Raw genomic sequence first — 288,358 nt, 5'->3', positions numbered from 1 at the left:
TGGCATTGGTGTTTGTTTCATCTCAGTCTCTAAAGATGCATTTACAGTTATTGGTAGTTTGTACTACATCAACCAAAGAAACTGAAAGCATAATTTCAAGGAAGGATGGTCATGTAGCTAAGGCACACAGTTTGGATCAACTTGCCTAGAAAGCAAGAGAAAATAGAAGAGGGAAGTGTGGCAGCCAGATACCACTGAGTAATGTAAGAGTTAATGTCCTTCATCTGCAACCATTTAAGGGGTGCATAGTCTGTTACTAGATCAAAGGCACCCCTAACAGGTAATAGCCTCATGCCCCCCCAGCTCATTTGTTGGCCAGCGCTCTTTCTCAGTGATAAAATACTGGATCTGTTGTGGCTGCAGCTTCCATCTTAGGTATAGTATTAGCTGTTCCAATCTCTGAAAGTTTTGTGACAGTATGCTCCCAGTCTAATGGTGGAGGCATCCATTTGAAGTATAAAACAGGAGTGAAAAATCCCGACACCATAGCACAGGTTGTTGACCGAGGATATCCTTTATTAGGCAAAGGCCTTGTTATATTCAGTTATCCACTGGACTGCTTGAGGTACATTGGCCTTCACGAGGTTTGTCAATGATGCTACACGTGTCATGAAGTGGGGCACAACACTTTGGTAATAACTGGGTAGACCCAGGAAAGCCTGTTCCTGTTTCTTGGTGGTGGGAACTGGGAGTCTTCCTGTGTAATCTTGCAGTGGTTGAACCCAGACAATTCCCTATGAGACACTGGATTTCCTGCATCCCAAACATACCTTTTTTTGGATTAGCAGTGAGTCCTGCCTCCTTCAGTGATTGCAACACAGAGGCCAGGTGTAGCAGATACAACTGCCAAACTGTACAAAAATGTCATCCAAATAGGCTGCTGCGAACTGACTGTGGTGGCATAGGACATAGTCCATAAGTGTATGGAATGTGGCTGGGGCCCTGTGCAATTCAAGGGGAATGGCTGTAAATTGAAAAAGCCCAAGATATGTGGCAAGTGCTATCTTTCCTTTGGAATCTGGGTCCAGGGGTATTTGCCAGTGCCCTTTTGTTAAATCAAATGTGGTTATAGACTTAGCTTTCCCAAGGTGGCCTATGAGTTCATCAATGTATAGCATTGGGTAGGCATCAAATGTGATACTGAGTTAAGCCTCTTGAAGTCCACACAAAAATTGAATGGCCCCCATCAGATTTGGAAACCAGAACCACCAGGCAACACCAGAGGCTCTTGCACTCCACAATGATTCCAAGGTCTAACATGGCCTGTACCTTCTGTTCCATGGTTTTGTGGAGCGGCTCAGTAACATAAGTCTCATGTTCTGGGTTTACTTCTGGGCTGGTTTGGATTTGTCGTTTCATAAGATGTGTTCACCCTGGCTGGATGGAGAACACCATGTCATAGTAGTAGGTCAGTAAGTTCCTTACTTGCTAGCGTAAGAGAGGAGGAAGCTTTTCTGCTATTGGCACATTTTCAGTGCTTGCTGGCTCTTGTATTTGGGGACCCAGATCCTCAGGGAGGTCCCTGGGAATCTGTTAATAACCTTTCTTGAGCTCACCACAGTTTTAACATATTTATGTGGAAGATTTGCTAATACCTAACTTAGCTAAGTGAACTTAAAATCAAAAAGGTTTTATCTCACCATACATTTACAGCAATCTGTACTGGCTGAAAAGCCTCCAGCCCGGACTCCCTCCCCCACAAGTTTAGTTCTTTAAGAGTTGTTGATGTCATGAACACAGATGAAGGAGGATAGTGAAATCAAGCGTTTTCCTCCCTCTTTATAACTCAATTTCTTGTGCTAAAAACATCCTCATGGTGACAAAACAGTCTCTTGTGGATGTGCAGCTTAAACCATCCCTGTGATGGAGTGTAAATTTTTTGTTTACCCCTGCCCCCTGCAGGAAAATGGCTGCTTAAGCAGCTGATAGCCCTTTAACACCTGGCTTAGCTGCCAGTGTGTCTTTGTCCCTGAAAAACTGGTTTGGCCTGCTTTTCTTAACCTTGGAGCACGTTATAACAATGTAAAGTCTTGTAACTTTACATACCATGTTGCCACTCATATTTTACCAGGACAATAATGTTCAGCAGATTATGCCTTTGCAAATGATACCTCACAAGACATACTTTGTACAAAGTATATCACCTTATAAAATGGTGAATATGGAGAGAGGTTGTCACAGATGGTATGTTGGGGAAGAGTCAACACAGCTTTTGTAAAGGGAAATTATGCCTCACCAATCTATTAGAATTCTCTGTGGGGATCAATAAGCATGTGGACAAGGGTGATCCAGCTGATATAGTGTACTGGACTTTCAAAAAAACCTTTGACAAGGTCCCACACCAAAGGTTGTTAAGCAAAGTAAGCTGTCATGGGATAAGAGGGAAGCTCCTTTCATGGATCAGTAATTGGTTAAAAGATAGGAAACAAGGACAGGAATAAATAGTCAGTTTTCATAGTGGAGAGAGGTAAATTCCAGGGTCCCCCAAGGATCTGTACTGGGACCAATGCTGTTCAACTTTTCCATAGATGATCTGGAAAAAGGGGTAAACAGTGAGGTTGCAAAATTTGCAGATCACACAAAACTACTCAAGATAGTTAAGTCCCAAGCAGACTGCAAAGAGCTACAAAAGGATCTCACAGAACTGGGTGACTGGGCAACAAAATGGCAGATGAAATTCAATGTTGATAAATGCAAAGTAATGCACATTGGAACACACAATCCCAACTATACATACAAAATGATATGGTCTAAATTAGCTGTTACCACATGAGAAAGAGATCTTGGAGTCATTGTGGATAGTTGTCTGAAAACATCTGCTCAATGTGCAGCAGCAGTCAAAAAAGCGAACAGAACATGAGGGATCATTAGAAAAGGGATAGATAATAAGACAGAAAATATCATAATGCTATTATATAAATCCCTGGTATGCCCACACCTTGAGTACTGCATGCAGTTCTGTTCACCCCACCTCAAAAAAGATATATTCAAATTGGAAAAAATACAGAGAAGGATAACAATAATAGGGGTATGGAAAAGCTTCTATAAAAGGAAAGATTAAAAGGACAAGGACTGTTCATCTTAGAAAAGAGATGACTAAGGGGGGATATGATAGAGGTCTCTAAAATCATGACTGTTGTGGAGAAAGTGAATAGAGAGGTATTATTTACCCCTTCACATAACACAGGAACTAGGGGTCACTCACTGAAATTAATAGGCAGCAGGTTTAAAACAAACATAAGGAACTACTTCTTCACAAAATGCAGTCAACCTATGGAACTTCTTGCTAGGGGAGGCCAAAATATAACTGGGTTCAAAAAAGAATTAGACAAGTTCATGGAGGATAGGTCCATCAGTGGCTATTAGCCAAGATGGTCATGGATCCAACTCCATGCTCTGAGTGTCCCTAAACCTCTGACTGTCAGAAACTGGGATTGGACAATAAGGGATAGATCACTCGATTTGCCCTCTTCTGTTCATTGGCTGTGAAGTATCTTGTACCAGCCACTGTCATAAGACAGGATATTGGGTTAGATGGACCACTGGTCTGACCCAACTTAGCCATTCTTATGTGTATGCCTCTCCAAGATTGTTATCTCCTCATTGTTTCCGAGCCAAATCAGAAGGTTAATATCAGGAAAAAGGTTGTTCTGAGCTGGTTTTGTTGAGCTGCCAGCTGGTTTGTCAGACACCAGGCCTTCTCAGCTAATGGTCACTGTTTCCAGGTCTTCTAGGGTTGCGATGAGTCTTCACAAAGTTCAGACATGGCAAATGGAAAGATGTCAGAAAATCAGGCTGGAGCAGCATCTGGATTCTCTGGGTGATGCAGCAGTAATGAGGAGAATGTTGCCAATCCCGTCCGATTACCACTTCCCATGGCAAGTCGGGGGTTACACCAACACAAAGTGTTCTGGCCTGGTTCCCTTTATTCAAATGCACCCAGGCCATAAGGTAGCTATGAGTGTCCCTGTGGACAATGGTCACTTGCACTAGGTCATCGTCTCACAACTCTTCCAGATCCAGTAACATCTCCCTGACCAAGGTCTGGGAGCACCCAGAGCCTATTAGTCCTGTCACCATCTGGCCCCCAAGTACCACGGGAGCTACACATGCCCAGCAACAGCTTTCATCGGTTTGGCCAGAGACCCCCCCATTCTACACAACCACACTATGTGAAATCACACTCCATGACAAGGTGTGAGTGTCTGACATGCCCCAGCTTCCCACAGTGGAAAGAAATGATTGGGGAGGCCCCTTGGCCAGTTCCTTGCCCTGCTTCTGGGGGAGACTTTGTGCACTTCCCATCTCATGGTTCTTGCAGTGGTGTTTTGGGGTGCCTTTTGGGTTCTGGTGGAAGGGTAGCCCTCCTTTCAGGGCTTCTCCGGGGCCCCCCAGCCCTTTTCAGGTTGACTCTTCAGGAGGCTGAGGCCAGGTTTCCCCAAACCTGGGATGTTCATTCTGGCTGAACCGTCCTGTCACCATAAAGTCCTCAGTGAGCTAGACAGCAACTGTCAGTGTGGTGGGGTTGTGTTCACATACTCAGGTTTGAATGGTGGTTGGCAAAATATCTAGGTCCTGTTCGAGTACCACTGACTCCAGAATCTCAACTGGAGAGTAGGATGCTGGCAGGACCCAGTGGGTGGCCCCAGAGGTGCCGACTTTCTAATGTGCTGGGGGGGTGCTCCCCCCCCCCGGCTCTGCCCCAGGCTCGACCCCACTCCATCCCTTCCCCCAAGGCCCTACCCCCACCTTCCCCCTTCCCACCCTGGCTCCACCCCCACCCCACCTCTTCCTGCTCTGTTCCTCCCCCGAGCATGCCCCAGCCTTGCTCCTCTCCCCCCCCCCCGTGCCTCCTGTATGCTGAAGAACAGCTGACTGTGGTGGGCAGGAGGCACTGGGGGGGTACTGATTGGCGGGGCCTTTGGTGGGCAGGAGGTGCTGGGGAGAGGGGGGAGCTGGCTGCCAGTGGGTGCTGAGCACCCACCATTTTTTTCCGTGAATGCTTCCAGCCTTGGAGTACGCAGAGTTGGCACCTATGAGTGACCCAGTCCTTTAGCCACTGAGCCATAGCCTGGGGTCATGCCCCTTATTCTGTCCAGAATTGGTGCTGGTGTGTTTCAGGTAATATCACTAGTTGGTCAAGGACAGTGGCTTTCAGAGCATCATAGTTCTTTGCAACTTCATCATCTCGGTCCTGGGCTTCCCCACTCAAAAAGGGGATACTCACGTGACCCACATGGTCTTCTCCCATGGAGTGGCATGGATTACCTGATCAAACGTAAGAAGATACACCTCAGTGTCATCAGCAGGTCCCAATTTGGAAAGGGCAATACCTGGGGATGACAAAGTCACTTCAGAGTTGGAGCAGCCATTGACCTGTTCCAGCACTGCCTCCTGAAACTGCTGCTGCCATTGCTGCTACTGCAAGAGTTCAAGCACAGCTGCTGCTGCCGTTGAGTGGCGTGCTGCCCTTCCAGGAAAAGCCACTGCACCTCTGCCTGGGCCTGCTGCTCAGCTAGAAGACATATGAACTCTTGGCTCCCCTTTACAGAAAAAGAGGGAGTCGACTCCACTTCTGGTACTAAGTTGTGGCAGGCAGGGCTGCTCTGCAGTGCCCCCTTCTGTGCTACACATGGTATTGCAGCCACTCCCTGCCTTAGGCCATGTCTAGACTATGAAATTAAGTCTACCTAAGTTACGTCGATGTACGGCCGCTGCAGTAATTAAATCGCTTTTGTATGTCCACACTATGCTCCTTGCGTCAGCAGTGCACATCCTCACTACCAGCACTTGCATCGATGCAGAGAGCAGTATACCATGGGTAGCTATCCCACTGTGCAACTCACCACCATCTAGCGTAGGGTGTTTTGGGACGGGTTTGCAATGCCACAGGGGGGCAAACAAATTGCACAGGGGTGACTCGGAACCTGGGTTCAACATCCCATGATGCAGTTTTCTCCATCTCATCATTCTCTGGGCATCCGATTACCTTGTCAAAAGCCCCACAAACCCGCATGTCCGCCATCTCTGCGAGAAGCATGGATTCTACACTGCTCTTCAGTATTGTGATGAATGTTACAAACACAATCTGCCTGATCCTGCAGTATTCCCAGAGTCGCAAGATAGAATATGATGATTCCTTGCAGGCTGCCTTGCTGTGCGCCATGGAAGGAAACAATTCAAGGTTGTTGTTGGCATTGATGGAGCAGCTGCAGACGGTGGACCGCGGGTTCTGGGCCTTAGGAAAAAGCACCGACTGGTGGGATCGCATCGTTATGCAGGTATGGGATGACAAGCAATGGCTGCAGAACTTTTGGATGTGGAAGGCCACATTCCTGGAACTGCGTGTGTAGCTCACCCCAACTCACCAGCGCAAATTGAGAGCTGCACTCACAGTAAACAAGCGAGTGGCAATTGCTGTGTGGAAGCTTGCAATGCCAGATTGATCAGCCAGGAATCAGTTTGGAGTTGGGAAATCCACTGTGGGGGTTACTGTGATGCAAATGCACAGGGCCATTAATCACGTCCTGCTACGAAAGGCTGAGACTCTGGGCAATGTGTGGGAAATAGTGGATGGTTTTGCAGGAATGAGGTTCCCTAACTGCGGTGGGGTGACAGATGGCATGTATGTCCCTATTTTGGCACCAGACTACCATGCCATGGAGTACATCAACAGAAAGGGCTACTTTTCTATGGTATTGCAAACACAGGTGGATCACTGGAGTTGCTTCACTGATATCAATGCAGGATGGTCAGGGAAGGTGCATGACACATGCATCTTTAAGAACAGAAAGCTGCAAGCAGGGCCTTTTTTTTCCAGACCAGGGGATTATCATGGGCATGTTGAAATGCCAATACTGATCTTGGGAGACCTGGCCTACCCCTTGCTCCCATGGCTTGTGAAGTTGTACAATGGCCACCTCCACAGCAGCAAGGAGCACTTCAACAACAGGATCAGCAGGTACAGAATAACAGTTGAATGTGCTGTTTGAAAGGCTGCTGGCACTATCTACTCACGAGCTTAGACCTCAGTGGAAAAAATATCCTCATGGTCATAGATGCCTGCTGTATACTTCATAATATCTGTGTGACAAAGGGGAAAGGTTTCCGCAGGGGTGGAGGGCGGAGGTGGAATGACTGTTGATTTTGAGCAACCAGATATAAGAAGAGCTCAACGGGTAGGAGGGGGTGCTATATGGCTCAGGAAGGCTTTGAAGGACCATTTTAACAATGAGCCATAGTAATGTGTGTTGCTGTAGTGTGCTGTGCCTGGCATTGTTTTTCTGCAGCCCAGTATGAACCTTGTAATGAGTGCTGTGTGTGTGGTAATATAACATTGCAAATGCCCCTACTGCTATTATCTGTGAATGATGTCAGCCCCAGCCACCATACCTTGTGAACTAGTAAAGATGAATTAAGTTTTCATAAATAGACTTTTATTCCGACCCATGCAAACAGACATATTTAAAACTGAACAAAACTTGCAGCATGTCTGTTTGCTCCCTGAGAAGCGCTAATATCTCTTGCTGCCCGTTTCTCCAGTCATCACTATCCCTGTCCATTGTGTCCTCAGGCATCATCCTCCAAGCCCTCTGCTTGGTATCCAAAACACCAGGGGCTTGCAGGATCTCCTGGAACATGCCTTCCCTTGTCCACTTCTTTCTCCACTTTATCTGGCTGAGCTGCTCTGCTGGTGTGGATAGAGAGACCTTCAAGGCCACATTTGCAGCTGTAAAAGAAACAATGGCTAGAGGTACTATTGTGAGTGCATTCACTCCCCTTGATCCACGCAAGTCACAAGCACTACATTCTCACATCTGCTTGGGATTCAGAGGCACAGAGGCATTCTCAGCCATGATGAGTATGGCCCACAGGGGTAGTGGTGGGCAGCTGAGACAATAAAGGCGGGGAGGCCATGAGTATTTGGATAGGGCAACTGAACTGAATACTGGCACAATTGTCCACAGGCAGTGGTGACTTTAGCTGATATCTCACTCCTGAGGGTAATGAAGGCTGAAAGGGAACAGCTCCTGCATGCATCCAGCTGCAGATTGGGTCCATGTGTTGCTAGTCAGTGTGCTGCAATCATGCCTGCTGAAGTAATTGCAGAGTTGCGCAGGAAAGTGTCCTACCGCGGCAGAAGAAATAAGGCAGCCTTCCCCAGAAACCTTCGGCAGGGGATTGCAGACTACCTCCAGGAAAGCTTCCTTGAGATCTCTATGGAGGATTCACAGGCCATCCCGGTGCACATAAACAAACTATTCTGCAGAGCTCCCTTTGCTTAACTGTTAAGACGCAGATAACAATTCTACCTCTATTGGTTATTTCACTACCTTTTGCAGCATGACTAAAAAAGAATAAATGAACAGATGTATCCGAGCAATATCAAAGCAAACTGCATACTTACCAAAGGTTACTCCCTCTGCTTCAGGCTCACCCATGTTGGACTGCTGGCTTGACTGCTCAGGTGTCAAAAAGAGGTCCTGACTCACAGCACCACTGGATCCCCCAATCGCCAGTCCTTCATTCTCCTCCTCCTTTTCCTAGTCCAAAACCTCATCCTCAGGGTTCACTGTAATGGCCTGTGACTACAGCTCCCCCGAAGTATCGACAGGGCCTTTGAGGGAGGTCTCCACCAAGGATGGCGTGCAGCTCCTGGCAGAAGCGGCATGTCTGCAGCTCCGCACCAGAGTGACTGTTTGCCTCCCTTGGCTTCTGGTATGCCTTCTGCAGAAACTTAGCTTTCACACAACACTGCTACATGTCGCTTTTGTAGCCCTTCTTCCCCATACCCCGCACAATCTGCTCATAGATGTAGACATTTCTACGGCTGGGTTGGAATTGTACCTCCACAGACTCTTCTCCCCACAGACCCAGGAGATCCACCACCTCCTGTGTACTCCAGTTAGGAGCGCGTTTGCAGCATGGAGCCAACATGGTCAGCTGGGCAATTGCTAGGTGAGCACTCCATGCCGAGCAAACAGGAAATGGAATTTAAAATTCCCAGGGCTTTAAAGGGGAGGGGTGTTTTCCTGTGTACCTGACCACCAGGCAGCAGAGTTCTAAGCAGTTACCGGAGCAGTCATGGTGGGGCATCATGGGACGCCTTCTGGAGACCACTAAAGTTGACATAAGTAATTCAGTGTCTACACTGACATTGTTCGACCTAATTATGTCGAACTAAGCGCTATGCCTCTTGTTCAGGTGGAGTTATTAAGTCGGCATAGTGGGCGAGTTACATTGGCAGGAGCAACACTGTTGTGTAGACGCTTACACAGTTAGGTCAACATAAGCTGCCTTGTGTCAACCTAATTCTGTAGTGTAGACCAGACCTCAGTTTGCAAAGTTTGGCCACCCGCTCAGGGAAGGGTGGCCTGTGCTGTAAGCTTGGCATCAATCTCTAAACAAAAATAGTGACTCAGGATTCAGCTGTCTGCGCTTGTGAACAAAGAAAAAAAAACCTCTTCAAAATGCGAGTACTTAGGGCCAGGCCTGGTTCTGAGGCATACTTCCCCTGTCCCAGTCTGAGCCAGCTCTGCCCTCAAGCAAATGCAAGCAAACCTTCTCAACTGGCCTGCTGGTTCTTGCTTGGTATTTCCTCTTGACCCTTCTAGGCCTCTGGAGCAGTGGTTCTTCCAGTAGGTACATCAGCTCATCTGGCTATTTGCCTACTTTTACAACAGGCTACATAAAAAGCCCTAGTGAAGTCAGTATAAGCTAAAATTGCATACAGACAGTGACTTATTTATACTGCTCTATATATTATACACTTAAATGTAAGTACAATGTTTATGTTCAAATTGATTTATTTTATAATTATATCGTAAAATGAGAAAGTAAGCAATTTTTCAGTAATAGTGTGTGGTGAAACTTTTCTATTTTAATGTCTGATTTTATAAGTAAGTAGTTTTTAAGTGAGGTGCAACTTGGAGGTATGCAAGACAAATCAGACTCCTGAAATGAGTACAGTAGTCTGGAAAGGTTGAGAGTCACTGCTCTGTAGGATTGTCTTGTTGGTCATCTGGTCTGGGTGGATTTTCCTTGGGCAAGGAGTGTTGGAGTGCAGATGCCTCCAGCAGGGGGCAGAGAAGGTCTGATAGACCTCATCACAGGGAGTCAGTGGCATCTAAGGGTATGTCTACACTACGAAATTAGGTTGAATTTATAGAAATCGGTTTTGTAGAAAGCGTTTTTATACAGTTGATTGTGTGTGTCTCCACACAAATGCTTTAAGTGCATGTAGTCGGCGGAGTGTGTCCACAGTACTGAGGCAACAGTCAACTTCCGGAGCGTTGCACTGTGGGTAGCTATCCCACAATTCCCGCAGTCTCCGCCGCCCATTTGAATTCTGGGTAGAAATCCCTGTGCCTGATGGGGCTAAAACATTGTCGCGGGTGATTCTGGGTACATATCGTCAGGCCCCCCTTCCCTCCCTCCTTCCGTGAAAGCAAGCGCAGACAATCGTTTTGCGCCTTTTTTCTTGAGTTACCTGTGCAGATGCCATAGCACGGCAAGCATGGAGCCTGCTCAGCTAACCATCACCGTATGTCTCCTGGGTGCTGGCAGACGCGGTACTGCATTGCTGCACAGCAGCAGTTTATTGCCTTTTGGCAGCAGACAGTGCAGTATGACTGGTAGCCGTCGTCAGCGTAGTCCTGGGTGCTCTTTTAACCGACCTCGACGAGGTCAGGGTGCCTGGGCAAACATGGGAGTGACTCAGCCAGGTCATTTCCCTTTTCTCATGGTGATTGAGTCCTACCGGCAGTGCACTGTCTTTTAATCAACAGCCAGCAGAAGATTATGGCCAGCAGTCATACTGCACCGTCTTCTGCCAAGCACCCAGGAGATGATGATGGCTAGTGGTCGTACTGCACACTCTGCTGCCAGCGAGATGTATAAAGATAGATGAAGTGGCTCAAAACAAGAAATAGACCAGATTTGTTTTGTATTCATTTTCTCCTCCCTCCCTCCGTGAAATCAATGGCCTGCTAAACCCAGTTTTGCGTTCTATCCTTGAGGGGGCCATTCAGTTTCTCGCAAAGCCACCCCCTTTGTTGATTTTAATTCCCTGTAAGCCAACCCTGTAAGCCATGTCGTCAGTCGCCCCTCCCTCCATCAGGGCAATGGCAGACAATCATTCCGCGCCTTTTTTCTGTGCAGACGCCATACCATGGCAAGCATGGAGCCCGCTCAGATCACTTTGGCAATTAGGAGCACATTAAAACCATGCGCATTATCCAGCAGTATATGCAGCACCAGAACCTGGCAAAGCGATACCGGGCGAGTAGGTGACGTCAGCGCGGTGACGAGAGTGATGAGGACATGGACACAAACTTCTCTCAAAGCACAGGCCCTGGCAATGTGGGCATCATGGTGCTAATGGGGCAGGTTCATGCAGTGGAACGCCGATTCTGGGCTCGGGAAACAAGCACAGACTGGTGGGACTGCATAGTGTTGCAGGTCTGGGACGATTCCCAGTGGCTGCAAAACTTTCGCATGCGTAAGGGCACTTTCATGGAACTTTGTGACTTTGCTTTCCCCTGCCCTGAGGCGCAAGAATACCAAGATGAGAACAGCCCTCACAGTTGAGAAGCGAGTGGCAATAGCCCTGTGGAAGCTTGCAACGCCAGACAGTTACCGGTCAGTCGGGTATCAATTTGGAGTGGGCAAATCTACTGTGAGGGCTGCTGTGATGCAAGTAGCCAACGCAATCAAAGATCTGCTGATAGCAAGGGTAGTGACCCTGGGAAATGTGCAGGTCATAGTGGATGGCTTTGCTGCAATGGGATTCCCTAACTGTGGTGGGGCCATAGATGGAACCCATATCCCTATCTTGGCACCGGAACACCAAGCCGGCGAGTACATAAACCACAAGGGGTACTTTTCAATAGTGCTGCAAGCACTGGTGGATCACAAGGGACGTTTCACCAACATCAACGTGGGATGGCCGGGAAAGGTACATGACGCTCGCATCTTCAGGAACTCTGGTCTGTTTCAAAAGCTGCAGGAAGGGACTTTATTCCCAGACCAGAAAATAAACGTTGGGGATGTTGAAATGCCTATAGTTATCCTTGGGGACCCAGCCTACCCCTTAATGCCAGGGCTCATGAAGCCATACACAGGCAGCCTGGACAGTAGTCAGGAGCTGTTCAACTACAGGCTGAGCAAGTGCAGAATGGTGGTAGAATGTGCATTTGGACATTTAAAAGCGTGCTGGTGCAGTTTACTGACTCGGTTAGACCTCAGCGAAACCAATATTCCCACTGTTATTACTGCTTGCTGTGCACGCCACAATATCTGTGAGAGTAAGGGGGAGACGTTTATGGCGGGGTGGGAGGTTGAGGCAAATCGCCTGGCTGCTGGTTACGCGCAGCCAGACACCAGGGCGGTTAGACGAGCACAGGAGGGCGCGGTGTGCATCAGAGAAGCTCTGAAAACCAGTTTCATGACTGGCCAGGCTACGGTGTGAAAGTTCTGTTTGTTTCTCCTTGGTGAACCCCCCCGCCCCTTGGTTCACTCTACTTCCCTGTAAGCTAACCACCCTCCTCCCTTCGATCACCGCTTGCAGAGGCAATAAATTCATTGTTGCTTCACATTCATGCATTCTTTATTAATTCATCACACAAATAGGGAGATAACTACCAAGGCAGCCCAGGAGAGGTGGTAGAGGAGAGAAGCACCAAGAGGGGTGGTGGAGGAGGGAAGGACAAGGCCACACAGCACTTTAAAAGTTTAAAACTTATTGAATGACAGCCTTCTGTTGCTTGGGCAATCTTCTGGGGTGGAGTGGCTGGGTGGCCGGAGGCCCCGCCACCGCGTTCTTGGGCGTCTGGGTGAGGAGACTATGGAACTTGGGTAGGAGGGCGGTTGGTTACACAGGGGCTGTAGTGGCAGTCTGTGCTCCTGCTGCCTTTCCTGCAGCTCAACCATACGCTGGAGCATATTAGTTTGATCCTCTAGCAGCCTCAGCGTTGAATCCTGCCTCTTCTCATCACGCTGCCGCCACCTTTCAGCTTCAGCCTTCTCTTCAGCCCGCCACTTACTCTCTTCAGCCGGCCACCTCTCCTCCCGGTCATTTTGTGCTTTCCTGCACTCTGACGCTGTCTGCCTCCACGCATTCGTCTGTGCTCTGTCGGTGTGGGAGGACAGAATGAGCTCAGAGAACATTTCATCGCGAGTGCGTTTTTTTCGCCTTCTGATCTTCGCTAGCCTCTGGGAAGGAGAAGATCCTGTGATCCTTGAAACACATGCAGCTGGTGGAGAAAAAAAAGGGACAGTGGTATTTAAAAAGACACATTTTATGGAACAATGGGTACACTCTTTCACTGTAAACCTTGCTGTTAACATTACATACATAGCACATGTGCTTTCGTTCCAAGGTTGCATTTTGCTTCCCCACAGCGCGTGGCTAGCCCCTTCCCCCTCCCACCTCCCCGTGGCTAACGGCGGGGAACATTTCTGTTCAGCCACAGGCAAACAGCCCAGCAGGAACAGGCACCTCTGAATGTCCCCTTAAGAAAAGCACCCTATTTCAACCAGGTGACCATGAACGATATCACTCTCCTGAGGATAACACAGAGAGATAAAGAACGGATGTTGTTTGAACGCCAGCAAACATACACTGCAATGCTTTGTTCCACAATGATTCCCGAGTACGTGCTACTGGCCTGGAGTGGTAAAGTGTCCTGCCGTGGTGGATGGAATAAGGCTGCCCCCCCCGCCCCCCGAACCCTTTTGCAAAGGCTTTGGGAGTACATCCAGGAGAGCCGCAAATGCCAGGGCAAATTAATCATTAAACATGCTTGCTTTTAAACCATGTATAGTATTTTAAAAGGTACACTCACCAGAGGTCCCTTCTCCGCCTGGCCTTGGGTGGATTCGGGCGGTACTGGCTCCAGGTCCAGGGTGAGAAACAGTTCCTGGCTGTTGGGAAAACTGGTTTCTCCGCTTGCTTGCTGTGAGCTATCTACAGCCTCTTCATCATCATCTTCCTCGTCCCCAAAACCTGCTTCTATGTTGCCTGCATCTCCATTGAAGGAGTCAAACAACACGACTGGGGTAGTGGTGGCTGAACCCCCTAAAATGGCATGCAGCTCATCATAGAAGCGGCATGTTTTGGGCTCTGACCCGGAGCGGCCGTTCACCTCTCTGGTTTTCTGGTAGGCTTGCCTCAGCTCCTTAAGTTTCACGCGGCACTGCTTTGGGTCCCTGTTATGGCCTCTGTCCTTCATGCCCTGGGAGATTTTGACAAAGGTTTTGGCATTTCAAAAACTGGAACGTAGTTCTGATAGCACGGATTCCTCTCCCCAAACAGCGATCAAATCCCATACTTCCCATTCGGTCCATGCTGGAGCTCTTTTGCGATTCTGGGACTCCATCATGGTCACCTCTGCTGATGAGCTCTGCATGGTCACCTGCAGCTTGCCACGCTGGCCAAACAGGAAATTGAAATTCAAAAGTTCGTGGGTCTTTTCCTGTCTACCTGGCCAGTGCATCTGAGTTGAGAGTGCTGTCCAGAGCTGTCACAATGGAGCACTCTGGGATAGCTCCCCGAGGCCAATACCGTCTAATTGTGTCCACACTACCCCAAATTCGACCCAGCAAGGCCGATTTCAGTGCTAATCTCCTTGTCGGGGGTGGAGTAAGGAAATCGATTTTAAGAGCCCTTTAAGTCGGAAAAAAAGGGCTTCATCAGGTGGATGGGTGCAGGGTTAAATTGATTTAACGCTGCTAAATTCGACCTCAACTCCTAGTGTAGACCAGGGCTAAGAGAAATGACACATGTGAGGATCAAGCCCACTGAAAACAGGATATGACATTGCTGTCCATCTCTTAAATATTACTGCAGCCATCCAAAGGTGAAGCTGCTAGCAGACATTGTGCCTGAATATTCATAGAACAAAGTAGGCCTTAGTTTTTATCGTTGTGATACAAATGACTATGCATTAATCAATGACTAATCCAGCTTCTTGGAAATTGCCATGCTGGAAAGTGTAACTTAATATTTATTTAGGCTTTCCCATGGTTACCTGTATGCACATTACAGTGGCAGAAGTCTTCTAAAAGTAGGCATCATGCTGGTTGTGTAAACCTATAGCATAGGGTGGATCCTGACTTCTGCTTCAAGGGTACACTAGGCACAAAGGGCTTCTTCCATCATGAAAGCAGAAATGCAAGAGCTGTACCTGGCGCTCATGAGACTACCATGAGGGACTGTTGCTACCATGCCAGCCAATGCACCATGGCCCTAAAAAACATGGCTTACTAACCAGGGGCCATGCCCTGCATAGTCAGCTAAGGCATATGATGCAATCTGTATCATATTCTAGCTAGGGAATCATACCAGTCCCTTTCACCTGCCAGCATATTGTGGCTGACCACATGGAACCATCCGACCCTGCCCTGGCAGGATTGTTCTTAAAACAGATGTTCGGCTGCCTGCAATTCTCCCCCTCCCAAGGTCACAATGAGACCTGAAACCAGGGGAAACACTGACTTCTGAATTTCATTACAAAGGGGTTGCCTCTACAAAGATGTGGGAAAACCTGCTACCCCCTCCAAACCATGTGAAAAAGATCAGTGGGCTAATTTCTAGTCTGAAGTAAGGGTTCCACAGATCTCAAATCCAGGCCCACAACTCTCACACCCTGGCCATCACCAAGCAGCTCACCCAGAAGTGAGAGGCTAGCAAAACTATGACCCCTCCCAGAGGCACTGCCCACAAGGATCCTGACTGGGGACGATGAGCAGCCCCACTGATTGGCTGACCATACTGTTTAAGCCAGAAAGAGGCACAGGAAGTTGTTTGACCAGCCAAGAGACTTTCTGATTGGGCTGGACTCTTGTTTGATCCCTGGTTCTCTGAGCCTGACCCTGATTCTGGCTCTGACCCCTCGCTTGGTTCCTGATTCTGGCTCTGACCAGTAAGTCAGACAACCCACCTCCTGGTCCTGACACCCATTCATTCAAAACTTTTATGATATCCTGCAACATGCTAGTACAGTGAAGTACTACTATAACATGTTCTTCCTTTTGAATAAGGGTGAAATGCCAACTCCTTCTGTTTTAAGAGCTCAGAGAGCAAGTTTGCATGGTTATTAATACTCTTTACACTGTGCACTGTATCTAGAAAAGATTAAAAATGGCTAACAAATATCTGCCAAGTTGCTGATGAATAGTTCTGGTAGCTATGGAGATAATACATGTGACTTTTCTGATCTTTTGTGATTCTGAGATCTTTCTCCCTTTTTCTTACCATCAGAAGCTATATTCTCCTGAATAATCTGGCAGTCACAATTCCTGTAAAAATTTCAGAGGTCCAGTTACCAGAGTGTTTGGAGCTCTCCCCAGCAAAGATGGGTCACTATGCCCAATTGACCCAGTCCCTGATATGATTTCAGTGGCATCTTCTTTGGGGGGAACAGATAGCTACAGAGAGAAGAAACAGAGCTGACTTTTAAAGACCTATCTTTATCTTTCTGTCTATCCAGCTGATGCTCATTACCATAGTATCTGAGATCATTTATCAGTCTGCAGCTGTTAGCCTCCCCACTGACTTGAGAAACCTAGAAATCCAAAGAAGAATCTTAGATTTAATTTTTTTAAAGAGTCAATTTCCATCTCTTTTCTTTGTAAAGATAGTCTTGAAAAGTAGAGCACTAGAGTTGAAAATTTGTTATTGACTTCTAAAATTCACAGGTTATTCAGAGCCCCCCAAGGCTGGCCTTTGGGTCTGTGAAAAGTATGGTCACAGTTGGGACCGCCCCAGTGCTGTCAGCAAGCAGCCAGGTGTCTCTTGATTTCGGGGAAGATTCCATTCCGATTTTTGGCTCTGAAGGGCAATGCCAGGCAGGCTGCTACTGATGACACGGGGGTTGTCACAAATTCCCTTTGAGCCTGTAGCTGAGCCAACTCCACTGCTGAGCAGCCAATGAACTTTATGGCCATAACAAAGGGCAGCTCAACATCATGACAGACAGCGCAGTATAGTGGACTAGATGCAGGCCTGATGATAAGGGACCCCTGCATTCTAATCCTTGTTCTGCCACTTTCTCCCTTCTGTGGCCTTGGTCAAGTCACTTCACCTTTCTACTTTGGTCTCCCCACTCTGTACAATGGGGATGATAGTATTTACCTGACTCATGGAGAAAGGATAAATAATAATTGTTTATAAAGCACTATATACATTCTGAAATTCATAAGAGTACACACAAAATCCTCCAGTGGCTGGAGCCACGAGACAATTGTCCCTTGCAAAACTTTTTAAAATGTAACCAAATATGACAGACCCTGGTGAATGCATCTGGACTCCACTCCACAGCAGGAGTTGGGATGGACCTAATCATCACACATATACGCATTTCCTATATAAAGTGAGTTTAACTAAATTAGGGTGACCAGATGTCCCATTTTTAAAGGGACAGTCCCGTATTTAAGCCCTCCTGCAGGTGTCCTGACTTTTTCTTAAAAACAGGCAAATTGTCCCGTATTTTCTGTTTCCCTCTCATCAGTACTGGTGGGCCCTGCTGCTGTTCAGATCCCTGCTCGCCAGCTGCCTGCCCACCAGTGGTGAGTGGGGGGTCCAGTGGCTAATGATGTGGGGGGGTGTGCAAGGCTGGTGGCGGGGCAAAGATGCAGCACGTGGGGCCGGTCGCTGGTCCATCAGCACAGCGCTCGCTGCATGCCAGCTCTTGGCCAGCAGGGCCCCGCCGCTGTCCCAGCCAGCTCTGGCTATGCACTGTTTCCAGCCAGCACTGGCTACAAGCTGCAAGGGCTGGTGAGTGCGGGCAGGCGCCAGGTGGCAGCTGCTGGTTACATGTTGCCTCTGCTGCCAATCCATCGGCCCTTTACATGCTCCCTCTCTTGCAGTCCTCTCCCTGCTTTGCCCCTTCACCCCCCTCCCATCCCGCTGCTCCTCCATATCCCCCCCAGCAGGGCATGTCGGAGTGCTCAACTCACCCCAACAGCTTGGCCGGCAGGCTCCTTCCTTCCCCATTGCCTCTGGCTGGGCCAGTGTCCTGGGAAAGCCCAAGACCCTTTGGCCCAGGCGCTGGCCAGGAGAAGCCAAGCCCTGCATGTGCCAAAGACCCGCACAGCTCTGGCACGAGGAAGCCCCTCTGCTCATCAGCTAAGCTCTGGAGTGTGAGGGAGGTAGGGGGAAGCGATTTCCAGCCTGTTCATGCCCCAACCTGTTGGCTTCACAGCAGCCCCCGGGGCAGGGGCTTAGCACCCTCTTCACCCACCCTCCCCACAACCCTGGTTCTTGCCCTCAGGGAATGCAGGGCTGCTCCGTCCCCCAGGCACCCTCCCTTGCTGAGCCACGTCTCTGGCCACCTTCACTGAAGCCCCTGCAGTCAGGTTCCCTGGCCCTTGGTGCACAATGCATCCTTAGGGCTTAACCCCTTCCTGCCCATGTTGTAGCCGGGGGACAGGACGCTGCTGGGTTATGTGGGTGGCCAGCAGAGGCCTGGAAGTGTTAGCTGCCTTTCGACACTGTACGGGCAGGAAGGAACAACTGCTTCCAGCCACACAGGGAACGGGGGAGTAGAGATGAGCTCTGCAAAAACATGGGCCAGGTCATCCCTTTTCCCCACCCCTCCCCTGCCTGTGGCTGGAAGCAGCTCTGGTCTCTTCACTCTTGCACAGTGCTGAAAGGCTGCTGCTGGCCACAATCTGGTGTGAACCCTGGCAGAAACCTGGGGGGGCGGGGAGGCGAGCATGTGACCCTGTGTACCCCCACCACATGTTGCCTCAGGAAGACACAGCACCAGGTATTAGGAGAGGCAGGTCCGTTTCAGGGGCCCAGCCCAGCATGGAGGGTGGAGAGCACTGGACAGAGAGGGTCGGGTAGGTCGGCCACCCCCCTCTCCCCCTGTGAGAGAGGTGTACAGGAGTGTGTGTGTGTCACCTCTCCCTGTGTGTGTGTGGGGGGGATTAGGGGTGTGTGTGTGTCACCCCTCTCTGTGTGAACCCTAAAGCAGGGGTGGGTATGGAAATTGTATGGTGGGCCATGAATACTCACGAAATTGGGGGTTGGGGTGCGGGAGGGGGTAAGGGCTCCAGCTGGGGGTGCGGGCTCAAGGGTGGGGCCAGAAATGAGGAGTTCAGGGTGCAGGAAGGAGCTCTGGGCTGGGGCAGGGGGTTGAGGTGTGGGACGGGGGGAGCTCCAGGTGGGGTGCAGGCTCTGGGGTAGTGCTGAGGATGAGGGGTTGGGGGTGCATGAGGGTGCTCCGGGCTGGGACTGAGGGGTTCGGAGGGCGGGAGGGGGATCAGGACAGGGGGGTGGGGCATGGGAGGGGCTCAGAGGTGCAGGCTCCAGGCGGCTCTTACCTCAAGCAGCTCCCAGAAGCAGCAGCATGTCCCTCCTCCGGCACCTACGCGGAGCATGGCCAGGCGGCTCTGTGCCCTGCCCCGTCCACAGGCACTGCCCCTGCAGCTCCCATTGGCTGCGATTCCAGCTGCAATTACATGTATAATAAATACTAAACAATAAATAAATAAAGCCATCTACATATCCATGTGTCCATGATCTAGAGCTTCAGAAATCCAGAGCAAATGTACAAAAGGTTATCTCTGGGACTAGGAGAGACAGAGCAAGTTCAGTGTTGAGCAAGACAACAGCACCTGGGTGGGGGAGCAAAACCTAAGATAAGAACAGAGAATAAAACAGAATGAAACCATACCAGAGGGGGAAAAATTAGACAAAACAAGAGAGAAAACTTGGAAAGAAGAACAGAAACTGGAGAAAATAAAATGGATAAAAGAGAGAAAAGCTGGATATGGGATAGAAGACAAAAAAGATCAACTTTCATCCTGTCAGCACCATAATGTGACAAAATGGTTTTGAGCCTTGAAAAAGCAATAAGGAAGAAAGTGGAGGATCTAGCAATCGTAATATCAAGTCTGAAATGCTGATGGGTAAGGCCCAATCTTGCAAACACTTATCCAAGTGCTTAACTTTACTAATGAGTAGTCCCTTATAGTTCAAGGGATAACTCCAACAGTGCAAATCACAGTTTTCCTTGTCTACACCAGCAGCCTGTGCTGCTGCAGCTACACTGGTGGCTGCAAATGATGTCTGAAATTAGTGGCAAATCCCCAACGTGGAGAAGGCCTTGAGCTGCACATTAGTCATAGCCATGACTTCCATGACAGAAACTCAACTTTTTGTAAAAAAAATAAGCGTTTTTGCCATGGTGACCAGCCTGTTCCAGAGCAAGACTCCACCACGAATTTTTACGAATTTGGCTCCATATGCCTAGAGTAGCAGAATATGAGGGGTTTTATGGTTTTAAACTCTTAGTAAAGTATTATTACATAGTTTAAAACCATTTGTATTATAGATTCACTGTTCCATTCACAAGGAGTGATACTGAATACAGGTTATGTTGAGCAAGTACAACTTTATGAAACTCTGTGAACTGTTCTATGTGCCTGCATTGCTTGCAGCCTAATGCACCACATATACTGTTGACACTCATGTCCTTCAATAGCAGCCCCTGCAGGGAAGGTGGGCTTTCTGACTCCAGTTCTGGTGATCAGGAGACATATAGGATATTTATGTGACTTCTCTTATTATTTCCCATGACAAGCAGCTCAATATAAATTAAAATATCGTGTGCCAGGGCTTTTCCTTTTTTTAAATAAAATTAAGACTTTCCCCTTTTTGTTGTGACAAACAACCAGCTGTAATGAGAAGGCCCTGGAGAAAAGGCAGGAACATTAAAATGTTAGTTTAAAAAAGCAGATTGAAGAAATGCAAAATGAGTTAAAGAAAACTGGTTGACATTCAGTAATGCTGGCAAGGCAAGTGTAGAAAAGCAATGTGGGGGGGATGTATTTGTTTAACATATTTTTAAGTGATTTTAGGGCTCATGAAAGGTCTTGATTGATGGCCTGGAAACTGAAATGCTGTTTATCTACTACACCTGAAATTCAAGCTTCCTCATGCTGTCTCCATCACATCATTGTTTCAACACTAACCTGGAGGTGAGGGGGTAATTAAGGCCCTGATCCTGCAAGCAGCAACTTTGCACAAGGGATGGGCCCTGTGGGGGCAGATTGCAGGATTGGGGCCTTAGGCCCCATGGAGACTGATTCTTCCCTCAGTTTACACCAGTTCATTGTGTATCTCACATGACTTCAATGGAATTACCCCTGATTTACATCAGTGTAAGTAAAAGGAGGATCAGGCCCCATTGTCTATTAAATTCTCTCTGTTGAGACTCCCAACATGAGTGTTATTTGTGTTGGTGTTTTCATGTGAAGTGGATAGTTGTTCACTAGGAAATGGACTTAAACCTCCAACTCATTTCATATAGGCCACTGTACAGCTATTAAATGCTAATGATTTAGGATCACTGCCACTCTAATCCTGAGTTAAACCTGGCACCTAAATGTGCAAGGAAAAGGGAAATTATGTATAATTATGATATAGTTGGACTAACTATAAGGATACTTCTAGGAGTGTATATAACAACCACATATAACAAACCACTGAAACTAATTAGAAATGTAAGGATATAAAGAAATTTTAAAAATGCAAAGAAACTAAGAAGGAGGAATATTGGGAAAGTTATAAACACAAAAAAAGAAGTACAAGGAGACACTAAAAGAGCAAAAACAAATGAGTGAGAAACTGCCAAAAACATGTAATCGCAACAAGTGTTCTTCAAATAAACAATGGACCAGATTCATTACCACTGATTTCTGATTTACTGGAAGTTGCTAAGGTATGGAATTAGGTACAAACTCTCCTTTTGTCATTTAACAAATTGGAGAGTGATCTGTAGAGCTAATCACTATAGCCCTGCTCCTCAAAGATATTTAGGCACTTAACTCCTATGGAATTAAAAAGCATTGAATATTGTGAAGGGTCCATCCTTGCCCCAGAGCTACATAAAAGTAATAAAAGATTAAGGAGAAAGTGTTTATTTTCCTGAATATCAAAGAACTGCTCTCTGAGTGCTTGTGTACTCATTGCATTTGACGCTGACCAGCGTGTCACCATTTACATTATATTTCTTTTTCAGAAGCTTTTTGTGTCTCATTTATATTTGGAGTTTAGCTGTCTCCTTGATTATGTGTCTCTCTATATTAGGGCTTCATAGTGTTTCCCGTCCCCAGAATATCTGATCACCTTCCACATTAAACACATTGGCAATAGCAAGGTCTGTAGTAGACTTCATGACATCTCTGCCTTTTCTTCCTTTTGTGGTAAAGTTTTCTTTTCTTTAACTATTAACTTCCTTGCTTTTATGTAAGTGCTTGGGTTTGTTGTGATAGGTATGTGCACTGTTGTCACTTAGCAACCTTAGTCATTTTAAAATTTTATTTCTGTATCCTATACTTGATAACAGGATAGATAAGTCACTGCTCTCATGGGAGTAACATGCTCCTTGAGTCTTGCTTTTTATTTAATAGCTGGTCATCACTTACCTTCCTGGTTGGGAAAGATTCCAGGAAGCAAAATGCAGTTGTTCTGCCATATGCAGGGACAGACAGCTGGAGTTTTATGTTTTGTGGAGGAGGACTCACAAAATCAGGAATTTCATTTAGGCCCTGACCCTCAGCACAAGCATAGGGATCTGAGGCAGTAAATAAGGTCGCTTTAAAGAGTAAATAATGAGAGCTGATGGTTCTGGAGAAAACCTTTTGGCCTGATGTTATTTGAAAGGGTAATTTCCTAAAAATGTGGGCCTGTGAATGGGCATGGGCAATTGTTAATTAATAGATTTTGAAACACCAGTACTACTTTTCAGGGAAATCCATCAGAAAAATTTTTGCCCATTTTTCTGAGATGCTGTGAGGTTGGTTTGTTTGGCTTGTACTGTTTCTTTAAAGAAGCATGACCTGATGGGATATCTGACTCAGGTTTAAAAAAACTGCTACAGCAGGATACCTTCCCTCTGTTAAGACTGCACTCCTAGAAGTATCCTTAGACTATGGAGTTGGAACAGCAAGGTTAAGTGAAAGTTCATTTGTTCTGATATTTGCTGCTGTGTGTGTACAGATATTTGTGCTGTATTTATTCCCTTTTATAGTAATATCCTGTAGGAAGGACAAACTTCACTATGTAAAGTGCAGTTGCCTAAAATCTGGAAATTCTGATTATTATTTTTTTGAGAATGTTATTCATTCATACTACCACAGATGACTTCTTGATGTAAAGATGATGGTATCAAATAGATTCTTGTAGTGTTATTGATACCATCTATGCTTTTATCACCATTAGACGTGTGTGTGATATGTCAGGTCTCTCTGTCTTCCAACACCTGTTGTGGAAGGTAACTAGGATTAATGGATCAGATTCTGAGATGCAGTTATCAAAAAGTGCACTAAGATGACTCAGGAAAGTACAGCAGGGTATAAGGTGATTTTGCTCCTCCCTAATTCTGGGCTGCTTAGGGTTGTGATGTCCCCAGAGAGCTGGTCTAACTTATTGCAGCCTTGCATGGTTGCCTATGAGTTGCACAGCCCAGAATAATCAGAATACTTTTGTGCTCAAGCTACTTTCCTTCTCATTCTGAACATTTCCCCCCTACACGAGGGACTGTGCAGGAGAGTAGTTTGTAAAGCTGCCTACATCAGCCCTACACATCTCCGGAGCTTGGGGAAATTATGGAAAAAAAACTTGGCTAGAAAAAAATCAGTTTCCTTCTGTTGAAATATATGAAGCTGTGGGAATTCTATTGCTTGGGTTACTGAGCACATGTAGAGTAGGAAAACAGCCAGTTTTAAAACCCATTGGCTAAAATGTAATGCACACATTTTTTAAACACCTCTTACTTTCTCAGTCTAGACAATCCCACAGCTGAGGTTTGGGCAATGTTATTAGTTGGTGGTAGTAGTGCTAACAGCATGCTAAGTGCTTTGGAGCGCTTTTTTTTTTTTTTTTTAAAGAGACCCAAAAAAAAGCACTCCATAATACGCTTCAGGGAACAATTCTATTCCTGTATTAGGGAGGGAGCTAAATTAGATGACCTAATAGATCTTACATTACATCTTTAACTTCTGTGAACTCCAGCCACACTAGCTAAGCATAGCAGCCAGATGTTTCTTCTAAAGTCTTGAACAGTGACATACAACATAGCTGACACTTGACTCTGAAGCCTAATTATGACTATTTAACCCTTCACAATGTCCAATGCTTTTTAATTTCATAGGGTCAGCTCAAAGGTATTTAGGCACCCTTTCTAGTGGATGAAACAATTTCTACTTCTCCACTCCTTCATACTGTCTGTGATCTCAGGAAGGCAGTTCTGTATTTTTGAAGCTGACCCATTGTGTATTCTTCTGCCTCCACCTTATCTCACCAGACTGCCATTCCGTTTAAGGGTTTTACCAATAGATCCTACAGCTAGGAAGCATCAAGGTTATTCCACATAATTCTTTCGAGTCTGGCTCCCTGCCCCAGTTAGCATGTAGAAATATCACTACAGAAAGACCTAAAGAAACTTAGTGTCTGTTTCCACTGAGTTATGTGGCATCACATGAAGTCTTATGTGATAGTACTTAGGATAATATGAAGTTGTCCGCTAAAGCTACTGTACCATGGCTTTGAGTAAAGTCACAAGAAGCCCATTATGGTTAAATAATTGGAAAGGACATACATTTTTCCAAGGCCAGCCTTGTAAGCTGTTTGAGTCCTTGAACCTTGCAGAATGCTCTGAATCCAGAAACAGTCTCTGTTAGTCTTCTGCCTATTTCCAGAGCATGAAAAATTGTTGAGCCAAACAGATTATTTCACAATGGAAACATTCTTGTCTCTATAGTGGCAGACGACCAGCTGATGCTGGTGATGTCCTGATGGCCCTCTGACAGGATGCCATGAGTGATGGTGACTCTGACTTGTATAAAGAGGACATGGTTCTCCCAACATGAAGCATTAATAACTTCTGCAGCCATTCCACACACAAATCTATCAAAAATGAGCTGGGTGGAATAGCTGAAAAATCAGATCCAGAGCTTCATTTTAGTCCACTGTGACAAAAGCCAAGTGACATGGGGCCCTGAGAAGAGATTGGTGCATCTTGAGCCCTACTGGAAACTGTTGAAGTACAAAAAGGGAAGTGATGGCAATGGGAAGACTGGTGCCAAATTAAAGCCAGGGGCTTGATTTTCACGATTACCAAGCCCCCCTCAGCTCCACTTGAAATCAATGGGAGTTGTTATTACTCGGCACCAGTGAAAATCTGCTCCAGGTCCTCTGAACAAATATAAGGCCCTAATACTGCATGGGGCTTCTGCATTTTTCTGGCTTCTAACCAGACTCTTCTATTCTGCAGCCCAACTGCTGGTTCCAGCTAGTCAATACCCTGCACCTGCCACTGTCAGGAGCATTCCTGAAGGAACGTTCCTTTTTTAAGCAATAAAGTTCTTTCCTGTACAGTTTCACTGCAGCTCTTTTGGCCACCTGGAGGCAGAGAGCTACATAATGCTGGCTGATGCTGCTTGCACAGGAAACACTAAAGACACAGTGTAGAGGCTGGCAGAAGCATGGACAACTGAGGGCTTTGAAGGGAGACACTTAATTCCTGAAAAGCTACAGAAGTTGGAAGAGCAGAGCCCTCCTGATTAAAGGAGAAACTTGGGTCCCTCTGATGGGTGGATTTGGGCTCTCTAAGCAAGAACTGCTTAACAAACAGTACATGAGGGTGTGAGAGCTACTGGATATGTCCTGCTACTCCTTCCATATCCATGTTTCTTGCTGGGTGGGGGGAAAAGAGACCTTCCAGGAACATGGAGGGCAGACAGCAATGGAAACTAAGGCCCACGGTCAATGGGAGAGAGGAATTTGAAGAGACCAAGGGAGTTTAGTGTAAAGGAGATGAGGAGAAGTGAAAATTGACAAATGAAATAATGACTAAAGGAATAAATGTGTACATAGCAATATCAAATGGGAGTAGGCAGCAGTTAAACTGTAGGAGGGAGTGAAATAAGTTTTAAAAAGACTCGAAAAGTACCTTTTGGAGGGGTGTCTGGGAAGGAAAAAATAAACTAACCTTAAAAATGAATACAGAATAAGTAGAGGGGATAATAGACACAGAAAGAAATTGGAGTATGATGGTTGTCACCTTTCAGTTTAAATACACAGCAGTGTCTTATATCATGCAACAGAAGGGTATGGGACATAAGGTCTAGAATACAGAGATTTGTGAGTAGCACTGATGCTGCGTTTTTATATCAGTTATGTTATCTGAGTAACTTTGTAAGTTTTATGGTTGCAAAACAGTTTCTACTAGAACTCCCTATTTTCAGAGGTTCATAATCTTCCAAAGGTGAATGGTTTGGATAAGGAAAACCTCTGTGTTTGGCAGCCAGAAACTGGAGATGGTGAAAACTTGAGTAAAGTCCTTTCAGCTGCCTGAGCTGCAGAAGAGAAGGATGAGGAAAGCATATTCCCCATTAATTACACTTTTTGTTTTTAAAATAGGGCTATAGTGTCCCCTCCCCCCACCCCAAAAAAGGGCTAAAGTTCTAAAACACTTACAGGACTCAGGACTAGTGAGTCTCTTGGTTTGGAAAAACATTGTCTTGATTTAACAAAATGACTGTATGGCAATAATGTATCTCGCATCAGTATGGTTCTACTCTTAAAAGTACAAAAAAAGCTACATGGGGCTCTATGTCTGTCTCAATTATTTCATATCAATTTTTTCAGTTTCTACAGGAAAAAACTTTTCTAACTGCCAATGACACAATCACCTGGGATTTGAAAATGAAACTGGGTTCTCTCCTCAGACATAATCACCAGTAATGAAGGTGCTGTAGACCAAAACCTGCCCTCAGCTACACCTGTGAAAATCTATTGAACATCGTTTTGCACAGGTGTAACTGAAGGCATAATTGACCCTGCATTTATTACTGGCCCAAACTTAGGGCTTGTCTACACTACAACAGCACAGCTACAGTTGCTGCAGTGACATAGTGTGGATACAGTGTTGGAAGGGTTTTCCCCCCCACTATAGTTAATCCAGCACTCCAAGAGGCAGTAGCTAGTGGTGTCTATACGGGGATTTAGGTCAGAATTTTTCACAACCCTAAGTAATGTAGCCATATTGATCTAAGTTTTAGGTGTAGACCAGGGCTAAGTAAAAGTGGCTCAATGATCAGAGGTGCTGAGCAACCCACCTCCCAATGGGTGCTGCATGTGTTAAGCATCTGTGTAAAACTAGACTTTGTGTGTCTAAATATTACTTTAGGATCCTAACTTTAGACACGTAATTTTAAAAGTTGTGGGGTAAGTAAATCTTTTGATGGGCATGAAAGCTCTTAGCTGTTTTGATTCTCCAGGGTTACACAAGTGTAGAGCAGTAAGAAAGTGTTACTAAAGTTGGCAGACATGATTGAATACATAAAGGGAGCAGATATCTTGAGAAATGCAGATGCTTTTTTACAATTGTCTTCAGTGTACGACTATACCCTAAGTCAAAATGAGGGTACCTTTTAAATATAGAAGTATGTGCTGATGGGTGGATTAAGGCAGGATCTAGAGCATAGGCTAGAAGGAGCCCATCCATATGTAAAGCTTGGATCTGAGACTACGGAGTAAAAGTCCTGGTGGAAGCTATGATTTGTGTGTCTAAATGGGCAGCCAGATTAGGACATGAATATGGCTTTAGTTTACAGGGCCCCGCTCAACAGAGTCATGTGATATCAGAACTTAATTCATTTTATAGAAGTTTCTACGATTCTTGGTTGCAAAGAGAACCCGGGAAATGACTTGTAAACTGATGCAGTGTTGTCTGCAAACTTCAGGAAGGCATTTGAAACAATAGCTCTGGCTATGTCTACATGACATCCTTTACAGTGGCACACCTGCGCTGCTGCAGCTGCGCTGCTGCAGTGCTTCTGGTGAAGATGCTCTAAGCTGACGGGAGAGAGCTCTGTCATCGGTTTAATAGCTCCCGCTTCCATGAGAGGCGGTAGCTATGTTGGCAGGAGAAGACATAGCTCCTGCTTTCCTGCCAACATAGCGCCACCTACAGCAGCATTTAGATCCGTATAATTTATGTCACTCAGGGATGTGGATTATTCACATCCCCTGAGTGACTTAAATTATTATCAAAGGAATTTGTCGTGTAGACATAGCCTCTGTAAGGTCTGAACTGCCCATTCACTTTAAGAGGTTAATGCTGAACCCCCACCACCACCTTGCCCAGAACAGTAGTGTCACACCAATACTACCTCAGCAGAGTACCTGGGTTTGTCTAGATGAAAAGATTAAGGTTAGATTATCTCTGTTGGCTAACCCTGACCAAACAATGACCTTTCCCCTCGTATAGATGCAGGCTAACGCCTTTTACCTCTCTTTAGCTGGTCCAGGTTAATACAAGGCACCCATTTTAGGATTGACTTAGAGCTACTAAATTGATGTAAAATATATTAACCTTCATCAACACTAGGGTAAAACGTTGTGGTAGCCCTGATCTTTTTCTCATCTTTATAGACTGTGTGTGTGAAGGAGCCGGCCCTTGCTGTTGCCACCTCAACGTGTCTGTGGGGGGATGATGTCAAGGCCTTTTGACTGAGTCAACTGGGTTGGTGGGTACAGAGTCTTCTCCCACCAGGATGGACTCAATTTATCTGAAGACAGAGCAGTAATCTGAGGGCTTTTATAAAAACAAAAATTGTACTGCTTTAATTATACCACTTCCGTTTTAACTATACAACACCCTTAGAGTGGATGCACTGACACTGGTATAAAAGCTTATATAGCTTATTCTAGTTCAGGAAAGAAAATCTGCTATACCAGTATAAGGCACTTTTATGCTAGTATAACTGTGTCCATATTAGGGGTTATACTATCATAACTGTATCAATAAACAGTAACTGACTGAGGGCCTGTCTACGCTAGCCGTCTGATCGGCAGGCAGAGATCGATCCAGCAGGGGTCAAGACGCGACAAATCGACCGCTGAGCGCACTCCCGTCGACTCTGGTACTCCACCAGAATGAGGAGTGCAAACGGAGTTGACGGGAGAGCGTCAGCTGTCAACTTACCAAAGTGAAGACACCGCGGTAAGTAGATCTAAGTATGTCGACTTTAGCTATGCTATTCATGTAGCTGAAGTTGCATATCTTAGATTGACCTCACACGGTAGTGTAGACAAGCCCTGAGTTGTACCAGTATAACATTTCTCGTGTAGACAAGGCCTAAACTATAAACTAAGCACCTTCATATTGGTATAACTGTCCACACTAAAAAGGGTTACCTGGTATAACTATGCTGGTATGATTAAGGGGGTACTACTTTTGTGTGTAGACAAGGTCTTAGATCCAGGAGCTTGGCTCCTAGCATGCTTGTGTGAGCTCTGCATACTGAATAGGTGTAGCCTGTGGAGTCCGCACTTGGATTCTGATCCTGTGAGCCAGTATGTGCAGGCAGACCCTTTAGGGAATCTAACTAAATAACCTCTCCCCCCACTCAGCTGGGGGGGAGAAGTAGATACGCCAGAGGGTAGGGATAGAGTCCAGAGTGACCTAGACAAATTGGAGGATTGGGACAAAAGAAATCTGATGAGGTTCAACAAGGACAAGTGCAGAGTCCTGCACTTAGGATGGAAGAATCCTATACACTGCTACAGGCTGGGGACAGACTGGCTAAGCGGCAGTTCTGTAGAAAAAGACCTGGGAATTACAGTGGATGAGAAGCTGGATATGAGTCAACAGTGTGCCTTTGTTGCCAAGAAGGCTAATGGCATATTGGGCTGTATTAGTAGGAGTGTTGCCAGTGGATCGAGGGAAGTGATTATTCCCTTCTCTTCGGCAATGGTGAGGCCACATCTGGAGTATTGCGTCCAGCTTCCCCCCCACTACAGAAAGGATGTGGACAAATTGGAGAGTCCAGCAGAGGGCAATGAAAATGATTAGGGGGCTGGGGCACATGACTTATGAGGAGAGGCTGAGGGAACTGGGCTTGTTTAGTCTGCAGAAGAGTGAGGGGGAATTTGATAGCAGCCTTCAACTATCTGAAGGGAGGTTCCAAAGAGGATGGAGCTCGGCTGTTCTCAGTGGTGGCTAATGACAGAACAAGAAGCAATGGTCTCAAGTCGCAGTGTGGGAGGTCTAGGTTGAAACATCACCCTCCTAGTAAAATAGTGAAGCACTGGAATGCGTTACCTAGGGAGGTGGTGGAATCACCATTCATAAAGGTTTTTAAGGCCCGGATTGACAAAGCCCTGGCTCGGATGATTTAGTTGGGGGGTTGAGCAGGGAGTTGGACTAGATGACCTGCTGAGTCTCTTCCAACCCTAATCATCTATGATTCTATGACATCCCTGCAGGCACAGAGGTTCATGGACATGGATCAGCTCACAAGATTGGAGCCTTCAGTTCGACAGACTAACTCTGTATTTTCTTCTTTATTCTAATGGATGATGTAGATAGGGACAACACAGCTTCCTGGGGCAGGGAGACAATACTCCAACTCACCCTTCTGGAAGGGGAGACTACAGCCTCCCTTCCCCGCTAGGCAACAGGTCAGGTTTAAATGGACACTGCAGGATTGTAGGCTGCAGTTTACTAGCTAGTCAGCCACGCTTCCACTGTGCCTGTCTATAATCCTTATCAATTAGTGCTGATAGCTACTATTTATATAGCACTTCGGGGCCAGGGCGCTTGGTGCTTTAAGGATGATGATACTTCCCTACCTTTGTATATTTCAGATGGGGGCCAAGGCACAGAGCAGGGAAGGGACTTGCCCAAGGTCATACCCAGCCAGTGGTACAGGCACAAGTAACATCAGTAGCTCTTTGCTAAGAGCACTAGTCGGGTTCCTGCTGCCCCGTGAAGGGTTCATACCTGCCCCTTTGTGGCGCTGGAAAAGCTGGGGGTTGGCAAGGTTGAATGCGCTGGGGCGGGTATTTACGGTAGTGGGGTTGGAGAGGCGCTCGGCGGCACTTACGGTAAATGGGGAGGGAGGGGGTATATTGCGTGCGCGGGCGGGGCAGGCAGAGCTGCGTGCTCGGCCCCGCGAGGCGCGTCTCTCCCTCGCGAGCTCGGTGAAAGGATTTGGCGCCAGGCGGGTCCGCTCTGCAGCTGCCGCAGCCGCACGAACCAGCCGCGCCACCCACCCACCCGCGTCCCACCGGGGCCTCGACCCAGCGCCGCCGCCCGACCGAGCCCAGCGCCGCCAGGCACCGCGCCGCCGCCATGAGCTGCTCGCCCGTCAACGTGAAGAAGCTGAAGGTGTCGGAGCTGAAGGAGGAGCTGAAAAAGCGGCGTCTCTCCGACAAGGGCCTCAAGGCCGATCTCATGGAGCGGCTCCAGGCCGCGCTAGACCAAGAGGAGGCTGGCGGGGGAGGCCCCGCCAGCAGCGCCGCCGAGCCCGGCAACGGCAGCATGGAGGGGGAGGCGGCCGAGATCGGCCAGGAGGGAGGCCCCGACCAGGCCGCGGCCTCCACCGCCGAGGACGACGACGAGGAGGGGATGGAGGCGGCCGATGGCGACGCCATGGAGCTGGGCGAGGAGAACGGCGAGCGGGCGGGGGCCGGGGGCGGCCCGATGGAGGAGGAGGCGGCCGGCTCGGAGGAGGAGGAAGAGGAGGATGAGAACGGAGACGACCAGGGCTTCCAGGAGGGGGAGGACGAGCTCGCCGACGAGGAGGAGGCCGCGGCCGGCGACGCCAACGGGCACGGGGAGCAGCAGCCCCCGCAGCAGCAGCCGCCGCCGCTCCTGCAGCCCCAGCAGCGGGTGCCCGCCAAGGAGGCGCCCGGTAAAAGCGGCGCCTCGGGACCCCCGGCAACGGCTCCTGCCGGCCCGGCGACCCCCGCCAAGTACCAGCCGCAGCAGCAGCAGGACAAGAAGAAAGCGGAAGGCGGCGGCGGAGGCGGCCGCCCCGGGCCCCAGGCAGTCGGGGGTGAGTGCGTGGCCGGGCCGCAGCGGCCTCCCCGGGGCTGAGGGGCCGGGCGCGCGGGGGACGGGGGGGGCGGTTTCCGGGGTGAGGGATTCGTAGTTTAGCACGAGATCCGGGCCCTTCCCCGCCGGCGATTGGGGGGTCGGGATTCGCGCGCCCCCCGCCCCCCCCCTCATCCCCGCCGCATGTCTCCCTGCGGCGGCTGCGCCGGGCCCCGTGCTGGGGGCGGGGGTCTCGGGCAGGTGGGGTGGTTGCGCGGGACCGTTGCGCCAGTCTGCGAGCGCGGCGGGGGGTCGAGGGGGAAGGGGTTGCCGCGCCGTGGGGGAGGGGCGGTTCCGGAGGGGCCGCTGGGGCGCGCTGTATTGTGCAAACGAACGCTTCGCGGCGTGACGTTGCTTCCGGCCTGGCTGCTCTTCGGGATCGCGCTTTTGGAACGCTGGGTACAATGGAGGCGGAATCCCCTTCCCTGCGGCCAGGCCCCATGCGGAGCGGCCCCCGCCGCCAAGCTGCGCCGGGCCAGGCGGAAAGGGAGGCGCTGCAGTTCCGTAGTGCCCTTGTGCGCAGCTCCAGTGTGCCCTGCGGGGTGGGGGAGGGGAAGGAGGATGTAAATGATCTATTGAATGCAGTGAGTTACTGGTCTCTTAGCTGCTTAACTTTCCTGGGCCCTGAACCCAGCAGGTGTCTTCTCTGTGCAGGGACAGTATAAATGAGCTCATTATTTTTGCCACCTTTTTTTTTTTTTTTTTTTTTTTTTTTACAGATCTGACAATTCATGAAGTAATTTTCAGACCACATCATTGTCAGAAGCTTAGTGCTGCAGCTAGGACAACTCTGCTTTTTTTTTTTTTAATTTTTTTTAAAATAATGTTAAGAGATCTCTATGCAGGACGCTGGTATTATTTTCTGGCAGCTAGGTTGTGTGCTCTTAAATTTTAATTTGAAACCTAACATTTAGGGAAATACTAACTTGTACAAATTAAAATGCATTTCTCAACAGGACCTACCTTAAACATATTTTTCATTTAAATTACTTTCTGTAGGAGATACTAAAACAGAACAACAAAAAGCTAGTGATAAAAAGAGAGGTGTGAAGAGACCACGTGAAGACCATGGCCGGGGATATTTTGAATACATTGAGGAAAACAAGTATAGCAGGTAGAGAAACTTCAAACCACTAAATAATATTAGAGGTCTATCAATGGAAAGCACTAAAAGTTAGGTATTAATTACGGTTTGTAAAAACCACTGTTAAGGAAAATACCAAAATTTATTACGTTGGTTTTTAGGGCCAAATCTCCTCAACCACCCGTTGAAGAGGAAGATGAACAGTTTGATGACACAATGGTCTGTCTTGATACTTGTAAGTATTTCTGCTTTTTTGACTCTAGTGACAAATTCCCTGCCCTCCTCTTCACACACACCTCCTTATTTTTTAAAACTAGCTTGCCGAACTGTAGTAGGAACATGCAGGTTGACTTTCATCAGTGAAAGTGACCTGTGAAGGACTTCAGAATTGGCTTGTGCCATTTTTCTGCTTTTTATGATATACGAAGAGAGACAGAAAGGCTTTACTTGGTTTTATTCCCTGTATGGTTCTTTTTTAAAACTTTTTTTTAAAATATCATCCCTGGTTTTGCTGGTGAACTAGGGAATGGGGGGAGGGGTTTCAGGATGTATATTGCAAAGGGGTACGTCAGATCTGTAACCAAGACCTTTCCAAAATGTTCACCAATTACTGACAGGTGTTAACAAATGAGATTCAAAATTTGGGAGAAGACATAAATGAAGTGGAAAGAAACTCAATGGGCTGGTTTATTTTGAGAACTTGATTATGAAATGGTACGTACAGGCTCTGTTATACTGTACAGCCATTCTAACTTAGGAGGGAAGAGGCAGCTTACCTTAATTTAAAAAAGTGATAAGAGAGTACATATCGTGATGAAGTAACTCTGCTTTTTAGTTCGCTTAGGCCCTATTCTGCAACGAGCAGTCTTTGCGTAGATATTAAGTTAGAACAAACCATTACTTGATTTCTGATTGGTTGTCAGTCATCAGTGCAAAGTAGAAATGTGTTGGTATGCATGGAGAATTCTTACCTACTTGTGTACAAACCTTGTACAGCTGTAAAGTCTTACCTATCAGTCATTTGTAATGTCAGCTGTACATTAGACTCAGAATTGGTTGAGCACTAGTATGTCCAGTTCCAATGATTGACTTATGCAGAGTAGTAAATTTGTAAAGGGGAGAGAATTACCAACTTGTGAGCCCTTGGTGCTGCCCCTAAGGGTAAAGTGTGTGGGGGGAGGGGCGGGGGGGTTAGTTTTTCCAGATATGATATGTCACTAGCATTTAATGGTCTCTGTGTAAAGCAGTACCGTATTTTCTACAGTGCCTTGAGCCAATGGATAGTTACTGTGTCAATTTAAAAAGAAACCTTATCCAGTCTGTTAGACAGCTGCAAATTATATCCTTCACTTTCATTAAAGGGAGAACAGTTTAGATCACACTTGTCTAAAAGTAGCATACATAGTAGTAGTTTACAAGTAATGCTAAGGCCACGTCTACACTACCCGCCAGATCTGCGGGTAGTGATCGCTCTATCAGGGATCGATTTATCGCGTCTAGTGTAGATGCGATAAATCGATCCCCGATTGCTCTGTCGACTCCGGAACTCCACCAGGGTGAAAGGTGGAAGCGGAGTCGACGGGGGAGCGGCGGCCATCGATCCCGCGCCGCGAGGACGCAAAGTAAGTGATTCTAAGTCGATCTAAGATACGTCTACTTCAACTACGCTATTCTCATAGCTGAAGTTGCATATCTTATATCGATATCCCCCCCCCCCCCCCCCCGTGTAGACCAGGCCTATGATTACTATAGCTGAAAGTATAGAAGTGTTTCATATTTCAGCTTGTTTGCTCTGCGTATTTTGACATCATTTTATCAGGTTTCTGCTCTTCGTGGAGAGACTTTTTAAAACTGGGAAAATGTGGATTCACGGTCACCTCAACAGACAATATGGGTTAGGTGTAGTTTATGAAACTTATAATTTTATTTTTTTTGGAAAGTGCTAGCAGTTAATTCAGTTTGGTAGTGTTTCTTGATAGACAGGATTTCATTCTTAATTGAAAACTGCTAGTCGTAAGCAGCTGTTTTTTAATGATAGAACTTTCAGAGTGCCTAAATAATAGCTGTGGCTTTATTGTACCACTAGTAGTGGTTTAGTTTTCTTGAACACAAGTAGTTATGCCACTGAAGTCCAGTCATTTTACACAGATGTCAACTTAATATGACCAGTGGAGTGAGGAAACACTACATGTGCATTGGTGGCCTGTATTTCCTAGAGTCCACCAGTTTTTAGATTGCATTATATTTCTACTTGTGTCAGCCTCTGGGCAACATTGATCCAGATTATATATTCCTGACACTTCCATACAAAGGGGTGTTAACTTTTCTTTTAAATTGTAAATGTTTTTATAAAACAGGTAAGCAGAACTATGCAAGCTTATCTCTAATCAGTTTCACTTTCTGGTTTGTATGCAATAATGTGTGGAGGGTATCGGAAGTGTTCTGAGAACCGTGGATGAAAGTATTTATTAGTAGTACAAAATAAATTTCAGTTGCAAACATTGTAGTAGTAGACAGGGTCATTCCATACAAACCGAGAATTCTGATAATACTAAGCACCTTAAATCTTAGACCTAAAGTATATGTGTACTGTTGAGACTTCTTAGTTTTAAGATTATCACAAGATGCAGCATGTAAAATAGTTCAGTTCCTTTGTGTGTGCATAGACTGGTTACTGTTAACTTTTAAATCTTATGTGCTGTTCTAATTAGAAGTGGGGAAGGCAAGTCGTATACATGGGCAGGATAATATATTCGCTAAATTTCAGTGTGGCTGTGGTTTCTAGTACATTCTTGGGCACTTCAAGGGCTGCGTCCCACACCTCGCATCCCCATGTTACATTGGTTTGTTATGGCTTAAGATCTGCTTTTTTTTGCCCTCAAGAGGCTTCCATGGTGTTACTGGCTTCAGTTTTGACATCCTCTTTGGGACTGAGGTTCCAACTGTGCACCAGGGTGGTGTTTTGTTTGTCTCTCTCTCCCTCCCTGCCCCCCCCCCCCATGGCACTTTTTTCTCATTTTGAAGGATCATCTCCTGCCATGCTCTCCCTGTGTAAGCTACCTATATCTGATTTGGAGTATTTTATTTTAATTGTCTACATTACTAACAAGTAGCCATCTTAATTTCAAGCCAGTCACACACACACACACACACCCCACATATAGCTTTTGGTACTCTGTTTGTATCTTAATATTGTATAAACTGTTAGCACCTATCCGTGTTTAAGGCTATTTTTGATGTCTGCCTGTAAACAGTTAACTTTGTTACACCATATGGTAAATAGAAATAAATTAAACGGTGACGTGTAGACTCACTAGCAACAGGTTTTTATAGGAAATTGGGAAACATCAATAAATGTGTAAAACTGATTCGTAACACTCATCAGGCTTCCTCAGGACTTTCTAGTTGATCAGCTATCTGAAACCTTGAGCTGGGAAAGAACCACCAATATTCAGCGAGCCAGTTGGCTTATCGAAGTGTCCATATCCAGGAACAGGAGAGCTGTGTTCCGGTCATGCCTCATATGGAAATAACTTACTGAATAAGTTAAATACTGAAAACAATACTGAGAACTTTCTGAAGTTAATTGTAACTTAAAGGTGTATGCCGAAACTTTTTAGCATGAGTGATCACTTTAGATAAGCTGTCACCAGCAGGAGAGTGGGGTGGGAGGAGGTATTGTTTCATGGTCTCTGTGTATATAATGTCTTCTGCAGTTTCCACAGTATGCATCCGATGAAGTGAGCTGTAGCTCACGAAAGCTTATGCTCAAATAAATGGGTTAGTCTCTAAGGTGCCACAAGTACTCCTTTTCTTTTTGCGAATACAGACTAACACGGCTGTTACTTTGAAACCTGAAAGTTACACTGAAAGCCATATCCGGGCATCCAAATAATTGGCTTACTTTCATGAGTGCTAAGACCGCTTGTAATCAACAGCTTGGCACTTTTGAAAGTCAGATCACCTATTTAAGTGCCCAACATTTGTTTTAAACTAATCTGTTTAAATTTCAGACGACATATGAAAAGCAGTAAAAAGTATGATTTTTATTATATTGACAGATAACTGCGACCTACATTTTAAAATCTCAAGAGACCGTTTTAGTGCTTCCTCTCTGACCATGGAAAGTTTTGCCTTTCTCTGGGCTGGAGGGAGAGCCTCCTATGGAGTTTCTACAGGCAAAGTCTGCTTTGAAATGAAGGTAAATCCTATTATTACTGTTTTAGTGGAGAATAATCTTGAGCATGTGTAAAGACTTTAATTATTGCTCATCTTGGTATAGCTGGAATTTTACAAAAATATAATTCCATTCAATTGTAGCTACATCGGATGGGATAAATCCAAAGCATAGGGATTTTTAAATTGTTCCTCTGGTCCGTAGAGAGAACTTTTTATTTAAAACATGAAAAATAACTTAACTGACAAAATGACTTCCTTTTATACAAAGAGTCTACAGAATGCAGCGATTTACATACATATAGCTATAAACAAGGCTTGAAAAACTTAGATCTAACGCCAACTAGCCAAGATAAGAGGATTGCACTTCATGCCACCTACAGTCTGAAGGAATAAAATGGTACTGTATTTAATTGTAATTTAACCCAGCAATCTCATTCCTGGCCATACCCAGTCATGTATGCCTGCCACAGGAGTTGGTAACTTTACCAGACAACTAATAGTTGGGACTCCGTCTCCTAGCTGAAGCCAGCATTGATCAGAGTGGGAAGGGGAAAGAAGCAGCAGTGCTGTAGATGGTCCACAACCATGTACAAAGCCAGCACCTCCCACCTGCTGGGAAAGGGGTGGGTGCTGAAGTTACCAGCAGGTGCTGGTCCTTGTCTTGGCTCACTGCTTCCAGCTTATGTCTTAAATTCTTAAGCCTTTTCTGTGCATGCACCCCAGGCACAATTCTAGTTGCTTTTTGTTCTCCTTTCATCCAGTGCCCTTAGGCCTCCTGGCTCCTGCAAGGGTTGGTGGGTGGGTATCTCCTTTTACCCAGGCTCCCTTAATGAATTATTCTTGGTGCCTGCTGCCATTGCCATTACTGCTCCAGCTCCAATTGTCTTGTCTGTCTTCAAGTCAGTGTCATTCTGCTTATGATTTTGAAGAGCACAGGATTCTAGTTGGTTTTCACTTGATACAGCTTGGCAAAGCTCTGAGCAGCGGCAAACATATGGCAGCTAGCTGTCTACACATTTATGGGGACTTAAGGGTGTTTTTTTTTTCTTTGTAATCATAAAAGTAATATGTCTTTAAAGAAAGAATAGGTTCTGCAAAAGTTGATAACATTTGCCTATTAGTCGCTTGCTATAAAAGAAATATTGTTAAGCTTTAAACTGTCCTTGTATCACTACAACAGTGTTTTGTTGTATCAAAACACTGGCTTAATTTCTTCATGTAATACTGCACTTTAATCTGTACCGTATTGGCTAGAGTAATGTTAGTTCACTCTTATGCATGCAGGGTACTGACATATTACCATACAGAAGAGTCGAGTGTGTGTGTATTCAACATAATACTAATTTTAAAGTTAAAAGGGCTCCTTGTACTTCAAATGCCCCAACCTCCCCATAAACAAAGTTCCTTGAAGTCACACACACCTTTACGTCCTTAGCCAGAAGATATAAGTACTTGGTAGCTGACTTGTAGTTCCAGAACGTTTTAACTCAAGACTACTTAACTCTTCCCCACTTCAACCCTCCCCTTCTCCCCCCCCCATACCTGAAAATGTGGTATGCTCCTATTCATACTTAATATTTTGCATCACCTCTTAATACAGGCTTCAAAATATTTCCTTCAGGAATTTGTCTTGTTTGAACCTGATATTTCATTTCACTTTATCAATTTTTGTTTAAAAACAGGTTACAGAGAAGATTCCTGTTAAACATCTGTATACAAAAGACATTGACATTCATGAAGTGCGGGTTGGCTGGTCACTGAGTACAAGTGGAATGTTGCTTGGTAAGACTTCAAAATATGTCAGTCAGTATTACTTAAACTTATCTAAAAGGCATTCAGCCTGTTTTTGATGACTGCTTTACTTCTTATGGAGTAACTGAATCTGTGTAGGCTTTTTTGCTGTTGGTGATGCCTCTTAACCACACTAAGATAGGCATTGTATCAAGTGATTCTGTGAAGACCGTGGCTTTGAAAGAAGAATACACTTCAGCCAAAACAAGCTGGTTTTTGAATATTATAGATGTAAGGGCTATTTGACTTTGCAAGAACTGTGCTTCCCTCTTAATGATAAAAACATCAGCTGTGTAGAATAATTCTGTATAATCTTTGCTCTGCATATAACCTGTGTGCCGTCAGCACAAGACTGTCTTGAAGAGCAGATTGCTAAGTATCTTGGCACAAGTCCAGAGAAAGAAACACAGATATTACACTCAGAATTATTAATAGGAAAATAAAGAATTGTGATGTTTCTACCAAAATTATTTCACTTTTGAAAGTGGGCAGGAGGAAAGAATACTCTGCTGGATGAAAGGAAATTATTCTAGTATTCTGCTGTCTAAATATTTAAACACCCACTATTGTTAGTGAGGTGCCATTTTTGTAGATAATGTTTGAGTTCCCATCTGTTTCTGCTGCAGCAGCTGTAAACTAATATTTTTAAAGGTGTGCTGGTGCACAAACTATTAGAATTTAAGATCCAGTTTTAATATCTATGTCTACTGTGCTTGTTGAAATGTTCGCTATTGAACAAATGGTAATCTGGAGCAGTATCTGTTGATGGTATTGGCTCCTTCTAAAAGATAGTTCTTAGCTGCCACCTAATTCGTTTCAGTAAAAGTCAAATATCTTTTTAAAAACTAAAGGTGTAGTCCATTTTTACAGTTCATAAGGTAGAATTCAATAATGAGCTACAGTACCTGGAGTGAGTAGAGAAGGTCAAGAACTTCAAGGATGTAATAAAATCTATGGTGTAAATTTTTTTTTTTTAAGACTAGAAATATTTAAAAACAATGCTGAAGGACAGACTTTGAGTAATTTGGAATATCTGATTTCTTTGTTTTGATGTCTAGCTGCATTTTTTCCCTCTTATTTTGGAACGCCTACTAGATAATAGCCTACGGTGAAGCACCTGCAAAATGAGACACAGCACTATTCGTTTGAATGAATATAAACTCTTTTTAAACTTTTTTTAGAATGTTTTAAAGTAAGTAATCTAGAACGCAAGATTGTAGCTAGTTGCTGTAGCTTTCCTCTAAGTTGTCTGGTCTTTCACCAGGTGAAGAAGAATTTTCTTACGGATATTCTCTAAAAGCAATAAAGACATGCAATTGTGAGACTGAAGACTTTGGTGAGAAGTTTGATGAAAATGATGTGATTGCGTGTTTTGCTGTAAGTTTTCCACTATTTCTGTGTTTTTGAAACTTGAATTTTCTGGCTTAGTTATGTGGGAAGGACTGACCTGATTCCAAAAAAAATGGAGCAAGATAGTTTATCTTAAACATTCTGGTTAATTTTCTTAGTGTTGGTACATTACTTGATGCTGCTTTAACTGAGTTAAAGCCATTTTCTACATGGAAGACATTTACATTATACAAAGTTTGATAATTTTTTATCTACGTTTATCTTAAGGGCTGCATTTTTCTTATGTCTAGCAAAACCTTAAATAAGATAAGTTTGGTTACTTGTATTGCGGACAAAAGATGGAAACTGAGATTCCATCATGAAGTCTTGATAAAAGGAAACTTGAAGTGATTATATACAGAGTACTTGGGTTCCTACTAATTTGGTCTTTATACTAGTGCAAGTTAAACTAGTTTTATGTATTAACAGAATTTTGAAGGCGATGAAGTGGAACTCTCATATTCCAAGAATGGGCAGGATCTTGGTGTTGCATTCAAAATCAGTAAGGAAGTTCTTGATGGGCGACCACTCTTCCCACATGTTCTCTGCCATAACTGTGCAATTGAATTCAACTTTGGTCAGAAGGATGAACCCTACTTTCCCGTACCTGAAGAGTATAGCTTCATCCAGAAGGTTCCATTAGAAGATCGGGTTAGAGGACCAAAGGGACCTGAACAAAAGAGAGACTGTGAAGTAAGTGTGATGTTTTTTAAAGCATATTAATCTAACTGCAGTAATCAGATTGAAAATTTTACTATACAACTCATTTTGGCCATCTGTGTGGATGTTAGTTCTTAAAACGGGTAATTTACGATTGGCCATTTTATGAAGTTTACCAGTTTGTTTGGACCCGTTCTAATGTTTCTCCATATTTTAACTAAATGAACCAATTAAAGCAATAATTGGCATAATATGGCAGCATTTTTTGATAAGCTGCCAGTTAGCACAGCTTCTAATTTGGCTTTCCACTTAAACTATAACATCTAAACTGTGTCATAATAGGTGGTAATGATGATTGGCTTGCCTGGAGCTGGGAAGACGACATGGGTTTCCAAACATGCAGCAGAAAACCCTGGAAAATACAATATCCTTGGAACAAATACTATTATGGACAAAATGATGGTAAGTAGTGGCAGGACTGAGGTCTGTCGTAGACTTATAAAAGTTGAAAGGTTACTTGGATTTTTTTTCATCCCCATACTATTTATTTGATATTTAAGTTCACAAAGTATTGACTAGTTCTTTGCCTTTTGGGAGCCTTAAGGAATTTTGATTAAACAAAGTAAATATAGCATGAATTACAGCAGGCTTCTAAAGCTTATGTAGTATATATGTTCTTAGTAGAAATCAGATTTCTTTGGTTGACCTGCTAGTTATGAAATGTCTGTCTATTTTTGTTCTAGTCCTGTATTGCTTTTTGAGGATGGGTTACACCTCTAAATTCTGACATGGATTTTAATGTAGTAGTTATTGCTTTTGCATGATGTCTGTGGTGATTATGAAGAGAAATATTGCTCACTTGCCACAGCACACTTTTTAAAGAATTACCATTCCTTTTGTGGGATGATGTTAAGAACACCAATTCAAATGAGTTTTGAGGGGTTCACTTGTCTTAAAAAAATTAAGTCTTCAATGTCAGATAAAAGCACTTGACAAAAGAATAGGTCATCAACCAGATCGGTACTACTATAACTTTGGAAAATGTTTCTGTAGGTTGCAGGTTTTAAGAGGCAGATGGCTGACACTGGAAAACTTAACACACTGTTGCAGAGAGCTCCGCAGTGTCTTGGCAAGTTCATTGAGATTGCCGCTCGTAAGAAGCGGAACTTCATTTTGGATCAGGTATAAGCTACAGAGTATGAAATTAATTTTAAATTAGAATGGAAATAACTAAGTGGGATTCAGGTTTAGAATCTAGCAGCTGTTGTGCTCTACCACTTTTCCTGCTTACCTCATTGAGGAGGCCAAAGGTTGAATTGTACGACAAGCATTTTTAATCACTTCATATATCATCTACAATTTTTCCAAAATTGTGGGGTGTTGAGGGAAATAGTGTTCACATCCAAAAAGAGTAAGATTTTGTAAAGTTGCACCATGCTACATCTTTCCTTCCACTTACATGTAAAAGTCATTGCAAGCTCTTGTAGAGATGAAATTTATACACCATAAGTTTAACTTCCTTTAGTTCTGACAATGACAGCTACGTGTAGTAAGTTACTGCATTTTTTTCAGACAAATGTGTCTGCAGCTGCGCAGAGGAGAAAAATGTGCCTGTTTGCAGGCTTCCAGCGCAAAGCAGTTGTTGTTTGCCCAAAAGATGAAGACTACAAGCAAAGAACACAAAAGAAGGCAGAGGTGGAGGGAAAAGATCTTCCAGAGCATGCAGTTCTCAAAATGAAAGGCATGGAACATAATCCTATACTGTGTTTTAGGATGTTGAGTATCTGTTTAAAGGGATAATGTAAATTTTTAGAATTCAAATTTGCTTACCTTAAAACAGTTACACTAAAACCTAGAAACTGGAAGACTATCATAGCTTTGTAAGACAACACTATATTGTGTGTTCCCTCTGCTGCAGTCCTTAACACTACTCAGTCATGCTGATATGCTCCATGCAGATGCACAAAGCTGTCGTGGCATAAAGTGCCCTATTAAAAAAAACATTAAACATGCTTGGCAGACATTGATGTTTGCTCTGAGTGCAGGGTTCAAAAAGTTAATAGGCAGAATATTTTCTAGCTTTGGATAGTGTTAGCAACTTCTTGGTGGACTGTTTGCTTCACTTACCACTCCTCAGTTTTGTCTTCATATTCAGTGATTCGGTTTCTGGAATTTTGTCCCTGCTGTTGTAGGAGGAGTGAGTAAAGGGTTTTATTGTATCTGAATGGGTATTCTGAACATCCAGGGTTTTCTCCTTTATAGGAAACTTCACACTGCCGGAAGTAGCAGAATGTTTTGATGAAATAACCTATGTAGAATTACAGAAAGAGGAGGCTGAGAAGCTCTTGGAACAATATAAAGAAGAAAGTAAAAAGTCTCTTCCTCCTGAAAAGAAACAGAACACTGGCTCAAAGAAGAGTAACAAAAAAAGTGGTAAAAATCAGTTTAACAGAGGTGGCCAGAGAGGACGTGGAGGATTCAACATGCGTGGCAACTTCAGAGGAGGAGGTAGGCCTAGAAACAGACCTGTTAACTTTATAGGCGTTTCTGGCTTTGGTGTTAACCTTTGACTGTAGCTGTTTCATTACCTTTATGCTGGGGAAAGCTTGACTTCGACTCCAACTCCAGATACACTTGAAGAGGAAGTCAAGGCATTTAAAAAAGAGTTTGCTAACTAACTTACGTTAGTCCATAATTTAGAGGGAACTAGAGATCCTATACTGTATTCATATGGCTTGTCAAGGGCGCTGCTTCTGAATTTTTTCACATTTGGATTTCGTGTTTTGGTTTTGTACTACATTGGTGTCTCTAGATGTTTTACTCAATTAGATCAGAAATTTCCTATTCAGGCATTCTTTTTCATTTGAAGCCGGTGGGCTTGAAATCCAAATCCATTAGGCAAAACAAATCTTCCTTAAAAATGTAGTAGGTGTAAAACATAGGATGTGAGATATGTCAGCTATATCAGACAATAGTTCTCATATAAGAAAGAGCTGTCAAACAAATGCATGTTTTTTATTTTTTCTTTCCACAGTCCCAGGGAACCGTGGTGGATACAACAGGAGAGGTGGCAATATGCCTCAGAGAGGAGGTGGTGGCGGTGGTGGTGGCAGTGGGGCAATTGGCTATCCATATCCTCGTGGTCCTGTCTTTCCAAGCAGAGGTGGTTACTCAAACAGAGGAAACTATAACAGAGGTGGAATGCCCAACAGGGGGAATTACAACCAGGTACGTAATGCATTCTGTAGGTGTGCTAAAGCTGACTTACCAGGTATTTAAGGCAATTTCTTACTTGAAAGGTTACAGTAGTAATTTACAAATTTGCAGGTTGAAGCATGTTGATTCACAGTTTTAAAAACAACTCTCCTTTGATAGTGGTATGGTGAGTTTTTGTCTTAAAAGGGCTGTCTACTTTAATATTGGTGCAAGCATCTAGAATGCTTGCTAATACACATGGTACCAAACCTTTATTAAATGTGCTTAGAGCTAATGCATCTGGTATAATTGGCAAGACTTTACGCCTTTGCTTGCTCCTGTTAAATCAGAAATTTAAAGCTCTTGTGTTTGCAGTCTAAGCGCACTGCAGCAGAATTTTTCATTATGTTCCCACGAGATTTTTTCCGTGTGTTGTGAAAGCTAGAAGCACTAGTCTAAGCATTTTCACTATCTGCTCTTCCACCGCTAGTTCTTTGGTGCCCAACAGCAGTTAAGGCAGTTCATGGCTTGTGTGCCCCTGCCACACCTGAGGAGGAAAGGTAACAGTTAACTGATTTAATAGAAATGTTGACATAGAATTGTTAAGTGAAAGGGACAGCACCTGTGTAAAATGCTCCTGAAAACATACATAACTGAGAAAGCATTTTCACAACTTTAATAGCAGTAACCCAGTAAATGAATGTACTTGCTTTATGGAATATCTGGAGGCATATGTAGGCTCAAAACTACAGGAGCTACCATATCCAGACTACCAAGACTTGAAAAATAACACTAGGGACTGTGTTCCATGTTTCACAGTCCCTGGTAGCTCCCGAGATGTACAGATATGCAAGGCTCCCCTCACATTATTGCAAGTAAAGTGAAATGTAACTGAAGGAGTAACTTTTTCGTAAGAAAAGGGGTGCAAAAAGGAAATACAAATTTTAACTGCTTCAAGCACTACAACCCAAAGTGTACACTGCTCATGGTTTGGGGGGTGGCCATGGGACCTCCTTATGACTGGCCATGTCACTTGTATGATGTGGGAGGACAAATGTATCCCAATTTTGGGGGCTGATCTAGTACATGATACATCTGTTAAGCACAGTGCATTCATTTAGGCAGGTTAGTGAGGATAAGTAGTGAAAGCATTGGTTCCTTGTTATTCCAAATGGCAAATAGCAATATCTATTGTCTGGCTGTAGTAAGTCATCCAGATATTCTTGTAAATGTATTAATGAAATGCTAACTGAAAAGCAAAAGAACAGGTGTTCAAGCTGAAACTTCCTCATCTAGACATCATGTTCCATAAGTATTTTGAGGATCTCCTAATAGCTGTTTGGGATCTGAACAGCACCAGGAACTTAATTGCTACTCTTTCTAATGGACAAATTTCAGTAGAGGCATTCAAAAGTTAGGTTGGATTATCTAGACTGTCAAAGAGCCAGCAGATGGAGCCCAAGCTAATAGACTGACTTGACAAACTTCCCAAACACTTACGTTAAGCCAGATTGCTGCATTTCTTCCAATATAGTGAAAATTCTTAAGTACACTTCCATAGTGTGGCTTGTATCCCAAACTCTGTGCACCACCTTTTCTCTCATTCATTCATTATTAAATGAACCATATCTTTGTCTGATCACAAAATAGCCTTGTGGTGACTGCAACAGTTGCTTACATGAAAGAATGGGAGCATTATTTGTATTTATAGTTGTCTTAATAGAATTAGCCAGCTGGAAACGAGTCAAAACTGGATTAGTCAGTTCTTCAGACCAGCAGCAGCAGTTTGAGAAGTACTGGCTTATGAAACCTATCCAATCCAAAACCCTCACCAAATATAAATCTCTGAAACAATGGAGAGAAATGTAAGCATTTTAAGAGCTTTTCAGTGTCTTTGCAAGGTTTGTACCATGACAGGTGCATTGGTAAGTCTTGGATTCTCATGCATACCTTTCTGGAATGTGGCCTACAACAGATGCAGTAGTGTTCTAAAACACCTTCTTGTTACAGAATTTCAGAGGAAGGGGAAATAATCGTGGCTACAAAAACCAATCTCAGGGCTACAACCAGTGGCAGCAGGGTGTAAGTAACCTCTGAGACTTTTCTTTAAGTCCTTAGGAATTGGCTCATTTACATGTGTGAAAATGCTGGGCAAAGTTGTCTCAAAGTCTAGGATATATGCTGGGCAAAGTCTAGGATATCTTGCATTTCAGCTGTGGCTTATTGGTTGTCATGTCTGTCAGTATATTTGGTTTCTTCTCAATATGGCATTACATTAAACAATATGAAACTTCCTGTTTCTTACACATTTCAGATATTACTGCTAACTGAAAAGTTGTAATCTTCCCTGTTTAGTTAGGTGTCATCTAATTTCCTTGTAAATATTTTTAATGTAGGAAAGTGAGCAGTGAGTAATGTCTGGTTACAATTCAAAATTTAATTATTTATCCCATCTATTGCAGCAATTCTGGGGTCAGAAGCCATGGAGTCAGCATTATCACCAAGGATATTATTGAATACCCAAATAAACGAACTGATACATATTTCTCCAAAACCTTCACAAGAAGTCGACTGTTTTTCTTTAGTAGGCTAACTTTTTAAACATTCCACAAGAGGAAGTGCCTGCGGGTTCCTTTTTTAGAAGCTTTGTGGGTTGATTTTTTTTTTCTTTCTTTTTTTTGTACATTTTTAATTGCAGTTTTAAAGTGATTCGTAAGAGAACCTCAGCATTGTGCACGATAAGAGAATGTGTCAGTATTTCAGGGTTCTACATTTTATCTGTAAAATGTGACTTTTTTTTTTTTTACCACAACAAAAGTAAAACGTTGCTTTGTACCTGGTGTCTTTTTATTAAAGAATTTTCTCCTTTTTCCTCCCTCCCCCAATTTCTAGGAAACAGTCGTGAGTCATTGTCACAATTGAATAGAAATGTTAGCAACCAGATTCATGTGGAGGCTCATAGTGGCCCTCATGGATATCATGAGACTATGTAATGCTCATATTACACTCCATCCTCTCTATATGGTTTCTGGGTAGAGGGAGTGGGAAAGCAAAAGTTTTTGGCAATAACTAGCAAGGTTTTATAACATTGAAGTTCAGCAAAACTGGGTGCAAAGTGGAAACCTGGAGCTAAATAGTGAAGGTGGAGTGCATGTAGAAGAGCTCTTAAAGTGTAAAACTTGGTTGCATTAATTGTGAAGGCTCAAACTTGTGAAGGTACAACACCATGAATTCTTTTCCATTTGTTCTGCATTTTGATTCTGAAAAGAAGCTGGCTTTGCCCATTTCTTATTAAACAAAACTTGTTGTAAATCCAGTTGTCTAATGGGATCTATATGAAGTTAGCTGTGTGTCTGTATAACCCTTTTCCCCCAAAATACTGTATACCTAGTGTGCTTGTAGTAGTTACTCCACCATTTTTGTAAGCTAATGAAACTGTGAGTCACCCATTTTATATCTAATTTTTAATCATGTCAATTCTCAAATGGGTGTACCTCCTTAGCCTGCTGATTCCTTTTTCTCTTTAAAAAAGTAGGTGGAGAAATTTAACTTTAGACGTTTGTTTGCAATAAAATAAATTCATTTTACTCTTGTTTTGGGATTCTCGCCATCAAGGTCTAAAATCCCTTTTAAAACTCTTCAGAGGAGGAAGAAAATGTACAAACTATTCTGTTGGACAGCTCCAATTCTTTACTCTGTACACTCTAAAAACACTGAAGTGAAAACTGGTGGCTGCTATAGTAGAAATATTGAAGTGGGATTTTCTTGCTTGTAAACTTGCTTGTAAAGGAACTACATTTCAGTCTCCTAAGACAAATGTTAACCTAGCTGACAAAGTCTTTCATTAAACTTCCATATGACAGTAAATTGTTCCGAGCTAACATTACCATATGATCCTTAAACCCTCCACCGATCGTGAAGGAAGAGTCTTTTTTTAAAAAAAAGGACTGCCTCTTAACTAGTCTATCAAATATTTGAATGTCCTGGGGTTGAGGAGACCTAATGTGGAAAATATACATCCCATGTATAATTCCACAATCTACTTCACTAATATGTAAAGATTTAGCCTTTGATGTGGATTGTACTGACTGCTGTGTAAATCCGTTTAAAGAAATCCCACTCTTGCTGTGAAATAGAAAATAGGGAGGGAAGAAAACCAAGGCCAACTCTAATTTCGTGTTCAGTTAGAAGCATATATACAATTGTTGTAATGTTATTGCTAGCTAATTCTTGGCCTGCATAGGCCATATTATATGGGCAAGATAGATACTATTGACCTAAAGCTAGAATTAATACACCTTACCACTAGAACAAAGAGCTAGGGACTTGGATCACCATGTTCTAGTGTTTAAAACTAAAAACCATTATAGCAGAAACTGACGTCCTCTGTCCTGATGTAGAGGCAGTGTGGTGCACTTGAACAAAACAGTTTTAATTTAAAATGTCACTTGGCTAGTAAAAGGAGTCCTGTGTAATGCTGAAGTTTGAAAATACTTCAGTTGTTTCATTGTTAAGAACTTGTAGCCATAGCAGCAGATGACAACTGAGTACTAATAACCCCCCCCACACGTGCGCACACACACTCTTCCCTGAGGTGGTGGTTAGTAGTAGTAATAAAATTGCTTTGAGGGAAGACAAATTTATTAATCATTAACCAATTTTTCCCCTAAAGACACTAGTCACCGAAGCCAAATGGGAACTCTGTAACCACAGTATCCCTCATTGACTGGGAATCAAGCATTTTGAGTGGTCTGAGACGACACCATTTTTCTCTAGTACTGTTTAACTTCTTGTTCTGTCTCCATGTTTTGCTATATATATGATTTTCCTTCTATTGGTCTTAAATACAAAACATCAGCATGTATTTTAAAAGTAGACATATGGATTGTTTTCATTTAGAAAACTAGTCTGATTATGTAAGATACCTTTGAGCATGCTGCAATTTCAGTAGTATTGAAGACTACATATGCAGTAAAAATGATTTCTCTAAAAATTCTTGCAAAATTCTGAGCTGTAGGAACAAACATCTCTAATTAACTTAAGATCTGAGCAGGGGTATAAGAGGTGCTGACTCTTGACATCTCTTCTGATTCTTATAGCTGTGCCATTTGCACTATTAATCTAGATTTTAGAAATCTCCATCAAAAAATGCAAACTTGTTTAAAACTTACAGAAATTCATTCTTTACTTTGATTACAAAGTTCTAGTCTTCAATAGATTTTTTTTTTATTAGCCAGCAAAGGAGAGGCTTTTTCTATAGTTTTAGGGGATCTTGTTGAAAGTTCAAAAAATGTGTATACATTTATTGGGCTGGCTAAAGTAGTGTATGAAGCCGGAATGTTAACTGGAGAGGGAGAATTGAAACTAAGTTGGATTTAAATATAGCTAGGTCATAGAGACTTTCTCATATGACTGTTACCACACTTTCTGCATTTAAATTTCTAGTCTGAGTAAAGAAATTAAAGAGAACAAATTCATGAGAGATGGAAAAGAGAGAATGTAATTATTACTCCCCCCCCACCCCCTATTTACTGGTCTCTTGGGTTACAAAAATGTGATTATTTCCCTCCCTTTGCTTCCAAAATGACTTGCCAAAAAAAAAAAAAGGGCAAAAAACACATTTGTCGCTTACCTATGACTAAGGAAAAGCAATAGAAAATTTGAATGGAGTTGGGTTGATAGATTAAAGTAAGTGTTTCAGCAGAGTATAAACCACAGCTGTATGCTGTCACCAAAGAGGGCTTGCCATCTGGCATATTAAGTAACCACCGGCATGTTATAAGGCCTTGTTTACACTAGAAAAAACAGTGCCCATTTTATAGCAGTTGCACTGCTGCTAGCTATGTTGTGAGTACTCATAAAATGGGTTCCTATTTTACTTCCATGTCAGGAAAAGTACTGGAGCTGCAGTGATGGTGTAACTGGTATACTTAATAGTGTGTAGACAAGGCTTCATTGTACACCTGTTAGCAGTTCTGGTACCATACATAGTGTCCAAGCTTTAATGACTTGTCTGGTAAAATTGCTGGAGTCTTCTCTGCACTAGAACTTCAACTGTAGCTACCAGGTGCTGTAATATGGTCACTCACTTTTCTGGTTTCAATGTACCCTGAGGTTTTGTCTTCTGTACCATCAATGGAGTTCCACTTGTGTCAGAAACTGGGATTGCCAATATAGAGAGAACTTGGACAGCCACCAGCATTTTCTAATGCAGCCATAGTGATAAAGCAATTGTAGGAGACATCCCAAAATACTTGGTGTGGGCACCCTGTGCCCTGAAGATTTCACAATGGGTGTCTCTAAGAAACTACTCGCTCTTTAATGTGCTGGGGAAGTGGTAGGTGGTACTACTACACCACGCTTTTATAGCAAATCTAGTAGAAGTTAGTGTGAAATAAGCCTTTTTGAAATTCTGTTTAAAATCCTGACTTGGAAATAAGCTCTGTGTGTGTTTCTTTTTTAACTGAACTCTGATAAATAGGAAACTAGATTTTTGGGACCACTCTCTTGCTCCCAACCCAGACTGGTTTGTCTCATCTGCCCTATTGGGGCCTTGTATACACTATGAAATAGAACCATTACTGAGCATAGCTGTCAGCAAACAATTCAGGTGACTTGGACCTAAACACAAATAGCTCACTGACCAGGGTTTGTCTTGGCCTATGCTTACTGGTTAAATGTTCTGTTTGTTTTCTTGTTTAGATAAGGACTAAGCTTGCTGGCATACCTAATGGCAGCAAATCTCTTCTTCCTTTCTCCTTTTTCTTTTATCTTCAGTTGACTTGTGGGAATTAATGTAGTACACCTTTCATTTTGGTATAAAACACTTTGTTGGTTCCTGAAATATACATAAAACATGTTGCTTTTGAGCGAGTCTGTTTCCCACTTGCTTCAATGGGGGGGAGGGGGTGGATTCAGTCCAATTCTGCGATCTCAAATCTGTACTTATTGTAACAATCCCTCTCTCCCAAAGAGGCATGAGTCCTCTGGTTTGATAGACATGTCTGTTGAAGTCCATACCTCTTCTTAAAATCCCAGCCCTTTAGGAATCTCTCAGTTAATGTTTTCTAATGGCACAACTTCAAATCCGGTTAGGAGAAATCAAATTAAGTCCATAACAGAGCATGGATTTCTTAGATATTACTACAATGCGTAGCAGCCTGAAGTTGGAGTGCCCACTGCCACTTAAAAGTGTGCTAGAAGCCTAGTTTGTGTTAGGGCCAGTGGAGTATGTTTTAAGAATAACAAAAGGTAATGTAGTCCATTAGTGGTAGTTTGAGGGGAGAGGGGTATTAGGAAGATGCCAGGAAAAGCTCATGGAGGGAAAGTTGAAATTGAGGAGTGCTGCTTTGCAGTGTAAAGGTGTTACCCCACCAGCTATGGTGGGGTTAAAGGAAGCATGCTAGCTCTTCAGCACGCAGCCCTTTCTTGTGATGCAAAGTTCACTTAAATCCTACACAACTGGTTGCATGTGGTTGGTTGGGAGGAGGAGAGGGTATTTTATTGCAAGATCGATAAAGCCATGGTGCTTCCCAGTTTTATATAGCTTCTTCTCCTTCATCTACTCAGAGATTGAGGCAGCAGCTGTCCATTCACTGGCCTTTTGGGGGCTGTAACAGTTGTACAGAATCAGCCAACTGGAAAAGTGATTGTGGACAGTAATGAATTTTCATTTGACCTCTTGCCTGTAGTCTTCCATTTCACAAACATTGGGAGTGGCAGGAAACCACCGGAATAAACACCAAGCAGCTGCTTGAACACTTTCACTTAGTGAAGTAGCTACTGTAGTAAAATTCTTAATAGTGGAACACCAGGAACAAAACCCTTTTTCATTTCAACAGGTGTTTCCCAGTAACCTCTTCTTTACCACTCCTTGTCCCAATATTGTACAAGCCATTTTTTAATCCTTTCTGGTTAAGGAGAGGAAAAGCAGTTGAGCCAATTCTTTGAAAATAAGTGAATAGTATTAAAATTGTATGAGATAAAATAGCTCTGACAACTTTCTTTAAAAAGAATACCTTTGCAAATGTTTTGTAACCACTGTTTACACTGTGGTAGGAGTGGTGGTAAAGATGAGCAATCACAGTATAAAAAGAATTACTTTGGACCTCATTGGATGGTAAATGGGGACTAAGGGTATGGTTATCACCTCAGTGGCATGATGCCTCTTACCCTGCATCTTCTAGAGGTGCCTTCATATGCTGGGGGGGTCTCCACATGGTGAGTATCACCAACTGAGGCCTTGTCTAGGAAAAATAGATGAAGTTTACAATAAGAGAGCTAAGATGTAAAATTCTAGTGTTGATGGGGCTACTTGTAGTTTTTCCTTGATGTAGCTGGTAACGGTGAATTATAATGGGAAGTCTAGGGTTTATCTCACCCCAACTACATTAAGGTAAAGCTATGCTTTGGCCCATCTATAGTAGGATTTTATGTGCTAGCTACTTCGGTGGAAAAATACCTTTTTGTAGTATAAAGTGGCATTAGAGTTTTTGTAGCTTTAAGCTGCATTCGTTCTTCCATGGGCTCTTTCACACTCAGAAACTTTCACAGTGTCCTATGGAAACACACTTGCAGGGGACAGGTGTAAGACCAAGGCTGGAGTGAGGGGCATGTTCTAAATATTCTGATATGAACATGGGTATCCGAAAGACTAGTTTAAAGTAAACAGTGCCCAGAATACGCCGAAGAGACTCCACTGGGGCTACTCACATGCTTAAAGTTAAGCATCTGTGTAAGTCTTCACACAATCAGGACCTAAAAAAGAAATTGTTCATATGGACTTCTTTATAAGTAGTCTGTATATATTCTGTTGTTAATTTGATTTTTACAAAGAAGGCATTGCTGTTCATCTTTAGATAAACTGGTAAAATACATCAGCCCCTGTAGAAAAACTTTGCTTTTATGACAAGAGTGGGGGAGAAATGTACCAGCTGCTTTTAGTAGTTAGAAATACTTTTGCTCTGGAAAAAACTCATGGATATAGTCACCACTGAATTTTGTTTTTAGTATTTTCTTAGACAAAAGTATAAGCTCCCTTAAACTGGCAAACTTTTATTTCCAGAACATGGACCTGATCCTATAAAAATTTAGGAACAGACTTATGCTCATTTGAATAATCTCATTGGCTTTGCATGTCTGTGCAGCATCAGGCTTTATATGTGATATCAGATATCATATACTATTGGTACACAAAAAAAACCCTTCCTATTTTTAGAAATATTTAGGTTGCAAAGTCAAGCACTGGAAAGATAAGAAATGCCAGATTCATGGTTGCCTGTATATCTTTAATTCTGCCCTTTGCATCTCCATCCTGTACAGTGAATGAGACAGGGGTCCTATAGGAAAGATTGTATGTGATCATGTAACTAGTGACTATTATAATGCAATGCCCAAGGGGGCTGTAATGCTGGCATTTCCTAACTTTCAAGGGCTTGACTTTACAAAAATATTCTTTTAGTGTAGTTTCTTGTGTGAGATTTTCAGTCTTTATTTTTTTCTTTTAAAAAAAAAATTATTGTGCATCATCGTCAGGGTTTTAATCTTGAATATTCAGCATTGCAACACAGACTTAGCATACTTGAACTACTGGGCTAATAACATTAACAGGGAGCATCAGAAGACTGTTATCTTGGGAGTGAAGTGGGGGAATCAACTGTTGGGGGCCAATGAGTGGTTGGCTTGAGTCTGGCCTAGCATGACTCTTCTCCAATATCTGGGCATTGAGGGAAATCTTGCCCCATGTGGTGTCCTCAGGGATGGAATAAGGGCAGCTGCGGCCATGTGCTGGATCGTGGGGAAGCCCACCCTGGCTCCCCCGGCTATAGCTGCCCGGCAGCTCCCAGGCATTCTCAGTGTAATGACTTCTGCTGCTTTAGTAGTGGCATAAGCCCAGCTTTGAAATGTTAATGTTTAAGTATTATTTTGGCAGTTTGCTACCACCTGAGCAACACTATGTAAAGTGAGAGAAGGAAAATGGCAATTTTCAGCAGTTTACATCTCAGCAAAATCTTGATACAGGAAATCCACTTCTCTAGCTGGAGAGCTTTACCTGCTACAAACAATGGCAGTGTTGGAGCTTCTCACTATGTCTACACTAGTGCTCTGACAGTGGCACAGCTACTGTGCTGCTGTAGCGTCATAGTGTAGACGCTTCCTATGTTGATGGAAGAAGTTTTTCTGTCCTAGTTAAACCACCTCTCTGAGAGGTGGTAGCTAGGTCAATAGAAGAATCCTCCTGTTGAGCTAGCCGCCTCCATGCCTTGCTTAGGTCAACCTAACTATGGTTCTTAGGGTGTGAAATTTTTGAAGCCCTAACTAACATACATAGGTGGACCGAAGTTTTAGGTGTAAATGAGGCCTCTGAAAAAGGTCCCAAGAATCTTCTATAATGGAACGTGTTAGGCCCCTAAATATAGGGATCTCTGCCAGCTTCCCCTATAATACAGCTAGAATTACACTACTACAACTAATTTAAAAATTAAGATCAGGAAAAAGAACAGTTATTTACAGTCCAGTAACTCTGGTTCTTTGAGTATATGCTAATGTGGATCCCTCTGTAGGTGACTGACAAGCAGTAACCTCCCTGGAAGGTGTGGTGTTTCAGCTGTTTCAGTCAAATAGCAATTGAAGTACTGCTCTCCCAAACTTAGCATCTGACCTGGCTGTCATGTCAAACGCATAAAATTTAACAGAAGTCAGTGGATTGCTTCATATTGCAATCCTTGCAGCTCTCAGAGTTTGGGATATTCCTGAAGCAGGCAGAAGATGCTGCATGTGTCCTGGTGACATTCAGAGGGAGAGGCTAGCTGGAAATGCACTGTGAGGACCACTTAGAGGTTCTCAGATGAGATAGCTTGGCCTTTTGATGGGCTAGATTATAGCCACAAAGAGATGGGGAGATTAGAGCAAAGCTCTGGATGTGTACAGTATGCGCAGCTTCTCTTATCCTAGTGTCAAATGTGGCTCCAGGAGGATGACTGACAAGGTAACTGATCAGTTCAGGTAGAATTCAGAGGCAATTTTGGAGATGAACTTGAGTGTGGTTTCAACCACCTGTGTCCCTATGGAAGGAGGAGTAAGCTCACTGACTGCTGAGGCGATGGCTGTGGCAAATTGAGAAACTTTTAATTTGTTTTTATAGAACAGTAGGTGTGACTTAGTTTTCTCTCTCATCTTGTATTGTTACTAGACAGAAAGGACCAAGTTAATTTCTTTTCTTGACACAAGACAAGCAATACAGCAACTGAAGAGAAGTCATCTGGTATGAATGAGCTATCAGAAACTAAAATCATTGGGGTGGGGGGACTTAATGCAAATCCCTAGACTGTTAAACAAGTCTATAGAAGTATCATGCCCTGGAGGAAATTGCATGTACTGGTTTTGATCAGTTTCAAGAGACTCAGCAAACAAATAACTGACTACAGTATAAAGTGGGCATCCTGATCCAGAAGAGAGGAGACAGTCTCACACAATCCAAGAACTGATACAATACTGTGACCAAGAGGGACAGACCTTGCAGAAAGGGCTTGAAAAAGTTTAAATCAACCAGGGTCTCCATGTGGAAGATGATTGGCATCTGGTAAAACAGGCATGTGTATAAACTGTTCATTGTTTTCAAGATAAGTATTCTCTGTCATACTTTTATTCTAAATCAAATCTTCTGTTTTATGAAGGTTTGTTGGTCATTTCCCCCTGAGAGAGGACACCCAGTGTTGATCTAAACTCAAATTTGCTGAGGTGATTGCATTGGAGGGCAATAAGAATGACAGCCTAAATCCCAGGTCTGGAGGGAGAGGAATGTGAGTTCTTGTCCTGAGAAAGGTGATGGTTAGAGACCTTAGACCTGTTTGAGGTGTCCTCAATGAGGCCATGAAGGAGTCAAAACTGAAATTACCTTGAGAGCTGTGACAATGGCCACCAGAAAAACCATGTTGATGGTCAAGTGGTGTATTGAGCACCCCAATAATGGGTCAAAGAGCAACTCCATAAGTTTTAGGAGGATGATATTGAAGTCCAAGGTAGGAGTTAGATCTCTAGCCAGCTGGCAAGAATGAAGGAGGCCCTTAAGGAATTTAGATACTAGCGGATCAAAGATCGAATATGATTGTACCAGAACATGACACACTGATATTGCTGCAACATGAATTTTGAGGAGTTAAATGCTAGTTGGGGATCTTAAGTATTGGGTCTGCTACTTGTACTAGATTGTTTTGGGGGGCCCATGTGGAAAATCTTTTCCATTTCAAGGCGTGAGTCTTCCTGGTGGAAGGTTTCCTGCTTTGTATGGGAACTCCCTGAATCTGTAGGGGCCAATCTCTGTCAATAGCACTGAATCAGCTATTACCCAATTTGTCAGGTGCAATGACTGCAGGTCTGGGGGCAGTGTTTGACCTTGGTTCAGAGATACTATGTCTGAGCTGAATGGGAGGCCTCCTGGACATTAGCAGTAGCCTGATAGAGAGAACTGCCTTGGCCAATAAGGGGGGGGTGTCTCAGGATGATGTAACCTTGTCCCATCTGATCTTGGGGATCAGGGAAATTGGCAGAAAGTTATAGGAGTTTTTGAGATCACCGATGGAGAAAGGCATCTGGTAACAAAGCCAGGTTCACACCCATCTGGGGCAAAAATTGGGCATTTGCTGGTGTCCTCTGGTAAACAAGTCTATTATGGGAGTCCTCCATTGGTGGGATATTGGCTGTATGATGGACTTCCACAACAACTATCCATTCTGCTAAAAAAGCTGGCTATGTCATTGTTGATGCCTGAGAGATGTAGCGCCAGCAGGGTTATTCTGTTGAGAACATCATATCTAGAGCCTGATGGCTTCTTGGCAGAGGGGAAGTTTGAGCACTTCCTTGCTTGTTTATACAATGCACTGTGGCCATGGGGACTTGCACAGTGGTGTTCCACAGAGCAGGCAAGAATGCTATGCAGGTCACTGTGATGCCTCTCAGCTATAGGATGTTCATATATAGTTTGACTGTCCTGAGACCCTGTTCCATGCACCATGATTCAGATGGGCATTCAAGGCTGTTCCTGAAGTGTCTGATAAGTGCCATTCTCAGGAAGGGGGTAGAGAATGGGTACCCCTTTTTGTATGTTCATTGGGTCTAGCCTCCAAGTGAGTCTTGCAGGACTTGAGATGGGTCTGTGACTGTCTTGATCATGTGATGTCTGGATGTGTAATCTATAGACCTCTGCCAGAGTTGTAAAGGTTGCAGGTGAAGTCTGTCAAGTGAGGTTATGTGTGTGTGTATATATACGCTGATGTGTGGCTTAAGAGTCCGAGACTCACATGCATGCACGGTTGTTGGATTTGATTTTTGGTTGCTTGCCATCAACTAGAGCAACCAGAATCTGTCCTCTGGGAGATAAATTCTTGTCAAGCAGGAGTTGGTCATAGCTCCTATGCTCTCTGTTGTCTGTGATGGTACAAGGGAAACTTTCTTGTAGTTCTCAATTTGGAATCCTTGTGAGAACAGGGAAAGGACGCATTCCAAGGCTGCTGCAGTCTCCTGTTGGGACCTACCTCTGATCAGCCAGTTGTCTAGTTACACGTAGATGTGGATTCCGTCTCCTTAAATACACTGCCAGGCATTCTGTGAATACTCAGTGCTGTGGAGAGTCTGAAGGGCAGAACCCTCTGCTGGTAAAGATTGGGACACTGTGAATCTTTGCTATTTCCTGGGGTTTTGGATGGATAGCTATATGGAAATACACAGCTTGAGAGCCATGAACCAGTCTTGAGCTTGGAGAGATGGAATAATGAAGACAGTATTATCCTGAACCTTAGATGGTGTATATAGTTGTTGAATTTGTTCAGATCTAGGATAGGATGAAGACCCCTTTCTTCTTTAAAATCAGGAAATACTGGGAGTAGAAACCTCTTCCCCTGAACTCTGATGGAACCTCCTCTGTGGTTCCTAAATAAAGCATTAAGACCCCTTCTGTTTGTAATAGGCTCTTGTGAGAAGAGTCCCTGAAGAGGGATGGGGAAGGGTGGGTGGCTAGGGTGTAGCCATGGGTGATGAGCCTCTAGACCCATTTGTACAAAATGTCATGGCAGACCACATCTGGTGGAATGGTACAAGGTGGCGTTCAAAAATCATGCTCTCTGGACTGGATCTAATATGGATTCCCAACACTTCTGACAAATTTTGCTGATGTGTTATAGGAGTGTTGTGCATTACTGTGGAGGGGAAAGGCTAGGGGGTCCTCTGCTGTACCTGAGTCTTTTCGTGACATGGTATTTGGTTGCCTTGGGTGGTATGATGGCAACCATTGTCTCCATGGGGGTTGATGATTGTACAGTGGTGATCTTCCCCTGCATCACAATAGCATTTGTGCATCTCACACTTACTACTTCCCTATCTGATTACATGTATCAGTATTTCCATTTCACAGATGCACAAGCCTACAGTCATACAGTCTGTGCCAGAGCCAGGAATTAAACTCTGATCTCTGGCATCCTAGTCAAATGCCTTAACAGTAAGACCAGCCTTTCTATACTGATCTACAGGGAGATGATCTTTACTTATATATCCCTGCTGCTTCAGGGAGCCATAAATATACTCTAATTAAAGACAGATTGACCTGTGAGCAGCCTCCTCTAAAAGAATCCCGCTACTTGTGGGTAATTGGGGGAGGTAGCAGGCTATTTGTGACATCTGCTGAAGATTCTACTGTAGCAGGATTTGGTGGTGACATGTGTCAGTTCATGTTCATGGTGCCTGTGTTTGTGTGTTCTGGCAAAATCCAGGCAGCTATCCTGTATTGCCTCAGTGGGAATTAGAGCATTGCCCCATGTTACCATGTACATGTCCTATGGGAACTCTCTGTACAGTAAATAGGATGTTCCAGAGAGCTCTAGGGAAGGAGGACTGATCAAATGAGCTGCAGAGTTACAGCTAGTGGCTCCTATTCACATAGCAAAAGTGTTACAGGCTAGTTACAGGAAGACAATCAGTTTAGGCCCCTGGCAATTAAAAAAAAAAAACAGGGTTAGCAATCATATTAACCAAATATAACTAGCTTGTGTATAGAGGTAAATGTCTTTTAAAAAATCATCTATGTCACTAACTAGTTGCACACTTGATTCAAAGCTGTAAAGGTGACAGGACTGAGTAAGCCCTCATGTTTGATGTAGAAGGCACTTAAGCTAAAATCTTCACACTTGATATGAATGTGGTAGCCCATACACAAACATGACACTGAAACCAATGATTTTCTAGAATGACAACTGTCATAGCTTTAATACAGCCAGAATTGACATTTGAAACAGATCTCATGTACAACACAAAACCTACAGCTACGTGTAGAGCTAGAAGGAGTACTTGTGGAACCTTAGAGACTAATAGGTTCCCCAGCTTGTACAAAGATAGCTGTGCTAGCTCTCATTATAGAGACCCCTAGCTCCATAGTCTTAAATGGATAAGGCACAATAGGGTCTGGATTAGTAGGCTGCTAGTGCACACACCATGTGTGTGTAACTAGTGCTAGCTGTTAAGAGCGTGGCTCATTAATTTTAAATGTATTTTTTGGAAAAATAAAGTTAATCAATTGCCATGGTGATAAATAGTTCCTATTAGGCTATAATAGGGAACTTACAAAGAACTCTTCCTAAGTATTTTGGCATAGGTTCCATAACCTCCAGCCTCTCTCTTCCTGTCCCTCAGCCCAGCAGCCCTTTCAGCAGCAGTACATTGTGACCAATCACTTTCAGTTTATTTTCTATTGTTGACACAGAAACAGCTGCAGCAGGCACTTTGAGACACAGATGATGTCAGAGTGCTTTCTGCTTTCTACAGTTTTCACTCTGAATATTCTTCCCCCTCTTCTGCCTGTTCCAAACCATCCCCCTTTTCACTGCAACTTAACTCATGCTCCTTTCCTTTCTTCACTCCCTCCTCCTGTTTTTCCACTTACTTCCCTCTTCAGTATGTCCCCTCTTCCTTTTCCGACTTCATTTAGCTAACTCCCTCCCAGCAAAACCCCCCTTTAAAAAATAAAAACAAAAAAAAATAACCAACCACTCTGAACAATGATGATCTATTGGCTTGTATGTGACATCTGGTCCCCCCACCCTTTATCTCATCTAGGTTGTAAATTCTACAAGGCAACCAGCATAACAGACTGGTTGGGTCATTACAAAACCTAAACTTAATTTCCCCAATACTAATTTCTCCCTACTGTTACTCACACCTTATCAACTGTCTGTAATGGGTCACTCTCTTACCACTTCAAAAGTTATTTTTCCTCCCTTGATATCCTGCTGTTAATTGATTTCTCATTAGACTGACCTCACACTTGGTAAAGCAACTCCCATCCTTTCATGTATTTATACCTGCTCCTGTATTTTCACTCCAAGCATCTGATGAAGTGGGTTCTAACCCACAAAAGCTTATGCCCAAATAAATGTTAGTCTTTAAGGTGCCACAAGGACTCCTTGTTATTTTTGCTGATACAGACTAACACGGCTACTACTCTGAAGCATAAGTGTTATTAAGCAATACTGTAATTCAAATAAATAATCCATCATGAAAACTAAGGTGTCGATCCGACCAAGATTTGTACATTTGAGTTGCCACATTGAGTTCAATGGGATGACTCAGGTGAGTAAATTTAGATCATTGAACAGTTTGCAGTTTTTGTTTTTACAACAGCTAATAATAAAATCATGGCTGTAGGGCCATGGCCAGCTGCTGAAAAGCTACTTGGCAATCTGGGGGAGGAAAATGAGCAGTTTAAAACTGACACCACTGCTGAAAGGGCAGCAGGGAATATTAACACCACTTTCCTCCCAAAATTTGAATATAGATATATATGCAAAAATAGTGAAAAACTATTGATGTTTTCAACCTTTTCCCTCCATTTTCTGTTAATCTTCTAGTAAAACATAATTTTCAGTTTAGTGGAGGAAAATTTTACAAAATCCCAACCCCACAGAAGTCAGTTATATTAAAACAAATATAAAAAGGAACTAAATACAGTACTAACAGCAGCAATATGTAACCTTAGTCTGAATGTTTACCAATTACCCAAGGCAAGTCCAAAAAAGATACAATTCTGCACTACACAGGCATGTGAGCTGACACACCAGTCTTGTGTAATACTCTTTACCCCTACATTGTAGCATCGGGGTCTAACGTCCCTAAACTGACATAGCATAAGACAGAACTGAATGTCAATCTACACTTGAAGTTTCCTTGATTTGAATCTTAACTTGCTTACTTTTACTACTGAAGTTTTTGCTGGTTTCCCTTCCAGATGGGACAGTGTGTTCATTCCTGATAGCCCTTACGTGCATGTAGAGAAGGAGTTAAACATTTCTTTGCAAAGAAAGGTGTAAATTGTAATCTGTGATTGTTTTCTTTTTCTTAACTCATTTATGATCTTTCAGCCAGCAAACATGCTCAGCCCTTAATTAGGCTGTAATTCCATCACAATTCTTATTGTGTCAGATGAGGAAGAACAACTCAGCCATGTATTAAAATAGGAGTTTGCTGAGCATTATTCACTACTGTCAATTCCCCAGTGTCACTCCCAGTTGCCATACTGTATGTGGTAATTGGGTTGGACAGAAACTGGGGGGGGTGGGGCAGGAGGGAATCCACTACAGGGGAAATACTTTCCTTTCTGAACTGGATTAGTTGTGTATGGCAGCTGACTTATGAGTTTGTACAGATTCTCCGGTCAATGGAAGATTTAAGGAAGGAAGCAAAGGTTACTTGAGTCCTGCAGAGATTATTTCGTACTTTATACAAAAATCTCTTAAAACAAAAAGCTCTCTTCCTGAATAAAATCCATTTTACTGTTATTTTTCCCATACAAGATCAGAACAGGAGAATTCAACCACACAGGAAGTGAAGAGAAGGATGGAAAGGAAAAATAGGATTTTTTGGTCTGTTGGGAGAGTAATCTGTTTACTTAATTTTTAATTTTAAGTAAGGGACACTGTAAGCTTGTCAATGCTATCACAGGTAATAATTTTAAAGAAAAAAAGTGCTTTGGCACAGACAAGGCGTTTCCTGAATTAGAATGCATTAAAAAAAATGGTGCACTGGTTAACATCCAGAAGGTTTTTGTGTAAAACTTCCCTCAGGATCAAGCGATTTATAAAGTTATTATAGCCCTGAGGTGCAAATAAATCCAAACCCCTTTCAGTCTACAGGGTAATAAGAAAAAAAGGTGTATTTTACTCACTAGAAAGGATAAACTACTTTGGACCAAAAGCAGTCTATGGGGTAATGCACTTTATAAAGAACAATACCGGGCTTGACTCTGAGGTACAAAGCACCCTCATCACTGACATTAATTGCAGAATATAGATAAGCACAGCGTACAAACAAACAGAAACCCTGAATTAGAGCGAAGTTTCAACAATATACACTACTGCTAAACGATGCAATACCATCTCCAGGGGGTTGTAATACAGAACAATTCATAGTGTTGTTTTTTTTAAAATAAATTTATTACATTTTTATGACATACAGAAATGATAAATTGAGGGTACAGTTTCAAAACACCAATTTTACAATATATTGTGCATATTTTAAAATAAACTATTGACCCAGCAGTGGTTTATGTAATTAATCAAGGCAAGCAGGTACCTCTCTACCCAGTTATTAAACTGTAAATAGTACAGGCTACGGCAAAGAAGTGCTCTAAGAGGAAGACTGGGACTTATGAGATAAAGTATCCCAAACATAAGGTACAAAAGAGTAGCAAATAGCCCTCTTGAAGAGTTATTAGTAAATTATTTCATTTTTAGTTTAAAGAACATCCCATCTTTATCCTCAATTTAAAAGTGTCTATTAACAGTCTTAAAGCCAACATCACTAGTAAAAGTTGCCCATTATTCTGTATGTTTCACAGAGATAAGAGGGATCTTTACATTATTCATTTTGTTTCAGTCAACCAGATTAATATTTTTTATTATAGTAATTACTAGGAATAATTTTTCACATTAAACATGAAACAGCATAGAGATATAAACTTCATTTCATTTTAAATAATTTATAAAGATCTTGTTTAGATATGGGAAAATTATTTTAAAATTAAAAGCCTAGGTTAATCTTTCATTGTAAAATAATGCCAAAACCTCCAGTCATTTTAGAAAAGCTACGCAGCATTGTTCTAAACAATTCTGAAACACTTATTAATCCCCAGCAATTAAACGTATCATTTTCAAACACAATGGGCCAGAAACTGGAAGGCCATAACTGATTTGTATATAAATGTACACAATTTTTAAATCTATACACAACCCTAACATTTGTTAGGGCCTTCTTTAACAGACTGAGTAGTTTGAGTCCAGCAGTGGGTTATCAGTTTTGTTCTCATCCCACACTTACAGGCAGAGCGTACCTTTGCACTTCCATTTTAAGATGCCACAGGTTGTATTTGACCGTTGGGTTGCTCTGTGATAAGCTAAGAATTGCTTCCTCGATTGCTGTTTTGTTTTCTTTCTGGATCAAACACACTACTTTCATATAAGATCTTGTTTCTCATCCCTTCTTGAATAATTCTTTGCTGGATCCTTAGTTTTGCATGATTGTATCTGCAATATATCCTTAAGGAAGAAAAAAAACAAAGTACATTTGAAAAAATCAACTGTTCAGCTAGTTAAAATGTATGAACTGTAAATTCTACACATCATAACTGGACATTTTACAAGCATTTATGTAAATATTAGCACAGCTGCTAATTCTCTAAGGCATGGTTCTACAGCCACTTTCCACAAGGAATTATGTGCAAGCAGCTACAGAATTGGTTCCTAAACATATAATTCTTTTGTACTTTTAAAGATCTGGATTTGGTCCTGATCCTGCAAACACTTGCACACCTGCATAGTTTTAAACATGTGAACAGTCCTCACTGATTTCAGTGGGACTCCTTATGTACCTAAAGATAAGCACATCTTTAAGTGTTCACAAGATTATGGCCTAAGTTAAAATTTTAACTGAAAGTGGGAGGAAACAGAGACATGAAGAAAGGAAAGGACAAGAGGACTGCATGGTCTCTTGGGAGACTAAGCCACATGTAGCAGAATGCTTTTTTTAATTTAATTTTAATTAAAAATATGAAGTCCAATAGCTTAAGGTTTATGAACATCCTTGCAAAAATAAGTTTTGGTAATGAATTTAAAGGAGAGGAAGGAGGCATGGCTAGAGTCATGAAGGGTCTTCCCAGAAGAGTATGAAAGGTAACAGAGGACAGCACAGGAATATATGTACAAATTTGCAACTCTGGTCTGTCAAAATTCAAGAAACATCTTGTATACCAGCATCCTAACGTTGTCAAAACAAAGCCTCCCATTCCAAAGTCAAAAGATCTTCTAACTCTACCTGAAAGAGAACAAACAAAAAACAGATAATGAAAACAATTATCCAAACTACTTTTATTTCTCTCAACTAGCAGAACAAAATCTAGCAGAAAAATTAATCTCTCTTGCTGAAGAAATTACAGGAAAACAATAAAAAACACTCACTGGTTGCTAAAAAATGTCCAAGGCCCACAACTAGAGAACCCAGTGACCCATAGAGTATTGACTCTCGTGCACAGGGAATATTTTGGACATCAAGGATTCCTAGGAGCTTAAAGGTCTAGAAAAAAAAATAGTTACATTATGACTATCTTAATTCAGATAATTTTTTTAAAAATAAATAATACATTAGAGTTGCATTCTCCATCCCTCTTTCTGATTTTGAGACAAAAAACAAAAAAAAGTGGTCCCCTATAGATTCAGTCGTTAGCACAAAACAGTTAATTTGTTGTTGGTTTTATTTTAAATACCCCATAAGACTTATTATTTTCAGCTATATTTGTTTTTGTGCAAATGCACTGATCATACAAAACACGAGATTGTGAAAGTAGACGGAGCTAAATTAATCCCAAATCTATCCTGTTAGTCCACTGACTGCTACTGAATTATGTCAGGGATGAATTTGGCCCACTATGTAATTCAGTGATATGAAGTAAACTCTGAAAATTTTACCAATATTCATTCATTATAAGCAATCATCAGTGCCTTCGAAAACCAGACTGGGGCTAATAAAGTGATTATACATTTGCTAACTAGTTCCATCACTTCAATTTAAAATCTAGAAAAAGGATACATTTCCATGCAGAGGCGTCAGTCTCAACTCTATCACAAGGCTGACTTGATCCCCCTTTAGTGTTTGTGTGCGTGCAAGGGTGCATGTGTGTACACACACACAGCACCACGGTTTCTTTCTGAGTAGGGTTGTCTCCATGACAACTAAAAGGTGGTCAAACTGAGGAAGTGTTTTTCGAGATTAAGACTTAAAATGGCTCAGTTCTGAGATGTCTGCATCCTACCTGCCCAAGAGAGTCACATTACCCCACAAAATTTGAGACATAGGTAGACTATGGACATGGGCTAACGCAAGAGGAAGCGTTCAGGAAAAAGAAAAGTAAAATGTTTTGTATAATTCAAAAGGTAGAGAATGATTATTTCATGAAAAAAAATGGCAAAAAACAAAACAAAACAAAAAAAACGGTGAAGAATATTCTTGTCATCCTCCAAACCCACCAAGTCTAATTTTCATCTTTAGGTGCCTAAATACCTTTTAAAAAAATCTGCCCTCAAGTAACTTGCTAAAGGTTATATAAGGTATTTGTGATAGAGCTAGAAACAGAACCCCAATTTCTAAGTTTCTAAATTAATTGACTCATGTCTACCCACCAGACCATACAGGCTCAAACAAGTTGCTTTATATTTCTTTAATTGGCCAGCTGCAAAATAAGGAGAATATTTACCCACTCTGTAAAGTGATTGGAGATGTACAGATTAAAAAGATCTATGTTTTTCAGAGGCATTATCTTGAAGCATTGAAATTCGAAAAATTAGTGAGGAGGGCTTTGAGAACTAGTATATTAAGCATTATATGCTTAGTCAACAGATCAAGGTTCTAACCCTGATTTTGACACTTAATTTACCGAGATGTTTTAAAGCATATTTTACCATCATTCAGCTTTTAGTTACGTTGTGCTGCACATGAACATGTGACTAAATCACACAGAGAACATGTGTATCTTTGTCACGCAGACACTGCAGGAGACAATTTGTTTCAGCAGCACTACTCACACCACAATCCTTTAACATAATAATCTGATGACCAGTCCATCCCATTTAAAATTGTAAAAAGCTATATACCTTCATTTACATTCACAAAAGAACAATAGTATGTCTTTTACAAAATCCAAAAAGAATTATGTTTTTAAAACATACGTTCTTAAAGAAATGCATATTCCAACCACAGAACAACCTTTACTCTGACCAAAAATAAAAATAAATAAATAAATATCGTTCTTGTCGGTAATCATTAACACAATCCTTTTGGGGGGAAAAAGTGTTATATATGTAGCTGAGGGTTTCTAAGGGAATTGAGCGCCTACTACTCTTAGATCCCTTTGAAAAAATCAAAGCAATAAACATTATTGAATATTGATTAGCCTCAAATGCTGGTCCATATACATAAAATTTACCCAAAACTGATAGCTATTCACTTTTCTATTACATTATTCTCCAACAGTAATTAGAAGTAACATTACCAAAAGAAAAACATCTAACAATTTGCAATAGATTATTTCAGATTTATAAAAGCCTCTACAAGCATTTCTAGAGCCTCTGCTCTGAATATAGTTAACTGATAGTATTTCCTACTTAATAGTATTCTTCCAAAAAAATCTATTTAGATATCAAAATCAAGATGAAAAAATATGCATAAAAGGCCGCAAAAACACATGGCTCAGAGTTAAGGGTGCTATTGTTGTGATGAAATCTGCATTTCCTGCAGATAAAGAATGTGTTTGTTCATTATGAAGGTACATTTCTGTCTTTATTAATTCTCTTGCTTTTAAATCCTTAGGTTTTACATATGTTATGACCAATAGCTATGTTGTCACTTAGTATCTTTACGTTTTTATTTTTTTTTAAGTTATTTTTTAATTTGGAATGATACTGTTCTTGAACACTTTAGATATATCACTGAACAGGGCTTCATTCCAGCTCCAAAATATACAATGCCACATCCCATCTCTTTCAAGGAGTTTTGTTTTCTTAACAGAAAAACAGTCTTAACTCAGTCCTCACTTTCAGTTCTATCTCACTCACAGGTCTCTCACAGCTTCCCAGTTCTGCCCCCTCTTTTGGGCAGCAGCCTCAGGGCTGTCTCCCTGAGGATCTGGCTCTTTGCTCCAGGAGACCTACCATGGGAGTTCGCTCCATTCCACTGTGGCTTCACCCTCTCTCAATCAATCACCCTTCTACCTCCTGCCCACTAGCAGCTTTTTAGGGTCAGGTGTATTCAAGCCCCCCTTTAATTAGGTGGACTGGACTCACCTGCTCTGATCCAGGGGAGCTGGGCCTCCACAGGAACCAACTATCCTGTGACAAGATGGTACAGAAGATGCTATGCTATTGTATTACTTTTGAGAGACGTAATTTAGGTTCTTATGCAACACTTACGAGTAGTATTAGACAGCCGGCTTACATATGAGATTAGAGTTTGTACACAACTATCAAAATTTTTTGCAGAAAGTTTAAATACCTAAGTGTCAGTTGATTTAGGACCAAATCTACTCATGCAACTGAGATAAAAAGGAGTTGGCCCTTACTCATGTATTCTCATCAGGAATAATTTCAACAGCTCATATGTGGAAAAATCATTTGAGTTGCTGTTGTTTTCAAAGACTTTATCCACACTATGTATATGCTGCATGATGCATACTTTCAAAATAGTATTTCAACTACTGTTATACTGAAATAATTTGCTTACAACTCCAACTATAACACCAGAAAGTATGGATGTTACGGAAGCTGATCAGTTTGTCCAAAAAAAAAAATATGAAAAGAGACAAGCCCATACATAATGTTTACATGACAAAATGCTCTGTGGAAAAATCTTTATTATTTAATTTTTCAGGTCATCCTTAGTTATGTTTAGTACCTTATTCCACAAGCAGTTCCACTGAAATCAGTAGGCCTACTAAGAGAACCGTATTGGTAAGGATAGCAGAAATGTCCCTATAAGGCTTCATTATGTAAGGTATTGAGCACCCTCAATATTCACTGATGTCAAAGGGAGCTGGTCAGCACCTCACAGGAGCACACTCCTTGTCACAGGATCAAGACATTCAATTTCCATTACAAGATTTTCTGTAATGAGGACATGCTACAGAAAAAGTAAAAACCTTTCAAATACACAAACTTCTTATACAAAAATTATTGCTTTACATAGGTCTGTATGTAAGAGAAGTAAAGAATTTGTCTAATTTGTCTGTTTACAGATATTTCTCTTGGCAAAGAGAAAGCGTAGACTGCGTAGACGGTCGGTCCTTCATCAGTTGAGACTGAGCTGATCACAACACATCTTCCAATCTTCTCTCGCTCTGGCCATCCTTCGCCATGCTTGTCCATATCTCCTTGTTAGGAAATCACCCCACCTCTTTGGAGGCTGACTGCGTGGCCATTTCTGCTCTCATGGATACCACTTGGACATAGCTGCAGTACATATAGCTGTTGTTGCTGAATCGGGCCATATGTCCCGCCCACCGCATTTTGCTGAGCCTGCTTTCAACAAAAACGTCCCGCACTCCAGACTGCTCCCTACTTATATCGTTGGGGACGTAACTGCGGAGTGAAATGCCCAAAAATGTTTGCTCCATCGCCCTCTGTGTGACAGACAATTGATGTTCTTCAATCTTTGTCAGCGACCATGTTTCACTGCCATATAACATCGCTGGAAGCACAGTCGAGTTAAAAAGATTCGCACAAGTTGTTCTGCTGATCTTTCCTTGGAGGATGTCCTTGATGTCACTGAATGCACACTATCCAGTTTTTTTTCTGCACGACAGTTTGCCTTTCTGATCGTGGCACATGTTAACTTCCTGGCCCAAATAAACATGTTTATCAACCTCTTGGATCTGCTCTCCTCCAAGAGTTATTTGGGTTCTTGGCAGAACATATGATTTCATGTATTTTCTTTGCCACCAGTTCATTTTTAATCCGAATTGACTACTTTTTGCGTTCAATTCTTTAAGCATTCTCTCAAGCTGGGCTGTATTTTCAGCTACCAGCACTATATCATCTGCGAACCTGAAATGGTTGAGCCACTCGCCGTTGATATTAATCCCGCCTTTCAAGTCTGCTCATCGAAAAACCAATTAAAGACAGGCTGTGAATAATTTGGTGAAACTGTTTCTTGATGGGGATTCGGAGGGGATGCAAGAGAAGTAAAGAATTAAAGTAAAGAGAAAGCATGTTAATTTAATAGATTAACTTTCTAGTGTACAGATTTTTTAAACAGTCTGAAATAGACTGTCTAGTAGTACAAGGCACAGATTACAACACAGATGAAAAGGGGAAAAAGAATAAGGTAAGAAAGAAATAACATTTTTAAGATGTTACTTTTCCTATCACTGTATATGACAGACAGTAAAGCCTTACACAATGAAAAACCTATAAAATTCTCAAAATATCAACATGAAAAATACTGGTCTTCAAAACTGTAGCAGAAAAGGTGAGACCACCATTTCTTTGGTTAATTAAAATAATTAATTAAAAACAGAAAGAGGACAGGAAAAGGTAATTTTAAGTTGTTAAATGTGTGTTTCTGGAGACCTGAATAGCTGAATTGGTTGCCGAACTTTCTGAAGTTACCACAGTGCAGTGAAAAAACTTTCAAAAGACTTGTACCTAAAAGGTCCCCTTAACAACTATTCTTAAGTGAGGACACCTCTTAATGAACGTTCACTTAGGCCCTAATTTTGCAAGCTGCTCTGCACAAGTGGCGGCCTGTGACTATCAGAGTCCCCCTGACTGCAGAGCAGCTAGCAAGATCAGGGCCTTGGTTGACAAGACCAGCTGTTTTCAGGGTCCACTGCAACTATAAATTGCCTGCTTAAACAATGTCTGCAGCTCAGGTTAAAGTAATCATTGTCTGAAACTAGTCCTAAAGCAGAGAACAGGGATTCTCAATTTTTTTTCATAGTTGTGGTCCACACAATAAGTTTCATGGACCATCTCCCCTTCCACTCTGAATTGTACGGACTGTGATTGCATAACATTCCTGTGACAATTAAATCACCTGATTAAGTAGAAAAGAGATATTAGGAAAGCATCTACTGTATTTTTAGCTATCTTTAGTACACTTCACCAGCTGGAAAGAAGAATGAAAGCCAGCACCATATGACCTAGCAACCTCTGTATTTCAGCAGGAAGTACTTCAGCATACCACAGATTTAGAACCTTTGTCCTAGAGTAGTTATATTCAATTAAAATTAACTGGAAGTAAAATTTAAGAGCATGTAAGAAGCTTCAATAAAAATGTAATGCATTTTAATACAAAAATATTTTTGGTAAACAATATGCTGCATATGTGTACACAATGGTGCCATCCATTAAAAAAGAAGACAAAAAAAAAATCACAGGAAACCTTCAAGCTCCTTCAAATTCCCATGAGTTTTTCCCATCTGCTTTTCAATGGTTGACACTGCATCATGGCAATCACCAGGGTCTTCAGAATCTAGAAGAACCCTAAATCACATCCCATAGAAACATCTGTGGGGAAGGGGATCTGGCCATCTTCATTCATGTCTTCCCCCGACACACACCATCCTTTGGATAGGTTACCATCCCTCCAGGTCTTGTCCCAAACCTGGCAGATTCCAGGGGCTCCTTGGGATGCCCTGTACCTCATCAGCATCTTGAAGGTAGGGCAGCTCCATTGGAGCCTTGGTACAAAGAACTCTTTACCTTACAACGTATGTCACCAGTGTATGTTCTACAGAAAAGATAATTAATACAGCAGAGACTGTGACATATATTAAATATACAAAGGATCCCAGTCACCCAAAGAGCCACACCCAGATCTAAGGGAGAAGACAGTCAGGTCAAAGAGAGCACATGACACTTACCAGCATGTACCTTCTTTGCTTTTTAGTATTATTGGTTATTTTAGAATATTCACATATAAACTGTATGCATAAGAAATAGGCTTAGAAAGAGTAGATTTTATTGGTATGCATCAGTAAACATTGATTTCACTGTACATAAAAATTGATAAAAAATCCATCAATAATAACTGAAATGTACAGTTAAGTAAATTATGAAAAGTGCTGCTTGAGAACTACAGTTTAATTTCAGGTACTCCTTTTCTTTTTGAGGATATTTACTGTGTTTATTTTACCATGCAATGTTGACAATTTGTGTTTTAACAGTTACAAAGCTTTATCTTTTTGAATTGCAACATCAATCATCATAAAATAATTATCTGGGCCTGCCCTAATTTCCTGCAATTGTGAACATTTAAATAGATACAACTTTTTAAAAATGCTTAAAAACCCCTAGCCATATGATCGGGCAAAATTATGAAAACCCAAATCACGGACTTTGACAGCCTAGGTAGGAGGCGATCGCTGCAACCGGGGAAAGGCCGGCCCGAGCCCGCGTACTGACTTGACAACCTTGAGAAGACCCCTGTCAAGGGCAGAGGATCTAAAATTAGCTTTGGCAGCCCCGCGGTGAGTGGGAGCTGGGCGAGGCGCGTCGCTCCCGGCGCCTGCCCCGGCAGACCCGCCGTGACACCCGGCCGGGCTCCCCGAGCTGCAGCCCTGCATGGTGGGGGGTCCCGGCTCTAGGGCAGGGGCGGCGACGGAGCGGACGCGGCTCCCACCCAGGGCGCCGCCGCCTGTCTCTGCGCTCACTCCGCAAGGACCAGGCACTCGCCGGGGGCCGACGCCCCACCCCGGGGCCCCAGGGACCCGCCCCGGCGAGGGGGGGGAGGGAGAAGAGCTCGGCCCTCCAGTGCAGCCGCCACCTCGCGCTGAGGAAGGGGGGGCGAGGGGGGACACAGCCACTAGCGGGGTGGGCAAGGCCCCTCCCCCACTTGCTCCGGGGTGGTGCCGGCTCCCGACGAGCCCAACCCACGAGGAGAAGGCGCCGCTCTGCTCTGCTCTGCTCTGCCCCCCCCTTACCTTCTCCGAGCCGGGCTCACCCTCCCCCGCCATGACAGTGTGCTCACAGCGCCCTCCTCACGCTACCAGTAAGGCCGAACCAGGCCGTGTGTAAAGAACGAGAGAAAAGTGCCAGCGGAGCCGCTCTAGCCGCCGCGCCCCGCCTCATCTCTATGGTGCCCGAGATGAGCGCGCCGGGCGCCATTTTAGGTATAGCGCTGAGAGATTCCAGCAAAATCCTTTGTTCACTGAAATGGGTCACGGAGCAGCGCGGGGGCGCGCGCGCGAACGCGCGCGGCTCCCCCTTTCCCGGCCCAACCGCCGCGCGCGCGCACGTTCTCGCTGAGTCTCTCACCCGCACACACATAGGCAGCGCGCACGGGAGCGGGTTGGGCTGGGGCTGGTGTCCCCGAGAGACGTGACAGAGCTGCGGGGGGGGGGGGGAGATGGAGAATAAAATGGAAGGCGGAGATCAGCCCTTCCCTGAGGCGGGGACACAGACCTAGGGGCCAATATTGGCCAGTGTTTAGTGTCGCCTCACAACGGGGGTGCAGCGGCCAGCAGCACTTCTGGACACACACACCCGCCCCAACAGAGACAAGCCTCCAACCCTTCTCAAGGGCATGAGGGGAAAGTGACACAGCCCCTTTCTACATCTCCTTTCCAGCCTCAAAGGCCCATTTCTGGGGTCTCTAAGCCCCAGTCCCTGCAGTAGAAGTTATGCCATCAAAGTTACCTAATTTGCAGTTTATGTAATTACGACCTTGTAATATGCTTGGTGCGCTGTACAATACATAAGATGAAGCTAGGCCTTTCCCCAAGTTAACAACCAGCTCCAACTCCTATTGCCACCAATGCAAACCCAAAAGAGTAAACATGCTAAATATGCTGGTTGAGCAATGACTAAGTGGAGGAAGAGGGAAAGTGATGCATAACCCTATATAAATAACTGAATGATGTGAACACTGTGGAAGGAGAGGGATTATTTAGGGTTACAATGGGAAACAACTAGGAATAATGGGATATGATGAAGAGAAAATGTACCTTCAGAATGAAGTAAAGCATCCTGACAATGAGATTTACTAGAATAGACTCTTAACTTGAATTTTCAAGGCAAGTGCTGAAGTACTATTGGTTGGGACTTTCCAACTAAATTAGGCAAAATACAAGCAAATGTACAATAGGAAATGGTTATGAGGTGGTTCATACTGTAATTGGTCTTTTCCATCCTTAACTATTATTAAGTTATGTACATGTAAGCAGTGTCAGGATGAGCTCCACCCTGACATCTGGTGGTGAGTGTGGCAAGTTGTGGAAAAGAACTTCAGGGGCCAATCTCATTTGCATAGGCACACCCACCCCACCTAGAATGAGGCCAGAGCTGCCCAAATGGTCACTTTGGCTGCTGTGGGATCCCCAGTGTCTCTGTTATTGGGGCAGGAAGAATAAATTGTTATTACCCTGATTATGGGAACTGTGCTTGGAACTGTACTTCGCCTTTTGTTATGATGGAGGGACTCTCCATCACCTAAGTAGCACTCGCTAGGCAAGGGTCATGGGTTCCAAAACTTTGTGAATTGAGAGAGGCTGGGGACAAGTATTAATACTTGGTGGTATAGGCCCCTTGGTGAGGGCCTTACATGCTAATTGTACTTCCTCCTCTCCCCACTGTAGAATATCAGAGCTAATTTTGATTCCATTAGGACAGTTACAAGCTGCTGAGCTCACTTTGGGCTAGTGGTACACTAGCACTGAGGCTCCCCTACTACAAGCTGAATTCACCAAAGAGCTGAACTAAGAGCTGAAATCAGTGAGTGTTGTGTTAAGTAGTGGGGGAGCCTGAAGATATATTGTGGAGCAGTTTGCGGGATGGTTGGAGTGCCTTGTGGACAGGCTGGTGGAGCAGTTCATAGGACAGTGGGAGCTGCTTGTGGGACGTGGAGTGGAGCAGTTGTGGGGTGGCGGGAGCTGCTTGTGGGGAGCGGAGCTGAGCGAAGCAGTTTGTGGGGCAGCTGGTGGAGCAGAGTGGAACTGTGGGGTGGTCAGCTTCAGATCATGTAAGGTGCCCCTTACCTCTCTCTTCCCCCACACCCCCCATCTCCGCCCAGGTTGGGAGGTAAAACTCTGCAGATAAACTTTTGAACTCTGTGGCTGTCCTAACCAGGGACAGAGACTTTTGGGTCATTGGACTTTTGGGACTTTGGGTGATTTGGGGTTGCTGGACTCAAGAACCAAAGGGAAAGGGCATGCCCCAATTTGCTTGGGGTGGGTTTTTTGCTCATGGGTTGTGTTATGAATCCTGTTGGTGGTGTTTCCCCAACATAATGCCACATTGTTTCTCTCTGTTATTAAAAAGCTTTTTGCTACACTCAGACTATGTGCTTGCAAGAGGGGAAGTATTGCCTCTTGGAGGTGCCCAGCGGGGGTGGTATATATTTGTCCCAGGTCACTGGGTGGGGGCTCGAGCCAGTTTGCATTGTCTTATTGGAATGGAACCCCTAGATACTGAACCCGGCCCTTGTTGCTGCCAACTCTGACGGGCAGAAGGGTTACATACATATGAAAACAATAACAGTAGTATTTGGGGAGATAAACTTTTTAACCCTGTTGAATGACATAGAACAGAGTTTTCCAATGGGACAGAATGGAAATATTGAAGCTATTTTGCTTTAAGGAAAATAGAGGTTCACTCTCATAGACAATGAATTGTTGGGAGGATTCATTTTATAACACTACAATTGTATGGAGATTCATTTTAGGACATTTTAAAAAATAGAATCCTCTCCTTCTTGGTGATGAAGAACTGTGTTGTTTCAACAAAATATTTGTAATATTGCTTATCAGTTTTAAAAAAATCTTCCCTCATTGAGGAAATACCACTGATTTAAATTTTCAGTGTTTGAGAGCCGAGTCTCTTTACTGGACTAAAAGTGTAGTCTACTCTTTGCTCTATTCACTAATTTGTTGTCCACAGAGTATGCTCAGAAAGAATTAATGGAATGTATATCACTAAAATGCACTGGTTAAAAGTTTCTTAAAAATCAATTCAAGACAGACAAGTATGGTTTGAATTCTGATAGGTATACGTTAGTTTTAAATATTTTCAAGTAGTGATTATTATTAGTTATATCAGGGATTTGGAGCAATCAAATTTTTGAATAGTGACTGCTCCAGCTCCGCTCCGCGCTCTGACTCAAGTTAATTTTTAACTAAATAAAAAAGTGCATACTGTAATTTTGAAAAAACATTATTTTTATTCAGACTTTTAACACAATTTAAATGTCATCAATGATACAACCTAGAATCATTCATAATTCATTCTGTAAAAAAATTATTGCAGCAATCAAGTCATCTTTCATAGCCTGCTGCAAATAATTTAAAATTAACTTTAAAGCTGAAAACAGTCGCTCTACACTAGCTTGAGTTGTTGGCATGCTCGAAGCAATTCTACAGGCAGCCTGAATGCGTTGTGGGTAGCTGTGAATAGCCTCAAAAACAGACTTAACTTTTAGCCTACCAATAGACTCCATTGCTTCACAATCTTCCTGAAAATTTCTCTCGACTAATGCTTCATTACAATTATGAATTGCAGAAACTTGCCGGCGTCTTTGTTGTTTATCCAATTCCTTTTTGAAGGCGTCATCTTCTGAAGAATTGGTGCTTGAATTATCTCCATTTCCCTGTGATGGTTGAAGACATCTGAGGGATGGATGCTCGAACAAGTTCAGAGTGGAGACGGAAGTTTGAGAACAGCCTGCTATTTCTGAAGGATGTGAACTTTCCAAAACTGCAAATTCGATTGTTGATGACTCCTTTTGTTGTGTTTCGTTTTCTTCAACCTCTTTCACCAAGTTCAAATGTAGCAATAGATTTTGTTTTTTGAGTCGTCGAGCAATATCAAGGAGCCCTTTCTTTGCCTTTGGTATTTCCCTTGAGGTAAGAAAAATCCGATACTGTGGATCAACATAAACTCCAGCAAGGAAATGAATATTGTCAAAAAGCTTCTCTTCGCGTTTCTGCATGGAGGATAGAATTCCTTCTGCAATTTGCCCACCATTTTCTTGCAAGGATTTTGACAGTTTTCGCCATTCCTTCTGTCAAGGTTCCTCCCCCACTCTGAACTCTAGGGTACAGATGTGGGGACCTGCATGAAAAACTTCCTAAGCTTATCTTTACCAGCTGAGGTCAAAACTTCCCCAAGGTACAAAATATTACACCCGTTGTCCTTGGACTGGCCGCTACCACCACCAAACTAATACTGGTTACTGGGGAAGAGCTGTTTGGACGCGTCCTTCCCCCCAAAATACTTCCCAAAACCTTGCACCCCACTTCCTGGACAAGGTTTGTTAAAAAGCCTCACCAATTTGCCTAGGTGACTACAGACCCAGACCCTTGGATCTTAAGAACAATGAACAATCCTCCCAACACTTGCACCCCCCCTTTCCTGGGAAATGTTGGATAAAAAGCCTCACCAATTTGCATAGGTGACCACCGACCCAAACCCTTGGATCTGAGAACAATGAAAAGCATTCAGTTTTCTTACAAGAAGACTTTTAATAAAAATAGAAGTAAATAGAAATAAAGAAATCCCCCCTGTAAAATCAGGATGGTAGATATCTTACAGGGTAATTAGATTCAAAAACATAGAGAACCCCTCTAGGCAAAACCTTAAGTTACAAAAAAGATACACAGACAGAAATAGTTATTCTATTCAGCACAATTCTTTTCTCAGCCATTTAAAGAAATCATAATCTAACACATACCTAGCTAGATTACTTACTAAAAGTTCTAAGACTCCATTCCTGATCTATCCCCGGTAAAGACCAGCATATAGACAGACACACAGACCCTTTGTTTCTCTCCCTCCTCCCAGCTTTTGAAAATATCTTGTCTCCTCATTGGTCATTTTGGTCAGGTCCCTGCGAGGTTACCTTTAGCTTCTTAACCCTTTACAGGTGAGAGGAGCTTTCCCCTGGCCAGGAGGGATTTCAAAGGGGTTTACCCTTCCCTTTATATTTATGACACCTTCATTAAAACTCCCAGGGTTACATCGACAGCTTGAAGATTCACGGTTGTTTGGTTTGGTTTTTCCAAGAGGTCTCACAGGTACTTCTCTTCGTCCCATTCAGCTTTTGTTAACTTGAGTTCTCTTCTTCCAGCAGCAGCCACTTGTTCACAGTAAGATTGAAAAATGAGAAGCTGATCAATCATCGCAAATGTTGAACCCCAGCGAGTCCCAGTATCCAGTGATTGAGTTACCCCATGTAGATCAAGCAGAACACTTTGAATACTTGGGGTTCGTAGTTTGATAACAACTTGTCGAATTTTTGCCAGAAATTTCTTCTCATGTTCTTTGTTCAATCCATCCCAGATTGCCAAAACTGAAGAGTGTGAATACCACACCTCATCAGTTCGACTTTTGAGTTGTCTCATGAAGCCATGTTGGAAGTATGAGGCTAGGGTCATTAACCCATTGCGCAGCAGCATCCATGATGAGTTTGATTTCATCCATTCCTTTAGTTCCTTCATCAGGCAAAATAGCTTCAGTTCTGTCCACATCCCTGTTGTCAGGAGGTAGAAATGGTTTCATTGTCCTTGCTGAAATTTTTGACGGCACACGTCACGTTTGCTGCATTGTCAACGTAGATGCGCAGCACTTGCATTTCACTGATCCCAAATTTTTCTAAAATAGCTTTTACATGACTTTTCACGTACGAAGAATTGTGATGCCCTTCAGTGTCGATTATGGCCAAGGTTTTTACAACAGCTTTATCTTTTCCTTTTTCATAGTACTGAGCATTGATTGCAAGGAAATTTCTGCTTCCACGGGTTTCCGCATCCATTTTCAGGTAGCACAATTTTTGCTCCAAAGCTTTCTTGAGCTCTTTGCGACCAGACTCAGCTGTGCTGACAACTAAATGACAAACCGCATCGTGCCCCGTTGAAACGCCAAGCTGCCGACCCATTTCACCTGTAGTTTTTTGGAATCCTTTGTTCTTGAGCCTGAAGGTAGTGAGCAGTGTTGAACTCAAGCAAACCATTTCCATCAGCCCTTCAGGGAAAGTATTGGCATTCATGGTGACTGTAACCTTTGAGGACTTCAAATATGAGTCAAGTTTTGTTTGCTCAATTTTGGGTTTCTTTTCAGATGAAGCTCCGCAAAAAATCTTTTCTCCAGAAGTTTTAAAAGAGCCAGATGAACGTCGTTTAGCCGCATCAGCTTTCTGTTTTGCCTCATCTTCCTGGTCCTTTTTTGTAACCAGAGCCGCATAGTTTTCAGGATGGTTATGTTTTACATGCAGCCAAAGGCTGAAACTTTTCACGGCACTTGCTTCACTTGTCTTGAAGCTACATGGTTTGAGCTCACCATTCACTTCCTTTTCCACCTTGCATGTTGCCTATTTCTGTTTTGCTTTTCCCAAAAGCCCAAATTTGGGCTTTTCAAATTCAAAAGTAAAGACGTCGTTGAGATCCTTTTTTGTAAATCGGCTATCTATCTTGGGGGGCAGATTTGATTTTTTTGTTGAAGCCATGGCCAAATGTTCTTGTGCTGCTACCACATCCAAATGTTTCTTGTTATGATCTTCGAAAAACAGTGAACAAAAGCATTACATTTTTTTATAATGTACCTGCTTGTGATATCTTAACCACTTCAGGTACTTCGAATTTATTTTGGATTTTCTGGACAAAAATGATCGCATTTTCTTTTTACACAAAATTATTATTAAAGTATATTTTAATATTTTAACATGTTTCTTGCAGTTTTAATGAAGTATTTTAATATACATAATTAATATAAATTTTTATTTATAAATTGCAAGTTAGTTTTTCTTGTGAAATTTTGTGGTAAAAATATTCAAAATATTTTCCAAGTTTTTAATTAATATCTCAAAAATGCTTTAATATAGATATATCAATGAAATTTGTATGTGCTGTAGCGTTAGTACGTGCTATCGCTGTTCTACAACATTAATTGTTGGGAAGTAACGAGGCTACACGTTACAAGGTTGAAAATAAACTTTAACGGGAAAGTGGATTCAAATTGCAAGCACTGTCCTTTTAGTAAAGAGAGCAAATTTTCGGAAATACATTTTTCCTTCATCAGGCTGGAAACATTATACAAGATAGAACCTGTTATTTGCTCTATCTTGTATAATGTTTCCAGCCTGATGAAGGAAAAATGTATTTCCGAAAATTTGCTCTCTTTACTAAAAGGACTGTGCTTGCAATTTGAATCCACTTTCCCCGTTAAAGTTTATTTCCAACATCCTATCATACAACATCATTTAAATAAAATTATTTAAACTACAGGCATCGTAAACTGGGGGGACTGGGCCAATTTTATTTAATATTTTTTAAATCTTCGACTATTTAACAGATACGACCCTGGAATATGATTTAATGCTAAAACATGCATTAAAATGGTATTCTTAATTTATTTTGTATAATTAACTGTTTCTGAGAAAACTTTAAAAATTTTAATCTGCTTAGATGTTTAGAATGATACAAACTATTTTACTTATTACTTATTTTTCAACTTTGGAACCATACATTTTAAATGTAATAATAAATAATAACCAAAATTATTAACTTATTCTGGAACATAATATTATCGCTTGTAGCCAGGGGCAGTGAACGACAAGCCTTTCTTGAAATATGAAATAAAAATTACCAACCGCCAGTTTCGGATGCCTATGGTTTAAATAATTTTGGATAATATGGTAGCACATACTAATGCTAAGACACAGACATAATTTCATTTACTTTATATTAAATATTTTTGAGCTGTTAATCAGAAATTAACTTTTCATTTCCTCCTTGAAGGGACTCTCGCTCCCTTGGGAAGAATTTTAGGACACGTGTTCACAGAAACGTTTTTCTTAAAATGACTTAAGGATTCACCCCCAATGTTGTGATGGACATTTTCCAATCGCTCTGGATATATCACCAAAATAACTCCTAATTTATGCAAAAATGTTTACTGTATATTTATACGCCTGCTGCACGCAACTTTTTCAATAAATTTAAAATTACAAACAACACTATCAAAAGACCATTGAACAGATGATATATAAAATAAGTCCGCCAGAGTGATACAGTAGCATGTACAAATGAACAAATGTACCGGTAACGGGAGCCCGTGTGAGAAATGAGCTTAAGTGGTTAATATCTCTTGCAATATCTTCATATATCAATAAACAAAAACATTATTTTTTTTGCAATATACCTGTTTTTGATATCTTAAATGTTGCATCTTGTGTCTCACTTTTCCATAATCACAGCACTCAGCTCGTCTCGTTGATCAGCCCTTACAAAAGCAGTATCAACACATACTAATCTAACTATCTAACTACTCTACACGAGTACGTACTCACCTAACCTTGGCACAAGAGTGGGAGCAGTCTGCAGTGTTGCCAGATGTCTGATAATTATCTGATTCTTTAATAAAACATATCTCCAAAAAACTTTGTAATTTTGTATCTGTACATTAAATCTTGATTTCGGCCGAAGTGAGAATAACTATGACGTATTACGTAAAGTAAATGTTAATATAAATTGTTATACAATCTGAAATTTTTTGGCACCTTTAGGGCTTTCTTGCTAAATATAATTCATTTTGGATTGAAAATGAAAAAAAAAACACAACTGGAGCAGTGGAGCAGTCAAGATTTTCTGTGCTCTGGCTCCGCTCCAGCTCCAGGCAAAAACCTGCAGCTCCACTGCTCCGCGCTCCAGTTCCGGGCTCTGCTCCAAAGCCCTGATTTATATAGTGCTGTAAATGTATGGCACTTTACTACAGGTAAAATATGTTAAACAGAAAACAAATGGCAAAGTCTCTGCCCTGAGAAGTTTGCAATATATACTTTTATTTTAAAATGAATTCAGTTTTTAAAAATAAATTATATTTTCATAAAGCCTTTTCAAACAATGAGGACTGAAATAAGGAATTATACAGAATAATATTTCTGAGATATTAATCATGCCATTATGAAGAAAAATAGATATAACTGTTACTCCTGATTAGATGCATAGAAATAAAGAATGTGACTATTTTGGAATAACAGAATGGGAAAATAGTTTTTTTTGCTTTAAAATACTGTAGTATCATCTACTGTACAATAATGTTATTATTGTCATTTATTTGTATTATTGTAGATCCTAGGAACCCTCATCATGGGCCAGGACCCCATTGTGCTAGGTGTTGTACTAAGCCTATGATGATGTCTACCTTGTGTTTGATATGTATCAATTACAAATATTACTGGTAAGAAGAAACTTCACGGTATTGCACCTGTCCAATACAAAATCACTGGCTCCATGAACATCTCCAATGTCACAATGAAGAAGCTACTGTCTCATACTCACATAAAGGAGAAGTTAACCACATACCTTGCAGGAAAAGCATTCCAGCTGTGATGAAATGGGAATGGTCTTAATGTTTTCTCTGAATACTGTGTGGGTGCCTCAGTTTCCCCTATTTATTTCTTAAATATCTAGGTGGTGGGGTAAGGGTCTGTGATTGTTGCAGACACCTTGTCTCCTGGCAGTTGATGGCCTGGACCCCTCCCCTGCAAGGTGTCAACTGAAGGTGTTGGAGAACAAAGGGATCGGTGGCCTCCTTGCCCAAGAAGAGAGACAAAGGCCAGAGGAGGGGCTGGAGGGAGTTTCAGTTTGGAGCTGGCTGGGGAAACTGAGGGAGGCCCAGAACCGGGGTCTGGGCTCCCTATCCCCCAAGATGGACCTGACTGAGGGGTTCTGTTTTCTGTACCTACAAGCTGTTTTGACTGTGTTACTGTCATCTAATAAACCTTCTGTTTTACTGGCTGGCTGAGAGTCACAGTGAATCGCAGGAAGTGCGGGGTGCAGGGCCTTTACTCCCCAACATTCTGTGACAACTAGTGGCAGAGGTGGAATGTTCTGCACCCTGTGGATGGCGCTTCCTGCAGTTAGTGACTAGGAAGCAGTAAAACGAAGGGGGATTAACGAGAACTGGGCGTGCTGAAGGCTCAGAGAGGAGCGGTTTCAGGAGGCGAAGGAGCTACGCTTAACCCCTGGGAGTGTGTGACCAGTGAGAAGGATTGTTGCAGGAACGGGGTCCCCCTGGGGACTGTGGTGAGCGGTTCCAGGGGCAGAGGAGTCTGCGGCTTGACCCTGTAAGAGAGGTGGTGAACTGGAGAAGGGCTGGTACAGTAGGGGTTCTTCCTGGAAACCGTGGGGAGCTGAGAGCACACAGGCCTGCGAGTCCACAACAACTTGGGAACAGCGAAGTGATGGCCTATCACCATCTCGTTAAGAAGGACATTGTAAACCTGTGCAAAAAGAGAGGGTTACACATTGGAAAGTTCACCAAAACACAGTTAATCGTGCAGCTGGAGGACGATGACTGCTCTAAGGAGCAGATTCCTGACCCAAATGGGGCTACAAGAGGATCTGGGAGCAGCTGGAGCGATAGCCAGGCATCCCCAAGATTCCTGTCCCCAACCAGACGGGGGTCTTCATGATCGGGTTTCCCATCAGGGGATCAGAGATGGATGGGATTGGAGCTGAGTCCGAGAGAGCTGGAGGACAGTGAGAAGAGCGAGAGGACCGTGAGAGACAGCGAGAGCCCAAGAAAGAGCAGCAGGAGAAGCAGCAGGAGCAGCATGAACTGGCGATGGTGGAGCGGAGAGGCATAGCGGACTTCCCAGGGGATCCAGGCCCTGCTCCTATAACAGCCGAGGATTTGAATTTGAATCCAGGGAACCAATCGTCTGAGACTGAAGCAGTCAGTGAAAATGCAAATGACCTGGCTGGCAGGGGGGAGGAGCTGTTAGGCTCAGGATACCTGCCTGTCTGTAACCAGCCCCTGGGGCTGAGTGGGACAAGGAGATGCTCCCCGCTCCCTGCACACCGGAGAGGGAGCTCATGCTGGCTCTGATCCTGTGACCAAAGCATGAGCTCGCTGCCTACCCCCACTGGGACAAAAAGGGCAGCACTGAGCATGGTGGGAGCTGAGACCCCAGCTGAGTGGATGGGGACACAGCCAGGGCAGGACAGCGGCCAACCAGGTTTGCCTTGTCTAGAGGTGCTTCTGGGAAGTGATTCCACAGCAGGGAGGGAGCTACCAGGGACAGGGCTCAGCGGGGCTGTGACCCCAGGCCCAGCCAGCGAGAGGGAAAAGATTCGACTCCCTTCCCCAGAAGCTGAATTCCAGACCAAACCGCAGAAAGATCCCTCCTTGGAGAAGCTGAGGGAACTTGCTGGCCACAGCACTGCAAACCCCCTTGGGGAAGGCTGCAGGAAGAGATTCCTGTGGGAGAAGGGATTCCTGGACTGGGAATGGGCTCTCCAAGGGGAAGTAGAACTGTGGGGAATCAGGAGGCAGCTGGAGGCCCCCCAGAAGTACTGCTGCAGGCTATTGTAACTGGCCCACAATGTCCCTTTCTCAGGACACCAGGGGATGTAGCGCACCGGGCGGCAGCTGCTGCAGAACTTTTACTGGCCTGGAGTCTGTGATGCAGTCCAGCAGTACTGCAGGTCCTGTGATCCCTGCCAGAGGGTGGCGAAGGCCCAGGATAAGGGTGAAGCTCCCTTGAGACCCCTGCCCATCATAGAGGAACCTTTCCAGAAGGTGGCTATGGACATAGTGGGGCCCCTCAGCAAGGCGACGCCCAGTCAGGGAAGAAATACATCCTGGTGGTGATGGATTTCGCCACCGCTATCCAGAGGTGGTGGCTCTGTCCTCCACCGAGGCAGACAGTGTGGTAGACATGCTGCTGACCATCTTCAGCAGAGTGAGGGTCCCCAACGAGGTCCTTACAGACCAGGGGTCCAATTTTATATCAGCCCTGCTCCGGGGCTTGTGAGAGAAATGTGGTGTCTGGCCTACCTGAGCCTCTGCATATCACCCTCAGTCCAACGGGCTGGTGGAGAGATTTTATGGGACCCTGAGGATGATGCTGAGGATTTTTATGAATCAGCATCCGCAGGACTGGGACAAGTACCTGCCCCACCTGTGGTACAGGGAAGTGCCCCAGGAATCCATAGGGTTCTTCCCTTTCAAGCTGCTGTATGGGAGGAACATCATAATGGCCATACTGAGTCAGACCAAAGGTGCATCCAGCCCAGTATCCTATCTACCGACAGTGGCCAATGCCAACTGCCCCAGAGGGAGTGAATCTAACAGGTAATGATCTAGTGATCTCTCTCCTGCCATCCATCTCCACCCTCTGACAAACAGAGGCTAGGGACACCATTCCTTACCCATCCTGGCTAATAGCCATTAATGGACTTAACCTCCACGAATTTATCCAGTTCTCTTTTAAACCCTGTTATAGTCCTAGCCTTCACAACCTCCTCAAGCAAGGAGTTCCACAGGTTGACTGTGCTCTGAGTGAAGAAGAACTTCCTTTTATTTGTTTTAAACCTGCTACCCATTAATTTCATTTGGTGGCCCATAGTTCTTATATTATGGGAACAAGTAAACGACTTTTCCTTATTCACTTTCTCCACACCACTCATGATTTTATATACCTCTATCAAATCCCCCCTTAGTCTCCTCTTTTCCAAGCTGAAAAGTCCTACCTTTTTAATCTCTCCTCATATGGGACCCATTCCAAACCCCTAATCATTTTAGTTGCCCTTTTCTGCACCTTTTCTAATGCCAGTATATCTTTTTTGAGATGAAGGGACCACATCTGTGTGCAGTATTCAAGATGTGGGCATACCATGGATTTATATAAGGGCAATAAGATATTCTCCATCTTATTCTCTATCGCTTTTTTAATGATTCCTAACAATCCATTTGCTTTTTGACTGCTGCTGCACACTGTATGGATGTCTTCAGAGAACTATCCGAGATGACTTCAAGATCTTTCTCCTGATTAGTTGTAGCTAAATTAGCCCCCATCATATTGTATGTTTAATTGGGGTTATTTTTTCCAATGTGCATTACTTTACATTTATCCACATTAAATTTCATTTGCCATTTTGTTGCCCAATCACTTAGTTTTGTGAGATCTTTTTGAAGTTCTTCACAGTCTGCTTTGGTCTTAACTATCTTGAGCATTTTAATATCTGCAAACTTCCTCGCTGTTTACCCCTTTCTCCAGATCATTTATGAATAGGTTGAATAGGATTGGTCCTAGGACTGACCCTTGGGGAACACCACTAGTTACCCCTCTCCATTCTGAAAATTTACCATTTATTCCTACCCTTTGTTCCCTGTCTTCCCAGTTCTCAATCCATGAAAGGATCTTCCCTCTTATCCCATGACAACTTAATTTATGTAAGAGCCTTTGGTGAGGGACCTTGTTAAAGGCTTTCTGGAAATCTAAGTACACTATGTCCACTGGATCCCCCTTGTCCACATGTTTGTTGACCCCCTCAAAGAACTCTAATAGATTAATAAGACATGATCTCCCTTTACAGAAACCATGTTGACGTTTGCGCAACAATTTATGTTCTTCTATGTGTCTGACAATTTTTTTCTTTACTATTGTTTCAACTAATTCGCCCGGTACTGATGTTAGACTTGCCGGTCTGTAATTACCAGGATCACCTCTAGAGCCCTTCTTAAATATTGGCGTTACATTAGCTATCTTCCAGTCTTTGGGTACAGTAGCTGATTTAAAGGACAGGTTACAAACCATAGTTAATAGTTCCGCAATTTCACATTTGAGTTCTCTCAGAGCTCTTGGATGAATGCCATCTGGTTCCGGTGACTTGTTACTGTTAAGTTTCACAATTAATTCCAAAACCTCCTCTAGTGACACTTCAATCTGTGACAATTCCTCAGATTTGTCACCTACAAAAGACGGCTCAGGTTTGGGAATCTCCCTAACATCCTCAGCCATGAAGACTGAAGGAAAGAATTTGTTTAGTTTCTCCGCAATGACTTTATCGTCTTTAAGTGCTCCTTTTTTATCTCTATCGTCCAGGGGCCCCACTGGTTGTTTAGCAGGCTTCCTGCTTCTGATGTACTTAAAAAACATTTTGTTATTACCTTTTGAGTTTTTGGCTAGCTGTTCTTCAAACTCCTTTTTCGCTTTTTTTATTAAATTTTTACATTTAATTTGGCAGTGTTTATGCTCCTTTCTATTTACCTCACTAGGATTTGACTTCAACTTTTTAAAAGATGCCTTTTTATCTCTCACTGCTTCTTCTACATGGTTGTTAAGCCACTGTGGCTCTTTTTTAGTTTGTTTACAGTGTTTTTTAATTTGGAGTATACATTTAAGTTGAGCCTCTATTATGGTGTTTTTGAATAGCGTCCATGCAGCTTGCAGGGATTTCACTCTAGTCACTGTACCTTTTAATTTCTGTTTAACTAAACCTCCTCATTTTTGCAGAGTTCCCCTTTCTGAAATTAAATGCCACAGTGTTGGGCTGTTGTGGTGTTCTTCCCACCACAGGAATGTTAAATGTTATTATATTATGGTCACTATTTCCAAGCTGTGTAGTTACCTCTTGGACCAGATCCTGCGCTCCACTCAGGACTAGATCGATTGTTGCCTCTCCCCTTGTGGGTTCCTGTACCAACTGCTCCAAGAAGCAGTCATTTAAAGTATCGAGAAATTTTGTCTCTGCATTTCGTCCTGAGGTGACGTACCCAGTCAATATGGGGATAATTGAAATCCCCCACTATTACTGAGTTTTTTATTTTGATAGCCTCTCTAATCTCCCTTAGCATTTCATCGTCACTATCACTGTCCTGGTCAGGTGGTCGATAATAGATCCCTACTGTTATATTCTTATTAGAGCATGGAATTTCTATCCATAGAGGTTCTATGGAACATATGGATTCATTTAAGATTTTTATTTCATTTGATTCTACATTTTCTTTCACATATAGTGCCCCCTCCCCCCCCCGACCTGTTCTGTCCTTCCAGTATATTTTGTACCCCAGAATGATTGTGTCCCATTGATTGTCCTCACTCCACCAGGTTTCTGTGATGCCTATTATATCAATTTCCTCCTTTAAGACGAGTCACTCTAGTTCACCCATCTTATTATTTAGACTTCTAGCATTTGTGTACAAGCACCTTAAAAACTTGTTACTATTTATTTGTCTGCCCTTTTCTGAGGTGTCAGATTCTTTATGTGAATGTTTCTCGTCTAATCTGGCCCATACTTTATCCTCTTCTATCCTCACCTCCTGACTAAAACCTAGAGAATCTCTTTCAATAGACTCCTCTAAGAGAAGTCTCTGTCTGATCCACGTGCGCCTCTGCAGCAATTGGCTTTCCCCCATCTCTTAGTTTAAAAACTGCTCTGCAACCTTTTTAATATTAAGTGTTAAGTTCCTAATAAATCTAAACCCCTCCTCTCTACATCATTGTCTCATCAACGCATTGAGACTCTGAAGCTCTGCCTGCCTGCCTGGCCCTGCGCGTGGAACTGGAAGCATTTCTGAGAATGCCACCATAGAGGCCCTGGATTTCAGTCTCTTTCCTAGCAGCCTAAATTTGGCCTCCAGGATGTCTCTCCTAGCCTTCCCTATGTCATTGGGTACCTACATGTACCACGACCACTGGCTCCTCCCCACACTACAGATAAGTCTATCTAGATGCCTCAAGAGATCTGCAACCTTTGCACCAGGCAGGCAAGTCACCATACGGTTCTCCTGGTCATCACAAACCCAGTTATCTATGTTTCTAATGATCAAATCTCCCATTACTAACACCTGCCTTTTCCTAGTGACTGGAGTTCCCTTCCCCGGAGAGGTAACCTCAGTGCGAGAGGATACCCCAGCATCATCTGGAAGGAGGGTCCCAACTATGGGAAGGTTTCCCTCTGTTCCCGTTGACTGCTCTCCTTCTCTGGGCCTTTCATCCTCCTTAACAGTGCAGGGGCTGTCTGACCAGAGGTGGGACAAATCTACAGTGTCCTGGAAAGCCTCATAAACATACCTCTCTGCCTCCCTTAGCTCCTCCAGTTCCGCCACCCTGGCCTCCAAAGCCCGTACACGGTCTCTGAGGGCCAGGAGCTCCTTGCACCAAATGCACACATACGCCACCCACCCACAGGGCAGGTAATCATACATGCTACACTGAGTGTAATAAACAGGATAGCCCCCACTCTGCTGCTTGGCTTCTGACTGCATTTTCTCCTACAGTTACCTAGGTTAATGATAGGGGTTTTGTTTAAATCAAGAAGTTTTGATTATAGTTTAGTTTTGATTATAGATTATAGTTTAGTTTAAGGGTTTTAAAGAATGGCAAGTATACCTTGCCCCCATCCCAACTACCTCTCGAAACTCCCTGTTAGCAGTCCCTGGTCGCTTGCTCACTGCTTTATAAAGCCCTGGCCTTCTTGATAGCCCCGCCCCCTGACTAAGGCTCAACCAATGAACAAAGTCTTCTAGATTTCAAACCTTGTTTAGAAGCTCACAGCTTCCAACTGCCAGCCACAGCACACGATCCTTCAAACAAAACAAAAACAAGCAAACAAACAGACAAACAAGCTCAGCACACAGCAAGTAACCCTCAAACACAAACACACACTACAGACAGCTACTTACCCCAAGGGTCCTGTATTTGCACCTCCTTCACCTGGAGAACTCCCTCTTGAAACTCCCTGTTAGCAGTCCCTGTTCGCAAAGCTAGACTTTCTCCTAGTCTGGGTCCAGCAATCACTCACACCCCTGTTTTTTTTACTTTACTTTTTTTCCTGGCTCCAAGTGTCAGTTACTGTCTTTTGTTTCAGTTCCTTTCAGGCACCTCTTTCGGGTGGAGAGGCTATCCCTTGAGCCAGGCTGAGCCTGAAGACAAAATGAAGGAATTTCCAGGGGCTTATATAGTCTCTCTCTTGTGGGTGGAAACTCCTCTCTCCCCCTGTGTAGAATCAAAGCTACCAAATGGAGTTTTGGAGTCACATGGGCAAGTCACATGTCCATGCATGACTCAGTTCTCTACAGGCCAAGCCACTGCCCACATGTTAGCCCAAACATTCCCAGGAAAGCTCAGATATGGATTGGCATCTATCAAGGTCCATTGTTAGCCAAGTACTTCCAGTTACTTGAATAACCCCTTCACACTATGTTGATCAAATCTGCCTTAGGTACTTTCTACAGCTTTAAACAGAAGCATAGAGCCAACGCTCATAACTTCAGATATAAAAATGATACATGAATACGAATAGGATGAATACATTCAGTAGAACATAACCTTTGCAAAGATATGTTACATGGCATATCAAGCATAAAACATATTCCAGTTATGTCATATTTACACTTCTAAGCATATTTCTATAAAGCATTATGGGGTTCAATGTCTTACCTACTCCACTGCCCCTATGGCAAGGAGCGATTGGGTAGAAAGCTGGCTAGATTGTCGGGCTCAACGGGTAGTTATCAATGGCTCCATGTCTAGCTGGCAGCCGGTATCAAGTGGAGTGCCCCAAGGGTCGGTCCTGGGGCCGGTTTTGTTCAATATCTTCATAAATGATCTGGAGGATGGTGTGGATTGCACTCTCAGCAAATTTGCGGATGATACTAAACTGGGAGGAGTGGTAGATACGCTGGAGGGGAGGGATAGGATACAGAAGGACCTAGACAAATTGGAGGATTGGGCCAAAAGAAATCTGATGAGGTTCAATAAGGATAAGTGCAGGGTCCTGCACTTAGGACGGAAGAACCCAATGCACAGCTACAAACTAGGGACCGAATGGCTAGGCAGCAGTTCTGCGGAAAAGGACCTAGGGGTGACAGTGGACGAGAAGCTGGATATGAGTCAGCAGTGTGCCCTTGTTGCCAAGAAGGCCAATGGCATTTTGGGATGTATAAGTAGGGGCATAGCGAGCAGATCGAGGGATGTGATCGTTCCCCTCTATTCGACATTGGTGAGGCCTCATGTGGAGTACTGTGTCCAGTTTTGGGCCCCACACTTCAAGAAGGATGTGGATAAATTGGAGAGAGTCCAGCGAAGGGCAACAAAAATGATTAGGGGTCTGGAACACATGAGTTATGAGGAGAGGCTGAGGGAGCTGGGATTGTTTAGCCTGCAGAAGAGAAGAATGAGGGGGGATTTGATAGCTGCTTTCAACTACCTGAAAGGGGGTTCCAAAGAGGATGGCTCTAGACTGTTCTCAATGGTATCAGATGACAGAACGAGGAGTAATGGTCTCAAGCTGCAGTGGGGGAGGTTTAGATTGGATATTAGGAAAAACTTTTTCACTAAGAGGGTGGTGAAACACTGGAATGCGTTACCTAGGGAGGTGGTAGAATCTCCTTCCTTAGAGGTTTTTAAGGTCAGGCTTGACAAAGCCCTGGCTGGGATGATTTAACTGGGAACTGGTCCTGCTTCGAGCAGGGGGTTGGACTAGATGACCTTCTGGGGTCCCTTCCAACCCTTATATTCTATGATTCTATGATTGCACCTCCTAGATAAGGAGTTGCTTGTGAGAAGGGTCCCTGAAGAGGGATGGGGAAGGGGGGTGGAAGGGAGAGCAGGAACAAAACTGGAGAGAATATCCCATTTCTACCATGAGGAGCACACAACGGTCCGACGTTATTTGCGACCAAGCACAGTAGAAGTGGGACAAACGATTCATGAAGCACAGGGAAGGATCCGCCATCACAGCAGGTATGCCCTCCTTGGGCGTCCCTTCAAAAACCTTGTTTGGAGCCCAGTGATGCTTGGTCGGGCCCTTTCCCTGCCCTGAAGGCAGGTTTGAAGGCTTGCGCCTGTTATTTTTGCCCCTCTGGCGGTAGAAATCCTGCCTTGGGCGGGGCTGGTACTGCCTCTGTTGCTGTGGCTGGGGCTTGAAATGCTTGAGCTGGGTTTCCAGTATGTGCATTCCCAGAGACTTCATAGTTGCCCTAGAGTCTTTCAGGCTATGCAGCTTTAAGTCAGTCTGGTCCAAGAACAGCCCTGAGCCCTTGAAGGGAAGGTCCTGCAGGGTCTGTTGAACTTCTGGAGGTAACCCGGACACTTGGAGCCAGGAAGTTCTCATTACCACCCCCAAGGAGAGGGTACGGGCAGCTGAATCAGCTGAGTCAAGGGAGGCCTTTAAGGAGGTCCTCGCTGTTGCCTTCCCTTCCTTGATTATGGTGGAAGATTCCACCCTTGACTCCGTTGGAAGCAACTCCTTATACTTAGACATAGAAGTCCAAGAAATAAAGTTGTACCTGCTGAGGATAGCCTGCTGGTTGGCTATCCTCAACTGGAGGCTCCCTGCGGCATAGATCTTCCTGCTGAAGAGGTCCATGCTTGGGGCCGGTACCTGTTGCCCCTGACTCTCCTTTTTGTTTACCACCGAGACCACCTGTGAGCAAGCATGTGGGTACCAGAAGAGGTGCTCATAGCCCTTGGAAGGGACAAAGTAATTCCTCTCTACGCCCCTGGTGGTGGATGGAATGGAGTCTGGAGTCTGCCACAGGGTGTTGTTAGTGTTTTGGATGGTCTTTATTAGCGGTAGCCCCACCCAGGAAGGACCTTCTGGGGCAAGGATGTCTACCATAGGGTCCACTGCCTCGACCACTTCCGCCGCCTGCAGGCCCACATTGAGAACAGTGCGATGGAGCAGGTCCTGGTGTGCCCTGTTGTCAATTCATGAAGGTTAAGTCCATTAATGGCTATTAGCCAGGATGGGTAAGGAATGGTGTCCCTAGCCTCTGTATGTCAGAGGGTGGAGATGGATGGCAGGAGAGAGATCACTTGATCATTACCTGTTAGATTCACTTCCTCTGGGGCACTTGGCATTGGTCACTGTCGGTAGACAGGATACTGGACTGGATGGACCTTTGGTCTGACCCAGTATGGCCATTCTTTTGTTCTTATGTTCTTAATAGGCGGGGGCCCTGAAGCTGATGCCCCTGCTACCGCCTCATTGGGGAAGGAAGATGAGGTGGCAAGTGGTGGTACAGGGTCCTCCTGGCCCTCGAGCTGCCTGGGTTGCTCCTGGACTGTACCAGGCTCCACCACTGGCTCAGCAGGGGCAACTGCCTGGTGGCCTAGTGGCACATCCTGAGCTGGTTCCAGCCCCGCCTCTGCAGTCTGAGGGGGTGGCCTGGAGAGGGCAGCTTCAGCTCCCCGAGAGGCAGGCGTATCTCTAGGTGACTGGGAAGGGCAGCATCCCGAGGTCACAGACCTAGAGCCAGGACAGGGGGACCCTAGCCCTAATGGTAAGCCCAGGGGGTCCAAAAGAGCCATTGTGTGTGGGGGTTGCCACTGTGGCTGCTAGGCCACCCGCATCCCTTCGGCGCCTGCCCGACCTGTGTCGACTGTGCCTCAAATAATACAAGTCTGCATCAGACTCTGAAGAGCCTGAGGGCAATGACCACAGCGGAGCCAAAGCCCCATGTGCTGGCCACTGGTGTTGAGTGGAAGAGGCAGGGGACTGGTGCTGCTATTATCTCATCGAGGATTGGTGCTGGCGATCTGGTGATGGGGACCAATGCCAGCGATTGGCTGCTGGGCTCCGGTACCGCTTGTCAGTGCCGCTCCTGCAAAGGTGTTGTGGACCAGTGCTGATCCATCCTTGGTGCCAGGGAGATAGATCACCGTGTCCCTGATGCCGGGCATGTTCCTGCTGAACTCAGTGCTGGGGAATGATGTTATGGCGACTGGGATCAGGAACGATGCTGGGCATGGTGCCAGTCCAGTCACTGGGAGCACCATATCGTGGCAGGCTTGCCTCTGGATGGTACTGGTCTCAACAGTACCGGAGGCTTGTCCCTAGTAACTGGGGGCTGAACTGCAGTCATCTCTATGAGATCTTTTGCGGCTTCAAAACTGTCTGGGGTGGAGGGAGGCTCCAACACCTCCACCTGACACTGCCCTGCCGGAGAGTCGCTGTGTGCCAGACTCGACGGTGCCTTCTGGGGTGCTGGAATCAATGGCACCAACTCTCGCTGTCTGGGAGCTGGGTCCTTCCTCAGGGGCAGTGAAGTGTCCCCTGGCAGTCCCACAGCTCTCTGAGGAGAGCGCCCTCTCTCAGTCTTCTTATGTCACTTACGGAGCACCAAGGAAGTAAAGCAGTGCCGGGCCGCTGCTCCCCATTGTGGTGACGGGGATTGCCAGTGCCAAGGGTCTCTCATACTAGACTCCTTCCTCGGCCCTGAGTCGCAAACCGATGCTGGAGCACTCCGCACCAAAGCACTTGGGCCTGAGCCTTGGCTGTCTAAAGCCGCTGGACGAAGTGCAGATTCCATGAGCAGCTGCTTCAAATGGAAATCCCACTCCTTTTTCTTCCTAGGTTTAAAAGCCCTGCAGATTTTGCAGTGCTCGGTCTGATGCGCCTCCCCCAGACACCTGAGGCAAGAGTCGTGGAGGTCACTATTTGGCATGGGCTTGTGGCATGCACTGCAAGACTTAAAGCCTTGGGCTCACAGCATGCCCCGGAGCCCAAGAAGGGGTAAGGGGATAGGGAAAGATCCTGCTCACAAACACCTATACTAACAACTAACAACTACAAAACAAGAAAACAAGAAGAAGAACTAGACTAGGTAACTATGCTCAGGGAGCACTTGCAAAGCAAGCAAGTCACAGTTCCAACGACCGCCATGGATGGTAAGAAGGAACTGAAGGGGGGTCAGGTCAGCAAGGTCATATATTGAGCACCAGGAAAGCACCACTCCAGGTGGCTCCCCAGCTGACCCAACGGGAGCTGCTAAGGGAAAAAGTTTCCAACAACCGTGCACGTACACCTGATTGGAATAGACTTGAACAAGCACTTGAAGAAGAATATTTTATTAAAATGAAAGCCAACATTCCAGAGCACATTTGTGCAGCATTGAGTGAATTCTATGACAAATTCTGCAGAACTGTAGAATACTCACCATTCTGCATAAAAGCTTTTGCAGCCAAGTGGCCACAGATGGGCTTGGCCTGGGGAAGAGGTCAGTGTGGTCTGCCTTTGTGTAGGTCCAATGGGAAGGAGTCATTTTATAAGTAATGGAGCAGGTATATGATGCAAATGGTGGACTGTAGAGTATGGCTTATAGCCTAACTGCTACCCACTGGTGGAGCTCCCTGCTATCAGGAGATGTGAGGCAGCGTCTATGTCTGACAAGAGGAGGACAATGTAGAGGGGCTCCTGATCAAGTATTAACTTAGTTGTTTGAACATGGGTTCTCTACACTGATTAACTGCACCTACATCTCAGTATACCCTACTGCCACCCCCAACAGTTATCCTTACCTTAGTCCCCTTTACAGAAAAACAAGCCTCGTGTGGAGCCCTCCATGACAATGTGCGGTGATGAGAGATCGGTAATTGCGGTCGGTTTGAGTGCTCCTTGCAGATGTTGTCTTCAAGGTAAGCTACTGAATGGACAGCTGCAATTGGTCAAACACCACAGTGTGTTGGGAACTAGTATGGATAATAATACTGTGAATGGTACATACAAAGAGCCAGAGACTGTTCATGACTTTTTCAAATAACATGAGCCTTGATTCAGGTATGGTGTCACTGATCCCAAGTTTCTAGTAGTCCTAAAGGCATTTTTTCCCAGGATCTTACACAATTTTTTCTTTCCTTACACAATTTAGGGACATACTGGACAATATAATTTAAGGACAATCATTTTTAATAATGTTTGGGATTTTATCTCATTTCAAATCATTTAGGGTGCTGGTTATAGCCTATGTGTTGTTTATATTAACTGTTTAATTGGGGGGGTCTGATTAAACAATATAGCAATGTTGTGCAAATTATTAATATTTTTCTTTGATATCTAACTCTTCCACTTTATTTCTGATTGTGGAACAACTGCTTGTGTGAGGAGAATGCGCGCCTGTGGAGTGAAACAGAAATTTGGAGTAGTGACATCACATGGACGGCTTCCGTAGTTGTATGTTTTGCAATTAACAACACTGTTCTGTAACAAGCCATGGTGATGGATCCACCCTTCACAATTTCCTACAATGGCACAGTGGTCCTCCATCCATATCCTAAATTCCTGCCCCAGGTGGTGACTGACTGCCAGCTCAGCCAGTCAGTTATACTACCAGGAGTCTTTCCCAGGTGTCACATACACTCAGGCAAATTGAGACTCCACAGCAAGACACTAAAAGCACAGGTTTCAGAGTAGCAGCCATGTTAGTCTGTATTCGCAAAAAGAAAAGGAGTACTTGTGGCACCTTAGAGACTAACAAATTTATTTGAGCATAAGCTTTCGTGAGTACAGCTCACTTCATCGGATGCATTCCTTATGCTAATACTCAAATAAATTTGTTAGTCTCTAAGGTGCCACAAGTACTCCTTTTCTTTTTGCGAATACAGACTAACATGGCTGCTACTCTGAAACCTGTGCTTTTAGTGTCTTGCTGTGGAGTCTAACAAATTTATTTGAGCATAAGCTTTCGTGAGTACAGCTCACTTCATCGGATGCATTCCTTATGCTAATACTCAAATAAATTTGTTAGTCTCTAAGGTGCCACAAGTACTCCTTTTCTTTTTGCGAATACAGACTAACATGGCTGCTACTCTGAAACCTGTGCTTTTAGTGTCTTGCTGTGGAGTCTAACAAATTTATTTGAGCATAAGCTTTCGTGAGTACAGCTCACTTCATCGGATGCATTCCTTATGCTAATATTCAAATAAATTTGTTAGTCTCTAAGGTGCCACAAGTACTCCTTTTCTTTTTACTAAAAGCACAATCACTTTTTATTTAAACAGTACCAAATACTTCAGAAAGTCCCCATATCTTTTCATATCCATTAAAGAGAATACTAAGGGTCACCCTAGTTCTTCTCAATGATTTAAAAATCATGGAGCAGGTCCTCAAGGAATCAATTCTGAAGCACTTAGAGGAGAGGAAAATGATCAGGAACAGTCGGCATGGATTCACCAAGGGCAAGTCGTGCCTGATGGATCTAGTTGCCTTCTATGACGAGATAACTGGCTTTGTGGGTGAGGGGAAAGCGGTGGATGTGTTGTTCCTTGACTTTAGCAAAGCTTTTGACACAGTCTCCCACAGTATTCTTGCCAGCAAGTTAAAGAAGTATGGGCTGGATAAATGGACTATAAGGTGGATAGAAAGTTGGCTAGATTGTCGGGCTCAACGGGTAGTGATCAATGGCTCCATGTCTAGTTGGCAGCCAGTATCAAGTGGAGTGCCCCAAGGATTGGTCCTCAGGCCAGTTTTGTTCAATATCTTCATAAATGATCTGGAGGATGGTGTGGATTGCACCCTCAGCAAGTTTGCAGATGACACTAAACTGGGAGGAGAGGTAGATATGCTGGAGGGTAGGATTAGGATACAGAGGGCCCTAGACAAATTAGAGGATTGGGCCAAAAGAAATCTGATGAGGTTCAACAAGGACAAGTGCAGAGTCCTCCACTTAGGACGGAAGAATCCCATGCACCGCTACAGACTAGGGACCAAATGGCTCGGCAGCAGTTCTGCAGAAAAGGACCTAGGGGTTACAGTGGACGAGAAGCTGGATAAGAGTCAACAGTGTGCGCTTGTTGCCAAGAAGGCCAATGGCATTTTGGGATTATAAGTAGGGGCATTGCCAGCAGATCGAGGGACGTGATTGTTCCCCTCTATTTAACATGGTGAAGCCTCATGTGGAGTACTGTGTCCAGTTTTGGGCCCCACACTACAAGAAGGATGTGGAAAAATTGGAAAGAGTCCAGCAGAGGGCAACAAAAATGATTAGGGGACTGGAACACATGACTTACGAGGAGAGGCTGAGGGAACTGGGATTGTTTAGTCTGCGGAAGAGAAGAATGAGGGGGGATCTGATAGCTGCTTTCAACTACCTGAAAGGGGGTTCCAAAGAAGATGGATGTAGACTGTTCTCAGTGGTAGCTGATGACAGAACAAGGAGTAATGGTCTCAAGTTACAGTGGGGGAGGTTTAGGTTGGATATTAGGAAAAACTTTTTCACTAGGAGGGTGGTGAAACACTGGAATGCGTTACCTAGGGAGGTGGTGGAATCTCCTTCCTTAGATATTTTTAAGGTCAGGCTTGACAAAGCCCTGGCTGGGATGATTTAGTTGGGGATTGGTCCTGCTTTGAGCAGGGGGTTGGACTAGATGACCTCCTGAGGTCCCTCCCAACCCTGATATTCTATGATTCAATGATTATCCAGATGAGTTAGGCTATGTATAGAAGCGACCAACAGGCTAGCAACTGTCCCTCTTCCTGCAAGGGTTAAAGCACACTTTACTATGCTGAAGGCAGCCACTTTGGCATGCCTTAAACTTGTCCCCATTATTGAAATCTGCAGCGCTGCAGCTTGGAGCTCTAGCTACACATTCACTAAACATTTAGCCTCCAGGGCTGATGCACAGTTTGGTAGCAGTATTTTGGCCACTATTTAATTAGGATTCCATTTCCCACCTTCCTCATTTCACAGTATGATTTATCAGATGATCCCAAGAATGGCAATGTTTAGCAGCTACTCCACTCAGGCAGAGGACGTCTGGTTAGAGGCTAGTAACCTCATTTTTTTTCAAACCTTCTCTCCACGTATGCCACCCATTAATATTTTCACAAAATGTGTTTTGTTTCTTAAATAATGTATTAAAAATGTGAACCAAAATCAGTTAATTTACATGACTGGAGAGTTTCATCATTAGATTGGGCAGTGAAAGGAAATACTTCTGACTGATGGCCTGCGCTAGACTTTTTATTTCATTTTTGAAATCTCCCGAGGCCAATAAGACATGCCCCTTTTTAAGCAACGTAAAGGATGTGATTTTTTTTAATTTTGTTTTTGAACTATGAAGAATACATTGTCTTTAATTTCTTTGGCCTAGATTGTGATACGCTAATGCATGCTGATAGTACCTTACATTATAGCTAGCCCCAGTGAAATCAATGTGACTACTGGTGGAGTAAGACCCTACTTAACCTGAGTAAGGGTGTTTAGCTGTTGTCCCCTTCCTTTGTTAAGAAAACTGGCACAGGAGGGGTTGTATCAGGGCTGTTGATGGCCCCCTATGGGTCCCAGAAGGTCTGTCCTGCTAGTCACAGGCTTTTGCATTTGTCTATTTGTAGATGAGCATACATTCTCTCTCTCTCTACAGCACACCTATGAAGCTTCAGACAAATGTCAATAACTTACCATTTCAAATAATTAATCTTCACAATAATAGCCCTAGGAAATTAGTTACTGTTAGGACAATAGCACTGATGGCCTTTTTCAGGCCACTAGTCACTTGGTTGAAAGGGAGGTCTACGGTCTTATTTATTATTGTGACATCATCATGGTAATAATGATGTAATCAGCACATGCTTCCATAGTAACAAAACAGAACAGCTGTTGGCCAAGCAGTTTGATCTTTACAGACAAATATGTCATCGTCTATGTAATTTCTTTACCTTTAGAAGCAAAAAATAGGTTGACAAAGTCAGTAAGAGTACATGTACAGTCTTTTGCTATTGAGTTAAATTGTTAAGGTTTATGAAGCTGACTTAAGTTAACTAATCTTACTACCTTTTTCCTCACAGACAACTTGAAAAACAACAGGTGGGTCTTTGATGATCAAGACCCTCTTGAAGGATGGTAGAATATATTAATAGTGGTCTTCATCTAAGTAGGAAAGAACTGTCAGAAAAACTACCACAGTTAAGAGAAAACTGCATGAAATTGAATGACAGATTCAAGGTTTTTCTAAATATCAGACTTAAAATGCAAAGAACAACAAAGGTGGAGACGAAAAGAGATGCTAGTTTTGACAGTTGCTGGTACTTCAAGAAACTTTTCAAGAAGAAAACCCAACAGACCAGGTGGCGGAAGACTGTGAAATACAGACTGGCAGGCGAACAGGTCAAGGAAAAGAGAAACAGTGGGAAAAATGCCTCTTTTCTGGGACTGTTTAGAAGGTTGAGTACTTGGAGAAAACAGTATGAGGGAGAAAAAGATGAAGCTAAGGAACTGATTGCTTTGGATTTATTAGGCATACGTTGGAACACAGAGTAGAACTGAAAATGTGCATTATCTGATACTGAGTACATTCCTACGTATATTTTCTCTAATTTTCCTGCTGCATGAATAAAGGCTATTCATTTATTTCTTAGTAAAAGAAAATGTAAACCATTTTAGTGCAGAGTAATAGATTTACTTTTTAAACTTTGGTATCATAAGGTCATTATTGAGTTTTTAATGTTAAGTTTTTATTGCTTAACATTCCAAGTGTTAAAGCTTTTAAGGGTAAAATCTAACCTAAATAAGAATGTGTGCGCTTCCACATGTGAGGAAATTTTTTTGCAGGTTTGTCTGTCTTTGTGTACACTGAGCAGTTCAGGAAAATCCCCCATCAGTAACAGGATCAGTTAGTACCAGTGAATCTCCATCCCAGTATATAACAGGCAATAGTTGTGAATCCGACGCTGGTGCTCTGAAACCTTATTATGCAGCCAGACTACATGATGAACCTCAAGTGGTTTGGCTCTGTTAAAATTTTAGAGATGATTTGCTTATCTGAAGATCAGCTGCATTGAGCTGGACCTATTTGGGCCAGGAAGGTAAGCTAGAAATGTCATAAAACTCAATCTTTCTTGCAAGATTTTGACACTTCCATCCAGACTAGAAATACTGCAAGAATAGCTGCTGGCACAATCTTTCCGGATAACATCAGTCCTAGTTCCTGCTGAAACTAGGAAATACACGAACATGAAACAAGGTAACTGAATGTTTCTGAAACAAAGCGTTCAGATTGCATTTCAGCCAAGGTTTGGGTCGTGCTTTACTGTAGAAACTGAATGGATTCACCATATTCTGCAGAGGCACCAGGTACCTTTGTAATTCAAATAGGGACAGCGTAAAGGCTACAATCCGCATGCCTGCCTCATAGAAAAATGCTCAGAACAGTCCTAAAGACTTTGAAGGCTTGTTGACCATCTGCCATTCAAGTCACATATTTGACTTTCAACAAACTTAATTGGCAATTACAGTCCCAGTGCAGCTGGCTAGATTATCCTCCAATCTTGAAGATATTTTTACACTCAAATTACATTTTCCAGGGGCAGGGCACTGTGAAGTTGATGTACAAAGTTGACTGTGCAAGCAGGCCTTTGAAATCAGGGAGGGAAGTTTGTAGTGTTTGGCAGTCATCACTTTTGCAGTGGCCAGGGCCTGGCACCCGGCACCAGCATCAAAGAGTTGAAGTCGTGAGTGGACAGAAAAGCATCACTGCTCTAAAAGTTCAAAGGCAGCTCCTTTTACAGCTGTCTTTTGTATGGGGACCCATCTGGTAGGGAACTTCCTATAAGAAAAATAAATGGAAGCTTCCCTTTACCACTAATAGGTCGTGACTACTGAATTCAAAAATTGGGTAGTCTGGGTGACTAGTTGCTGGTGTTACAGCCACAAACATTGCTGTTAGGAAAGGACATGTAGTGGCAGTGTTGAAGCTGTATCTAATAGCTCTTATCAGCTTCAGCCATGCAGGCCGGGGCAACGACTTATATGGGCCTGTGGTGCCTGTGTGCCAGCAAATTCAGGGCCCGGGGGCCTGCCTCCACCAATGTTTGGGGCCGGGACTCTACCCTGGCCCCAATGCTGCCCCACGCGCCTCCCCTGGAGTGTCCCTGCCTGCATCCTGGGCAGTAGGCAGCTGCCCTGCTGCTCTGCGCTGCACTCCTTCGCTGGCCACTGCTGGCTACAAAAGGGAGCGGCGCCGGTGGCAGGCTGAGGTGGCGGAGGGGAGGAGGCGCACATGCGATGGCGGCCCTCCCCTTCCCCAGCACCCACCACAGGGGAGGTGAGGGGCTTCCTAGACCTGAGAGGGGCCCAGCCCCTAGGAGCACTTACAGTGGTGGTCCTGGGTGAGTGTGCTGCCAGGGGGGGAGGGGGGAGAATGTGGAGTCCTCCTGTCTGGCCCCAGCCCCAGGGCAGCCTGTCCGCACCCCAAACTTCTCATCCCCTGTTCTGCCCCACCCCAGAGCCCTCACCCCCAGCCCGAGCCCTCACCCTAACCCTCTGTCCCAACCCTGAGCCCCCTCCTGCACCATGAAGCTGCCTACTGCCCAGGGTGCAGGCAGGGACACTCCAGGGGAGGCGCGTGGGGCAGCATTGGGGCCGGGGTAGAGTCCCGGCCCCAAACATTGGTGGAGGCAGGCCCCCGGGCCCTGAACCCCCAGCCCTCACCCCTGCACCCCAATCCTCTGCTCTAGCCAAGCCCTTCCCACACCCCAAATCCCTCAGCCCCAGCCCGAGCCCTCACCCCCCCACACCCCAACCCTCTGCCCCAGTCCTGAGCCCCCTCCCACACTCCAAACCCCTCGGCCCCACCCCATTAATTTTGTTATGTGCACCAATATGGAGGTGATTTGTCACACATCACCTCCATATTGGTGCACATAACAAGATTCATTCTGCACATGAGTGGGAAAAATTAGAGGGAACACTGCTGTATACTGTATGAGCGCCTGAAGGAAAAAAAACACAACTTAAATTCAGCAGTCAGTTTGAGGTATGATCATGTTTAGCACAATACTTGATTATTTTATACTCTTTAAAGTATATAACTGGTTGAAGAACATTGCAAAACAAGGGGCTACATTTTGTTTTAATTTTAGAAAGTATTTGCTTTTGAGGGTTATTGATCCAAGAGTGCTTGGTTTTTTCCATATTCAAAAGAGTATTAATAAAGTTGATATTCTTAGTTAAATAATTTTTTCTTACAATAGTGATATTGTGCAATATAGGGAAACTGTTAAATGTTTACCGTTTCCAGTCCATTTTTACATTATTAAAACAATATATATATATCAGCTTAAAAGGCAGGTGTGGGGGGGGGGAAAGGAGGAGGAGTGGACTTGGACCCATTCTGGGCACCACCAAAAATTATACAAACCTGCAGCCCCTGATGCAGGCTATATGGCGGCCATCTTTGTTCCAGTGTGTCTCTTTTGACTTTTGACACTGAGGCTATATCTTCACTGCCCCCCAAAAGGTATTTTAGTGAGATGATAATACACATTACCTATCACTGCAAAATCCTTGTGGAGATAAGATACAGATAGCTTATACACCCTGCACACCCCATTACTATTCCCACTGCATCGGGGCATAGGCACCGACCCCTTTTGGTGCTCCTCTTACAGCTGTCTTTTGTATGGGGATGCAAAGAAGTTACCAACTTACCAATTTCTCAAGATAGCACCAGCACTCAAGGTTTAAGAATCTGAAGTGCCTTCCAAAATCTGAGAGGGACGAGGTGTGGAGCATGCTTTCAGAAGTCTTAAAAGAGCAACACTCAGATGCAGAAAACTACAGAACCCGAACCACCAAAAAAGAAAGTCAACCTTCTGCTGGTGGCATCTGACTCAGATGATGAAAATGAATATGCATCGGTTCACTCCGCTTTGGATCGTTATCGAGCAGATAACCCATCATCAGCATAGATGCATAACTTCTGGAATGGTGGTTGAAGCATGAAGGGACATTTGAATCTTTAGCGCATCTAGGATGTAAATATCTTGCGATGTTAGTTACAACAGTGCCATGTGAATGCCTGTTCTCATTTTCAGGTGACACTGTAAACAAGAAGCAGGCACCATTATCTCCTGCAAATGTAACCAAACTTGTTTGCCTGAGTGATTGGCTGAAGTAGAACTGAGTGGACTTTTAGGCTCTAAAGTTTTACATTGTTTTATTTTTGAATGCAAGGGTTTTTTTATACATAATTAGATATTTGTAAGTTCAACTTTCACGATACAATGATTGCACTACAGTACTTATATTAGGTGAATTGAAAATACTTTCTTTTGTTTTTTACAGTGCAAATATTTGTAATAAAAATAAATATAAAGTGAGCACTGTTCACTTTGTATTCTGTGTTGTAATTTAAATCAATATATTTGAAAATGTAGAAAACATCCAACAATATTTAAATAAATGGTATTCTATTATTGATTAATTGGGGGATTAATTTTTTAAATTGCTTGACAGCCCTAGAAGGTACACCCTGCCATGGGGTGTCAGGTCACGTGTGGTCAAAAGAAAAGGAAGAGGCTGTACTGCAGCCAGGTTAGGTCCTATGCTGATGCCCTTATAAAATGTGGTAGTACAGCCTAGTGGCCAGAGTCAGTAGAGTGGCCCTTCCGCTCAGGCAGCGTGGTCCAATGGCCAGAATCAATAAAGCAACCCTTACAGTCAAGGCAGTGGGTCCTAATGGCCAGAGTCAATAAGTCACACCGCTCTGTGGAATTGTGTGACCTATTGGCCCATTGAGGAAATGGGACACCACTCAGGGGTGTGTGGTGCCCAGGGTAGCGGGACTCGGGCCCTCCCCCGAGTCCCAGCCAAGGGCCCTGGCAGGGGTGGGGTTACTCACCACTGAGTCAGTGCTGATCCTCCCAAAACATGCTGACTGGTTCCCCGGTTCACCCACCAGAGCAAAGTCTAAGTCCCCTGGGCTGATTCCTACCCTGTCTTCACCAGTGATGGTCCATGGTTCCCACTCGTCTCTGGGGTATAGCTCCGGACAGCGCAGCCTCCTCCCTGTGTTTCACAAGCAGCCTGAAATCCGTCTGGGGCTCTGCGTGCCTTGGCTTTGGAGTCAGGGCCTGTAGCACCTCCCTGGAGACAGCCTGTAGTCTACATCCTCTCCCTTCAGCAGCCTTCTCAGACTGAGCTGGGTTGCTTCCTTTTATTTCTTGCCTCCAGACTGAGCATACCCAGCAGAGGTGAAGGGGCATGGCTTCCTCAGTCTGCAATGCACAGTTAAACCTTGTGGGGCCAGTGTGGGGTAGGCACACCCCGTCACAAGCAGGGACCATCTTTTTGATCTGTGTTTGTACAACCCTAGTATTATGGGGTCCTGGTGCATGACTAGGGCTCCTAAGTGCTACAATAATACAAATAATACAAGCAACAGTCAGGAACAGCAGCTCATTTATTTAATTTTAATAAAAGGGGACAAATTTAGTCATGGTAGAGAATTACTAATTAAAGTGAAACACTTTTTTTTTTTTTTAAACTCTAGTCCCCCTACCCTCCAAGTCATCTACACACCTGCTTTATAAACTGGTTGGTCACACTGCATTCTAGAAAGAGCTTCACCCTGATGCCTGCATGACAGTTTCTCAAGTCTAAGCCTTTTCAGTCTTTGAATCTGAGTACATGTGAAATTGACATGGGATAGCTGGGTCATAACATGACAAACTAAAAGAATGATCTTAGGGCTGAAGCCCATCGCCCCCAATGGCCTTAAAATGGCAGAATAGTTTCTGAGACTCACAGGTAGATGACAACAGTTTCATGGTGGCAGCTGGTCCCTGTTGATAGACACCTCAGACCTTCCTAGTTCAGAATTGCATTGGTTTGGTTTAACAGGCAACAACACGGACTGATCATCTCCTCTCATGCTATCGCTACATCAGATTGAAAAATGTAGATAGTAATTCTTAAAGTGTAATAGTCTGCTTTTATTTTGGGGGCTTACAGGCCTATGCACCTGTGAATAAATTGAACAACTGTCTTGTCAAGCTTGAACGGAATAGAAGTATTGCAAATGTTAGGCTTCAAACTTCTGTATACTTCAAAATGCAAGCCTTGCAAAAATAAAGCTTGAGCTTGTGGTCAGGATGCGCTGCAACCAGATAACATTTTATGCTGACTCCTATGTACTTATCAAACCCACATTACTCACATTTAAGACCCAATTGGCTACAGAAAATAAATAGGCCTAAATTATACGAACAACTAACAATTGGATATAAAAATTAAATATGCATCAATTATACAACTAGGGCAGCCACATAAACAATGTGGCCCACCCTGATTGGTTGGTCTGTTCTAAAACATGGCCGTCAGATCAGATAAAAAGGACAAAGGCACAGGACTGTGTGTGTGTCGTTGGTATCCACACCCCCTGAACCAAAAGGACGTGCACTTCTCGACTGTCTGTACCTGGCCAGTGCGGAAAGCGGCTGACTGAAGAGTAACGTATTTTCGGACGAATGCAGGGTAAGTAAGTCTGGTTGCTCAAGCCGAATTGATCATAGTTGTATTGATACTGTAGAATAAAACCAATAGTAGGTGGCTGATGCATAATAGCTTTGCATGTATTTGTGCTTGTCTTTCCAGTAGTCCCAGTGGATGCAGGTGATGCTGTCGTTCATTAGCTCCTTATACGTATATTTGTGTTTGTCTTTAAAATATTTTGTCACCAGGAATATAAAACTGGTGAATAAGAGCTTTACTTGTGCTTGTCTTTGAGGCTTTTATTATGACCTGCCAGGACCAGCATATGTAGAGTCATTGTTCAGGAACTCGCAAATGGTCCACAATATTACATGTACTTGTGCTTGTCTTCAATATAATCTGCCATTTGCATTAATTCTTATTCAGTGCTGGTCTTTGGTTTTCCTTTTTTTGTTTTGTTTATGCTGTTATTATAGTAAAAAATCATTAAAAACCTTCCTTGAGGAATAATTAGTAGTTCTTACTTATTTTATACGGCCACCACTTAACCTCATTACATCTGTGTTGGGTGGTGGAAAGTAGCAAACACCCCAGAATAAATTAGGGCCCCAAGGCGTGCCTCCTTCTTCCTTTATCTCCGCAGCACCCATCAGAGAGAGAGAGAGCAACAGAACCAAAGGGCTCTGGAAACCCCTTTGATGTTCTATCTAGTGAAGGAGTAGTAGTTTGGGTTACATGTACCCTGAGACACATATATTAGAAATACCTACATAGACATGCTAATTCATGCACTGAAGGGGAGCTATGGTATGGCTGAATCACTGAATCACACAATCACTGAAAGGGAGGAAGCCATCACTGGTTTCTAAGCATTCCATTCAATGGACATGCTCGGAGTGAAACTGTTGTGAATGACTTCTGTTACGTAAGCAGCCAACTGGAGACATTCACAACACTCTACCTTCCCGAGTGCTGAACAGAAAACTGCTTTGCATTGCTCTCTTATTTCCACTTTCAAAGGCAATCAAAATATGCCCTCATTCAATTTTTAAGTGTAAGCAGAGTCACAATGAGCTCTCTCCTGACATCTGGTGGTGAGCTGTGGAAAAGGACTTCAGTGGCTAATCTCATTTGGATGGGCACACCCACCCTGCCTAGTATGATGGGACTGCTTGCCCAAATGGTCACTTTGGCTGCTGTGGCATCCCCAGTCTCTTTGTAGGAGTAATAAAAAGTTGTTATCCTCATTATGTGAATCAAGGACAGTAGAACTGTACTTGGCATTTTATGACTAAGGGACTCACCCTCAACTAAGCATCACACACTGGGCAAGGGACATGGGTTCCCAAGCCCAGTGAATTGAGAGAGGTTGGGGATAGGCTTGTGTACCTGGTAGTATGAGCCCCAAATGCTACCTTGAGCCTTCCTCTCTCTGGTGTGTAATAGAGCTAATTTAGATTCAAATAAGAGTCTTGTTATGTGCTGTGGAGCTGAAATCACTGTTACCTACGTTTAAGCACTAGACCTACTCTGGGCTAGTGGTTCTGATACAAGAAGACTATCCAGGTGCACCAGCAGTGAGGCTCCCCTACTAACAGCTGAAATCACTGAGAGCTGTGTTGGAAGGGGGTGGGGGCTGAAGACCTATTGATGAGCAGCTAGGGGAGAGGTGTGGCCAGCTGGGTGGCTGGTAGAGAGGACTGGAGCAGAACCCCACAGAGAGGTGTGGCAATTGGCCATCAAGGGCCCAAGCAGCAGAGAGTGTAAGGTGCCTCCATATCTTCCACCCAGGCTGGGAGGTGAACTCTGCAGATGAACTTCTGAACTCTGGGGCTGCACTGCCCAAGGACAGCAACTGTGAGTTGGGTGACTTTTGGGTTGCTGGACTTAACACCCTGAAGGGAAAAGGACACTGCCCAACTTACTTGGGGGTATGTCTTTTGCTCATGGTTTGTGTTATGAATCCTGTTTGTGGTGTTTCCCCAATATAATGCCATATGGTTTCCCTCCTTTATTAAAAGGCTTTTGCTACACTCAGACTCTGTGCTTGCAAGAGGGGAAGTATTGCCTCTTAGGTGCCCAGGGGGTGGCAATTGTCCCAGGTCACTGGGTGGGGGCTCAAGCCGGTTTTGCATTGCGTTATTGAAAAGGAACCCTTAGATACTGAACCTGGCCCTTGTTGCTGCCAACTCTGACAGGCAGAAGGGTTACATTACTCTTGTTGCTGTTCAATCCTGTTTTGGTGTAAGTTATGTAATATGCTGATTCTGGCTAGCCCAATCACAACAGATGGGATTTTTTCCTTCCTTAATCCAGAAGAACTACTCAGTTAGTAGAGTACAATTGTTTCCTATGAGGTCTGAAGGTAACTAATACATGAAGGTCACAGTGGAAGATGTCAGCACCTCAACATCAAGGTAGTTAAAACAAAGCTTGGTTAGAAGTTATTTTTAATGACCAGATTTGGAACAAGATATTGAATGAGAAATCTCAGACATAGGTCAGAAGGGACCATCATGATCATCTAGTCTGACCTCCTGCACATTGCAGTTAATGTGAACTCAGAACCAGGCACTGAAACACGCCAAAAGCTACTCTGTCATCCAGGGAAAGCAGCTGTTACAGTTTAATAAAGACAACCCTTTGATTTCACAGAGAATGAGAAGCCAATGGGCAGTTGTAGGTGATGCATATTCCTTGTAGAAGTGGTACCTACGACAAACTTCTGCCAAAACTGTGAGGTACAGCATATTGTATTTGCCTAGATTGATAGTGCGCCTTTTGTTTGGAGAACTTCAGTTTGTCCTCAAGAGCAATTCAATAGAAAGTTTGCTTGCTCACCACTTAGCAAGAAATGGATTAGGACAACATTGTGTAGGCACTTAAAGTGGCATTCCAGAAAACTAGGTAGCCCTCTGCTGTATTGGCTGGCAAAGCTTTTAGCATCTTGTTCTACTTCCCAGGCTGCCAAACAGAAAACTGCAAGAGTTTCTTAATCATTTAAGAATTAGAATAGGTTTGGCAAAAGAACTAGATGAAAGAATAGAGTATGAAACCCATACCACAAACCTACCAGCTATTTATGCCTAGACCAAATGCTATTGGATCAAAGTTGGAAAGGGAACTGAGAAAGCCAGGAAAGGATGTTTTAAGAAACACATTGGGAGCAGTGGCACGTGTGGCAGAGAAATGGAGAAATAGTGGAGACACCAGATTTATAAGTAAGCGTTCAGAAAATAAAAACAATTGAATTGACATTGACCACATATTTACCAAAAAAAGCCAAAACAAAGAACAAAACAAAAAACCAGCTTAGTCTTTTCACTAGCTTGAAACTAATGTTGGTGTTGTAAGGATTTTTCTCTCTTGGGGGCCTATCTGACCAGAAGACTTCAAGGAGCCTTACAGTTTACCTTCTGCTGGGTCCCCCGTTAAGCCCATCTATCAGAGCTGAAACCAAATAAACCATCACACGCAAATGTAAAATTAACAACACTTTATTTACAAAGGGAAGGAAGAAGAGGGGGATGGATTAAAACACTGGAGATTCGGAGTAAAACACATGCACACACACACACACTCAGTAAAACAAAGGTGGTGTTCTACCTTTTTCCAGGTGCTGGCGATGTAGAGGCTGCAGACTCTGGATTGACGAGATCGACGGTGGACACCAGCGGTGGATCACAGATGTCACAGACAGGTAGGTAGACCTATCTTAGACCCGCGCCCCCCCCGTCCCACTTTGTGTCGTCTATGAGTGAAGGTCTGAGCTGAGTAACCGGACTGAGTCTGCGTGTGCAAGTCTGCTTCCCAAAATAAAATAACAAACCAATGCAAAACGTGTACTGAGTGGCTACTGCAGGCCAGCAACCACGGTGAAAGAATGTACCACACAACAACGAGAGAGAGCATTGGACACTTGAGCTTTCTAACTTCCAAGCTCCAGAGCCCACCAACGAACCCCCTTGGCTCCTCCCCTCATCTGCTTTTACAGGAGCCTGTTGCCTAGCAACAGATTCCCGCTCTTTCTGTTTCCTGCCTTTTCCTTGGCGCAGGGGAACAAGAACCTAACACAAAACGGAGGTTACCTTGTTCTTTTTCCAAATCAAGATGGCCTCTTAATACACAAACTTTAAACCCAACTTCCGTCACTAATTTGGGATGATTAAACAGGGTTTAAACTGAAACTAACAGGTGTTACCATAGAAACTTGATCTGTAGGGGTAAATGAACTGGTGAAGAAAGTGACAACTGCTCTTCCTATTAGGTACTTCCAACCAAAATAAAAACCATACCTTCTATACAAATAAAATTGATAATTTTAAAGTTACACAGGAGGAGTGTGATGTTTTGTTTTAAGAATTGTGGCAACTGGTTACTATGCTTTTAAAGTCTGGAATTTTCTTTCTGGCCAAGTTAAAAAACTGTTTGGAAGCAGTTGCAGCTTACATCAGTTAGAAACTGAATGAAGGAGGGCTGGAAGCAGTTGGTAAGAGCCCATCCACTGTGTTAACTAGGCTTTAATTACACCTCCCTCTCCCCCCCCCCCCACATTTTGTTTGTTTGTTTTGGATATTCTGATCCAATGAAGAGTCTGTGTAGTTTAAAAAAATATAATTGGTTCATTGGATCCTGTAGACACAAATGAGTCACACTACTTCCCCACCCCACCTCAGGTCACAATGGGCCCATGTCACAGGGTGTGCTCATTGGGAGCACAGCAGCTTTTGGTGCCGTGCTAGTTACTGCTGACTCATGGTCTTAGCTTGTGCTGGGACACAGGTAGATTTTATGCTGCTTCCAAAGGGAAATGCACTGCAGCAGAGACAGCTGGGTCCCAAGCTTCATAGCCCTGCAGAGCCACCAGCTGGCAATGGAGAGGGCACAGGCACTTTGGGGGGGGACAGAAGACAACAGAGAAATGGTCTCCAATTTTAACTAAGAAGCTTAGAGTTGTGAGCATATTCAGTGCGTATTCAGTGCATATTCAGTATTCAGAGCATATTCACCGAGCATATTCAGTGAGTGATTCAGAGGTCTATTTAATGTTCAGTCCTTAACATCAGCTCCTTTTATTTTACTGAAGTGAGGCAGCTTGTCCAATCTTATTTTTTGTCAGTTTGCTGCCTTCTGGTAGTGAATTTCCATTTTTTTCTGTTGAGGCAGCTGAGGCTAGGACTTTGAATGCTGTCTCTCTCCATCCCAAGACAAACACCTCTAGCTATCTAGGCATTTCTGCCACACCCATTGCTGTGGTTTCGAGGCAGCTGTGACCGCTGCCCAGACCCAGAGAGTGAAAATGGGAAGTTCCTGGGAGAGTTCTTCCAAGAGAGCAGCGTGACACCAGCTCAGGCACACAGCCAGTGGCCACTCATGACAAGTATCTGATCCAGAAATCAGAGCCTATCCGCAGAGGAAAGCCTCCCCCAGCTCCCTGGTCTGCATCTCGCCATCTAGGAGGGATTGACTGGGAATGGCAGAACAACAGGACCCAGTGCCCCCAGCTCCCTGGATTCATAAGAATGACCCTACTGGGTCAGACCAAAGGTCCATCTAGCCCAGTATCCTGTCTTCCGACAGTGGCCAATACCAGGTTCCCCAGAGGGAATGAACAGAACAGGTAATCATCATGTGATCCATCCCGGCGCCGCTTCCCAGCTTCTGGCAAACAGAGGCTAAGGACACCATCCCTGCCCATCCTGCCTAATAGCCATTGGTGGAACTATCCTCCATGAACTTATCTAGTTCTTTTTTGAACCCTGTTATAGTCTTGGCTTTCACAACGTCCTCTGGCAAAAAGAGCTTCACAGGTTGACTGTGCGTTGTGTGAAGAAATACTTCCTTTTGTTTGTTTTAAACCTGCTGCCTATTAATTTCATTTGGTGACCCCTAGTTCTTGTGGCTGAGCGAGCAATGGGGGTCACAGATGCAGCAGGAAAGCAGCAGATTCTACGCTAGAGCTCCATAGCTGTACACAGAATATTAGGAGCCATTTGAAAAGGGATAGATAATAAGACAATTACCCTGTGCAGTAACTGAGGCTCTTCGAGATGGGGGCCCCTGAGGGTGTTCCAATTTAGGTGTGCCAGCGTCCTTGCACCTGGGATCGGAGATCTTCAGTAGCAGTGCTTGTTGGGCTGCACATGTGCTTCTGCACATGGGTTTCTCCCCATCTCATGCCATGAGCGGTGTCTATATAGTACTGTGTGGTCCAAACGCTCCCAGTTCCTTCTCCACCATAGAGTCAACGTTTGAATTCTGAAGCAGAGGGGAGAAGGGTAGGCAGTGGAGTACCCATAGGGGACACATCTCAAAGAATCTCAGTTACTGCACAGGGTGAGAAACTCTCTCTTCTTCTTCTAATAGTGTCCCTATGGGTGCACCCCTTTAGGGGCACTACTCTACAGTTACCTAGTTGGAAGGCTGTGGCTTTGGAGTTGTATTGATTAGTAAAGACAGGACAGTGTGTCCTAGTATGGTATCTGATGTTGAGTCGTGGATGATTGCGTAATGTTGTATGAATGTGTCTATTGATGCCAAGGTGGCCACTTTACAAATGTCCACAATCGGCACGATATTTAGAAAGGCTATCAAAGTGGACAGCGATCAAGTGGAATGGATTTGAGTTCCTAGTGGCAGTCATAGTTTATATTGTCAGTAGCAAAGGGGAATGCACTCAGATATCCATTTAGAAAGCCTTTGTTTTAATATGGCAGATCGTCTTTCAGCCATAGAGGGAATAAACATGGTGACTGAACAATTTAGTTCTGTCAAGGGGGAAGGTCCATGCCCTTCTCACGTCTAAGGTGCATCATGTGGCCACATGTTGATTTCCATATCAGGTTTGGGGAAGAAGGATGGAAGGTGGATGGGTTGGTTTAGGTGAAAGGATGATGGTACCTTGGATAAGAATTTCAGGTGGGGTCATAACATGACTTTATCCTGGCAGAAGATTCTGTATGGGGGGGAGGGTATGCTATGAGGGTACCTATTTTGCCTACCTGTTGGGCAGATGTGATGGCTACAAGAAAGACAGTCTTCATAGATAGGTGCATGTAGGAACAGGTTGCCATGAATTCAAATGGGGAGGCAGTGTAAAACTAGACTGAGATCCCAAGGTGGGGTATGCATCCGATGAAGTGAGCTGTAGCTCACGAAAGCTTATGCTCAAATAAATTTGTTAGTCTCTAAGGTGCCACAAGTACTCCTTTTCTTTTTTCAAGGTGGTGTAGGATATCATACCTCAGGGTACAAGTTTTGAAGGCCCTTAAGGAATTTTTTTTTTTTGTCATTGGGTAGGTAAAAACCTAATGGTCGTCTTAGAATGGAATGCAGAAATGGTAGGCAGGTATACTCAAATGGAACTCAAGGAGTCCTGATTTCTTGAGTTCGAGGATGTAGTCCAGTATGAGTGGTAAAGGAGCGCTCTGCGATTAAACCTGTTTGGTGTTACACCAGGTCTGGAATCATTTCCATTTGTGCAGGTAAGTATGGCATGTGGTTGAGTGTCTGCTATTTAAAAGGATTTCTTTTACCTCATCTTAACAGGTCATCCCAGGAGCCTGGAACATTGAAGGAACCAGGCCTTCCAATGGAGAATACAACCTGCATTCTGAGAGAGGAGGTGTAGATTTGGCTGTAGAGTTATTGGAGGATAAACAGCCATGCGCAAGAGGTAAGGATACCATATTTGTCGTGGCCATGTTAGGGCTATTAGAATGACTCTGGCTCATTCTACTTGTATCCTGTGAAGCACCTTGAATAGTAGGGGAAAAGGTGGAAAGGCATAGAGGAGATGTGCATTCCATGTGATAAGAAAGGTGTCGCCTGGGGATTGATGACCCAGATCTGCTCTGGAGAAAAAAATCATGGACTTTTGGTGTTCTTGGTGTGGTGAATAGATCTATGGTTGGGATTCCGCAGTGACTGAATATTGTCTGTAGGATTGCCTTGTCTATCTCTCACTTGTGTTCTTGTGAGAACTTCCTGCTCAGTGAGTCTGCTGTGGCATTCCGGTGACCGGTAGGTATGCAGAAGAGATAGTGATTCCATGTTAGACGCACCAGTTCCACAATTTTAGGGCTTTGATGCACAGGAATTGAGATCTTGCTCCCCCTTGTCTGTTGATAGAAAACATACAGGCAGTGTTGTCCGTCATTACTCATGTACTTGTTCCTGATTGGTAGAAAGTGGAGACATGCATTGTGGACTGCACATAATTCTAGAAGGCTGATGTACAACGTAGACTCTGATAGTGACCGCTTGCCCTGTATGCGCGGTTCTGTAGATGCGCTCCCCAAACGAGGAGGGAGGTGTCAGTCATCAGTCTTAAGGATGGTGGGTGTGGGGGGGTGAAGGAAGGGAACTCACCTGCAGACATTCTGGGGTTTTGTCCACCAGTGTAATGAGTCCTTGATCTTGAGTGGTACAGAGAGAGATTTACTCAGGCTGTGTCTGTGTGGCAGGTAAACTGTTTGAAGCCATCCCTGGAGGCAGCGCATATGGCACCTGGTGTGTTTTACAATGAATGTGGTTGATGCCGTTTTACCAAGCAATTGCAGGCAAGCTCTGGAGGAGATCTGTGGGCTGGTTCTCATGTTGGAAATTAGGCTATCATGACAAATCTGTAGGTTGGTAAGAAAGCTTTGGTTTCTACTGTGTCCAACTGTGCCCCAATAAATTCCAGTAGTTGTACCAGTGTCAGTATTGATTTGTGTATGTCTAGTTCTAGGCCCAGTCTCAAGAAAATATTCATTGTCCTTATCGCTTCGAGCATGTCACCTTGCGATGGGGCCTTTATGAGGCAGTCGTCTATATATGGGAATATCATCACCCCTTGTTTGCGGAGAGGTGCTGCCATCACTGGTAGGACCTTGGATAAAATTCTGGTGCCTGTGGAAAGGCCAAAAGGGTATTGCCCTGTATTAATAATGGTCTGTCCCCAGGACAAATCTGAGAAATCTCCTGTGTGACGGGTGTATGGAGATGTGGAAGTATGTATCTTGGAGGTCGTGGGCCGAGACTCAGTCCCTTTGTTTTAGTGCTAGGATTATTGTTGTAACATGACCATGTTGAACCATTGCAGTTTGACAGACCATTGAGGTTCCTCAAATCGAGGTTAAGTCTTCCATCTGCCATTTTTCTTTTGGATTATGAAGTATTTGAAGTAAAAGCCTTTCCCTCTGTGTTGGAACAGCACTGGTTCTATGGCACCCAGTTGAAAAAGGTAGCTTATCTCTTCTCCTAGAAGATGCTCATAAAAAGGGTCCCTGAAGAGGCATGGGAAGGTGGTTGAGGGGGCAGAAGGGAGAGGAACGGAATGGCGTACCCCTTGTTTATAAATTTCCAACACCCACTTGTGAGAGGTGATTGTTCACCACATTGGGTAGAATGGGGTCAAATGGTTGCCAAACTGATAGATTTTATTGATGGTTGCAGCATCTGGTCTAGGGGGAGACATCTCAGGGCCTCGCCCAAATTTTCAAAACAGTTATTTCAAGATAGATGGATGAGTTATAGCCGACTGCATTGATGTCTGCCTGTGTTTAGGAGGGGGTCTCTGATGTCTGCGTTGTGGATCATAGTGCTGTTGGGGACTGAAAGATGGAGGTTGAGATCTCGGGACAGGTTGGTATCTACCTTGTCATCTCTTTGGCGCCAGTGTATTTAAATGCCAAGTGAGCGTAGCGTTGCTCTCCAATCCTTCAGTGAATGAAAGGATTCATCACTACGCTTGGCAAGGAGTTTGGGGCCTTAAAACAGGTGATCCTCCACAGTAGTCTGTAATTTTCTGGGTAATCCTGATAGGGGTAGCCACAAAGCCCATCTCATGACCACAGATATTGCTATGGATTGGGCCGCTGTGTCAACAGCATCCAGGGAGGTCTGCAGCGCAGTACGTGCCAGTAGTTGACCTTCAGGCACTGGTGCCTGGACTTGTTCTTGTTTGTCCTCTGGGATATGCTGAATAAGCTAAGTGAATTTGGAATAGTTTTTATGATTATATTTTGATAGGAGCACAAGCACCTCAGAGTTAGCAATCCTGAATTGGAGCATGGTGGATGAGTAAGCCTTGCAACCAAAGAGGTTTAGCCTCTTCCATTCTTTGTCATATGGGGTCATATGGGAATGTTATCTTCTCTTCTCATTCACTGCATTGACTACAAGGGAATTTGGAGTATGGTGGGAGAATAAGAATTCCCTTCACATGGACATAGTATTTCTTGTCCACACTGTTGCTGGTAGGTGGTAGAGATGCCAGGTTCTGCTAGATCACTGTGGCTGAGTCCAATAAGGCTTCATTGATCAAGAGTGCAATTTTTACCAGTGAGGAGGTCTGTAATAACTTATATGGCTGCTTTCAAACTTCCTCTAGTGGAATCTGTAGAGTCCGCTATTCTGCAAAAGAGTCCTTGAAATTGCCTAAAATCATCCACAGCTCTGGGAGATGGTGGTATGATTGCTTCTTCTGGGGAGAATGAGAAGATGTTAGCTGGAGGTATGATTTCTTCCTCCAGTTCTTCCTTGTGTTCCTTGAAAGGTTCTACCTCTGGTTCAGGAGGCCTAGAGACTGATGAGGATGGAGACTGTCTTTTGGTCCCTCTGATAAGTGGGTAGTTGAGGAAAGTGTCACCTATACGCCACCCAAAGGTCCCAAGATGGCTAGTGTGGGGGGAATAGGATTATGAGGTGGCATCCAGGATGCCTTTACTAAGGACTTGGTTCTGTTCTAGTGTTTTGGTATCGAGGATGCATATACGGGTTACATTACACTGTCCTGAGATATAATGGGGTGTGTGGGGTGCAACTGAGTAGTTCTCCTTCTCCTCACTGGAGAAGGGAGAGGGCAGGTCCAGGTGGTGAGGAAGAGTGTAGTAGTATTTCCATCTCCGGGGAAGAGACGTGAATTGCTGGTAGTTCAGTATGGGAGGAGCAGTAACTCCAGGATTTCAGAAATGACCAGATCTCTCAGGAATCTGAACTCTTGTGGTACCGGCATGATCATCGTTGGTACCATATGGTGTGAGTGCACTGGTGCTGTAGAAGGTCTAGATATCAGTGCAGATGTTGTTGGTGCCAAGCTCAGAGTGCAGTCTGTCAAGTAGCCAATAGGAGCCAATTGCCGGTGCTAAGGCACTTGGACCCTAGCTGAGGTAGCTGGTACCGACTTTGAGATTTTTGCTCTGTCTTTGTCAGTATCATGCGATGGTAATCTTTATGTGGTCCCACCCTAGGGCTTTTAGACCTATCGATAACACCGATACTGGAAGTACCCAGGCAGTCAAAGAAGCCAGGTCTCATTCCAGAAGATGTGTAGATCACAGCCTATGCTGGGGGATCCTTTTTGGGGGTCGGGGGGGAAGGTGGCTCCTTGGTGTGTGTTTCTTGTCATCCTGAGCAACTATAGATTTTCTCTTTGCAGCACATGGAGAGTGTGGGGCAGCAGATGATGGTGCTGACGGAGATCACTGTGCAAGAAAGATATTGGGGCCAGGGTCTGAGTCTGGCCGCAATGAGCTTTCCATCCTAATCAATTTTAGTTTCAGTTCATGGACCTTTCGGGCTTGCATTTGCAATTTGAGGCAGTGGGTGCACTTCTGTGGTACGTGCCCCTCGCCCAGACAACAAATGCACCAGGAGTGTCCATCACTGACGGGGATGGCCTCACGGCAAGAGAGGCATCTCTTAAACCCAGGAGAGCCAGGCATAACCCCAAGCAGGGAGAACTTCCCTATAGGGAAGAATGTAAGATTTATACTAAACTAGAGTTAACGGAGAGGAAAGAAGGGAAAGAAAAGGTTTAGTTTGCTTTTTTTCTTTTAAGAAAATAAGGGGAGGAAATGACAACTATCTACTTTGAACAGAAACTTAACACTAAAGGCACTCACAATGCTTGTGAAGGGATCTGCTAGGGATTCCATTCCAGACCAAGGGCGATTGAGAAGCAATTGAGTGTGGTTGGACCGCCCAGCACTATATAGCCACTCACAGGACGAGATGGACAGGAGCTCATGTGCAGCCTAACAGGCATTGCTACTGAAGATCTCCAATCCCAGGCACAGGGATGCCAGCACACCTAAAGCAGAGCATCCATAGGGACACTACTAGAAGATCTCATAATGCCACTATATAAATCCATGATATGGCCACACCTTGAATACTATATGCAATTCTGGTAGTACCCAGAGGGGATAAAAATCAAATGATTTATTTTTATTTAAATCAGATTTTTTTGATAAAATGCCCTTTGAGGAAAATAAGACCTCAACCCTATTGTCCCTCTGCAAATTTGTGTACACAGAGTCAATCCCTTACCTCTCTAAAAGTGCAAAGTTTCAAAAAGTTCAATGAATAGAAGATTGTGGGGGCGCAATAGATCTGGACAAGGAGGAGAAGTCTGGAGATAAATGTGAGAAGGGAGGGACAGGAAGTAGAAACAAAAGTGACACTGTTTGAGCAGCATACTCCATAAGTATTGAGGTCTTTGAGTGTAGCCTTCATTGATTTGAGATCTACCATACCACTCTCTCACTAGAAGGAAAAAGCTATAACAGCAGCAGGCTGTAAAAGAAACCCTGTTTGGGAATATTTTAATGATGTTCCTCTACCTGTGGGTAAGACAGGCATGTGTGCAAAATGCAAACAGTGCAACAAAGAAATGCAAGACCTGGTTGCCCGAATAAAACAGCATCATGAGAAGTGTTCCTTCTCAGGAGGAAGCTGCATTGAAGATGATGAAAGGAACATGTCTGAACATGCAGGATCTTCAGGTTGGTAAACTTTTTTATTTCATACTTCTTTCTTAAGGACTGCCTGTCTTCCTTCTGGACTATTCTTGAATTCTCATGGTTGAGCAAAAAATATAGTTTCTCTATGGTACTATCATTTTAGATGCAGTTGTGATAAAAAAAAATAGCTGAAATAGGCAGATCTTCCTTTTACAATTTCACCTTTAAAGTAATACTGAGTGTCAGTGAATGTAATGAGTAATACTAAATGAGCAGTATGGTAATAATAATTAAATAACTGCATGGACTTATTTTGTTTAGCAGAATCCATCCTCAACATACAGTATTCTGAAGACTATCCACCCTCAAGTTCACCATCATTTTCTATAGTTTCAGAGTTCTCTGCTAATGATAGTAATTCAGTCACATCATGTATGTCACACAGCCACAGTATATCAGCTGTAGCTGTACCTATGGTGTATCTCCATCATCCAGAAACTACCATAGGTAAGTTTGTGGTAAGAACCAACAGATTACAAAAAGAGGTAATTGATGAAAAAATTGCCTAGTTTGTTTATGCAACAAATTCTCCTTTCCATATGAAAATAGAGAAATTGAGCAGTGTGCAAAAGGTCTAGAGGGTGAAATTGTTAAGCTGAGTCTTGATGGGTGGAGCAATATCCACAATGATCCTGGTGTGTGTGTGTGTGTGTGTGTGTGTGTGAGAGAGAGAGAGAGAGAGAACAGAAGAAGGGAATGTCTTCCTTACAGAAACGATACATCAGGAAATGCGCACACACAGCAGAATACTTACAAGAAGTAGCAGTAAAAGCTATAACAAATGGTGAAAAAAATTCAAATGTCTAATACGCAGTTTGGTCACCGACAATGCTGCAAACGTATCCAAGATGAGAAGAAATGATTTAGAAGAGAGTCCCAAGCTAATAACATATGATTGCAGTGCTCATTTGATGCACCTCCTAGCCAAAGACTTCAGTGTTCCAGAAATAAAGGCTAATGTTACTAAAATTGCAAAATATTTCTGTTAACAACCACTTTGCAGCAGCTGCTCTGAAAAAAGTGGGAGGAACCAAGCGAACTCTCCCACAAGGTGTTCGATGGAACTCAGTAGTGGACTGTTTTGAGCACTATATCAAGAACTGGCCTAATCTGATGAGTTTGTGAACAAAATCATGAAAAAAATAGATGTCACTGTCACAGCCAAAGTTCTCAACGTTGGGCTTAAGAGAAATGTTGAACACATGCTGAGTACCCTGAAGCCTATTTCCATAGCCTTGAACAAAATGCAGGGAAATAGCTGTTTTATTGCTGACACGGTTGAAATTTGGAAGGAACTGACTGAGATCTTAAAAAGAGAAATATGCAATGACCGAGTTAAATTACAAGCATTAAAAAAACCGAAATGGTACAAGCACTATCTCCAGCTCATTTTCTTGCAAATATTCTCAATACTTGGTATCAGGGTCAAACCTTAACTGCTGAAGAAGAGGAGTTGGCTATGACATGGACATCCAGCAATCATTTCTCCATAATGCCAAGTATAATAAACTTCAGCACTAAGGGTGAACCATTCAAGAAATATATGTTTGCTGATGATGTTTTAAAGAAAGTCACACCACTGAACTGGTGAAAGTCACTTAAGCACTTGGATTCAAAGACTGTTGAAGTGATAATCTCACTTTTAAACAGCAGTAGCTACTTCTGCTGGCGTAGAAAGAATATTTTTCTTCCTTTGGACTAATTCATTCCAAATTGAGAAATCGTTTGGGACCTGGAAAAGCAGGAAAGCTTGTTTTTTCTTTTCCAGATTATGAAGAAACAGGAAAATGAAGGTGAAGATGACTGAGTTAGCTGCAGAAGCCAATATTTTAAGTTTCTCATGTGGACCTGCCTGACAGTCAATTTAATTTTTGGTTTTTTTTTTTTAACAAAATATTTCATTTAACTATTTTAGTTAAAAACAATTAACAAAAATATACCTGATTTTAAAAAACTTGAATGTTTAACTAAATTCAAAAATTCATATGCTTATTTTGTTAAAATGTTTGCTGTTGAAGAAAAAAAATCCAGAATACCTAATGTTGTTTTAGTTAAATAAAAAAAATGTAAATGTCTGTTTGGTGATGTTCTCTTCTGAATACAGTATGGAAAGAAAATCCTGCAAATATTAGTGATTAACCTGCTGAATTAGAGATATTTATGAAGTCATTGGGAGGTGAACTATCTGCTTCAGTTACCTTTGGCAAATGAAAAAAACAAACAATCATTCATTTTCTGATAGAGCTGTCAAACTAATCTGAAAAGTTTTCAAAATAAATAATTATTAAAATGTATAGTGTGTACCTTCTAAAAATGAAGCCTACATCTGTCTCTGAGTTGTGAAGAATATGTATTAAGGTTATAAGAATGCACTTTTATGTAAAAAATCCATGATTAAATAGTCTTCCTGACTAGTGATTTAAATCAAATCCACCCTGGTTGCACCATCTCAAAATATTATATATTTATTGGAATTGGAAAAGGTACAGAGAAGGCCAACAAAAAATTATTAGGGAAATGGAACAGCTTCCATCTGAGGAGAGATTAAAAAGACTGGGACTGTTCAGGTTAGAAAAGAGGCAACTAAGGAGTGAGGGAGGGGATAGGCTAGCAGTCTATAAAATCATGAATGGTGTGGAGAAATGTGAAGGGGTAAAGATCACTAACAAGAACCAGGGGTTAATTAGTAATTAATAAGCAGTAGGTTTAAAAACCAAACATAAGGAAGAGCTTCACACAATGCACAGTCAACCTGTGAAACTCATTACCAAGGGTTGCTGTGAAGGCTAAAAGAATAATCGGGTTAAAAAAATATTAGATAGCCATTGATGGACCTATCCTCCATGAACCTATTAGCCAAGATGGTCAGGGATGCAACCCCATGTTTGGGGTGGCTCTAAATCTGACTGCTGGAAGTTGCAACAGAATGGCGGGAAGGATCACCCTAAAACTGCCCTGTTCTGTTCATTCTTGCTGAAGCATCTGGAACTTGCCACTGCCGAAAGACAGGAAACTGGGATAGATGGACCATTGTTCTGACCAAGTATGGCCTGTATTACATTTATATACTGTGACAGACCCAGACCAGGGGGGTACAGAAGTCTGGTAGAAGGCAAATATACTGTCCACTGGATGAACAGTTTTCTGTTTCCCAAGTGACCAGAGCAGGGGCTGCCCTAGAGCAATCAGGAACCTGCTAGAACCAATTAAGACAGGCAAGGTAATTAAGACACCTGGAGCCAATTAAGAACTTACTAGAATCAATTATGGCAGGCAGGATAATCAGGACACCTGGTTTAAATCAGGACCCATCAGTTAGTGGAGGGCACACAAGGAGCAGGGAGTGAGAAGGTGTGCTGCTGGAGGACTGGGGAGTACAAGCGTGATCAGGCTTCAGGAGGAAGATCCTGTGGTGAGGATAAAGAAGGTGCTGGGGGGAGGCCATAGGGAAGTAGCCCAGGGAGTTGTAGCTGTCGCACAGCTGTTCCAGGAGATATTGTAGACAGCTGTGATCCACAAGGCCCTGGGCTGGAACCCAGTGTAGAGGGTGGGCCCCCGCAACTCCGTATCTGACACAGGAGCAGTTGACCTAGTCTGTGAGAAACACCAGAAGGGAAGGTCTAGTTTGGAAAGGGATCTGGCCTGTTCCTGAGACAACAGAGATCATTCTCAGTTTCCCCCATGCTGGCCAGTGATGAGGTTAGCTGAGTGAATGGCAGGTTTGAACCTCTAGCAGAAATGGCCAAACTGAGGGCTGCCGTGAACCTCTGAGGCGAGCAAATCCCCCCAAAAAGCAGAGGACCCACCAAGGCAGAGGAGGAACTTTGTCACATTACATCCCTTTTCAAAGTAGAGATCTTCACAAAACTCCACATATCAAGAGACAATGCCACATCCCAATACTAATAAACAGACCTTTAAAATGTGGAGCCACATACCAATTTCTGTTTCTCAGGAATGTAACTGCATTCTCCTCTCAGGCAATACGTACAAAGATTTTGAACAGATTTCACATTTAACTACCACGACCTCTAAAGTTCCACCAGTTAAAACTTGTGGGACATCTTCATTTGGCTTTTATGACTTTAGTACTGAAGGAATGATGACTGCTGTACATTTAGATTGGGAACCCGTCACTGATCTATAGGATCAGTACAGTCCCAGCTTTGGAAGTCTATCAGAGGAATCCCTTCAGTGTGCCAGACTCCCTAAGGGTCTCACCTCTTCCTCCCCTGTAAGCCATGCAGCTTCACTGCCTTCAAAGACTGGACCTCTGGGCTGTCAGCACTCCTATTTCACATGGTGAGCTCTGTTCAGAGTCCAGCTGAGATAGACTTGTACACTCTCCAGGGATTAATGCACTTCCCAAAGCAATTGCAGTGACACTGTTGTCAAAACAGTTGGGTTTATTAGTCAACTGGAACACAGCATAGGAAGTCCTTCAGTTAGCACAGACTAGCGGCCCCTAAACTGTGGTGCATGCCCCCCTAGGGGGGCACAGAGGAACATTCAGGGGGCACGGAAAAGCCTGGGCCACCCCCCAGGGGAAGCAGGGGAGGGAGGATCACCCAGCCCCACTCTCCTCTGGTCCTGCCTTGGCTCCCAGCCACTGGCCCTGACCCTCAGCTCCTTTCCCGGCTCCAGCCCATGGTCTGCCCCTAGCTGTGGCCCCACCCCTGGAACCATGGCCCTACTCCTGGGGGCATGCCGACAGGGGTAATGGGGTCACTACCATGAAAAGTTTGGGGACAGCTGGCGTAGACAACTGAAGGTTAAAGCATAGACCATTCTGGTTAGCCAAGCTGAGGTGAACCCCATTGTTCAAGCTGTCTTCTCTTGGTCTAGCCTCCTTGGTCACACTCCAGGTGGGAGCCCTGACTCCTTCCAACAGCCACATCTTATCCCCTCAATAGGCAAGATTGCATCATAGGACTCAAATATTACAGAAAATTCGCATTGTTACAGAACCATTACTCTGTCTATTGGCTTTATTGTGGTATTTGCTGTATTTTCTATCCTTGGAGGAAATCCTACAGATGCTGCAGTATTACTACTGCGGCTTTTTAAAAAAATAAACCTGCCTACTCGTGGTTGCATAGAAGCAACATTGATACAGTGGGCACATTTAACTTCATTTCAGTTTGATACATTACAGCTTCAGAAGTTATTTCTATCTAGTGAGGAACACTGCCTGAACTGGTAATCGCTCCAACTGGAATGAACTTTAAATGCACCCCCTGTACTAAATCATAAGTAGTCTAGAATATCAGGGCCTGTATAACAAAAAAAAAAAAGTGGTGGTCCTTACCCATTGAGTAAAATATTCTTCTCCTGCAAGTTGTCAGAAAGTGATGAGCCAATATTGCAGTACTGATCAGACAAAATCTCGACCAAAAATATTTGGAAAATGGTAAGAATACGATAAACAGTAATTTTTATAAAAGTATTTTTAATAAACTGAAGACTAAGTTTAACATGATAGACACCTTGACATGTCAAGAAGCTAACAAAAGTCAAATCTCTGAATAGTTTATACAAACACTATGAATTACAGTAAACTTGAATTCAAGTTTACAAAAATCTGTCTGTAAAGATTCAACAACTTGTAACCACCTTCCAAGAGTGAAATTTTTCACGTCTCACCTGTGATTAGAGTTGCGCTGCAAAGTTTAAAAGAAAACCAACTGCATTTTTATCAAATCATTCTGAAGTTATTGTTGTGCACTGACAGTACATTGGATATTTTTGGCTCACTGAAAAAATGGCATCTTAAACAAAAGTGACTTTCTGTAATTAAAGATACAGTATGTATCAAAAGTACTCTCTTTCAGAAAATTAAAAAACCAGAAAGGAAACTGATTAGAACCCTGATGCAATGAATTATTTTTCTACCCGTTTTATGATGGAAAGACTCCAGGTGTCCAGCATTCTCGCAGCCTTTTGGAGTGTTCAATTCCTAGTACACAGTGTGATCACTAGTTGACTAAAAGTGTAATTCCCTGCTTGGCAGTAATGCTGGTGAAAGGTAACTTGCACTATTGCTAACAAATGAGAGCAACCGTTGGCAGGGTGTTTTTTTAGGCATCAAGTGGAGACTGAGTTTAGAGTACATGATCAGAGATAACAGTACCATCACTTTAAGATGCAATACGGAATAGACATCAGGGTTCAGATGTCAATTTTTTTCCACAGGATGGAAAAAGTGAATGGATGGCTTGAAATAAAACAAAAACAGTCGAACACATGATGATATCTTCATCTGTACAACTACCAACAACATGAGCATATTTTTGTAACAAACTTTCCAACCAGTCTGCTTTATAAAAAATATTAAGTTTTACTCCAATAAAAACTGTGCTGTGTATCTGTACTTTGTTTCTTGCATTGTACATGCTGCAGTTGTCACTTTATGAAAGTAGAGAGATTTGTGGCAGTGCTGTGGGTATATCAGAAGCCTAAAAATCTGATGTTGGTACATAAAAATTAGGTAGCAATGAAAACCAGTTGTGTTTCTTTCAAACCCTAAGAAAAGCTACAATACATGCTAGATCGGGAAAAAACAAACAACCCATGGCCTCAACCCTGAGCTGAAAACAAGAACCTGCTTTGCCAAGAGATTACCACCTCAGCTCTAGATCTGAGGCAGAAACCACCAATTTCCTATTGTCTTAAATGTCTGTAGTGCTTTATTTACTTCAATTATCCTTAATCGACTAGAAACCACCCTATTCACTTTCACTAGAGAAAGTGACACTGACCTCAATTCAGAATTAAACATGAAAAAAAATCAACGTGGAAAGTCAATTTATGTCTTCTGAAGTCTAAATAATCATACTCAGACTAGTCACTCAGGGAAATTGCTGTCACAGTAGATTTGTCAGCTGCCACCACTTGTTACTTCCTGAGAGAGATAGTAAAATATGTAACAAAACACTACTTTTAAATGAGATTATGGCACCTCATTTTCTCTAGAAGTAGCTGTGTGCGATTTCTATAGATTGTGTTCAGAACTGAACACATCAAATTTTTTACAAGATATTTCATCTGGCCTCTCTTTTGATGGTATTAACACATAATTACCTCAAACAGGAACCCAATTCAAGTTTGCAAATTAGGCCCTATGGAAAAACAAACCAACTCTTGCTGAAGCCAGTAGCAGCAATTCCACTGCCTTCAACAGGAACTGGACTGGCTCCTCCTGGAAGTTATAAATAGAATGATGTAGCCTAATCTGCACTTTTGAAAGGTTAAGTGGCACTACTTGCTAAAGGTTTATATTTGTAACCTAAAGTATGGTTCTGTCCCAGCACCTGCAGATTCAGCTATTAACAAAAATAAAGTCAGCATTTTCATTTAGCTTATTGCAACAAGTCCTTACGCTAACATAACAGTTACATTTAGCAAATCTAGTGACACCCTGAAAAATTTATAAAAGTTTGTTTAATGCAGGTCTGTGTGAACTGATACGTTTATAAATGGTGTTCAGTTTTGGGTTTGGTTTTTTTGTAGTTTACTGAAAGTTCCTTAAGGCAACAAATCTAATAAAAAACAGTCACACTCCCATCTTTTGCTACTGTATTTCTATATATAGTGTAGAACCTCACTGATTTATACTAGTGACTGGGGGAACCACTGCAAGCTTCTAATTAACGTTCAAAATGCAGTAAGTGAACAATAAAAAGAATAAGGCATTCCATAACATATGCCGATCACTAATTATAATTCAGCTTTAATTATAATCCATGATGTACCAGCAAGAGTCTGTCATTTTCTAAAATAATTAAGTATTACATCTGCCAACTTGAGACGTGAGTAACACCACATGCAGATTAGTGGAGTTCTGCCGTGTGTATACGTAGGTGTATGTAATCTTCAATGCATATGACAAAGTTAATGCCACAGATGGAGATAATGAATAAAATCAACTTCTCCTTATCGTGTGTGTATAGAAATAGGAGTATCTAGCAGGGAATAATTCATATTTTGTTTTCATGAGTTAGGAATGGTTACAGAATTCAAATAAAGCAATCATGAGTAAGGGAAGTATGGCCATTCCCAACCCATCCATGTGTTATGTATTAGACTGTCCAATGTTACATGAAGCATACAAACCAATTCAAAGTACTAGCGTTCTTAATCCTATTGTTCCACATTTTAAATTAAATAAACCAGACAGTGTGACCTGATGTGTAACAGTCTGAACTTGTGATATTTAAAATGATTCTACATCTCTACTCAAACAGAATTTAATATAAAGAGGAATATGGGGCACCTTTTAGAAATGTAATGACTATATGATTGAAATATGATGCTATGGATCAGATGTGTAAACACAACGCGGATTGTAGTTACACAAACTCTCCCCTCGTATGTGCAAAACTCCACACTTTAGTTAATGTGGAGGTCATACTTCTAGTAACAGTTTGTTACACACTAAGCCAATCTACCTTTTTATATCAATCACTCTAAATGTACGGTACCCTGTTCACATATACAGTACTTAACCATTTCTGCTATATTTATTTCTGGCAACTGTCAGAAGTGGAGGAAGTGTACCTTCCTAATTCATGAAGACACTGGACAAAATTTATCACTGGTGTGACTCCACTGCCCTTTTGAGTTACACCAGGAATGAACTGAGCTCAGAGTTTCTCTTCTTTCATGGTGGCAGGAGTCCACACAGGACTTGTAAACAGCAGTACACAATACTGTAAACAAATAATTTCAGTTGTTTTATACAAGATCTGTTATGTAAATTCAAGTTCATAGAACAGGTGAAAGTGAAAAAAAGAGTGGCTTCAAACAAATGTCTTCCCCTTTCTCCCAGTGATTCTTTTCACTACATATATAATCCTGAGCTGAAATAACTGGGTCTTGGAGGTGGAGAGAGCCATTTTTCATACAAAAGGAATGTTAAAGTCAGCTCTCTAATTTTGAGTAATGAAGTCAATTGCTGGAGATATTCAACTGAAGTGTTTAGAACTATGTGTTACTTTGGAGAGAGATTTATAGTTTGGTGTGGCGTCCAGTTCTAGATCCCGATGCAGAGTTTGACAGGGAAGCTGCTGCAGCATCCTCGGCTTCCTCCAGCTCCTCCTGTAGTTCCTGGCTGACACTAGATTGAAGAGCTGCAGGAGTAAGCCATTCCTTCGGTAGGCAGCTTTGGAGAAATGGTATACAAGAGCTGAAATAGGCGAGGCGATTCACCCAACGTGGAATCTCTTTCCCACATAGAATCTAAAAAGAAAGAGGGGATTAGGGTTTGCCTTATAGTTAGATCACTAACGGACTAAAGTAGATAGATTGTTGTATAGAAAAAATGAACTCCTTCAAGTCCCAACTACAGCATCCTAAAGGCTTACATCAAAAACATTAATGAGTCAGTCACACACACACACTAAAGCAAGGAAGTTGTTTTAGTAGGCAGATCAAGAACAACATTCCTGTGGATGGTGTAGACGCCCATGTCACTTCGAACAAGAGTAATGCTTCTCATTTAAGAGCTGAATCTGTCTAAACTGGCAAAAATACCCAATCATCTTTTCAGAAATCTCACACAAAAAGCACTGTAATGATATCAGAGTTTAGTGTAAGTTTTATATCTGTAGAGAATTCCTCAGAAGTAAGGTAGAAGATAAAGAAAAAGCTCACTATCGTATACATTTTTCTATAAAACTAAAAGAAATTAAAGCCACCAATTAATGTCACAAAAGAAAGCTCAAGAGACAGAAAATGTCAAAGCTATATTTGTATACTTAAATTTAACTCTGCCCAGCTGCATATATTTATTATGATAGCTTTCAGTGACATGATCATACAGAGGACCATCGTCTCATTCAGTGAATAAGCTAAATGCTGCCCAGCAAATGATTCATATGTGCAAAGTTTATCAAAACAGAAGACGAGAGCTGCACAGCACACAATTACTGTCAACAGATGTTATTTTCCTTATGAAGGTTCAGTAAAAATAAGCATTTTTAATATAAAGTTAACTATACTAAATTTTTATCCTCACTATATAATGGGAGGAGCTCTATCTCATTCACAATGTCCAATTCTGGTTTCACTTACTCCAGTGAAAATCTGTAACAAGTTAATTTCTGTCAGGAGTTCTACCTTGATTTGCACTATTATAACTGAACTGCGTTTGTCTTAATTAAATCCTGCTTTTCATTACATACCTGTGTCTTATTCACTGCACACTGTATGGGGTGCAGCACAAGTTATGTGATCATATAATTAAAGACTACGGATGAAATCCTTGTCCCACTGAAGTCAATAGAAAAACACCTATTGACTTCAGGGAGGCCAGGATTGTACTCCATACATGCACAAGCAGACACAGTTAAGACTGCATATACACCAATAACTGACATTTGACTTCCCAGTTGCATTTTGAAACTGGAACAGTTTTACTGCAGATTTTATTAAGTTTCGTCTTTTAAAAAGTAATAAGTTCCACGAGGGTTTATATAGGAAATTATTCCTCTTTTGGAGCGCTTTGATTAGCAGTAAAATAATTAAAGCATTGAAATGCAAGCCTCAGTAGAAGGTTGCACAGAAAACTAAGTGATGGAAACAAGTAATTCTGAGGTAAGATTCCATAAACAATGTAACTCTGATCCTTTATCTCTGTCCAGTGAAAATCAGGAGTATCTCCATTGAAGTAAGTGGATTTATACTCACATAACACCAGTTTAGGGTGAGGGGAGGATGAGGGGAGGATCTGGTTCATAGAGGATAAAAGTGGAGTTTCTGACCTATAAGTGGCTGAGGAGACAGCATTAGATTTAAGGTGATTTTGTGGAACTTCAAATATTTTGTTATTTCATTTCTAATATGGAACACACCAGCACATTTCTGATAAGCTTGATGTCTTTTCAAACGTAAGAGTTCCATGTTTGAGGATTTGCTGTTGCAATTCATTTAATTTAAAAGTCATCCATCCCATTTTCAGCAATGATCTCAAGACTCCTAAGCCATTTCAAACCTATACTAACAACCACTGTACTATGTATTGGACTTGGGAATGTAGTCTCTTTGGGGTAGTGACTGGGTCTTATTTTCATAATGAGATAAGTACATTGGTAGCATTCAAATGAAGTTAATTTACTGAGCTCTGTTGGCACTAAAGTCTTGGACATAAGCATAATCATTATGCCTGAAACAAGGGAGAGATTTACCTAAAAATGTTAGAAAAATAAACTGGCAAATAAAGGTATACACAAGCTACATGACAGGTAGAAAATACTGATGCTGTCCAACCATTTAAAAATCAGTTTTGCGGAAAGGTACAAAGCCCGTGTTTGTTTACCTCTGATAAAGCTGAAGAAAAGTGATTACAGTTTTTGTGCATTAAGTGATAGGCATTTCCTTTAAATTCTTTTCCAAGCTCTTCTACAATTTTTTCTATGTCATCTTCCATGAAGTCAGTACTGCCTAGAACTACAGCTTCTCTAAAAACAAGAAGAGACAACAGGGTGACAATGCTCCCAAAACTGAAGACACAAGACAAACTACTGTTCTCCCACTGCTCCGTGGGTGAGGTGGTAGTGTACCCAAGTTGTGTGTGGTTACCCTTCTATTCTCCTTTACATTCTTCCTCCCATGCCCCACTCTTAATGTCCTCCATACAGACGGTCTCCCCTTCTCCAGTAGCAGTCCTCTCATTAAGCTAAGCAGAACTACAGTCTTTGAGACTCCACTCTTTTTGGAGTAGAATACAATTCCTGTTTCCCAGATCTTTTAAAAGGCAGTTAGCACACAGCAAGTGAGCAGTAGGTGAGAGCCAGCTGCTGGAGGTAGTGCCAAGGAAACCTTGACAGTACTGTGGGAATAGAGACAAGAGGTGGGAAGCCTCTCAGTGTTTCAGATTCCAAGGCCAGAAAGGACCACTGATCATCTAGCCTGACCATAGAACTTCCCCAAAAGAAGTCCTAGAGCATCTCTTTTAGAAAAGCATTCAATCTTGATTTGAAAGTCAGTGCTGAAGAAACTACTACGACAGTTGGCTACACCTTATTCAAAGCAAAAGAATTATATGACATCTTATATTTACTACGCAAGTACAATATTTAACAATACATTTATATAATGGGTATTTTGAGAGGACTGAAGAATACTTTATCTTGAACAATAGGGGTACACAGGTAAGAGATTCTTTGCTTAAGATTTCAATGCCTCGCAACTCCCCCCAGCTTCCTTTCATGACCCCCTTGCAGAGAAATACTATCCGCCCTGGGTGATCAGATTAGACCTCTGACAAAAACTCAGGAATTAATGCAATAAAGCAAAGTTTTAGTTGTTCCACTTTTTTAGTCAAAACAAAAACACCCTCCTTACTTAAATTTAAATGTTTCTCCTAGTTCAGCAGCATTTCCCGGAGAAATTTCAAATATTCCAGAAAAAGGATAAGGATGACCACCATAAGCAAATTCTGAAAGAGAAATTCAGAATTTAATACAGCCTGCACAAATAAATAATAATCAGATGTGTAGCCCAGATTACTGAATGACCAGTAAGTGAAGGTCAATTTCTTCATAAAGATCTTAAACTGAAAAAAATCAAACATCGTGCCTGCAAGAGAAATAAATGCAGAGATCTACTAATGAATACTTAAGATTCCCAATTTTAACTAAGAGAAAGAATCAAAATTCAAATATGTTCACATTAAATTTGCACAGTGTATTCTAGGACACTGGCATGTGTAATATTCACATCCTAATCTCACCAACACCTAAAAATATATTTAACTTCAAGCATGTGCATAAATATTTGGACGACTGGCACCTCAAATTATTTATGCCTTACTCTACAAGATACAAAGGAAATGTAATTTGGCAGTTAGCATTACTGTACCAAGCTTGGTGTTTGAATCTCTTGATTTACGGATTTAAATTCTTTACTTTATTACATTTAAAATTTCTTTTCTTTAACTAGAAGAAAAACAAGATAAAGTATCCAGATCTAAAGTCTGTGCTTCATATCTGCTAGCATAAACACAGAGTTAAAAAGGAAAATATTACAGGGCACACTAAGTGAAACTCCATTATCTTTCACAAGGAACTTCCTTCTGTCTCTGCAGAATAAAGAAAATGCTATACAGTACACAGCACAAAAGACTATGTTGTGCTCTGAGGGAGACTAAACTGTAACCTCATGCTCTCGTCCTCTCCCCCAAACTCACAACACACCCTTATCTTATGGTTACCCATGATCATATGACATTTTTAAATAAGAAGTGCTTTGTCTACAATAGATGAGAGTCCTGTTTAAAAAACCCCGTTTGTTAACACTTTTAAAAGTACAATCTATTGTCCTAGTCCGTTCATGGCCTATCACACTGGAGAATTTTTATCTTATTCAAGAAGGAAACACATGATAGGACTGTATTAACATTAATCACAATTAAGAGTTCTAAATCCAAATTAATACCACTATAATTAGTTGGCTCCTTATTTTTTAACAGCTGCACAGCTACACGGAAGCACGTGAGTGGATAGCCAGATGACTGGTGTTCAAGGTTTGTTGCAGGGAGAGAACAAAAATATGACAAACAAGATATGGGAACCAGACAATACTTCTGCCTCATTGGTGGCATACATGAAAGATGGTTTTGGATACAAAGTGTTTACCTAGAATGAAGAGTAAATTTAAAGTTTCCTGAATGTACATACCTCTGCCGTATACCTCTATTCCTGAATGGAATACTCCAATTCCAAGGGAGGAGGTGTATTCATTCATCCAATACTGAAAAAACAAAAAAAAGTTCAAATGAGTTTCCAGTACAAATAATTTATATTTGGGTACAAAATTGATCTGAATTATCTGTCCTGACTACCAAAGCACAAAAGCTGAACATTCAGTGAACCTATGTAATCATTCTTTGGAAAGTCAACTACAGAACACACTATTAAAATTTACAGCCATGGATTTGACTAATTCCATTAAGTTCTACTTTAAAAAGGACATGTGTGAGCAATCAAAATTCCAAGATCTAAATAGTTTCTCTTGCCACTGTGTTGCACATAGATAAAACCTCTCAGATGGAACGTGCTAGAAGCAGTTAAAGTTTTTATACAAACTGGCATGTATGAGCATGGTCATGATGTCATATTTCTTGTTAAGGAAAAGCATGAGCAAAAGTAGGATTGTGCTGGTTTCTACAGTCAAGACAAACTGGTCTCAACTGTCATTTATACTGATATCTGCACTTTTTTTTTTGCGCAGGGCGGGATAAAATTAACATAAACGACACTTCTGGCCACAAATAAGCTGAAATGTGGCACTCACCAAAAGACACAGCAGTAAGCAGCCATATTTGTGTACAAGTAAATGTTTTTGAAATGGTCAACCCTGTAAAACTTGCTATGAGATCTGTGTCAAGCAGGTCCAACTATCAGTAGCAACGGAAGATTTTGCAAACACAGTTCAGTTAACATTTCTGGTGTCCAGGCCAGAACAGAATTCATCTCATTCTCTCATAGCTGTGCTCTACACGGGTAACAGGAATAAAAACTAAATGAAAAACTGTAGCAAAATAAAACCAATATGATCAAACAAACAGGCTGCTCTAGTGTTCAAGAGGGTGACTTTACAGTTTTTTTTGAGATACAACCGTAAGCTGCGGTTTAAATTGCAAGCATAACGAAAACCATCACACAGAATGACTTTCATCCATATTCTAGTATAAGGCAGTGGAAGACAAAAATAGAATCAGATTGCAAGGCTTCAATACCAGCCCCTGCAAAACAGGTAGGCAGTATGACCTCGTTATGGCTGCATCCTAGATACTTTCGGTCTGTCAAGCATCCTATCAATTGTGCAGACCTCACTTAGCACAGTTATAGTACCTTAAACTTTATAAATGTCGAGTGCTCTAACAACAATTATTGAGCAATCGTGATTACCTGCACAATTGTGAGTTTTACAAAAACTGCTCAAAGCACTTTGTAATTCAATTACCCTACCTCCAGTCTTACTGAAATTCTTATATCTCCATTAAAGACTTCCAGCAAGATAAAATTAGTTTTCTCCAGAAATAGTAATTATGCATAATTACTACCCATCTCTACCTGCCATTGAAAGCTTGGTCACATTTTCTGCCTGAACAAGATTCCTTTTAGAAAAGGAGTACTTGTGGCACCTTAGAGACTAACCAATTTATTTGAGCATGAGCTTTCGTGAGCTACAAGTACTCCTTTTCTTTTTGCGAATACAGACTAACACGGCTGTTACTCTGAAAGATTCCTTTTAACTCCCATGAAGAAGAGTAAATGAGATGTGGGGGATTGCAAAGTACTGTAAAGCTGTTGGCAGCCTGTGTTAAATAACTTGTGTACAATCCTTTCAAAGTACCTAAAATATGGGGTGAAAAATGGTCAAAGACTGCTCAGAGTGTCCTTGTAAATTCTAGAATCCCAAAACAATCCAATAAATATAATTCCTCACCTCCATTATATGAACCTGATTCATTTTCACATTCAGGGAAGTGTATTTTGTCACAGTAAAAATACCAACTAAATACTAAAACACCAACGCTGATTTACATCAACTTAGCAGGGTTAATATTCAATATTTTTGTTCCAACAGCTCTATTAAGAATTCTTCTAGTAGATGCACATTAGTTGAAGTTGCCACTGGGATAAGGGAAAAATTCTAGACATTGCATCACAAAACAATACTATAGTTACATTGCTGTAGCTACTTTCTTCATAGCTCCCATCAATACTAGAACTGTAGATTTAATCATTTAAATCTTAACTGGCAGAAAGAGACAGAATGTTACTTTGGACACAAACAATAAGCAAAAGACTCCCAAAAGTTTACATTTTCATTACAATTGCAGAAAAGGTTAACATTACTCCTGAGGGCACACATTCTGTGCCAAAAAAAATTAAAATACTGTGTGCAGAATTTTAAAATTCTGCAGATTTGTCAAATAAATGTGGAGGGTCCAGCATAGCATTAGGGAGCCCAGGCCACTGGCTGCACAGAGGTGGGAGATCACTGTGCAGCTCCCACCTGGGACATGGGCTCAGTGGTGAGGCTGCACCCAACCCTGACACAGAACAAGGATAGGGACTACCCCAGAAACACCCCAGGGTCCTCCATGTCAGGTGTGGGCAGGCAGGCTCAGCAAGGCAGGATCCAAGTATGGAGAGGCTTAGTGTAGGGCAATTTGGGTGCAGGCAGCTCAGTGGGGGATCTGGGTATGAGGCGGGGGGCGGGAAGTAGGATGCACAGGGGCTTGTTGGGGGATTCTGGGTGCAATGGTAATGGGACTCTGCAGGGGGGTCCAGGTGAAGGTGGCTGGGGCTCAGTGTGGGGGGGGAGGGGTCCAGATGCTGGAAGAGTGGGGCTCACTGGGGGGAGGGGTTGTGAGAAGAGGGGGGGTAAGGCTCAGTGGGAGGGTCTGGATGCATGGTGGCTGTATGGATGGGGGAGCAGCTCCCTGTACAGGGATCCCTCCCCCTTCAGCTGAGGAGCTATGAGTGCAGGAAGCAGGGGGAAAGAGTTTGCAGAGCTTCCTGCAGCTGAGGGAGAAATCTGGGGGTGGGTCTGACCCAGCCGCAGATGCTGTGTAGACTCTTTCAGCTTAGAAAAGAAAAAACTGGTTTATGTGGCACTGAGAAAAAAAACTAGGTAAAAATTTTGGATAGGGCCATGACACCTTCTCCTTGGAGAACACAGTAAGCCCTGGTCTACACTAGGACTTTAGGTTGAATTTAGCAGCGTTAAATCGATGTAAACCTGCACCCGTCCACACAATGAAGCCCTTTATTTCGATTTAAAGGACTCTTAAAATCGATTTCCTTACTCCACCCCTGACAAGTGGATTAGCGCTTAAATCGACGTTGCCGGCTCGAATTTGGGGTACTGTGGACACAATTCGATGGTATTGGCCTCCGGGAGCTATCCCAGAGTGCTCCATTATGACCACTCTGGACAGCACTCTCAACTCAGATGCACTGGCCAGGTAGACAGGAAAAGAACCGCGAACTTTTGAATCTCATTTCCTGTTTGGCCAGCGTGGCAAGCTGCAGGTGACCATGCAGAGCTCATCAGCACAGGTGACCATGATGGAGTCCCAGAATCGCAAAAGAGCTCCAGCATGGACCGAACGGGAGGTACGGGATCTGATCGCTGTTTGGGGAGAGGAATCCGTGCTATCAGAACTCCGTTCCAGTTTTCGAAATGCCAAAACCTTTGTCAAAATCTCCCAGGGCATGAAGGACAGAGGCCATAACAGGGACCCGAAGCAGTGCCACATGAAACTGAAGGAGCTGAGGCAAGCCTACCAGAAAACCAGAGAGGCGAACAGCCGCTCTGGGTCAGAGCCCCAAACATGCCGCTTCTATGATGAGCTGCATGCCATTTTAGGGGGTTCAGCCACCACTACCCCAGCCGTGTTGTTTGACTCCTTCAATGGAGATGGAGGCAATACGGAAGCAGGTTTTGGGGACGAAGAAGATGAGGAGGAGGAGGTTGTAGATAGCTCACAGCAAGCAAGCGGAGAAACCGGTTTTCCCGACAGCCAGGAACTGTTTCTCACCCTGGACCTGGAGCCAGTACCCCCCGAACCCACCCAAGGCTGCCTCCTGGACCCAGCAGGCGGAGAAGGGACCTCTGGTGAGTGTACCTTTTAAAATACTATACATGGTTTAAAAGCAAGCATGTGAAAGGATTACTTTGCCCTGGCATTTGCGGTTCTCCTAGATGTAGTCCTAAAGCCTTTGCAAAAGGTTTCTGGAGAGGGCAGCCTTATTGCGTCCTTCATGGTAGGACACTTTACCACTCCAGGCCAGTAACACGTACTCGGGAATCATTGTAGAACAAAGCATTGCAGTGTATGTTTGCTGGCATTCAAACAACATCCGTTCTTTATCTCTCTGTGTTATCCTCAGGAGAGTGAGATATAATTCATGGTCACCTGGTTGAAATACAGTGCTTTTCTTCAGGGGACACTCAGAGGAGCCCATTCCTGCTGGGCTGTTTGCCTGTGGCTAAACAAAAATGTTCCCCGCTGTTAGCCACAGGGAGGGGGGAAGGTTGAGGGGGTAGTCACGCGGTGGGAGGAGGCAAAATGCGACCTTGTAACGAAAACACATGTGCTATGTATGTAATGTTAACAGCAAGGTTTACCCTGAAAGAGTGTAGCCACAGTTTTATAAAATGTGTCTTTTTAAATACCGCTGTCCCTTTTTTTTCTCCACCAGCTGCATGTGTTTCAATGATCACAGGATCTTCTCCTTCCCAGAGGCTAGTGAAGCTTAGAAAGAAAAAAAAACGCACTCGCAATGAAATGTTCTCCGAGCTCATGCTGTCTTCCCACACTGACAGAGCACAGACGAATGCGTGGAGGCAAATAACGTCAGAGTGCAGGAAAGCACAAAATGACCGGGAGGAGAGGTGGCGGGCTGAAGAGAGTAAGTGGCGGACTGAAGAGAGGGCTGAAGCTCAAATGTGGCGGCAGCGTGATGAGAGGAGGCAGGATTCAATGCTGAGGCTGCTGCAGGACCAAACCAGTATGCTCCAGTGTATGGTTGAGCTGCAGCAAAGGCAGCTGGAGCAGACTGCCACTGCAGCCCCTCTGTAACCAACCGCCCTCCTCCCCAAATTCCATAGCCTCCACACCCAGACGCCCAAGAACGCGGTGGGGGGGCCTCCGGCCAACCAGCCACTCCACCACAGAGGATTGCCCAAAAAAAAAGAAGACTGTCATTCAATAAATTTTAAAGTTGTAAACTTTTAAAGTGCTATGCTTAAAGTGCTGTGTGGCATTTTCCTTCCCTCCTCCACCACCCCTCCTGGGCTACCTTGGTAGTCATCCCCCTATTTGTGTGATGAATGAATAAAGAATGCATGAATGTGAAGCAACAATGACTTTATTGCCTCTGCAAGCGATGATCGAAGGGAGGAGGGGCGGGTGGTTAGCTTACAGGGAAGTAGAGTGAACCAAGGGGCGGGGGGTTTCATCAAGGAGAAACAAACAGAACTTTCACACCGTAGCCTGGCCAGTCATGAAACTGGTTTTCAAAGCTTCTCTGATGCGTACCGCGCCCTCCTGTGCTCTTCTAACCGCCCTGGTGTCTGGCTGTGCGTAACCAGCAGCCAGGCGATTTGCCTCAACCTCCCACCCCGCCATAAACGTCTCCCCCTTACTCTCACAGATATTGTGGAGCACACAGCAAACAGTAATAACAGTGGGAATATTGGTTTCGCTGAGGTCTAACCGAGTCAGTAAACTGCGCCAGCGCACCTTTAAACGTCCAAATGCACATTCTACCACCATTCTGCACTTGCTCAGCCTGTAGTTGAACAGCTCCTGATTACTGTCCAGGCTGCCTGTGTACGGCTTCATGAGCCATGGCATTAAGGGGTAGGCTGGGTCCCCAAGGATACATATAGGCATTTCAACATCCCCAACAGTTATTTTCTGGTCTGGGAATAAAGTCTCTTCCTGCAGCTTTTGAAACAGACCAGAGTTCCTGAAGATGCGAGCATCATGCACCTTTCCCGGCCATCCCACGTTGATGTTGGTGAAACATCCCTTGTGATCCACCAGAGCTTGCAGCACTATCGAAAAGTATCCCTTGCGGTTTATGTACTCGGCGGCTTGGTGCTCCGGTGCCAAGATAGGGATATGGGTTCCGTCTATAGCCCCACCACAGTTAGGGAATCCCATTGCAGCAAAGCCATCCACTATGACCTGCACATTTCCCAGGGTCACTACCCTAGATATCAGCAGATCTTTGATTGCGTGGGCTACTTGCATCACAGCAGCCCCCACAGTAGATTTGCCCACTCCAAATTGATTCCCAACTGACCGGTAGCTGTCTGGCGTTGCAAGCTTCCACAGGGCTATCGCCACTCGCTTCTCAACTGTGAGGGCTGCTCTCATCTTGGTATTCAAGCGCCTCAGGGCAGGGGAAAGCAAGTCACAAAGTTCCATGAAAGTGCCCTTACGCATGCGAAAGTTTCGCAGCCACTGGGAATTGTCCCAGACCTGCAACACTATGCGGTCCCACCAGTCTGTGCTTGTTTCCCGAGCCCAGAATCGGCGTTCCACAGCATGAACCTGCCCCATTAGCACCATGATGCATGCATTGGCAGGGCCCATGCTTTCAGAGAAATCTGTGTCCATGTCCTGATCACTCACGTGACCGCGCTGACGTCGCCTCCTCGCCCTGTATCGCTTTGCCAGGTTCTGGTGCTGCATATACTGCTGGATAATGCGTGTGGTGTTTAATGTGCTCCTAATTGCCAAAGTGAGCTGAGCGGCCTCCATGCTTGCCTTGGTATGGCGTCCGCACAGAAAAAAGGCGCGGAATGATTGTCTGCCGTTGCTCTGACGGAGGGAGGGGCGACTGACGACACGGCTTACAGGGTTGGCTTCAGGGAGCTAAAATCAACAAAGGGGGTGCCTGTACATCAAGGAGTATTTCAGGCAGGACTTCACGGAGGGTTCCAATAAGAAATGGTGCACCTAAGTTATCGTTGTTATTGGAACAAGGAGGTTAGCCTGGCCTCTGATTGATACATGGCTAGATTTACCTCGCTGCACCTTCTCTGTGAGTGACTGCAGTGTGACCTAGAGGAATGAGTCCCCTAGACAGGGGAGGAGGCAAATGAGTACAAAACAAATCTGGTCTATTTCTTGTTTTGACCCACTCCATCTATCTTTTACATCTTTGGCTGGCAGCAGACGGTGCAGAAGGACTGCATGCCATCCACATCTCATGGCTGCTCGGCAGAAGATGGTACAGTACAACTGCATGCCATCCACATCTCTTGCCTGCCTGGCAGAAGATGGTACAATACGACTGCTAGCAATCCGTATCGCCTGCCTGCTCACCATAAGACGGTTCAATAGGACTGACTGCAGGACTAAAGAGAATGACCTGGTCAAGTCACTCCAAATTTAGTCCCTGCGCCCATGTCTGCCCAGGCGCTCCCAGCCGACGTGGCCAGGAGCACCTCGGACACGACGAGGACGACTACCAGTCGTATTGCACCGTCTGCTGCCAGAAGGCAATGGGTTGCTGCTACTGTGCAGCAAAGCCATACCGCGTCTGCCAGCACCCAGGAGACATAGGGTGACGGTTACCTGAGCGGGCTCCATGCTTGCCGTGGTTTGGCGTCTGCACAGGTAACTCGGGAAAAAAGGCGCAAAACGATTGTCTGCCCTTGCTTTCATGGAGGGAGGGAGGGAACGGGGGCCTGACGATATGTACCCAGAACCACCCGCGACAATGTTTTAGCCCCATCAGGCATTGGGATCTCAACCCAGAATTCCAATGGGCAGCGGAGACTGCGGGAACTGTGGGATAGCTACCCACAGTGCAACGCTCCGGAAGTCGACTCTAGCCTCGGTACTGTGGAAGCGCTCCGCCGAGTTAATGCACTTAGAGCATTTTCTGTGGGGACACACACACTCGAATATATAAAACCGATTTCTAAAAAAACGACTTCTATAAATTCGACCTTATTCCATAGTGTAGACATACCCTAAATGGACGGTCCGCCCTTGAGCCCTCATCTCCCCCACCATTTAAGCAGAAGCGATGGTCACCAAAAAGGTCTTTCATAGACAAATGTAGCACTGAGTATGTAGCTAGTGGCTCAAAGGGCAGTTTCATGAGATTGTTATGTGGGGTAGGGGCTCTAATCTGCAGAAAGATTCATAAGGCCTTTCAGGAATCTCACTGGTCAGATGAAGCAAATATTCAGAAGCTTTCTACTAGCACAAGCAGAGATATTTTTTTTGCCACTAAATGAACTTTAATGGAACTCACAGAAGGACCTGACATCTTCAGTGTCAACAGGTAATCCAATATTGTGGAAAGAAATGATTGAACAGATCAAAGATGTCACCAGTTATACTAGAGATACCTTCAGAAGTGAAGGTAAGTGTGTCTTGTAGATTCCTTTCTGCTATTTAAATGTACATTTTGTACTCCTGATAAACAAGGCCTCCTCTATTCTTGAGAGCTATTAGGAAACATGCTTGTAGTTGCAGAACATTCAGACTGGGACCCAGCACCTGACCTGCATTCTGAGACAGTCAAAGACTGGTCAGGAGCCGCCACGGAGGGTGATTGGCGAGTTTGATGTAAGGAACCTAAACTTGTATTGACCAAGTTGGTACAATCAAAATGACACTGACTTGGTCCTGCTTGATTTTGATAAGGACCTTTAAAAGCAATGGAATTGGAGTAAGTGCATAAAAAGAGACTCTTTGTCCAGGTAATGAGGAAAGCATCTTAGAAATTAGGAATCTAATCTCCCTCTAGAACAGAATTTCATGCACTTCATGCTGGCTGCTATGGCAAAGAGGCTTACTTCTGGAAATCCCCAAGCTAGGATTATTTTGTTGAGGACTTGAGAGTCCAATTCCCATTCATAATTTAAGGAGAAATGTCTACTGAGATCATCTGCCATGATGTTTTGTATATCCAGGAGGTAAGAAGCTGAGATGAGATGACTGATTAGCTGTGCACCAGTCTCAAAGCTGTAATGCTTACGTGCAGAACGGGGGGGGGGGGGGGGGGCACAAAAAAAACCCACTCCACCCTGATGGTTGATATATTGCATACAAACTGTGCAGCCTGTCATTATCTTGATGGACTTGTTTTTGAGCAAGAGAAGAAAGTGAAGGAAAGCATTTCTGACTGCTCTTAACTCCAACAGACTGACGGTCACAACAGGAACAATGCTTCCACATTTGCCTTGGACTGTGAGGACCTAAGTGTGCTCTCAATCCCAAGAGGGAACCATCTGATGTTAACATGACTGTTCAGGGATTCTGGTTCAATGGAACTCCTACACAAACCTTGGAAGGATTTTTCCACCAGATGAGTGACTGAAGGACCCAGATGGGTATAGATACCCGTTTGTTCAGATTGTGTGTGTCAGGTACATCAACTGTCCTGAGCCACTTAAGATGCAACCTGGTGTTGTGTCACAAAAAACATGTCCCAGCAATTGCAGATATGTGCTTGCTGGAACTTGAGGACGGAGCTAAGCTCTGCCCGTTACTAAACCAAGAAACACGCCTATGAAGAGTATTTGCAGTGTAGGGGATCCAGATTGATTTCTTGAGATTTGTAGATCTACACTTCGAAACAGTGAAGTTGTTTTTTGAACTGCCAACCACACCTCTTGATGAGACCAACCTTTGAGGAGCCAATTGTCAAGGTAGGAAAGACTCATTCCTAGATGACATAGGTACGCATCTACAACTGTTATGAGTTGAGAACACCCTTGGTGCAGAAGACGGGCTGAGGGATAAGACCTGCTACTGGCAAGGATTGTGATCAAATTACAAGTATATAATCATTACAGCTGCTAAGGTACCTTCCTGAAGTTCAGATGTCTGACATGCTTGTTCAATTGGCCTCCAACCTTTTGTTTATCTTGGGTATCAGAAAGTATGCTGAATAGAGCCCTTTTCCCTTGTGTTGAAGTAAGTGGTTCTATGGTTCCTGGACTTAGGAGTAATGAGATTTCCTGTATCAGGAAATGATTACGAGGGGGTCCCTGAAGAGGGACAGGGAAGTGGGGGGCATGATGGAAGTAAACTGGATAATCTAACCTGATAATAGCCTCCAATACTCATTTGTCCAATGTTATAGCTTCCCACGCTCAATGGAATAGAGAGAGGTGGTGCCCAAATTGTGGATGAAGGGGTAGTGTCATGAAGCCGAGAAACTGGTTATTGGGTGGACTCTTTGATTGAGCATCAGAATTGGCATTTGGATGATACAGTTGAGGTCCCTGCATACTTTTTTAAAAAAATAAAAAGAAAAAGAAAATCTCCACTTCTGAGCCAATGGTCTACAGAAGGCAGGAAATTGAGCAGGATGTGATCTTTGCACTGGTTGAGACCTGATAAATTTTCTCTTATTTCTCTAAAGATCTACATGTTACCCTAGCATTCTTTAGGGTACGAAGCAAGTCATCTGTAAAAAGCTTGTGGCCCTCAAAACATAAATCTTCCATGTTCAATTTTACTCCACGTGGAAAACCTCACAACTGAAGCCAGGAAGATCACAGAATCTCAGGGTTAGAAGGGACCTCAGGAGATCATCTAGTCCAACCCCCTGCTCAAAGCAGGACCAATCCCCATTTTTTGCTCCAGATCAACTTAACAGCCCCCTCAAGGATTGAACTCACAACCCTGCATTTAGCAGACCAATGCTCAAACCACTGAGCTATCCCAAAGAACTGACCTTCACTTATAGTGCTAAACTGTTCTCAGTGTTCCTGTTGCAAAAGGTCAACAAAACCATTAAACTTCTCATAATTCAGGTAGTCTTATTTCGACATCAGCACCTGGCAATTAGCTATTCTGAATTGTAACGTTGCTGAAGAGTAGCTTTTACAACCAGAAAGGTCCAGATCTTTTTGGTACCCAAAAAGCCACCCCATATATTGAAGAAACTTATTCCATGAATGGACCCACAGTATTGTTTGATATTCTGTATTGCACAATGGAGAACACTGGGTCACTGAAATACTTAGCTGCTGAGGCATATTGGGCTAGCACTGGTTTGAGAATATGCTGTATATTTAATTAATGTTTTAGTGAATGTATATGCACCTATAAGAGTGAAACATTCCCCAACTTGGATCAGACTATCTTAAAATAGCAGGAAAGTAATTTTCTGTGTTATGTCCCTTTATCAAGGAAAGGAACATTGGGCCAAAAGGTTCTGCGGTAGCTGGGAGGGCAACAAGTGTATAAAGGAAAATGGGATAGCTGATGAAGTGCATGTGCCTCATCCCATTTTGAGAAGAAACTGAGGAGGGGGGCATACATCCAGCCTCCCCTATGCCCAAAAGGTGCTATGGGAATACCAACTTGTGACAAAATAATGAGGGGCTTTGTGCCAGGAACCACAGGAGAAACCAAGCTCTGACCAGACAATTGACGATGCCTAATTATAGAATTGAACTGTGAGGGATGAATAGCAGCAGTCTGAAGAATTCACCCCATGAATGTAGGAAAACTCAGGACTTCAAGGTCAGAAGCGACCATCCTGATCATCTAGTCTGACCTCCTGCACATTGCAAGCCACAGAACTTCACCTACCCACTCCTGTAATAGACTCCTAACCTCTGGCTGTTACTGAAGTGCTGCTGATGGAGACAGCTGTAATAAGTATACGTTTGGGATAATAGTTATACCACCACGGGATAGGACAAAAAGTGGTGTCAGTAATATATTCAGAATAAAAGCTATTTTCTTTCACTGTAGGTGAGTTAACCTTAAAAATACTTAACCAGTTCAACTGTGCTGCATATAAGGGTGAAAGAGTTCAGAATTGCACAGAGCATCATAACACACCACCGAGACACATTTAAAAGGAGAATTGAAAGTACCTGATATTGTGTGTTCATTATGCCAGATTTTCAGATACTGGGCTCCATTTCTTTGCATAATAACTGGGCCTCCATTTTTTCCACATGCAATCAAGGCCAGGCTGAAAATGTGGCTCTTAGTTACACCAATGCAGACTATGAGGTTGATTCCTCTTCTACATCAGCCAGGTGGCAGCGGACTGTTGGCCTCTGGTTCTTGGAATTTCCTTCTTAAGGCATCTTCCCAAATTATTCCTTACAAGCCTCCAAGGGATGTCCAGAAACCAAACAACATTTTCTGTTATTCAATTAACAGCATTTGCTGGCTCACCAGAGGATAGCTATTTTACACAGCAAAATGAAAGGCTATGTACTTGGTATGGCTCAGCCATGCCTCTGCTGCCGCTACTCATGCTACCACAGGTACTCTGGTATTTATACTTGCATGAGAGCTAGCACGACTATGCTTATACAAGGAGGGGGAAAAAATCACACCCCAGCTCATAGTATAGAGACACGGCCTACGTCTGGTCATCATTATCCAGTCTGGCTTCTAAAGGAACTGAGCAAGTTCCCCTTGCCTATCAGAACAGGGGATACATGCCTACACCAAATAAGGAAAGGTATAGGTGATGCAAGAGTTCAATAAACAACAGAGGGCTACTATAAGCCAGGATGAAGGGATTGTTGGAAGTACATGTGCACTTTTCTAGCCATCTCAAAACACACTCCTATACATGAGACTACCTGTTTACTTCTACACACAGGCTTTCAGGTGTTAGAAGACAGTCTACTCTGTCAGTAGCCAGTTGCAGAGTCTTTTTTTTAAAAAAGGGTTTCTGAACATTTGAATAGTTTTGCACATAAAAGATATGCAGAAAAAATTAGGTCTTCTGTTACAAAGCTGAAAGTTATAAGCATATGAAAGGTTACTCAAAAGAGTATGTTAAAGAGATATACCTGACTGTCTGATCAAAAGGTGGAAGTATTGCATAGCCTTGCAATGACTAAATATGTTGTGTCTTTTTAGATTGCAAGATCCTTGAAAATTGGGACCTAATCTCCTTTGATCTCCACAGGCGTTAATACTGGAGTGGAGGGACCCCTTTAGTGCTACTGAGAGCTTCTCCCTATGGTTTTGTCTAGACTAGGATTTAAGAGAGCAACGTTCACATACTCTAGCCAACAAGTTTCAAAAGTCCAGTGTAGACAAGGTTCACTGCCCTTAATGTATGCTAAACTGGCTGAGTTAAAGCCTAGTCTTCCTCCACAGTGGTGAATTGCAATTATGAAGCTTGCTAGTGTATGACAGAATGGCCTCTTCTAAACCAGCAGCATGGAATCCAACCATAAAATGTCTGTGTGGTTCTCTGTTAGGAATGTGCATTCACAAAATGTCCACTCACATCCAACTAGGGTGACCAGACAGCAAGTGTGAAAAATCGGGACGGGGGTGGGGGTCATAGGAGCCTGTATAAGGAAAAGGCCCAAAAATCAGGACATCTGGTCACCCTACAGCCAACCAACCTTTACCTCTAACACAGTGACTCATCATGGTAGAAAACAAAGCATCTTCAATTCTGCTTAAAATCCCACCAGAGAGATCAAGAGCCTGGGTGTATTTTAGTCAAATTAGTCTCTACACTGGATCAGAGGAGGATTCACAATGTAGGTATCTAGAGGTCTTTTCCTTGCTCCTGAACTCAAAGAACAAAATGCAAGGTACAAGCAAGGCCTGCTATTTCTTCACCCACTGGAGGTAGAGAACTAGGATTGAAAGCAATCATGAATCCTGTGGTTGCCAAGCAAATCTGTTCCTGTGACAAGTAGTGGCACTAAAGAAACTGGCAACAAAGATCAATCCCATTACGTAATTTGTTTGTTAGCTTTACAAGTGCAGGATGGTTCCCCACTGTATACTAGTATTTGAACCTGTCCCCTCTCACAGCAACACTTCATTTCCACTTTGACAGTGGTACTAGATTTTTGTTTAAAAATGATTAGCCAGCCAAATAATAAAACCCAATCAGGAGTCTTCATCCTTAGAGCATCAAACAATTTAGGGAAGGAATGATAGCTCAGTGGTTTGAGCATTGGCCTGTTAAATCCAAGGTTGTGAGTTCAATCCTTGAGGGAGCCATTTAGGGACCCGGGCAAAAATTGGTCCAGCTTGGAGCAGGGGGTTGGACAAGATGATTTCTTGAGGTCCCTTCCAACCCTGATACTCAGTGATTCACAAGTGCACTTTAAACCAATACAGCAGTTAGTGTTAGGGAAAAGCCTATCCAAAATATTTGCCAGCTAGTTTTATTTAACTATGCCTGCTATTCCAATACAAAAGATTATAGGATAATGCAGAGATTCTCAAGCTGTGTGTGGTCTGTGGCAAGCTGGCTGGTGCTGGTTCTTATTTCTAGCTGGAAACTGCCTTAAATCCAGATAAAACACACTCTGTTTTCTCATATTACTTATCCATGTCTCCTATTCTATATAGTTTCTCATACCATTTGATTCCATAGTATCCGAGTACCTTCCAATAAAGCATTAAGCAACTTAGCAATTGCTGTTGAGGTCAAATGGAAAATTACACAATTCCAAAAAGGGGAGAGTTGTCTCCACGGGCCTGCAAAGGGGATGGAAGTGGTTCATAAATCAATCTCTATTAAGTTGTGGTCACACCGTGAAACAGTTTAAGAACTCCTGATCTAAAGAAATAAACGGGTATGATACTGAAAGAGTATTATGCACTTCTGATCCTTCAGAAATAGCAAAAAAAAAAAACAACCTCCCCCTACATATCCTGTGTATTATGACAGATTGAAAAGGAATGCTCAATTTAACTTTCAAAAACATCAAAGAAACAACTTACTGTCCCTACGTTAGAAAAGACAGCTTTACAGGTGAATTTATTTATTCTTAGTACTTTGTGCATGATGATGGAGCTACTGTTCTTCACTAAGTTGCTATTCATTAAAAGTTTAACGAATAGCAACTTAGTGAAGAGCAGTAGCTCCATCATCATGCACAGTCTAAGAAAAATAAGGAAATATACAAAAGAATTTAAAAATAATGCTAAACTTTGGCACAAATAATCCAGGAAATTCAGAACTGGTGAGTCTACAGGAACCAGAACCAACTGCTCACCAATTCAGCATCCATCCCTTTTAAGAGAAAAGAAACCCCACAGAATAATAATCCTCTCTTTAAATAAAGAAATCAAAAGAGATGCAGGGCAAAAGGAGAAACCAAAGTCAGTCAGCTTCCGAGGTTTGTCACCCTAGAAGTTAGAACACTAAGTCTTATCTAGTCCAATGATCCCAAACGCATACTTCAGAAGATGTGGCAACTGACTCTTTACCAGACCAGTCTTTATTTGAGAAAGACAGGCCTACTCTCCTGGGTCAAACAAACCAAGAACATCCAGTGTACTAAGAGCACCCCCAAATAAGTATAAGAGGGGTAGCTGGGTTAGTCTGTAGCCACAAAAACAATGAGGCACCTTAAAGACTAACAGATTTATTTGAGCATAAGCTTTTGTGGGTAAAAAGCCCACTTCTTCAGATGCTGTTGTTCGTTCAGATGTTCATTGTTTTCCCAAATATCAAGACTACTTTCTGTGAATCAGCAGCCACAAAACTGTGGTTTTCTCCTGGTTAGAGCCCTATATAAAGGAATTTAAATTTGATGCAAGCTTTCAAATAACTGAAAGCTCAGCTTTCACTCTAAGGGCAGGTCTTCACTACCCGCCAGATCAGCGGGTAGCGAGCGATCTTTCGGGGATCGATTTATCGCGTCTCGTCTAGATGCGATAAATCGATCCCCAAACACGCTCCCCGTCAACTCCAGCTTGCAAGAGGCGGAAGCAAAGTCGACTCGCCGCCATCCTCACAGCCAGTTTACGTCAACCTAAAATACGCCAAATTCAGCTACGCTAGTCGCGTAGCTGAAGTTGCATATCTTAGCTCGATCCCCCCCCCCCCCCAGCATAGATCAGGGCTAAGGGCTTGTCTACACTACCTGCTGGATCGGCAGGCAGTGATCTATCCAGCAGGGGTTGATTCATCGCGTCTAGTATAGACGCGATGAATCGGCCACTGAGTGCTCTCCTGTCAACTCCGGTACTCCACCAGAAAGAGGAGTGCAAGCAGAAATCGATGGGAGAGCGTCAGCTGTCGACTTATCATGGTGTCTTCACTGCGGTAAGTAGATCTAAGTGCACTGACTTCAGCTACATGAATAGCGTAGCTGAAGTTGTATATCTTAGATCGACCCCACGCGGTAGTATAGACAAGCCCTCAGAAAGCTTCCACTTCATGTGGAACTAGTCTGATGTTTTTAGTCAAGTGTTCTCTCTCACCCCATCCAGAAGTAAACTCATTAGAGCCTCATCATTTCATCACATTTCAAAGTCACATAATTATAATATGCATCCGATGAAGTGAGCTGTAGCTCACGAAAGCTTATGCTCAAATAAATTGGTTAGGCTCTAAGGTGCACAAGTACTCCTGTTCTTTTTATAATTATACCAGTACCGATTTGTTTGCTTTGCTCTGAAGTCATTCCTATTTTTCCAGTTTCCTTCTTTGATAATTTTGGTTCTTCCCCCCACCTTCTTCATTTTAATCATTGCCCCTCGTTTGTTCTTTTGGTAAGTCAAGAGGAGTCTAAATCCCAAATTAATACTATGTTCTTCAATACAACACTAGAACGGCAAAGTTTTATGTCAGATAGGACCACAAGTCGCCCTTGTTACTGCCAACAGACGGCGTCCTCTCTCCTAAGGCTCCTACATTCAGCCAGCAGCGAAGCCTACCGCCCCCCGCCCGACTCTCTCCCACCTGTTGATGCCCCGGCGAGCCCCTCCTTCCTCGCACAGTTCACCCCGCCGAAGTGGCGCGCCGACCCCAGCTGCCCGCGTTTCACAGCGCCCTGCTAGCGGAGAAGCAACCTCCGCCCGGCCGGGCTGACGTGGGGGCCCGAGCGCAGAGCGGCGCTGCTCCGGCCCCGCGGCGCTCGCCGGAAGCCGAGTCCCGCGGAGGCGAGCAGCGAGATCCCGGGGCTGGGGGCGCCGCCCGGGGCGCGGCGCAGCCGGCCCGCACTCACCATGTCGTACACGTTGAGGATCACCAGCTGGCCCGCCATCCTCCCGCCGCCGCTCCCGCCGCCGCGCCCCGCGCTGGGGCCTGTCAGGCCGGCGGCCGCGGGGCGCCCGGAGCTGGGGCGGGCGGGACCCCCGGGGGGCGCCTCCTCCGCGTCCTGCCTGTTGCTGCAGGCACCATGGAGCCGCTGCCGCGGGGAGACGGGGCCTCGCCCCCGGGAGAGACGCTCGCCCCGCGGCAGGCAGAGGGAAGAAGCCGGGACTCGGGGCTGCGGCTGGGGCGGGGCTTGGCTACGGCACCGCCTCCCGCTGGAGCCCCACCCCGGCTCCTGAGGCAGGCAGGGGCAGGGCAGCGCCGGGATCCGCCCGCGCGCGGCCTGGCCGACCCTCCAATGGGGACAAAATGGAGCAGCCCGAGCCCGCCCCCATCCTCCACGGAGCCTAGAGACCGACTCCCGGCATGCAGCGCGGCGGGGAGACTACAGCTCCCGGCACTCCACGCAGCGAGCGTGCAGGCGCCGGGGCCCCCGCGGGTTCGAACGTCGCCCCGGCCTCTGTTTGCGGGGGCGGGCGCAGCTCGAAACGCAAACGGCGTAGCTGTGAGAGCTGGGGAGTGAGCCCATAGGAACACCCGTTAGCAGGCTGCGACGCCTCTGGGGCAGGGTACCTGAGCTACAGTTAGCAGGGCCTCCTCGCCAACGTTTTATTTTAACTTCGGTGGGGCAGTGCCAAATGCAGAGAGATACACACGTCATTCCTCCCCTAATACAGTCACAAAATAAAGTTTTCTGTGCATTCCTGAATCATAATCTCTGGGTAATCAGGAGAGCCCTGCAACCATGAGGAAGGGTGTGCAGTATTGGTGCCTTGCCCACATCCCAGTCACCTACAAACACACAAATACGTTGACATTTTGATTAACATTTGTTCTTTTAACTCCACTGCTGGAAAAATTGTCCAGTGTTTTGTGACTAAGCAAATTGTGGGAGAGATGAAATGTGGCACATCAAAAAAAGAACCACCCTCAAGCTTTTCAGTTTTCAAATGTAGAGAGATTTGTCTTCAACTCACCTATGGAATATACCCACGGGGCACGTCTCCACATCAGTATATGAGGCAGAAAGAATCCACTTGCTTTCCCTAGAGAATGGAGGGGAAGAGGCTAACCCAACACTTTCTGCATAATTTTCATAACTTTCATTATAAAAATAAAATTTAAGTTTTAATCCCTAGGGTTCTGCTGTTAACTTAAAAGTGAAATGAGTATAAATGGATGCAGCACTATCTTTCAAGGGTGCAAACAGCTTCAGGGCCTCTGTTGCAACTCATAGCTTTGCCAAGCAGGAGAATGCAATCAACAAAAATGGTTAATTGCACTGTTGTTATTCCAGTGAGCAGCTGTAAAACTCACATGATTGTTGACAATGTTATTGCTGCTTGGGAAAGCTAGGAACAAAAACCAGAGACAGGTACTGGAACTATTCAGAAGGGAGGAGGCTTTATAAGACAGAGACCGGGACAAGAATAGAGTAGCAAAAACCTTTTCTTCCCCATACACATACACTAACAGCAGATAGGTTGCAGGACAGTTAGAATAGCAGAGATCTTCCCTTCAGAGGTGGCTATGAGGTAAGGGAAGAGAATATATAAAGTAAGGAGGCTTTGTAGGACAGAACAGACAATGACCCTTTTCTCTTCCTGCAACTAATCCATGGTGTCAATTCAAATGTAATCAGACATCTATTTCCTCTTCCCTTAAGTTTTGAAAGATACAGTCCTCAACAGAGTCCAGGAACAGCACACTGGTGAGATGATAAAGAGCTTCCTCTTGGTTGGGAATAGAGGCAGCAGGGCTCTGCTGCTTCTCACCAGTGTCCTTCCTTGGCCCACTACCATTTCTGGTATGTTTAGAGGGAGAATGAAACGGGTACTCACATTTCCTCTGCCACCTGTAGCAACAAAAAACAGGTCCCATTTTCTCCCCTTCCAACTGAAAGGACATCTCCTTTGTCTCTCCACAGTTGATTATTTCCCTTCCATGCTTTTCTCCTCCCTCAACACATAGCATCTACTTAGTGCTCCCTTCCAGGCTCAAATCTCTCATGCACATGACAACTTGCTGAGCACTCCACTACAGGCTCTCCTGCCTGTCTCTGAGTCCATCTCAGTACTCGGCACACAGATACCAGCAGAAGCACAGAGGAACAGCTGAGATAGATGGGAGAGAAGTTATTATCCTGACAACTTTGCACAGTGGCCTTTGGTCATAGGAGGCCAGGCCAGGATTGCTGCAGAAAACCTGTCAGGCTTCAGCTGTCAGTCCCCAGAACACGAACTGGGACTTTGAACAGCTGGGACAGGTTTGTCAAACCCAGGACAATTTGGGCTAGATCAGGACTATTAGCAGTTATAATATGTTTCGTGAAGGAACTGTAATCTTACGCACTGCATGTTCAGGATCAAGGCAGTTAGACACGACTTAACTCCTTTGGTTCACAAGTTGCAGTTTGTTGTAGTAAATGTTGCAGTAAATGAACTGGCAACTATCCAACACTTTTCAAAGTCGGGGGGCGGGTGGGAGTGATTAGGGGATGTTGAGGGTCACATGAACAGGCCTAGATGATAAACTACAAGGGCCAAAGCCAAAGGCTGAAAACTCAGGGGATACAGTTTCCCATCTCTATCCTATTAAGGTGCTGTCTTTCATTAACAGTGCATACTACCTGTAGGGGAGAAATACGAAGTGCTGCAGGGACTCTAAATGATTCACTTCCTTATTCCTTGCTGGTGATACTGTGTTCATCAGAGCCTCTGGCAGGAGAAAAGGAAAGTGAGATAAAAACATAGCTTCCAGCCAGCCTGTAATTGCAAGAAAGACATGGAGTATGTAAATAAAGCTGAAAATTAAAGCAAAAAGTGCCATTTATGTTGTTTAAAAAATGCATTTCCAGTAGTTCATAACAGGTATTATTACTGCACTGAGACCACACCTTGCTCTTCTACGTGCATTCTGCAATTCAGGCATCTGTTACTAAAAAGAATACAAGAAAAATCCTTCTAGTGAGCAATAAGACAGAACAAGTGTGATGCTGGATATCTGAGGCAAGGTTAGGCATGAATGCTGTAGGCTGAGTTACACAATTTTCTGAGCACCGGTAATATCCCTTAACACTCACTGTGTATTTATTACATTATTGCAGTGATCGGATTTTTTCAAAAAGTATTCTTGCATACAAAATTGTAGTTCTATCCTCAATATTTAAAAACAATTAGGTAAACATAATGAAAAGTAAACATTTTAAAAAATGTGCAGGTGACGTCTTTCTTGCTCTGGACTCATTGCTCCTACCATATTTTTAAAAGCATATTTCTATTATTTTTCTAATATAGAATAAAAGTTATTATACAGGTTAATGCACACTGTGCTTCCTAGAAAAATAAAAGAGGGAAAGGTAACATGTTAATAAGAAAAGAGGAAAAAAGAAAAGTACTTACCTGTAATAATACTTCTCTAAAGATATCAGGCCTGATTTTCCACTCTAGTGCATTGGTTTTATACCAGTGTGACTCCACTGATTACAATGGAATTCCCTCAGTGTAAACCACTGTAACAGAGAAATAAGCCCACCAATTCTAACAGATCACACTGGGTCTGTGCCATCTGCTGGGACTCAGCAGGAACATCTTAGACTAATGAGTTTTCAGGACTGTTATTCTCAACTATAGTAAATTGTACATTTCACCCCGGCTGAATGTACTCTGCTGCAATCCCCAAAGGTACTTACTCTCATAAGTCCCATTTTTGGGCACCACTGCGATTAAAAAAAATCCTGCTCAGCTGCTACCTAACCTCACTCGGCACTTCAGTTTCTGCCTCTGGGTATGAATGCTGCCGCCTCCCTCTAGGCTTTCAGGTTCCTATCACCTGCTCGAGCATGAGCACTCCCCAACATTAGGTGTCTGGATGCCTATCTCCTGCCTAAACTCCAGAGTGATTCAAAAACTGGGAAAGATAGGCATTCTACTGCCTAAATCATTTGCAGAGGTCCAATCTGCTAGGAATGGTCAGAAGCTGCCTACTGGATTGGGCCCTTCAGAATAGTTCACACAAAACAGCAGGAAGGCCCTCCCACATAACCTTTAGCCTAATGTATCCATCCAGGATGTGGGAGACACTCCCTCTGTCCCCGATTCAAATCCCACTCCTACTGAAGGGAAGACAAGATTTGACCACTTCTCAGGGGAGTACCCTAACCACTATGCTATAGAGCAGAGGTCTTCAATCTGTGGGGTGTGCCCCTAGGCGGGAGCATAGTAACATTCGTGGGGCTGCACGGCTGGCGCCTGGACCAGCCCCACAGGGGGCAGGGAGGAAGCACTGGCCAGCTCTGTTTCTGGCCCCAGCCCTGGCTGCCAGCCCTGCACCCAGCTGCAGCTGCAGGCCTCAGCCCCTGGCTGAGGGTCTGCTCCCACCCCTGCCGCCAGCTGTGGCCCCAGCCTCAGCCCCGTTACCCCTGTCCTCATCCCCTCCTCCCAGAGCTGCGGCCCGACTCCTGGCTCTTGGGGGCGAGGTAAAGTTTGGGGACCACTGCTATAGAGTCTTTCTAAATCTGTCACTGCCCCAGTTAATATTTAATTGAAGTAGAAAAACTTCAGTAGGACAGACGGAGGAAGACCCCTCAGCCCTGCATCAGTATATTCCATAGCCTAGTAGTTGGAGTACGTACTCACCTGCGAGATGGTCAATCCCTGTTCAAATCCCTTCTAACCATATACTGAAGTAGTGAGAGTTGGAGTCCCACAACAACAAGAATTTGGAACTCCAGGCATGGAATTGCATAGGTAGTAGTCAGCTCTGAACTGCACTGGAGACGTAGACAAACCAAAGGTTTGATTTGGTACTTTAGTTATAACCAAGGAAAAGCAGACTAGTCACCAAACATGGTGACCAAAGAAGTACTGGTAGCTAGGTCAAAAAGAAAGGCTGGAGAAAAGAAACAGTTCTCTGCAGAGGAAACTAAAATGAATTATCCAAAAGGCAGTCATGTTATGAGGAAAGCTGTGTATTTTCTGGACTGCAGGAATGGTGATGAACTCTGCTTACACCAGCTCATTCTCATTCCTTTTAATCATGAGAAGGATTGGATTGGATTCAGCAAAATTTCAGAATAATCAGTCAGAGAACTCAATCAGAACTTCTATGGCTCCTTGTTTCAGAAATACTGAAGATCCTAGAATATATATCATCATATCTCTGAGCAGCACTTTGAGGAGGAATCTCTCTTACCTGTTTCATAATACTAAGAAATTAGAGCCATGTAGTAAGAAATACCTTCTACTAGCAGTACCTCCCAGGGCTATCAAGACCAAATCAACCAGGTCTGGAAACATAACTAGATCTTTAAATGACTGCTTCTTGGAGCAGCTGGTACAGGAACCCACAAGGGGAGAGACAACTCTCGATCTAGTCCAGAGTGGAGCGCAGGATCGGTCCAAGAGGTAACTATAACAGGACCGCTTGGAAATAGTGACCATAATATAATAATATTTAACATTCCTGTGGTGGGAAGAACACCTCAACAGCTCAACACTGTGGCATTTAATTTCAGAAAGGGGAACTATGCAAAAACGAGGAGGTAAAACAGAAATTAAAAGGTACAGTGACTAGAGTGAAATCCCTGCAAGCTGCATGGACACTTTTCAAAGACACCATAATAGAGGCTCAACTTAAATGTACATCCCAAATTAAAAAAACACAGTAAAAGAACTAAAAAAGAGCCACCGTGGCTTAACAACCAGGTAAAAGAAGCAGTGAGAGATAAAAAGGCATCTTTTAAAAAGTGGAAGTAAAATCCTAGTGAAGTAAATAGAAAGGAGCATAAACACTGCCAAATTAAAGGTAAAAATGTAATAAGAAAAGCCAAAAAGGAGTTTGAAGAAGCTAGCCAAAAACTCAAAAGGTAATAACAAAATGTTTTTAAGTACATCAGAAGCAGGAAGCCTGATAAACAAGCAGTGGGGCCAATCGAGATACAAAATGAGCACCTAAAGACGATAAAGTCATTGTGGAGAAACTAAATGAATTCTTTGCTTCAGTCTTCATGGCTGAGGATGTTAGGGAGATTCCCAAACCTGAGCCATCTTCGGTAGGTATCAAATCTGAGGAATTGTCACAGACTGAAGTGACACTAGAGGAGGCTTTGGAATTAATTGAGAAACTTAACAGTAACAAGTCACCGGGACCAGATGGCATTCACCCAAGAGGTGGTGGAATCTCCTTCCTTAGAAGTTTTTAAGGTAAGGCTTGACAAAGCCCTGGCTGGGATGATTTAGTTGGGGATTGGTCCTGCTTTGAGCAGGGGGTTGGACTAGATGACCTCCTGAGGTCCCTTCCAACCCTGATATTCTATGATTCTATGATCTGCAGTTTAATCTGTTAAAGATCTGAAGTCTACAGATGGAATGGAGTGGCACTGTTGGAAGCATGTATAGTCTAGGTGCAAACTATGCTCAATGAGATGTAACTAGCAAATTGTAGAATGCTAAAAAAAGTTCCCTTCAATCCTCTCATACTAGGTGTTATTATTCCTATTTTGGTAATAAGTAAACAGAGACAGAAAAATTAAGTGACTTGATAGCAGGGGAAGAGAGGAGCATTGTGAGCTTCTGAGTTAGGCAGGGTCTGCGAGTCAGAAGACGTCAGTTCTAAAGCTGGCTCTGGTACTAATTTGCTATGAGTCTTTAAGCAGGTCTCTAAGCATCAGTTTTCCCATCTCAAAAATGGAAATAGTGATATATATCTTCCACACAGGGTGTTGTGAAGTCTGCCTAAATAATGAATGTAAAGAGCTATGTAAGTGCAAAGTGTTATTAAAGCTAGTCACTGGCAGAGATAGAAAGAGAACATCTGATGAAGTGAGCTGTAGCTCACGAAAGCTCATGCTCAAATAAATTGGTTAGTCTCTAAGGTGCCACAAGTACTCCTTTTCTTTTTGCGAATACAGACTAACACGGCTGTTCCTCTGAAAAGAGAACTTGGGAGTTCTTGGCTACCACTCTGAATTCAATGCACAAACTACACCATACTATCTTAAGGACATACATAATCACTTTTATGTTTTCAGTAGGAATGGACTGCTTTCACTTCAGGTCAAAAATTCACAGCTGCAAATTTTCAAGCAAAACTGGCTTTATGATTTTTTATATGCCACAATGCAAAACTTCTAATCTACTTAAATGTCAGAGGTGCCAAATGCTCATGAATTCTTTGATCCAGTTTTGCATCGCTGTATTAGCCTTTATGATTTTCATGCACAGCAGAGTGTGGCTCTGTTATCTTTTATGAAAGAAAGTGATTGTAACTCAGTCCATAGGCTCAACCAATGAGCTATCTTTATTCATTAAATTGTGTGGATTTGTAATTGCACCAATCATCTTACACCAACTAAAACAACCAATGCATTAAAAATATAAGCTTTTTAAAATAACTAACTTTGACAACTAGAAAATTTTGACTAGCAGTGGAAATATGTCCTCCAATGGAGCTATGGAAATGGATTTAAATGTTTTTTATGGTTTGTAATCGCCACATCATGTCTTTCAACTAATTTGTGAGATTAACTATTAAAGTAGATGATAAACTCTTATGATAAACTTGGTCACTCTACATTTTTATTATATAAATTAACATTTTTATTAAGCACCAATAAAAATCATACGAGTAAAATTCCTTCAGGAATATAAAATCAATTGCAACTTTAAACAATGTAAATTCTATTTCAAATGCTCAAACGATACCTGTTAGGTTAGTAATAAAAACATTCAATTTGCTGTGTCTGAATGTATTAAGTTACAGTAGCTGATGTAACTTGATTCTCTTTTGAAGATTTACAAAATATACTAGTTATTTGTAGGAGCTGTGATGGGGTCTGTTGAACATCTGAGCTCACTAAAAGGTTACAAAATTTGTTTCAAGTTTGTAAACAGAAATCTAGTACATTTTGCATTCAGTTGCATGTACATTCAGATTCACATTCAGTAAATTACAACCAATAATATATTTGAATTGAAGGTGTGATCACAGAAGTTTTCAGATTTGAGTAACTGCTATTTGCCATAAAATTTATAATAGATATTGAGAATTACAGCTGTCAGAATATTTTAGAAGTAGCATTATCTACTAAGTCTTTGAAACATACTTTTTATACAAGGCTCTGATCTATTCAAAGTATAAGTGATTATTAGAATCTGAGGGCCAGATCATCAGCTAGTATAAATTAGTGTAGCTACACTGAAGTCAATGGAGTTGCTCCAACATTCACCAGCTGACAATCTGGTCCTGACTGTCTTATGGACAAGGGGATTCATTGACTGATACTTGTGAAGGGGAGGCATTGTTACCCACTCATGGGGAAAGGCAGCTTTAAAGTGCAACTGGAGTTTCACAGGAGCCCAGTCACTATACACCATCCAAAACAATATGTTGAATCAGCATATCTCCCTGCTGGTCCTGGGCGTTCTCCTGCCCTAGACAGTGCTGCTCAGTTTGTGGACTGCAGTGGCTGCATACAGGCTCTTGATAGAGTGGGAGTTTTGTACTGACGCAGCCGTGACCCAGATTTCAAATTACCAAAAGTCGTGCATGCTAGTTATGCTGATGAAAGCCAGCATAAATTGGGGCTAAATCAAGCCTAAAGATCATAGATGTATTTTAATTTAATTTGGTTTGAGAGGTGGTTACTAAAGGGGCCATAAACTGCCCTCCATCTGTACACACAAAAGAAACCAATGGGATATGTTAAGCTCAGCGGTAGAGCTGAAAACTAAACGAGAACTGGGAACTAAACACACAAGTCACATTAGTCTTATATGAAAGGTGAAAAGCGGTTTATGAAAACAACCCTTAACACATCCAACAAAATTGAAATTATTTAAAAAACCAATGTACTTTTACAATTTCTTTACACAGAATGCCATCAGTATGGTAGATAAATTATTGGTCCTTCTTCAACTCATGTACTGGCGTTCTTGTTTGATCTTGTTGGTCATGAGATAGCAGTCGATCAACATAAATGATTGCTCGATAAATCTTCACATACCTGAAGTAGCTTATAACAAGGATGCCCCCAAAAATGGACAGTATGAGGACTGAAAAGCCAGCAACCTTACCAATGTTTGGACTGAAATACAAATGAGATTCGATTAAGAATAGATGTGGTAAATTTTCAAATTCTCCCCTTGTTTAGTCAAGAATCTCTTTGACTTTATATTGACAGAAGACATAACTCTATTTGGAATGATGTCTTCTGAAAACTCTTAAAAATGATATGCATCTTCTTGAAAATATGGCTGATTAATGATTAAGTTTCTCTTTTACTCTTCTTTACGGTCATGATGATATAGAATTCAAGGGCAAAATCCAAATGATTTTCTATAGAAGTGAATGGCAAGACTCTATGATTTTAGTGGGACCAGGATCAAACACTTTATAAAGAAGTGAGTGAGTACAATGGGCACACTACAGACGTTCATTCTGGTTTAGAAATATTACTGGTTCCAGAGATATCACCTATACTTAAAAATGGAGAATACCGTTCGAACTGGAATGAAATTGTATCCTACCAGCAGGCCAAAGGCTTGGATTTGGATATTATCTCTAAGATTTCATTACCCATCTGTAAGATTGGGAGTGTCGCCAAAGGATAACAATATTTTTATCACTATATAAATATTAAATAATAATAAATTATGTTTAGTTGTGGCTATTAGCAATTACCTTTCTACTATGCCATATGTACGGACCGCAAAGACTGTATTTAAGTCACAAAAACTGGAATACAAAAAAAGATTTAAATATTTTCTCAACTGTAAAAATATTCAGAATGAAAATACAGAATCACAATGAAACCAACTGGTGCCCACATTCACCCCACCTCATGTACGAACTAAAAACTTTATTTAAACTTCAATAAAGACATTCCGATTATTTTTAAAAATGGTGTACTTTTATGTAACTTTCATAATTTAATGCAGTGTTGTCAATGCTACTGATTTTTTTGTGAGTGATGGGATTTCACCTGGGGCCGGAGCCAATCTTGCAATGATGTGAGTTGCTTTAGCTCTCTAGTGAATTTCAGCCTGCCGGGGGGGAAAACCGACTGACTGGTTCTTTTCTCCAGTTGCCTGCCTCCTGGCGAAGAGCAGCCAATCAGAGCTGCTGCAGGAGCAAGCAGCGCACTCTCCCTCTACCCTCAGCAACCTGAAGCCATTCTCACAGGAGGGGAGAGGATAATGGGGAGCAGAAATGTCAGGAACATCCTAGGGTGAGTTTTGACACCTTCCCTGCTTTGGAAAAAAATGTGTTGGACAAGATTCATCCTGGCAGTGGCATTAGGGCTGGTGAAAGGCCTAATTTGTGCTCAAGTTGCAGCCAGGGAATAGCTGGGTCAGTGCCCATCCTGCCCTCAATCTGCACCTGCACTGGTGGCTCCTGCATTGGGGGACACATCCCCTGTGCTAGTGTATCCTGGGAAACACATCCCTTTGTCAGGGCCTCCTTCGGGGGGGGGGGGGGTGCAGCCTGCACAAAGGGGCCATAAGGCAGTGATGAATTCCTTCTTTTAATGTTTCATCAATGAAATACCTCTATGAGTGTTCGGTATTCATGGGTCTTTCTCACAATGTTTCAGAAAATATGTAGGATGCGTGTTACTACATATTCCTAAATGAAATCCCCTATGGAGTTTATTAAAAATTTTCTTTACATTATGGGGTGGATAAAATGAGAAACTTTGAAATGGTTTATTAAAGGGAAGGCAAATATCCTTAAGGTGTGGCTAATCTTTGATAAGTGACTGTAAAAAGTCATTGTGCAGTTCAATATTTCTGGTCTTTCAATGGTTGCCACATCAAATATGTTCAGTTCACACAGAAAATATTTTTCTCCAAATACCAGCCCTAGAAACTCAACCTGAGCTCTGAGAACCAAGCCGGGGTTTTTCTTGCTCAGACATGTATCATCACCTTTAGGCCAAATTAGACCCTCCGTTACAGCTGTGCAACCCTACTGTCTTCAGATTATACCCTCAGTGGCATTTATGCAGTTGAACTGTCATCCATTGATCCAGTTCACCAACTCCTACATGGGTTAGTTCTACAGTGCTAACAGGAATAACTTTCTTTTAGTCACTTAGCCTAAATTTACAGAGATTACTCTGAATATATGCAAAGAGAAAATCTGTTAAGATGACATTTTTACAGTCACTTTAGAAAAAAAACTGGTTTGACTGTCAGATCCCAGATTTACACTAATGTAAATTGAGATTACAATCTGGCCCTGTGGGTCCTGTCGTCAAATCCACATGTTGAAGGCCTCTTGCCTTCCTTTCCATAGAGGTAGGATAAACATTATGTTTCTAGCAGTCTATACAGAAAATGAGTAGAAATGTAAGAGGAAAAATAATAGCTGCACAATGAAAGGGTTGAGGACCCTCAGAGCCATATCTGAACCATCCATGAGTTAGAACTGGTAGTGGAAAATACCTGCAACATCTATGGCCAAGTGATACCTCAAGCAAAATAATTTTTTAAAATGACAACAGTGGTTACTTTATTCATCTTAATCCTAAATCAATCATTAAAAATACTTTTTACATGTCAAGAAAGAAATAGATAACCTGAAATTTGGGTCCACTATCTTCACTCTGAACACATAAATGCCACTGTACTCAGTAGGCCAAATGAGAGAATTGTAACCAGAGTGGTTCAAAATTGGATACAGCTGATTTAGGTCTCCTAGACGTCCAAGTTCAGATTCAAAGCAGGATCTGTAATTCTGATTAGAAACAATAAAGGAGATTTTTTAAACTAGCTTTGAAAAACAATTAGACCTACTTATCTGGGTTTCTGGACTTGTAATTACCTCTCTCTCTCTCTTTCTCCCTTTCTCTCTATATATATCCCAAAGGAATAACTCCTTGGAGATTGTACAGCACACTCACAAGCTCTATACTTAGTCAGCTATGTTGGCTAACAAGGAGGGGAGAAGCCTGGTTCCCACACATTCCTTGCCTTGTTTCAAACAGTCTGCACCCTAAAATAAACTTGTTTCGTTTAAATCTAAACCAACCCAATGTTGTATCTGAATTGAAGTGACTGGGATTCATTAACTCCAGTTAATGTGGCAAGCTGCTGGGTATTTACTCTTTAAAGGAGCAAGCAAACCTTATTAGCCCTCTGAATACTCCAGGAAAGATCTGGACATTTCAGAGCAGATAGTTTTGGGAAATTTCAGGACTGGGGGTGTGTTGGAGTCACTTGGCTAATGGTAACCAAAGTTGGTAGATGCCAGAATGAGGCTGGGGTGTAACAAGCCAGCTACTGGAATCAGAGTGCTGAGCCAGAGCTGCTTAACAAACACACAGTGCATGCTTGTCTGTTGGCTGTCAGTGTCCAGGTTACGAGCCACAGCAGCAGAGCACTGAAGGCACCCAGAGTTACAGGGTTCGTGGTAAAACAGATCAACGGGCTGAAAAGGCATGAGGACATAAGGGCATTCAACACCAACACTGAAACGTTAAAAAAAAAAAATTGAACTTCCCATACATCCGAAGATGTCCAAAACCTTTACCCCCAACCTGAGGCCTCTAATTGCACTAGGGGGCGCACATTAAGATGAGATGCTCAGCCTGGTGATGTGGCTGTTAGGTGGCTGCTCAGTTTGAACCTCTGGCCTGGTGGAATATATTGCTCCTCAGCCTTCACCTTCTCTTGGAACACATGTTAGTCTAAGTGCAAAGTGTTCACTACCTTTTCCCTTCAATCATAGTCCTTTCCCCAGGCTCATGCACCCTCCCACCTAGAGCAACACAGTCCTTCCTTCTTTCACTGAGCCCTCCCCACAGCCCTCACTCTTCCAACCACACACTCCTGCCAAGATAGTGCCCGCCCCCAAGTTCCTCCCAACTGTCCAGGAATCCTCCAGCTTCTTGCCCTTCTGGGCCATTGATCCTCCAGGACTAGGCTGCTCACGCTTAGGTGCTGATTACAATAGTTTAGTGAATTGGAATCATACGAATGCCCCTTTGGCCCAGCAGAAAGCCAATTTGGGGCCTTGTAAGATGATTTTGTTTGGATGAGAAATCAGTGAGACAAAATTGAGGTAATCCTTGGTGGTAATTCTTTTATACATAGAATATATTGGTGAAGTCCTAGTCCCACTGAAGTCAATAATGAAACTCTCATTGACTTTAATGGGGCCAGGATTTCACCCAAAGTTCTGTTTCTCTGAACATACAGCACACATGCTTTTGGAGAAATCTCAAGCCAGACTCCAGACCTGTGCCCAAGAAACTGCTGTAACAGGGTCACCCTGCCACTGCTTACTGATTCTAACTTCTCACAGCCCACAGCCCCTGCATTTGTGCCTGGGGAGCCTCCATTAGTTCCACACTTTCCCTCTGGCCACATGGCTTGTCATATCTCTCAAGGGTTAGCCCCTCCCTTGTGTCCAGCTGTTTACCACTACAAAAGAATTTCAGTTGCTCCTAAAGCTATACAATATTTTAGTACACTCATTTATTTTAATGATGTTTGTGATTTTCATTCAACCAGACACATGACAACGAGGGATTAGTGTCTTTCGGAATAACAATATCCTTTCATAGCATTGTCAGATCATTACTGTATTGCCATCTGACTTGTATTCCACTTGCTCGAGATACTAATAGTGTGAGAATGCCAAGTAAGACAGCTGCAGAGTTCATTCATATTTTTCATAAACAATTTGTAAATATATAATTTCCTACCTGTGGCCCCCATATTTCATCTAATGTACTGTTTTCATGTCCCTTAAGCATTGAAATCCAAGTCTGTGCTTCACGCAAACAACCCACCTATTCAAAATAATTCAAATGTACAAATTAAAAAAAATATTAGTTCTCTATCCCTTTGTTATTTTCTGAAGGGTAATACAGTATTTACATAGGTATTGGGCATTGTGGTTCTGTATATTTATTTATCTTATATAGCTGCTATAGTGAAAGTACCACAGTATAAATCTAAGGCAACAAAACATACTCGGGGAAAGACTCTGCCCTTAGGGAGTACATTCTTTTAAAATAAAATATTGGGGTAGTAATATTAGCAATAATAATGTTAACATCCAGTGGTGCGTCAAGTTTAATAGCTACCTGTACTGAGTGAAGTAGGCAGCACCGATGAGAATAAAATAAATGCTCCATGAAGGGAGCCAAATTAAATGGGCTTGACTTGACCATGGTATGTAAATAGAACTAATGTAAATTGTAGCCATAACAAAAATACATTCTGAGAAGGAAAAGGAACAAGTGGACTTGTAGCCCTTACAGCATCTACAATGTCTGAGCTGTGCATTCTGAAGAAGAAGCACTTAGGATATGTCTACGCTGCAATTAGACTTGGGCTCGCAGGGCTCGGGCTAATAGGCTGTTTAATTGTGGTATAGGGTGTAGATGTTTGGGCTCGGGCTATAACCTGAGCTCTCACTGAGACCCTCCCACCTCGCAGGGTTCTAGAGCCCAGGTCCACCCACCCCAAATGTCTCCACCACAATTAAACGGCCTCCTAGCCTGAACCCCATGACTCCAAGTCAGCTCGCACAGGCCAGCCGTGGGTTTTTAATTGCAGTGTAGACATATCCTCAGGCAAAACGTATGGTGTCCAAGAAACAATGAGACATCAAAACAAAGTGGGATGCAACACAGCTGAGGAGCCAGACAGTGACCCTCCACAGGTACTCTTTCATCAATCATGGTCATTCACGTACTGACAATTGCAGCATTTAGGACTATAGTCTGATTTCACTTATATAAGACTTCAGTCCCCATAACATTATGGTTCTTTCATGAACTGTTGTCAGAGGAATCCAGTCTGCTGTTCTCTGAGCTCCCACAATCCCATACTATGGATGAAGATTCAGCAAAAGGTAATTCAGGTAATAGGCCTGACCCAAAGCCATTGAAGTAAACGATTGATTTCCATAGTTTTTTTTTTTTAAATCAAACCCAATGTTAGTACTGTCTTGCTTTAGTATCTTTCTGCAGGGCGTGACATTACTGAGATAACCTGTAACTGTATAGATCATTGTTACAACCACTGTTATATATTTGCAGCAAATATTGTACAAAGGTTGTCATGTAAGGTGTCTATGGGAAGGTTATGATTTGCTGATTATGATTATGCTATCTGTATGCATGTATCATTTTTGTAGTTGACGTTATGAATATTGGCTATGTACTTGTATATCAACGTGTTTTAATTCTAAGTAGCCTCGGTGAAGCATTTGGTCAGCTTCTTGAGAAGGGACTATTCTCAGTAAGAGCCCAATCAAGAAACACTTAACTGACAATGAACTGTGGGAGATGCCAATCCACTTCAAAGCTTTCCTGGGAAGGTTCAACTGAATGTAAACAATGGCATGGGCCTGTAAAGAACTGAGTCATGCATGGACATGTGACTTGCCCATGTGACTCCTAACTCCATCTTGCTGCGGTGATCTTCCAGAGGGCAGAGAATATAAAAGGCTGCTGCATCTCCTCCATCTTGTCTTCAATCCTGCTTCTTACTTCTGGAGGAACCTTGCTACAAACTGAAGCTCTGAACAAAGGACTAAATGACCCATCCCAGCTGTGGATGTACTCCAGAGACTTGATTTGTGCCTGCACCTTATTCCATCACTGCTACAAGCCTGAACCAAGAACTTTGCCATTACTGTATGTAATTGATTCCATTTAACCAATTCTTGCTCTCATCTATATCTTTTTCCTTTTATAAATAAACCTTTAGATTTTAGATTCTAAAGGATTGGCAACAGCATGATTTGTGGGTAAGATCTGATTTGTATATTGACCTGGGTCTGGGGCTTGGTCCTTTGGGATTAGGAGAACCTTTTTCTTTTACTGGGGTATTGGTTTTCATAACCATTCGTCCACATAACAAGTGGCACTGGTGGTGATACTGGGAAACTGGAGTGTCTGAGGGAATTGCGGGTGTGACTTATGGTTAGCCAGTGCAGTAAAACCAAAGTCCTCTCTGTTTGGCTGGTTTGGCTGGCTCCTCACCTTAGAGGTGAAGAAACCCCAGCCTTGGGCTGTAACTGCCCTGCTCTAAGCAATTTGTCCTGAATTGATATTCTCAGAAGTGTCCCACCAAAGGCAGCAACGTTACACAAGGGTAGGGATGATGATGTGTTGAGCAGCCACGCCACACAAGCCCTGGCTTTTCCACTGCCAGCCATTTCCATCTTCCAAACTGTGAAGCCTCAGTTCTGCTAAGGCTCATCCCTATTTTTGCCAAATTCTGGCCTAGTCTAGCAATAATTCCATTTCCCAGCCTTCTACACATTGCTTTGACAGCATGATCTGGCTTTGAGTGTCCTGGGGAGCATGTCACTCTGCTTAAAAATGAAAGGCTATATTCTGCTTTCAGTTATATAGAAATTGCCTTCAATAGGATTGCATGGGTATTACTGAGGGCAGAATTTGACTTCAGAGATTGAAAGAATCTCTTTTTAAGAACAGGCTAAATAAACACCTATCAGGTATGGTCTAGGTATACTTAATCCTGTTTCAGCATGGCAGGAAGGACTAAATCTCTTAAGGGCTTCCCAGCCCCACATTTCTATGATTCTGTATGGATAGTCCTGTATTCCCATTTCCCCCAAACAGAGGGCAGACTAAACTTCAAGATGGTTTTGAAGTTTCACTTCCTGAACCATACCACCATGCACAGAATTCTTTTGTCTTTTCTTTGATTACCTCTTGATTTTGATTCATGTGTTCCATTTTGAACAGTGTATGCTGTTAAAACCAATACATTAAACGCTGAAAGTTACAAGTAATGTAATCTACAACTACTATACAATATCTCCATTCAAATAGGGTGATTCAGACAGAAGAGGACTGAACATGTATAAAATCAAGCATTGCATTTACCCAACTTCACACAATATATAGCAACAAATATAATCTAAATAAAAAGATGCCATACCTGCTTCATAGATGAGTTGTAGCTGTAGTCATTTCTGCCATGAACCTCCCATAAAATAAAATTTGCCTCAACTGTTTTAACAAATGTGCTGCCATTATATCTATAAACAATACAGGTGTTAAATAATGCTTTGGTAAAAGCATATAAAGGGCAAATACCTCTCACTCCGTGGCCCTGGAGGGAAACATGGACAGTGCGGTGCTGCTGTGCAAAAGGAGAAAAGGACAAGCAGGGAATGTACAGCCCAGAGGCTTTGCTCCCTGCACAACAGTGGACTATGAGCAAATAGGATGCAGCATCATGGGTGGGACCAAAGGATGTGCTGCAATGTGGATATTCCTTCCTCCAGCACTGGGCTTGCTACTGTTACGCTTGCCATTCAGCTGGAGTAGCCACTACAGCTTCAGAGAACTATGCAGCACTGTGGGAAGGAGTCCTTCTCTTGCCACACAATATTTCAGCGTTATACTTACAAGGCAATATCAGGGTGAAAAGGTATTGCATAATGAAGATCCATTAGGCAACCATACTTATCCCAATCATAATTTACCACCTAAAAAAAGAAAAGTTGTGGTAATATACTGTATATTTCTCTATATTTCTTCTTTGCATGCCCACACACATCAACTAAAATAAAACCCTGTAACTCTCTTACCAGGTCTTCCGTTGTTGGAACCCACAGATATTCCCTAGTGTAAGGAAAAACTTATTGTTGGTTTTACACCTTTTAAAACCATATTCCCCTCTTTTCTGGTATAAAATGGATTGGATTGTTTAAGTAGGAAGATTTAAAACTGAGCATGCAATTTTTCTTCATGGCTTAAAAACATGTGAAACAAGCTTTTGCAAATCCTCCTGCTATAAAGTTGTAAACTCTCCTATATCATTGGACATCTTAAAGAGACATCAACTTAAAAATAACACTTGCATCTGACAATCTGTAAGCAACTACTGTTATAAGTATTACTTATAACTAGTAACTACAGTAGCTCTTTTTCCTCCCCTCATCCCAAGTTTCTTCCCTTTGAGCATTTGGGTGCTCTCCTGGCCCCATTGAATTCAATGGGAGTTTTGCTATTGACTTCAGTCGGCCAGGATTTCACTCTTTTTGTACAGTCACTTTCATTGTATAGTCATTTGAGGCTTGATCATGTTACCATTGAAATCCAATAACAGAACTCCCATTAACTTCTATGGATGAAGGATTGGGCCCTTAGTTGTTTCCCCTATTGTTTGTGTGGATATTTCAGACAGCAACATTGGAGATCCGATGAAGTGAGCTGTAGCTCACGAAAGCTCATGCTCAAATAAATTTGTTAGTCTCTAAGGTGCCACAAGTCCTCCTTTTCTTATTGGAGAGAAAAACATTTTTAAAAAATAGGATGATGTGATTGGATCAAACACAAACCCTGTTTCAGGGACTAAAGGACAGGTGTAGTAACAAACTACTTTTAACTAGATTTTCTTTTTTTTTTTTTTTTGGTTGACTAGCTTTCAAGTTGAGAATGTCTCTTTACAGATATTTAGAATAATAATTTGTATATATATAAATGGCTTCCTGCATTTCCATATATAAATTATATCTAAAAGACCCTATATTTCTTTTTATGGTCATTTAATAAATCAAGTTTCTTACCCACGTATTTTGTAAGTAGTAAAATTATGTTTCATACAGGTTACATATGAAGGTCTGTGGAAATAAAACAAATAATCAGTATAATGTAAAGGTTTTTATTTGTTACTGAAGTAGTGCATGAAAGTGTAAATGATTGAACTCATCATGCTAGTATTGTCAGAGAATTATCATAGTCCAATATTTGTTCTATATTTTGACCTCTATTCACCAAAACTTTCTCAATAGCTTTGATACATTAAATATGGGCCAGATTCTATCTTTCAATCTGGCCCCTCTTCACCACTCTGGCAGTGCAAATGGGCCATACACTGGCTACATTTGGCCAGCTGTGAATTCCCTCCGCAGAGAGAAGCTCTGAACTGACATGGAGCCAGCATAGCATAACTGGTTCTTACTCCACTTTCTCTCCCAGCTATGTCATAGGGAGCATGCCAAGTGGGGGAAAGGGATGAAGCTGGAGTGCCACTGTGGTCTGCCTTCAGGGGCCTTTGCCAGCTGGCATATATTAGAGCAGCCCTAGTGCTGCTCTAATCTAGCTAGAGCTGGAGCTGTGCAGGGCAAAGTTTCATGGCTCCTTGGTGGCCCAACTTCTCATCTGCACTGAGCACCTATTTCAATGATAAAAATTGGTTATTGTGGTTCTTTGAGATATGTTGCACATGTACATTCCACTCTAGGTACGTGCACTACAAACACAATCACTGGAAATGTTTCTCTCAGTGGAACCCATCAGGGCATCCCCTGCCAGTGTGCACAAACAGCACCAGTATAAAGCATCCAGCTGACCCCACATCCCCTCAGTTCCTTCTTTCTGGAAAACTCCAACGTAGCGGGGACAGGAGGGTGGGTCGTGTAATGGACATGTTCAGTGCATCTCGAAAAACAACAGTTATGGAAGTAACCGTTTTTTTAGTAACCGTTTTTTCTTCTTTGAGTTATTGCACATGTGCATTCCACTCTATGTGACTCCCAAGCAGTTGAATAGGTGGAGGGTGTGGAGTTCATGGACCCACAGACTGCAGAACAGCTCGACCAAAATTGGCATAATCTCCGGAATGCTGAGTGATGGCGTAATGGAAGGAGAATGTGTGCACCAATGACCAGGTTGCTGCTTTACAAATGTCCTGAATAGGAATCTGTGCTAGGAATGCTGCTGGGGATGCTTATGACCTTATGGAATGAACAGTCAGGTTTGTTGGTGGTGAAACGCTGACCTGCCTGATCGTAACAAGTGCAAATACATGAAGTTATCCAGGATGAAATTATCTGTGAAGAGATTGTGAGACCCTTCATCCTGTCAACTACAGCTATGAACAGTTGAGTGGACCTTCAGAATGGTTTAGTTCTAACATCCAATGAGTAAAGCCGTTCATTCCTATTTGCATGAGGCTTTGGGTAGAAGACAGGTAGGTAGATTGCCTGATTGCTATGAAATTGCAAAACCACTTTTGGGAGAAAACGGGGGTGAGGACATAAATATACCTTATCCTTAATGGAGGTTCTGGTGGGAAGGCATGGAGTTCCAAGACCCTTCTGGCCAAAGTGATGGCAACTAAGAAAGCCACTTTACAGGAGAGAGATAACAAGGAGCACATTGCCAAAGGTTCAAGCGGTGGCCCCATAAGCTTCTATTAGACCAGGTTCCGGTCCCAGGGGGGAACAGGCTCTTACTCGAGGGTACTGTATAACCTTTCTAGGCCTTTGAGGAATTGGACAGACATGTCATCTGAAAAAATTGACCTGTTATCCACCCAAGGGTGGAAAGCTGATACCACTGCAAGGTGAACCTTGACAGAGGAGACTGCTAAGTTCTCTTGTAGGAACAAATCCTTCAATTTCTGCATGGAGTCACACATGTTAAAATCATACCTGCCCAGCAGCACCTGCTGGTTTGCAATTCAAAATTGTAATGAGGGCCAGCCTTAGGGAAAATGGCATACTGGGCAAACTTGCCCTCAATGCTTCCCTCAGTGACCCAATGCCCCTAGGCCTGGGCAGCCACCTTGATCCCCTCCATGCCCCCATCACAGCTTGACCATGGCTGAGGCGCTGGAGACTGACAGCACTGACAGCACCATGTCCCAACCCTTTTATGGCCCCATAGACACACTGAATAGAGGAGGGGCTTCTGCAGCAAAGCAGATCCCACCCCAGAGCTTTAGGGGCCACAGTCCCCTCCCACTGAGGCACTCACCCTGGAAGCTCGGGGAGCCGAGATCTTGAGGTGCCAATAGGGCAAGGGGGTCTGGTCTGTATCCCAGGGTCCAGTTGGGGCCCTGTGACCCAGCTCCAAGAGCTGTCCAGGGTTCTTTTATCGGTGTCCCCGTCTGGTTCCCTTCATTTTACCCTTTGACCGCACTCCTGTCCCTGTTATTTCATTAGTTGTCCCCCGGAATTACTTGGTTTCCAGGTCTTGTAGATCCCCTTCTTAGGCTGAAGGGGGGATCCTTTAGCAGTAGCTCGCCCACTTCCTGGATCCCAATAGGACCAGCCCCAAGAGGGTTAACTCTGCTGAGGAAGTCCCGCCGGGAGGCAGCATATAAAAGGTAGCAGCCCAGCTCAATCTGGGCAGGCTGTTGGAGAGGAAGGGCACAGGCTGCGAGCTCTCTCCAGGGAGTTGCTACAGGCCCTGACTGCGGAATCACAGCTTGCAGAGCACCAGACAGACTCCAGGCTGCCCGATGAGCCCTGAGAAGGGGCTGCACTGGTGGAAGCTTGGCCATTTGAGGACCCCAGAGACCCAGCGGAACTGGGGGGAAAGGGTAAGAAGCAGGTCAGGGGACTTAAACTTTTTGTCAGTGAGTGAACTGGGGAACCAGTCAGGATGTATTGGGGGGGATCATTGCTGACTCAGAGGTCAGCACCCCTACCTGGGCTGGGACTTGGAGGAGCAGGGAGGGCCCGAGTCCCCTTATCCAGGGCACCATCCACTTGAGTGGTACCCCACTCTCCCAATGGGCCAACAGCCATGCAATACCACAGAGGCAGGATACTATGATGACTCTGGCCATTGGGTCACATTGCCCCTTGTAGAAGGGCTGTCTACTGACTCTGGCCATTAGGCCACGTTACCCTGACTAGAAAGGCCGCCTTATTGATGTCAGCCAGTAGGTCAAACTACCACAGCCATAATAAAGGTTATTATTATAAGAACTAACTGACTGTGGTACAGCCTTTTCCGTTCTTTTGGACCATACATCACTTGACACCCCGTGGAGGGGTGTACCTACCCCACAACAGGCCCCTTTCCCCCAGACTCACCAGGCTTCAATCTGGCCCTGCCTCCCCTCTCAGACTCACCCAGGCAGGAGAAGATGAAGCTCAGTGCGAGACTGGAGGGGGAGGGAAGAAAGAAAGAGGGAGAGCCTGGGCTGTTGCCAGGCGGGGCCTCAGCTGGTGGCATAGCCCTGTGTCTGGGATCCACACAGAGCAGTAAAGCTGGAGTAAGGGAGGCGAGCTCAACACTTAACTTCATCCCCAGGTCCTTGAGGGAGCAGTGGTCACAGCCCCCCATCGCGTTGCCCCCTGCACAGGCATGCACACCCCCTGGGTGAAGCAGCCAGGCCAGTCCACAGTGGGAGAACCATGCGCACATGCTTCTGTCCCGGGGACTCCATGCTCCAGATCAATTGTGCCATTGCAGTGAGTTCTAGGTCTGCTGGAATGCCCAGTGGGCCTACCTGGGGCAGGTGCAGCCTCTGGCTCTGCTCTTGCTGCCCCCCAGTGAGCTCCTGGCCAATCACTTGATGGTACTCCTGTGCCTGGGACCATGGACAAGTGGAAATGCCTAGAAGAGTGACAAGAACAGCTCCTCGGGTGGGAGAAGTAAGACCTGATCTCCGACGTGGAAGATGATGAATCTCTGTCCAGTGACAAGAGTAGTGCTGCTCCCACCAGTGTCGGAGACTGGTGCAGTGGTGGAGATGTCCACACAGTGGCAAACCTAGCTGGGCTGTTTTTTCATTAGATCTCCTTGACTATGGAACTTAACATTTATTGAGCTTCTGGTTATGCTACAAGGCTCATCTATTTTTAATTTCTCTATAGAAGGAGGAGGTGACTGAGAGTTGGTATATTAGGGGATAATGTGTATTTTAAAGCTATTTTTTATTTTGGGGTTTTTGTTTGTTTTGGGGGGGTTTTTGCACTAAGCAGCAATGAGCTGAATCTATGTATTTTGTCATGTACATTTTTTAAAAGATGTCTACAGCATGGGAGAGGTTTTTGCTTTTAATTATGTATAAAACCAATATAAAGTAAGAAACATTTTACAAATGGGATAACTGAGGCATATTAGGCTAACAATACTACCTTATTAGCATTTATTTTAACTTCTGTTGTAAAATTAAATAAACCAGAAGTAATAAAATATTATTAAAACTTGCCTTTGAATGACAATATGCCTTGATGGAGGACAACCAACAAATAAATGAGTTAGCTGAAAAGAAATACATTATATTATATATAGATCTATATCTATATTTTTGTATATACTACCATGTACATAATTAATGTACATCTACTACATACATAATTAATTTACATAATTTTAATCAATGAAAAAAGGTCAGGCTGAGCCGTGATGGATTTTAGCACAGAATTACATACATGCACATGCGCAAACAGGGTAAATCAATTTGATATGAGTCAAAATGTATATCTGTTGCAATACAACCTGCAGTGTGTAAATGTGTTTATGCTTTTTTATCATTAAAAAACAAGTCTTAAGCCTAAAATGTTTAATATTGTTTTATTATTAAAAAATAGTTCAATTATATAAGTTGATTCCAACTGTATAAGAGCACATTTGAACTACCTGGATAATCAGTAGTTTGAATTATGAGGAGTTCCACTCCAAAAGCTTAAAAGTTCCACAGGAGCTTAGCTTCAGAAGCCCTGAGGAACTTTTAAGCTTTCCAAAAATGGGTCTTTGTCCTTAAGACTTGAGGAGTCTGAATGGAGGCATTGATGCTAATGAGGGCCAGTAGCTTCATTTAGATATAGGGGGAACTCTACTTCTCTCTATGGCTTCCTCCTTGTCCAGGACACATCAATCCTTCTCCCTGTCTTGAACACTTTCTCACCAGCACCCTGCTGTGAACCCTCCCTCTTCTGCAGCTCTACTTAGGCAGCATACAGAAACCCTTGGAAGATATAACCTTACTTTAGTTAACTGGAGCTACATTAATTGGCATTTATAGCCTAAAGATGAAATCCTAGCCCCGCTGAACTCAGCTGTAAAACTCCCATCAATATCAATGGGGTCAGAATTTCACCATAAGAATCTAAGATGTAACACCACCATATTTTAGCCAAATAAGCTTCTCAAGATAAAAAACTTACCTTATTGTTTGTTGAACACATTTTCCCAGACACACTAGGTTGCAGTTCAACTGTCATAACACCTGTGGATGCAATTCTAAATGGGACCCCACCCCACCCACAACAAGAATTAATATTAAGATTTACGTAAGTTTGAAAATAAATCAGTAACAGCACTTAACTAACTAAACTAAGGATATATCTACATTGTAATAAAAAACCCATGGCTGGCCCATGTCAGCTGACTCAGGCTTGCGGGGCTATAAAATTGCAGTGTAGACATCCAGGGTTGCGCTGGAGCCTGGACTCCGCAACTCTCCCCCCTTGCAGGGTCACAGAGCACAGGTTCCAGAGTGAGCCTAGATGTCTACACTGCAAATTTATAGCTCAGCAGCCCAAGCCCTGAAAGCCCATGGGCTGGGCGCAGGTGTTTTATTGCAGTGTAGACATACACTAACTAACTAAACGAACTACACAATTGCACTGTAGCAAAGTATTTGTTTAGCATCAGTATAAGCCCCCATTAAGCCATTTGTATTTTAAGGATGCTTTGTTTGCAGTGTTGTTGTAGCCGTGTTTGTCCTAGGATACGAGAGAGACAAGATAGGTGAGGTCATATCTCTTACTGGACGAAAGTTTTTGGTCTGAGACAAGTTTTTGAGCTTTACAGAGCTCTTCTTCAAGTCGGGGGAAGGTAACCAGAGTGTCTCCGCTAAATACAAGTTTGAACAGACTGTTAAGCATAAGGGGTTCACATCTACTGTAGGAGATTGCTTAAAATGAAGTGGGCAGTTAAGGGTTAGCAGGCAGTGGGGTGTGTTACAAATTGTTATAATGTGCCATAAAACCAGTGATCTGAGTCTATGTTTTTTAGTGGCTAGCAGAGTTATAAATTTAAGTTCCCAGGCTTGCCTTTTGAAGGTGTTGTACAAGCACATAATAATGGATATGTCTACACTGGAGCTGGAAGGTGTAAATTCCAAAAGTGACACCTAACCCACCCTAACTCTGATCAAGCTACTGTGCTAAAATTAAAAGTGTAGCTGTTGCAATGTGAACAATGACTAGCTGTTCTGAGTGTGATCCAATCTAAGAACCTAAGTGAATATTTGTGGCAGCTAGCCCCTCTTTCTGCTTGCACCGCTGTGGCTGTACTTCTATTTTTAGCGTGCTAGCTCAATCAGTGCTAGTGTGGGTATGTCTCCATGAGCTGGAATTTATACCTTCCAATTCAAGTAGACATACCTAAATTGATGGTGCCTGCCCCAAAGAACTTAAAACCTAAGCGTAAAAGACAATGTGTGGGTAGAGACAGACAGATAGGGGAGCACAAGGAAATAATAAGACAATACTTGTAGGCATGATAAAGCAGTGGTTTCAGCATACCAGCTGCCTTACCATTATCAAGTTTTTTGTAGGCATTACAGCAAAGAGAATTTTAGAGATGGATTTAAAAGGAGGACAATGAGGTAGCTTCGCAGAGGTTTACGGGGAGCTCCTCCCATATGTGAAGGGCAGCATAGGAGAAAACACAAAGGTGCTTGTTTGAAAATTTAAGAAGCTGAAAAATGGAGGCTGGCCCCATTAACAGAGGAGAGGTGGAAGTCACATCTTGATAGCACATCAGAGATGACGGGTAGGGTGCAGATAAGTGGTAAAGGGCCTTGAAAGCAAAGACAAGTAGCTTATGTTTTTAGGTTTTAGAGAAAGAGGAGCCATTGGAGGGGATGCAAAGAGAAGGGTGACGTGGAAAAAGCAAAAAGCTAGGGATATGATCTTTGTAGCCATGTTTGGAATGAATATAAATGGGACAAGACTGCATTTGTCACAGACAGAGGGTAGGAGGTAGCAACAGTTGAGATGATGAAGGCCTTGCCAAGTGTTTTAGCTGTGTGGATAGAAGAAGGCTGCATCTTAGAGATATTATGCAAGAAGCAGCAAGATTTAGACAAGCCTGGGTGTGAGGATCTAGAGAGAGGGCCAAGTAAAAGAAGACGTACAGGCCTAAGTGACAGGAAGATGGTGATGCTGTCCACCACGGTGACTGAGAAATGAGTAGCACGGAGGGATTGCGGGGAAAGATTAAGAGCTTTGTTTTGGCCAGGCTGATCTTAAGCTAACTTCTGGACATTCATGTGACATCAGAGAAACAGGCTGAGATTTTAGAACTGGGGCCTTAGTTACATCATTGTATCAGAAATCAGATGCAACTCCATTGAAAGCAATGAGATTATACTGTGTACATTAGATTAAAATCAGGCCCACCTTATTAAAATAAAATTGAAATATACAATTTCACATTTCAAAAGCAAAGCAGTAAAATCATTTAACACTTATCTTCAGCTCTATGGATTTAAAATACTTTTAATTTATACTCATCAGAACCAATGGACTGTGATATTCAATATATGTATAAATTACCATCTACATCTTAAGTATCTTTAGCAATTACACAGTACTTACAATGCTTCTGTGTAATTAGATTCAAGACTATAGTCCATTTTATGGTAAAATTTCATTGTCTAAAAGAGACAGAATGAAGAGGAATGATCATTAAGAAAAATCCTTTAAAAATCCTTGATTTGATCACGGACATTTTCATGATAAACAGAGCATACCTTAGAAAAGATGAGCAGGGATGAAAACCAGGCTCTGTCTAGTAAAGCACCTACCACAACAGTATATATGGCATAATATCTAGCACTAAAGATACGATTTCAGTGGGCTCTTTGTGTTCCTGGTGAAGGTCTGAAACATTATGAGCTCACTAGTTTGTTATCTCTTCTGAATGATATAAATACTAGCTTGTTTTTCACCCAAGTCACACTACACAAATAGACATCTGATGAAATGCAATGAAAGTTATTGTTTGAAGTTATAAATGAAATATTAAAAAAAAATTCATTTTATGTTATTTGTGAAACAAACAACAATCAGTTTGTTTTACAATGTTAAAAAAAACGAACAAATTCTGTCTTAAATTTTCTCTTAGGGCTTGTCTGTGCACTACAGGGGTGTGATTTCTAAAGTGTACTAATGTGTTGCGCATTAACTGGTCCGTTTAGGCCCTGCTGGTGCACACTACAGGTTCCCTAGAGTGTTTTAACATAGTACTTCATTAAAGTGCATGAGAAACCTTTAGTGCGCACCAGCAGGGTCTACATCGACCAATTAATGCACAACACATTAGTAATTTTAGAATTTTCAACCTGGTAGCATTCATTCCCCACTGTGTAGAAAAGCCCTTATTCAAATAAGACCTTTTACTACATCAGTCCCTTTCCTCTCTTGGGGAACAAGCTTCTTTAAAGCTCTATCCCCTACCTTGTAAATATACTTCTGCAAAGCTACAAGACATTTGGCTTCCAATAACTTGTGGTGAATCCCATAATTCAGATTCCAAAACTAGTTCCTTTTCTTACTAAACTAGAAAGCTAATAATTATATTTTAAACTTCAAAGATTATTTTTATTTAATATATCTAATCTAGCAGAAAACTAAGGGCTGATTCAGATTGGATTTATGCTGGCAGGAGCTGTCACAGGGCCTCAAGAGCAGCAAATCTGCCAAGGAAGGAATTTGTGGGGATGGAAAGCAGCCCTTCACCCACCCTTGAACGAACACACACACACACACACTCACACTCTATTGCCCAAAGAAAGCAAAGAATGGAAGTCTATATGAAGATATATACTGCAAATTATGCTAAATATATTGTAGTTAGAAAGCAAATTGTATTGTATACAGGAACCATTTTAGTATAACTTACCTGGTTTTTAGTACAGATTCCACGAGCTATTTCATAATCGACATTTGTTGTCTGCATCAGCAATTCTGGCCTGTAGATTTCCACATCTGTGGATAACCCCAGATTCTCTACATAGACTACTTGAGCCCAAAATGTCACTTCATCTCCCATGTCCAGATAATAGACATTTAAATCCATGCTGTGCTTAAATACGAGATACGGGCAAATATCCTGAGAATCATGTATGGAACTAAATATTTCAGTTTTCAAGGGATAGTCCTCACGGTGTATTCTAGAACCATTGATATACAGTATATATAGGTTACCAGATGGATTCAAGTAAAGGACTATGTTTTTGCTTTCCTTTTCCCATCGAGGGAGCACCACAGCATCTTTCATTTCAACTTTTAAAAAAATCATGACATTGTTTTTCATCTTTATCACAGTGCTCCCGAAATAGTCTGCAGGAAGGAAAAAGAAGAGTCATCTTTCCTGTGTAGTTTAAATTTCCAGACCGCTGATGAAAATACTAATTCTTTAAAAAAATACAGATTTGTTTTTCTATTTCTATTGTACTTTCCACATTTGTTCCTAGCCAAAATTTCTCCTGCTCATTATATTGTCATGCAGTGTGATCTGTGCTTTTTGGGTGCTGTCCTCTACCACACAGATGATGCTGTAAGTGTCTAAACAATGAAGTGCTTTAGGATCTTTCAGGATGAAAAGTGCTGCATTGGAGCAGGGAATGAGTGAGACTGTGTGGAGGTGGGAGAAAGAGTAGGAGTGAACAACCAGGTTTATGGTGACCATGGTGATACAGAGATGAGCAACACCTGATTCGCATTTTCAACATTTTCTTCACAAACATGAAGAGACAAGTTTTTATTTTTTTAATTAATGAAAGCTTAGATACCGTGCATCCATTTGTCATCAAGTATATTTGATGATGAACATTTTTCTCCATCACAGAGTGGTTACTTACCTTACAGTAACAGTGGTTCTCCTAAATATGTAGTTCACATGGACCCCTCTGAACGTGCATACACCCTATGTGTGAGATTGTATTCTCTTGGCCAGCTGCACGTATTCAGGTCATGCCTGTGCTCTATATGTCCTCATGCCCCCAACGCTGAGGGCGGAGTAGACCAAAACATCTCTCAGTTCCTTTGCCAATACATTATCTCAGAGCAGTAGGATTCTGTACTGGCAGAAGAGGAGGGTAGGTTGTGGAATCCATGTGGATGACACATTTTGAAGAACCAGTTACTGTAGAATGAATAATCATTTTCTCTTTTTCGAATGATTGTCCACATGGATTCCACTCTTGGTGATTCACACACAGTTGTCTTTTTATTTGGAGGTGTGTACAAGGAGTTCCATTTAAGCAATGATTAAAGGACAGCCCTACCAAAATGGACTGATCTGGAAGCCTCTACCAAAGAGCAATATCTTGTGAATGTGTGGACCAAGCTCCACGTATTTCTGAATTTTTTAGGGGAGCTAAGGACATTCTTCAAATAGGCAGCAGAATCTGCCTGGATGCTAGTGGAATGAGCTCTAATGTGGCTAGGTGGCTGTAACTTGACAAGTTTGAAACATGCACTTATACAGACAGAGACCAATTTTGATAATCTCTGTGAGGTTATTGCCTGACCCTTAATCCTATCAACAAAGGCTGTAAACAGTCTAGGCATATTCCTGAATGATTTTGTCTTGTTCAGGTAGTATGACAGTACCCTTACTACATCAAGTGCATGAAATTTAGCTTCCCCTGGGGTTGAGTCAGGTTTGGGAAAGAAAACTGGGTGATGAATAAACTGTTTCATATAGAATTCAAACAGTTTTGGGCAAAAACTTGGGATGAGTGTTGAGAGTAACTCTGTCCTTGGCCTGAAGGTTGAGACTTGATGCCACCCTTCTCAATAGTTCCTGGTGGGCTTTAGAGTCCTCCTGCGGAAGGAGGGAGGAGGGGCCGTAATCACCACATCAGGGGAGGGTGAGGAGGCAGGCGCAGTACTTTGCATGTCCGCCAGTACCGGAGGACCCACCACTTGGTTGCCCTCCGGGAACGGCACCGACGATGCTTGTCTCACCGACTCCTTTCTTGGAGGCTGGGACAGGGAGGCTGACGGCTGTTCCGAGGCTCCGGCCACTGAGTGAGCTCCCACCGGGGGCTGCATCAGGGACCACGGGGCCCATTGGTACCACTGTGCCGGCCATGGAGCCTGGTGCCACTGCACCTGCTGTGGCACCGGCGGAGCAGGCTGTTCAGCCTGACTGTCCTGTTCCATCAATCGATGACTACGAAGGGAGGCCGGGCTGGTGTACGACCTGCCACTGTCCCTGGACCGGGAGGAGTGGTGGCATCGGGAACAGTGCCGACCATGAGACCGCGATCCCAATGTGGAGGAATGGTACCGCCGGTAGCACTGCTCCACGATTGGCTCCGGCGGGTATATCTGCAATGGCGAGGCTCCGGCTATCGACGCCTGGAACTGCGGGAGTGGTGCCATGGCAGGGTCCTGGAGCAAGATGACTAATGGGAACGGCATCGACATTCGTGTTGCGACCGGCTACAGTAGGCCTTGGAGATGAAGTCCCAGGTCGCTTGCAGGGCCTCGGGCCTGGAGGGCATCTGGACATCCGGGGAAGCCTGCTCCGAACGGGCCAGCCTACTCCACTCGACCTGAGTTGGAGGCCTGGAGGCCGATGGGGACCAAGGACTGCCCAACATGGGTCTAGCCTATCCCCCGGTCTTGCTCCTGTGCTGCGGCAGAGGAGGCCTCTTCTTAGCCTTCTTGGCATGCCCCACAGACGGGGAGCAGTGCTGACTGTTAGATGGCACCGAGGAGTCACTGCGCACTGACACCGCGGTACCCAGTGCCAACTCGGAGCGGTGTGCCAGAGTTGGGGTCAACACCGACTCCATCAGGATAGCCCAGAGCCAAATGTCTCTTTCTCTCTTGGTCCGAGGCTTGAAAGACCTGCAAATCTTGCAGCGATCGCGGAGATGGGTTTCGCCCAGACAGCGTAAACAATCCGTGTGTAGATCACCCACTGGCATTGGTTGCCTACAAGTGTTGCATGACTTAAAACCTGGGCACGGGGCATGCCCCGGCCTGGGCACACTAAACTAAACTAAGTTACACTAATTACTTCAACTACAGGTACTACTACACTGAACGAACAAGAGTTCTGGAGGAAAGCTGCAGACAAGCTGGAGCAGAACAGTTCCGAAGCACCTTCACTGGCGGCAAGAAGGAACTGAGGGTGGGGGGAGCACACAGTGCCCCTTATACTGCGCCATGGAGGCACCACTCCAGGGGTCGCTAGGGCTCTCCCCTACGGGTACTGCTAGGGGAAAAACTTCCGGCACCGGTGCACGTGGCGAGCACGCACACCTATTGTGGAATACACATGAGCAATCACTCGAAGAAGAAGGGTATTTTCCTTTCACTTCCTTTCCTGAAGTAGGCTTTTCCCACAAGTTTAAAAAGGAAAGGATTCTTTGTGGGACTGTGACCATCGTGTCCATGTAGTGCCTGCTGGGTAGATAAACTGATTCCAACCATCTTTACATGAAGCATAGGCGAATTCTGGCAAACTGTGTCACATAGATGCATGAGGCCATATGTCCAATGTGCCTTTGGCATGCTCTTACAGACGTCTTTTTGTAAGCCTGAAGTTGGCTGATGAGGTCCACTATCATTTGGAATCTTTCTTGTGGAAGACAAGCTCTTGCTTACATGGAATCTAACACGGCTCCTATGAACTTTATACTTTGTGTGGATTTTTCTCCGGCTTTGAGGCCTAGTATGGCAAAGACCTTGAAGGTTACTTGATCCGAGTTGGTTACCTGGTGTGGTGGCTCCTTGGATCAACTATCAATAGGATATGGATAGACCTGGAGTTCTTATCTTCTTAAGTGAACTGTTATGACTGCCAAGTACTTGGTGAATAACCTTGGTGCTACTGAAAGATCAAAGGGCAGGACCCTGTATAGGTAGCGAGATGTTCCTGGTAGGAATTGGAGGATATTTCTTGTGAGCCGGATGTATGCTGTTGAGATGTCGAAGGTCCAAAATAGGCCACCAGCCCCTTTTCTGCTTTAGAATGAGAAAATAATGGGAATAAAACTCCCTGCCCCTGAACTCTAAGAGCCTCTCTTCCACTGTTCTGACATGCATGAAGCCAGAGCCTGCACCTCTTGTTTCAACAGTATTTTGTGACAGGGACTGTTGAAGAAGAACAGGGATGATGGGTGGTAGATAGGACGGGATTGAAATTGTATGCAATACACATTGCTGACATCTCTTGGACCCACTGCTCCATATTGAACCTACTCCATGCTTCCTGAAAAAATAATAGCAGTTGCCAAAATTGGGGGAAAAGGGTAGAGATCCTCCAAAAGTTCTACTAGGCTCTAGACTGTGGTGTGTAAATTGCTGTCGAGAGGAAAACATCAAGTGCACCATAGCCGAGAAAGAGGTGATGGGTCATCTGTGTTGAAACATCTGCTTCTCCCTTGGGAGCTCCAATGCCCCCTGTGGGTTTGTGAGTTGCTGGACTGTCTCTCTAGCCCAGGAAGAACTCACTTCTATGCCCAGAGTCTTTCAGGCCCTTCTTCCAAAGCACCACTTTATTGATATAACAAAAGTTGCAAAGTAACACAAAACTCACATCAAAGGTGGATACTGGGACTCATAAGCCTTTCATTCTGCTTCCCTCTCTCTGTTCCAAGGCTAGTCACAGGAGACAACCTTGCTCTTACAGTCCCCACTCCCTCTCAGCTGAGTCCTCTCAGCCCTTTATAGAGAACACTCGACCCCTTCCCAACTGGATCTGAAAATTGAAAAGGGCTGGCTGGCCACAGGCCCCTTGGCCCTTAAAGGGGCAGACCATCCTATTACAGGTTTATAATAGTAAGGAACAGAAGGATGCTGTCTGAAGGAGGTTTGAGGTCCAACTTGCACTTTCCAACCCAAAGGAGGAAGCAAGTCCAGAGAATGCAAAGTGGCTCTAAAATTCCTTCGTGAGTTGAGGGCTTCCTAGCTCTTTTAATTGAAGAGGTTGCAGCCCTCGAATGGAAGATGTTTTGCTATGGTTTGGCTCTCCTTGTGTATTCCTGCTGACTGGTGCCAGGAGGATCATCGTATTGCCACCTATCTGGCTATGTACAGATTAGCCATGACACTGTTTCAGATGCATCCAAAATAGTCTGCAAGGATGTTCTAGATATCAGTTGCCCACTAAACATGATTGATTTTAATTCTTCTGTGTGCTCCTGCCAGAGCCTTTCCATAAAACTGAGACAATTTCTTCTAGTACAGACTGAAGTGCCTGGTCAATAATGTGCATCTGAAGAATGGCAGAGGAGTCGGGTTTTTTTGCTGTACGCACCCAGTTTCTTTTTCACTGATGTTTGTTTGGATCTTTCCTGAACAGCCACTATGAGTGAGCCAGGCACTTGATGTAAATAAAGTACACTGAGTCCTTAGGAGGAACTTGGTACTATCTATCCACCCTCTTGAAAGTGGCAGTTATTGATGCTGGACTCTGCCACAAGTCCTTTGCAGGTTGTAACAATCCCCCATGAATAGACATGGCAAGTTTACCAAGCATGGAAAGGAGCAGGATGTCCAGTAGTTTGTATAACTTCTCTTGCACGACTTTCAGTAGGATGTCAAAGGTTTCAGACGTGTTTCATCAGCAGGTCTTGGAAGACCTTAAGTTGTCTGCAGGACAAGGTGTAGAGGGATTGGCTGCCTCATCAGGGAAGGATGACAAAATTGCAGCTGGGATCAATTGTTCCTCCACATCTGCCTGTTGATTGTTCTCACTCTTCAGGGAAAAGGAAATAACCCTAGAAAGAGGGTAGAGAATGTTGGCTTGCAGACACATGGCTGCCTACCCCAAGGCACCCAGTAGGACTATGACTGATAAGTATATGGATACTGGACTGGTGGATACAGAAGAGGATACCAGAAGGGCTGCTCCCTAAAAGACCCATGCCTTCTCCTGCTCAAAGAGCAATCTCTGGACTCCCTCCCTAATTCCCAGTGTGGCTGAACAAGTGAGGTAAATGGTACTGATGTCTCAATTGCTCCATGTGGTATCATGATTTTGAAGACTGAAAGCCTAGTTAGCACTGCTGACATTGTACGAGCCAGCAAGAAGGACTTCACTACCGGACCCATGGACAGGTCACTTGGTGCTGAATAGGCCATAGATGGGTGCCAGGTACTTCAGGCATCAATGTGCTGTCCACCAAGGTGCTGGGTACTGTTGGGATGGTGCCAAATTGGTGTGGCCATACTGAATGAATGGTGTGAGCATAACTTCACATGACTTAAACATGGCTGAAGAGGATCCTGGGAGCAGGGTCCCCTTTAAGCAGAAGCAGATTTGATAAAGGACTGGCAAAGCCTGCATGTGTGATCGATATTGAACCTATAGGTCGGCAAATATGGGCCCATGCAAATGTAAATATCACATGTATAAAGTTCCAGCACGGAGCATAGGTCGACCTGGTTGTAGTGACCTTATAGCAAGGACACCATGCAGAGAGCCAGAGTGAATGATTGATGAGTGAGTAAACATGGTGTGATCTTCAATCGATACCACCCCCACAACCCCTTCTAAAGTACTAATCAGATAAAATTAATAACCACACACCCACTGAGCATGCTTTTGAGACATGTGACTCTTCTGAGGAAAAAGAGTATAAGAATCAAGCAAAGTAAATTACTGGAGTTGGGAATTCCTTAATTGACGCTTGAAGAAGCTGCTAGACAGAGTAGCCAAAACTCTGCTCCGTGGGCTCATGTAGGACTGCGACCAGAGGGGTTTCCAGGCAGCCAGGGCCTTGCCTCGAGGAATCCGAGACAGACCAGAGGGCTGAGGAGACCAGAGCTGGAGAGAAGAATCAGTCCCTAGAATTGGTAACCACCTTCTCTGTTTGCCAAGCAGGGACTGCATGAAGCTAGCGCAGGGCCTGTTTGTGTATGTTTGTGAAAGAGAGGCTCGCTAAGAGGAATGTCAGGTTTCAGAGTAGCAGCCGTGTTAGTCTGTATCCGCAAAAAGAAAAGGAGTACTTGTGGCACCTTAGAGACTAACAAATTTATTTGATCATAAGCTTTCGTGAGCTACAGCTCACTTCATCGGATGCGTTCAGTGGAAAATACAGTGGGGAGATTTATATACACAGAGCACGTGAAACAATGGGTGTTACCATACACACTGTAACGAGAGTGATCAGATAAGGTGAGCTATTACCAGCAGGAGGGGAGGGGGGCGGGGAACCTTTTGTAGTGATAATCAAGGTGGGCCATTTCCAGCAATTGACAAGAACGTCTGAGGAAGGGGGGGGGGGGAATGTATAGCTTGTAATGTATAGTTCTTAATGTTTAATATAGGAGTTATGTGCTTAATGTAACCCTTTACTGCTTGTGTAATTCCTTCTCAATAAACTGCTGTGCATTGAAGATAATTGCTGTGGACCTTTTTCACTGGTATGACAGTAATCTGCTCTACTGGGAGCCAATAAAGATCCATTTCAGGGGCAGTAGCGCCCCCTGGTGCCAAAAAGTACCATTAGTGGTGATGAGTTAGTGTCATAGGAAAGGTGGTCAGCAGATTTAGTTACTTCCACAGACACTCTTTCCATAGCCAGAAATGAAGGACTAGATAACCCATCTTAGGCCATTGGCTGCCCTTCGTCTGTGGAGCTTAAGATGAGTCTAACTTGTCAGACACACATCGACTCTTGTGTGCCGGTTCTTAGGGTCCCGGAGAAGGAGATCTATGTCTTAGAGAAACAAGATGGATGAGGTAATACCTTTTATTGGACCAACTTCTGTTGGTGGGACAGACAAGCTTTCGAACATACACAGAGCTCTTCTTCAGGTCAGGGAAATGTACTCAGGCCTTGGCTACACTTGCGCGTTATAGCGCAATAAAGCTGCCAAGCGTGCTCTACCTTACTACCTGTCCACACTGGCAAGGCACGTAGAGCGCTCTGACTCCACAGCTGGAGCGCTCCTCATACTCCACCTCCCCGAGAGGAATAACGTTTGTTGTGCTCTCGCTGGAGCGCAACGGCGCTAGTGTGGACACCTAATGCGCTCTGATTGGCCTCCGGAAGTGTCCCACAATGCATGTTCTAGCCACTCTGGTCATCACTTTTGAACTCTGCTGCCCTATCCTCAGGTGACCAATCGTCAGACCTGCCCTTTAAATTCCCTGGGAATTTTGAAAATCCCCTTCCTGTTTGCTCAGCCAGGCGTGGAGTGCTCTCAGCGCATCTTTCCAGGTGACCATGGCTCCACGCAGCAGGCGATCCCCAGTATGGAGCAATGGTGAGGTGCTGGGCCTCATCAGTGTTTGAGGGAGGAAGCTGTGCAGTCTCAGCTGCGCTCCAGCCGTAGGAATTACGATACGTTTGGGCACATATCAAGGGTCATGCTGGAAAGGGGCCATGACCGGGACGCCGTGCAGTACAGGGTTAAAGTAAAGGAGCTGCAGAATGCCTACCACAAAGCCCGTGAGGCAAACGGCCACTCCGGTGCTGCCCTTGCGACCTGCCATTTCTACAAAGAGCTGGATGCGATACTTGGGGCGACCCCACCTCCATTCCAATGACCACCATGGACACTTTGGAGCCCAGCACAGCAAGGGGGGAGGAGGAGGAGGAAAACGTGAGTGAGGGTGCTGAGGTGGGGGGAAACACCCCGGAATCCCTAGATGCATGCAGCCAGGAGCTCTTCTCGAGCCAGGAGGAAGGCAGCCAGTCACGGCATCCGGTGTTTGGGGAAGGACAAACACCAGAGGAGGCTCCTGGTAAGCGGCTTTTTTTTTTTTTCAGGAAGGAAGTTCTTTGGTGCGGGCTCTTTGGGCGAGGAGGGTTTGGGATGCATGCATGCCGAGATGCGGAATGGAGCATTCATGTGGTCTATCACATCACAGTAATTGACATTGGTGATCTCTTCAAAAGTCTCAGACAGAACGTGGGCAATGCGCCTGCACAGGTTTATTGGGAGAGCCAGCATGGTTCTTGTCCCAGTCAGGCTAACGTGTCCGCGCCACTGTGCCGCAAGGGGTGGGGGGATCATTGCTACACACAGGCAAGCCGTATATGGGCCAGGGTGGAAGCCGCATTGTAGTAGAAGACCTTCCCTTGATTCCCCGGTCACCCTCAGCAGCGAGATAGCTTCCAGGACTCCTGTGGATCTCCTGTGGAGAATGTTGTGACAGTTTTCAGTGTAGGTTTCCCCTGCAGCTGTTGGCTCTCCCCAAGGCACAGAAACCCAGAGGACAGTACATCCATGAAACAATCAGTCCCCCTAGACCCTGTGTTTACTCACCATTTCTGGGGCTCCCATGGGTTATGTGCGCTCGCTTTGGGACAGGCAAAGTATGGTTTTGTATGGACTGTGATTGCCCTCCTTAAGTGTGGGGGAATCATTGCTCTGTCTGGTGTGTACAATGCTTCCTCTGTTAAGTGTTGCATTTTGCCTGTATAGGTGCAACCTTGAGATCTCAGCCGCCAGTGTTATCACTAGCCGACAGACTGAGAGCACTCAGGAAGAGGCCCCGTAAAAGCAAAGAAGACATGCTGCAGGAAGTAATGCGGCAGTCTGTGGAAGAGAATTGAAAGGCACAGAAGTGGAGGGAGAGTGAAAGGAGGATCTGCCAGAAGAATGAGGAGTGCCGGCAGCAAAACGTGGTGCTCTGACAGCAAAGCACGGATTGGCTGATTAGCATAATGGAGCGCCAAGCGGACTCTATCCAGGCGCTCGTCGCCATGCAGGTGGAGCACTACTGCGCTCGGCCCTCCCCACCCCCCCCGCAGCCCTTGTCCCAAAACTCTTTCCCATGTTCCCCACGTCCCCTCCAACCCACTTTCCCCAACATCTGGGTTCTTACCGCCCCCAGCTGCCTCCTACACCCCTAGCTTCACCATCCACCCATGAAAACTACGACCCTTATCCACTGCACTCAACCCCCCTCAACATGCCTTATAGCCATCCTGAAGTGCAGCACTCAGTGCACAGCACTGCACTCCAGCAGTGCACAGCACTCCAGACAGGATTCCAGAGTATGAAATCAGGACATACTCAAGTCTGCCAGTGAACTGGTCCCCACCCCACCCCCTTGCCATTGTGGTATTGTGTTACTTTGTTTTTATTTCAATAAATGAATTTTCTTTTCAATAAATGGAGTTTTCACTTTGAAAACATACTTTATTAGTGCATAAAGTAAAATATACCTTAACCCAGGAAAGCAACAAGCACTACAATTCAGTGTACCAAATACAGCCACTGCACTTAACTCCTGTGCAGAGCAACAGACATTACTGGTGGCTTTCAGTCTCAAATTGCTCCCTCAAGGCATCCCTAATCCTTGCAGCCCCACGCTGGGCCCCTCTAATAACCCTGCTCTCTGGCTGTGTGAATTCAGCCTCCAGGTGTTGAACCTCCAAGGCCCATGCCTGAGTGAAGCTTTCACCCTTCCCTTCACAAATATTATGAAGGGTACAGCACGTGGATATAACCGCAGGGATGCTGTCTTCGGCCAAGTCCAGCTTCCCATAAAGAGAGCGCCAGCGGCCCTTCAAATGGCCAAAAGCACATTCCACAGTCATTCGGCACCAGCTCAGCCTGTAGTTGAACCGTTCCTAGCTGCTGTGCAGGCTCCCTGTGTAGAGTTTCATGAGCCGCGGCATTAAAGGGTAAGCTGGGTCTCCAAGGATCACAATGGGCATTTTGACTTCCCCTACGGTGATCCTCTGGTCTGGGAAAAAAGTCCGGGCTTGCAGCTTCCTGAACAGGCCAGTGTTCCAAAAGATGTGTGTGTCATGCACCTTTCCGGGCCAGCCTGCATTAATGTCAATGAAACGCCCACATGATCCACAAGCGCCTGGAGAACCATGGAGAAATACCCCTTTTGGTTAACATAGAGGCCAGGTGGTCTAGTGCCAGAATAGGAATATGGGTCCCATCTATCGCCCCTCTGCAGTTAGGGAAACCCATTTGTTCAAAGCCAGCCACAATGTCAAGAATGGGGATCCATGTGGCAATACTTGAAGGGCAAAATTTTGTTAACTATAATTTAAATATGCCTATCCATCTAAAAATGGTAGATTTCAGTCCTTATGAACCCATTAATTTAATCAAATAAATAATTAATATAATCATCTAGAAAAGAGATATCTTCAGGGACCCTCTTATTTCTGAAGTTGCTGTCTTACACCCAAATTATTATGTATTCAAATGTAATATACTTAACCAATAAGCAGCTGGTGAATAGTGCTCCCTTGAGCTTTTTCCGCTTGTCTCTTAACTGACTCAGGTATTGTAAGAAATCCATTAATTGTGTTGTTTTTATAGCTATAATAGACCGTTTCCTTGTCCCACAGCAGCATAGATGGTGATGCTGAATATACAAATTCCATCAACATAAAACCCTGCAGAGGAGCATTTAAGGAAAAGTCTCTTAAGACCCACAAATCTCGGTCTTCATTATACGCTGACAGATAAAACATCCTGGAGGAGCTGCACCCAACGCAGGCCATCAGCAAAACAACCTCAGATGGGCGTGAGTCATAGCAAACAGTGCCTATAGATAAAGAAGCAGTCACTGGCAAATCTAGGACCTTCTTTAGCTTTGTTGTATCTGTTATTTTAATAAACACATTGCCACCATATCCTAGATATTGTTCACTTGGTGTCCATATTGCTACTGTACTTAATTTTCTTCCACTCTGTAAAAAAATAAAAATAAAAAAATTGAACAAAGCTATTAGATAAATAGTACATTTCAGATACTGTACAAACTATTCCCTCTCAAACTTTGCATAAATGATACCAGTATCTCCATTAAAAAGTAAAAAGGATTTTCAGCTGATGTAATTAGCCTAGCTCCACTAGAGTGAAGTTGCTGTTATGGACTCGGAAGTAGGTGGTCTGGCCTAGTAGTCAGAGCAGGAGTCATGTCTAGTGGGCAGAGCAGGCATCCAGCTTGGATAATGAAGCCAAGAGTCAGCACCAGAGTCAACTGCCAGTTATCAGAGCCAGGGGTCAAGCCAGAGCCAGAACTAGGAATTGAAGCTGAGGGTCAGAGACCAAATGCCAGGGCCATGGGTCAAAGCAGAGTCAGGGTCTGAAGTCGGACGCTGGGGTCAGAGCCAAAAGTGATAACTGACAATTGGAGGTAAGACATAAGGGCAGGAACTAGAGGAGAGGCAAGGATCAAGCACTGTGCAGGAGCATGGTGTAAACAGGAGCAAAAGCAGGGGTCAGGCAGTAGCCGGGAGCAGAGCAGGAAAAGGGATGGGTGCAGGAGGCAGGCACAAGCAGGGTCCAAAGCAGCCACAACAGGAAATCACTTTGTTGCTCAGACAAACTTCCTGTGCCTCCTTCTGGCTTCAATAGCATGGTTGGACCAATTGGTGGAGCTGGGTGATTCCCCAATATTAGTGCCTTGGGCGAGGATACAGTCCTACTACTTCTTGGCCCATCAGATTTCAGAAGACATTAGGTGGAGACCAGCAGGCAGCTGCTGTTTGAGGACTCCTACGCCTGGGTTCCTAGACCTGGGACATCATAGTCACACACTTAAGTCCTCATCCTGGAACTAGCTCCATGTGGGTACTCCTCTTGATCCATGTAGACCCAACTGTAGCATCAGGTACTTATTTTTAAATGACCTGAAAATTAATTTGTTGCACTCAGTGCACTTCTAATTCCAAACCTATTATTAGATCGGGCGACAGGGGGCCAATGGGTTAATCCCCAGGCCTACTGAAGAACTTTCATATTTCAAAATGTAAAACAAGAATTGTGTGAGACTTACCTGTACTGGATATGCAGATGAACACCAACTTCTTGACTGTATTCCAATTATTCCTGTTTCTGGTAGATTGTATTCAGGTCCAAGTTTAAAAAAACGATTGGACTCTCTTTTGTAAACTGTCCCCATTATTAAAAATAAGATTCCATCATCAGTTAAAACAATATCAGTTACTTTGTGACTTAACTCAAAGTCCAAAATGTGTGATGGAGCTTTGATTTCTTTATAAGTTACGAATCCATCATTTGTATGGAAAGTTCCAAATTCTGACAACAAAAGTGCAGTTGTTGGAATACATGCAGACCACTCAATGTAGGGCTCACTACCAGCTGCGGAACAGAGGGAATTATCATTTACATTGTTTGGAAATAGCTCTTCAGGCCTGGAAATGATAAAGGGACTATCTAGAACAAAACAATCCTGAAAAGCTATTGCCTTTCCATGGATATTAGTAATGATGTCATCTGACATTGAAGGTACATTAATTTTCCAGAATCTGAAAATGGAAGAAATTACAGATAAATTGGCAAGAATTAAACTTTATATCAGATTCATTAAGCAAAATAATTCTTGACAAATTTCAGAGTTTGTAGCAATTCCAAAACAATTTATTTCCCATTTCTTTTTAACAATTTCTCTAAACCTTTTACATTTTTCAAGTCACAATATTCTCAGGCACACCCTACAATCACAGTGTTCAGCACATATACCAGCAAATATTAAAGTGGTTGTACTGTTGTTACTACAGACAAGCTGTGCACTCCTGGTCACGATCATTTCTATTTGTTCTATTTCATACCGCTCCTCCAAATTGTTTCCTGCTATTCCCCCATTCCCACCAAATGTAAAATATAAAATTAAAATAAAATGGGGGTGGGGGAGGAGACCAAAATCAGCCTCCAGTGGGATTTTAATCTGCAACAGCAGCCAGGCCTCTAATGTTCAGTGCCTCAGTAAATGCTGGGAATCAAACATCTCTGAATGGTCTCACATAAACAGGCAAGAAATGTACGTGCTCTGGAGCTAGGAGAACGAGGACTGGTTATGACATCATGGATTACTGTGGCAACAGCAGATAGACCCATTATTATAGTCACTTTTGCCATGAACAGTAAAAGCTGCATTACTTTACAAAATGAGTTTCCTAACTTTAGGTGATACTGATGACACCAGTGGATGAAAAAGTTAAGTTATTAATATCAGGATATGAATTATTTGGTCACAAACTCACTTGGTTCAATGTTTAGCTAGTGACAGAATTATCAAAACTTCCAGAATTCTATAAAAATAGGGTTGTTTTAATAACGGAGCTAAGATAGTTGAATATGAGAAAAAACAGCCAAATTTTGTCTTAGATATACACATGCAACTGCTATTGATTTCAATGCAAATTGTATGCACATATTCAAAGGCAAAATTTGGTCCATACGGAATAACTATAATGAAATAAGAAAAGGAGTACCGATGGCACCTTAGAGACTAACAAATTTATTTAAGCATAAGCTTTCATGAGCTACAGCTCACTTCATCGGATGTATTCAGTGGAAAATACAGTGGGGAGATGTATATACATAGAGATCATGAAACAATGGGTGTTACCCTACACACTGTAAGGAGAGTGATCACTTAAGGTGAGCTATTACCAGCAGGAGAGCGGGACGGGGGGGGGGGGAGGGGGGGAGGGGAAGCCTTTTGTAGTGATAATCACGGTGGGCCATTTCCAGCAGTTGGCAAGAACGTCTGAGGAACAGTGGGGGGTGGCAGGGGGGAAATAAACATGGGAAAATAGTTTTACTTTGTGTAATGACCCATCCATTCCCAGTCTCTATTCAAGCCTAAGTTAACTGTATCCAGTTTGCAAATTAATTCTAATTCAGCTGTCTCTCGTTGGAGTCTGTTTCTGAAGTTTTTTTGTTGAAGAATTGCAACTTTTAGGTCTGTAATTGAGTGACCAAAGAGATTGAAGTGTTCTCCAACTGGTTTTTGAACGTTATAATTCTTGACATCTGATTTGTGTCCATTTATTCTTTTACGTAGAGACTGTCCAGTTTGACCAATGTACATGGCAGAGGGGCATTGCTGGCACACAATGGCATATATCACATTGGTAGATGTGCAGATGAATGAGCCTCTGATAGTGTGGCTGATGTGATTAGGCCCTATGATGGTGTCCCCTGAATAGATATGTGGACACAGTTGGCAACGGGCTTTGTTGCAAGGATAGGTTCCTGGGTTAATGGTTCTGTTGTGTGGTGTGTGGTTGCTGGTGAGTATTTGCTTCAGGTTGGGGGGCTGTCTGTAAGCAAGGACTGGCCTGTCTCCCAACATCTGAGAGAGTGATGGGTCATCCTTCAGGATAGGTTGTAGATCCTTGATGATGCGTTGGAGAGGTTTTAGTTGGGAGCTGAAGGTGATGGTTAATGGCGTTCTGTTATTTTCTTTGTTGGGCCTGTCCTGTAGTAGGTGACTTCTGGGTACTCTTCTGGCTCTGTCAATCTGTTTCTTTACTTCAGCAGGTGGGCATTGTAGTTGTAAGAATGCTTGATAGAGATCTTGTAGGTGTTTGTCTCTGTCTGAGGGGTTGGAGCAAATGCGGTTGTATCGTAGAGCTTGGCTGTAGACAATGGATCCTGTGGTGTGATCTGGATGAAAGCTGGAGGCATGTAGGTAGGAATAGCGATCAGTAGGTTTCCGGTATAGGGTGGTGTTTATGTGACCATCGCTTATTAGCACCGTAGTGTCCAGGAAGTGGATCTCTTGTGTGGACTGGTCCAGGCTGAGGTTGATGGTGGGATGGAAATTGTTGAAATCATGGTGGAATTCCTCAAGGGCTTCTTTTCCATGGGTCCAGATGATGAAGATGTCATCAATGTAGTGCAAGTAGAGTAGGGGCATTAGGGGACGAGAGCTGAGGAAGCTTTGTTCTAAGTCAGCCATAAAAATGTTGGCATAGTGTGGGGCCATGCGGGTACCCATAGCAGTGCTGCTGATTTGAAGGTATACACTGTCCCCAAATGTGAAATAGTTATGGGTGAGGACAAAGTCACAAAGTTCAGCCACCAGGTTTGCCGTGACATTATCGGGGATACTGTTCCTGACGGCTTGTAGTCCATCTTTGTGTGGAATGTTGGTGTAGAGGGCTTCTACATCCGTAGCGGCCAGGGTGGTGTTTTCAGGAAGATCACCGATGGATTGTAGTTTCCTCAGGAAGTCAGTGGTGTCTCGAAGATAGCTGGGAGTGCTGGTAGCGTAGGGCCTGAGGAGGGAGTCTACATAGCCAGAGAATCCTGCTGTCAGGGTGCCAATGCCTGAGATGATGGGGCGTCCAGGATTTCCAAGTTTATGGATCTTGGGTAGCAGATAGAATACCCCAGGTCGGGGTTCCAGGGGTGTGTCTGTGCGGATTTGTTCTTGTGCTTTTTCAGGGAGTTTCTTGAGCAGATGGTGTAGTTTCTTTTGGTAACCCTCAGTGGGATCAGAGGGTAATGGCTTGTAGAAAGTGGTGTTGGAGTGCTGCCTAGCAGCCTCTTCTTCATATTCCGACCTATTCATGACGATGACAGCACCTCCTTTGTCAGCCTTTTTGATTATGATGTCAGAGTTGTTTCTGAGGATGTGGATGGCATTGTGTTCTGCATGGCTGAGGTTATGGGGCAAGTGATGCTACTTTTCCACAATTTCAGCCCGTGCACGTCAGCGGAACCACTCTATGTAGAAGTCCAGTCTGTTGTTTCGACCTTCAGGAGGAGTCCACCCAGAATCCTTCTTTTTGTAGTCTTGGTAGAAAGGTCTCTGTGGGTTAGTATGTTGTTCAGAGGTGTGTTGGAAATATTCCTTGAGTCGGAGATGTCGGAAATAGGATTCTAGGTCACCACAGAACTGTATCATGTTCGTGGGGGTGGAGGGGCAGTAGGAGAGGCTCCGAGATAGGAAGATTCTTCTGCTGGGCTAAGAGTATAGTTGGATAGATTAACAATATTGCTGTGTGGGTTAAGGGAACCACTGTTGTGGCCCCTTGTGGCATGTAGTAATTTAGACAGTTTAGTGTCCTTTTTCTTTTGTAGAGAAGCAAAGTGTGTGTTGTAAATGGCTTGTAATAGTAAAACTTTCTATGTGGGCATGCATTAGCATTACTGGAGAAACAAACGCTATTACTCTATATGATGAGCAATCTTGTTTTTCACTCTCTTTTATTTGGTTCTTCATACTACTGCTGTATAGAGAAAGAAGAGGTTAAAAATAAGACAGAAAATAGATATTACAACTCACTTCACTATAACAGCAATTTACTAAAACTGCCATCATTTATAAAAGGATTTTACCCAATTTGCCAAAAATGCTTCTATTCCTTTGGTTAAGTAAGTGGAAATATTCGAGAAAGGCTTTATCTGACGACAAATTTCTTTAATATAATGATATGTTGCTATATTGCCACCTAGTGATGAAATGGATGAGATCCAACTGAAAAAGATGTCTGACAGAGATGACAGTAAGCCAAATTCAGTCTCTAACCCAAATGTAACAGTGATGTAAACAGTGCTGTAAGTTACTAGTTGAGTGTAAACTGGTTAGAAAAAGGCAGTAAGATGAAAATTAGTGCAACTTGTTTTAATATGGTATTCAGAGTGTGTAAAAACAACTGCAAATTAAATGTCAAAGGGACAGATGGGGCACATGTTTCAGGAAATGAAGCTAACAAAGGAGCCCGCTACACTTTAATCTAAAACAGAATCATCCTCAATACTCCTGGGGCCAAATCTAGCCCTGCGGTAAGCCTGTGTAATTCCCACTGACTTTAATGAGCATTTGTGCAGGGCAGAATGTTGTTACTACAGAGTACCACATTGATGGAAAATACACTTGCTTTGTACATCCACTGAATAAAAAAATCAGTGCAAGTTATTCTCCTTCACCACATATCTATTTTCTGATCAGCTCACACCAAGGTATAAATTATATTATCATTTACATCCCTGTTGAATTTGGCTCTTAGTGTTTCTGTTATAAATTATATAGTTTTGTAAATATTATAGCATTAGAAATTAAAATTAATATGTTGCCAGAAGATGGAGCAAACAGTGAAGAAAGTAGAGAAATAGACAGTTGGAGAGTTCTAGGGTTAAGATTAATATTTCTACTGACAAAAAACTAAATACCAGAAGAAATATTGCAGAAGGGCTTCACTGTGGATTCAGCATATTGCTACTACACAGAGGGGAATAGAAAGAGGTAGGGGATAATTAAGCAGTGTCCCTAAAGTATTCTTAACAGTCAGCTATGCCTGGACATATGAATTACTATTATCTGGATATTCTCATCCACTAGAAGTTTTCTATAATGTCAGATACGTCTTTGGGAGAAACTTTATATTACTTTCACAGGGAGTCTCAGCGGATTGCTGGAAAGAAGAAACAGCCAAGACATGCTCTGTAGAGTGTGTATTGAGCTAACAATTCTTCCTGGAGGGATGAGAGAAGATGATGACCTACTCACCACACAGGTTTGCCCTAGTGAGAAGGAATGATCCCTATTTTCAAACAGGACTTGAAAACCAGCCAATAAGGAAAGAAACATAACTTGTAAGAAAGAGAAAAGGAAGGAGTATCTGACTGAGATAACTTATTTTTTTAAGAAGGTGGTGGGTTCAGCAGAGCACCACAAACAGGCTGTGAGCTCCAGGGAACTGACATGAGTTGAGGGAAGGAAAATGGTCCTTTGAAATGCTAACTACCCATAAGCTTGATAATTAAGCTTCTCGGCCCATTATAGTGAAGTTTTGTGCAATCTTAGGGCCCAGTTCTGCAATACACTGCCCAATGGTGTTCATGCATGTTCAGTGGTGCATTTGTGTTGGACTGAGCCATGGTCTACATGAGAACCAACATATGTTTTGTTTTTAATGTTTCTTCTCTCTTTCTAAAATAATAAACAATTCCTTATTTAAATGAAATTATAATTTAGATTTAACTGCTAAGTTTGGGGGGGAGCAACGGCTGACTAACCATGCTGGGATATGACAGGCTCTTCCCTCAAGGAAGAAAGGGTATACAGTTTGTATTCACTACTCACACACAAAAGCTACCTAAAACTAGAAAAGGAGGTCCGGATGGGGCCACCGTCTCTATCCAATGATGTGTCACAACAGCATTAAGTGAGCTTTCATATTTTGGGGAGCTGGGGCACTGTGATCTCACAGTGAAAGCCACTGAAAGACGTGCCATATTGTGTAGGCATCTGTGGGCTTCCTTCCCCAGGCAAGGTACATCAGTGATTACTATACATTTGGATCAAAGGAATTTGAAAGTCTTTTTCCAGTTGAGTTCTTTGGCACCAAGCCACCAAAGTACTTTGCACCTACGGAGGAGGTCAGAAGGGCCTATATATAATTCATTGCAGAGGGGCAAGCTCTCCCCGCAGAGTCTGAAATTGAAAGGAGAATTCCCAACAGATTCCCAGAATCCAAACAGGCTTGGAGGCTACTGCCCTCTTTGCAAATCCCCAACCCCTTCCATACTGAGAAGAGTACTAGAAGGACACCCCCTTAGGTTCCCTGGAAGTTCTGCTATTTTCCCCATAGGTTTTTCTGCTACCATGTACAATATGGCCACTAGTTATTTCTGTACTAGTTGGTGTCATTATAATAAACTTTCAGTATCTTTTCCTCCAGTATACATTAACAAAAACAGGCCAGAATGGCTTATTTATACATTCAACTAAGCCAAGTGTTTTGTAAGATGCTTACATTACAATATATCTACATAGCCATAATCTGTGCAATCATATGGGTGTGTGAAAAATTATTTTAAATGGAATTCTCTTCAGAAAAAATTAAATGAAATACAGTACCCCAACTCTGGAAATGCAGTAGCAAAGTATTTGGTATTTCTAAAATAGGTCTGAACAACAGGTTCCTGTCCCAAATTCCAAAACTGCTTGCTAAGTGTCTTAGAATTCTGTTTAAAATAAAGTAAAAATAAAGTAAACTAAAGGCTGTTAGTTATCATACATTTTGATGTCAATATAGTCTAAGGCTGTATATGAGAAATCTCAGGGTTAAAATATTCTTTAAATAACATTCTAAAGTACACTTCCAAATAAGGGCGCATTATTAAACACATTTACACATTTTATCCACACTAGAATATAGTATATTTGGAACCAAAATTAACTTTCTTCGCAATATTTCCTAAAGTATATATAGCAGAAAATTAAAAAAATGACACATAGAAATCTAATAATAAAAATATTATGTTCTTCTCCAAATTCCAGTACTTCAATTAATAATATAATTTTAATTCTAGTAACTCTGACGCAAATCAACACAGTTATGAAACGAATATTAAAAGATGCCAAAGAGAAGCAATCCAGCATGGCAATTTATAATAAAGTAATAACTCCTAAAGGGCATCCCTTGGTCATGGATGCACACCTCAGGTAAGGTATGATGCCAACGGCTAAATATCATCAACCACCCCACAAAGGCATCAGGAGTGCATACTCTGACAACGTTTACTGCATATACCAATCCTGCAAGCTGATCCATGTGGGAAGAACTTTGTGCTCACATGGATTCCCACTGGGTGCAAGAATCCGTCTTCACATATACGCTTGTGGGATCAGGGCCATAATGTACCTCCTTAAAAAGTAAAGTTCAGTTCTACTGTTAAATGCAGCTCTATAAAAATGACATAATGGGTTCACTGTTTATTATGTCTTGTTACTGCCATATCATCATTACTTAGACAAAAAGTAAAGAGTTTTTTTCTGAGTGTCAGCCATGCAAACTCACTCTAGGAAGTGAAAGTCAAGCTTGGATCTTTCCTTCTCACCACTACCACCAGTAGCAAAACGGCTGTGGGCTAAATTCTGACCCTAACACAAGTGTACTGATGGTAGAATTTAGCTCTGCTACTGAAATTTAGCTAATAATTCTGTTTTTAATGCTGAGATGGAAACAAAACCACCTCACTCCCCCCCAGCTGTGTTACCTCTGCAGTATTAACTGGAACAAAAAGCACCAAAAACTTATTTTTGTCACTACCTTAAGTTGAAATGACTATGGATGCATATAGGCAGCATATCTAATGATTAAGACAGTGCCATTTTTAATTTGTAACTTTTCACAGTAGACATGCACTTTCAATACCATGTTTTTAAAAGAAAATATAGAGCTATTTTAACATACCCGTGGAGGAGACGTTGCAGTGTGATTCAATTCAGAGGGTTCTGCACTTTCTGGATCATATATCCATAAGATTAACTCCTAGCAAATAAAAAAGGCAAATGATAATATTTTGTTAATAAACACGTTAATATTCTGTCACTGTGGTCTGATTTCTTTTGGTGACTAGATGTATACTAGAATGTAGTAACAATACCATATAAAGGAGCATTAACTTGGACAATGTCAGAATTAAGTCTTGAGCCTGATTTTACTCAGACAAAAGCAAAACTCCCATTGACTTCAGTGGGCAATGGACACTGAGGGGATCCAGATCCACTCCTCATAGAAAGGGAGTTATTTCCTTTCAGTTCTTCTATTCGTCCCTCAGCAATACTTCACATACCATAGTCTCTCTTATTCTACTGGGGCCATGCTACTTTACAATCCTACTGCAGTATGGAGAAAGAGGGATCAGAAATGAGTACTTAACTCTAAAAAGAAACAACAAATTAGTCTCTTAGCAGGAAGATATATGTATCTTTTTCTCCTGCCTCCATGATTCCTATGGGTCTTCAGCCTGACTGTCCTTGGATTTTGCTCCTCAAAGACACAACCATTTCTGATCAACCATGTGGCCCATATCAGTCAGCCACGGAGGAACTCAACCACTTACGGGGTCATAGAGCCCAGACTCCTGCCCGAGCCTGAACATCTACATCACAGTTAAACAGCCCAGGAACCTGAGTCCCACGAGCCTGAGCCAGCTGACATGGGCCAGCCGAGGATGTATAACTGCAGTGAAGAAGTACCCTTAGGATCTTGGAATCTGTCCCTGAGTAGAGGGGCAGGTTTGGGTAACTGTGAAGCTGCTCTTTCAGAGGCGGCTGAGCACAATACCCCTCATTCCAAGGGCATAAGTAGACTTCCACTGCTGTGGAATCCAACCAGGCTGTGCCTGTTTGGCAGGCTCCACATACAGATGCAACTGTGCCCTGAATTTGGTCCATAATCAATAAAGGTGAATGTTCTTTTAGTTTCCATATTTTCTGAGCCAAACACAATCTCTCTCATAGAAAAAAGAAAGAGGGAAGGCATGAGAAATGATTAAATATGTAATTTGTTTATACTAACTTTGGCAAATTTTGTGAAATAACACCACATTTTACAGACTGAATGATAGGCCATAACATTTTACGGTATATTGAAATTTTTAACCAAACTCACTAAAAAAACCCTAGCTTGGACATGAAACATGCATTTCACAAAGCTCCAGAAAACACAAATATATAGAAGAATAAAGAATAAAGAAAGGGTTGGCTGAAGTCCATTGACCTTTCCTTCTGACTGGACTAAATTTGTATCAAATCACTATTTTGGAGAAGTGAGAAATAACTTCTGAGTTGAAGTTAGTTAAAATATTAGGCCAAAGATAGCACTGAAAAATAAAATTTACCTGGCTATCATTTTTTGAGGATGGAATAGAGCTGCAAAAAATAAAATAAAACAGTTATTTTTAAGTATAAGTAATAACCACTGCTTTGTAAAAGAAAATAAAGGTTACTTTCTTACAGTAACTGTAGTTCTTTGAGATGTTCTGAACATGTTGACCCCACTCTTAGCATACATGCACCCCATATGCTGGAGTTCGGAATGTTTTAACCAGCAGTGTCCATTTGGCACTGCACATGTGCCCTGGATGCCCTTGTGCACTCCCTTCCACAAGCACATCAAGGGTAGAGCATCCACAACCACCATTCAATTTCATAGATTCACAGATATTTAGGTCAGAAGGGACCATTATGATCATCTAGTCTGACCTCCTGCACAACGCAGGCCACAGAATTTCACCCCCCACTCCTGCACAGAATCCCAGTGTTCCTTCACTGCACAGAATCCCAGTTAAAGACTCAGAGCTACAGAGATGAAGGGTAGATCATGGTGTGACGTTATTGACATGAACTGTGACTGTATAGATCATTGTTGCACAAGGTCTTGCAGAAAGGAGGTCAAGTGGGTGTTAAAAGCTGTAGTTTGCTGGTTATGATTATGCTATCTATATGTGTGTATCATTTTTGTATTTGAAGTTATGAATATTGGCTATGTACTAGTATCCCAATGTGTTTGATTCCCAATGTGTTGGGATTCTAAGTATCCCAATGTGTTTGATTCTCAGTGAACCATCTGGTCAGCTTCTTGAGAAAGGACTACTCTCAGTAAGTGCCCAATCAAGAAACACTTAACCGACAATGGACTTTGGGAGACACCAATCCACATCTGAGCTTTCCTGGGAACATTCAAACTAATATGTAGACAATGGCATCGGCCTGCAAAAAGCTGAATCATTCATAGATATGTGACTTGCCCAGGTGGCTACAAACTCCATCTTGTTGTTGTGACTTTGCACAGAAAAACAAAGAGGTTTCCGCCCACAAGAGAGAGAATTTGGTCTATAGACAGCCTCTCCACCCCAAAGAGATGCCTGAAAGAAACTGGAACAAAGGACTGTAACTAGTCTCTAAGGTGCCACAAGTACTCCTTTTCTTTTTGAAGAACTACAGTTACTTTAAGGAAAGTAATCTTTCTTTCTTTGAGTATTTGTACCTGTGGATCCCACTCTTGGTGATTAGCTAGGAGGCAACTCCTTTAGGAGGTGGGAGTTTGGAGCTTATTGAAACAAAGATTGCAGCATTGCTTGACCAAATTGAACATCTAATCTGGAAGATTACACCAAGATGTAATGGTTGGCGACAGTGTGGGCAGAACTCCATGTAGCCGCTCTGTAAATTTCAGCTATAGGGACTCTGGTAAGGCATGCTGCTGAGGCTGCTTGAGTTCTGGAAGAACATGTCTTAATGTGAGAGGGAAGAGTCAATTTCTTAGTACCATAGGACACCCTAATACAGCTTGAAATCCACTTAGAATGTCTATGTTTCACAACCACCTGATCTTTGGACCTGCCCCCAAATGTCACAAAGAGTCTTAAGGGTTTACAAAATTGTTTTGTCCTGGGGAGATAATAGGACAGTGCTGCCTTCTTCATGTTCAGGCTATGAAGTCTTGCCTCTACCAGAAAGGAATGAGATTTAGGGGAAAGTATAACTGGTTTAAAAAAAGAATTAGAGTTCATGGAGGACAGTTACATCAATGGCTATTAGCCAACATGGTCAGTGATGCAACTCTGTGCTCTGGATGTTCCTAAGCCTTTGACTGCCAGATGCTGGGACTGGATACAGGGGATGGATCACTAAATAATTGCCCTGTTCTGTTCATTCCCTCTGAAGCATCTGGCCTTAGCCATTGTCAGAAGACAGGATACTGGGCTAGATGAACCATTGGTCTGACTCAGTATGGCCATTCTTATGTAAAAAAACTGGTAGATGGACAATGTGATTGATGTGAAAACTGGAGACAACCTTAAATTTAATCTTTGGATGAAGTGTATGTCTACACTGCAAAAAATAAAAACAACCCACATCAGCAAGTCTCAAAGCCCAGGTCCACTTCTCGGGCTCACAAAGCTTGCACTATGGGGCTAAGGGTCTCAGAGCCCAAGCTTCAGCCAGAATAGGAACATTTACACTGCTATTTTTAGCCCCATTGTGTGAGCCTGGCTGAGGTGCTGAGGCATGCTGACACAGGTTTTTTTTTTGTGTGCAGTGTAGTCATACTCACAATTACTCTGTCTGTATGGAAGACTGTCTATAGGGGACCAGCAATCAGAGCCTGAATTTCATACAATTTCCATGCATAAGTGATTGTCATTGGGAACACCATAGTGATGGTCAGGTGATTAAGTGAACACGATGGCATGGGTTCAAATAGCCAACCAATCAACAAGGTAAGTACTAAATTCAGATCCCAAGTACGAAAACTTTTTGTATCATGTAGGATTCATACAAGGTTCATGCGCCTGGCAACATTCAGGGCACACCCGGAGTGTTGTGCAGGAGCTGTGCACACACAGCTCTTCTCAAGGGCATGAACCTTGGAATCTCGCCCAGATGACATGAACCGTGGGAAGCCTCCCAGGACTGGGCTCAAGGCCCGAGAGCAAGGAATGCGGTAGATAGAAATTGGTAAATAAGAATGTTAAACAAAGCCAGTGTATTCCTTTTATCTGTTGGAGAATGTAATGCGCGGGGGGAGAGAAAAAGAATAAAGGAGAGGGTGGAAAGCTGACAGGCAGAAGTCCGTTGGCAGACCAGCCTGTTTGCTTGCTTAAAGCTCTGTGCTGTCTTGTCATTGAACCGCAACAGTATCAGGTGTGAAAATGTGTAATAACCCTTTCAGGAACCTTTGAGCAGCAGTGTGTGAAAAGACAGAGTAATTTTGGATGGGTTGGTGAAGAGCAGATATTGCTGTTAAATGCACTTAAATCAAGCTAATTGATTGTCCTGAATGCATTAAAGATATAATTCAATATATCAGGAATCGAAGATCGTAATGGGCTAGCTGTTGTTGAGCGGCCCAAGAGGAAAAATGTTTCCATTCTGCACCACATGTGTGCCAAGTGGAGGGCTTTCTACTCTGTAAAAGCAAATCTCAGACCGGTGCAGAGCAACTTCTGTCTACTGATGTTAGCCATGCAACAGCCATGTTGTCAGATGTAGAAGCAACAGGTCTGCATGAAGGACTAGACCATGATTTTGTGAGACTGTCTGGCAGAGATAGAAATGTTATCCATGGTTTGTTCAGGAGAGATAGAAGTTCTAAAAAAAAAAAATTGGCGTGGCTATGCTGAAGCTATTAAAATCAGACGTGTCTTGTCTTGCCTCAGTTTTCAAAGGATCCTTGGACTAAATGGAAATGGTGAGAAGGCATGCATTCCTGGAAAAGTGTTGGCTATAGACCTCAGACTCATTACCCCTTAAGAGCAAAAGCTGTGAGACTTCCTGTTTTTCCTGGTCGCAAACAGATCTACCCACGAGACTACTCATTTTTGAAAGAGCTGATGCACAAGGATGTCTTTTAGGGACCACTCAGACATCAGCATCACTCTTTTGGTCAGATGATCTGCCAAATAGTTGTTATCCCAATTTATTTGTTATCTCAATTTATTTGAGCATAAGTGAGCTGTAGCTCACGAAAGCTTATGCTCAAATAAATTGGTTAGTCTCTAAGGTGCCACAAGTACTCCTTTTCACTTTACTTTAATATTACAGCACTGAGATGAATTTATAGCAAAACCAAGAATAAGTTTTTATTAATAAATAACAAAAGATTTAAGTGATACTAAGCAAAAATAATAGAAACATAAATGGTTACAAATGAAACAAAAGTATAACACACTTCTAAGAGACTACATATAACCTTATCAGGCTCCAGTCTTTGTCTAAAGCACTTTTGCTCACCCACAACCACTTCTCAGTGCCACTAACCCACATGACTGGAGATCTACTGTTTATGGATGCAAAGAGCGCTGACCTCTTTGTTTCCTCAGTGATGGATAACTAAAATGTCTTTTTGCTTCTTCTTATATACCCCAAAATTTATCATCTTTGTCACCAGAGTCAGGATGAAGCCCTGGGGTTCAGACTCCAGTGCATTCCTGTCATAAATGTAAAGGGAAGGGTAACCACCTTTCTGTATACAGAGCTATAAAATCCCTTCTGGCCAGAGGAAAAATCCTTTCACCTGTAAAGGATTAAGAAGCTAAGGTAACCTCGCTGGCCCCTGACCCAAAATGACCAATGGGGGGACAAGACACTTTCAAATCTGGAGGGCGGGGGAACAAAGGGTTTGGTCTGTCTGTGTGATGCTTTTGCTGGGAACAGATCAGGAATGCAAGCCTTACAACTCCTGTAAAGTTAGTAAGTAATCTAGCTACAAAATGCGTTAGATTTTCTTTCATTTAATGGCTTGTAAAATAAGCTGTGCTGGATGGAATGTATATGCCGGTTTTTGTGTCTTTTTGTAACTTAAGGTTTTGCCTAGAGGGATTCTCTATGTTTTGAATCTGATTACCCTGTAAGGTATTTACCATCCTGATTTTACAGAGGTGATTCTTTTACCTTTTCTTTAATTAAAATTCTTCTTTTAAGAACCTGATTGATTTTTCATTGTTCTTAAGATCCAAGGGTTTGGGTCTGTGTTCACCTGTACCAATTGGTGAGGATTATTATCAAGCCTTCCCCAGGAAAGGGGGTGTAGGGCTTGGGCGGGATATTTTGTGGGAAGACATCTCCAAGTGGTCTCTTTCCCTGTTCTTTGTTTAAAACACTTGGTGGCGGCAGTGTTTTGCCTAATCCAAGGGCAAAGTTTGTACCTTGGGGAAGTTTTTAACCTAAGCTGGTAAGAATAAGCTTAGGGGGTCTTTCATGCAGGTCCCCACATCTGTACCCTAGAGTTCAGAGTGGGGAAGGAACCTTGACACTTCCCATGCTCACTTCACATCCACATGTTAATTTGTTCCTCCTGCTTACCTCTGATGCAAATAAGCTGTCCATTGTCTCTGGCATCATCATGCTCAATTTACATTACAGAAAGGGAGATAACTATCTTCCCTCCTGTCTGGAAGAAAACCTGTTTCCCCCTTTGTTTGGGTATAGACTTTAAAGCATAGTATCTGTAAGTATCCATAATTCCTTGTTAATACATACATTTCACAATGCCATTAATGACCAGTTTGTGACCTGCTTTCATTTGATATGTCACACCACATTCTTTATAGGTAAATATAATGACAGCAATATGTTAGGCATAGTACATTTGTCAAGTTTGATAGGAACTGCTGTTACTTGACAGTGAACCATTTGCCAGTGGGCATTTAGGGGCTGTTAGGGTCACACCTTCTGGTTAGAAAATAGAAGTACCAAATTTAGTGTAAAGGTTATTATTATATCCTTCTCATGTCAGTACTGGTGCACAGGGCTGAAACTAGTCTCTTCCATCCTTCTCTCATGTACTGCTGCCTGCCTCCATCTGCTCAATGTTGTTGAGATTGACTGTTCTGCCCTCCCTGCTCAGAGTTCTTCTTTAGGTTTCTCTTGGGGGCCCATGTTTCCTCACACCAGTTGGTTTCTACTTGACAGCTTCATGTGGGAGTCTGTGTTTTGGCATCCAGAGTACATGTCCCAAATATGTCCAACACTTCTTTCTAATTCTAGTGGAGATGAGGTTATATTTAGTTGCAAATAAACTTTTAGCCAATGAGAATCAATCTTTCTTTAGGAAAATAACTAAAAAGTACAAATTCAAAAAAAGATTAAAATTGATTATTTAAATCAAAGTTCCTGCTTGCTGATTTAAATATTATTAAAATAGGTGATTTAAGTCACTTTGATTTAAATCAATCAAACCTGTGCGGCAGTCATAACCAAAGAACCTGGGGTAGGAGGAGTATAAAAATACTCATACCTTTTGGATGGGACTTGATATCTGTGGTCCTCTCTCCTAAATATTGCAGAGAGTGACACAGGTATAGCCCACAGATTTTTTGTCAAGTCCAAAATACCTTCATTTATTGACATTGCAACACAACCCTGAGTTACTGGCTGAAGAATATTAAGAAAATGTACAAGATTTCCCTCCATCACCTCAAGAGGAATCTCAAGCATCTCTGCCATCCTCTTCAGAATGTCTCTGAATGCTCTAAAGTCATCCTCTGTAAATGGGGTAGAAGGAATGACTGGTCTCCTGTTCTGGTCTTGTGCTCCTGTTCCTCTGTTAAAATGTTCTGCTTGCAAGGCAAGTGTGGAGCTCTGTGAGTTTGTGCAGATGGTGACTTGTCCCTTGATCTTGCACAAGGAACTTTCAAAGGGGGTGGATACTGAAATTGTGGGGTCCAGGAAGGCCAGTACAACTATGACTGGAAATCACAAAGGTATGGCATTTAATGTTGGGGAAGTGGCATCCAAGGCACATGAGAAGCATCTGTAGCATGTCCTGTATATTGTTCAGATTAAGAACTTCTCTTGCGGTGATCTCGAACTCTTGAATAGTTAGAAGAGTATGGCTGTGAGCTTGGAAAAGTACTGTTGCTAGAGGCAGCAGATGAAGAGTAGACTTGTTCAACTGGAGGTGCAGTTCCCCTTGGAATCACTGGAACTTGAGGAGGGCTGACAGGCTTCCCCTGAGATGAAGATAAATGGAGGGAAATTTTCATAACCAATGCCATAGTCTCCAGTATCAGGGCAGATCATGAAATATCTGATAAAGCAGATGCATTCAAGGGTGACACTGGTTTCGGAGTGATTCTAAGTTCTGTCAAATCAGTGAATGCTGTAGAAGTTGACAGTACTGGGATCATATACATTGGTACCAGTGCAATGGTCAGTGCCATCATAGATCTCTCCCTAGTGGGTACTATAGTAGATATTAAGGATGGTACCATAGCCATTGGTACTGGAATGACCCTAGAGGTTGCCAATTTTGGTTGGTGTGGCATTGGTTCGGAAGGGAAATCTGCACCTTTAACAGTAAAGGGGGCCAAGGAACAGCCAGCCCTGTTCCAGGGTGGATCCCAAAGCAGGTGCTGGGAATCATCAGATCCACCTGGGCAGTGTCAGGTGATTGGGTCTGATGATTACTAGCTAGGCAATATAGATGAGGGCCTAGCTTCATTAGGGTGACTGGGACTAGGAGAATGCTAGGAGAACACCCTCCTGTAATTACAGTCCAGACTGCAGACAGTGCAGTGGAGGACTGCGAGCAGGTGGGAGGCCCTGTGGATGTCCTTAGGTAGTGAGGAGACCCTGACCACTAAACTGCCAAAGGCCAGGGGGCCCACAGCTATGCTGGGAGCAGAACAATTGCTTTATGTTTTCATTCCATATATTGGAGAGACAAGGTGTAATATTTTTTATTGGACCAACTTCTGTTGGTGACAGAGGCAAGTCTTTGAGCTTACACAGAGCTCTTCTTCAGGTCTGGGAAACATACTCAGAGCATCAGAGCTCAACACAAGATGGAACAGATTGTTTTGCATAAGTAGTTAACACATATTTCAAGGGACCTTTCAAGGGATCTTGAAAGGGGGGTTGTGCAGGGTGCTGAGCATTGTAGGAGATCTGCAGGTTTTGTATCCGTTGTTCTGGCAGAGTCTGGTGCCACTTGGAGTTGGTGTGCCCTGGTCTGTGGGGAGCTTGCTTCTGATGATGAGCTTGGAGAGGTTAGGGGGTGGTCTGAAGGCCAGAAGAGGGGGTTAAGGAAAGATTTATTTCAGGATGGGGTCCCTCTATCCATACAAGCAGAGTGGCTCAGCCAGATAAGGAGAAGAAGGAAGAGGACATAGGACGACATGTTCCAAGAGATCCTGCAAGCCTCTGCTTCTTCAGACACCGAACAGAAGGCTTGGAGACAGCGTGGCCAGGGATAGAGTGGAGATGAAAAAGGCACAGGAAAAGGAGAGGGATGTGCAGCAGGAGTTTCTAGCACTTCTCAAGCAGTAAACAGCCATGCTGCAGACTCTTGTTGACCTTCAGGTTCAACAGACCTGTGCATGCCTCCTTCTGCAGCCCTATGATACAGTGTGCTCCCCCAAATGGCCCTGCAAGAGCTGAATTGGGCCATATGGGCTCAATCAGCTAATTAGGTTGCAAATGGGGAGCTATAGGCTGAAGGCAGGTAATTAGGGAGAAGCTCATCTGTGAGGGATAGGTGGGACTTCTACAAAAATCAGGAAACTGGAAGCAGAGGGGACTGCAGGGAAGGAGTCTGCAGTCACTCCCTGGGAGAAGGGAGGTGTGTTTGGGGACTGCAGAGACGAGTTGCCTAAAGTTACTCCCTAGGAGGAGGGAGTGAAGAGACTGGCAAATGCAGAGGAATGGGGAGGGTCAGGAATCATGGAAGCAGCTCAAGGAAAGGGAGCAAGGTGCAGTTGGGCACTGCAAGTTTCCCCAGAGCAGTAGTCACTTGCTTTTCCGCTGTCAGTACAGATCTCATTTTGGTGTCACTGCACTGGAGGGCTGGGGCAAGTTCTGCACACAGATCCAGGAATGTAGCTTTGCACATCTGAAAGTTCTGCAGCCACTACTTGTCATCCCAACCCTGCATGACAATGCAATCCCACCAGTCAGTGCTTGTTTCTCAGACTCAGAACCAGTGCTCTGCCGCTGCCTCGTGAATGCCATCAACAATCCTGAATTATTTCTTTCTATATCACATAGCAATCTAGCCTCCAAGGAATCATCATGTTCCCCACGGCTACTCTGGCAGCTCTGCAGATACTGCAGGATCAGGTTCCCCATGCTCACAACACTTATCACAACTGTGCAGAGCTGTGCAGGATTCATGTTTCTGACACAGATGGTGGACAGTCAGGAAGGACATGCGCGTTTTCAGGGATTTTGAAAAGAATTGCGAAATGTTATGGGATGCAGATGAAATTATGGGATAGAAAACAATGCATTACGGGATGTTGAAATTATGCTCCCAGTCACTCCTGGATGACTCAGTTTGGCCCCATGTGGCATGGCAAAATATTCCCCAAACACCCTGCGCTAGATTGTGGTGAGTTACACACAGGGATAGCTACCCATGGTGCACTGCTCTCTACATCGATGCAAGCGCTGCTAGTGAGGATGCACAACATTGACACAAGGAGCATAGTGTGAACACACAAAAGCAATTTAATTACTGCGGCAGCTGTATGCTGACGTAACATAGGTCAACATAATTTTGTACTGTAGACATGTGTTGTGGGGCAAGTGCACCCTGTCCCCTCTTGGGGTGGGGTGGGGTGGAGTAATTACTTTGCCGCAGTGGAATGCTTACTCGGTTTGTCTTGACCACCGTGGTGAGGACAAATGGTAAAAGTCAATATGGCTACTCTCTCTCTCTCAGTTGTATGGCTCAATGGTCAGAGTCAGGGTGACGGCCCCTTCCCACACGGCCATGGGGCCCAATGGCCCGAATCAAAATGGCTTTCTGGTTCGGTTGGGGTGTATCGCTGAGTGTTCAGAGTCAGTGTGGCCGCTTGGCTCAGCAAGGCAGTATGGCCTTGTGGCAAGAGTCAGGGCTGCCCTCTCTCAGAGCTGTGTGGCCCAATAGACAGGACTGATAGGGTCGCCCTCTCTCAGGGCCGTGTGGCTTAGTAGTCAGAGTCGAGGTGGCTCCCTGGCTCAGTAATGCTGTGTGGTCTAGTAGCAAGAGTCAGTTGGGCTGTCCCCTCTGTCAGTGCTGTGTGGCCTAGTAGCCAGAGTCAGTATCACTGCACCTTCCGTGGGACTGTGTGGCCTAGTGGCAAGTGTGTCAGTGGGGAATCCGCCCGAAACACGCTGACCCCACTTGGCACCACAACTAGTCTCCCTGAGCTACTTCCTACCCGGTTCCTGATGCCAGGGTCCCAGGCATCTCCGTGGGCTCTGGACTCCTCGCTCAGGGCGGCTGCCAACAGCTCCGCCTCGCCTTGGGTGTTCTCCGGAGTCTCAGCATCCCTGGCTCCTGTCGTCTGGGGCTTCTGCGATTCCTGGGCTGGAGCTCGCAGCATGCATCCTCTCTTTGGTGGCCAGCCCTGAACGAGCTGAGCTGCTTCCTTTTATACATAGTCCGCAGCTGGAGCATGCCCAGCAGGGCTGTGAGGGCATGGCCTCCTTGGCCCAGAGAGTGGAGTTAACCCTCTCCATATCAATGAGGGGCACGTGAGCTCCGTCACAACATTTCCTAGACAAACTAGTTAGGGTAACTCTGGCCTGGTCTACGCTACAGAGTTAGGTCAACGTAAGACAGCTTACGTCAACCTAACTATGTAAGTATTTATAATAACATTTTGCTCCCGCCGACATAACTGCTTCACTACGCTGACTTAATAACTCCACCTTCATGAGAGGCATAGGTCAACAGTAATGTAGTTAGGTCAATGCAGTGTCAGTGTAGACACTGTGTTGCTTACAACCATTGTTACTGGCTCTCAAACGCCATCCGACAATGCCCCACACTGACAGTACAATTGATACAAATGCTCCCGGTGAGGACGCACACAAGGAGCAAAGTGTAGACATGTGCAAGTGATGTAATTACTGTGGCAGCTGTATGACGACATAAGTTAGATCAACTTAGGCCGTTTTACAGTGTTGCAACTTTCTTGTTCAGGGTGTGAAAAAACCCTCCCCGGAGCGCTGCAAGTTTCAGCGCTGTGAAGTGGCAGTGTAGACAGTGCACCAGCACTGATAGCTGTGCTTCCAGAGCTGGTAGCTACTCCCCTTGTGGAGGTGGGTTTGTTATAGTGCTGGGAGACCTCTCTCCCACCGCTGGTGCCACAACTACACAGCCACACTAAAGCTGCAGCAGCACTTTAATGTTGCTAGTGAAGACATACCCTCCAAAATTAAGGGTAGGCAGGCCCTTACACAACGGAGAAAAAAGTTTGATCAAATTTGATCTCTAATTTGTTGTTGTACTGGAAGGCGTTAATGGCTGCCATCAAGGACAAACAGAGACCTTGTTAAAACTGATGAGGTGTGTGTTAATCACTTTCTTTCAGGTTAACTGGAAGGAGCAATTAAATTTCCTTTTATGTACTGAGACAAGGTGGATGAGGTAATAGCTTTTACTGGACCAATTTCTGTTGGCGAAGGAGACAAGCTTTTGAGCTACACAGACATGGGCGGCGGGTACCATAGGCTGGGGGAGGCTGTGCCTCCCCAGACAGTCAGGCATGGCCCCGCCCTCCAATGTTCCTTCTAATTTTTTACATCCATGTGCAGAATGAATTTTGTTATGTGCACCAATATGGAGGTGATGTGTGGCGGGGGTGGGGCGGAGGGGTTTGGAGCGTGGGAGGGGGCTCAGGACTGGGGCAGAGGGAATCTAGCTGCCCACACTCTGCCCCCAGTTCCCACCTCCTGCTTCTGCTCTGTCTGGCCGCTCCAGGCTCCCTGTGGGGTGGCCCCAGCTTGGGCTTTGCTACCTACCCTCCTGGTGCTCTGGGGCTGGGGAGGCTGGGGCTGTGCAGCTTGCCCGCCCATCGCTCTGGGGCTGGGGTGGGCTGTGGCTGTGTTGCCTGCCCTCCCAGTGCTCCGGGGCTGGAGGGGCCGTGCTGCCCGCTCCAGGGCTGGGGAGGGAGCACTCTGGGGCTGGGGGAGCTAGCCTGGGCTGGAGGGGTGGAAGGGGCAGGCTTCAGGCTGAAGGGGCAGGTCTGGGAGCTAGCCTCCCCCAGCCAGCAGTTCACGCGCAGTCATGTACAAAGAGCTCTTCTTCAGGTCTGAGAAAAGTACTCAAAGGGTACATCTACACTGTGATCAAAAAACCCAGGGCACCCAAGTCAACTGACAAGGGCTCATAGAGCTTGACTACAAATTGAAGTGTAGATGTTCGGGCTCAGGCTGGAGCCTGGGTTCTGACTCTCCCCCCTTGTGGGGTTTTATAGTCCAGGGTCCAGCCGGAGACCAAACATCTGTATTGCAATTTTATAGCCCTGTAGCCCGAGAACCACAAGCCTGAGCCAGCTGACCTGAGCCAGCCACAGCTGTGGCTTTTATCACAGTGTAGACATACCCAGAAAGTCACAGCTAAATACAAAGTGAAATAGACTGTCTAGCATAAGTAGTTAACACATAAAAAATATTACCTCATCTATCTTGTCTCTCTAATAGCCTGGGACCAACACGGCTACAACAATATTTCAAACAACCTTTATGTACTGACAACTGGAAACAATAGGAAGACATTACCCAAGGCTGTATGACGAGGTCTATCAGAAGCTCAGACGGCATGTAGGCTGATGGGTTTCCCTGGGACTGACTGCAAAAGCAAGAGTTAGGAGATTGATTGGTTGCAGCTATGTTTGTTTGGGTGTGTGAGAGGCAGAAAGCCAGACAAGCAGTTTGAGCGTGGCCCTGATGGGGAGCAGAGAGACAGAGTTCCTTGGAGTACATTACTTCAAGAAAGACAAGCTTGGAAAATGTGAGCCAGGAAACTGCCTGCTGTTGTTTTTCTACTATGTTCAAGGAAACAGGACTTTTTGTACATTCTTTGTAAATAAACAGGACAGCATCAAATAAATATATAACTAGTATCATCATCAATGTATCCTCCTACCAAAAACAACTCAGCAAACATTAGTTGGAAATCTTATGAAAAAAGATTTGATTTGCAGGACACATTTTAAGAGGTTCAATAGGTGATGCATGTTTTCAGGCCCTGGAAGAGAAAGTTGATAGTAGAAGAATGCAAGACAGAAAAAAGAGCTAGGATGGACGATGTATTCTGGGTGGATCAAAAGGACTATTCATCCACAAAGTGATTAGCAGAGGACCATACAGAATGGGCTAACATGGTTGCAAACATCTAGTTACAGAGATGCCACATAAGAAGAAGTACGGAAACAACCTGGCAAGTCCTCAAATGTGGGCTAACTGTTTAGCCCAAAAAGGGGCAACATAGGCTACTGTCTTGACCTGGACCTTGCCAGTTTTATTCAGAAAGCTAAGAAGAATTTTTCAGCAAAGTTTGAAGAAAATTGGTTAAGCTGTCTTATTGTTAGGTTTTGAGTTACAAGTCATTAAAATATCACCCTCATAAGAAACATTGACTCACATCTGGCATTTCTTTATGTCCCACTAGCATGAAAAGGGCTTATTACTACCCTGACAAACTTTCCACATAGTAAGAAGAAACTCTCTATATGAACAAAATCGGTTGTAATTAAGTAAAGTTATTAATTAATGTTTTATCTAATTTTACTCCTCCAGGAATTCTGCACCACTGTGCACATGCAGAATGTATGTCCCCTGCAGGTTTTTTTTCTCTGCAGAAAATACTTTCTGTCAGAGAGGTGCTGCAATTATATCTTTTTCCCACCAGGGGCTACTGTAGAGCCAGAACAGAGGGCAACTGGCTCACTGGTGGTAGCACCCAAGTGGGTGGAACAGTGGCTGCATTTCTCAAAGCAATATGCCCGCTGGGCCAGGTGAGGAGGCACAGGATATGGGAGAGACATGGGGCTTCTGGGGGAGCCACATAGACTGGGCTAGTGGGCAGGGACAGACTGAGGCTGGGGCTGAATGGGAGTGGGGGTATAGGGACACATGGGGTGGGGGGTGGCTGAGTGGGGGTGCAGGGACACATGAGGAGCGGTGCAGGAACATCTGGGGACAGAGGGAGGGGGTACAGGGACACATGGGGATCAGGGTGGCTGAGTGGGGGTGCTGGGATGCCTGGGGATGGGGGGAAGGGGGTGCAGGGACACATGGGGACTGGAGGAAGAGGGGTGGCCAAGTGGGGGTGCAGAGACACATGGGGATGGGGGAAGAAGGGAGGCCGAAGAGGGGAGCAGAGACACATGGGGACTGGGGCAGATGTGCCTGACTGAATGGGATAAGCTAGAGGTCAGCCAGGGTCTGCATGAAGGAGTCTCCCCAACTTCCTAACAGTCTCCTCCCCCGCCCCAAAAAACCCCTGTTCCATACTTACCCCACCCACAATCAAAACCCTCCAGGTTCATTCCCAGAAATTACTTCCCTCTCCCTCAGTTCCTCCATTACTCCTGATTCCCCTAAGGATTTGCACTGCTTCTGAGGGGAGCAGGAAATACATTTCTGTATTGTAGTTTAAATAAATTATTACTCAAAGTTCTGTATTAATATGCCTAATAAGGAATCTATTTGTCAAAAATCATTTCCTGAATCTTTTTCGTTGGCTGTATTGTTACAGACATACTTGCTGACAGGTATTTTGAAATAAATTACAAAAATAATTGAAACTGGTGTGATTATATTGTGTTATTCTGACAAATAAAATATGCAGAATTTTAAAATATTGTGCATAGAATTCTTAATTTTTTGTCGCAGAATTCCCCCAGGAGTGCTAATTTTAATAGTTACATTGTGTTTATGAGCAGCTTGTTCTCTGGCAGTGGGCTGCAGTTTAGAGATAACAAAAGGTTCTGTCTATTCCTTACAACTCTAACAGATTTCCCTTAGCTTAGGAAGTAAAGACCTGGGGAGAAATCCTAGCCCCACTGAAGTCAATGGGGCAACCGGGCTGACTTCAGTGGGGCCAGGATTTCACCTGTATATTCGTGGAGCTAAATTACAGTAGTACTAGTCCCAGCTGTGCATGTGTGTGGTTTAGCCACTAATTAATCATTTATAACAATGGCTTTGTTGTTTCCAACTGTTTTTCTGCCAAGTAGGAAGAAAACTGGTCAAGCTTTCTTTGAGTAATTAAAAATGACCCTAAATATTGAGCCACTCAAGAGCAGTTTCATAGAGCTTGTCTACACATAAACCGCTACAGTGGCATAGCAGCACCATTGCAGCTGTACAGCTGTAATGCTTCAGTGAAGATGCTGACAGGAGGGGTTCTCCTGTTGGCATAGGTACTCCACCTCCCCAAGAGGTGGTAGCTAGGTCAACAGGAGAATTCTCCTGTCAACCTAGCGATGTCTGCACTGGGAGTTAAGTTGGTTTAACTGGTTCACTCTGGGCTGTGGATTTTTCACACCGCTGAGCGATGCAGTTATACTGACCTAATTTCCTCGTATAGACCAGGCCATGGTTTAAGTTGTAATTAGAATTTTAGTGTATGGCTATATTCACTTCCCTTATAACTTTGCATGGGAAAAAATATTTTATTCTAAGTTACTTTCAGCGTAAACTAAAATAGATATTCTTTTAAAGTTTCAGGGCAGTTAGTCAAACCATTTTTAAGTAATGGATGTTTTAAAAAAAAAAGATACTTTTTTGCAAATTATCTACGACGACTCTCATTCACTGTTGTCTTGCACTGTCCTGAAATCTGAGAAGATACAAAGACATCACCTGACGTACTGCTTGCACACACTTTGGACCAGATTCACTGGAACACTCCAGCCTGCTTGCACTACTCAAGTAAGGCAAAGCAGCTGCAAGCCTGAATTAACTACCACTTTTCTTTTATAGAAAACCCTTATATCTGGCCCATACTTTTTAACTTAACTGAGCAGCATAACAAATGATTATTGACCATTTTTGTGTCAAATCACAAAAGACATCCAAATACAATTACATTATACATCTCCAAATATATACATATGGAGAGAAGGTCTCATATGAAAACACCTACCTCTGTGCTGGAGAACTTTTCACCACATACCACAAAAAGCAATTCAAATGTTCAGAAATAGGCATATAGCGTTCCACATTCTCAAATGTCTAAAACAGGAAAAAAAAACATACTTCATGTTTGTATATGATCGACATGATACCTACCACCTTTAGGCTCTGATCATGTTAACATTTATATATGTAAGTATCTTTATGTACACAAGTAGTCCTACTGAATTCAGTGAAACTAGCCATGTGCGTATGTGTTTGCAGGAGTAGGGCCCTAGAGGCCAAAGGTGAAATCCTGACCCGATTCAGTCAATGGCAGCTTTGCCGTTGACTTCAGTTGAACCAGGATTTCACTCCAAGTATTTTGTGTGTCCAGGTAACTACATATAGGACTTTTATATCTCATGTTTGTTACATTTGTTAATGTATTGTTTAATTACAATTTAATGCAATGTTGGTGAAGAAAGAAACATAGGAGCGGTTCAATCATGACACAGTTTCCTCTTATCTATTCCCTTTTTATTTCCTCTTACAGCTCTCTCTTTCCTCAGCATCAAACAATAAAAAATGAACCAGACCTCATGGTGGCACCAAAGGAGCATGAATCGCAATCTCCATTTCACAGAAGGTATAATAATACAAGAGCTACTCTACTTGGGGACTTCCCAGCCATTTTTCACCAAATCAAGCTGAGAGGAGCTGCATGTAGGAGCCTGATGAGGCAGGGGGAAACCTGCCTTCTTGTGCACTGATGAACCCCCAAAGAAAGGGAGAGCTACTGTTATTTTCTAAATGATCTGTACTCTTCTGTGCTTTATCTGTTAAGTAAAAGAGCAATGGTATTAGAGTCCTGTGCAAAATGTCCATGTGTGTTACATACGTCACAACTACCAGTTGCCTCCTGAGAGAGTTAAACTATAACCCCAAAGTCTCACACCCTCACTGGGATACTGGGAGAGGGTGTGTTTACTGGGGTATTTTGCAGGTTAGCACTGACCCTGGGGCCTTAAGGCAGGTAGGCTAAGACATAGCAGACTGAGTGTTAGTGCCCAAGAAATGTGCCAGAGAGGCCAAGGGAGAAAATAGTGCAGCAGCCTGCTGAAACCCACAGAAGATTAGAACACCTAGGTATCCAAAGGACTGGATTCCGCTCACAGCACTCTGGTGGGTGGTTGGCAGGGGGGAGCATGACCAGATCTGAGACACCTTCTAAGGAACATTGCACTGGAAGAGATTTTTTTCTGTTAATCTGATTAACTGTCGAAAGTCCATATGTGTTCACTGTCCAGTATGTATGGATTTATTTTTGGGGGGATCCTACATTGGAGTGACCTATGAACAGAGCTGCCGGGGGGGGGGAGAAGTGGGGTAATTTGCCCCAGGCCTCAGGCCCTGCAGGGGCCCCAACGAGAATGTCTGAAGTCTGAGGTCTGAGACAGGGAAGGGGCCAGTAGCGTAGCTAGCGGGGCAGTGGCCACTCTCCCACTGAGCACAAGTGGCGCCTTTTAAAATTTTTGGCGCCTTTTTAATTTTTACTCACCCAGCGGCGCCCCGGATCTTCGGCGGCAATTCGGCGGCAGGTCCTTCAGTGCCGCCGAAGACCCGGAGCGAGTGAAGGACCCGCTGCTAAAGTGCCACCGAAGACCCGGAGCGCCACCGGGTGAGTATAAGTGGCTGGCACCTTTCTTATGTCCGCTCCCCCTGTTTGCTCCACCTGGCTATGCCACTGGAAGGGGCCCCTGAAATTGCTTTGCCCCAGTCCTCCTGAATCCTCTGGGCAGCCCTGCCTACGAATACTAGATTGTTTTGGGGGGACTTAGTAATCATTGATCACATTCCTCCCTTGGATCTTTAGAAAATATTTGCTGGAAGACATTCCAATTATTTGCTGCACTGTCTGTGAATTTTGCTTCTTTAAAATGGTTGTAATTTTAAAGAATTTAAAATTAATTCCCGCAGCCAATGCTAGGCCTGGCTAGCAAAAATGGAGGGAGCCTGGCTCAGTTCGGGGCTGATCAGCGAAGAGGCAGGAGCTACCTATCTCTCCATGTGAGGGAAGGGTCACTAGCCTGTTGGTTGAGGCAGCCACCAGGGACCAAGCAATGTTGTCCCGGCAAAGGAGATTGAGAAAGACACCCAGGAACACCTGGCTTGAGAGGAACCCTCGTAACTGAAGCAGAGACCGCGGTGGGTGGGGGGAGGTGTTTTCTGACCCTACCAAGCTTATCACTGCTGCACCACAGCCATTGGCACCTGCGACAGGGAGCTCAAATGACGCCCTCTTGCTCCCTTGCTTGGGCCAAAACTTTGAAAGGTCTCATTTCTGCCTTCTCCCTGTTCTACTCCTCTCTCATGGTATTGCTCTGCTACCTATCCCAATAAAGGAGAACAAACAACTTAAAATGCCTTGTTCAAAAATTTTAAGTAACACTTAACTTTCAAACGCCTGACCAGCAAATATAATTTTCCTTGTCTGCATAGTAAACACTGGCTTTTTTTTTAAGCTGCGTTCTCCACGGGCAACTGTTACAGGAACTGTTAGAAGTATGTGCAGAGCAACAAAAGCATTTGGAAAGAGGGTGATCATCTGATTTGTGCACATATATTCCAGAACAGCCTTTGGAGTTGATCCTGCTGAAATGTATCTTGAAAGGGCTTTCAGTTCATCACCTAAGTCACTCTCATCAATATCGCGCATATCATCATGTGTCAACACTGTCTCTAGTGCCCTGCATTGCTGGTGTAGGTCTTCTTCAGGTATAATGAGGAGTTTTGGAATATTATACAACATCCCAAATATACTGCTGTGTTCCTTGAGCTGCATGAAACATTCTTCAACTGACTGTATTGCACAATTAGCACCTGGTTAAAGAATTCAACTTTGCATTGTTGTTTGGGGTCTCTTATGGGATTATCCCGTGCCTCGTAATCAAAACGTCTTCTTCTTCAGTGACTTTTGTATTCTTGAATGGGTGGGAAAATAGCTTCAGTGTGAGGTTCCTCTGCCAACTTCTGTGCACTCTTCAGAACGTTTTGAAATCCCTCATCTGACCGGTAAGACTGTAGGTATGACTTTGCTTTGTCCAGTTGTTCCATTGCTCCAGATATATCAAGTTCAACACCTTGGAGTCTCTTGCTTACAACATTTATTTCAAACAGTATGGCATGCCACAACACTAAGCCACACACAAATATGAAATTATGTATGATTCTGGTGATTCCATTTCCCTCTGCCACTGTTCTCCCATGAACAGTTCCTGTCATAGCGTTATCCTCCATAATGGCAACTATGGCATCATCTATCTTCCCAATTTGGTGTTTGATAGACTTTATCGCCTCCACTCAACTTTCCCATCGTGTGGCACTCAGTGGTTTCAGTGTCAGAGAGGATGTTCCCAGACGTTGCTTCAAAATTTGCCATCGATGAGTTGATGCAGAGAAAAATACAAAGATGCTTTGAATGACATTAAAAAATTCAGCAGCCTCACTAGAAGCTGATGCTGCATCACTGACCACCAAGTTCAATGAATGAGAACTGCATGGCACAAAAAAAGCTCGAGGGTTTAACTCTTGGATCCGTGTCTGCACTCCTCTGTTCTTTCCTCTCATGTTGGCACCATTATCGAAGCCCTGACCTCTCATGTCAGCTATCGCAATTCCCGTATCTTCCAGCTTTTTAAGAAGCACATTTGTCATACCAGCTCCTGTAGTATCATCAGTGTCAATAAATTCTAGAAAATGCTCTTTGACAGTCACCACTGCAGGGACATTTTCACTAGGTTCTGTTGTTGTTACAAAATGCACCATTAAAGTCATTTGTTCCATATGGCTGGTGTCAGGTGTGCAGTCCAGAATAACAGAGTAATATCTTGCTGACTTCAAATCTGCCACAATCTTCTGTTTGACTTTTGTTGCCAGTAACTGTATGATCTCATTTTGAATTGTTTTTCCAAGGTAGTAGTGTTTGTACGTTTCTTGGGCGGTGACTCTTCTTAGATGCTCCTGGAGTACAGCATCAAACTCAGCCATCAGCTCCACAATTTTAAGGAAGTTTCCATTGTTTGGCACATACAGCTGACCTGAAATGCCACTCAGTGCTAGATTTTTGGTAGCAAGCATTCTCACAATGGCAATGAGCCTTTTCAGAACATTTTGCCAGTAAAGAGACTCTGATGCAATCTTCTCTTGATGCTGATCATCTATGGTGGCCTTTAACCTTCGTCTCATCGCAAGCTCTTTCCACCTATGGAAGGCTCTCTGGTGATTTGTTGCCTTCTCATGGCATGCCAGATTTCTAACCCGATTTTTCCAGTCCTTTGTTCCTGTAGAACCCAATGTGGCTGGAACATTAGACTGGAAGAGTTTGCAACAAAAACAATATGCAGCATTCTGGGTTTTTGAGTACATAAGCCATGGCCTCTCCACTTTGTCACCATTGGGGATTACACGCCAGTAATGTGTTGGATGGAAACTTCTATTTTCACTGTCTTTGGGGAACATGAAGTTTTTCACTTGCTGTGGCCCATGCAGTACAAGGAAGTCCCTCAGGCTACTGCTCAAGTGGGTCCACAGTCCTGGATCATCTAGACTTAAGGAACTAAACTCAGCAGCAGCTGTTTCTTGCGCCTCCACCACACTCTTCTCTGATCTACACTTTTCTTCAGGAATGTGCATGGTTACATCCATTTGAGATGGAGATATGGATACTGCAGTAGCTGCCAGGTCACCTGCACTCTGACTAACTGGAAAATCAGGCATCTCCTCACCAGTCACATCCTCACAAGGCTCACCGTGAACATTTGTGTCTATGTATCTCAGGAGGGCTCCTTCCTGCTTAGATAAAAAAGCTTCCTTTGCTTTCTTTCTTTCTTTCTTTCTTTCTTTCTTTCTTTCTTTCTTTTTCTGAATGCTGCCCCGGAGGGGCGTTTTCTTCTTTCACTCATGACTGCTGTTCTGTGCCAGCTATAGTGGCTCTCAACACTCATTTGAAGGGGACAAATAAGCAGGCTGGTAGCATTGCCTGAGTGAGGGAAGATATCAGCATCTTAAGGGCCTAACTGGCTCCAACTACTTCAGTTGACTGCCTGTTCAAGGAAGCAGCAGGAAACAGGAAGCTTCTTGAGAAGCTGGTGTTAATCAGTCCAGGCTCCTGGGGGTGCTAGAGAGGTACATCAGAGGCTCCTCCTCCTCTCTCTCCCTACAGCTCCTGCTGCTTTCTGTTATTCACTCTCACCTTTTCTCCTACCTGCCTGCTATGTCTCTTGTGCCCTTCTTCCTCCAGCACAGCACTCCACCATCTCTGTGCATCTAGAGCAGAGAGCATACATATGCACCAGCAGCAGACACAATTTTCTACACTCTGGGTCCTAGTGGCGCCCCCTTCCCCCTCCCCCCCCAGTCTGGCATCTGAGGCGGCCACCTCAGTTCGCCTCATGGTAAGGCCAGCCCTGCTGGGACCGCAGGAGGATGCTACCCAGGGTCCATGAGGGGACACTACTAAGAGACCAGGCACCACAGGGACATGGTCCATAGGGCTACATGCCCCAAACTAAAAGGACCACAGTAGGAAGTAGCCCAGGGCAATGAACGTAGACTCCCTGCTGGGAAGTCCCCTACTACAGGGTGATTTACACAGAGCCCTGGGCTGGGATGTGGTGGAATGGGACATCCTGGATCCCCCCTACCTGAGAGGCTGAGGCCCTTTGTCCACAGAAGCAGGGGCAGGAAGCCAGGTACTCCAACCACTAGGCTGACTGGCCCTCCAAGCCCCATCCCCTTCGCCCTGCAGTGCTCTTCAAAGAACTTCCATGATAGTTGATGCCAAGGTTTTGGTCAGCAGCCAAGTGGGCTCCATGCTTAAAGAAAGCCTGATCCCTAGTGAGTCTGTGATGGTATCCCACAAAAGGAGATAGCCAAGGTTCATGAACAACCTCAATGGACACAACTCTGTAGAGAGTTTTTAGCTTGCACGTTAGAGGGCCTAGACATAAAACATAGTGAGGACCCATGAAGAACAAAAAAAAAAAAAATTGATAAAAAGCTAAATTTATTTCTTCCCCTCTTTGGGGTGATTTAATGAGTATGTTTAAGTGTTCTTTATTGTATAAAACACCAATTGTTAGTAGAAACTTTTAAAATAACCACATCCCACTGAGCTCCCTCCTCCCACAATACTGTATATATTCTGGATAAAATAAAAAAATAACAATCATAGTCAAATCCCAGGAACTTCATGGCAAACTTAACCAAAATTCTGTGGCAAGATCCCTGCAATCAGTGGCATGCAAATGCAACAGATTGAAGATTCTGTGAACGGCACACATAAATTTAGAACTGAGGCTTCTACTTAACTAAATATGCAAATGAATAATGCATTCACTACAGTATCACATCACATTATTTAATTTGACATCTGACCCAATGTACACTGCTCCTAATTTGTTAACTTTCTTTGTATTGCAAAATTGGATATAAAAATCCCGAACACAGTATCATAGAAATGTAGACACCCAGAGCATCGGGTTGCATCCCTGACCATCTTGGCTAATAGCCACTGATGGGCCTATCCTCCATGAATTTATCTAATTCTTTTTTTAACCCAGTTATACTTTTGACTAGGGCTGTCAATTAATCACAGTTAACTCACGCGATTAACTCAAAAAAATTAATTGTGATTAATCACAGTTTTAATCGCACTGTTAAACAATAGAATACCAATTGAAATTTATTAAATATTTTGTATGTTTTTCTACATTTTCAAATATATTGATTTCAATTACAACACAGAATACAAAGTGTGCAGTACTCACTTTATATTATTAGTATTACAAATATTTGCACTGTAAAAATGATAAACAAAAGAAGTAGTATTTTTCAATTCACCTCAAAGAAGTACCATAGTGCAATCTCTATCATGAAAGCACAACTTACAAATGTAGATTTTTTTTGTTACATAACTACACTCAAAAACAAAATGATGTAAAACTTTAGGGCCTAGAAGTCCACTCAGTCCTACTTCTTGTTCAGCTTAGCGAAACAAGTTCGTTTACATTTATGGGAGATAATGCTGCCCGCTTCTTATTTACAATGTTACCTGAAAGTGAGAACAGATGTTCGCATGGCACTTTTGTAGCCGACATTGCAAGGTATTTATGTGCCAGTTATGCTAAACATTCATATGCCCCTTCATGCTTTGGCCACCATTCCAGAGGACATGCTTCCATGCTGATGACACTCTTTAAAAAAATAATGCATTAATTACATTTGTGACTGAACTCCTTGGAGGAGAATTGTGTCTCCTGCTCTGTGTTTTACCGGCATTCTGCCATATATTTCATATGATAGCAGTCTCGGATGATGACCCAGCATGCCTTCTTAAGAACACTTTCACTGAACATTTGACAAAACGCAACGAAGGTACCAATGCAAGATTTCTAAAGATAGGTACAGCACTCAACTCAAGATTTAAGAATTGGAACTGCCTTCCAAAATCTGATCGGGATGGGATGTGGAGAATGCTTTCGGAAGTCTTAAAAGAGCAACACTCCGATGACGAAACTAAAGGACCCGAACCACCAAAAAAGAATATCAACCTTCTGCTGGTGGCATCGGACTCAGATGATGAAAATGAACATACATTGGTTTGCTCTGCTTTAGATCGTTATTGAGCAGAACTCATTGTCAGCATGGACGCATGTCCTTTGGAATGGTGGTTGAAGCATGAAGGGACATATGAATCTTTAGCGCATCTGACAAGTACATATCTTGCAACATCAGTTACAACAGTGCTATGCAAATGCTTGTTCTCACTTTCAGGTGACATTGTAAACAAGAAGTGGACAGCATTATCTCCTGTAATTGTAAACAAACTTGTTTGTCTGAGCGATTAGCTGAACAAAAAGTAGGACTGAGTGGACTTGTAGGGTCTAAAGTTTTACATTGTTTTATTTTTGAATGCAGTTATATTTTGTACATAATTCTACATTTGTAAGTTAAACTTTCATGATAAAGAGATTGCACTACAGTACTTGTATTAGGTAAATTGAAAAGTACTATTTCTTTTATTTTTACAGTGCAAATATTTATAATAAATAAATACAAAGTACTGTACATTTTGTATTCTGTGTTGTAAATGAAATCAATATATTCGAAAATGTGGAAAACGTCCAAAAAATTTTATATAAATAGTATTCTATTATTGTTTAACAACACAATGAATTGCGCGATGAATCGTTCGATTTATCACGATTAATTTTTTTAATCACGCGATTAATCGCGATTAATTTTTTTAATCACTTGACAGCCCTACTTTTGACCTTCACCACATCCCCTGGCAACGAGTTCCACAGGTTGACTGCATGTTGTGTGAAGAAGTACTTCCTTATGTTTGTTTTGGCTATTAATTTAATTGGGTGACCCCTAGTTCTTGTGTTATGTGAAGGGGTGAATAACACTTCCTTATTCACTTTCTCCACACCATTCAAGATTTTATAGACTTATGTCCCCCCTTAATAAAATAGGTAATGATAATGGTAATGTTGATAATGAAATTTGCATTATTTGAGTTGCGGATGTGGCTTAGATGCCGGCCAGGTCACTGACAGTGTTCAGTCCCTTCCAGAGAAGTGGAAGTCTTGGGAGACAGGCCAGTCCTTGCCTACAGACAGCCCCGCAACCTGAAGCAAATACTCACCAACAACCACATACCACACAACAGAACCACTAACCCAGGAACTTATCCTTGCAACAAAGCCCGTTGCCAATTGTGCCCACATATCTATTCAGGGGACACCATCACAGGGCCTAATAACATCAGCCACACTATCAGAGGCTCGTTCACCTGCACATCCACCAATGTGATATATGCCATCATGTGCCAGCAATGCCCCTCTGCCATGTACATTGGTCAAACTGGACAGTCTCTACGTAAAAGAATAAATGGACACAAATCAGATGTCAAGAATTATAACATTCATAAACCAGTCGGAGAACACTTCAATCTCTCTGGTCACGCAATCACAGACATGAAGGTCGCTATCTTAAAACAAAAAAACTTCAAATCCAGACTCCAGCGAGAAACTGCTGAATTGGAATTCATTTGCAAATTGGATACTATTAATTTAGGCTTAAATAGAGACTGGGAGTGGCTAAGTCATTATGCAAGGTAGCCTGTTTCCTCCTGTTTTTTCCTACCCCCCCCCCCGATGTTCTGGTTTAACTTGGATTTAAACCTGGAGAATGGTCAGTTTAGATGAGCTATTACCAGCAGAAGAGTGAGTTTGTGTGTGTATGGGGGTGGGGGGGATGTGAGAAAACCTTGATCTATGCAGGAAATAGCCCGACTTGATTATGTAAAGAGTTGTCACTTTGGATGGGCTAGCACCAGCAGGAGAGTGAATTTGTGTGGGGGGGGTGGAGGGTGAGAAAACCTGGATTTGTGCTGGAAATGGCCCACCTGTTGATCACTTTAGATAAGCTATTACCAGCAGGACAGTGGGGTGGGAGGAGGTATTGTTTCATGATTTCTGTGTGTATATAAAGTCTGCTGCAGTTTCCACGGTAAACATCTGATGAAGTGAGCTGTAGCTCACGAAAGCTCATGCTCAAATAAATTGGTTAGTCTCTAAGGTGCCACAAGTACTCCTTTTCTTTTTGCGAATACAGACTAACACGGCTGTTCCTCTGAAACCTGACACAAACCAAAAGAATCTTCAGCGCTGTTGGGCTCAGTTTTCAGCCTCCTTCCTTTCAGGAGGACCCCACCTGCAGCAGCTCATCTTAACACCCACCCACCGACAGGTTCATGGTAAAAAAACAAACTAATAGTCAGTGACAGGCCTAATCTCCCACAGGGAGGTCCTAGCAGATCACAGTCTTTAGTCAGCTCCTGGCTCTCCCTAGGCTTCTCACACAAGGGAGCTGCCAGTCTGTTCTCCTTTCAAGTCCATTCACAAACGAGCTCTCTCCCTTGTTCAAGTGCCCCCCCCCAAGACTGAAAGCTCTGCAGGATAAGAGGGTGGAGCTGTTTGAGCCCACATCATCCTATTAACCTTGGCCAATGTGGTGTTTGTATACCACATCACACACCTCAATATAATGAATAGGGGCTGTTCAGACATCTCTGAGCTATTGATTCAGTCTGTTAGCACACTCAGGAACACATCACTGCATTGGTTACACTCAGCTGACATTTGGAAGGTTTCTTTCACAACCATTAGGGCTAGAAAGATTTGATTCTGGAACAATACTATGAAGCTAATCATAGAATCAGTAACATGGGACTGGAAGGAACCTTGATAAGTCATCTAGTCCAGTCCCCTGCACTGAGTCAGGACTAAGTGTTATCTAGACCATCCCTGACAGGTGTTTGCCTAAGATGATAATAAAAACCTCCAATAATGGAGACTCCACAATCTCCCTAGGTGATTTGTTCCAGTGTTTAACTACTCTTACAGTTCGGAAATTTCTCCTAATGTCTAACCTAAATCTCCTTTGCTGCAGTTTGAGCCTATTACCTCTTGTCTTGTCCTCAGTGGATAAAGAGAATAATTTATCACCCTCCTCTTTATAACAACCTTTTACGTACTTGAAGACTGTTATCGTGTCCCCCATCAGTCTTTTCTTCTCTAGACTAAACAAACCCATTTTTCCCCCAATCTTTCCTAATAGATCATGTTTTCTAGACCGTTACTAATTTTTGTTGCTCTCTCTGGACTTTCTCCACTTTGTCCACATCTCTCCTGAAGTGCAGTGCCCAGTACTGGACACAGTACTTCAGCTGAGGCCTGATCAGCGCTGAGTAGAATGGAAAAATTACTTCTAGTGTCTTTCTTATAGCACTCCGGCTAATACGTCCCAGGATCATTAACATTTTTTGCAACAGTATTACACTATTGACTCACATTTAATTTGTGATCCACTGAAGTGGACTCTGTGCAAATACTGCAAAATAGAATCACAGAATCATAGAATATAAGGGTTGGAAGGGACCCCAGAAGGTCATCTAGTCCAACCCCCTGCTCGAAGCAGGACCAAATCCCAGTTAAATCATCCCAGCCAGGGCTTTGTCAAGCCTGACCTTAAAAACCTCTAAGGAAGGAGATTCTACCACCTCCCTAGGTAACGCATTCCAGTGTTTCACCACCCTCTTAGTGAAAAAGTTTTCCCTAATATCCAATCTAAACCTCCCCCACTGCAAATACTAGGGACACATGGACCTGACTACAGTGCACTATGAATTTCTCATAGTTATTATTGACAGCTTACCTCATTGTCAACTTTTGGTCTAATTGTGTGAGTTCCAGGAACTGGACAGTTCAGTGTTGTTGTAGGTGAACTACAGTAATTAAAAAACAAACAGCCAGGTATTTAATACTAATTAACACCAGACTGGTGTTCTGACTGGTCCATTCAGTCTTAACTTTGACTCAGGACCTAATTCCTCCCCTATCTCCATCTTTCAAACTGAGCAAACCTTTCTCTTCCTTATTCTCCAACAATTTTTTTTAAATGTACTATCATTAGATTGCCCGTTCAGTCCAAAATCAATGTGCTCAGTTTTTTAGCTTAGCCTTAATCTACACACTATTTCAGGTAGAGCTGATATTTTTTATACCATAATAGTTAAATGAGTACAATCCCAAGTGTGAACCCAGTTATGCCAGTGTATAGGTGCTTTATACCAGTATAGCTTATTCCCGTACACTTATGAGACAAAAGCTGGGTCTACACCTAAAACTTAGGTTGACCTAGCTACCTTGCTCAGGGCTGTGAAAAATGTCATGCCCTGTGCAACATAATTAAGCTGAACTAAGCCCCATATAGATACCAAAACGTTGATGGAAGAATTCTTCTGTCAACCTAACTACTGCCTCTCAGAGAGGTGGATTTACTACAGTGAAGGGAAAACCCCTTCCATCACTGTAGTAAGTGTCTATGCTACTGCTGCAGCTGCACCATTGTAGTGTTTGTACTGTAGATATACCTGCAGGGATGGCCTCACCATGAGGCGAACTGAGGTGGCCGCCTCAGATGCCAGACTGGGGGGGGAGGGGGAAGGGGGCGCCAATAGGACCCAGAGTGTAGAAAATTGTGTCTGCTGCTGGTGCATATGTATGCTCTCTGCTCTAGATGCACAGAGATGGTGCAGTGCTGTGCTGGAGGAAGGAGGGCACAAGAGACATAGCAGGCAGGTAGGAGAAAAGGTGAGAGTGAATAACAGAAAGCAGCAGGAGCTGTAGGGAGAGAGAGGAGGAGGAGCCTCTGATGTACCTCTCTAGCACCCCCAGGAGCCTGGACTGATTAACACCAGCTTCTCAAGAAGCTTCCTGTTTCCTGCTGCTTCCTTGAACAGGCAGTCAACTGAAGTAGTTGGAGCCAGTTAGGCCCTTAAGATGCTGATATCTTCCCTCACTCAGGCAATGCTACCAGCCTGCTTATTTGTCCCCTTCAAATGAGTGTTGAGAGCCACTATAGCTGGCACAGAACAGCAGTCATGAGTGAAAGAAGAAAACGCCCCTCCGGGGCAGCATTCAGAAAAAGAAAGAAAGAAAGAAAGAAAGAAAGCAAAGGAAGCTTTTTTATCTAAGCAGGAAGGAGCCCTCCTGAGATACATAGACACAAATGTTCACGGTGAGCCTTGTGAGGATGTGACTGGTGAGGAGATGCCTGATTTTCCAGTTAGTCAGAGTGCAGGTGACCTGGCAGCTACTGCAGTATCCATATCTCCATCTCAAATGGATGTAACCATGCACATTCCTGAAGAAAAGTGTAGATCAGAGAAGAGTGTGGTGGAGGCGCAAGAAACAGCTGCTGCTGAGTTTAGTTCCTTAAGTCTAGATGATCCAGGACTGTGGACCCACTTGAGCAGTAGCCTGAGGGACTTCCTTGTACTGCATGGGCCACAGCAAGTGAAAAACTTCATGTTCCCCAAAGACAGTGAAAATAGAAGTTTCCATCAAACACATTACTGGCGTGTAATCCCCAATGGTGACAAAGTGGAGAGGCCATGGCTTATGTACTCAAAAACCCAGAATGCTGCATATTGTTTTTGTTGCAAACTCTTCCAGTCTAATGTTCCAGCCACATTGGGTTCTACAGGAACAAAGGACTGGAAAAATCGGGTTAGAAATCTGGCATGCCATGAGAAGGCAACAAATCACCAGAGAGCCTTCCATAGGTGGAAAGAGCTTGCGATGAGACGAAGGTTAAAGGCCACCATAGATGATCAGCATCAAGAGAAGATTGCATCAGAGTCTCTTTACTGGCAAAATGTTCTGAAAAGGCTCATTGCCATTGTGAGAATGCTTGCTACCAAAAATCTAGCACTGAGTGGCATTTCAGGTCAGCTGTATGTGCCAAACAATGGAAACTTCCTTAAAATTGTGGAGCTGATGGCTGAGTTTGATGCTGTACTCCAGGAGCATCTAAGAAGAGTCACCGCCCAAGAAACGTACAAACACTACTACCTTGGAAAAACAATTCAAAATGAGATCATACAGTTACTGGCAACAAAAGTCAAACAGAAGATTGTGGCAGATTTGAAGTCAGCAAGATATTACTCTGTTATTCTGGACTGCACACCTGACACCAGCCATATGGAACAAATGACTTTAATGGTGCATTTTGTAACAACAACAGAACCTAGTGAAAATGTCCCTGCAGTGGTGACTGTCAAAGAGCATTTTCTAGAATTTATTGACACTGATGATACTACAGGAGCTGGTATGACAAATGTGCTTCTTAAAAAGCTGGAAGATACGGGAATTGCGATAGCTGACATGAGAGGTCAGGGCTTCGATAATGGTGCCAACATGAGAGGAAAGAACAGAGGAGTGCAGACACGGATCCAAGAGTTAAACCCTCGAGCTTTTTTTGTGCCATGCAGTTCTCATTCATTGAACTTGGTGGTCAGTGATGCAGCATCAGCTTCTAGTGAGGCTGCTGAATTTTTTAATGTCATTCAAAGCATCTTTGTATTTTTCTCTGCATCAACTCATCGATGGCAAATTTTGAAGCAACGTCTGGGAACATCCTCTCTGACACTGAAACCACTGAGTGCCACACGATGGGAAAGTTGAGTGGAGGCGATAAAGTCTATCAAACACCAAATTGGGAAGATAGATGATGCCATAGTTGCCATTATGGAGGATAACGCTATGACAGGAACTGTTCGTGGGAGAACAGTGGCAGAGGGAAATGGAATCACCAGAATCATACATAATTTCATATTTGTGTGTGGCTTAGTGTTGTGGCATGCCATACTGTTTGAAATAAATGTTGTAAGCAAGAGACTCCAAGGTGTTGAACTTGATATATCTGGAGCAATGGAACAACTGGACAAAGCAAAGTCATACCTACAGTCTTACCGGTCAGATGAGGGATTTCAAAACGTTCTGAAGAGTGCACAGAAGTTGGCAGAGGAACCTCACACTGAAGCTATTTTCCCACCCATTCAAGAATACAAAAGTCACTGAAGAAGAAGACGTTTTGATTACGAGGCACGGGATAATCCCATAAGAGACCCCAAACAACAATGCAAAGTTGAATTCTTTAACCAGGTGCTAATTGTGCAATACAGTCAGTTGAAGAATGTTTCATGCAGCTCAAGGAACACAGCAGTATATTTGGGATGTTGTATAATATTCCAAAACTCCTCATTATACCTGAAGAAGACCTACACCAGCAATGCAGGGCACTAGAGACAGTGTTGACACATGATGATATGCGCGATATTGATGAGAGTGACTTAGGTGATGAACTGAAAGCCCTTTCAAGATACATTTCAGCAGGATCAACTCCAAAGGCTGTTCTGGAATATATGTGCACAAATCAGATGATCACCCTCTTTCCAAATGCTTTTGTTGCTCTGCACATACTTCTAACAGTTCCTGTAACAGTTGCCCGTGGAGAACGCAGTTTCTCGAAGCTGAAGTTAATAAAAACACATCTACGCTCCACAATGACACAGGAGAGGCTGGTCGGCGTTGCAACCATCTCAATAGAGCATGAGCTGGCCCAGACTGTGGACCTTCCAGAAGCAGTTCAAATCTTTGCAACCAAGAAGGCACGGAAAGCACCACTTTGATTATTCAAACTGTTAAAGAAGACAGTGTTTACTATGCAGACAAGAAAAATTACATTTGCTGTTCAGGCGTTTGAAAGTTAAGTGTCACTTAAAATTTTTGAACAAGGCATTTTAAGTTGTTTGTTCTCCTTTATTGGGGTAGGTAGCAGAGCAGTACCATGAGAGGAGTAGAACAGGGAGATAGCAGAAATGAGACCTTTCAAAGTTTTGGCCCAAGCGAGGGAGCACGGGGGCGTCATTTGAGATCCCCACCTCAGGTGCCAAAATGTTGTGGGCCAGCCCTGACATACCCTAAGCTGTACATCACAATATAAAGCACCTTTATATCAACATAAATGTGTCCATATGATGGGGTTGCACTGCTTCAACTATATTAGTTTCTCACTGATATATTTAAAGTGGAATAAAAACTATATGTAGACAAGCCCTTTGAGTGTGCTACACCCTTATAAAACACACTACATTTAAAATAGCTGTCTACCTATTTCGTATCTCAACACCTTTGTAAGACACACTGTGGTATGAGAGATCTTTCAGCTGCTCTATTCTGTGTATGAAATACAGCATTAAGAACACTGCTGTGCCACCACTATCTGAAGTGAAGGAAATATCAAAATTAAATGATCTAAAATTAGGTAAAAATTGGAGTGGTTACAGTGCATCCTAATATTAAGATGCATATAGATGTACTAAGAAAATAAGCATCATTTATATTTATAAGAATTTAATAACTAATAAAGACAGTTTTAAGCAGTTAGGGCCAGGAATAATAAAATGGTAGTTGCAGGTAATCAGAGCACAAAGATTAAAGTGGCGGTCTTGGAGTAATTTGGCCTATAGCAAGCTGGCATGCTGAGGTTAGATAAAGATTACTCCAAAACCTAAAGGGAGCGGTCAGTCAGGTCAGGTGCAGGTTTTCAATCAGATCCAGCTTTGATTGACAGATAGGTTTAGCGGCTTTAATTGGTTCATAAGAATGGAGCAATCAGAGAGAACTTAAAGATGATTGGAGGAGAAGTATGCTAATGATAAGGATTGAGGAAATAACCAAAGTAGGCCAAAATCATATATAAGGCAGAGAGCTGACAAGTTTGGTGTTGGTGGTACTGATGTGTGTGAGTGACTGGAAGGAAGAGGTTGTCAGCAGGAGAAAAGTCAGAAGAAGCAGGAAGAGAGAAAAATCACTGAAGAGGGAAGAAGGCGGCTAGATTGTTGTGATGGATCAAGAAATCACCTCAAGCAACAGCGGCAGTAGCGCAGAAGGGGTGGCAGAGGTGCGGCAGCAGCAGACAGAGAAGAAGAGCAGGAGTTTGGCACTGAGACAGACAGGGATCTTTTGACAGATCAGAGGGAAAAGAAGACTGTAGAAAGTAAGCATGAGACCTATGGTATAAGAAGGAGCTAGGACATATGAGTGTGTTTGAGATACTAAAGTTGGATATATGTTACTATGTATAAAAGTTTAGTGCTTTAATTAGATTTGCTGTCAGCATCCTACATGTGATTGATCATGACATGTAGAATGTAACCACTTGGAGCCATTTCCAAATGTATGACATTGCAGTATTGAGTACTTTAATGTGAATACTTGTGCTAATAGAATTTATGTTTATGTTTCTTGATATATGTTTTTGTTCTTTTAAAAGATTTTATTGTATCAGGGAATCTTGGTACATTAAATAAAGAAAATTTTTGTTTTCAAAGATTACTGCCTGAGTGTCAATCCTTTGAGCCGAAGGCTATATCCATGTCTTCCCAAGCATAAACAAAGTTAGTCTGTTCTGGGGAGTTTTCTGAAGGTCACAGGGCAACCCCTAGTAAAACTCTGGCAATTCCTCTAGGATGGGCCATCTCCTTTCACCTACCAAAACAAACAATTGACAATTGAGTTACTGAAACAGGCAAACCATTGTGGGGGTGCCTTAAGTCTGGATTTTGGAAGTAACAACTGCACTTTGCATCTGGATTTGAATTTGCAATCTAATGATAATACACTCACATTAACACACAGATGTATATGCCTGAATGTGCAATCATTCAAATGTTTATTTAAATATGTGATATCTGATTGTACATTCAAATAAGCTTACCAATACAATAATTTCAAAGACATAACACATATAAACACAAACACAGCAAGATAGACAAATTAAAGCTGCAGTGGAAACCACAACTTTTTATCTGACTTTTGCTTATCAAAACTTTCAGCCACAATGCTGCATGAGTATAACTTTTATGTACTCCCGCTATACTGTAGATAGTGTTGGATCTCAGTGCTATGCAGATAATAGCTGTAATACATCCCTCTGTTAATTTGAAATCTTTTTAAAGGTTGTACCATATCCTGGCTAAACAGTCATTTAGGGGCAGAGATGCTTTTTTTAAAAAAAGTGGTATTTTGGGTTTCCTACTCCTAGTGTAGCTGGATCTAATCTGGAGCTCACAAATGCATTAGGTATCTTGGCCATTAAATGATCAAATAAGAATACCTAGACAAAAAAGATTGTGTCCTGTCCGTCCCACTACCTGAACATTATGTGTCTAGAAACCTTTGTGCAGTCTAATGTCTTAAACAGGGTCCTCCTGAAGACCCTAGCTGCTCCAAATGTAAGGAATCAGACACGTTTCAACTTAAAAATAACACAAACATAGAATACAATTCAGCATTTATGTTCTACAATGACAGACTCTTTACATCTCTGAGATAGAAAGAATATCTGTTTACATGGCACTGTTCATATAAATGCACTGGGCCAAATAAAAAAAATTAAAAAACCCAAGAACAGAAAATGTGCAATTCTTAATTTAGATACATATTTTAAAGTATTTATCAATCTTTTTGGCTCAAGGTTTCCTCACATGTACAGTACATAGGCAAGGAAGTTTAGGAGAAATAGCATACTTAGAACTACTTTATATTGTATATGCCAATGCCTAATTCTATATTCCATTACATCAATAAATATTTAACTTACAATATAAATTATATAGAAATCTCAGGACCTGCATCTCTGTCTCCTCCGCAAATCTCAACCCACAACTCTTATTCTGAAACAAAGGATCTGTACTTCATAATTCTTAAGGGAAATAAAAATAACATTTTGTTTTCCAACAGATCTCCAAATGAATGCATGTGCCAGGCTTAACAGAAGCCCATCTTATTTGTATGTCTATACAAACACGACCGTCTCAAACTTTGGGTGGAATTTTCAAAAGTATTCAGAATTGACCTAACTCTGCTCCCAATAAAGTCAATGTGAGTTACCATTGTGCTGTTATTATTCACTTTTGCAGTCCTTACCTTTTATTTGCAACAGTACATAACGTAGAAACTTCCCATTGCACAAATTCAGCTCCTTCATACTCTAAATATATCTAAACAAAGAGTAGAGAACTTATGGTAGTACATACAAATATATAATCTGTTGCAATATATCTAACTGTATAGTGGTTTTAAAACCATAATGTTCTTTTACCAGGTTTTTAATTATTACACAGAAATGATTAAATTCTTTAAATATTAAAAATGCCTAGGGACAACTTCAAACTTAAAATTGTAATGACTATGGTATTAAACCCAGTCTTCTCCCACTGTCAAAAAAAGTTTTGTCAATAATTTCAATGGGAAAAAAACAGACTAAATTATGTAAAGCACACTACAAATAAATAAAATGGTATGTCTTCTATAAAACTAGCAAATAAGGTTTTGAATTATAACTACCATTTCTGAGGTCCCTGTTAGCAGGGCAGGAAATCTTGTTGCAAAGTGCAATCTTTGTGACACTCACAGTAAGTAGCACCAGTAAGAGTAAACTAGTTTTCATCTTGCTCTTTATTCTTTAGTTCAATACATCAGTAAAGATTTCTGTTTTCCCCCCTGGGAACAGTTCACTATTGCCAAGGCCATCATCACGCAACAAAAGCACACTCAAAACTGCCTTTGAGCTCTTTAGATGGTGCTCTGCAATGAGCCTAGGGTGACATCCTGATTTTATAGGGACAGTCCCGATTTTGGGGGCTTTTTCTTATATAGGCACCTATTACCCCCCCACCCCCTGTCCCGATTTTTTACACTTGCTATCTGGTCACCCTAAATGGGCCAGATAAACTGTTGTCAATAGACAAGGCATTCCCTCCCCTCAATGCATAATTTTACTCCACTGAACTCCCATGCCTGGTGCCACAGAAACAAAAAACTAGGACTGGCAGTTCAATAAAATCTGAATTTCCCTCCAAGTAGTGCAGAGAATTACTAACCCTTTCAACTTCATTTGCTTTTTAAACTGTTGACGTGTACAATAGTGCGTGCACAAGTGTGTTCACAATCACTGGTAGTAGCAACAGTGGGAATTTTTTGCCAAGAAAATGGTTCTAATTCAATTACTAAAGCTGACTGCAAATGATTTTGAGAACGGCACCATTTATTCATACATTGTGATACTGAACTGGTGCAAGCTATGGAAAACTCATAAATTGCTAGCATGGAAATGCAACATTAGAAAAATATTAAATCTGTTTCACCTGTCTTTTAATGCAATGTAGCAGCAGTTAATAAGGAGGAAGAGCCTGTACCATATAACCAGTCAGCTCTGTAGATGACCAGCAATTGCTCTGCAGGCCACAATTTGAGAACCACTGTGTTACAGCATTTTTCTTTTATTCCCACTTGTATCCTTAACTTTCCTTTCTGATTTATGGGTCTGACCCTGTTCCCACTGAAATCACTAGCAAAACTTCCATTGACCTCAATATGGGCAGTACTGAACCCTGAACAGGTTAAAGTTGAATTGATGACTTATCAGACACATACTTACTGGGTAATTTAAACAGATATATAATCATGCTGGTTTGAGATGTCCTTACCTGACTGCCAGAAATACATACTTTGGCCTACAGATGTGACCATTCTAAATATCTCTTCAGTATATTTAAATGGAATGTGATGAACACAATCCACCCCCTCCACTTGTAATCACTGATTATCTACTAACTGTTCCTATATGAGAGTTGCCTCTTATCCCCCAAAGAAATATATTTGCATGTAAAGCTTTAGTGTGTCCAAATTAAAGTGAAATTTGAAATAGATATGACTGTTTTGGCTATACATCTTCCGCCAATAATTTTGTTAAATTTGAAAAGACAATACGACCTAAATTATTACACTTATTATGTAACATATATTTTTGTTGTTTCTCTCACTTAAAAGTGAAAATAAATAATAAAACAAAATGAACAAGTGCAAACAGAAATCTCTGAACAGTTTTGCACTAGGGCTTTCTCTAGACTACAAAAAGTGCTTGTTTTTGACAATGGGTATCAGCAATTGTATTTTTTGAACTTTTGTCAAGATTTAGCATATTTTATAGCCATATTATTGAATGGTATGGTTAATTAAACCCATGTGAGAAAATGTAAAGGAGTAAAGCATTGGTTAGGTGAGCTTACTCTATATAACCTGGTAAAGACCCAATGCTTATTTAGTGGATAATTGATCAGGAATGTGTAAGTAGAAGTATAAACAACATATGTGCAGGTTTTGTAGGCCTGCATACTCAAGTGTGGTTTTTATAACCTCTTTATAACCTTTTCAAGATGGAAAAGTGAGAACAAAGGTTCCTGACAAAAAATATTAAGATCTGAACATTCTGTTATTAAGGTTTTGGGGAGACTAGGGAAAACAAGCAAAATCCCTGTCAAATAGTATGATAGTTTTATTATTGCTAAAAAGGGGAACAATGCTTTTTGCAACTTATTGTATAATTCAGAACATGATGTACAGCAATAAATATTACCCGATAGGGAAGAAAAAATTTGGGACAGCAAATGAATAGAAGGGCGTGTTGATAAAGATAATGTGTAATACTATGTATAAAAGATCATGTCAGAACCTAGAATCAATGCCTTTCCCCTTGTGATATAGCCAGTTCACTGGCCTGCTACATGTCATTTGATCACTGGGTGTAGTGCTCTGTACCTATGCAAATAAAACCTGGTCCTTGGATCTAAGAACTTGGTGTAAGCAGTGGTTTGTCTGCTTAAGCAGAGGGCTTGTCTGCTTTCCATAGGTCTGTGAAGTAACATGTCGGCCTGATTGAATTAGTCCTGAAACATCCTTACAGAAAAATCTTCCTATATACAGCAAAATCTACTCTACTTTGCAATATTAAGACATTACAAAATAAAGGGTCTTTGAAATCAGACCCAAAACATTGTCAGTCCCTAATATACACAAATAAAAGCCGGAAGCAGTGTATTACAAATCAAGACTGATTTGTTTTGATCATTATTAAATAACACTTACGGTGGTTCTGGTAGTGAAGACAGCATAGTTTTCTACATTAGTTTTATACCTGCAAAGAAAATGCACAAAGGTATGAATGTCAAAATTAATTTCTTCTCCAAATAAAAATAGTAAAGCAGTGATACTCTATGACCCCCTTAGAGAGCAGCATTAGAATAACGTCACAAAGCAATATCATGTTATGACAATATTCTGGAGGTCCCAAAGCTATTTCAGGAAGCCAGGGAATAGCTGTGTGAAAGCATAAGATTACAGTCTACAAACCATAGATCAATTCAAAGTCAGTAGACTTACTCTGGATTTACACTGGTGTAAATGAGGGCCAAATTTGGCACTATATTTGTATATGACAAACTAGAATTACTCACACACCAATGGTACGTTACCACTTCTTAGATGTATTGTGTCAGCTGTTTAACAGCACATAGCAAAACTATACAACTGTTTAGGATCGGAAGTGAAGAATATAGTAGTCAATTGAAACGGCAGTGAAAATTTATGTAAGCACAATAAATACCCAAATTAGATTTAGATCAAGACATCTAATCAGGGATGACGGCCCTACTTTGTTAAAAATGCCATAAAATCGTGAATGACCATTTCAGCTTTACATTTAACAGGAAAATTGGCACCTACAGCAGAACAGTGCAACCTAACACAATGCTGGGCATTGGTTCAGTAGGCTCAGAGGGAAACTGTCACCAATTGAACCATCTGGAAACTTCCTGCAGCTCTGCAGGTTCCTGGGTCGTCTCCAATATATGTAACTACAGGCTTACCATTACTTAGGCTCACAGCCTCCAGGAGGTAGAGCAATCATAGCTTACTTAGGATATGTTCACACTAAAAACTTGGGTCGACCTATATTAGGTAATTACTAAGGTGGTGCATGTCCACACTATGCTCCTTGGGTTGGTGGTGTGCGTTCTCATCAGGCACACTTCCACTGACCTAAGAGGGGCAGTGTGGGGAGCTGAGAGCCAAGTGTCTCAGTTCCGCTGGCAGTTCCCTGCCAGGAGCTGGGCTGCCCCACAGGGAAGTGGGTTGCACCCTGACTCGCCACCCTGTTCCCCACAGGGAGCGGAGGGAAGCTGCTTGGGGCTTCTTGCCTCCCCATTTCCCGCTGGGAGCGGGTGTGTTGGAGGAAGCTGCCCCAGGCTTCTTGCCCCTAGGGAGTGGGGTCCAGCTGCCCCAGCTTTTCAGCTCCACCCTGCCAGCAGCCAGGCAGCCTTTCTCAATTTGAAATTGACAAGACAGACAATGTTCCCAGCCAGGAGCGGGAAAGCAACCCCGGGCTTCTCACCTCCCGGCTGGGAGCGGGTCAGCCACCTGGGTTTGTTGCCCCAGCTCCCAGCTGGGAGCAGGATCCAGTCTCTGGGTTTCTCTCCCCAGATCCCAGTTGGGAGTGGAGTCTAGATGCCTGCAGCTCCCAGCCAGGAGGGCTGTTCAGCTGCCCAGCTCTCCAGGGGAGGGGTGGCCACTGGGGGCCACTGCTCTGGTAGCCTTGGGGCTGATCACTAGCCGGCAGTTCCAGTGGCCACTGCTCCATGCCTCCCTACCAGTCAGTTGTTCAAGTGGCTGCTACTCTGGGACTGACAGCTGCTCCAGCCTTGCCCCAGGAGAAGTCATGGACATCTTGCAAAGTCCCAGAATCCATGACAGGATCGTATCCTTATTCATGGTCCTTAGTAGAGGCAGCTAGACTTTCCTATTTCCAGTGACTATTATAGACCGTAAGGATCTTTGCAAGACAGAGCCCAGAGACCTCAAGAACCAGCAGACAACAAGAAGCTAAGACCATGTGATCAGACAGCTCTTTGCAGATCATCATCAAGCTTGATGACAGCAAGTGCATGTGTATGCGAGCGGAGGAAATCACAGCACCAGCTCATAATGTAGAGGCGCCTGAGCCCAGCATATGATGATCCATCTTGATCCAAGACAAGAGAGAATACATGTGCTACACTATGCTTGTCAGCTGCTGGGCATGGGTCAACACATGTTGGCAGCTGTCACCCCATGGGGCGAGGGCTGGGGCATGTTGGCAGCTGTCACCCTGTGGGTGGCATGGCTTGGGTCGGGGTGTGTTAGCAGCTGTCACCTGGTGGGCTGGGTGGCTTGTGCTGGGGCGTGTTGGAAGCTGTTGCCCCATGGGCCGCATGGCGTGGGCTGGGGCAGGCCAGAAGCAGGCGCCCTGTGGCTCAGGCGCTCTCTGTGCCCACCCTGGGGTTCTTCCCCCACTCAGGACACAACGATGAGCTGGGCACCCTGACAGGAGCAGCCCCCTCAGGCCTCCCATCTCATTCTGTTCCCATCCATTTTCCAGCCTCCCACCTCCACAGGCAGCAGCATCCACCCAGGCACAGCAGCAGCCCCAGGCCTCGAGTGCCCCATAGCCGCTCCGGCGCTCGCGCCATGGGCCCGCCTAATAACGGCCCCAACAAACCGCCACCCATCCGATCACGTGACACCGGACCCGCGGCGGAGGTGCTCAACAGAAACTGCCTGGCGCCTCCCACCCGCGTCTCTCGAAGGGGGGGAGGCAGCGGCAGCATCTGCAGCCGCCGCGCCCGCCTCTAGCACACCGGGTCCCTCCTTCTGGGTCAGCCCCAGGCCGCAGCAACAAGGCTTGTTCCGCCCCTCTCGCAGGTGCGACCCGTAGGGACTACTCGCCCCATCAAGCATCACGCAAACTCCGTGCGGCGCCCTGCGGGGAAGCGTCGTGCTGCATGCCGGGAAGCGTAGTTCCTGCCGCGAGAGCGGGGTTGAGAGCGGCATCGGTCTATGCAGAGAAGAGGGCGGGGCTCCCGGGCGGGAGCCAGCGGTCGCCACTGGATGCGGCGGCTGCAGTTGCGGTATTTCCCGGCGTGGAGGAGGCGGGGTCTGGGGAGGAGGAGGCGGCGTTGAGCGTGCCCCTGTGCCGCCTCATGTGTACCCTGCCCTGGGAGCAGGAAAGGAGCCTCCGGCGGCGGCAACCATGTCTGAGAAGGGCGCCTCAGCTCCCCCCGTCCCCAACGGCGAGTGCGCCGCGCGCCCGCCCGGCAACAAGGTGACCGTGGTGCTGGGGGCCCAGTGGGGCGACGAGGGCAAGGGCAAGCTGGTGGATCTGCTGGCGCAGGACGCGGACATCGTCTGCAGGTGCCAGGTGAGGAACGGCGCCGGGCTCACCTGGGGGACCGGAAGGGCGGCCTGGCGCGGCGGCGCCGCCTCCTCCTCTTGCGACCCAAGATGTCACCTTGAGCCCGGGTCCCCCTCGCCGCCGCCGAGAGGGGCTGCCCCGCACTCGGTCCTGCCGCCGGGAGCCGCTCTCCAGCATCCCGCTCTCCTTGGCGGCCCGGCCCCGCCGTCACCCCGCGCAGCCCGCTCTCTGCCTCGTGCGCCCTGCCCGGCTACTAGCTCCCCTGCCGCCCCTTGTACTTCCCTAGCGCCGGGGTGCCCGCCTCTGTCTGCCCTATTGTTAGCGCGGGCCCCCGGCTTTCCTCACGCACCGGAAGCGGCGCACATGCTAGTCTGAGCCAGGGCAGCGCCTCCAGCCTAAATTCAAGGAAGTGACCGGTCCCTCGCACACTGGGAAGCGGGCGAGCAGCTCTTGGGTGCTGCGGGCCCCGCTGTGTGCTCTCGGGGCTCTGCAGAGCAGCCCTCGCTTCATCCATCACCGCTGCTCCCTCGTTTGCTGAGCGGCAGTATGAGGCAGCCCACCGCTGCCGGCCAAGCCAGGCCAGGCTCACCTCTGGGCGAGAAAGGCTTTTTACAAATTGCAGTGGCTAAGCCTTCCTTTGTGCACTCTTTGCTTAGAGGGAAGAGGAAGAAGGTGCCTTAGTAGGACAAGGTTGACGTGCAGAGTGTCATGGAGAGAGGGACGGGCTTGGAATCTGTTTTCACAGCCACAGTAACTCTGTGCCTTTAAGGTGCTTGAAGATGAAAAGTGTAGAATATTTCCAACAACAACGGTTACTGAGCGTGGAATTATAATTGGTTAATTGCAGTGCAATGAAATAATCTAGAATTCTCATCATACCTCCCTGCAGGCCTAAGTTTAACATAAACAGGTTCTACTCCATTTGTTCCTATTGAAAACTAGAAGCCATACAATGTGTGGGTTAGTATGTAGTTTCTCTGGTAAGCTCATAATCACTTAAAATATATTCATTAAGTAAATCAATTACAGATGCCCTTGAATGTTGACAGCTTTCATGATACTGCCATTACATGAGACTATTTTGTCTAGATATTTTTTCCTCCCATTTTCCCACCCTACAAGTAAAAGGAAAACTGGTAGTGGAAGGGGAAAGAATAAGATTGGCAGCATTTTGCATACAGTCAACTGCTCCAAATAAAACTGAAAGAAAGCCTAGAATTTTTTCTTAATCTTTCAGTTAAAACAGTTCTGTCTACAGAATTTTAGACAACCTAAATGATCTTTTTTAAGTTGACTTACCTTTTTAAAAAAAACAACTTTCAAGTAGGTTAGGGCCAAAGTTCAGTCTTTGCATATATTTTATAAGACATAAAGTGTTTGAATAACAGTGTGCTCAATACACTTATTTTGGTAAATGAATACTTTTGATGTTGCAAACTCTGCAACATTTTACTAATTGCCGAGAACCATGGTGAAAACTGATCAACTTGTTGTTGTTGTCCGAACAAAGCACATGTGAAAATTAATTAGAATTTCAAAACTTGTAGTACAAGTTATCCTTAGGGCTAAAAAGTGAGGTTTTTTTAATTGTCCTCTTAAAGGTTTGTGTATTCCTTCCAGTTATCTGGCAATGGATAGGTTGGGGTGGGGAAGAGAAGGAAGTTATCCTTCAGTCTTTTTTTTTTGCTGACTGACTGTTGCCAAATCAATAGGAATGTAAAAAATGGTGCTGGCAGCCCACAGGAGGGTGGAGGTAGGACTTATACTTTTAGTGGTATTGACTAAACAGTCTAAAGCCCAACCAGCTATAGTCTGGGAACCCAGGCCCTCAGACAGGGCAGGGTACCAAGCACAGTCTAGGGCCCCAACCTCAGGCAGGGCAGAGCAGTGAATAATCCAGGGACCCTGGCACACAAGCACGGCAAGGTAGCAACAGTCTAGAGCTTCAGACTGGAGCAAGCACTCAACACAATGTAGGGGAGCTCAGGCTAGGACAAGCACCCAACAGGCTAGGATCCTAGCTCAGCAGACAGACTCCCAGAGGCCTCCTGGCCAAAGGTGGGGAGGCTGCCACGGGCTCACCTGACTCCACCATATCCCAGCCCAGGGCCCTAACAGTGGCAGAGTGGTCTGCCACTGGGTCAGCAGGGATCCAGCTGCAGCACACTGAACCAGACTTGGGCAGCAACCCAACCAGAGGGTAGTCAGCTGTCCCTGGGCCACTACCCTCAGGGTGCACCTGGATCTCTGGGTTGTCCTCCATCTCCCCTGGGTACACTGCAAGCAGTAGTCCCAGTCACTCCTCATCATCAGCCACATCCGGTAGTTCAGACAAGTCCTCAAGACAGCAGAAGACTTCAGCAGGCTCTGTTTCCAATATCAGCTTGGAAACATCTGCCTCTTGCAGTGGTTTCTCCCTAAATGAGCCCATCTTTTATACTTCCTGTTCCTGTCCTGCCCATCTGCTCCTGGTGTAGTGGGCATGGCTTTCCTTGTTCCGCCCACCAGGGGGCATCTGAGCCTCCCTTGCTGTCGATCTCTGGGGAAGGACACTCCTCTTTGCAATACATAATATATTGCATAAAATATTAAACTGTTTAGAAACCATTGTCTAGAGGGTTTGTAAAGCTGCTATGGCTGATCCAAAGTGGCCAAGCAAACTATGTAGTATTATTTGTATAGCAGTAGTGCCTAGGAGCTCCAGTCATTGACTTTAAGGCCAGAAGGGACTGTTGCAATCATCTAGTCTGACCTGCACGTTGCAGGCCACAGAACCTCAGCCACCCATGCATGGACCAGGATCTCATTGTACTAAGAACGGTACAAATAGAACAAAAAGATTGTCCAAAGAGTTCATAATCTAATATAAAGTAGCATAAAATCAGGTCTCTTAATATGGCTTAATTTTTACAGAGGACCAGTTGACAAGACATTGCAAAACCTGTAGGTCAGAATCTTATGAGCTTTTGATGCTTTGTGGTATGTCCACCATGTGTCCCACATGCTCTAATGATATGTCATGCCAATTGGTTATGATATCTGGGATGAGATCTTTAGCTCAGATACGGTTCAAATAGAGCAGTTTTACTATGGTAGTTTCTAACCAGTATGACAGGAAAGAAGCAGTAATATTACTACACCAATTCAGCCTATCCTCTATACTGGGGTATCTCAACCTGTGGCTTGGGACCCCAAATTGGGTCGCCAGAATGTTTCAGAGGGTTGCATGCCCCAGTCCTCTTTATAACAACCTTTTACATATTAGAAGACTGTTAAAATATTCCACCGCAGGCTTCTTTTCTCTTCTCTAAACTAAACATGCCCGATACTTCCCTCACAGGTCAGGTTTTTTAAATCTTTTATCATTTTTGTTGCTTTCCTCTGGGCTCTCTCCAATTTGTTCACATCTTTCTTAAAGTGTGGTGCCCAGAGTACTCCAGCTGAGGCCTCACCATGGCTGAGTAGAGTGGAACAACTATCTCCTACCTCCCAAGATTACATATGACAGTCCTGTTTAAAACAGAATGACATTTGCCTTTTTCTCAATAGCATCACATTGACTTGTATTCACTTTATGATCCACCATAATCACCATATCCTTTTCTGTAGTTCTGCTGCCTAGCCAATTATTTCCCATTTTGTATTTGTGCATTTATTTTTTTTCCTTCCTAAAGTGAGTATTTACATGAACATAAGAGCTTTTTCATACTAGAAAAATTAATCTCTAATTTCAGTCTGTGAATGAAAACTTTACTCTGGAAAGATAAAAAAGAAAAGATGAAAACTGGATTTTTATTTATTAAAAAAAATAAGACATTTATAAATCTTTCTAGCACTTGGGGGCAGGGGAATGGATGGACTTATGGATTGAAGACAGCAGCATTGGTAGTGGGTGGAATAAACTGTCACTGGAAGTTGAAAAGAGGGAGGAGGTAAAGGGAGCTGTAAGCTGTTGTGGGGGTTGGTTTGCTAAAACTTCTGGAAGGTGGGCAGGGCATCCAATGCAGTTTCTTATAAACCTGGCAACAAAAGCAACTTTGCCTCTCCTGGAATTGACACCCCCTCATCAATTATTGGGAGTGAACTGTATCCACCCTGATTGTATTGGCCCTGTCAACACTGGTTCTCCACTTGTGAGGTAACTCCCTTCTCTTCATGTGTCAGTATAATAATGCCTGCATCTGTAATTTTCACTCCATGCTTTTGATGAAGTAGGTTTTTTACCCAGGAAAGCTTATGCCCAAACAAATCTGTTAGTCTTTAAGGTTCTACCAGACTCCTTGTTGTTTTTGTGGATACAGACTAATGTAGCTACCCCCTGCTATTGACATTAATGTTAGATGTCTGGTAGTCCATGAGAAATGACCCAATAATGGCTACAAGCAAATACAAGGGGAAATGAATTCCCATTTAATACAGTTTTGTTTCCTTTTAGACATAATGTATCCAAATTCCTGAAAATGCCATCCAAGAATACAAAGAAAAGCGTAACATCTTTCATTAACTTCATTTGACAGTGAAGGTGCTCAGCATATTGTAGGTCAGAGTCTGTGGAGGCCTCGAAACACCTGCTATAATATTCACTTTTCTCTTGATTCTGAAGAAGAGAGAACTAGAACATTAACCTATACTTCTTAAAACAGAAATGGAATGTTGGACTTCATTGGAATCTTTCTGCTGATAAATCTTCAACCTGCTATTTTGACTCTTGGGGTCTAGAAATATCCTGTGTTAAATAAGGAAATGTATGGTATTTCCATCCATATATTATGACTTCTTTGTTATTTTAGTCTCTCGTCATCTGTCAAACAATACCTGAAGTCTTATTTCTAATCCTGTTTTTTAAAATAAAGATTAAGAAAAAATTAATCTCTCTTCTAATTTGTCTGCTTTAAACCAGTTGTTAGCTCTCTGCAGCAGCTACTGTATTGTTTGTACAGTGCCTAGCATGATGGGATCTTAATTCCTGACTGGGGCCTTTGCATGCTACTATGAAAAAATATGCATAATAAAGTGAGGAATTTCAGTGTTCTTGCTGACATCTAATCTTTATACAACATACACAACACAATGTAAAATCACCTAGTATTTGGAGACCTAAAATACCTACAAATAACTGGACAGATTTTTGGCGATATCTCTGAATTTCCTGCCTATTTTGCTTAAACTTCACACTTCAGTACAACTTTTATGTTTTTAAAAACCTCACTTTTAATCTTGCTATGCTGACTTTTAAAATGCTATGTAGTGCATTAGTTAAAGTCCATATTAAGGTATGCCCACAGAACACTCTTGTTCTAATACTGTTCTCTGTCTTAAATGCAAGTTGTACGTTAATACATATTGTGTCAGACGTCTACAGCACTTGGGTAAGGGTTCATCTTACAAACAGTTCACCTGATTTCATTGGTAATAGTATATTTGACACTAGCCATAACTTTACCCACATTTAGCTTCATATCTTGGTTTTTAATGCACTAATACACAAATCACTATCACTAAAATACATTTATGGGATGGAAATGTTTTAGGGTACAGCTGATTTATCATGAAATTGTCCTCAGCTGTCATTAGTTTATAAAATGCAAAGATGTATGCCAGAGTTATTTCAAGTTGATTGGTTTCAGAGTAACAGCCGTGTTAGTCTGTATTCGCAAAAAGAAAAGGAGTACTTGTGGCACCTTAGAGACTAACCAATTTATTTGAGCATGAGCTTTCGTGAGCTACAGCTCACTTCATCGGATGCATACTGTGGAAAATACAGAAGATGTTTTTATACACACAGACCATACACATTGTAAGGAGAGTGATCACTTTAGATAAGCTGTTACCAGCAGGAGGGTGGGGTGGGGGGGAGAAAACCTTTTGTAGTGATAAACACCCATTTTTTTCATGGTCTGTGTGTATAAAAACATCTTCTGTATTTTTCACAGTATGCATCCGATGAAGTGAGCTGTAGCTCACGAAAGCTTATGCTCAAATAAATGGGTTAGTCTCTAAGGTGCCACAAGTACTCCTTTTTTCTTTTTGCCAATACAGACTAACACGGCTGTTACGGCTAAATGCAGTGCCTTGCATAATGACATGTTTCAGAGTATGGAGTGGAAATCTATCAACTGCATGAAAAAACTTGTACAGATACAGACAGACATCATCGTCCTTTCCAAATGCAAACAAATGGACATAGTACCAAGAGGACTGAAGGTAAAAAATCTATTACAATCTACATACCACACAGACTATACTGACAGCTTGTGCCACACGCTCTCAAAGAAACTGCGGAACCACCTGATCAACATCCTCTACAGCAAACAAGGAAAGATGAAGAATGAGCTCTCAAAACTGGATACTCTCATAAAAAACCAACCTTCCACACAAACTTGTGGCTGGACTTTAGACAAGCCATTTACAACACACACTTTGCTTCTCTACAAAAGAAAAAGGACACTAAACTTTCTAAACTACTACATGCCACAAGGGACCATAGCAATGGTTCCCTCAACCCACCCAGCAATATTGTTAACCTATCCAGCTATCCTCTTAGGACAGCTGCTTCTGCTGGGCTATCTCGGGGCTTCTCCTTCTGCCCCTCCACCCCCACAAACATGATACAGTTCTGTGGTGACCTAGAATCCTATTTTTGACATCTCCGACTCAAGGAATATTTCCAACACACCTCTGAACAGCATACTAATCCACAGAGACCTCTCTACCAACACTACAAAAAGAAGGATTCTAGGTGGACTCGTCCAGTCTGCTGTCTCAACCTTCAGGAGTTATAGAGTGCTTCTGCCGACGTGCACAGGCTGAAATTGTGGAAAAGCAGCATCACTTGCCCCATAACCTCAGCCGTGCAGAACACAATGCCATCCACAGCCTCAGAAACAACTCTGACATCATAATCAAAAAGGCTGATAAAGGAGGTGCTGTCATCATGAATAGGTCAGAATATGAACAAGAGGCTGCTCAGCAGCTCTCCAACACCACTTTCTACAAGCCATTACCCTCTGATCCCGCTGAGTTACCAAAAGAAACTACAGCATTAGCTCAAGAAACTCCCTGAAAAAGCACAAGATCAAATCCGCACAGACACACCCCTGGAACCCCGACCTGGGATATTCTGTCTACTACCCAAGATCTGTAAACCTGGAAATCCTGGGCGCCCCATCATCTCAGGCATTGGCACCCTGACAGCAGGATTCTCTGGCTATGTAGACTCCCTCCTCAGGCCCTACGCTACCAGCACTCCCAGCTACCTTCGAGACACCACTGACTTCCTGAGGAAACTTCAATCCATCGGTGATCTTCCTGATAAGACCACCATGGCCACTATGGATGTAGAAGCCCTCTACACCAACATTCCACACAAAGATGGACTACAAGCCGTCAAGAACACTATCCCCGATAATGTCACGGCTAACCTGGTGGCTGAACTTTGTGACTTTGTCCTTACCCATAACTATTTTACATTTTGGGGACAATGTATACCTTCAAATCAGCGGCACTGCTATGGGTACCCTCGTGGCCCCACAGTATGCCAACATTTTTATGGCTGACTTAGAACAGCGCTTCCTCAGCTCTCGTCCCCTAACGTCCCTACTCGCGCTATATTGATGACATCTGCATCATCTGGACCCATGGAAAAAAAGCCCTTGAGGAATTCCACCATGATTTCAACAATTTCCATCCCACCATCAACCTCAGCCTGGTCCAGTCCACACAAGAGATCCACTTCCTGGACGCTACGGTGCTCATAAACGATGGTCACATAAACACCACCCTATACCGGAAACCTACTGACCGCTATTCCTACCTACATGCCTCCAGTTTTCTCCCTGACCACACCACACCACGCGATCCATTGTCTATAGCCAAGCTCTGCGATACAATCGCATTTGCTCCAACCCCTCAGACAGAGACAAACACCTACAAGATCTCTATCAAGCATTCTTACAACTACAGTACCCACCTGCGGAAGTGAAGAAACAGATTGATAGAGCCAGAAGAGTTCCCAGAAGTCACCTACTACAGGACAGGCCTAACAAAGAAAATAACAGAACGTCACTAGCCGTCACCTTCAGCCCCCAACTAAAACCCCTCCAATGCATTATCAAGGATCTACAGCCTATTCTGAAGGACGACCCAACACTCACAAATCTTGGGAGACAGGCCAGTTCTTGCCTACAGACAGTCCCCCAACCTGAAGCGAATACTCACCAGCAATCACATACCACACAACAGAACCACTAACCCAGGGACCTATCCTTGCAACAAAGCCCGTTGCCGACTGTGCCCACCTATCTATTCAGGGGACACCATCACAGGGCCTAATAACATCAGCCACATTATCAGAGGCTCGTTCACCTGCACATCTGCCAATGTGATATATGCCATTATGTGCCAGCAATGCCCCTTTGCCTTGTATATTGGTCAAACTGGACAGTCTCTATGTAAAAGAATAAATGGACACAAATCAGATGTCAAGAATTATAACATTCAAAAACCAGTCGGAGAACACTTCAATCTCCCTGGTCACGTGATTACAAACGTGACAGTTTGTAATCTTACAACAGAAAAACTTCAGAAACAGACTCCAAAGAGATTGCTGAATTGGAATTAATTTGCAAATTGGATACAATTAACTTAGGTTACTTTTTATAATGATTCAACCATTCCCAGTCTCTCTTCAAGCCTATTTCCCCTTGTTTATTCCTGGCCCCCCGCCCCCGTTCCTCAGACGTTCTTGTTAAACCCTGGATTTGTGCTGGAAATGGCCCACCTTGATTATCATACACATTGTAAGGAGAGTGATCACTTTAGATAAGCTATTAGCAGCAGGAGAGTGGGGTGGGGGGGGGGGGGAGAGAACCTTTTTGTAGTGATAAACAACCATTTTTTCATGGTCTGTGTGTATAAAAACATCTTCTGTATTTTCCACAGTATGCATCCGATGAAGTGAGCTGTAGCTCAAGAAAGCTTATGCTCAAATAAATTGGTTAGTCTCTAAGGTGCCACAAGTACTCCTTTTCAAGTTGATTGGGTGATCTTAACTGTGCTTTAGAGTATGTACATGTTTTGGCTGGTAGTTGAAAAGTTGAACTTTAAATTTCAAGACTAACTGGGAAATTATGATCTTAAGGTTTGTTTTATTTCAGTGAAATATTCTTTCAACCTTAACCATTTTTTTCTGAGAATACAGCCTATGATGTAAACAGATTGGTCAAATAGGTTTTATCAGTTAAATTTGTTGGAGACCAACTATTTGTAGAGCTAGAATTAATCTCTGGTAATTATGCTGTAACTCATTTAAATTTCTCTCCAAATCAAGATTTTTTTGGGGGAGGGGAAAAAAGACCATAGAGTAGCCACCCTTTGATTGGTGTGTCACTGCAATATAGGGCTGTTTGTCGGATTTGGGAAGAAATAAAGTGGGCAACTGGAATTCCAGGAAACTTTCACCACAAAAAGATGCCATGCTGACAAGAAAGTCAGTGAAGGAATCCCTCAAGTCAGTGAATAATGAGGATGAAGGCTAGCCACATGGCGCAATTTGATTAAACATTGAAATCATTCGTGTTCAAAATAATTTACCATTCATGCCGTATTAGGAACAATTTCCAGTAAAATGAATACATTGAAAAATTAGACCCCTCTTTCAGACTTTGTCCAGTCTTTCATAAGTAACACTCTCCAAAGCTGCTATCTTAATCATTTCGTTGTACCATTCTTGTGTTTTGTGGAAAAATATCCCCTTCCAACACTGAGGAATCGGATCTTGGCCAATAGGAGCTGCTAGTCTAAATTGTTAAACCTTAGGGTTTGCTTCTAATAAAAAATAAGTTAGCTGATGATAGAATGGTCAGGTTGCAAATTTTAATTCTGGAGGGCGTGAACCTCTCAAAGTTTTCTGCTCAAAGGGTGTTCCTGTAGCATGTTTATCAAATAGCCCCCTGATGTTCAACACCTCCAGCTTGCACTGCTATCTCTTATATCCCATCTGTGCAGTCTGTAAATAATTCTGTACACATTTGCCATGTAGTATATTTTTCAGAAGAGATTCTGGGACTGTCTAGTAGATAAAGTCCAATATATCTCAGTAGAAGAAATCTTATGAGTTCTCGCTGTATTTGTCCAGAGTGGGGAGCTAGTCTATAAAATCCTTATCACTATAATGCTATCTTTAGGAAAAAGACCATTAAAATAGGGAAAAGACTAGTTGTTCCAAAAACTTTTGGATCTACTTTTGAGGAATTTTCTGTTAGAACAGCATGATTCTAATACTGATGGTTCATAAGGAACCACTTAAAGGGGGAAGTTTCTAGAAACTGAATAGCACTAACTAAACGGATAGTATACTGTATTATGAATACCATGGTCTTCTTTCTGGCAATATTTTTGTTAATTTGTCTAAATATTGGTATGCCTCTTATCAGACATTCATGTACTTAACTGCTCTGCTTGTTGAATAACTTGGATATTTCAGGATTATCAGCTAGTGATCAGGGATCATACTATGTTTCATGTAGTTATATAAGCAGACTGCAGTTGTTGAGTTGAAATAACATTTCTCTTCAGTATTGACCATCCTGCAACTACGATCTCTGATTTAAAGGATTGTAGATGGAGTAACTAATAATTAAGGCGTGTAGACTAGTGATTACATTGTGCCTATGCTTTGTGTAAAATGGAATTCCATCAACATTGGAATAATTAATTTAAGAATGTTCTAAAAGAGTACTATGATCTGATAGCTTCAGATATCCTCTTTAGGGTAAAAAAAAAATCACTGCAGTGTCTTAATAGTTATTTAAATATTGTTTGTCCATTAAATTCTTTAGAGGACATCACAAAATTAAAACCATGTATCAAATCATATTGCCAGCTGCCATAAATGATATCCATTAATCCAGCAGTCCCCCCCAATATGAAGAAAAAACAACTTCCCCACTATATCCATCAAGTTAACTGAGCTATGTGTGCGTTTTTATGTATACATAATATGTATATATTTAGAGCTTGGGTAGCCAGGGCTTGAAAAATCCACTTGCAGGATGATTAGAAAACTTTCTTGGCTGACTGCCATCTTCTTCAGCATCTAAACTTTTAACAACAGTTGTAGCGCTTATGGTTGCAAAAGTAATTTATCAACAGAGGTTAAGGTGATAAGTGCTCTTCCAAACTTGACAGAGGGCTCCACTGCCTGCATTGCTGCAGGCAGCTTCCACAAGCTGCAGCAGAGTGCAAATGACCAGGATTCTTGTCAGTTTCCACTGCCATGTTTCATATCCTTTCCAGCAGTAAAACTAACAAGGATCCTGGTCAGTTTTATTCTGGTATCACTTTTGGAAGCTATGAGCAAAACCAGAGGCAGGCATTGTAACTATTCTCTTGGAAGAGGGGATTAAAGGCTGGAAGGAAGAATTCAGACAAAAATATGAATGATAATTGGGAGTTGTTTAGGAACACTTTACTAGATGCTCAAAAAGCCAGAATCAAAGAAAAAGCCTGTCTTGGTTTAAAGAACAAACAGAGAACAAACAGACTTTGGTTTAGAGGGGAAGTGAAGGCAGCTATTTTAAAAAAAAAAAAAAAAAAGGAAGAAAGGGGAAATTTATAGTAACGAATATAAATCAGGAGCTTGGAATTGTCAAAAATTGATAAGGAAAGCAAAGGGAAACGGGGAGAAATCAACGGCCAGCTGAATTAAGGACAATAAGGAAGGATTTTTGTTTTTTTTAAATATATTAGGGGTTTGTTTTTTTTTGTTCCCAACAATGGTATTGGTCCATTGCTAGATGAAATAGTAGAATTATCAATAATAAGGCAGAAGTATTCAATAAATATTTCTGTTCTGTATTTGGGGAAAAACATGATGTAGCCATATCAGATAAAACTCTTTCCTTTCCAATAGTATCTCAGGAGGACGTTAAACAGCAGCTACTAAAGTTAGGCATTTTAAAATAATCAGATCCAGATAACTTGCATCCAAGAGTTTTAAAACAGCTGTCTGAGGAGCTCGCTGGACTAGTTATGTGAATTTTCAATAAATGTTAAAACACCAGGGAGGTTCCAGAAGATTTGAAGAAAGCTAATGTTGTGCTAATATTTGAAAAGGGCAAATAGGATGACCTAGGTAATTATAGTCATGTCAGCCTGACCCCTAAATTGGGCAAGATAATGGAATGGCTGATACAGGACTTTATTAATCAAGAATTAAAGGACGGTAATATAATGCCAGTCAGCACAGGTTTATGGAAAATAGATCCTCGCTAACTTTTTTTTATATGAGCTTACGAAGTTTGGTTGATAAAGGTAATAGTGTTGATGTAATGCACTAAGATTTCTGTAAGGCATTTGGCTTGGTACCACATGACATTTTGATTTAAAAACCTAGAAAGATGCATACATTAAATGAATTAAAAGCTGGCTAATAGGTCTCAATGTAACTGTAAATGGGGAAATCATAGTAGAATGGGTGTGTTCGGGTGGGGTTCCACAGGGATCAGTTCTTGGCCCTACACTATATAACATTTTTATCAATGACCTGGAAGAAAACAAAATCACCACTGATAAAGTTTGCCAATGACCCAAAAATTGGGGGAGTGCTAAATAATGAAGAGGACAGGCTACCAATATAGAGCAATCTGGATTACATGGTAAATTGAGAGCAAGCAAGAAATACATGTTTTTAATATGACTAAATGTATACATCTGGGAACAAGGAATGTAGGCCATACTTATAGGATGGGGGACTCTCTCCTGGGAAGCTGTGACTTTGAAAAAGATTTGGGGTTGATAGAGAATAATCAGCATTGCACTGGGAGCTGTGATCCTGGGATGCATAAACAGAGGAATCTTGGGTAGGAGTAGAGAGGTTATTTTGCCTCTATATTTGGCATTGGTGTGACCGCTGTTAGAATATGGTGTCCAGTTCTGGTGTCAACATTCTTCATGATTTGTGAATAAATTGGAGAGCGTTCAGAGAAGAGCCACAAGAATGATTTAAAGGATTAGAAATATGCCTGTATATAGTGACAGATTCAAGGAGCTCAATTCTTTTTAGCTTAACAAAGAGAAAGTTAAGAGGTGACTTGAAACAGTTTACCAAGAGTTGTGGTGGAGTCAAGATTTAAAAAAAATTTTTTTTTTTTTTAAATCTTGACTGGATGTTTTTCTAAAAGATATGCTCTAGGTAGGAATTATTTTTGGGGAATTTCTGTGGTCTGTGTTATACAACAGGTCAGACTAGATTATCACAATGGTTACTTCTGTCATCAGCATTTGCGGGGAAGGAGGAATGCTGGAAGGACAGCAGTGGAACAGAATATCAAAAATGCCCATGCACCTTTTTCTGGTGATGCTTAAACTTTATTATCAGTGACTAACTATCAGCTTTTGAAATGTTAATAGGCTGCCATCAAAGTCCTATTAAAAAAACAAACAGTTGGCCCACTCCAAATTGGCATAATGTTATCGAGCAGAAAACTCCACAGGTTTAGAAGTAGTTTCTGGACTCTTACTAATTGGCTAACAGGGACTAAAGTTTTTGGGGCAGCAATCCACAAAAATAATCACAGAAATATAGGGCTGGAAGGGACCTCAAGGTCATTTAGTCCAGCCCCCTGTGCACCATCCCTGATAGGTGTTTGTGTAACCTGTTCTTAAAAACCTCCAATTGTGGGTATTCCACAACTTCCTTTGGAAATCTATTCCAGTACTTAACTACCCTTATAACTAGAAAGTTTTTCCTAATATCTAACCTAAGCCTCCCTTGCTGCAGATTAAGCCCTTACTTCTTGTCCTACCTTCAGTGAACATGGAGAACGGTTGATCACCATCCTTTTTATAACCACCTGTAATGTGGTTTATTCAAACCACACATTTGAAGATAGTTACCAGGTCCACCCAGCTTTTCCTAATTTTTTTTTATTCCAGTTTTTTTTACTCAATTAAAATAAGCACTTAAAGCAAGGTAAATTTAATGGAGAGTCAGTAACTGAATTGGGAGAGGTTTGTGCAAAAAGATAAGCAGGAGGGAATTTAATTCAAGTATGTAAAAAAAAAAAAAAGGCAAAACCACAGGTAAAACTGTCCTTTAATCAAGTTCCGTATTCCAGTTAAAGAAGTGTAACTAGAAAAGAAAGTAAGTTTTATCATTAATAGTCTTGGTAAAGTAAAATTTGTTGGTTTGGCCTTTTTCCTTTTGTCATGAAGCATAAGGAGCTTGAAATAATTTTGCTTTTGAAAAAAGGGTGTTTGGGGCTCTAAACTCAGAAGTATTACCAATATAAATTTTAGTCTTTCAGGTTTCTGCTGAGGTCTTGTAAAATCAAAATAAATAATTTGGGATCGGTGTGTATGGTGTATGTTTATCTTTTAAGAAGCAGCAGTGTTAATTCTTCTTTATAGATGAGAAATACTATAAAATGCTTCCAGATCATATTATAAAAGAGGGTAACTATTAAAATATTAAATTTCACTACACAGAAACAGGTAGAAGTGCAAAATATTCTGGGTCTCACCTATTAAATTTTTTAGTTGCTTTACAAAACTGCAATATATGTAGCATCCACTAGATTTCTGTTAGATTAGAACAATTTGAAGTGTTTCTTTTCTACAGATTTACTTTGGAAAAAATGCAATCACAGTGTTCAAAGTTGTGTCTCAAAGATATCCATGTAAAATGTGCTCCATTTTTGAAAGTTAAAATTTCCAAGTTAGTAAAAATTTTTCTTTTTGTTGTTTGTAGGGCAGTTAAGTGTATTTACATTTAATTGAGAATACAATATAAACAAAAGTAATTCATTTAAATTTGTCAGGTTTCACCTGCATTGTAGTTGTAATGCAATACCAAAAATGTTGAGTTTTTTAAAGGAACTGCTTAATCTGACTAGCTCCTCAATAAGCCAAAGTATGTTCCCAGAAAAACAGTAGACAAGACCTGAATTTGTAATGCAAAAAGCAAGGGTGGGGGGAAGCTTCTGAAGACCAGAAAAACTGATGCAGGATTTATATATCTTTTAAAATGCCCTTCTTTTTTTTTTCTTCCCTGTTTTATGAGTTATTTGATACACTATATTGCATATCTGCCAAAATGGTAGAGAAAGATGTAAATGTCAACCGAGAAAGACAGCGGGCCTAACATTTTATAAAAATATCTTTTCTATAAAATATAATTCTTGGATCAGTTAAAACAATTATTCAGATATTGTTATGTGAAATTTAAAAATAGAATAAATGAGTTGATGATAACTTCTTAATAAACACACTCTTACTAGAGTGTCTTTGCTCTTAAATGTGTTCTGCCCATTTATAGCTGTGTTAGTTATTCCAGCGTATTTAGGGTCAAGTACAGATGTAAACTAAATAAAAAATTGCTGAAGATTTTGGCCAAAATCTTGCTGATTTAAAGGTAAATCTGCATTGACTCTTTATTCCCCATATCTGGCACAAAATATAAGTGTACATTCAACCTAGAAAATTTGGCTGATTAGGATTTATCCTAGTGCCATGTTATCAAGGATTTCCAATGAATAGCTTTTAAATGAATTCTTTGGGATTTGTTGCATCACGCATTAAGGTAGATAAGCTTGCAGTATTCATTGGAAACACAAAGAGTTATTTGTTCGGATTTTTTAAAGTTTCAAATGACTAACGGAGAACACTCCGTAATGTAGCTAACTCGTTTCAGTTTTCTGTATGAATGAAAGAAATAAGATGCATGACACAAATCTCTTTGGGATTAAAGGGTAAAATGCTGCCATTCAGCATAATTTGTGATTCTGAATGTACCCAAAACCGCTTTAAGACTCAGACTTCCATATTTCCCAATTAGTAAATCCTTTTAATACTGTAGTAGAAAGAGCCAAGACTATCACATAGCAATACATTCTATGTAAACAGGCTTTCTGTTCCTCAGGAAGATCGTGTTTTGGTTTGTCATGGATCCCTACCCCTTAACAGCTCGGTTCTCTTCACCTTGAAAGGCAGGATGTCCCTTCTGGCTGAAGAAATAGGCTTGGCTAGTTTATGCATACTGAGCATTGGTCAGAAAAATATGTACGGGACAGAGCTCAGAATACAAATTGTGAGCACTCACATGTTGGATTGCTGGTCTGGTCCACCTTGAGGATTTTAAGAAAACTTGAAATATAACTGTGCCAATGATGATTTTGTAGCCTCATCTCCATTCATGTTGCAGTTTCAAAGATTTAACTAAGTGTCCACAGCAATGTGCATATGTGTTTATAGTGTCAGGGGGTAGCCGTGTTAGTCTGTATTCACAAAAACAACAAGGAGTCCGGTGGCACTTTAAAGACTAACAGATTTATTTGAGCATAAGCTTTTGTGGGTAAAAACCCCACTTCTTCAGATGCATGGAGTGAAAATTATATGCGTTTATAGTAGAAATTTTGGATTCAATGGAGCTATTCATATGTGACTTCAAAATTGCAAAGAACAGTTGTGTATTATCACTAATTCTAGAATATTTATGCTTCTACCATGGAAATGGTGACCTACCCTTTAGACTATACCTTTATAAATCTGATCCAAAAGCTTTTTGGATAATTGGAGGGGTTGGGGGAAGAACATATGTTTTAAAAAAAAGTGTAATCATGTAAGTGTCAAAAGCAGGTATAGAAAAAGAACAGCCGTTGAAATTGTCAAGTTAATCACGATGATTCACTTGGACTCCCTCCTATTTTAATAGACACACGGGAGCTGCAAATTTGGGAGGGGAACCAAGGTAGCCCAAACTCCAGTTCTCCATACTTGTTGATCTTCAGTTATACTGAAAGCAATAAATCAATGTTTGATTTTGCAGGGAGGCAACAATGCTGGGCATACTGTTGTTGTAGATTCCGTGGAATATGATTTTCATCTCTTACCCAGTGGGATCATCAATCCAAAAGTCATTGCATTCATTGGTAAGTATGGCATTTTCCAAAACTGCAATTTTAACACCAATACAAGTCCAGACTCTTGGAGTTCTAGAAGCCATCAACATCCACTACAGCTCAGAGCATAGTGGGTCAGGAACTTCTTACTCCTGCTCAACCCTTTTCTCCCCTTGCTCAGAAGGACTTGGGCCCTGGGTCCAGAGAGTCTTTGCAGCCTCACTGCATTGTCCTCACTCAGTTTTGAAATTTGGACTCTGGTCACTTTTTTTCTCATTTGCTTTATTGCTGTTGCTTTATGCTCAAATAAATTTGTTAGTCTCTAAGGTGCCACAAGTCCTCCTTTTCTTTTTCCTACCACTGTAACCTTTCTCTGCTCTTCTCTCTCCTTTCTTTACCACCTTCCCGGTTTCTCTATCTCTTTACTCATTTCCAGAATCCCTTCCCACCATTTCTTTCTCCCACTTCAACCTCAGTGAGTGACCACCAAAAAATCCCCTCAATGGTTATAAGTAATGATACTTTTTTTCCCTCTCTTCATGGATTGAAGGGCCGTGAGTGCAGGGCCACCAGGTCCCAAAAGAGGTACCTGCTACCATATTACTCCTTTCAGATGTCCTTCTGCCCCAGGACCACTAGTGACTTGTGTGTGTAGTGACTAGTCCCCTGATCTTTCAGGAGAGTATTACTGTGCTGAAGGCATTCTGTGTTTAAGAACAACTTCACATCTACTGAGCTTAGCATGACCCTAAGATTGTTCAGTTTTTGTGCTGGGGAAAGCCATTCCATAACAATATACTTCAGCACTCCTTAGTGACTGTTGCAGTTATGTACTATTTGCCTTTTTAGGGAACAGGTAAGTGCAGTGATCCAAATTGCTGATAGGAAAGAATGACTATGAGCAACCTCAACTCACTGATTGATACAGTTTCTCTTTTTGCTAGCACAATGACAACATTGGCTTTGTTTTTGCAACACAGGGTGAGAATAATGTATTAGATTATCAATATCTCTAGTGAAAATAGAAAGAAAGAAATAAAAAAGGCTTGTAAAAACCATAAGAATATTTTAAAAACAGCTTGTATTACCCTAGGAAAAGTAAGTCTATGAAATGAATTAATTTTTGGAGGTGATGAAGGAGAAATACTGCTGTGCAACAGACAGGAATGCAGTTATTTTTCATCATGAAATAAGAATGTTAAATTTCCAATTTAGAGGAGTTTAGTGCATGCAGCTAGGGACCTATGTACTTTAGCTGTAGGTCAGGGAGTTTCTTATACCTTAAATTCCTAAGGATGAAGGTAGTATAATGGAACAGTTTTTGAAATGTATGTCTTAAAATATTCTTTATGCAGAAAAATGAATCATGGATATGTAAGAAACTAGTTTTTCATGTCTGGTGTCATACATTAAACTCTGTATTCCTGATTTCCTTCAGGAAATGGTGTGGTGATTCACTTGCCAGGACTGTTTGAAGAAGCAGAGAAAAATGTAAAAAAAGGAAAAGGTGAGAACAACCTTTTAAGGTATTATTTTAAAAGGGGGCATAAATGCTTTCTCACAGGGATCTAGCTAGCAGTGCTACGCCTAGCATAGAGGCCAGGAGAAACCATATGGCATGTCCTACCAGAGCTCTTCTTGCTCACTTCTGGCAGCAATCCTGCAAGGACTCACAGAGCTCTGTTAGTCCCTGCAGCTCCCATCAGGAGTCTCCTTAGAGCCTCCTAGAAAGATGCATTTATTAAGTTTCAAATAATGGATTTAAGGCAAATGATAGGAATGCCAGATAGTAACCTGACAGAAAATGTATTTATCCAACTTCTGTAGCCATTTTTAAAGAAAATGGTCTTGAAAGAAACCCAGAAGGAAGAAAATTCTAACATTGGTAACAGAACAGCTGAGCTTGTTTTAGCAACAGTGAGAAACTTGAAAAATTTCCCTAGTGTATGTAGAATGCCTAGAAGTTTAAACTTGTGATAAGCAGCCTGCATTTCCTGGCTTTGTAGGTTCAAGTCAGACCTTAACAATTGGAAATTGTTTGCTTTTTCTGGTGACTCAGTTTGGTGCTTCTTTTAAATGGCTTCCATTTTCAAATCTATAATTAGTCTTTAGAAGTTTTGCTTATTCCATCATGAAAATAAAAGTGATATACAAAACATAATTTAAACTTTTTTTCATTTGTTTTTAAGGACTAGAAGGCTGGGAAAAACGACTAATAATTTCTGACAGAGCTCATATTGGTAAGATGCCATACTGTATCTATTTTTATTGATTTCCATAAGAATTTCCTCAGACTTTTCAAAGAAACTGAATAGCTGGCAATTTTATTTTATCTATAATTTATCATTATTGCAGTGGCCAAAGGTTCCAGTTAGGGATCAGGGCTCAATTATGTTAGGCACTATAGCTTCTTTAATATTTACCTTTTTTTTTATTTTTAAAAATGTGGAACCACTCTAGACTCAAACATTTTAGTTTGACTCATTAAGCTGATTCCAAATGCATATCATGTTTTCTCAGAAAGCAGTTCAAAAGTTACTTGAATGTTTGAAGACTTCATTGCCCATTTCAATATAGAATTTGTGCTCTCCTCTTCATAGGAATCCTTGCCTTATATTTTTGCTTCTCTCGGGGATCACATGGGCTTTTGGAGAACACCAATTAAACAGTGACTTCAAGTTATAACCCTTTGAACACAGACCTTGTAGTAAAATCAGATTTAGAGTGTCCCTGTAATAAAATCAGATTTAAAGTGAGAGGCCCTCCCAATCATCCAAAAATGCTTTTTATGCTGGAGGCCTTTTAATTACTGACTTCTCTGACCATTTGTTCCTTCTACAGCATGTGGATGATCTTCACCTGTCTAGAGGCTAAATCTATACAATAGTGTTTAATGAATGTATGTAGAGACCTCTATAAGTCTGTCTACACTGGGAATTTGACCAAGTGTTGATACTCAGCAACAATGGGTCTCTCTGGAGAAGAACTGAAAAGTTTTGATAATGTAAAAAAATGTGATTGAGATCTAGGCACTGTATACACAGGGAACTTGACTGTCATAGCTACTGCGGAATAAGTTATTCCACAACAGCAACTCTGGAATAGCTTAAACTCCTGTGTAGACAGTAGTCTACATCAGTGGTTCCCAAACTTGTTCCACCACTTGTTCAGGGAAAGCCCCTGCCGGGCTGGGCCAGTTTGTTTACCTGCCGCGTCCGCAGGTTTGGCCGATCGCGGCTCCCAGTGGCTGCAGTTCGCTGCTCCAGGCCAATGGGAGCCGCTGGAAGCAGCGGCCAGTACATCCCTCAGCCTGCGCCGCTTCCAGCGGCTCCCATTGGCCTGGAGCAGCGAACCGCGGCCAATGGGAGCCGCGATCAGGCGAACCTGCGGACACGGCAGGTAAACAAACTGGCCCGGCCCGGCAGGGGCTTTCCCCGCACAAGCGGCGGAACAAGTTTGGGAACCACTGGTCTAGATAAAAAGCGACTTTAGTCCAGTATAATTATACTGCTCACAAAGCAGAATAATCGTTCTGGAATGAATAAAATCACTTTTATTCCAGAATAAGTCTATATGGGGAGTTATTCTGGAACAGCTATGCCAGTTAACTTCCCCTGTGTAGACAAGATCCTAGTTCAGAAGGACCAGTTGCTGACTACCATTATCAGTAATTGATCTGTTTAGTAAAAAGAAAAGGAGTACTTGTGGCACCTTAGAGACTAACCAATTTATTTGAGCGTAAGCTTTCGTGAGCTACAGCTCACTTCATCGGATGCATGCTCCGATGAAGTGAGCTGTAGCTCACGAAAGCTTATGCTCAAATAAATTGGTTAGTCTCTAAGGTGCCACAAGTACTCCTTTTCTTTTTGCGAATACAGACTAACATGGCTGTTACTCTGAAACTGGTCTGCTTAGAGTGGATGTTTTGAACTTTTCTGAATGGAAACAGCCTCGAGGTTTGCTTGCATAGTAGGGTTGCCTCATGAACATTGATACATGGCCTCTGAGTTGTCCTTCTAGCCTGTAACTGGATATGAGACAAGTCATATTCCATGGCTGTCCTGGAGACATAAGGCCCTGATGAATTAGTGTTTATTAAAAAACAAAACATAAAGCTAGGTGTACTTTTCTATGAGTTTTAGTTAACTTCAGGTAAAAGCTTATGCCCAGCTTGCAGGAAAGGGATTTGCACAGTATGGATAGTTAAAATGTCAACATGAGGTGTTAGATTGCTCTTTAATAGGTATCTTTTCACCCATTGACCAGCCTTCTGGCTCTTGTTTTCCTCCACTTATGTTCTGTGTATTGTAATTTAAAATATTATAATGCCTTAATGTGGTATAAGCATTTTAATCAATCTAAATAATTTTCTTTAAAAAAAATGGTTCTAACTGTTTAGGGTAATCTAAGGAATTTGATCATTTTTAAACTATATGGGGAAGAGGTAGGAATACCAAAAAAGCAAATTTTATTGCAGAAAGACTAGAGTACTCATTAAAGCTGAGTCCGCTTTTTTTGTTATCCTTCCTGTGTGTGCATTGAGTAGAAGATTTCAGGTCCAATGCAATCATTATTGGACCTTCAGGAATGTATTATTTTTAAGAAAAATATACTTACACAGTGACGTCAGGTGACTGGTAGTCCCCTGCAGTGCCGTACCTTAATTATATTTGGCATAAGTTTTCCCCCACCGTTTGTTTGTTTGTTTGACAAGATACAAAGCAAATGTGAAAGGCTTAGCATGATCAGTGTTTTGAGTAAGCTCTCTCTTTGTTTTAGGAGTAATGTATTGTTCCCAAACATTTGCTGATGAACTGTGTAAAACTCGTCTACCTTCTTCATCTTTACTAGGATGGCTTTACTAGTCCAAAATTCCCCCTCTCCCAGTCATTTTTCTGTTGATAAATGTCTTCCTGATAGATAGTTTATGGGGTTTAAGCTCTCCCCACAATGAGTTACAAAAAGCTTAAAATTAGAGCTGTCAATCGCAGTTAACTCACGCAATTAACTAAAAAAAATTAATCGCACTTATAATAATAGAATATCATTTGTAAATCATTAAATATTTTTGGATGTTTTTCTACATTTTCAATATGGATTTCAATTACAACACAATACAAAGTGCACAGTGCTCACTTTATATTATTATTTTTGATTACAAATAAATGCACTGTAAAAACGATAAACAAAAATTTTCAATTCACCTCATACAAGTACTGAAGTGCAGTCTCTTTATCATGAAAGTGTAATTTACAAATGCAGATTTTTTTTTTGTTTTGGTTACATAACTGCACTCAAAACAAAACATTTGTAAAACTTTAGAGCCTACAAGTCCACTCAGTCCTACTTCTTGTTCAGCTAATCGCCAAGACAAACATGTTTGTTTACATTTATGGGAGATAATGCTGCCCACTTCTTATTTACAATGTCACGTGAAAGTGAGAATAGGTACTCTCATGGCACTGTTGTAGCCGACGGAGCAAGGTATTTTTACATGCCAGATATGCTAAACATACTCCTTCCATGCTTTGGCCACCATTCCAGAGGACATGCTTCCATGCTGATGATGCTCGTTTAAAAAAAAGTGTCAATTAAATTTGTGACTGTACTCCTTGGGAGGAGAATTGTATGTCTGCTGCTCTGTTTTATCCACATTCTGCATATATTTCGTGTTCTAGCAATCTCGGATGATGACCCAGCACATGTTCGTTTTAAGAACACTTTCATGGCATATTTGACAAAATGCAAAGAAGGTACTGATGTGAGATTTCTAAAACTAGCTACAGCACTCGACCCAAAGTTTAAGAATCTGAAGTGCCGTCCAAAATCTGATAGAGACAAGGTGTGGAGCATGCTTTTAGAAGTCTTAAAAGAGCAACACTCTGATGCGGAAACTACAGAACCACCAAAAAGGAAAATCAATCTTCTCCTGGTGGCATCAGACTCACATGAGGAAAGTGAACATGCATCAGTCCACACTGCTTTGGATCGTTATCAAGCAGAACCGATCATCAGCATGGAAGCATGTCCTCTGGAATGGTGGTTGAATCATAAAGGGACATATGAATCTTTAGCACATCTGGCATATAAATCTCTTGCATCGCCAGCTACAACAGTGCCATGCGAACTCCTGTTCTCACTTTCAGGTGACATTGTAAACAAGAAGCAGGCAGCGCTATCTCCTGCAAATTGTAACCAACTTTGTTTGAGTGATTGGCTGACCAAGAAGTAGGACTGAGTGGACTTGTAGGCTCTAAAGTTTTACGTTGTTCTATTTTTCAATGCAGTTTCTTTTGTACATAATTCTACATTTGTAAGTTCAGCTTTTATGATAAAGAAATTGCACTACAGTACTTCTGAGGTGAATTGAAAAATAGTTTTTTGTTTTACAGTGCAAATATTTGTAATAAATAAATATAAAGTGAGCACTGTACACTTTGTATTCTGTGTTGTAATTGAAATAAATATATTTGAAAATGTAGCAAACATCCAAAAATATTTAAAATAAAAGGTATTCTATTATTGTTTAACAGCGTGCGATTAATCGCGATTAATTTTTTTAATCGCTTGGCAGCCCTAGTTAAAATGTCTCACTTGCTCTTTGTCCATATGACTTGTTACTAAATATCTTTTGCTGGGTTTGTTGGGTTGTATAGTGTTTTCCCTCCTCCTTTGGGCAAGTATAAAATTGGAATAAATGCTAATTACTCTCTGAAAGTCTTTTTAAAGCATACACAGGTCTGTGGTACAGCATTTGGCAATTAGAACACTAAGACAATTTCAGACTTGTTAGATGCTTCAGAGGCTTCTTTTTTCTACTGAAGACCATTCAAAATAGAAGATGTAACTTACAAAAAGGAAGAAGGCTCCAAACTTTACAGCATGCTTCTTAGTTGGAGTTCACCATTTTGTTCTCCATGTAGGAAAAAAAGCACTGTTGATCCTCAGCTAGCTGTGAGAACCTCTCTTATCGCAAACATAAAACACTTCAATAGAATGGCTTATATTACCTAACCATTATATGATTATTTTCACCATGTTAATCTGCACTCAAAGAAATTGAGAAAAAATCATGTGGATATCATTAATTTCAGTTTCAAATTGTTGCACATGTAGTCTTGTCCAAATTTGCATTTTAAGAGTTTTTCTTTAATTTCCTTAGTATTTGACTTTCATCAGGCTGCAGATGGCATTCAAGAACAACAAAGACAAGAGCAAGCAGGAAAGAAGTATGTAATTTTCTTTTGTGTGTGAAAATATGGGAGTATGAAGTTCAAAAAAAAAAAATCCAGTTTTCAAATCTTGACAAACCCTAAAGACAATAAAATAATGATAAAGTAGCATGAAGTTTTCCGGGGTTCATTTTTAGACATATCTTAACATAAGTGTCCCACCAATGACAAATAATAGGATCACAGTCTTAAAGTATGGGTCATACCACAATATTTTTGGTACAGAAAGGGACAAAACAGCTGACGCTTCCCAGAACTTAAATTAGGTCTTTTTCTAAAGAGCCATCTTTGAGTAGTGTTGTCTCCTGGACTGAGAAATTATGAAGACTGGCAGAACTGAAGTATCATTGATTAATTTTGCTTTGTTCAGAAGTGCACATGAAACATGAATGTTCATGCTGTGCATTATATGCCACCTGCTATCTCTGTTCTATCTGAGCTTTCTAATGAATTTTAAAACTTACAACCTAATCACAAGGTATTTTTGTAAGTTTCAGTAACTTGCCAGCTCTGGGATGGAAGCAGCTGGCTGAGTGAACAACATAACATATATCTGCAAATGAAAATAAACATATTATGTGAATTTCTAAGGTGCCAGTATATTTCAGCCCAGATATGGAAGATTTGTCTATATGGACGAATGAGTGAGTAACTCTTTGCTGTTGCTGCCAGTAAAAGGGATCATTCATGACTGACCTCATGAAGTGGACACTTGTGCTCAGGGAAATGTGTGTGCCGAGAAGTGCCTGAAAAGACACTGTGTGTATATAAAGTCTGCTGCAGTTTCCACGGTATGCATCCGATGAAGTGAGCTGTAGCTCACGAAAGCTCATGCTCAAATAAATTGGTTAGTCTCTAAGGTGCCACAAGTACTCCTTTTCTTTTTGCGAATACAGACTAACACGGCTGTTACTCTGAAACCTGAGACAATCTCATTGCACATAAGCCACTATTGGATGGTAACAGATTTCAGTTACTTCTGCCCATGGTCACGCTGAAAACCTCCATGCTTGTCTTTGTCCAGTGCTAGCTAACTCTCATTTCCAATTCATTTAAGAATGAAAAAGCAAACTAAAAAAATCTTTTTTTTTTTATGAGCAGATATCTGCATGCTAACTTTTAGCTAAGAACAATTTTTTATGGCCCACTTACAAATCACTGCAAGATGACATTTGTAATAGAAACACTGTTGATCCTCACTTAGCTGTGAGAGAACCTCTCTATAGCAAACATAGAACACTTCAATAGAATGGCTTATGTTACCTAACCAATAAATGATTATTTTCCCCGTGTTAATCTGCACTCAAAGAAATTAACAGTACAAACTACATATTAGTTTAATTTTCCTTTTTAATTTACAAACAAGACATCTGAGTGTTAAGATCTTTCACTCTATTTTGTATCACTCTGGTGATATATGTTGTAGAAATCTCACAGCAGTCATGTAATGCTTCAAGCTGATGGTGAAACAAAGCTGGTCAAATTCTCACTATTTTAGTTAAGTGAGTAATAAAATACAATATGTTTAGGGGTCAGATTTTCTGTGACCTGAGGCTGAAGACAGTATTGTTATCTATCCCTGAGGGATCCAGTCTCAACGCTAACAGAAAGTAAACTTTTGTTTCTAGATTGCTGGTTTGAATCTAGTCTGGATTGATAGTGACCAACAATATACCTATCATCTCTTTCATGCTGTCAAGATGTTGACTTTTGCCTCCATGCTACCAATAATGCCAACCTTTGTTACCCACTTGTTAAAATTTCAAATGAGTACCTTTGCATTTTCTCCTATTCTGCCCCTGGCAAATGGGAGGAGCTTTGTGTAAGCATTTGCAAAGTCACTTAATTGTCCTTTTTCAAATCCATCTTTAAAACTCATATCTGTTGTGGTACCTACAAAAAACTTAACTATAAGGTAGCTGGTTTACTGAGATTCCTGCCTATCGTATTGATCAGTATTATCTCAGTTTCTTTGTGCTCTCCCATTTGTCTGTGTACTCACCTGCTCCGCCTAGGTATGCCTGCATCTTTTGATCAGAGATTTTTGATAGTAGTGCCTGGACTGTGCATGCTCCACATACATCCTTGTGCCCTGTGACAAGGCTATATGGGGCTGCATGGGTGAACCACCCTAAGTTCCTTCTCAACTGCCATTGGCCTGAGATGAAGTCTGCAGCACGTGTCTGTTACCTGTTTAGCATTTAGATTTTTAGTTTTTCCTTTTTTTTTCCTTTTTCTCTTTTAAAAAAAAAATCCTTTTATTCTTTGATATATTTAACTAGAAGTGCTAGAACTTCCCTTTCTTGGGTTGTCTCTCTTTTTTATTGTTTTTTCCATGGGAATGCTGGATTAAAAAGGGGCCATTTCTTCTGCTGTGTGGCTATTCTGATCAGAGACAGGCATTCCCAGTGGCTCTGCTCTTTGTGTGATACCCATGTTCCTAGTAAGTGCAAGATCTGCACATCCTTCAAGGGTAGCCTCCCTACTCTTCACCATTCCTCCTCCCATTTCAACTCCAGTGAGTGCCCACCAAAAAACAAATCCCATAGTTTTTGTGAGATAAATAAAACAATAGCCTGTTCACCCTTTTTCCTAACACAGACAGAGGACATAAAGTCCCAGCAACATCTAACAACTGCTGTCTTCTCCACTGTACTTTCTGGGGACAGAACTCCAAAAACCTCCCTCTCCTGCATCAGGTCCAACACTAGACATCCCAGAACTGTTTTCTATCAGAAAATGCAATGGCTTTATATAAACCATTCATCTTCTTGGCCCGATCATGTCTGCCAGCCTCCAGTTTCTTTCCCTCTCCATCTACTCTGTCCTCTCCCCTTTTAACATACCCTCCATTCCTTTGCTCAAGTCTGCTCTCCCTCAAAATTCACTTTAAGCTTTATTTAATTTGTAATAAGAATATTAATATTGATAAGCAAAAGGCTCGTGTTACATCTTGTCTACCTACAAACTTAACATTGTATTATGTAACTTTTGTGCTCCCTTTCCCCTATTTCTCACTCCAAATTCATCCTTAATCTTTTTACTGATTTCACTTGTTTTGTCCTGTCTTAACTTTACATTGAAAACTTTCAGAGGCTTGACCAGTTTTGTTTTTCAGGCACTTCTCGGCACACAAAAGTAATACTGGTGTGAATTTAGAAGCCTAAACATTAATGTCCCTATCCAATTAACAGTGGATGATGCCTCAGAAGACTGTATATTGTGGCTGTATATTAATCCAATTAGAATGGTTTAGACACAGGTACTAAGCCCATTTTAGGTGAGCTTTCTTATGATGCCTCTCAGAAATGCCTTTAAAACTTAAAAAAAAAAAAAAAAAAAAAAAAAAAACAACAAACCATTCATTTTGGTGAAATGTCATGACAGGACTTTAGAATTAAAAATTAGGGCAAAATTGTATATGAGGAATCCTTGCTGAAGTCATCAGATTTTGCCAAAATTCAAGTCTTATATAACCAATGAATAATACATTTAGAATAATAGAGTTTTTCATCAGTAGATATCAATGTACTTAATACAAGAGTAGATTTTTTTGAAGCCCTGTTTTGTTTTGTTTTCTAATTGGAAATTGAGAATAAAGTTGCTTTGCAATCTCTCAATACAGTATACAATCTGTTTGTAGACTACCATTTTATTAGCTTGTTTCTCATTCTTCTGATCAGGTCTAGGTTTTTCTGTTGTTCTTCCTCTCTGAAAGCAGTGGAGACAAATAATTGTATTTTGCAGTTCTGCTTCCAGATAAAAGAAGACTAGTGTCAGTCCTACATTGTTTCAGGAGAAACAATTTAGATACCTTCTTGTTTTAGACTAGCTGCTTAATTTTTCAGATGCTAGCAGTTCTGCAAATCTAATTAATTCTTGAAGGTATTTCATATCTCCGAAACTTCAGTCTATGCATGTCCTCTTCTGATACTGAGCAATGTTCCTGTTCTTCTTGTTCCTATGTGGTGGTGGTCTTTTCTAGTGTTTATTGAAAGATTTCACATACATATTTTAAATGTAGTCCTGTGTCTTTTGTCACTTCAGTTAAAATTAGCTCTTTGTCCTCTCATTTTGAGAGTAATATGTATGACTTTTACTTTTTTGAAAGCTTGGGAACTACTAAAAAAGGGATTGGTCCAGTGTATTCTTCGAAAGCAGCTCGAAGTGGCCTCAGAATGTGTGATCTTGTTTCCGATTTCGGTGAATTTTCTGAGAGGTAATTCTAGTTTATTTGAAATGTAACCTTTCAAGCATAACTTTAGACTAACGGTACCCTAATTATATTAATGGTATATTTTTGGCATGTTCCAGTAAATATCTAATTTGTATTCCAGAAAGTCTTAACTGGATGCATCTATCTGAATTTTCTTTTAATAGTGTAATCACAAAGTAACTTTATATCAAGAGGTGGCAAATGAAATCTTAAAATGTTGCTGAGTAAAATTATGAAAGAATTGTTTTTGCCTTTCAGGTTCAAAGTGTTAGCTAACCAGTACAAAGCTATATATCCAACCTTAGAGATAGACCTTGAAGGGGAATTGAAAAAACTCAAGGTAAAACTATTTGTGTTACAACAAATTATTTAATTGTATGTGCTCTTATTGTGAATCCCTAGAATGCAGATCATGAAACATTTATGTGAGTTTCTATTTTGATAAATAACCCACAGATGTCTGATAATATATCAATTGTTAAATAGATTTCTAGTTCTTATTTTAAGAAGACTGTCAGTCTTACTTTGTGCTCTGTTGGCACATTCTACTTCAGGAAGATTATTTTAAATTAAAAAGGAATTGGGTGCTTAGAACACAAATGTCACCTCAAGTTTCTTAACATATATCAGCCAAAAAAGTAAGCGTTAAAATTAGGGGGTTTGAAAGCAAATTTGTTATGATGAAGAACAGGGAGAGAACTGAGAACATAAGTCTGAACACTGCAGTTAATTGTTAGAATTCTAAAGAGACTTGAGCAAAGACTTTATTACCAAACATCCACGAAAAAAAGTTATCCTTTTAGCAGTTTCTTGATTATCATTGGACCCAGTTTCTTGACACACAGATGAGTTGAAGAGTGGAGCATTTGGAGTTCTTCCCTTCCAGTTAACTGTAAAATTATGTACTTTTTTTATCTGTGGAATTCTATGAGCCCGATTGATGGAGAATCAGTTACATGTTGAAGTTGAAGATTACATGTCTGTAATCCTTTTTTTATACTTACATCTGCACTATATTCGGGGCGGTGGGAGTGGGGGAGCCAATAGATCAACAATTTACTGTGTGGAGTGGAAACATAAAAACATCACAGTGCCTGGGGGGAAGTGACTTGTATTTATTGTGCTTTTTACAGTGGTATACTAAAATGTTGAAAGAGTAAAGCTGTGTGCTCCATAAAAACCAAGTCATTAGTATGGGACAGCATCTATTTATACTTAGGGGGGACAGGACGTATGCTCAGTACTAATTTGCATGTTACAAAATGCTTAGTTCCTGATAGGTAATAGTAAGACAACCCCTCTCTCCATTAGCATAAAAATATAGAGCCATTAGGCCATGGGTTCCAGATAGTCACTAATGAAATTTCAGAGTACTGGCTTTTGTGGGAAGTCTTAAACACTTGCAAATAAGTTGCTGAATGTAATAAAATGTTTCTTTTTAGCTACATGTTTGAGTATTAATTTGGTCTTTCAGATTTGTATTTGTAAAATATTCAAAATGCTGTGTTTAAGAATTTTTGGATTAGATTTTCATTTTTTGCTTGCTTTTTGTCCTTGTGGGAAGAGATCCTCATATCCATTATCTCTGCCCTTGGCCTTCATTACCACCACACAGTGCCCCTCACATCTTTCTGATCAAATAGAACTGGGGGATGACCAGCACCACAGGAAAGCCCAGTATCTTTCTAGAATTGTCTATGAAGGATTATTTCTGAATGTGTACCCCACTTCATTTCCTCTATGCCAAAGGAATGAGTGGGTTGTCAGTATGGGCAGTAGCACTTGGACTGCAAATCAAACCTGGTTACTTATATGGCAGAGGAGTACTCATAAGGCCTCTGGCTGGCTTTATCATAGTGCAACGTATAACTAGAGTATATTGTACACCTAATCATTCTGGATTTATAACTTACTAATTAAAATCAATCTTTAAAAATTATTTGGTATTACTTAGGGCTACATAGAAAGGATTAAACCAATGGTGAGAGATGGTGTTTATTTCATACATGAGGCTCTACATGGACCACCAAAGAAAATCTTAGTAGAAGGTGCAAATGCAGCATTACTGGACATTGATTTTGGTAGGTATAACTTTTTCTGAGAAACTCGGTGGCATGTATGTGCCATGAAGGGAAAATGTCTAGTGGCTGTGCCATGCATAGGTGCTCTTGTGGAAAATGTGTGTTTGTATTATGAGGAAGCACTAGACTTCCTATTTTAGGTCAGATTTTGACTCCACACTAAAATTCTCTCCCCCCACCCCCCAAAAATCAAACCACTCTTTGAGTTTTGGGTCTTAGAAAAAAGAGGTGTTAATTTACATTTAGGAAATTCTTCTAAAGTGTTTTGGAAGTCAGTAAAAGTATTCACACATGAGGTCAGGAATTGGCCCTTGATTTGATTTTTAAGAATAACTTGTTGAATGGTGTTGGTGTTATAGTTGGCTAAACCAATCACATGCAATTAACTAGTTAATTTGCATATAGCAGTCCTGTTAAAAAGCTGAGTAAATTACTATGGGCTTTTCTTAGCATTTATAAAAGTCATATTTCATAGCTCACAGTTGTGGAGCAGAGCTGTGAAAATACTTTATGAAAAGAACTGAGCTACCTAGCAGTGATGTTTTCTATATACATTTATTTTACAGTATGACAAGATATTTTTAGTGTAAATTACTACAATACTTCAAAGTATGCAATATTACAGGCTATTGTGAGCTTATTAAACTAAAGATAGTGTTTTTTACTTACATGGCTTATGAACTATCTACCTGAGAGAACTACTTTCTCCATGCTATACCTCTACATTTGAGATAGCAAATTCTATATTTTCTTGGATGTTAGTGTTTTCTCAGGGTGTACATCTGTGCTGCATTTCCTTACAGCGACATGTAGCGTACATACACTCCACGCCTCCATAACACAGGTATAAATAGTAGTGTAGACAGTGAGGCATTGCTTAGGCGAGAAAATTGAAGACATCTCTGAACCCTTAGGGTATGTATCCTACACAGCTCTCTATGCACCCAAGCAGTGCCACTCCATAGCAATGTAGTGTCTCTCTGCCCTCCACCGCAGGGAAAGACTCAGACAGTGTGGAAAGGCTCCAGCAGCTTCCTGTGGTGAGGAAAGGTTCCCGCAGTGGGGAACTTCCAAAGCCTTTCCCAACTGTCTACTCCCCACCAGAGCCTTTCATGGCCATATGTAGCTACACACGAGTATGGACGCTGCAGTTTGTAGTTACACGTATGTTGATGCCAGTGGTGTGCAGTGTAGACATGCCTTCAGTCTCCTTTCAAAATCTTCATATTTTTGCTGTGTGTGAATGTACTATGTAGTAGAGACACAGACAATACTTTCTGGTGACGCAAGCCAATTTTTGACTTGCATGTCCCTTCAAAGTTGCTTCACTATCTGGGCTTGATCCTGTGCCAATTGATGTCAGTGGTAAATCTCCTGTTGGTTTTAGTGGGGCAGGAATGCACATTGCACAGAAGAAAATTAGGAATTTATTAAATATGAAAAAGAGAACCTAACTGCAAACGGTACTCATTTTGGTGTTCTTCATAGCTTTACGAAATCCACCAATGAGCTCTTCCCAATAGGTATGAAATTACCAGGTTGGTTAACTTGAAAAAATAATTTAAGGTCCAGCGTGTGTTTCTTTCTCAGAAAGTGTGATAGCACTTTTCAGTTCTCTTCTATTTTTTTGTTGTGGTTGTTTTTGTTTTTAATTAGGGACGTATCCTTTTGTGACCTCTTCGAATTGTACAGTTGGAGGCGTTTGCACAGGTTTGGGTATGCCACCTCAGAATGTTGGGGAAGTATATGGAGTTGTAAAAGCATATACAACCAGAGTTGGAATCGGTGCCTTTCCTACAGAACAAGATAACGTAAGCATTACTCATATGATCAACAAGTGGGAAAATACTGGATATGTTTCATAGGTTTAGCCAGTAATACTGCTTAAAGCTAAGGGCATATTGTGGCCTGTACAAAACTATCCTCAGCATCAGATTCTGTGTGAGACTTAGTGGCATTTTTTGCCTTAAAATACAGCTATGCTCAGAAAAGTAACTTTCTCATTTAACAAATCTGCTGCCTGGGTGCAGTGATCCATCTGTGCTTATTTTATAAAGTTGGTGCGTATTTTTTAGTTCTGCAGAACTGTTGAAACTGACAGAGAGGAAGATTAATTTTATTCTGTCACATGCACCAGCAGTCAAGTTGTAAAAAGGCAAGCCACCAGGAGTAAAGATTCTGCACCAAAAGCAGCTTGCCTTTTTGATCCTTAGCTGAATTTGCAGCACTGGTTGCCAAGTATCTCAGACTTCTTTAAGCTTCACAACATTGTTGTGAAGAAGTAGGTAGCTGAATGAAAATGCAGTGTTGAGAAAATGGCTTGCTTAATTAGCATTCTTATATTTAAAAAAAACAAAACACTAGCAATAGTAAAGGTACTTGTTTGTATTTTTGTCTTGGTGGATAGCTTTGTGCATCATGGGGGGACTTTAAGGTTATTACTATATTCTGTTAACTGTGCTAATAGACATGAAAATCTTCCATCAGGAAATTGGAGAATTGCTGCAGACACGAGGTAAGGAGGTTGGCGTGACCACTGGTAGAAAAAGAAGATGTGGCTGGCTGGATCTTGTGTTACTCAGATACGCCCACATGATTAATGGATTTACTGCGTGAGTATTCTGTGGTGCTGACAAGTTGGCTTTCATATGTAGCATAACATGGATTATAGCAAATTGTATAGTTCCTAGTAAGTAATTCTTCTGAAACTCACCAGCATTGGTAGAAAGTGGTTCTATTCAAATGAACACTATAAAAGTTTAATCAGCCTAAAAAGTTACCTACCTTGCGAGTTAGCTTGGCAATTGATTCCATCTGTGTGTGTGTGTGCAAAGTGATAGTGAATTGTGAACAATATATATGATACCTCCATTTTCCATACTTAAGTTTTTTAAAGAGCAGAACTTGTATATGACACTTCCCATTTTTGGGTCCAATGTAGCGTTTTAAGGTATATTTGATTGTCCTAAAATACTTTGAATATTTGCACTAAAATATTGTTGTCAAGGTTCCTTCCCCACTCTGAACTCTAGGTACAGATGTGGGGACCTGCATGAAAACCTCCTAAGCTTACTTTTACCAGCTTAGGTTAAAATTTCTCCAAGGTACAAAATTATTTTACCCTTGGATTTCCACTGCCACCACCAAACTTTATCTGGGTTTACTGGGAAACGTGGTTTGGACACGTCTCTCCCCCCAAAATCCTCCCAACCCTTGCACCCCATTTCCTGGGGAAGGTTTGGTAAAAATCCTCACCAATTTGCATAGGTGACCACAGACCCAAACCCTTGGATCTTAGAACAATGAAAAAGCATTCAGTTTTCTTACAAGAAGACTTTTAATAGAAATAAAGGAATCACCTCTGTAAAATCAGGATAGTAGATACCTTACAGGGTAATTAGATTCAAAACATAGAGAATCCCTCTAGGCAAAACCTTAAGTTACAAAAAAGACACACAGACAGGAATAGTCATTCTATTCAGCACAGCTCTTTTCTCAGCCATTTAAAGAAATCATAATCTAACACATACCTAGCTAGATTACTTACTAAAAGTTCTAAGACTCCATTCCTGTTCTGTCCCCGGCAAAAGCAGCGTACAGACAGACACAGACCCTTTGTTTTTTCTCCCTCCTCCCAGCTTTTGAAATTATCTTGTCTCCTCATTGGTCATTTTAGTCAGGTGCCAGCGAGGTTACCTTTAGCTTCTTAACCCTTTACAGGTAAGAGGATTTTTCCTCTGGCCAGGAGGGATTTTAAAGGGGTTTACCCTTCCCTTTATATTTATGACAATTGTGTAAAGGTATAAAATAACCTCAGTCTACACTCCAACATGTACATTTTCTAAACTTGTTTCCAGCTTTTGTATGCCATGAGAAATAGGCTAACACTTTAATATTAGTTTCAGAGGAACAGCCGTGTTAGTCTGTATTCGCAAAAAGAAAAGGAGTACTTGTGGCACCTTAGAGACTAACCAATTTATTTGAGCATGAGCTTTCGTGAGCTACAGCTCACTTCATCAGATGTTTACCGTGGAAACTGCAGCAGACTTTATATACATACAGAGAATATGAAACAATACCTCCTCCCACCCCACTGTCCTGCTGGTAATAGCTTATCTAAAGTGATCAACAGATGGGCCATTTCCAGCACAAATCCAGGTTTTCTCACCCTCCACCCCCCACACAAATTCACTCTCCTGCTGGTGCTAGCCCATCCAAAGTGACAACTCTTTGCATAATCAAGTCGGGCTATTTCCTGCATAGATCAAGGTTTTCTCACATCCCCCCACCCCCATACACACACAAACTCACTCTCCTGCTGGTAATAGCTCATCTAAACTGACCACTCTCCAACTTTAAATCCAAGTTAAACCAGAACATCTGGGGGGGGGGGTAGGAAAAAACAAGAAGAAACAGGCTACCTTGCATAATGACTTAGCCACTCCCAGTCTCTATTTAAGCCTAAATTAATAGTATCCAATTTGCAAATGAACTCCAATTCAGCAGTTTCTCGCTGGAGTCTGGATTTGAAGTTTTTTTGTTTTAAGATAGCGACCTTCATGTCTGTGATTGCGTGACCAGAGAGATTGAAGTGTTCTCCGACTGGTTTATGAATGTTATAATTCTTGACATCTGATTTGTGTCCATTTATTCTTTTACGTAGAGACTGTCCAGTTTGACCAATGTACATGGCAGAGGGGCATTGCTGGCACATGATGGCATATATCACATTGGTGGATGTGCAGGTGAACGAGCCTCTGATAGTGTGGCTGATGTTATTAGGCCCTGTGATGGTGTCCCCTGAATAGATATGTGGGCACAATTGGCAACGGGCTTTGTTGCAAGGATAAGTTCCTGGGTTAGTGGTTCTGTTGTGTGGTATGTGGTTGTTGGTGAGTATTTGCTTCAGGTTGCGGGGCTGTCTGTAGGCAAGGACTGGCCTGTCTCCCAAGACTTGTGAGAGTGTTGGGTCATCCTTTAGGATAGGTTGTAGATCCTTAATAATGCGTTGGAGGGGTTTTAGTTGGGGGCTGAAGGTGACCGCTAGTGGCGTTCTGTTATTTTCTTTGTTAGGCCTGTCCTGTAGTAGGTAACTTCTGGGAACTCTTCTGGCTCTATCAATCTGTTTCTTTACTTCTGCAGGTGGGTATTGTAGTTGTAAGAAAGCTTGACAGAGATCTTGTAGGTGTTTGTCTCTGTCTGAGGGGTTGGAGCAAATGCGGTTGTATCGCAGAGCTTGGCTGTAGACGATGGATCGTGTGGTGTGGTCAGGGTGAAAGCTGGAGGCATGCAGGTAGGAATAGCGGTCAGTAGGTTTCCGGTATAGGGTGGTGTTTATGTGGCCATTGTTTATTAGCACTGTAGTGTCCAGGAAGTGGATCTCTTGTGTGGACTGGACCAGGCTGAGGTTGAAAAACTTCAAATCCAGACTCCAGCGAGAAACTGCTGAATTGGAGTTCATTTGCAAATTGGATACTATTAATTTAGGCTTAAATAGAGACTGGGAGTGGCTAAGTCATTATGCAAGGTAGCCTGTTTCTTCTTGTTTTTTCCTACCCCCCCCCCCCCCCAGATGTTCTGGTTTAACTTGGATTTAAACTTGGAGAGTGGTCAGTTTAGATGAGCTATTACCAGCAGGAGAGTGAGTTTGTGTGTGTATGGGGGTGGGGGGATGTGAGAAAACCTTGATCTATGCAGGAAATAGCCCGACTTGATTATGCAAAGAGTTGTCACTTTGGATGGGCTAGCACCAGCAGGAGAGTGAATTTGTGTGGGGGGTGGAGGGTGAGAAAACCTGGATTTGTGCTGGAAATGGCCCACCTGTTGATCACTTTAGATAAGCTATTACCAGCAGGACAGTGGGGTGGGAGGAGGTATTGTTTCATATTCTCTGTATGTATATAAAGTCTGCTGCAGTTTCCACGGTAAACATCTGATGAAGTGAGCTGTAGCTCACGAAAGCTCATGCTCAAATAAATTGGTTAGTCTCTAAGGTGCCACAAGTACTCCTTTTCTTTTTAATATTAGTCTTACTTGTCAGTATAGTGTATAGTTAGTGCTAATGTCAGAAGACACTGGAAATATCACATATTTGCAAGTTGTTTTTAAAAAATATACTTAATCATATCTTGTCAGTCTCAGATGGGATTCCCTGATATTCTGAACACATCTTTCATTTTCTCCCTGTCCCCACTCTTCGGAGTTGCTTCCCCATGACGTAGAATTTTTTAACACACAACTAGCAGCAGAAATGGCTCTGAAAAATACAAGTACAGAAAAACTGCATGGAGGTTAAAATACCTTCCTCCCCCCACCCCCCCTGGAATTTGTGTTATCTATCTATATTTCAGTGATTCACATAACTTTTTAAAGTTTTCCCTACCTGTCTCCCTAATAAAAGTACACAGTGACTCGCTATTCATGCAATTCCAAGAACTGCTTGCATTTGGTTTACATTACTTAGCACTTCTCTCCCACTCCTCCCTCTTTTAAAAACAAAACAAAACTGCATCTGCCGGCACTTTTATGATTCCAGAGCTGGGGAGCCTTAATATATAATAGCCAATGGTACTAGATGCCAAGGAGTAGATTTAAATGAATACAAAATTTTCAATTTAAAACTGCAAATTACCTCTGAGAAATTTTTAATTTAAAAAATCAAGGAGCATTGAAATAAAGCTTAGATGAAACTGTCTAGCATAAAAGGTGGACCAGTGTAGATGTAAATCTTTATTTAAATTTTCCCATTCATTTTCCTTGTCCTTGCCTACTTTTGGACAAATAACCAAATCTGGGCAACTTTTTAAATGTTATCTGTGCATCTAGTTTAGGGGTGAAAGTAAAATGCAGTTCTTACCGGTACAGGGCTGCTCTGGCCAACCTGGAAGGGGCAGGCGGGACCTCGGGCTGAAGGGGCGGGGATGGGGGTCAGCATCCCCCAGCCAGTCCATCTGCGCTCCCTGGCCCGGGCTGCCTGGGGCTCCAGCAGTGATTTAAAAGGGCCCGGGGCTCCGGCTGGCACTGCTGCGGTAGCAGCAGCAGCCGGAGCCCCAGGGCCCTTTTAAATCGCGGCCCTGGGGCAGCTACTTCTTTCCGCACTCTTCGGTGGCGGCTGGGGGGCAAAAGGGGCAGCAATGTTGCTGCCCCTTTTGCGCCCCCCACAGCGGCGGCCCTGCCGGGTCGTCACTGCCCCTTTGCGCCACCCCATTGGCAGCCCTGCTGGTAGGGACCCGGCATGGCCACCGATCAGGGGGTGCAAAAGGGGCAGCAATGTTAAAGCTGCTGTGGCAGTGCTTTAAAGTCAGCAGTACAGGCCAGTACTGGTGGCTACCTTTTTCCGGTACCCCCTTACTTTCACCCCTGATCTAGTTACATGTTTGAATAGTGCTTTTAATGTTTAATTTCAGCTCTGTTTTATAACAGCTTGCTGAACAAATACATTAGAAGCCATTCATTAGACCAGTGGTTCCCAAACTTGTTCTCCCACTTAAGCAGGGAAAGCCCCTGCTGGGCCGGGCCGGTTTGTTTTACCTGCTGTAGCCACAGGTTCGGCCGATCACGGCTCCCAGTGGCCGGGGTTTGCTGCTCCAGGCCAATGGGAGCTGCTGGAAGCAGCGAGGGCCGAGGGACGCACTGGTCGCTGTTTCCAGCAGCTCCCATTGGCCTGGAGCAGCAAACCCCGGCCACTGGGAGCCGTGATCGGCCGAACCTGCGGACGCGGCAGGTAAACAAACCGGCCCAGCAGGGGCTTTTTGTGCACAAGCGGCAGAATAAGTTTGGGAACCACTGCATTAGACCAGGATTGTTTTATCTCATTTGAACTAAATTTATCCAAAATCAGTTAATGCTATCACCACATATTTGTTACTTAGTGAAGTCATTTGATGTATAGCTAAGTTTTTTGTGGACTTTTTAATTAGCGCACTCGATTAACTCACAATTTGTCAGTCACACATTTAAAATAACAAAATATGGAAGTGATCATAAAATATATTGTTCTACCGTTCTTGGCTCCTTTGCTCACAGCATTTATTTTCATCTCATTCAATCTATGTAATTGTCCTGTTGCTTTCTGTGAGAGATGTTAATGTGACTATTGAAAGTCAAAAAGTAAACAGAGCAACCTATGTAATTACAATCATAGAAGATTAGGGTTGGAAGAGACCTCAGGAGGTCATCTATTCCAACCCCCTGCTCAAAGCAGGACCATCACCAACTAAATCATCCCAGCCAGGCCTTTGTCAAGCCAGGCCTTCAAAACCTCTAAGGATGGAGATTCCACCACCTCCCTAGGTAACTCATTCCAGTGCTTCACCACCCTCCTAGTGAAATAGTGTTTCCTAATATCCAACCTAGACCTTGCCCACTGCAAATTGAGACCACGGCTCCTTGTTCTGTTATCTGCCACCACTGAGAACAGCCTAGCTCCATCCTCTTTGGAACCCTCCTTCAGGTAGTTGAAGGCTGCTATCAAATCCCCCCTCACTCTTCTGCAGACTAAATTAGCCCAGTTCCCTCAGCCTCTCCTCCTAAGTCATGTGCCTCAACCCCATATGCCCTCCGCTGGACTCGCTGTAATTTGTCCATATCCTTTCTATAGTGGAGGGCCCAAAATTGGACACAGTACTTCAGATATGACCTCACCAGTGCTGAATAGAGAGGAATAATCACTTCCCTCGATCTGCTGGCAATGCTCCCACTAGTGTAGCCCAATATGCCGTTAGCTTTCTTGGCAACAAGGACACACTGTTGACTCCTATCCAGCTTCACATCCACTGTAATTGTTCCACTAAAACTGTAGACAATTCATTCTGTTTAAGAGAGGGGGAAATCTGTCCCTTGAATTATGATCTTTTCATAGGGCATAATTCAGGATCTGGTCCAGAGGCTCCCATTTATTTCAATAGATTTGGTATCAGTCCAACAGCTTTCTTGTTTGTATCTTTCTTTATTGACTTGAACTTTGTTTTAAAACAATGAAAAACAATAGAAATTATAATTCCAACTTCCGGTTATTAAACATACTAAAATTATTCCTGATTTGATTCATAGTTGCTTAGGAGCTTAATTTTGCATGTGACAAGTGGAAAGAAATGTAGTTAAGTTTTAGCCCAATAACTCAGAGTCTATAAAATGCCATTAACAGAGGAAGGGCTTGTTGTTTTTGTTTTTGTTTTTCTTTAAAAAAAAAATAGATTGGCTGTAACAAAATTGGATATCTTGGATGTATTTCCAGAAATCAAAGTTGGAGTTGCTTACATACTAAATGGTGAAATCATACCTCATTTTCCTGGTGAGTCTGTTTTATAATTACTGTGTTGAGAGGTCATAAAGTGTTCAGAGTACTTTGAAAAGGGTGTACATGTAGATAAAACTTCTGTGCCTCATGAGCTTGTGATTGCACAAGTGCCAAAGCCATACATGTCATCTCAACGAGTGCCTAAAAAGTTACTGCATCCTGTAGCTCTTATAGCTGCCAAACATTTTGCAGAAAAAATAATTTTAAAATGCCTAATTTTTTTTACTCTTGATACTATTTATTATTTTGCTACCTTTAATTCAGCCTGATTTATTACATGAATCTAACTGTACAAGTCTCAGAGGGAACGAATACATTTAGATACTATAAATTATTCAAAATAGTATTAAACTTTAAAAATGCAATATTACTATGCATGGAAAAATATCTCCAGATATTGATGGCTGCGTCTATCCCTGGAATGAGAGAGCTAGGAATTTTCACTTTTTAGTGTGTGTATAGTTCTAGTACTAAAGCTCAGAAGTTATTACCTGAAGAATGTTTTGAAGCTGCTTGGGGGGGTTTTAATGTAGTATTGGTAAAGATTAATTAGTAGCAGGTGAGATGATCGAATGTAATTGCATGAATCATGTATAAGGAAATCACTACCACATACGTGATGACTTACAGATATGTGATACAAAATGTTTTAAAGAAAAGGCTTAGAAACTCTACTTGATGACTTTATCTCATGATTATTAAATATCTCCTTTGGATAGTTATTGATCAGCTTATTCCAGTATAGTTTTGAATTTTTTTTTTCTGCAGTCCACAATTCTTGACATCTGGGATGCGCTCTTCTCTGCAGTTCATGGAGGCGGATCAGAGTTTTAGAGCCTTATGGTCAGGCCACCCCCTCTCAACTCCTGCTTGCTTCTAGTTTCTGTTTCTCTGTGGCAGCATATGGATGGCGGTTTTTACAGCTGCTGCCTTCACATCTGCCTAAAGGGGGTGCTTTTTTGTCAAAATTTGGGGCAGTAGTGAATAGTGATCTTCCTCCCTGCCCCTACTCCCCTAGGCCATTTTTAGCCAGATGTTGGAACACCTGGAACATCAGCTGCAGTGCTCCATTTTGGCTCCTCTGCACCTTCCAGATATAGTAGAGCAGTCTAAAAAGCAACAAATGAAATCCAAATGGTGCTCCATCTGTGAGACTGCAAGCTCAGCAGATGTTGAATTGTACTCCTCCTCTACCCACCTGAGCATCTGCAGCTCCAACGTCGGAAAAATGGACCAGGAGTCTATGGGCAGAGCAGGGAAGAACTCTAAGGATGAGGAGGACCTCAGTCAACTCTGGGTAGCCCCAGGGGCCCCCTGGGGAACAAAAGGCAGACTTGCAGTGTCTCACTCCCCCCTACGCCATTCTAAAATTGGTCTAGAGCACCCTGGGAAAAGAAGCAGAGCTCAGAAGCACACTCTCTATCCTTCCTAGTTTGGCCAGGAGGGCTTTGGAAAGGGTTCCCCTTCCCCTTCCATGACGGAATTGGACCCAGCAGGTGAGGACTCAGAAAGAGCTCTCAGAAGAGGATTTCAGGCTCTCAGCACGGCTAGCTGCAAAAGGCCTCCCCAAAGCTGTGACAGAGCTTGTAAGCTCTCAAAGCAAGCTAAAAAAGCTAATAAATCAAAGTGGGAAAAGGGTAAGGAAAGGTGTAGAAGATCTAAAAGGTATGACTCCTCTGACACCTTTTCCTTCCCTCCTCCACAGAGAATGGTGAATTGTTGGACTTTGTCTTCAATCAGGACCAGGGAAAGACTTGGCAAAGCTTTTCCCCCTGAGAAATTAAAGGCCAATTCCAAGAGTAAGCCCCTGAGCAAATTTCTCCCCTCAAAATCCTCCCGAGGCTGTGATTCCCAATTACTTCCTCAAAGGAGGAGTATAGGAGAATGTATGAGATAAGCCAGACAAGGGCAAGCACATTAACAGAAATGATCTTATATTCTATAAGATTCAGGAACCAAAAGTCCTGATTACGGAGATACCAAAGGTTGATGCTGCATCGTATCCCTGGTTAAATATATAGTTATCCCCTTAGAAGTGGAGTTCTAAAGACCCCACAGAGAGTTGCCTCCATTTTTCTCGCAAAGATTTTTGAGGTCGTCTCAGCCTCCCTCAGGACACTCTTAGCAGCTGCTTGTTTTGTGAGAGCATCTTTCTCCTGACTGGAAGATCTTGGAGCCCTCAAGTATCAAAATCACCCTGACTTTGGCTCTGTTTTAAAGAAAGCTTCCCTGGCAACAGCGTCAAGAAGCAATGACATTCTTGGACAAAGCCATGGCCTCCAGCTCAGTGACCAGGTGCCTCCTATGGTACCATCCCTGGAAGATGGATAGCCACTTGAAGCAAGTTCAGTGCTCTGCCAAATTCATGGGAAGCCTTCTGAGAGAAGCTAGACAAGGTAGTGGCAGACAATGCCGCAAGATCTAAACAGTCCTCTCGAATGCCACACCATGCTTCTGAGAGAAAGTACAGGCTGGCCATCAGGCAAAGGCATTCCTTTCAGCCTTCATCCCTTGTGGAAATAACAGCAGAAAGACAGCAGGTTCTCCAGAGAAAAGGCTTGGAACTGTGGCTTGGGAAGAAAGCCCTGGAGGAATGGGTTACTTTGACCATGGATGGACCAGTGGGTCGGGAAGATATATAGTGAGTCAGAAATATTTCAAGTTATGGGCTCCACCCAATCCATTTTTCATCGAGTCCCCAATCTTGAATGATCCTGTAAAGTGCAGTCTAATCCAGAATGAGATTTCTCACCACCTGGATATGGGAGTAATAGAGAGTGTTTCCTGAGAAGAAAGATTCTTAGGGTTCTACTCCATCTTCCTTATTGTTGAGAAGTGGTACGGGGGAATCTGTTATAGATATCAAAAAGCTCAACAAGTGGATAAAGAAAACAAAGTTCCAGATGAAGACCCTAGCCTCTACAATGTCAGGCCAGGGGGCCATTCTGACTTCAGTGAATCTGGTGGATGCATACCTCCACATCCCTATCAGACAATGCCATTGCAGGTTTGTAAGGTTTGCTTATGGCAGGAGGTATTATCAATATCTCTGATTAGGCTTGTCCTTGCCCCCCTAGGTCTTTACAGAGATGTTTGAGATAATCATAGCAAACTCAGGTCACAGGGGATCCACATGTATCCCTTCCTATATGACGTCTTAACCAGAGCTCCATCCCCAGCAGCTGCACACAGAGCTATGTCTCTGACCTTGAATCTGCAGGCTCATGGCTTTATTATCAATGTCAAGAAAAGTTCCTTGAATCTGTCCACGCAAATAACTCACTTGGAAATGGACACAGATACTTTGATGGCAAGGATACATCCATCTCTAGAGAGGTTCCAGAAAATTCAAGACTTCCTCACATTGTTTTAGAACTGCAAGAGGCTAGCCATTGCACTGAGCCTTCTTGGGCACAATCACGCATCAGAAGCCTTCCAGGCTTCATCTTAAATGTATGGTACTACTTCCCAGAATGCTTGAAAGATCAAGTAAGGGTTCTGGCACAGGTGATCAACTCCTTAAAATGGTAGTCAACCTAGGGCAGTACCTGCAAGGGTGCTCATACGCCTTCCAGATTCCCCTGATCCTCACAACCAGTACCAGGCTGGAGGACTGGGGAGCACACCTGGGGTCCCAAATAGCTCAAGACATCTGGAACCTGGAGGAAGGGACCTATAACATAAACCTTCTAGAACTAAGAGCTGTCAAGCTGGTGCTACAAATGTTCCAGTTCAGCTTAGAAGGAAACCAGTCCTGATTAGGTCAGACACCACCATCACTGTCACATGTCTATGACCAAGGTGGTAACAAGAAGGGCAGTGCAACATGCTGAAGCAAAGGAAATCATGCAGAGGGAAGAGCATACTTTCCTCTCCCTCAGGGCAGCTCACATAAAGGGAGATCTGAACCAGAAGGTGGACTGGCTCAACAGGAGCAAAGTGAACCACTCCAAGTGGTGCATGAATCAGGAAGTCTTCAAATTGTCCAGTCATTCAGCCTGCTCTCGACCAACCTATTCATAAACCACATGAATTCAAAGAGACTAAAGTACTTCACTAGGGAAATAGACCCCAACTTCCCTGAGGACAGATTCCAAATCACACAAATGGCCATAGGGCCTCCTCTGTGCATTTCCACCCTTCTCATTATTAGGGAAGGTGGTCTAGAAAATAAAATAAGAACAGGTGACAGTAATATTGGTAACGCCCCATTGGTCAAGGAGACCCTGGTTTTTCGGACCTGAGAGAGCTGAAATTGGGACCACCACTGCAGCTCCCAAAGAGACGAGGCATCCTCTCACAAGGTCCTCTTCTTCATCTGTAACCAAATTAGCTGCATCTAATAGCCTGGTTATTGAAAGGGAAGCAGTGGTATCATTGTGTCTGTCCTCCAAAACCAACAGAACACTTCTTTCTTCTAGAAGAGTACTGACTTGAAAGCATACTCCTCTCCTGGGACCTAGTTTTGCAGCTGATGCCAGGAATGTGAAGCAAACCCTAGAAATCCAAGACAACCAGAATTCTTGCCTTTTTTTCAAAAAGGCTTTGACAAAGGTCTCTAACCTAGCACCACTGCATGTCTGGTGTCTTCCCTTAATTGTGTGATATTCATATAATTCCCAAGTTCTCTGGCAGAGAACCCCCAGGTAGCCAGATTGCTTAGGGCGATCCAGTTATCCAAGCCAGCAATTAGACCTCTCTTTTCCCAAGTGGGCCAGTTGTACAGAGAGCCCTGACAAAGGGTCCCGTGGTTCCCTTGACGTCAATGTCAGCATTTTATTTGTCCATCACAACTTGCTTTCTGATAGCCTTCGCGTCCCGCCAGACAAGTGTTGGAGCTATCAGCGCTCCCTATGCAGGAATCTTACTGCGTGTTTCATGAGGACAAGGTGGTGGTCAGAACTCAAATAATTTTTCCCTGAAGGTGAGGTGGTCTTTCCGCTCTTCCCAAGAGGTGATTCTACCTTCATTCTGTCCAAGGCCACAGCATCTCACTGAGGAGATGTGGCACACCTTAGGTGCCCAAAGGGTTCTGAAAATGTACCTCAAAGGTACGGACTCCATAAGGAGATCAGGTGTTCTGTTTATATCCTTTCAGCCAAAATTCCAAGGACTAGGAGCTTCCAAGTCCTCTACTACTTGGTGGGTTAGACTATGCATTGTGGAAACATACAAGGCATCAGAGATCCTAGTTCTAGAAGGAATCTGAGCACACTCCATGCGATCCCTGATGACCTCGTGGGCAGAAAGAGGTAATGAATTCACAACAGAAATTTGTAAGGCAGCCACCAGGTCAAATGCACCTTTATCACGCACTGCACATCCTATCCTCTGCAGAGGCATCCTTTGGCAGGAAAGTGCTGCAGGTGCTTGCCCGGATATGATTTTGGCCTTTGAGGAAAATATTTAGGGTAGGGATACAATTTTCCTTTTTCTGACCTTTTTCTATAACCCTCTCTACATCTGTTCACTGCTCTCTACTTCCTAAACGTCAGGAATTGTGGGAGATGCTGGGATGCGGAACAGACAATGTCTTATTGATTATTTCCTTTCTGCTAGCCGCATCATCTCCCACAATTCTATTCACCATGGATGGCTCATGAGTCAAGAGTCAGATATTAAGCAGAATTGTTACCATAAGACCATCTTCCTTGGTCTAATGTACATAGTTATTTTTGTTATCTCTAGAACGTTTGTTAATAATGTTATGAAAGTTTTACAGTTTGGGAATAACTTATCTGGAGGCAAGTAGGAGCTAAGGTGGCATGGCCAGAACATGCGGGTCCAAAACTCTGATCCGCCTCCATGAGCTGCAGTGAGAGGAGAGCAGCCCAGACATCAAGAATTGTGGGAGACATTGCTAGCAGAAAGGAAATTATTGGTAAGAAATTTTCTGTTCCTCTTCTAGAGAACAAAGTAATGCCAGTAACAGACAAATAAAATGTACCTATTTAGGAATTCTGAGCTATTGAGTACATCTAGTTAGTGTAGGTTGTTGTTTTTTAATGCTGTCCCCTAGCACATTCTTATTGATGTAGCTGACAAATAGTTTATTTAGTTAACTTTGCTGGTTTTTGGACAGAACAAAGGCAGTTGGCCTGTCTAGTAAAGGTCTGGCTGGATTGACACTAAAGGGTTTTCAAAAGCACTCAGCATTAGCCTTACTGAATTCTTCTGAAAACCTGGGAATACATGAGCAGTTCTTTAAAATGTGCTTTATTTTTCCAAAAGGCATGATGTAATTCTTCTAAGTTGATCTATTTTGACATCCAGAACTTTCCTATAAAATTTCAAAATAAAAGAATATGAAATGAAGTCCCTAACATGCATTAACTTCACTGCACCTTTATTCACCTGGGAAGCTGGGTTCAGATATGGAAAATAGGAGTGTTGCAGTGTGTTCTAAATGTTAACAGACTTGGATTCTTTGAACTTCATAGGGGAAGTGAGTCTCTGAGATGAGGGCTCTTCACTGAGAATGTCTCACCTACAGTCTTCTCCTGTTTCATACAGAGGGCTACTAGCTCGAGTGCCTCAGCTGATCTCAGTTGCAATGTGTCTCACTAGAAGTCAGGGGGTGCCTCTGGCAGTCCCTCACGCTAATGAAGATAAGTCCCAACATTTTGCAACAATATACAAGTCTGTTTTTAATACCTGTGCCGTTGTGAAATACTGGTATATACGGGATGGCGGTCACCTTAAATCTGAATTTGTGTTAGAGTGGGTTCGATTTCAACATACCAGAACTTTCTACTATGTAATAAGCTCTTCAGTATTCTTGAACAGACACCCATGGTTTAAAATAATGTAGGCCAATGAAATCCACTGCTGATTAAGAGAATTCCCATTATTTCACCTCCTTTAAACTATGGACAATTTCACACTATTGTGGTTGCAGTATTTCTCAAGCTCAGGCAATATTACGCAAGCTCCTTTTCTGAGGTTCCCCATCAATAAACAAGACGCTTGATAAAATGACTTCTAGCTGTATGACTGGTTCTGTAAAAAAAATATGTAGAACTTCTGGATAATTTAACATTCACTATATAAGTACTTATTCTTCGTTTCCTCAGCAAACCAGGAAGTCTTAAATAAAGTAGAGGTTCAGTATGAGACATTCCCAGGATGGAACACGGACATATCAAATGCAAGAACATTTGATGAACTGCCTGTAAATGCACAGAACTATGTTCGCTTTATAGAACTGGAGCTTGGTATTCCTGGTAAGTAAAGCAAACTTTTCTGCTTCAAGAAACTTATCTGAAATAGAAATAATTTAAATTTAAGTCCCTTGACCTTCTGATGCTAAAAAGGACTTAATGAACACCCAGAGAGCTAGCATTATAAGCTTTAAAGTGACTCTTGTACTTTGACATTTTAATGCTGTTGAGCCTCATTTTAGCTGCAAAATCTAGAAGAGGATTAACCTCTACAACGATTTCAGTATATGTGTGTAGTCTAAATTTGCAGTGCTCGGTTATCATAATTTGCCAACTGATTTTGAATACTGACATGCACACTGTTCTGTTTGCATGTTTAAAAAAAACCCAACTCTTGTGCAATAGGAAAAGTCCTATTTGTAGGACTTTAATCAAATATTGCATTCAGCTTTTGTTTTCAGTCACTGTTATTATAATAGTAAGGATTCAGTTCTGCCACCCTTACGTTATCAGTGTTTTCATCTGTGAGTAGTCTATTGACTTCATTTGGGACTTACGCTGATTTAGTGTCTTACTCCTTAGTAAGGAGGGCAGACTATTGTCCTAAACTAGTACCAAATTATTTACTGTGTGGAAAGATGGTTTTATGATCAAAGGATAGGACTAGAAGTTAGGAGATGAGTTGTATTCTTGGTTCTGTTACAGAATGTTACCTTTCAGCAAATCACTTAACTTCTATATGCTTAGTTTCCCCATCTGTAAAACTGATATTTCCATATTTCAGAAGGGTTTTGAGAAATTATTATTTTAGGCCATTCTCCATTTGAAGTCGGTGGCACAAGATCAGGCACTTCAGAGTGCTTAAAGATGTGTGAATGTGGTGGTGCTACAGAAATGCAAAGTGTCATTCTCTAATAGCAACTATCAGTACAACACATTCTTCTACTTAGGCCACAGAACTTTTTTTTTCTCCTTTACTAGAATGTCATGCTTAGAGTTTGAATTCCTCTATGGTAAAACAGTGCACACTATTTTGTTATCCTTTCCTTTTTTTGCAGTTAAATGGATTGGAGTAGGTAAATCCAGAGAGTCAATGATCCAGATATTTTAAAGATTTCAGATGCGTGGAAGAAAGCACTCCCCTCAATAAAAGACTGCTTAGTCTTACATGTATTATTAGTAGCCTACAAAGCAAAGATGCTGGAAGGATAGATCTTGCATGGAAAGAAATGTTAGAGTTGGTCTCCCAAACTGATTGCTACTCCTGAAAGACTTTGACCTCTACCTATATCCGCTCTCTATCCAACTGGCAATAACTCCAGGACGCTTGCCATTACTGTTATACATGGTGCCACCAAACTTTTCTTTATCATCTAGTATTTACTCCATAACATAATCCCTGATGTTTGAAAATGGAAGGTAAAATTTTCCTGACTTTTGTCTTGATTGTTGTATCCATGCTTCTGGCGGTGTTACTTCCCTGAAATCTTAAACAGTAAAAATAATGCAGTTTTGCACAAATGGTTTTACATCCTCATTATTTGTACTCCTAAATATGTTGTATTCTTTATAGCTGCTGTTGTAGTGAGTGATTAAAGAGGGATTCTGATGATTTTATAATGCTATAAACATTGTCTAAACTGTGTGAGAGATGGTTTTTGTTCAAAAACTTTGTGATTCAAGTTGTTGGGAGTGTGCAAGGGGCTCTTAAGACAAATTTACAGAAAATGTGCAAAAAACTAAATTTGATAGTGTAAAGTTCATTTACAGTTATTGAACTATTCTGATTTAATTTTTTTTAAATTAAAATTGTTTTAAAATTATGCACTTCTCCACTTTGAGTGCCTATTACAGAAAAGTAAATTCCTTGCTAATTAGAAGGAAGCATGTTTATTCGTATGTTTAAAGTTTTAATCTTTAGGTGCCACTTTAAATTTTTTCTTGTATGTCAGTGATTAGAACTGTTTGATTTCACACAACTAGGCAAAGGCGCTATAGAAATTTATAAAAGGAAAACCATTAGGGCTGTCAAGCAATTAAGATTAATCACGATTAATCATGATGATAAACACTAGAATATCATTTATATAAATATTTTGGATGTTTTCCATATTTCCAAATATATTGATTTCAATTACAACCCAGAATACCAAGTGTACAGTGCTCACTTTATTCTAAATATTTGCACTGTAAAAATGTATTTCAATTCACTTAATACAAGTACTGTAGTGCAATCTCTTTATCATGAAAGCTGAACTTACAATGTAGAATTATGTAGAAAAATCCTGCATTCAAAAATAAAACACTCCGAAACTTTAGAGCCTACAAGTCCTCTCAGTCCTACTTCTTGTTCAGCCAGTTGCTAAGACAAACATGTTTGTTTACATTTGCAGGAGATAATGCTGCCTGCTTCTTATTTACAATGTCACCTGAAAGTGAGAATAGGCACTCTCGTGGCATTGTAGCTGGCATCACAAGATATTTGGGGCAGATTTGCTAAAGATTCATATTCCCTTCATGCGTCAACCACCATTCCAGAGGACGTGCATCCATGCTGATGACTGGTTCTGCTCGATAACAATCCAAAACAGTGCAGACCAATGCATGTTCATTTTCATCATCTCAGTCAGATGTCACCAGCAGAAGGTTGATTTTCTTTTTTGGTGGTTCAGGTTCTGTAGTTTCCGCAGTGGAGCGTTGCTCTTTTAAGATTTTTGAAAGCATGTTTCACACCCCATCCCGCTCAGATTTCGGAAGGCACTTCAGAGTCTTAAATCTTGAGTCACGTTCCGTAGCTACCTTTAGAAATCTCACATTGGTACCTTCTTTGCATTTTGTCAAATCTGCAGTGAAAGAGTTCTTAAAACAAACAACATGTGCTGGATCATCATCCATGACTGCTATAACATAACATGAAATATATGGCAGAATGCAGGTAAAACACAGAGCAAGAGACCTACAGTTCTCCCCCAAGGAATTCAGTCACAAATTTA

The 288,358-nt window shown here is 42.8% G+C and overlaps 5 protein-coding genes across 7 annotated transcripts; 2 read left to right on the top strand and 3 right to left on the bottom strand.

Annotated features, from left to right (window-relative positions):
- Window positions 1–30,985: 30,985 nt before the first annotated feature.
- On the top strand, window positions 30,986–47,783 carry HNRNPU (heterogeneous nuclear ribonucleoprotein U). The gene is made up of 14 exons (XM_075126972.1): window positions 30,986–31,860; window positions 32,898–33,012; window positions 33,144–33,217; window positions 37,044–37,183; window positions 38,844–38,943; window positions 40,217–40,329; window positions 40,771–41,034; window positions 41,344–41,463; window positions 42,055–42,183; window positions 42,574–42,742; window positions 43,264–43,509; window positions 44,036–44,229; window positions 46,207–46,278; window positions 46,659–47,783. The coding sequence occupies exons 1-14, from the start codon at window positions 31,155–31,157 to the stop codon at window positions 46,710–46,712; spliced, it is 2,496 nt and encodes an 831-aa protein (XP_074983073.1). The 5' UTR covers window positions 30,986–31,154; the 3' UTR covers window positions 46,713–47,783.
- Window positions 47,784–62,647: 14,864 nt separating this feature from the next.
- Window positions 62,648–72,560, bottom strand: COX20 (cytochrome c oxidase assembly factor COX20). 3 transcript variants are annotated; one of them, XM_075126969.1, is made up of 5 exons: window positions 72,200–72,432; window positions 67,566–67,610; window positions 64,689–64,803; window positions 64,482–64,545; window positions 62,648–63,770 (listed from the first exon to the last, which is right to left on the bottom strand). In XM_075126969.1, the coding sequence occupies exons 1-5, from the start codon at window positions 72,230–72,232 to the stop codon at window positions 63,629–63,631; spliced, it is 399 nt and encodes a 132-aa protein (XP_074983070.1). In that variant the 5' UTR covers window positions 72,233–72,432; the 3' UTR covers window positions 62,648–63,628. The 3 variants fall into 3 exon arrangements, with proteins under 3 accessions (XP_074983070.1, XP_074983072.1, XP_074983071.1); XM_075126971.1 differs by lacking the exons at window positions 67,566–67,610; window positions 72,200–72,432 and adding an exon at window positions 72,534–72,560; XM_075126970.1 differs by lacking the exon at window positions 67,566–67,610 and having other exon boundaries at window positions 72,200–72,424.
- Window positions 72,561–123,207: 50,647 nt separating this feature from the next.
- On the bottom strand, window positions 123,208–148,661 carry DESI2 (desumoylating isopeptidase 2). The gene is made up of 5 exons (XM_075126968.1): window positions 148,244–148,661; window positions 131,452–131,524; window positions 130,118–130,211; window positions 129,090–129,231; window positions 123,208–127,012 (listed from the first exon to the last, which is right to left on the bottom strand). Exons 1-5 carry the CDS (start codon window positions 148,280–148,282, stop codon window positions 126,782–126,784), a joined length of 579 nt encoding a protein of 192 aa, XP_074983069.1. The 5' UTR covers window positions 148,283–148,661; the 3' UTR covers window positions 123,208–126,781.
- Window positions 148,662–155,712: 7,051 nt separating this feature from the next.
- CATSPERE (catsper channel auxiliary subunit epsilon) lies at window positions 155,713–237,847 on the bottom strand. The gene is made up of 22 exons (XM_075126967.1): window positions 237,676–237,847; window positions 235,342–235,390; window positions 232,342–232,415; window positions 225,221–225,290; window positions 213,966–214,054; window positions 198,436–198,466; window positions 197,004–197,081; window positions 195,665–195,771; window positions 188,822–189,314; window positions 187,256–187,730; window positions 175,991–176,430; window positions 174,685–174,743; window positions 172,243–172,318; window positions 171,285–171,337; window positions 166,900–166,953; window positions 165,919–165,952; window positions 165,737–165,816; window positions 165,264–165,363; window positions 162,044–162,130; window positions 159,914–160,071; window positions 158,014–158,067; window positions 155,713–157,417 (listed from the first exon to the last, which is right to left on the bottom strand). Exons 1-22 carry the CDS (start codon window positions 237,795–237,797, stop codon window positions 157,231–157,233), a joined length of 2,970 nt encoding a protein of 989 aa, XP_074983068.1. The 5' UTR covers window positions 237,798–237,847; the 3' UTR covers window positions 155,713–157,230.
- Window positions 237,848–238,055: 208 nt separating this feature from the next.
- On the top strand, window positions 238,056–287,013 carry ADSS2 (adenylosuccinate synthase 2). The gene is given in 14 exon segments (XM_075126966.1): window positions 238,056–238,155; window positions 238,158–238,486; window positions 255,306–255,408; window positions 256,817–256,885; window positions 257,568–257,618; window positions 262,541–262,607; window positions 266,722–266,829; window positions 267,085–267,166; window positions 268,781–268,907; window positions 270,564–270,718; window positions 271,395–271,519; window positions 278,102–278,199; window positions 285,279–285,428; window positions 286,424–287,013. Coding segments are annotated over 14 exon segments (1,602 nt in total). The 5' UTR covers window positions 238,056–238,070; the 3' UTR covers window positions 286,477–287,013.
- The last annotated feature ends 1,345 nt before the right edge of the window (window positions 287,014–288,358 follow it).

Source organism: Caretta caretta, chromosome 3 (assembly GCF_965140235.1).
Source record: "Caretta caretta isolate rCarCar2 chromosome 3, rCarCar1.hap1, whole genome shotgun sequence".
NCBI classification, from domain to species: domain Eukaryota; kingdom Metazoa; phylum Chordata; order Testudines; family Cheloniidae; genus Caretta; species Caretta caretta.
Note: the sequence above shows the minus strand (reverse complement) of the source record. Positions and strands in the feature narration are given on the sequence as shown.

Coding starts and splice junctions, on each gene's coding strand:
- HNRNPU (XM_075126972.1), top strand. CDS start 31,155: ATGAGCTGCTCGCCCGTCAACGTGAAGAAGCTGAAGGTGTCGGAGCTG. Junction 33,218..37,043: donor AATGGTCTGTCTTGATACTT/GTAAGTATTTCT, acceptor TTATATTGACAG/ATAACTGCGACCTACATTTT. Junction 41,464..42,054: donor CTATTATGGACAAAATGATG/GTAAGTAGTGGC, acceptor ATGTTTCTGTAG/GTTGCAGGTTTTAAGAGGCA.
- COX20 (XM_075126969.1), bottom strand. CDS start 72,232: ATGGCGGGGGAGGGTGAGCCCGGCTCGGAGAAG. Junction 67,611..72,199: donor GTGAGCCCGGCTCGGAGAAG/GTAAGGGGGGGG, acceptor ATCTTGTCACAG/GATAGTTGGTTCCTGTGGAG. Junction 64,546..64,688: donor TGGACATTTTTTAGCAACCA/GTGAGTGTTTTT, acceptor GTTCTCTTTCAG/GTAGAGTTAGAAGATCTTTT.
- DESI2 (XM_075126968.1), bottom strand. CDS start 148,282: ATGGCGGGCCAGCTGGTGATCCTCAACGTGTACGACATG. Junction 131,525..148,243: donor TCCTCAACGTGTACGACATG/GTGAGTGCGGGC, acceptor TTGTTTTTTCAG/TATTGGATGAATGAATACAC. Junction 129,232..130,117: donor GGAGAAACATTTAAATTTAA/GTAAGGAGGGTG, acceptor TCTTGTTTTTAG/AGAAGCTGTAGTTCTAGGCA.
- CATSPERE (XM_075126967.1), bottom strand. CDS start 237,797: ATGGGTGGCGGTTTGTTGGGGCCGTTATTAGGCGGGCCCATGGCGCGA. Junction 162,131..165,263: donor ACAACTCATCTATGAAGCAG/GTATGGCATCTT, acceptor TATTTTGAATAG/GTGGGTTGTTTGCGTGAAGC. Junction 160,072..162,043: donor ATGAAATATGGGGGCCACAG/GTAGGAAATTAT, acceptor GTTTCTAATCAG/AATTACAGATCCTGCTTTGA.